This window comes from Periophthalmus magnuspinnatus, chromosome 17, assembly GCF_009829125.3.
Source record: "Periophthalmus magnuspinnatus isolate fPerMag1 chromosome 17, fPerMag1.2.pri, whole genome shotgun sequence".
NCBI lineage: Eukaryota > Metazoa > Chordata > Actinopteri > Gobiiformes > Gobiidae > Periophthalmus > Periophthalmus magnuspinnatus.
This window is the reverse complement of record NC_047142.1, coordinates 24,091,664-24,371,291: the sequence shown is the minus strand read 5'-3', so window position 1 is coordinate 24,371,291 and position 279,628 is coordinate 24,091,664. Positions and strand designations below refer to the sequence as shown.

Sequence of the window (279,628 nt, the reverse complement as noted above, 5' to 3'; positions counted from 1 at the left end):
CTAAAATGATTTTCTGCTTTTAGAGAAAGTAGAGAGCTCGCTTTTCCAACTATTGACAAAAAGGTTAGAGATGGCAGCTGCAAGAGGTGATACAAATGAGGTGTGTCCATCTTTGTTTTAAGTGTGTTTTGGGCATTAGTCACTGTTATGGAGAGGAAGGAGAAATGTCTAAGCGACAGCTGACTTCCACCAACTGCTCCTGTTCAGTCATTTCAGCAACTACCATATCTTATCCAATTTATATCTCACCCCATGAAAATATTAGTCTAACACACTGCACTTATTTTTGTATTTAAAGATGCATCTCTGTGGAGATGTTATTCTGCCTGGAATACACAGAATGGTAGCAAATGTACCTATTTCAACGAAAACAAGCAGGTTACACCACCAGGGTAAATTACAGGTCAGATCTGTGGAGAAGCAAGCCAGTGCACTGTATGAATACACACCAAGGCATTTTAGAGCGATAAAAACCCTAACTGAACAAATGCAAGATAAATAAGTTGAATGTCAAATTGTGGAAACTTCCTATCAAAGAAACAACATCTCCATGGAGACAAGCAGGTACCTTTAACATGAACAAAAATCTGTATTTTATCTAGAAAACAAAGTACTATGCTAATCTGACCTTTACTTTATTGTGTATTTTATGATTAGACCTATTCACAAGGCGCTAAAATGGCAGTGGGTCAGAGAGACTGTTAATGGTGATAACAAGATCATTCTTTCAGGGAAAATGCACCAATCATGTGTAACTGAAGCTGAAAAGGTTACAATTGGCAAACAGCGTTCACATCTTAAGGCTTTTTTTCTTAAGGCTATTGTCAAAGCAAATCATCCTTATTTTCTACTGTCATTTGCATCCTGATTTTGGTGCTGAATTAACATTTAATCTGATTAATGCAATTTTGTTGTGCATCTTGTATTCATAATGACAAATGAACCACTAAATGATTATAGTTTATACAGCAGGCATATCACACAAGCCTCTTCTTTACATTTCCTAAAGACTTGTCTTGGATCAATTGCTTTTTGATCTGCACTCTGCACATGTTATCTTAAATATTTGTCAAAACAAATTTGCCAACCTCAAAGAGAAACAACCTCACTTATAGCAGATGATAACATGGGGTATTGTAGTTGAAACAGGGCAAAAATATGCTATTATATTAAATGGATGTTGGTGTAAAATAGCCCTGAAGGTTCCACAGTGTGAACATGAGACGGCACATGATGACAAGACAACACAGAATCAAAGGACGAAACAAGAAAAGGCCATGGCCAGCTGATATTTCTGATGGGTTTTGCTAATAGGGAAACCACAATTAGTGAACCCAGTTATTATAAATGTGTGTCAAATAGATTGAAGAAGAAGATAAGTTGCTTTTTAAATGATAAGGCTCAGATCATATGATTATCATTCAACACAACCAGAAATGCTTTTTCAGGAAAGACCATGTGATCTGGATGTTTTCACTCACAAATGCCTGTTTCTTCAATTGCATTGAATTAGCTTTTTTTTTTTTTTTTTTAAGAAATACATTGGGTAAGAAACACAAGTTTACAGATGCATCAAACTTTTCTCTATCTGCATGGAGACCAGCAGGTGACACCACCAGGCTAAAGACAGCCACGCTCACAGTAAAAACGGCAATAGAATGAATGCAAGATACATACAATTAATGCCATACCATGGAACATTCCGGGCAAAGCAATAGCATCTCAATGGAGTAAAACAGGAAACAGATGTCGCTTTAAAATGGTTCAGAATTCACAAATTATGAACAAATTATTAAAAGATTGACCACATTTGCTTAGGAAGTAAGAAAATACAAGTGGATTAAGACAAAGGAAAACATGTTGACAACTTACTATTAGTGAAGAAACAGTTAAACTATTCACATGTTAAACTATAAACTACCAGACAAAAGAGTGAAAAATGTATTCAACATGTGGTTGACAAAAAGTGAACTTTCTTTGTTAGACATTTTTCTCATGACGTTTAAGACCTTGGGATCTGAGTCAAGTGGATCTAGTTATTAGAATGCCTTAGTCCAGTGTTTTTGTAACAGCTTTGAGCAAGTCAAAGAAGGAAATTAAATTTGATGTGGCTGACTGTTAAATAAATAGATCCTCCATGATTCACAGCAGTCAGTGTAAGATCACAATCACTTCTCTTTTTCTATAAAATCTTAAAGGAAACTGAAATGAAGTAAGTGAATCTAAAATGTTACGTTTTTCTTCACAACAGCAGAGTGCACATGCTAAAGATCGCTCTGATCTAAAGCAGTGCTCAGTGGTCCATCTGCAGCTGTGAAAACTGGGCCCAGGTTGAACACTTGTAACGGTTAGTGGGATAAAGAAAGAGGAACAAAGGCATATTTCTGGCCACTCTAAATTACTTTCAGGTTAACGGAATATCCATATTTATTTTACTGGTCTGACATCTTTAGTATGTGAACTAAAGAAAATGGCCTAAATTCCCATACTTTATGTTTTGACAGCTGCTTTTAGCTACAAATACTGAGCGGAGAGAACTATTTTGGGGTCTTCACATCTCTATGAACAATCTGGCTGTTCTTCTTGGTTAAATTGTTTTATTGATCCAGGCTTGGTGCTGGCACAAATGTGATAATGTGACACATGCCTCAGGTAATGTAACCCCAGTTTACCACATGACAGGCACAACAGGCATAGTCACCACTTCACCAACAGGCAGTCTCACATGTTTACAATAAAACAATGATTAGAAAAATAGAGAAGACACCAACAGCTTGAGGCAACTACGTAGACCATGATCTTTTGCTCAGTTTCAATGGAGTTCTTTCAGTGAAGTGAAATAAACAGCTAACTAGATCATTAATTGAAAAGAATGACTGGTAACACCTTAATTAGCCTTAATAAAGACTTCACAATGAACTGAATTGTTTACTATGAATGATTAGTTAGTACGTTAATACCTCAGCCCTAACTCCTAGCCCTTTGTTCATTATTATTAATTAAGTCTTTGTTCATGGTTTATTAAGGCGAATTACAGGGTCTATATTACACAAAATTGACTCTTACGAGCTTTGACCCATGTTTAATGTTAACTCATCAAAAACATACCCGGAGGTGTGTTTTGTTTCATTCACATATGTTTGAGTAATCATTTATCCTTTTACCTTTTGTTCAGTAGATATAGACAATTCCAGGACTGAAATACTCCAAATGATTCTAGTGAAAGTGTATGGAGTCCAGAAACACAGAGGAGCACTTCCTGTATTACCGCATGACATCACAAGGTAGAACAGAGTGTTTTCCGTTTGAGAGAATAACTCAGTGTAAATATGCAGGATTTGTGTATTAAACATGTGTGAATGAAACAAAACACAACTGCAGGTATGTTTTTGATGAGGAAACAACATTATAACATAGATGTAGATTAACCTTGGGGTCCCACCGGAGGAGCTAGAGGACGTGTCTGGGGTGAGGGAAGTCTGGGAGTCCCTGCTTAGACTGCTGCCCCCGCGACCCAGCTTGGGATAAGCGGAAGAAAATGGATGGATGGATTAATAACGTAATATGAGCCCTTTAAGTAGTTTACTGAATGGCTGTAGTAAAAATTGTGTGAGAACATAACATAGAGAGAAGTTTCCCCACAATTTCACTATAAAACTGTAATAAATTGTTCATTATTTGAAATGTATTAGTAAAAAAAGCACAATAGTACAACATATGAACCTCTTCCTGGCTGTGTCCGTCCTCCTGGGCTTGTCTACATAAAAAGAGGAGGGGTGAGACAGTCTTGAGGCTGAGTGAACTGCAGCTGAAGTCAGTGCGGGCCACGGGACCACCACCTCAACATCTGGGACACATGCAACACAACTGGACTTTGGGACATGACCGTTCATTCACAGCATCGCTCCACTTTACAGGGACACTTTCTATGGCCTGGATGTGCTTGTTAGGAAATTTAAGGAGTACTAAGAGTTCCACTTAGATTTGATGATTAGGTAAGTATACCAAAGGAGATTGTAAAAATATTTATTTAAGTAATCTGGTGGGGTTGGTTTAAAACTTTGTACAATTTTTGTTGCTTCCAAGTCTGCATAAATAATTTGAACATGCCATCACTGAGACATGTTTGTTTTAAAACCCAAATCAATATGCAAAATAAAGACATAAGGAGGTATGATTTCTTTTGCAGTCCCAGAGAATGAAAAGTCAGAATAAAATAGATTTTCTGTAATGTTTTTTTGTTTTGTTTTGTTTTGTTTTTTGTTAAATTGAAAAACAAATAACACATTTGGCTTGCTTTTTCTGGTAATTTCATACACAGACAATTGGATCTCGTTTATAATTGTTCAAAGTTATTTTAATTGTTCGTAATGCTAACTTTAGATTCATAAAAAGCATACAAAAAAACTTTTAAGCCTGATGCAGTAGGAGAAATGTTTACAAACTTTTTACTGGCTTTTTCAGGTAATTTCTAAGAGGACAATTTGGATCTTCTTCAAACCAAGACAGCAAAATGAAGACTTTATATTTCATTTGCTTGGAGTTACTTGTCTTATCCAGCCTACTATTAGTGATCAATGGACAGCAGCAGCCTCTCTCGGTCACGCAGAGGGCCGGGCTGGTGGAGCGAGAGGTGCAGGGCCCCGTTAGGCCCAATATGACCATGCCAAAACGACGCATTCCGCCAATGTGCACAGGACCAACCGAAATCAGAGACACATTCAAGTACATCAATACAGTGGTTTCCTGTGTGGTGTTTGTGATCGGGATCATCGGCAACTCCACTCTACTGAGAATCATCTATAAGAACAAATGCATGAAGAATGGGCCAAATATACTCATCGCTAGCTTGGCATTGGGAGACTTGCTGCATATAATTATTGCCATACCTATCAATGTCTACAAGGTGGGATAAAAAACACAAATATAATTCAAGCCTGTTTTATTTTACAGACTAAGTATGAATGAGAGCAGATTTTGTGAAATTGAAATGCATTCCTCACATTTTTGCTTGATTGCTTTAATATGGTGGTATTAAAATGATTAAGGAAAAGTCACATGACAGATTAAAGTTGAACTTGACAAATGAAATCTCCGCACAGGTACATGCCCCTAAATGAGTCTTCCCAGAACTTGCATTGGTTTTGATCCATTTATATCCTCATAGGTCTTTGGTATGTTATTATCAGAAGGGAGTCATTCAGTGTGTGCAGGAAAGAGCTGCCCGAAGTGTTTGTATTTTTGACCAAGGGGGCAAGCAAGAGAAAACAACAGGTCATGGTGTGCATACCAGAGCAAAGACAGGAGAGAGTCAGAGGTATGAAGAAATACAGACCCCACATTTGAGAATAATAACACAACACCTTCCTTCCATCACGTTTGGGAAACAGGGGTGAGCTCTTAATTGGAAATCTGGTGAATGTTTAATACTTTGTGCAGAGAATAACTATAACTACTTCTCTATTAATTATGCACAGTCATAGAGTCAAAGAGTATGTCTGTCAGTTAAAGTAATAGCAATAATTTTGAAGTAGCAAATACTTTCATACTAAAAAATGGCACTGATAAAGTACAAGACTAGGTAATAATAATAGCAGTAGCAGCAGTAGAAGTAGTAATGGTAGCAGTAGTAGCACCAGTAGTTGTAGTTGTTGTTGTAGTATTATGAGTAGTAATATGCCTAGAAACAGTAGCATTACAGCCACAAAGGGTCACAACACAATGTACTTGGTAGCAATCTCAAGTATAGATAAATGTTGTTAGTGAGGGAATCCAGTGTATTGATGATGATTTGGTAAAGCAGTGTGAAGCAAGGCAAATAATGTGGTGGCATCTGTTGCAAATATTAAAATAGTTTTGTTGTTTACTATCTTTAATTCGTTAACAGCTGCTAGCAGAGGACTTTCCGTTTGGTGTGACTCTGTGTAAACTGGTGCCGTTTGTGCAAAAGGCTTCGGTGGGAATCACAGTCCTCAGTCTGTGTGCTCTGAGCATTGACAGGTAAGACACCACTGATATTAAAGGTACACTCTGTAACTTTTCTGGTGGAGGCTTTGCAACCTGCTTGTCTTCATAGAATGTTCCACTGCATGGCATCAACGGTAAAGGCCCTGAAAATATCTTTATTCAGTTCAGCCTAAAAAAACATGCATTCTTGTAACTTGGTCTGGTTGCTTGCTCGTCTCCATGGAGATAAATGATAAATAACTATGTAGATCAAGCAAGTCGCGCACCCTCCGCAAACCACTAGAAACTTTACTTTGTGTACCTTTAGTAGTCCTCTCATCCACACATCAAATGTACTATATTCAACAGCTGAACAGATGTGCCACAGTGTCTAGCTTTAAATTTTCTGGTTGTCATGGTTGCATCACTTTTGCAGATGTAAGACTATTTCACTGGTTGGAGCCTGAGCAGAAATATAAAATGTTTGGATAACTTGATCTTCCCTTATCACAATCGAGAGATAAATATGCCTCAAGCAAGTACAGTTGTTGTGCCAAAGTGTACATTAGAAGGCAGATGGTTAGGTAACAAAAAATGTAGGGAAGATCTAAAGTGCAACTGTTTACTTTTTAAATCTAAAAGTCTTATAAAAGCCTGCCAGTGTGCCAATGTGCTCAGCTATCGTAAAGTTAAAGTCTTCTAACTGCTCTTGTTATATTGTGTTTTTTACCTCACATATGCTGGGTCCAGATATCGGGCTGTGGCCTCATGGAGTCGTATCAAAGGTATCGGAGTGCCAAAGTGGATGGCCATCGAGATCGCGCTCATATGGATTCTCTCCATCATCCTGGCCGTTCCCGAGGCGATTGGCTTCGATATGATCACCATGGACTACAAGGGCGAGCACCTCCGCATCTGCCTGCTCCACCCCATGCAGAAAACAGAGCTCATGAGGGTAAAAGTCACAGATAAGTGAATATGTGGTTCAAAAATTGGTGGCTTTAATTGGTTAAAGATTTATTTAATATGAAATATAAAATGAACCATTAAGAAACTTAGAAATTATGTTGTTGTATTATTTGTATCAAAATCTGATCTGATCTTGAGTAATTCTTATTGTAGTGTTGACACAGCTGAATGTCTGTTTAAAGATCCTTGCAAATGAAATACCTGGAAAGCTTCAAAAGGGTTATATGGAGTTTAAAGTCATAAAATAATGACACAAAAGTATTATAAAGACATGTCTGGGGGACTCTAGCACTCAAGGCCAGTGGAAACTACTCTTACAGTCAATGTGCCTGCAAACCTGTGCTTCTCATGTCCTCCATCAACCTTAAAACAACACAAGGCCTTTTAAAGCCCCTGAGGTCATCTGATAAATAACTCTTCAAAATCATCTCAACACGTCAAAGAGACCCACCCAAGGGCCCCTCTCCCATTCACCAAGGGTCACTTTACATTTAGGCAATTTGCTTCCGACACTGCGTAACCCACACCCAAGAGAGGATGTCTGTGTAAGCTCAAACACGTGTTTTTCATTTTCCTTTACAGTTTTATAAGTCTGCAAAAGATTGGTGGTTGTTCGGGGCATATTTCTGCCTCCCTTTGGCCTGCACTGCCATTTTCTACACCCTGATGACCTGTGAGATGCTCAGGAAGAAGAATGGAGTCCAGATTGCGCTGAGTGATCATCTGAAACAGGTTAAAACGATTCAATGTTTTGTTTTACCGTCAGCAGAGTAGTTATTGCAGTGGTAATGCCTAATGAGAATCCTGAAGAAAGAACAGGAAGTCTCAATAAGACTGATATACAATAATTATTATTAACAACTGCACAAAAATATTGCATTTTTTTCTTTTTGACAAAGATCAACTTCATACAGTTTTCTCTGAATTACAAGTCAAGACCAAACCTAGGTTGCACTGGGACCCAATGAGTAAATTATTTTTTAAGAGAAATTTCAATATGGATACTGTAATATTGCAGTTATGATATAATTGTGATATACTGAGTATTCCTTTTAGAGCCTTTCTAAATGTGAACTGTGGTATTTTTCAGCGAAGGGAAGTGGCCAAAACTGTGTTCTGTCTGGTCCTTGTTTTTGCTCTCTGCTGGCTACCTCTCCATTTGAGCCGCATCCTCAAACTCACCATTTATGATGAGAAAGACCCAAATCGCTGTGAACTTCTGAGGTAATATGAAACATCAGCACATTACAGATGCTATGAAATGCAAATGTTTTATTGTAAAAAAAAAAAAATTCAATTAATCAAATTTGAATCAAGATCAAGATTTGTAATCGTCACTGATCAGCTTGGGCCTTTTTAATCAAGAGACCCACAGCCAATCTTCTATCATTAAAGCATGTAGTTTGGAACAGATTTCAACATTTTGAGGATTTTGAAATGTGACTATAGTTTTGTTTAAAATGCCAGTTATTAAAAGTCTATCTTGTTTATGTTCAGAAATTAAATTAATTAAAAAAATAAATAAATAAATAAAAAAAAATATATATATATATATAAAAAAATCTCCCTGCCCGATGTAAAAATGTCTCCCACTCTTTCAGTTTCTTCCTTGTTTTGGACTACATTGGAATCAACATGGCATCAGTGAACTCTTGCATCAACCCAATCGCTCTGTACATGGTCAGCAAGCGTTTCAAGAACTGCTTCAGGGTGGGTCTCAGCACAAATCAATCACAGAAAGTCGATCATAATCATGTCTAACTGTTCTACTTCCTGATCTTTAGTCTTGTTTGTGCTGCTGGTGTCTCCCGGCTGAGTTGCTGATGGATGAGAAACAGTCGTGTATGAAGATGAAAGTATCTGATCGGCCCTCGGACCAAAGCAACTCCAGACTGACCAACAAGTCCTCCACTACAGCCTGACGAGGCGGGGCTAAAGACCAGAGCTGATAACACGAGGAAGACAGATGAGGTGCTGTTTCTCATCCAATTCCCTCGATAAGACTTTGGAAAAGAGAGAAAAGTGACTCTAAAATCAACAATATGCTGCATTCTGCTTTTTGGATAGATGTGGACAATATAGGAGGGCCATTACCGGTATTTGGTGAATTTGGCTCATTGAGCTTGCAAGTCTGAATTGTGATTGTTAGTTATGTATGTAATGTGATATTTAAAAAGTGGAGTGTGGTGCTAGAGAAGTAACTGTGTCTTGGAGCAGAAATGACCAAACTATACAGTAAAATGTTTGAATGATAATTGATCAAGGTCATAATTTTCTACTTCACAATGTAGGACATAGCCTACCAGGTACCAGGGAGATTTTGCCTCAAAATAAAATTGTCAATTTTTTCTCAAAAAATTTGATTTTCGATTAGATTTACAATTTTTCCCCCCTTATCCACTAAAGATTTTCTGCAAACTACAGAAAATAGCTGTATAAAGGCAACATTATATTGAGATCTGACCATGTTTAACCCACTGGCCATTGGGGGAAATCTATAATCTATCTCCATTTTATGAATGAGATAAAATAAACTAATCTTAATAGCAAAGGCACATCACTTCTAAGACTGCAGTGAGCAGCCTTTCCAATGCAAGAAAGAGGGCGAAATAATATCTTCTTCCAAACAAATCGATTTGAACTTCAAATTCAATTCATAAATTTTATCAATTTTCTGCCCAGCCCTACTACCAGGCATAGCAATTTTATTTAAAAATATTTATATCAGTATAATAATTAATTATGAACATCACCTGCCCCTAATGGATGCCAAAAAGAGATACGAGTTGTTCTCTAAACCTGCTAGAGGTTACATTACATTATTAAAGGTATGGTATAAACACTCTTAAAGGAACTACCATCATAACTGAACCTGGATTGCAGGTGCCTTGACCTGCATATTGAAGACACATGTGTTCCCCCCCTTTTCTCAGTATATGGACATGTGGCAGTACATAGACATATGAAAGCTCAGAACCTACATAATTCACTCACTGAGCTGCAGAGGCTGCACTAGCATTGTTGATTAATGATTGGCTGCAGGTGCTGAGGTTTAGGTAGTGACGGTTCAGATCAGAAAGAGTCCTTTTAGGTTTAGACCAACTCCTTTTAGTCATAGGAACTGGCAACCCAAATTAGAGAGGGTTCAGTCTGTTCTGATTGGATAATGATCTAAAACACCAAATGAAAAAAAATAAACAACTCGGCCATCATGTCCAATGTTTTTGCAATTAAGAATAAATCAGCATTCCACTTGTTATCAGCAAAAGCAATATTTGATTTGAACATGTCTGATAACAGAGACAGGTCATGTTTATGATATTTGAAATTCTACATACCTTCCCTTTAATAGTAATTTGAATGCACTTCTAACATCAAAACAACAAAAAATCATGATATGATACAATACTGAGCATGCAAATTGGTCAAAATGGATGTTACAAAAACACAGTGGCAGATAAAAGATCTATGCATTGTAATGAATGTGATACTACTAAGTCAGGAGGATAAAACCAATTTAAACCCAGGATTTGACAATGAGACTCCAAAGCACTTTGCATACTGTCCTGTTGTACACCCTTTCTCTTGTCAAGAAATGTAGTATGTGTTTGCCACTAGTTATTATTGAATTACTACTGATGTTACATAAACTCTGTGAAGCTGTGTATTATAGGGATTTACTGAACATTTATTATCATTCTTACTATTTTTATGTTTATGGGCCCAACTGTATCTAATTATACTTTTGTTGGTACACTATTTTTTCCAATAAATGTTAAATGCCATCTCTACAGCTCTACAGTAAGGACAGCCTTAGTGTTTCATGTGTGGTTTTGAATTAGCTGTGACAAGGCTGGTATCATGTGATGCTAGGGGCTAACACAGAGCACACAGTGATCTCCAGCCTCATTTAAAAAAAAAAAAAAAAAATGACCCGGGGCCATACCTCAAACTAAAGCAGTATCACACATGACACATTAGGCTATTTGTCAAAGCTGCTCTCTGTCCTGTTAAAATTTAACTATTTTGTTTTCATTCACCACTTTTCTCCACAGTGAAGTCACCCTTTATTTTAGCTGTATTTTGGCTGTTCCAGACTGTACATTCCTCTCCCTGTTACCTCTCTAGCTTCTGTTATTCCAGAGCGCCTTCAAACAATTCAGTGTGGTTTGACAAGAACTTGAAGCCCAAAACAAAAATGAAATAGCATTCAGAACATTCCTCGCTAAATTATGCATCCAATATAATCCAAAATACCACTGCTGTGTTGAGCTCGGGTCAGTTTTGATTTCTTTTTTTCCAAAAAGTTAAAAACATGTGAAAACAACGTGACACTGCAATAATCAGCACAGACAGGCAGAAGGAGTCAGTTACTAAATTATTCTAGTTTGTTTTAATCAGTTGCTTAATGCCGATTAAATTCCCAATGATACTTTGCAAAACCTGCTTCAAATTATTCTCCCAAAATGCCAACGTTGATTTATGGACATGTGCTGTCAACACAGCACCAGAAAGAATTACAACAGTGACTTGTGTTTTCAAATCCATTCTCTTCTTTATAGCTATAGCTTCTACTCACATGATGATTGATCTTAATAGTATTTTTTCTTCACAATGCAGCTTCAATTAATGGAGGGCATCTGAGTGTGTCAACAAACGGATTGCATTTTGTTCAGCCAAAGCTAATAATGATATTAGAGCGAGTGCTAGCTGGGATTTAAAGCCATTAAGAGCCAGGGAAGCAGAGGCGGAAAAACGTAGCAGATGGATGTCAAAAGGGTAATGAGAAAACACAGGCTCATTGAGAATAAAAGCAACTGTAAACTTTTAATAGACTGGCACTGTTAGCTTGAGCAGCGAAGGTCCTTACACTTAATAAAGATGATCTCAGCTGTGTGCATATATATGCAGGCATTGGACAGTCTCTCCCTCCAACATCTGTTTAAAGGTGAATAGCGCCAGAGTCGTTAATAGTTATGGGCACTGCGTCTCATGGGTGTGAGGACAGACCTGGCCTGGCCCCCTTTCTCCACACATTCCTACAATCCTTCACATTGCCTGTTTGCATATTTACACAGAGCTGACTGTGGCGAATTGAGGGCATAAACATTTGCAGCACTGGTACATACACAGGGTTTAGCTTTGAGCAACAGAGGTTTTGAAAGTGTCTTTAAGTGTCTTTCTTTCCCTTATAGCATATAATGAATGGTAAGGTAAGATCACCATGATGATGGATAAAAAAACAGTCATACATTATTTTAATCTCAATTAAAACATGTTTACTATTATTAATAACCTGGATGATTAAGAATCTTCATTGACAAATATCAATTCAATAATCAACTATTAAAAGTATTAAGGACACCAAAGCATCTGTGAAAAAACATTATCAGACTTAAAATCATATCAGACAGACACTTCATCCATCCCTGACAGGGAAATTCAAGAGTTCAGTTCAGTTTTCCCAATTTATACAGTGCATAGACACATTCAGTAAATTTAAAAAAAAATAATAATAGAACAAGAAGGTTAATAAATAGTGATAAAAGAAACTGCAGGGGCCAGTGTTTCTAAAGTCTATGTTATTCCTTTAGTGGCCTAATTGCTGCTGGGATAAAAGACCTCCTACATTGCTCTATTCGTAAACTCAATGAGGGGAGCTGGTCACTCCTTCTGCTTTTTTGAGCAGCCACAGTCCCATGCAGAGGATTTTGTTCCTCATTGGAGATGATGGCTTGCATCTTCTGCCTCATAAACCTTTTCAACACAGCTCCAACAGACTCCACTCTCCCTCCGAGCACCAAACCAGCCTCTTCACCAGTTTGTCCATTTTTTTTTACTGAAATACAGCTCCCTCAACACACAAAGGCACAGAACAGTGCACCTGCTACCACAGAACAGTAGAACATGTATAGCATATCAGTACAGACATCAGATGATCTCAGTTTCTGTAGAAAAAAATAATCTGCTCTGATCTTTTTTGCACAGATTCTGAGTGTTAACAGACCAATTGAGCTTGCTGCCAAGGTGAACACCGGTCCAAATTGACCACAAAAATGCATCTGATGTACAAATATGTCTAACAATTCTTATAATATTATGTGTTTTCAGTAACCTTCTCTGTAGAGAACCTTAATGATGATGCATTTAGTAAAACTGGATATAATGACTGTATTTTTAAGTCAGGAGAGACATGAGTTCAAATTTCAACATTTCAAGTCAATCTTATGTATTCACTGCATGTAAACACGCTGCCTGACACAGGGGTATGTTAAAATAATTTGTGACCTCTTCAGAAGTCCACAGCTCCAGACATTACATAGCAGATGAACTACTTTAATGCTTGCTTCACCTGACTACAGTCCACTCAATCAAATACATTTGCTTTTAAGACTTGTAACCTCTGCTCCTTTACGCATATTCACTTTGGAGTTAAATCACAGCATGGAAATCTTTCTTAGTCTCTGGTATGCGATCTCCCAACATTTGGAAAGAACAAAGAAAATATCTGTTTTGAGTGAGGCCCATCCATGGCAATGCTTCAAGAGGTAGAAAGTTTTTAACTAAGAGCAAACCAGCCAGTGAATAATTTAAAGATTACTTGAATAATTTAATGTATTAATGTAATTAGTAGTTCTCTGCTCTACTGAAGATCAAACCATATTTGATAAACTACAAATGATCAACCCCAGTTTCACACGTTTCATACACAGGCCATGTTGCAAAAATCCACATGAGGTGAGCAGACTAACAGGCAGAATGAATTCATCACAAACCCACATTCAGGCGTTTCATATTTTTTTACTTTCCTCCATCTTCAAATGTTGAGCACTTTGTCAAAACCTTATACTCTTGATGTATCTCCTGTATAGGACTCCTTGGACTGTGCAACAACAAATCATGCACTAACACAACCAGCCATTTATATGAGCCAGAAAGATGTGCGTACATAGAGTGTGAAGCTAGCATGACAGAAGGATTTGCCTCAAAGCAGGTCCTGTGCACTGACAGCCTATCAGTCAAGGTGTATGCAAATTTGTTTATTCGTTTCTCGCGTGGACTAAGACTGATTGGGTTACACATGGATTGGATATCTTGCAGGTATTTGGTTATTTTCTCATTTTTAGCTGCAGACTTGCTCATCCACATATTGGAACAATAAAATTCTACCCACTGCCACTTTTAGGGAGTTAACTGTGTTGAGGGCCAAACTAAGCACTTGGAGCATTCCTGAAGTGGCTCAATGTTCAATCAAAAAGACAGATTACATGACGATAAAACGGGAGGATGAAACTTCAAAAGGAAGATTTTACAAAGGCGCCGCTACCTCAGGTTAAAAATGATTAACAAGATTATGTAACAAGGGAACTCCTTTTTGTATCTTTGTTATTACTGCAATTACTTTTAATTTGGACATATATTATGATTTTAATAAGAGTAATTAACCTAAAGGGGTCAACTAATTAACTAACTAGTTCAAATATAAAATAAAGGCTCTCCCTTTGGTGACTCCATCACTCAAAGAAATTAATTTAAAAAGAAAAGAAATAAAATGCTTTCATGAATATGGTAACTATGCCCATTGTTACATGGATAAGCCCAGATCTATGCAGGCATGCAGCAACAACACTTGTAATTAAAATGACAATATGACATTTTTAATATAACTTTTTTTTTTTTTCTCCAATGGAAAAAGTGCTTGAAGAGTTAGGTAAGAACAACGCCTTATGACAATTTTGAAAATCCTCAGTTTTTACAATACAACAATGTCTATATATTTCATGTACACAGCTAGATTTGGGAGTCATCCAACAGGCTAAGATACAGATCTCTTTAGATAATGTGTAAAGTACATCAAAGACACTCCTCATCTCATTCCAGATGTGTGCGCCTGCATACACCCATGCACTATTCACGCTGATCATCTCCCACATTTAAGCTATCACAACAAGGCACACAACTGCACTGTGCACCAGTTTATGGACTACTATCTTTTACTTTCTGGAGTCTTAAATGAATAAATTAAAAAATCTTAAACTGCCAATTCGTACTTTTTCTAGATCAAAGATGCTGACTTTGGATTTGGCAATTCTGCTTTTTACCACTAGGGTGCATAAGGGACTCAATAAAGAATGGTCCCTTGTATAAATGTATATCTATGTCACCAACATTTTTGACCCCAAATCTTCTTTGTAAAATGTATGCCATATTTATATTTAAACTTTTATTTTGGTCAGACCTTTATATGTACAAAAAACATATTATTGTTTTACTGATAATGCCATTGATTTTACCCTGACCGTCTCTCCTTAATTTAATGATATTATCTTGACTCCACCCTCATATAAACCTTACGTGTGTTTGCAGATTGGCCTCTCGCCTGTCAGCCGCTTTACATTGCAAATACACCAGTGTTTACATTTGCTCCACACTGACAATGGTCACTACGGGTTACCTTGACTCACAACACAGGTAACCAATCAGAACCTGAAGGGAGGAGAGTTTACAGGAACAAAAAGAGGAAGTAATATCTGACAATGGCTCTGGAGAAGACAAAACACGGTCCACACTGATATTAAATCTTACCTTGTGTAGCCCTAAAGAAACTGATCCCAGGTCAGAGAAGTGGTGACGCCTCTTGTGTGGGATAAGACCAACCTCTGCTGTACCTGTCAGCGGCTGTTCTGCAACAAAGTCAATGCACAAACATAAGGTAAGAGCAAAGTTTCTGATTAACTGTAGAAATCACAATTGAATCATTCTTGTGCATCTTATAATTTGTTTTCACTTATTTAATCATACATTTAAAGAAAAGTTATTTATACGGTTTAGTCAGGAGTTATACAGGAAAGTGAAAGTATAAGGATTGCTTTGAAGTAGCTGTTTATAACAAGCTCCCATACTGTTTATCAAATACCTGCAAACCCTTTTAAAGGACAGAAAAGCAATTTTGTTGCAGCCAGCTTTCACAATTCTTCTACATTATTTTGTCCATTCATTTTTACAAGCCCTGTGTTACCCCAAGCAACAAGAAAGGCTTATCAGCAGCTGCTTCACTTAGCATACTGTTATCAGCCTGGCCTAGTTCACACACAAATACACAGCCTATGCCCCTCTGTTTCTATATCTCTGTTTGATACACAAACTGGGGAATGAATGTTATGGGGCTTATCAGTGTCCTGAGGGACTGGCAAACACTTCACACAGACTAACCTATGTGACAGGAGAGCAGATGAACAAAGCTTCATACTGTTAGATATGTATAAGAGCCACAGGCAGCTGCAGGGGAAGCTAACACGTACAGCTTGTCAGTCTAGAGCAGCTTCCACTCAGACGCCACAAAACGTGTCAAATACAGATGGCCTCCTTAATCTGCAAAAGCCAAACTACCCAAAATACAACTTTGCCCCTGCACCAAATACTTTTGCGTTGCTAAAATATTGAGGCAATTTGCCAATATCTAATCCTGATTTTCCAGTTGGGGAGTACAAAGACATGCCACATAATTGGAACACCTTGTTTGGAAAATGTTTGCAATCATTCATATTTTAGATCAATACAATATATTCCAAAGTCATCACCCAGATCCTTCAAACAATCTATTTCAATGCAGCCCTGGTTTATTTTAGTATTAGTTTTGAACTAATTCTTGATCAGGTTTAGTTAACGCTCAGTTAAGCGTAAACATAGATAAACATGATCCACAAGGTACATTTTAAAGTATGGTGATTTTACACTCTCCTTTAATTGATTTGAGCTGCAAGAATTGTTAATTATGTTGAATATTTATAATAAACACAGCATGTTTGCTGTGATGTTGAGCAGCGCTTGTTTTTTTTTTTTTTTGCTTGAACTAATGTTTTTCTTTGCTGTGATGAGTATGCCAGATGGTATTTTGTTTCTATCACAAACAACAGAGGAAGTTGGAAATGAGAAGGACACCGCTGGCAGAGATGTTGGCAGCGGTTTGGTGCAAAACTCAGGAAGTGGTGCCTCCTAACTGAGCTGTGCTTCCTGAGTGATAACTGACCCAACATGCTGTGCCTCTGCAACTAAAATGATTTCTTTTATATTAATTCACTACATTGCAACTGGGTGAGAACAAAACATTTTCCGAATACTGTTGTTATTACATATGCATAGGCACAGTATTTGTTTAGAGGTAGTTGCAGATTCTATGTTTACAAAAGCCATTATGAGGCGCAGAGGCCTTGTGAACTGCAGCAAATGGCGTAACAAACCAGTCAGCATTAGTTGTGACACGGACTGAAGCACTTTTTGGAGGGAAAGAAAAAAGCCAAACAAGCAAAGATAAAACACAGCGTGATTAGCAAACAAAGGGAGCAGGCGAGTCACTTTGGTAAGTGCCATTTAAAGACACGCAAGGAATTTCTGAACCCCCCCCCCCCCCCCCGGTGACCTTGAAACACTGGGCAACAACATTGTAATGTTTTATGCTCCACTCCAGTGACTGCCTCCACCTTCTGCACACGGCTCTGTAGAAAGTATTGCTCAGTAGAAATGCTTCCTTCCGGTGCCTCTTAGAAGTATGATAAGAGAGAAAAGTGGAGTGATAAACGCCACAGGAAGGCAAGTGATGCAGATGTCTTTAACAGCATCATGTGGGGTAATTTGTAATTCTGTTTAAAAGATGTTGTGTGTTGTATGTTATTTTGGCATCTATGATCTACTACCCCATCCTTTTATACAAACTTTTTTCTTTGTTCTTCTTTAGCAGGTTTTCAGTTCAACCACAGGACAGTTTAGCAGCCCCCCACTTCCTCATCAAGCATCGAAACAGAGCACAAGCTTCCTGTGACGCCTCTGTGTCTGTGGTCAATCAGTAAAGTAGCATCAATGTTTTTCATTATTGCGAAGTTACACTGCATTGGAGGCAGACACTGGCCCATCCATCTCCAAGGGAACCTACGCCTCTGATTGGGAGGAGGATTCACACTGGCAATAATTTTATCAACCTGCATAGAAAGACACACAAAATAATTATTTAACAAAAGGCTATGGTTTTGTTAAATTAAAAGTTGGATACTTTGGACCTAACCATGCTACAACAGACAGAGCTCATCTTTGATTTTGCAAGTGATCATGTGAACATGTCACAGGTGACTACTCTCCATCAATTAACTTTTATTTGTACTTGACGTCAATTCTAATCTGATTTGCATTGTGTTTTGCAGCTGATGGCGTGCTCTGATTACCCTGCGGTGATAGTAGAACAAGTTCCCCACGCGCACCTGCTGTCCTACTCGGGTTTGACCTGTGAACAGTCCAACAAAGACGACCATCAACATCTTCTCAAAGGTGTGTTTATGGAGACATGCTAACTTGAACTACCTGCCTGCAGCCCATCACATCACATTACATATGATATGATATGACAAGGACTAAATTAAGCACAATAGCAGAGAAAGGAAAGGTAACTTCTGATGGCGCATGCGCAGCGTTAGGCTCTGAACAACCCGACCGACCCGACCACGCTCCGGGGAAAAAAATCAGGAAGTAAAACAAAACATTCCTGGCTAGTGTCTGTCTTGAAAGACAGGCAAATACTATAGTAGGATGACGTGGACAATTTGGGATAAAGCACCAATGTCTTAGCCAATTTCTAATCAAATGTTTAAGAGTAAGTGCATACTATGGTAGCATCGTGTTACTTATTTGTTTGGAGGGCTACGAACTGAAAGTTAGGCATGCCTTAAATGCTATGCTAATTTGCTAATAATACCCATGCCTATGATGATAACAAGACGTGTTGCTGCTTTTGATTTCCGATGCTTGTATTCTTTGTGGTAAGATGATAATTCTGTCATAGACTCTGTAAAAAGCTGTATCGAACAACAGCTGTAAACAAAAGTTGATGACCGAGCAGCTGTTAGCAGATGTTTGCTATCGCAGCATCTAGTAGCATTGATGTATGTCCATGGAACCAAAAAAGATGCTTTAGTTTTAGATATTTTTAGAGATGTCTAGTGCTAGCCAGATCTGAAAATAAGCCTGTATTTTTTCTAGTGGAGCCATGTGAAAGTGGTGAAGAAGAAACCATGGAGACACTTGTTGCTGCTGACTCCCTTCTCAACATGGACTGTGCAGACACACTGTCGCTGGAAGAACATTACTGTAAGCTGCTCATCACTTCCTTTAACAGTGTTGGTGAACCAGGCAATCTATTTTTACACATGAAGGTTTCAGTTGTTCTCGCTAAGGCTGAACATATTTGTGTCCTCCTGTAGCCCAGGCCTTTTTACCTTCACTCAATGATGTCATTGCTGCTCCAGTTACCCAGGTGACTGTGTCAGCAGAGGGCATTGTGGGAGCTGTGGACCAGCCGCTGTGGCACACTGTGCACCATGACCAGTCTGCTACAGCCCAGTCGAAAAAGAGAGGTCAGCCACTGCCAGCTTATGTAAAATAAATGGCCTTTTAAGTCATTATGGTAACAATTGATTATATTTTTTTATTTCAGGAAAGAAATACAGAAACCGTAGAGCTGAGTCTCCCACACCAGACATCACTGTAAAAAAGGACAGATATAATAAAGGTACTGAAGATACAATACAATAGTATGAAAATTATATTATATTTTATTAATTAGTCTGCAATATGCTGTAATATGTCACTTTATCACATTTTAAGTATATTCCATTTCTCTGTAGGTGGAACCACACTGTATCTGTGGCAATTTTTGATGGAACTGCTGCAAGACAGACAGGTCTGCCCCCGCTACATCAAATGGACAGATCATCGCCAAGGGATCTTCAAATTGGTCAATTCAAAAGCTGTTGCCAGACTCTGGGGCAAACACAAAAACAAACCTGACATGAATTATGAGACAATGGGCCGAGCTCTAAGGTATGACAACTGTAATCTCTTTATTAGTTCATATTTAATGTGTGCTATTTTTAATGTGTGCTATTATATATTCAGGTAAGTAAAGTCTGTTGATACCGAGGATGAAGAAATAATCTGGATATTGTCATGTCATTGTATCAAAGGTCTCACAATAATATGGACTGTAAGAATATATAAGAATTGCAAGCATCTCCTATTTACCTGAGCTTGGAACCACTACAACCTGTTTGGGGACTTGTGACCCCTTGTGGCTGGAGCTGGTATTAAACCCAAAAAAGTTATCTATAAAGAGGGATATTAGGGTTTGCTCTAATTTTAACTTCTATTCTATCTCATGTTCTCTCATTGAACATTTTAGCTAACTTTTAACTCATGTTGTACACCTAGGTACTACTACCAGAGAGGTATTCTGAACAAGGTGGAGGGCCAACGTTTAGTATACCAGTTCACGTCATTGCCCAAAGATATGATTTATATCACTGATGGAGAAGGTTCCAAAGAAGAGGAAGATGAAAACGGCTCTGATGAAACTGACAGTGACTCAGATGACAGTACAGTATCCTCGTGTGATCAGTCTTTTGACCAGGAGACGTTTTGCCCACCTCCACAAAAGAAAATGTCAATACGACCTCCTGGTCCCACAAAGACCAGGGTGGCTCCCAAAGCTGCGGTCCAGCGTGAGACAGTCTTGAGGTCAGCCAAGAACAGCCTCATCCAGGAGCAGCATCTGCCCATCGTCTCTGCAGAGATGCTGCGTACCCTCCAAAACCTTCAGAAGGTCCAGTCTCTACAGCCGTCAGGTCACGGCTCTGTCTTCAAAACCGCCCAGCTGCTGGGGAGCCTATGTGAGCGGCAGGCAGCAGCTGAAGTGGCAGTGGACAGTACACCTGCTCACAACAATGGGGAGAAAAAGTCGCACTGTGGAAAAACTACAGTGGAAACCGTGTAGCTTGTACATTATGTAGTCTAGCACAAATCTATGAAGATCCCCAACTATTTATACAGTTTCACCTTATGCTGTTGATCCAAAGTCTGACCAAATGTCACCGCAGCACACAATATGTTTGTATTTTATTAGTACAGGTACTCTACTCAGTGCCCTCTTTTGCATCTCTGAGTGGTCATCACTTGTGATTGAGTCTCACAATATCAGTCTTTAGATTATCTGCAGTATTGTGAAAATCATGTGTGTATATATTTTATTTTTTCACAGCAAAAACATAGGTTGGCTTTTGGCAATTCCAGTATAGTCAGTGTGAGAAGTGTAAAATGTCAAAAACAGGCATTATTGATTTTATTCAAGCATCCCACTTTTTTTTACGGAAATATATTTGGTGTCCTCAACTGGAGGGGTTCTTCCTCTAAATAGCAAATAAGGAAAAGGAGGCATAAGTTATTTAGTGAAAAATGTAAGAAGGTGAGATTCAGTCACAAATGCTTTCTCAGGATGTATTGGACAACCTCCAGGACAAAAATGTGTAATCTTATGAGCTTTGTCGTAATCTCAGCATTATTTAACTTTTTAATTACCCTTTATCTTTCTTACACCAAAGTTACATGCACTGGAAGCTCTATTGCTGCATTGTCTGCAGACACGTGCTTGCACTCCTGCTCCTGATTTTGGAGTGACTTTCTGATGATCACACTGTGCCCTGCTCTCAGTCTTACTCTCGTATGTGTCTTAACTGTTGCACGCTAATTAAGGTCTGCCTTGTAAATGGGTTTGCACTAAAGGTTACTCCTGCTGTTTAAGTGCCTGAAGACTGGTCGCAGTGTCCTTGGTGTTTGAGGACCACAAGGATGTTAAGGGAAACATTCCATTAATTTACTGCTTTTGTTTGTGAATGATTGAAAACAAGGGATTATTGTTATTTCTGAAATTGCAGTCCGACACTGCTGCTCCTCTGTGACAATCAACAGTGACATGAACCTGTTGCTTGTTTTGCTTTTGTGCCTTATGTGTACTTGTCATTATTTAGTGGTTATTGTGTTCTTATACTGTACACATATTATTAACTTGTATGAACCTCTAAAGCCTTAATGTCTTTATGTATTGTTTATTATACAATATACTGTATAACTGTGCTTTTTGCCATTTCCCTCAGGTTTATAAAACTTTGATTTGCTTTATAGACTATATGCCTTTTGCACCCAATTAGCCTATGCAAGAATAAAACGACTTGCTCATTAAGTCATACTGGCTTTGTATTTACGCTCAATTATGGCTCAATTATATTTATTAAGGCTAATGCTCTAACCACCATTCTATTTTAAATTCATGTATATTTCTCCATTCTCTGCATTTGACCCACCTTTCAATACCAGAGGGGCAACATGTCATCTGACCCGACCTACTTCTCCAGATTTTGTGTTTTCTGTATGTTTTACATCAATCAGTATTTATTTTTTTACCTACAAATAATAACATAATTCATCCTGTTAAAGGAACTGTATATACATCTTTAAATTATTCAAACAATGTAGTTTTAATTGAGAATAATTACACTGGGTTACAAAAAAAAACATTTTTGAAAGTTGACTGTGTTTTTTCAACTGAATTAGGACCATTTTGCACCGCTGAATCCAAAAATGATATCCATTTTTCTCAGTCAGGTCAGGTTTTTATAATTTGATTGTTTAAAAATCCGATCTTCTGACTAAATTGATTACAATTTTGTGACGTTATCAGTGTATTTTCTTTAATATTTCTCATCCAAAAAATGTTTTAGGAGATAAAAAATAGTTTTCTAACAGAATGTATTAATTAAATGTTACGTTATGTTAATTGATAAAGGTAAGTACATGTAAATTGGAATGTTACATTATCATTGTGCAAAATTCAGGACATGAACTTTTGTTTTTATGAACCCCTTGACTGCTCAGCAGCAGGGATGTCTCTCTTCAGAGTCCAACAGTAATCAGCCATCATGACTGCATCCCAGCGTCCCTGATACCTGGTCTCCATCTCTTTTATGTCCTGATGGAATCTCTCCACCTGCTCATCACTCAGTGATCCTAGATTCTCAGGAAACCTGAACATTTAGCTCCTTTTAGGAAAAAGGATGTGGAGCATCATCATTAAAACCACACTGAAGGAATCTTTGTCACTGATGTCAGGAACTTCTACAAAGACGGGTACTGGAATTTCATCACAGTGAGCTACAGGACGACGTGCTGATTCACGATCAGGATACTTGAGGCTACTTCAGTTCTTTCTGTTGATCCCAGTCACATCAATAGCCCAGAAGTAGCTATTGATGTCGGCTCCCTCCAAACCATGGGAATTCCAAACTTCAGACAACTCTGACCACTGACGCAGACACTCGGTGCATGACTTGCATGCCATGTGTGGCGCCCAAGCTTCATCTTGGTCACCAAGTTTAATACCAAAATAAGCATGGTAAGCACGCTTTATGAAACTTGTGACTTGATTCCTGTTAGGAACATTGGTGTATTCACCGCAGATGTAGCAGAATATGCCAGGCTTATTTTTGCAAGATTCATTCACTTGTAAAATATATATATATATATATATATATATATATATATATATATATATATATATATATATATATATATATATATATATATATATATATATATATATATATATATATATATATATAAATGGATGGATGGATGGATAGTCATAAGTTGGCACATGCAAAATCTTCAGAATTTGTTTATAGCGAGAAATATAACAGAATTTTCCATCATATGACGTGAAAATACCCATACATGTAAACAAAATCGTCCAAAAACAAATATGTAGCTTAGTTCAGAACGTTGACCTGATTGAGCAAAACCAATTTGATTTTTGGATTCAGCACATCAAAATTATCCTAAATCAGCTGAAAAAATCTTAGACAATAAATTTAGTGTTGACCAGTGTTATTCTTACGGTGACTTAGAATGCTCTGAATACTTATTACCTAACCATTACCCACAGCCAATCATTAATCAGAGCTAGTGCAGCCTCTGCAGCTCAGTGAATGAATTCTGGAGGTTCTTTGCTTTCACATGAAGCATTGCCTGTCCATACGCTCGAAATGAGAGAAACTCAGTTGTGATATAGTACCTTTCTTAGGGTTAAACAGTTAGATCGCAGGCTACAGTTCCTTTAATTCTGGTCCATCACCCCCCATGGACCTCCCCTGTCTTCGCTGTGCTGGTGGTGTGTGGCCCCTCCAGACCGCACAGGGCGCTGTTGTCACTGTGTCCGGGCTGTTGCCGGATGTTGTCAGTCGCAGCTTTGAGCAGTAGCCGCTGTTTCACGTTTCCGTGGACGGTCTTCTCTAGAACTTTCCCGTAGCACCGTGAAGTCCCAGGCACAGCGATGGCAACTGAACGGCAAGTTTTTCGCCGTTATTTCGCACATGCACACTGATAACCTCGTTTAATCCTTCCTCTGTCTTTCCTTTTAGCAGTTTCCCTGATAGCCAAATTGACGAGGATCCAGAGAAAGCTCTAGAGGTAAACAAACTGCTTCATCATTTATTTTCAGATAACTACCCTTGAATCGTTTGACACCATATTCACATATCGTTCTATTTTTGTGTAATTTCAAACCCTATATTGTGGTATCACTTCTTTATTACACTGTAGTAGATAGAAGAACTGCATATAGTTTCACTTTCATTAGGTTTCTAACAAGCTATTCATGGGCTCCAACGTCCTGCCTATATGCAACATTTTGGGGATTTTTTCCCGTTTAAGAGAGATAACATTTATTTTTAAATTCTCTATCACTATGGCAACAGTTCTACTTAGAGTACTTATTATTTTGAGACCCATGGGTTATGTTTGTCATGTTAAAAGGAGGTGTTAAAGTGTCATGTTAGGGTGGAGGGTTTCAAAACCTTTTCTTCTTCTTGATGATATTGTTGTTTTGACTGGATTGGTCCACAAAATGGCATAAAACTGGGCCATCTCCATGGAGACAGGCAGGTGACTCCACCAAACCAATGTATTTTTGGAGATTCAGTAAATGAAATATTTTAGAGTTGAACCATACTGTGGCATTCCAAGTAAAGCATGTTATGAGACAAGCAGGAGACAGACACCCCCACCAGAAAATGTACATGGTACACCTTTAAATTATAATGACCACACTGTATGTGTAGGGCTGCACTATGTTTCATATGGTACTTTAACCTTTGTACTTTTACAGGCACTGAACAAAGCCCTGCAGGAAGAGAAAGACAATGCTGAGTGGTTCTGCCAGCGTGCCTATGCCCACATCCTTCTGAAAAACTACACTTGTAAGTTTACTTTTAAGTTTTATATTTATAAAGCATGGTTATATAAGTTTTAGTATCTTGACAACACTTATATGATAAAACCTTGAATGGACAGTCATGGTTAGGTCCATGAATCTTACGCAGAGGTGAGATAGAAGGGAAAAAATACTAGGGATGAAGTAGTGTGATCATTTACAAAACTGATGTTTGGCAAGACACTTCACCTGTCTGCCCTTCAATGTGAGTGTACCTTACACCTGCATATAAATGTGACTAACATGCCATGAAATAATGAAACTAACACATTATCAACAAATGATAATCCTTTGAAAATGATCAGCTGCATAAACATTCACACAAAATATTTTTTTTTGTAATTTGCAAACCTGTGTTGAAATTTTGGAAAAAGAGTATTAATGGCCTTTTTTACATTGTTTAATCCAATTTGTTTTCCTTTTTTCCCTTTTTAAGCTCTAAATTATTTTTTTAAAGCAGGTGAAGTAAAATCAGATTTTTGACAAATGCTAACATTAAATCAGAAAATGAAAAGCATGTGATATGAAGTGATAAAAAACATATTAATGGCAAAAGCTTTCATGCTATGCAAAAATGTTTATGTACATTTTAAAATAAAAGATTTAATATATCTTTTTGCAGGTGCAGTTGATGATGCCAGGAAAGCTCAACAATTAAAACCTAATCTTCCACAAGCTTTTATGCGCACAGGGTATGTATCTTTTCTATTGTACAATTAGTTTGGTTAAAAAAAAAAATGCTGCAGACCATTTGTTGTTTGTGGTGATATAAATGCATTTTGTTCCTGTGTTGCCTGTAGAATAGCAGAGTACCACTTAAACCATCTGGAACCGGCACACGCAGCCTTCACTCAGGGACAGCAGCTCGACGGTGAGTGCAGGCCTTGGTACAAACTTCACAACCTCCTACTCACCTCCTCCAGCACTGCCAGCAGCAACATGTCTCTGTAACTAACATCTTTAATAACAGACTTTAGGTGATTCAAGCACTGTGGAAAAAAGCAGTAAACTACTAGAATAAATTATGTATCATATATAGATGATGTTGAGATAGTGGATTGTTTTAATGATAAGCATTTAATTATAATTTTAGTTATATAGTTATAGTTATAATGATATGCATTTATTTTTTGTGTGTGCATTCACTCTTTTGTGCAATACATTAACTTTAAACATTAACACATGTAAATATAGACACATTGAAACACATTCATTGACTGAATTATATAATCTGACTTTGTGTTTCATAAATATTATATTTTTATGTTAAATTATTGATGTTGTATGTAATGTCTGTATTGTCAGAATTGTTGAACTAATAATAAAAAGTAAAAAGTACAAATTATATTTTCACATTTGATTTTCCATATTGGTCTTCTTGAACAAGTTGGTGCAGAGTACCATGCTCCTGTCTCCCATTTGCATGTATATTCTTAATCACAAAAAGTAACTCTTCTTTATATGACTTAACAGTTTCGGACAAATCCTTTGAGGTCTGGATCAAGCGTTGTGAAGAGAAAATGGGAGGTAAGTAGTCACATTTTCAATGCGTAGTTGCTCTTTGTTTTATGTGCTCATCTATAAGAACAGTGAACACATTTAAAACTTCAAATTACTCATCTTTATTGAGTCATTGGTGACCTCAACTGACCTTTTCAAACAAATGCAGCAATGATCATATTGAGTTACAATCGTTGTTTAAAAACATCTTCTCTCTGTGTTGTAATTGAATGAAATTTCCTAAACTCTGACATGAACATCACTATTGTCTTTCCTGGATGAACAGATGGAAATGTGAGCTCACAGTTGAGGAATAGTCAGACTGAACTACTCCATCCAATAAACAGTTTTTGGCTGCCTGCGAGGTGCATTTACTGATACTCACGCTGGGACCTACTGAATCATCAAATAAACAAGAGCACGAGTTTTGACAAACAGGCTTCACACCCGCTTGCACACAGACTCCCACGGGCCATATGATTCATCAGAGTTAACATTGCCGATGTTTCAAAGCCCCCGACAAGACCTGTCCCCCTCTATAATCCCCCTCACTGGCACGCCCAGGCTGTGAAGGCACAAAATTGCACCAAAATTAGAAACATCCTACTTTGCCTCATGCTCACACCAGGACAAACTGTTGTGTCTCTGAATCCTGTGGCGTTAATTTGAAGTCAGCACAAAGCATCTGGTAAAGTCATGATTTCTAACCCCCCCCAACACACACACATGCATACACACAATTACACACACATGCATACACACACGCCTTTCAAACATGGCCTCGTTAAGACAACATTAACACGCCTCCAATCATCTCATCTCTGTCTTCTGTCTCTGTGCTCTCTCTTTCTGTAATGAAGCCTGTGAATAATGTATGAAAGCATGCTGTTAAATGGTGATCAGACGCTCTGTTAATGAGCGTGGATGGGCCGATAAACAAATCGACAACTAGGCGTGTGTCACTTTTCACTTAAATGTGCGTTTCAGGACAGCACAATTTGGCCTTGATTTTAAGTTACAAAAAGATGTTTCACCCTTGCACCTGCTTTATACATGACTCTGCTCTCTCTCTCTCTCTTTGTTCTCAGAAGAAAAACAGAACGGCGATGTACCCAAGGTGAGTTTCCATCTGTGGCTGCTAGGGGGAGCTGTTGTTCTCAGCGTTAGCAGCTTGTAAAGAAGCACCTGCTATATAGAGTCAAGCATCACCAAGTCTCCTTTCTCTCTTGTTTTGCCTCTCTGCATTTCCCCCCATCAACACATGTTCATCTCAAAATATCAACTCACTGATGTCTCAGCAACAGCCAGCGGCACCTGTAGTAAAGTAAGTGCATAAAACAGTGGGGTTCATGTTTTGAGAATTTTTCCAGTGTATTTGGTCATAAATGGTATACCTTTACCTTATCTCCTTTATTATCATGGGCCTTAGTTCTATAACTAGGAGATCCATTGCATGATACAATACATACAATTCTAGGACTAGTAAAGAATATCCTTGTTTTTGCAGACACGACTGGTACCAAACAGAATCTCAAGTCATTGTCACAGTGATGGTGAAAAATGTTCCCAAGGATGGTGTCTGTGTCAGCTTTACGGAAAGAGAGGTATGAACTCTTAAGCGCAGTAGTGCGACTTTGAGAGCTTGTGAAATGCTCTGAGCTGTTTCTTCTCTCAGAAACAGAGATGGGTTGGCTCTTGGTGTTTCCTCAGGGGGGCCCATTAGATGGGTCTTGCACACACACACACCCTCTCCCTGCGGACCAACTATGCCTCCAGTGGTGCCTTGTTAACATTGCCCCCAAAGTACAGATCTAAGAACAATTTACCCTCCCCAGATTCTCCAACCTCCTAATTGTCTGTAGATAGAAGTCATCACTGATCTAAGATCAGCCTGAGCCCCCAAGGACAACACTTTTCTTTCTTTTTCATTTTTATTTCTCTTTTTCCTTTCTCTATTTTTCTTCACCAATCTCTGAGGGATGACTGCAGGGTGCCCATGGGACCTGCTTTGTCTTTACTAATAGAATAACAAAGTTGAGTTTACCCCTTTTAAAAGAAATCGCTCACACTTTGCCTCTGATTCACAGTCATTTGTTAGGCTCTCTCTGGTGTGAGGCACATATAGTTCATGTATTTTTTACTAGGTCAGTTTATACAAAAGAAATTAAAGATGAAAGGCACTGGTCTCAGTCATTTTCCCTCGTGACTCTATCTGCAGCTGCTGTATCCACAGACACTGCAGCACTTTCTGCAAATGAATTTAAGTCTTTGATAGTTTTGTGGAATTGCCTGAAAGCAACTTAACTTTCTAAGCTTTTATCCCTAATCAACTTAGTGCATTTTTCTCCAAGCCGCTAAAGTCCATTTTTATTAGAAAGCCCAATGAGTGTTTATCTACACAAACAAACATTGCTGTGGTGTAATGTAAATACACCAAATGTTTAAATCTGAGGTCTGGGACAAGGCTTAATATTCCCAGGCTCTGTTGTGAGTTTGTGGGCCGTAGCTGGACCCATTCCTCTGTGCAGGAGCAGCGAGGCGTCCAGTGTGCTCTGACTGACAGGCTGTTAGGAGCTGTCTGACCCGCCCCATCACTCCCTTTGTGGCTCAAGGGGACAGCGCCAGCTTACTCTTGGCTGTCACTGTGGCCAGATCAGATGATTATTCTCACAGACGTGCTGACACCTCCTTGTCTGTTTTGTCTTTCTTCAGATAGCGTACCACATTCTCAGATTTCTTTTCTATACTCAAAGAAAGCATCACTATTGTGTTACATGAGTATAATTATAATATTTAAGACCATTTAATAACCCCAAAAGTCTTTGGATTAAATCTAGAAACAAGTTTTAGACATGATTCATTAACCAATCTAATAAAGCTGATTTAAATGCTAATTTGAATTATTATCCCAAGGGCACCACTTTACCTTGTATTCATCACAAAACCATACATTTTGTTGCTGAACACGGCGTTGCCATAGCAATTAACAAAAGGCCTGTTACGATAACTAATTTTGAAGCATTATATATTGCTACAGAGGAAAATTGCGATAAATGATAATACTGAAAATACTTTATGCGACTGACAAAAAGCAGCATAATCCCAGTAAACCTGTTTTTATCACTATCATTAAAAAAGCTTGAGCTGCAAAAAATAAATAGCAGAATAAAACCGATAGTTCTCCAAAGAAGTTATATATTCTATTCTATACAACTCAGGTCTTATCTTGTTACAAAAAAATGTCAAAATCTCCCCACTATTGCAAAGAAAAAATATCCATGATAAATATTGAGCCTCAAAATATATTTTTCCAGCTTTCATGTATTGAACAATAATTTGATATAGTTATTATCGTAACAGGCCTATTTAACCATTCAAAACTATGTATTATATCTTTTGAATAGTCAGTTCCTCAAAAAGGTCATCTATAAACAGGTGCTGAAACCTATGAAAACTATGAATAGTCAACTGCTGCAATAGGGTATAAATAAAGGCAATATCTTGTCTGATCCACGCTAAAGCATATACATCTTAATTAGACTCAATGCAGGGAGAAGTCCATTTCCAGGCTTTACTGTTGAACTTTTACATTTAGTGCAGTATGTCCACATATTATATGTGTGTTTCCTCGCTCACTGTGTTCTTCACTTCACAAGTACTACATACAACAGGGGTTATTGATTGCTGCTAGGTTATAACTCATAAAGAATGGTCTTTGCTGGGAGCTGTAACATGTCTTTTGTCTGTCTCCTCAGCTCTTGGCCACAGTACGACTGGCTTCAGGGGACAACTACAACCTCAATCTTCACCTCCTTCATCCGATCGTCCCTCAACAGAGCACCTTCAAGATCCTGTCCACCAAGGTATCATGCATTTTACATCAACCATTCTTATTGCACTGCCCCAAAGAATGACACGTTATCTGTTATCTATGTTATCTATCTAATTTATTTAATACCTAAAGGCTAGCCACCTTATCCCACCCTGTCCATTTTTACTTCTGACTCCTACTGACCAGCTTTCCGTTTGTGTTCACACTTCTGGTTAAGCAAGAATCCCATTTGTTTCAATGTGAGAAGTAGAGAGGAGTCTTACACCTAAATAATGTATAAAGTAGGTTGATTAGTGTAAATTGTGCACAAAAAGTCACGCAGCTTTTCATTGAGTGACTTGGAAACAGCTTTGTAGTTTGTATACAACTTGTTTGCCGTTGAGATCGGCTGACCTATGCAAAATCACACAACTAGAATGAGGGGAACAATTAATGCCGATATCTGTGGCAGCTTCCTCAATAGGTTGGTAAAGAGTAAAGATTAGAGTTGTGACATTTTGCACTTGGTAACATCTTTGACATTTGAGGTGCAAGAACTGGCGACATGTTCATGAAGCAGAAACAGACGTGCACCCTTTTAAAGACACAGCACTTGTGTTAAATGGACCATTGTGCAGTAAAAGCCACATCAATTGGGGATTGATTTTAAACTGGTAAATTGTTGTCCACCTAAGGTCATACGCACTAATGATAACATAACTGTAACCTTAAATACCATGGAGGTAGCCAATAAATGTGTTAAAACATGCCTGTGAATGTCTTGGTTGAGGTAAACTGTAAAATTAAAGAGCAAAGTGCACTTAATACCCTTTTTGAAAGATCACACTGAAAAGATTTATTTTTGTTTTCCGATATCATCTCATAGGCGATATATTGCCCTCCGCCAGCTTTTTACTTACTAAAAATGCATGTGTGAAAATATATCACTTCCCTATGTGTGATAGCAACTGTAGCTAAAAACAACCTGTTTACGTCAAACTTGCAAAGCATAAAACAGAAATAAACAACCTTTGAATAAGACACAACCTTTTTATTTATTTATTCCAAGGAAATGCTTCTGCTAAGTTTTTGAAAGTCAATAAAAGACCTTGAATTTCCCCCGGACTGCTCTTTAACAATGAATGTAGCCTTGCCATGATAGCCTTTATTGTCAACAGTAAAGAAGCAGACTATTAAACGTGTCAGGGAACATCTTTTATGCTGCTATAAAGAATATATGACATTGTATTGTGAGTATGTGTGTGTATGGGGAAAGACGGGGACCCTCCAGATGGGATTAAAAACATACACTTAATTCTCCCATATGCTTCTTAAGCGTCAGATAAAATGTTAGTAGACGGTTGTATTATTAACTAATCATGAACATATGTGACGTGGTTAAAAATGCATCAGTCATGAGATAAGTTTAAAAGCCTGGTGTGCAAAGCTGCTACAGATCACCACTTAGTTAGCACTTTGAGATTAAGTCTTAATCTTCTCAATAATTCAACATGCAGTAAAGTAGGCTGTCACTACCTGTAATGCTTTAATGCTGCTAAAGCCAACCACAGCCGAACCTAGAAATAAAGAAATCCTTATCTTTGGTTGTTTTTTAGTGGAGAAGTTCACCAGAGGAGCGAACAGGAGATTCACACATATGCTCAAATCCACCGCCTCCGCACTCGCACACATTTATTAGCTCCCCGGGTTTCTTAGGCGCTGTTTAAGGTGATTATAAGCCTAACGAGTAGGCAGGGCACTTTAACTATACCCCAATTAGTGCGTATTATAAATGAAGTGGGCTAATGAGCACTAGTGAATGGGTGCTGATTCAGGGTTTAGACCTCTGTCCGCTCTCAGGCTGCACATCACGGCAATGTTTTTTCAAATATATTTTCAGGGACAGAATTCATTTTTCAGTACATTGATCAGCCTGGCCTTGTCGATACTGTACCATAAAACTGTAACCTCGCAGAGGGAGCATCCTGGCAGTTCGCTGGGATGGAGATGGATGACCTTTCACTCGTACTGGCAAAGGGCATCTTCAGAAATCATTTAACTTACTCCACTCAATTCATTCTATTAAGTTTTTTATATACAACTAAGCAGACTTAGTAGCAGGAGATAGTATTGTAATACCTTTGTAATATATCGTACTTTCTTTCTTTATCTTTATTTATACAGGGGAACTCAAAGAGAGCACTTGGGCTGCCTTTTTCATGGGCGCCCTGTTTAAAATACAATACAAGCAGAAAAACAAACTAAACAAACAAGTATACAAGCCCATATAAAACATTAAAAATCAGTGCAGGTGTGTGTATGTGTGTGTATTCCATTTTTATGAAGCAAAACAGCTAAAAGCCCTCTTTCCCATCTCAGTTTTGGGGTGGCTAGTTCTTAGTGTTATGCAGTTGTGTGATCTGCTATTAAATGTTCCAGTATCAGTGATTAATAAGCAGGTGAGGTATTCTGGCAGTTTTTGAAGTAGAAGACTTACTATCAGAGGTGGGTAATATATTATATAAAAACTGCAAATTTATCTCTGTATTGTTTATTAAAAAAACCAAAATACTTAAAATAAATAACTGTTTCAGTTATGCTCAGTCTCCCACTAAGCAAAAGGTTGGTTGTTGGAGCCCTACTACCAAGATTTCATACTGTTTTGTTCTCGTAAATTACACTTACCTCACCTGTATAAACTGCATTACTAACTACATTGCTACTGGACAAAAACAGACATTGACTTTTGACACTTTTCAGACTTTAGAGTGTATGGTTTTAATTGTTCTGACCAATAGTCACTAAAAGTGTACCAATCATAAATGCTTGAATATGATTATTCTACATCTAAATAAAATAATTCATTTAAAAATTCAATGATGGTAGTTTTCATCCAAGGTCTTCTTTACAAGAGAAAAACATTATATATGGCTGAAATGCAGAAAATCTTGTACTACTAGCTAATGAAAATAGTTTGGAACATTTTAAAGCATTGAAGGAGTAGGTGTAAGAAAGCAAAAAGATGTTGGCATATTTTGTTGTGACTTTATTGATCTTAGCGGCTAGATGGCTACATTGGGTCAGGGCGCTTCATTTCGACTGGCTGCCCCTCCTCACAAAGAAAACACTCGCTCACTTTCTTACTTTTCCATGGCAACAGCAGACACTGCATACCAGAGGTGCACGTGGGCTGCAGCTTAAACAAGAGCTCAGTCTTGGAGAGGCCAGTGCCCGTGTTGGTCCCACTCATCTTTCTGCAGTTTGTTTTTCTTAATCCTACTTCCTGTTTCATCTTCCCAGGCTGCTGTGCTTTGTGCCTCCTCAAAAACACCTACCTGCCGCGGGTCTATCTGCCTTTCATTCATTGAAAACACACTCACCTTCCTCCAGGACGTCCACAGACAGTTAAAGCTCCCACAAAGAACCCTCTGTTCCCTGGTCCAGCGGGCTCCGCGGGAGCACATGGCCCTGGCACTAGGCTGACCTCCACTCTCAGTCAAATTTAACTTAACATAAATGACACATGAAGAAGAATTTTAAAGGGCCAATATACACAATTACATTATGAGCTTTTATTTGTGTTATAATATTATACCATTGTCAAAGGTGTACCACAAGTTTAGTCCCCCTTTCCAGACCTCAAAATGTACCTGCTTCTCTCTGTCATGGAGTTATTCTCCATAAAGGTCTTTGTTTTTTATTTAGAGTTCTTCGCTGGACTTGTTCTGATCTTGTTAGTTTTCAAATAGCTTCTGTATATCAGTGTAGGAGTGTAGCTGAAAAAAAATATTTTACTGGTCAGTAGATACAGATCTTGCACTGTCTGCTAGCACTTTTTTTAAACTTTGTCTTGATTGACAAGTAAGTATTGTCTCTGCCATACAGTCTATGGTTTCTATGCACAAATTATTCTAAGGACAAATAAATAAAGGAATAAAAGCAAAACAAGGCAGGGTTATATAAAGAATAAAAATCCACAAAAGAATAACACTGTAATGATTGCTGCAATGTGGTGGATAAAAATTTGTTTAAGAAAAAAATGTGAGTGATCTCAGTGGTGAACAGTGATGTTTAGCTTATTGAAGGTTTGCATTAGTAGTTTGTTGCTAGGACTGCTTACAAGGCAAATTTAACATCTACCGGTAACTGTATAACTTGTCCACCAGTTTTATGCCTGAACGAACTATGTAGCTACAGGTGAAATCATCACACAGTTGACAATGTGGGAAATGCCAACAAACTAGCACGCTCTATTGGGGCCTTACTCAATTAAATATTTTGGATCCATTTAATTCTTCTGAAGCCAAGCAGCCACTGGGGGGAAAACATTCAAATGAACAACAGCATCAGCAAATCAACTTCCTCCAGATTGGCATGCATCCCTAATGAGCCTTTAAAAAAACACATTGCCTTCGGAGCAATGTCTGTTACAGGCTGCACTGCTCTCTGCTCTGCACTGTTTACGCTTCATCGTCTTTAAAGACAACTTAGCAGAGGAAAGCTAAGCCGGGCATGTGACGCGCCCTAATCTTTCAACACTCTTTTGCCATTAACATAAAGTATTTTCAGTTTGTGTCTGCGGCGTGTTATCATCAGGGCGACCTCCTCCTGTCCTCCGATCCAACCGCAGGGGTCACCGCGGCAACAGGGAGCCAATTACACACCAGTGTATTTGATCAGAGGAGACGGCTGACACACACACACACATCACAGCTTCTGATTCATGCGGGCTGCTTCATTCACTCCCAAAGTCATCTCTTTTGGGGAAAAAGCTAAAGTGGCGTCTGCGCTCTTTAATTTCCATGCCTGTCAGTGTCTGCGAATGTTTATATTTAGAGCATTTATGTGTCTTTGAGCCGAATTTGTTTTGAAATATTCGGAAAACGGATCTGAAAGAAAAAGGGAAGAGAGGCAGGGTGAGGTCGTGCCAAGGAGGATCTGTGGTGAAGGCTCTAAACATGTGACAAGCTACAGGGGACCCCAGTGTCACTGTGTACATGCTATCAAGTCCATAGGAGCACACTGTCCAGCCCCTGGAGTCCTGGGGGGGGGGGGGGTGTATGCTGTCGCATCTCTTTATAGGCCAGAAAGTGTCCTGTCTCACACGCACACACACAGCAGGCCTGCCATGTCCCCTTAACATGTCCCAGGAAACACAGATGTGGCAGCAGATTAATGTTGTATGGGCCAGACTTGCACACTCACCAATCACTTCAACAGAGCCACAGAGACTCGCCTGTCCTGAGATTATGATGACTTCTCTACAGATATCTATAGATTTATCATATAGTAGAACATACACTTTTTAAAGGTATTCAAAAACGTATCTTTGATATAGGTTTTAAGCCACCTATAGTTAAAAAGTACCATATTGTAGAGAGCCTTTTATCTTTCGAGGTCTTTTTCAGGTTCCCAGCAAGTCATCTGCTTCTTAAAATGCTGAGCTGGAACTTGTCACAACACTGTTTTTGCTATTATTTATCCATGTTTGGCTCTAAGTTTCTGTGGCTAGTTTTTCTAGTTTGTCAGTGAGTGTTGTTATTTGGGATGGATGTGTTTTGAGGTAGAAGCATTTGCTAATCTAACATATTTAAATATTCAAGATTTAAAAGAAAACACCAAGAAATATCAGAGGGAAATTATTTGAAACAATGATGAGAAAGCACCTTTTGTCATTTAGGGTGCAGTAATAGATTTCAAAAAACATCTCTATGTATTCGAAATGGTGTGAACATCTGAGGTGGGCTGCTGTCTTTGTAACTCCCGATCAAACATGTTAAAACACTTTGAAAGAAACGCTGAGCTTAAGAGAACATCTGTTTGCAGCAACAAGATACATCTGTGAGAAAAAAAAGTACTGAACAAATTCTGTATAGTAGTTTGCCAACATGTTTTGACAAAAGCAGAATTTATACTCAATTTATTTCCACATGTATAAAATGAAATGTAGTGAACAGATTTACTTAACCTACTCCAGTTCTACTCCAACTTGTGTTGTCTAGTATTTAGGGTTATCGAAAATCTGTTACTAAAGCTAGTATCAAAACTAGATACTCAGTTGTGCAAGTGTTAATAGCAACATTATTAGAACTAGTATAAGACCACATGGTAACGTAGAGTACTGTACAAGTATGAGCTCTATAAAAAGAGCTTTTTTATCTTATCAGTCATTAGGATCAAGCCTTTTCCTTGGTATCGAATCAAGTTTTTTTGTTGTTTTGTGACAGCACTGCTAGTATAATTGTGCAGGATTAAGGGAACTGTGATCCATACTAAGAGGATCTCATGGCATGGCTTGAAAAATGGCCATGAATTATTCGGGCTGTAACCTGTATTCTCAGCAGGGTTGGTTCTTTTTTTAGTCCGTCGGCCCTTAGCAGGTGAGCCAAAAGTTAATTTCAGACTCTGCACAGATGCCTCACTGTGCACACGGGGCCCGCTGGTGCTGAGGCCAAAACCGCTGACAAAGACACCCGACCGAAGTGATCTATCAGCGGCAGAAGGTTGGAGAAGGTTGAGGCAATCACACTGTCTCATTTCCTTCAGTCTGCCTGCGTCTCCGTGCTGTCAGTTAGCCGCTCCTCCTCCTCCTCTCCCTGCTCTACCTCTGCTTTTCTTTCCCTCTTCCCTTATAAATGAATCATCACGCAGCGGCCAGCGGAGCAGAAATGTTCCTTAATTGCACCGGCACGTCTCGCTCACGCACAGGTTGGACATGTTAAAGGCACACAGCTATAATGGCAAGAGTCGCTTGTGTGGTTGGTATGTGGCCTGTCACTATAGCTCAGTGTTAAAAGCCTGTGTCCCCTCTCTATCTGCCTCTCTTTCTCTCTGTATTTCCATCTTTGTCACTTTACCTCTCTCTCCCTGTCTCTGTCTCTTTCTGTATGTCTCTTTCTCTCTGTCTTTACTTCTTTCTCACTATCGCGTTCTTTCTTTCTTCCTCGCCCTTTCACTCTTCTCTCTAGGGATGCACCGATATGATACTGGTAATAGATATTGGCACCGATGTTGAAAATTTTGGTTGATAGGATATCTTCTTCCAAGATATCAGTTCAGCAGATATCCCATTTTGGACTATAAATATAAGATAATTTAATGGCCAATGTTTGCCCAAAACGTCTCATAATATTAAACCTGTATTTCTCCAAAACTGTTATGTAGTTACAAAACTCTGCCTCCCTCTCTCTCTGCCTCTCTCTCTCTTTCTTTCTCTCTCTCTCTCTGTCTCTGTGTCTCTCTCTTTCTGCCTCTCTCTCTCTGCCTTTTCTGCTCCCATAGTTGCCTCTGCCTTGTCGTCCCAATGTAATGATTTAGATCAGATGGTGCTGTGTGGAATTAGGCGCCACACTCCTCCCTCACTCCCTCCCGCTCGCCCCGTCTTGCACTGGCCCTCGGCTGACAGGCATCTCGTTAGTGCAGTATGTCTGTCAGCGAGCTTCGAGATTGAGTTGTGCCCCCGCATATCCCTGATCTGTCTCTTTTTTTCACCCCACAAACACCCAGATTTGATGCCAGCTCTGAAAAAACACAACATCTCTAGCTGGCCTTTCTAATGATCTGGTGTCCCACACTTTAAGATGTCACTGTAATGGAAGTGTTATTTTTGTCCTGAGCAGAAAAAGAAGTAAAAGACCACCATTTTGTTGAAAATTGTTATTCACCCTCTTTTTCTTCATGTCAGGTGGAGATCAAGATGAAAAAGACCGATGCCATCAGATGGGAGAAGCTGGAGGGAGAAGGACAAGACTCCAACATCAAACATTTCAATCCCCGTCAGTCCACAGCTACAACTTTTTATTCTGTCTCTTTGCTTTCATATTCCAGTTTCTCCCTCTCTCTCTATCTCTCTATCCCTCTCTCTGTCTCTCTCTGTGTAAAGATCAATATAAGCTCCGGCATTTGTCTGTGCCATGCTACCAAAATGAGAGTGGGCAGTGGAGCTCTGCTCGGCTCTTTCATTAGACTGACAGTAAAAGTAGGCAGGAAGGGATAGGTACGACAGCAAGTTATGACTCAGTATTTTTGCCCACACATTCACATCACTGACTAGATTAATTGTTCATATAAATGTGTGTGTTAATATAGCAGAGGGACGGGAAAATGAAATCAAAAGTTACGTGGGAAGATGACTAGCCATTGTAGTGGGTTTGAAAGAGGCAGCATGAAAGCATGGTGTTTAGGTTAGTTTGACGTTTGATTTTATGGAAAAGGAGAGCAGTATGTCCACGCCTGGCCTCAAAATGTCGACAGCAAGTCAATTGCATTATTTATGTAAATCTGTCCGGATTACACTCAGTCTGGAGCAGATGATTCCAGTTGTAGTCTGGATTTTTACACTAGATTTTTACATGTCCTAACACGGGACAACAGTTTTCTTTGTGTAAATCTATTATTTTTGTCCAATCAAGTTGCTGCTTTTAACACGGTTTCCTTTTCTCAGATCAGTACCCATCGTCATCTCACTACACTCAGAAATGGGACAAAATGGTGGTGGACCTAAGCGAGGAGGAGAAGAATGAGAAGCTGGAAGGAGATGCAGCACTGAACAAGCTTTTTCAACAAATCTACTCGGATGGCACAGATGAGGTCAAACGCGCCATGAACAAGTCTTTTGTAAGTGCCATGTTCTAATACTTCTATCCATAAGCGCCATAGTTGCATTTTCACTGCATACACGCTGGAAGCTTTTGTTACAAGGAAAAATATATGTCCTTGAGAGCTAATGGCTCCCTGTAGGTTTATTCATACACACAGCAAAACATCTTCAGTCTAGTGCTACATAACATTCTTCAGCTCAGTTGTTAGATGAATGTAGTTTGAAATCTATTCATTATATTTATTTTAGTTCAGTTTAGGTTTTATTGAGGAAAAACGTATGTTAACAATAAAACCAAGAAGTATATAGTGCATGGAGCGAAATGTTATGTGTTGAATCAACACACTGTTTCAATAAATGTTGAACATGTATTTGTATTCATAGACTATGGGCTACAATTGGTTCTTACTGAATAACAAAAGGTTTTATCTCTGTGTCCTGTCTCTGCAGATGGAGTCGGGCGGCACAGTTCTCAGCACCAACTGGACAGATGTTGGAAAGAGAAAAGTGGAGATGAATCCTCCAGAAGATGTGGAGTTTAAAAAATACTGATGCTTTGGTTTGTGTGTCTTTGTGTCTGTTTTCTCTCATTTTACACTCGGTGCACCTGAAATTAGCAGCCTCCATGGTTGATTCGTTTCGCTCTGAACAAAACCACCCGTGGCCTGCTCATGGCCAGCAGGGGTCACATCATTTGAATAATCAGTTCAGGAGATCATTTTGCATGATTTGCTTTGTGATGGTTTTCATACTGACAAGAACAGACTTAAATGGAAAATATTCCCCAACAGAAACACCCACTGCCTTTCTACTTGGAGCCTTTTCCCACACACACTACCACATTACTCTTGTAAAAATGTAATATTAAGATTGGATATCTTTAAACTATGGTTTCTTGGCTCATTTCCTGTCAGTCATCTTGTGGTTCAGCACCTGTTACTCCCTTCGACTTCTGGTGTAAATAAAAGATTCAATGTTTGGCTCAAAGTAATTTTTTTTTTGTCTTTTGTGGTTTGTTTGCGGTGGAAGTGTTTTCGGAGAAGCCAGGAAGTCTGGGAATGGATCCATCTGACACAAAACACTGGTATATTACAGCAAGAGCCATGCTGAGTGATTATGGTGCTGGGAGGGATGAAATCTGGCATTACTGATATGAGTGCACAGTGGAGATATGGGTGGCAGCTCTGGGATAGGGTTTACGAATCATTGTTGGATCTCTATCTCTGAGGAGTGCTGCTTTGGTGCAAGGACACTGCAGAAGTGAGTGAAAGTGGAAGCGTGGGCACCTCTACTTTGCACTGTACAGCGGGCCACAGCAGCTCGTGTGAGGGGGCGTCCCGCCAAGCCCATAGAGCATTAATATGGATCAGCCTTCTAACCACACCATCAAGCTTCTCACACTTGCTTAAGTGTTAAATTCATCACACATCGTTTCATCTCTCGTAACGATCAAACGCCCATTTATGACAGTGGATGGGACTCTTGACACAAACGTCCAGTATGCCCCATCACACCCAAACATTCGCCCCCAGCTCTAGCTCCGGGCGCCTCAGACACATCAAAAGGACCTAAGCACTTGGTGGATATGATCTGTGAGCGTGACAGAGCAGTCTTTAGTCTCATTAAAGAGATGCAACATTAAACATTGCCAGAAACTTCTTTCTGCACATCCCTTTGGAGATTCTACTAGCTGTGACACTTCTCCAAACTGTTTGAAACAATGGGGCCCTGAATGTGTCAGTGTATAAATATGTAATTATGCACTGATTAGACAATAGACGATGGAAAAGAGAAGAGGCTGTTTCCTTAAAAAAAGTTTATTTAGTCATATTGCACTTTGAGATTCAATGGCGTCTGATTTATAAAGTTCTTCAGTGAAGACACACAGTACATCATTTTAATGAGACCTACTCCGATAGAAAATAGCAAAGAGAAAGTGTTCAAAACACGAGTCAAACATTTTTCATGAGAGTAATGACCTCACAACAGATGCTGTTTGTGCCTGCAGAAATGTTTTACACTGAATTTATTTACAAGAAAACGCAACGAACTAAACATAGATAATCAGCACTATAAATATAAGGCATTTTACTGATGTATATTTGTTGCAATGTACATTTTAAATCTAACCTTGGTGTCAGTAGATGCCAGATAATGGGATCTCACATGTTTAATGTTAAATTCTGCTCTGCTAGTCAGTTCACAGTGGTCTGAATCCAGGGCTGCTGCTGCACTGTGAACACCATTACATCTCTGATCATGAGTGTCCTAGATTAGGCATCATGTATTTTCTGTGTGAACATCCAGCTTCTTACTAGTCCTCTGTCTCCTTTCACCTGAACTCAAATCTCTGCACTTTGGTGTCAAAATACTAAAATAACAAATTTGATTTTAATACCAATTTCAATGGAACAGAATGTAAATTATAACACAAAATAATAATGCAAAATTTCTTGAATACCATGATTAACGATTTTTCAATATTTCTGATATAGATCAAGACCACTCTAACTAACTATCGGGGAAAGGTTAAAGTTTGTCTCTTTTTGTGATTTATTTTTCAGTATCAATGTTTTAAATGAGCCTCTAGTTTTAAGTTTAGTTTCCCCAGTTTAGTATGGACTAGTATCTGGGTTTTGATTTATTTATTTTTTGTGACAACCTTAGTGTGGCTCCTTCCCTTTCAGGTCTGTACACAGGTTAGACTAGGCCCATGATGCGAGCCACCCACCAGCTGCAGGGCATGATAATTCTGCACACTGGTCTGCAGCCTCTGTAATGGTAGGGCCATGGTTCGTAGCCTCCCAATGGCTCGCACACCCTCATACAGTGAGTGTAGCTGCGTCGGCATTCGTGACAGCAGATGCCGTTGTGGTCCAGCCTGGGGTCAATGTTCATATCACCAGTCTCGCCCTCAAGACCTTGCTGTAAGAACAATACACAGATCAGTTAGCAAGAATTAATGCAATATAACTGGTTAAAGTTACACAGTGTAACTTCTCTAGTGGACCATCAGCCATCTGCTTGTCTCCATGAAGATGTTATTACTTTGCCTGAAATGTTCCACACTATAGCTTGAAATATGTGATAGGCTGAAGATGCATTGGTTAACTTTTCTAGTGGATCTGCCACCTGCTTGGCTCCACTGAGATGTTATTGCTTTGTCTGGAATGTTCCACAATATGATGTGAAACTTATCGATTTAGCATTTGTTTACAGGTGCTTTAATTGCTCAAACTGCCTTGAAGATAGATACATTTAATGACTTCTTGTGGAACATTCCAGGCAAAGCAAGAATACCTCTGTGGAGACAAGTAGTTTAGTGGAGCCTCTACCAAACAGGTTACATAATACACACATGCATGCAGTATATAAGAATTTCATATAAATAAAGGTTAAAAGTCAATAACTAAATTGCCCATTAATTGGTTGCTTGTGGCTTGTTTTGTTGTTTGTTTGTTTGTTTTTTTGTCTTATCTTTCATTGATACAGAATTATTCCCTCTGATTTTTTACTGTTCTTTTGTCACATTGTTTGTCACAGACTTAAATAAATCCATTCTAGCCAATAAATCACAAAGGTGCATCCACAGCTAAACCATAACTTTGCATATAAATGACATTCCATGGATAAAATGCATATATAAAAAGCATATACTGTATAAGTACAATTGCAAAAGAGCATACTGAATCCTTGGTGACACGGGCAGATTATGTGGTGTAGAGTCAGCAATAAATGACTAGCTTAATACCATGTTGAAATTTAGCATCTAAAGCACTTAGGTGCACTATGTAATCTTTCTGGTGGAGGTTCTGCTCCCTACTTGTCTCCATGGAGATGTTTTTTCTTTGTCTGGCATGTATGGCATTAAACTTAATTATCTCCTTAGAGACAAGAAAGTGACAGGCAGGACAAGTCACAGTCAGATAGTACGAATGCATATGTTCAAGGTATTTTTAAGCTATGAAAAACCTGCAAGATATATATGTTTAATGGTATACTGTGGAACATTCCAGACAAAGCATAACATTACCATGGTGACAAGTACGGTCTAAAAATGACATATTGTGTTTTTGACATTAATAACAATTTAAGTATTTCAGTTTTGACATAAATCATTATTTCTCATTACTCATTTAAATCACTAAACAATAACGAGCATCTCCCAGCACCTCTGTTCCCTCTGTTTTCATGTCTGTTTTTCTTCTATGGACTTAAACCAATCACAGCACACAAAGAAGTCTAAATGAGTCTAAATGACACGTGGATGAAGTTGTCAAGTAAATTGAGGTGTGACTTTTTTCCTATTATTCATTGGTAAAACATCCTGAGCAGCTCAATTAACTGGAAAATCATTTTTGAGAAGGCAACAGTTTAGCGTAGGTTAATCTTTTCGTAAAATTGTTTTGTATAATTTGCATATATTTTGAAATAGGGCTCTGCTAATACGTGTACATATATGACACATGTAAATCCATGCGTGCAGCTATATGTGTGGCATCACTTCTACTTGTGATACTGTGCATCTGAAGTGGCAGAGAAAGCATGTTCCAAACCAATTAAAAATGGATTTCCGACAGGCAGTATGGGGAGGAGGGGATGTTGTCAGCTGTGGGTTTTTGTTGTCAAATATTTTCCTTTTCAACAGCTCGTACTGATGCTGTTTACCCCCTTTCTGTGGTTGTCAGGCGAGTGTTGGCGCTCAGTTTGGGGGTTGCTTTGCTGTGAGGGGAGTGGAGACGAGAGGATTAAGGGGAAGAGAGGGCCCCTATGTGAGTCTGCTGGGACATGTGTGTGCTCAGGGGGGCAAAGGCCTGCTGCCGAGGTGGGGTCAGCTGTAGAATTATTCATACAGCTCCGGTGGTGAAAGAAAAGCTTTGGACATGCTGCTAAAGGGCTTGAGAAAACCTCGCGGAGATGTGTGCTCGGAAAACACACCCACGCATTTGCTCAGATTCACTGTGACAATCCGGGCCCCGCAAAATGACCCCGGCATCTGCTGCAGCTAGCACATCTGTGAGAAACTCTCATCCAACCAAACACACTCAGGTAGTCCTCACATCTAAGTGGACAGTTGTGAAGAGAAAGAGAGTTAGTGTAGTGTGACTCACCTTACAGAGGTTTGCTGTGTGCCCTATGTTTTACTTTACTGTGCTGTGGTGAGGAACAATACAATATGTTATCATGACAGGTGCACCATGAAAATGTTTTTATTAACTTGAAATAAATAATGTTAAACAATTGAACAAAATATGTAGACATCAGCCTGATGTCAACCATCACCTTGGTTGAAATATGGATCTTTTGATGGCCAAGATGGAATAAAAGCTGTCTACTTCACTAAATAGACAAACCATCTCGATAAATGGTCACATTTTTATACAGCGCTTTTCCACCTTCTAGGCATTCAAAGCACTTTACATCAAGGAACCACTCACCCACCCTCTCACTGGAATCGCACCGCCAACCTGTGGATCAGTGGATCTGACTGCTCAACCTATGATGTTTTATGTTGAGAGCGGGATTCAAACCACCAACCTTCAGATCAGTGAACCAACACAACCAACTGAGCTACTGTCGCCCATCTTGTTGTTTGTTGTCTGTGGTGATATATTTGGCACTTGTTCTACTCCATAAAACCTAGAGGAAAGCCACACATAAAATAATGGCTTTTTAACATGAATCACAAAACATAATTTATAATACGTCTGTACTTCAACAGGCCACTTATAAATTACATGAAGTGTTTTTATTCACCATGAATTTATTCATTTATGACCCAGACATTTTTTATTCCATTATCAAGCAGTCCTAATTGTACTACATGTTACTTGTGGTCCGGCAATTTGACCCTTGTTGCCATGCTGTTCTCTGCCCACTCTCAGATATATGAGGAGTTAAAGTGTTTTTTGTTGGCGTGACTCACCTGGTAGGGGTTCTCAGGGTTGACCTTTGCCTCCACATCCTCTTCAGCATCGACCTGGCGCCTCTGCCGTGGGACTGTCCTCTTCTTCCTCTGTTCGCCTGCACACAGCACACACGCTCACAGAGTGACAGCACGCCATATTTAGCCACATGGCAATAATGTGCCTTTAGCTTCTCAGGTATCTGTGAGCGGCGTCTGAAGTCATCAAGGGAAGTACAATGAAAATGTTTGGGGAACTTATGACCTCCCAGCATGCTATAATTGAACACTGCTGAGCTCTAAAACTTCAAAAGAAACCTTGATTTTTTTAAGAGTCCTTTTTTAACAACTGAGATGCTAAATGGAAATATTTCAGACCGTTTGACCCATATCCTCTTTGCTTTGGGAAAACTACATCTTCAAAAATAAAACCGACTTCACAGAGACATATTTGTATGTTGCTTTTCTATATCAACAATCTGTACTTGGATTGTGTCTGTAATCACATTTTAATCGTGGTTACAGTTTTTACTCCAATCAGTGAACCATGTGAATCATATGGGTACTCTTTCCCCCTTCATACAAGGAGCAAAAGCACTCATCTAATCTAGTGTTGTTTATAAAAGATTAAATGTCAAACACTGCTAAAAATAGATGCATCTATTACACTGGTAACATTTTGAAACATAAATAATTGTTTCAAATAATGATCAGTCTGGGTGCTTACTGGTGGCATAGGTGGGGCGGAGCCAGAAGATTGGCAGGTCTCCACACAAGTCCTTGATCCTGGTGCTGAGGAAAGCCGAGTCTGTCAGTGGAGCGTCAGCTGCCACCCAGATCATATCGTCAAACTTGGCAGGCATCACTTCATCCTCCTACAAGAAAACAGGACCATAATGACATAACGCATTCACTACAGTCTACTTCAATACACATTAATAAACAAGAGATAAGGTGCATTTTTCTGTATGATCCAAGATCCAAGTAGATTTTCTGACTATTTTGTTTTGTTTTCATTTCTCATCTTCTACTAGTTGCTATAGAAAATTCATATACCTTTGTTATTATTATGGGCAGTGGTGGAAGAAGCACCGTATATTCAAGACTACCAGTATACGTCGCTCCAAATTATAAGTCACACCAGCCAAAAAATGCATAATAATGAAGAAAAGAAAATATATAAGTCGCACTGGACTATAAGTCGCATTTTTGGGGGAAATTTACTTTACTAAATCCGAGACCAAGAACAGACATTTTATCTTTAAACGCAAGTTATAATAATAACAATAAAATACAACAGGAACAACAGGCTGAATAGCAGTACAGCACGCTAACGTAACAAATTTATATTTATTCAGCCACATGAAGCACAGACAACGAACTGAACAAGTGTCTGGTATGTTAATGTAAGATATTAGCAGTTAATCAGATAACTAAAGCATAAAAAACAAGCTAGTTTACTCTTAATCTAGTTTACTCTCACCCCCACCCCTGGCCAAACTATGTAAAAAAAAGTGCGACTTATAGTCTGGAAAATATGGTACTTAGTTAAGCTACTTAAGTAAAAGTACAGATACTGAAGCAAAAAAAATACTCAAGTAAAAGTATCACATGAAAAAATCTACTTAAGTAAAAGTATTAAAGTTTCTCTTTAAAAGTAAAAGTATTTTGTGCAGACTTGGAGATGCACATCAAAATCTTGATAAAGATGTGTGCTGAATTTTGTTCAGCAGAAACAACTATATTGATTGTTTTTTTCAGTTTTTCTTTGTATATTTTTGTTTGCTCAAACTACAAATGTGTTAAAAAATAACCCCTCAACCTTTTCAGCAAGTCAGCCAATTACAAAAAAATACTTTTCAGTCCAGTTAAAAATGTAATGGAGCAGAAAGTAAAAAGTATTCAGTTTACTTAAGTAGAGTACTTTACTACTTTGACTTTGTTAAATAAGCACTGGTGATTGGATTTCATGATATAGAGATAGAGAGATATTTCCAGCTCCATACTCAGTTTCTTCAAGCGTTGATCGCAAAGTTAAAGAGGTGTTGAGAAGTAATTTTATTGCAGAAGTTCCATTTCAAATTAAACTCATATATTATTTACATTCAGTGCAGTTCTTTTAATAAGAATGTATTACCTTTTTGAACTGCTATAATAATTTCACCTTTTCCACAATAATGTAATTTATTAGCGTGTGCCAGTACGATACATTATATAGTATGTTCACTGCTGAGTTCATGGACTTTTTCTCTCTCTAAATCCCCAACCAGCCAAAACAATATTTGCATGTTCGTGTGCCGCCCCCTTGAAAAGCTCTGTAATTCTCTCTTCAGTCAGACTAATCTGCATGAACGAGGTGCTTTAAATGCTTCCCATAACAATATGAAATCAGGTAGTAAAAGTGAAGTCCTTGAGGCAACATTTAGCTAACGTTTAAATGGATACGCAACGTCAAGATTCATCAGCATCTGAATAAAATATGGGGCTTGGCCTGATTTCCCAGGTTAGAGCAAACAGCAGCATCTGGAAACATGAGGGTAGGTTAGCATAGCACAGCCGTAGGTACAAAGGCAGAGTCTGGGGGATGTTTCTGCCCACAGGCACTTGTTCCTGGGGGTTGCACTGCACTGGCTCAGCTCATGTTAAGGTAATGTTATCCCACAACCTTTCAGAAGTGCTCCTGCTCATATGATGTGCTGCAGGGACAAATAAAAGTGGGGGTTCTTCTCCACTGCCGCACTGATAAGAGTTTATCTGACCCACTCTCTGCCGATAGGAGTATGCGCATGTGTGTGTGTCTGCGTGTGTGTGCTGACAACATTTGCCATCACTCTAAATTATAGCAAATGACCAGCCTGCAGCAACCATTATGACAACAGCTCCAGTCTTCACCACCGAGGCACAAACAAAATATCATTTATGAGTAAAAGACAGACATCACATGAGAGGAGAAATAAATGATCCTTTATGAAGCAGGGAGAGGCAATAAAAGCAGCGCTGCGTGAAAATGAAGAGTGTACTTGCATTTGTGTGTTGACAGTAATTTTGGTAATTCTGGCTATGTGGATTTATATGGGGCTTACGCACAACTAAATGATTTTAATTATCAGATGGCCCCAACTAACAGACAGTGGTGTTCCTGAAGAGGCTATGGTGATAATAATTGCCACACAAACAGCAGTGCTCTCAGACTGCTCCAGGTTATGTTGTTTTTCTTTTAATGGGGTCCACTCAGCTTTTAGTGCACTGGGGCTGCAGCAACGCAAACACTTAAAAACACTGTCCCCTGCCTGTATGATTTACTTTAAACAACTGCTAATGCTTCGAAGGCCAAAAGGAGGTCACAACTGGTCCCCAATTAAGTTACATGTGTTCTATTATCACCTTTGCCAAGAAAGTTTGCCAGCATTGTTTTGTTTGTCATTAACAAAAGAGTGTTGGTTGCTTTGGATGAGAATGTGAATTGCAATTGGGTTTTAACATTTTTAATTAGGATTTGAAATTGAGAATTAGGGTCTGTTTTGTCTGTTTTTAACTTGGGGAGAAATATATAAAAGGCAAATTGTATGTTTTTGAGCGAGGATCCAAGGTGATAGCTTTTTGTCTCGCTGGAGGTCAAAATATAAGTTTATATTTCTCTATTACATGGGCATGTCTACATTTTGTCATCTTTCAAGGTGTGCACAGCCCAGTTTGTACAACTAGAGGTCATGTTTTGTGTCAAAAAACTGTACAGACCTTGTTGAATTGTTAAACCATAATGTGAACGCAAAAGGAAGAACACTGAACTCAACACAAGGTCTTATAAATATTATAAATGTTTAGCGCTACTGCTATAATTCATCAAATATCCAAGAATCAGTGTAACTTTCTTCATCTGCTGTTTAGACATTGATCAAAAAGCATATCATTGCACACTAAAGTTTTTCAGTGGTCCAATTAAAATTCCTCTCAACTTCCACAGTATTTATCTTTACAGACTTATCTCTTAACCACATAAACATTAAGCGACAAGTGCTGAAATTCCCAGCAAAACCTGATTGTTTGGACCGTGTGCAGAGTAAACCCACCAGGTCAAAGGTCAGGGTGTCTTTGTTGAGCGTGTCCACATCGGGCAGCCGAGCCTTCACCTGCGTCTTGATGTAGCATTTTTCTCCTCCTGCAAACCGGATCCCAGTGATGCCCTGTAGACAAATTCTTAAGTGCTTTGGACAATAGGTCAACATGAACCACTCCTGACAAATCCGTAGAAATATCTGTTTGCCTGCACCCCCATCACCTGTTCCACATCCCAGAACCATTCTAAAATTTTAATTAAATGTGAGTAATTTGCCCTAGATTCAAAAATGAACACTTGGCAGGATGTTATGATTAAAGGTCAACTCGCTGATTGGGCTGATTGGGAGACTTAAAGTAAAGGTCAAAAACCAGCAGTCCGAATTTAATGAAAATTTTAGGGGCAATATGACTAGACACTGATAGGCCTCTGGGGCAAATTTATTCATTTCAGTTTCTACCCCTCTCGTTAAACTTTGAGCAGCTCTGACGTGCTTCTCAGTGGCCACTAGCTAGTTTTTCCCCTTATGTTTGGACTATTTCAATCTCATATTAATCCTGATAGAGGACAAGGGACAAGTGCTTCATCTGACCAAACCTGTGAATGATGAATACTACACGGGTACAAGGTTAATTCTGAAAATATTGAAGTAACTTAACACTCCTTCACTGAAAATTTTGAAGGAGTGAATGATGGACAGTGTAAGTGAGAAGATGTTGGAAAGGGTAAATAGAAAGGGCAAAGTGCTGTTTTAACTGTGTTTATATGTGTGTGTATACTGTATGTTGTTCATGTTTTTTGTTCTGTTATGTTCTATTATTGTTTATTGAGAAATACTTATTTAAATTATATATATTTTAAAAACTTATATAAACCCAAGTCAGACTGGAAAACTCACAATCTCGAAGTCGTGGACCTCCATGGCCTCGTCTGTCCCACTGCCGGTGCTGAAACTCTCCCTGTTGTTCCCAGAGTCAATCTCCATTGAGCCTTCCTCGACTTTGCCATTGATGCTCATGCTGTAGTGAACATTGTAGACCTGCAAAGAGAGACAGGTCTGGCATGTCGTTATGAAACCAAGAGGCCAACCACCCATGCCCCCCACGCCCCTCCCTTTTCTCTATCCATCTTCTTCTACTTATCCAAGGCTGGGTCGCGGGGGCAGCAGTCTAAGCAGAGACTCCCAGACCTCCCCCACCCTGGACACTTCCGCCAGCTCCTCCGGGGGGGACTCCAAGGCGTTTGCAGGCCAGCCGAGAGACATGTTCCCTCCAGCGTGTCCTCCCTTTCCTTGTTCTCTGAAATCCTTCCTTCACTATTTCAACACAGTCTTGCTTTTCAAATCTTCCCCCATCACATATGACCTCTCTCCTCTGCATTTTGCTTTCACACTTTCATTCTTAGTTGGTATAAGAAAACCTTTTTCTTCTTTACAGCCCTTGGTGATGATGACCCCTAGGTAGAACATCATGTATTTGCGGCCTTAATAGCTTTTTCACATAATGGAGAAAAAAAAAATCTCTCAAAAGCACCTCATTTTGCTTCTCATCTCTTACACCTTCTGAACCTTTAGCATCAGCTGGACCAAAGAGCCTCTCCCTCACCAACCCCCACCTCTCCCTCACCCCCACCATCCCACCTCTCCAGAATCCTAGAGCTACCACACATACACACAACGCTTCTATTCACCAGGCGTCTTCTTTGCCTCGGTCTGAACGAACTGAGCTGCAGTGTTTCATTTGCATTTCAGTGTTTGCCTACGCTGCAGAAAAACTCTTGACTTTAAGGGACTGACTGACTGAGTTTCCATTTCAACTAATACTGAAAAGATGAAGCCTATTTAGCTTGCTGCAACATCACCAGCGATCTCTATTTATGTAACTTATTATGCAGCATGTATGCTGAATTGGTGTATGCATAGGCTTGATACTGAAGTCAAGTTATCTCAAAAGTGAAAGAACAGCACTTTTGTTAACCAAAGAAGCTTCTACTAAACACCTGTAATAGATTTTTTCCCCTTGTGCCAAAGGTATAGGAGAATCATTTGCACTGTCCTTTACAGAATCTGCAAAAATCAAATATTCAGTGTTGGCAAGAATTGCTAAAACAAGCAATAAGTACAAACAGTAAACCTCACTTTATCGACTCTAAATTATTTACATTAAGGTGACAATGCTCCCATGTCCAAACTGTGCACAGTGATGTGTGTGAGCTTCTTGGTCCCACATATGTAGGCATGTAGTTTCTTCCTCTAGCATTGCTTGACGAGTGAACTGGTGCTGCTACAGAGGATCCCTTTGTCACATAAATACTTATGTTTAGACCTTATTCCCAATCAAACATTAGTTGGTATATGAATGAAAAAATACATTAAAATAAAAATAGCCTCTCAAATAGACACCAGGCAATAAACACCACTCTTACGTGTTTCTCGTTGTTGTTCCAGAAGTAGAAGGCTCCAACGGCCCCCAGCAGCAACAGAAGAGCCCCAGCAATGAGCACCGCTATCCCGGCCTTAATGAGGCGCCCTGTGGCGCTGGGCTTCACGGCCACCGCAGAGTAGGCCTATAATATCAGACAAACATGCATTCGCCGTGGTTAGTTCTGGCATTATTGTCGTACCATTGCGCAGAGAGATGCAGCTCCAAAGCAGCTGGTTAGAATTCTCATTGTGCAAATTAGGAAATAGCCGCTAAAGTGCCTTTTAAGAAGACTAAATACACCAGTAAGTTAAGACTGTATTCAGGACCTTAAATTTTATTTAAAGTAACTATCAAAAGTTAATTGCGCTAAAATATAGACGATCTAAAACAATGAAATAAAATGTAATTTAAGCATAAAGCATAACATAACTCTTTGAATGAACATATTTATATTTATAAAACAAGGCTAATCAAACATAAACTACTGGTCAGAGTCTGACCATGTCAACAAATGTTTCAGGGGCCCCATGTAATCTCATCACCTTCACGCACAACTTGACGGACATCATTTTACAAAAAACTTCTCAAAAACAAAACTAAACTGGGTTCTACATTTCTTAAGCGACACACGTTGGTTTGAAAAGTTGTCCGGAGGCTGTGGAGACTCACCGGGGGCAAAAACTGTTGCAAATCCTCCGGTCCCGCTGAGGCGATCGGTATTTTCTCTGAGCTCCCGGCCATGACTGCAGCCAAATACCAAAACACCTGAGGAGAGGAGACACGGTTCATCCAGGCGCAGACCGCACACATCCCTGCCCCTGCGCCCAACCCCCTTTGCTGGGACGGAGAGTCGAATTAGGGACAAAAAAGGAAAACTTAATGTAACACATGTTACACTCCATTATAATCAACAGGGGGACGATAATAATAAATAATTGAATGGTTTTGACGATATTAAGAGCTCTTCTTTAAAGGAGAACTGTAATTGTTCAGGTAGAGGGTCCAGCATCTGCTCGTCTGGAGATGTTACTGCTATTCCTGGAATGATGCACATTAAGGCATTAATTATAACCTGCATACCAGGTATACAGGTACATGTAATAGAAAATATTTGGAAAAACATACTTGTGAGTAGTGAGCAGACTGCTGCAACCTGTTCTGTTGGCATCGCCCACTTTTCTCCGTGGAGATATGTTTAATGCCACTGTGAAACATTCTGGGCAAAGCAATAACACCTCAGTGGAGGCAAGCAGGTGGGAGACCTCCGCCAAAAACGTGTAGCCTACCTTTAAGACATCGCTCATTATTACGCAATTACACGAAAGACTAGTCTACGTAAGGAAACTGAAACAATCAGAGCCCTAGATTTCAACATTATTCTTTATAAAAGAACATTATAAAAGAATGCTTTCGCACTAGGCTACTTAGTGATCCCTTATGGCTGGATTGAAATTAATCATTTCTTTACCTCTTCACTTAGGCAACAATACTGTTTAGTATCCATATAATCTATATTTTTCTTTTGGGTAAATTAGAGAAGCACGTGTCACGGAAAATGACTGCGCCCTTATTCTCATTATGAGCTCCAGGAGTCGGTGTATTTCCCCGACCTTGGAGATTGGCAGTCACTTTCAGTCGGTCTTATAAAATGCAGCTGCAGTGGAGGTGGGTGCGTCTTCGTTGAAGTCTAATATAAGCAAAAACGCCTCCTTTCACAGGAGCATTCATCATACTTTCCCTTTGAAGATCGTATAGGCAGCTCGTGTAACTCCAATAACTCTGATTCCCGCTAAGATCCTCAAAGTTTCAAATCATTAGACCTCCTGAAAGTAACAAGCTCGACTCAGCAATTAAGGATGAAGGGGCGAGGTGAGGTGGTCCTATTTTCGTCCTTATAAGACCCTGGGCACTTGTTTCTTCCAACACCTCATACCGCCCCTGTTCTGTCCCAGGACAGTTTGAGCCTCAAGGGTCCCCAATGGAATTTCGCGTGTTTTCTCTAAACTGTATGTACACAGTGCCAGAGCTCTGAGACCCCTCACTCTTATCTGTATCTTAGACATTTATGTCACGGATTGTGGAGCACTTAATAAAAAATGTCCTGAATGCTTGGATGATAATGAGGGATTACGTAAAGTCGCACAGTAGCGCATTTGGCACTGGGACAAATAATTGAAAGTGGGCTGTGTTCTAGAAAGATTTTCACAAGGACTTTGTGTTATTCAGCAAAAATGCCTTGTATTTGGGTGTCTGATGTATAGGGTTTCAACTTCCCCGGCTCCATTTCTGTCTCATTCTCTCTCATTTTTCAGGCTTTGTCCAATGGGGGCGCAGGTGACCGGTGGAATTAATTCATTTACAAAATGGCAATCAAGGCATAACTCAACACCTACAAATAGCCCGGACACGTTTTTGGCAAAACTAAGTACTTAAAAAATCTATGAAAGAAAGACATGGTGGTACTGTGATCCCACTCTTTGTATTCTTGAGGTGACTCCCTGCTCTGGCGCACTCCCAGCAAAGTGGTTTTCACTGAAAAAAGCCTGACTGACCTTCCACAGTGAGCTGCAAGGACAAAGGCCCGCCACACTGTACAAACAGCGACGCCTGTTGACAGACGAGTGTCATACACCTGTAACTGCAAAGCTCAGCCCGCACTATTGACTGTATGCCCACTCCTAACCAGGATTAAAGCCGACGGACTGTATTTTAAAGCAGTTATCCTAATTAAACCTAACCTTTGGAAATCAACATGAAGTAGTCCACAAAATGAAGACTCTATTAGGACTGAGCTACTCAATTCATACACCATACATGTTTACACCAGGATTACAAGACTAACCCAAACATAGGCCAGCTAAAAAGAAGAAAATACAACCTGCCCATGACTAACTTAAGGGTTTAAGAAGTTTAAGAAATTTCACTGATAGCATTTCAGAGTTTATTTATCAGAATTTGTGATAATAAAAAAATCACAATCGCATTCAAGTCTTTTCACCTGATACACTCAGAGTCCACTGCCTCAAAGTGCACATTTTTGAGGCAATTTTAAATAGTAAGCATGCTTAAAGGTCAATAATTACAATGTAATATGTACACATCTTAATTATAACTTTATAAAAATAAACTCTTATGTACAAATCTTGCAATATTATACACTTCATGTCCAACAAGTGATTGGATGGACTTCATGTAGGATTTACATAAAACAAAATAAAACAAATAATAAAACATATTCACAGTCGTCATAATATTATCAAATACATTATTCTCATTGTCTTTATAAATTAATTAGTCCTTGATATATTTCCTTAAGTGTGGGTGTAATGTGCTGAGTCTTTAGACATCATTGTTGTTAGGGCAGTGTGTTGGGGTTGGGGTGTACACCGGGATACTGACTTCACTGATCTCTTGTACTCGCACAGGTCTGGGAGGGGTCACAAGCATGTAGTCATACTCTCTGTGAAGGACCTTCTCATAAACGCTTTGCAGACCCACAGTTTTGGGGATGTGGGCTTGATAATAGTTGTCTCTGCGGTTGGGGTCCCGGGGCAGTGAAGCGGTCTTGGGTAAACTGCTGAAGGAGGTCAGGGTGGGGGCTGGAGAGGGGGAAGGTCCCGCGTGGGCTCTGACTGCTGTAGGACTCCAGCAGCGGTCTGAGTGGCCTAAGACCTTACATTCACTGGTGCACGCCCACAGAGCTGAAGAGAAGAAGACATGCTGTTAAATTTAGTGTACACAATCTGGCGCATTTCACTTCCCTAACATAAATAGTTGTATGTATCTATCTCTAGCTTATGCCAACATGTATTAGTATGACAGTGGCATCATGCTTCATTTGTAACAATAGCTGAGGCACTTGTCCTTCAGAGTAAAATGCAGCCCTTGCAGAATGATGCCGATGTACTCATCATAATAAGCATGTGTGCGTAGGTACCATTTTGTGTGCCCATGGGTGGAACCACAACTCCCTCTTTCTTCAGAGTATCTGCGCTCACGTCACTGTCGCTGTCATTGAAGTCGCTGTCTCCTTTGCCACTGTCTTTGCCGCTAAAGACTGGATCCCGGGCAGAGATAGTGGTGTAAGAGTTGCCCTTCCAGATGGTGATGGGGCGCACAGCCTCTTTGCCGTTGCCATAGCCCGGGAGAGTGGAGTATCCCTGTGAGAGAGACACAGAGGTTAGTGAGGGTCTCGTGGGGTCTTGTTGTATTTCTGTGTAGAATGTATGCCCTCTCCCTTACACACACACACACACACACACACACACACACATACACAGAGACGACGGTTGTACAACTGAACTCACCTCGTGTTTGTTCCCAGTACGCTTGTTGTTGCTGTCTGAGTCGTAGACACAGGGTGCCTCGCTGCCATCCTCAGAGGCTGAGCACATGTCAGTGCTCCCGGGATGAGCGGAGCTGAATCCAGGCTGGCTGGTGTAGGAGTGTCCATCAAAGGTCACAGAGCCTCCTGTGGTCGAATGCAGCGGGAGCAGCGGGTTGTCCGCCACGTGACCTCTGCCCCGCTCTAATGTGCCCTTCTCGTGGTAAGACTCCGTGTCCTCTTCACTCTTGTCGCGCTTGCGCCGGTTGCACGTGGTGGCGATGAGGATGATGGCAAGTAGCAGCAGAGTGCAGCTGCCTGCGAGGACCACGATGATGACCACGGACAGGTCCCACTGCACATGTAAGGGCGCCCCGCTCTCAGACTCGTACACTGAGCGGTCGCTCGGGGGCGCGCCCGCTACAATCAAAAAGTGCAGAGTTGCAGTAGAACTGAGTGCTGGCCGCCCGTTGTCACTGACAGTGATGGTAACACGCAGCATCTCGTCTACGTCATGGGAGAGGGCGTGGTTCAGGTAAACATCCCCTGTAGCTTTGTTCACAGCGAACGCAGAGGAATCACTGGAGGCAAGGGCAAAGGACAGCTCGGCGTTCACCCCCTCATCCGCATCTCGCGCCTCCACCCTGGTGACGATGTAGCCACTTGGGGACTCTCGTGGTAGTGATATCTCTGCTGTTCCGTTGTGCAGTGCAGGTTGCGTGATCACGGGCGCGTTGTCGTTCTGATCCACAATCCTAATGTAAACAGAGGCACTACCGGCCAGAGGTGGGGACCCGCCATCACTGGCGATCACTCGTAACTCCAGCTGTTTCACAAGCTCAAAGTTAAAACTTCGGAGGGCATACAATGAGCCACTTGCTGGGTCGAGGCTAACAAAAGTAGATATGGGAGAACCCATGAAGTAGGTGTCTGCAAGTTTGTAGCTGACCTTTCCATTTGATCCCAAGTCCTGGTCACGCGCTACCACAGTGGTGATGTAGGCACCGGGTGCATTGTTTTCAGTTACTGCCACATCATACAAAGCTTTGGTGAATACAGGCGCATTGTCGTTTTCGTCAGTCAGGCGGATGGTGTAATGCGTAATGGTCCTGAAGGGAGGCGAACCCAGGTCTTCAGCCACAATAGTCAGATTGTACTCAGGTATCTTCTCGCGGTCGAGGGCACTTGTACTTACAATCATAAAGCTGTCTTCATAGGCCTGCTGCAACCGGAAGTGCTCGTGCCCATAAAGTGTACAGTGCACCTGTCCATTAGCACCAGAGTCACGGTCTGAGGTGCTCACTAGCGCCACAAAGCTTTCGCGAGCAGCGGCTTCTGTGACGTAAGCAATACCGGCTGTAATAGACGTCATGGGACTGATAGAAATCTCTGGTGCGTTGTCATTCACGTCTTGCACTTGGACCACGATTTTGCAGATGGCAGGGCTTGGGTTCGGACCCAGGTCAGTAGCCTGGACATCAAACTCGTATGTGTTTTTGGTTTCAAAGTCCACTGGGCTCTCAAGTGTCAGACGGCCGGTCTTCCTGTCCACGCGGAACAGCTGGCGAATCTCCTGTGGCACCTGGTTCCCAAAGCCATAGACCACCTCTCCATTTAACCCCTCGTCCGGGTCCTCCGCGTTCAGGTCCAGCAGCAGTGTGCCCACGGGCGCGTCCTCTGCCAGTTCCACAGAGAAGCTGCTCCGGTCAAACACAGGACTGTTATCATTGTAGTCTTTTACCTTGATGTTGATGCGCGTGGTTCCGGAGCGGGACGGGGTGCCACCATCCATTGCCACAAGTTCCAGCGCGTAAGACGCCTGCGTCTCGCGGTCCAACTCCTTCATAAGCACCAGCTCTGCATATTTAACCCCGTCGGCCCTGCTCAGGACGTCAATAGAAAAGTGACTGTTCACAGAGATCTGGTAGCTCTGGATGTAATTAGAGCCCACATCTGGGTCCACGGCAAAGTCCAGTGGGATGCGCGTGCCAATCGCGGTGTTCTCTGAGATCTCGAGACTGGACTCTTTCCGTGGAAACTCAGGGGAGTTGTCATTGATGTCCTTGACCTCCACCTCAACGTGAATGAGTTTGAACTGCTCTTTGGAGAAACTCACCACGTCAAAAGAGATGAGGCAGAGCTGGCTGTGTTTGCAGAGGCGTTCGCGGTCTATCCTCTCTGCGATGCTGAGCTGGCCGTCGCTCTCCCGGAGTCGGATGAGGGAAGAGTTGAACTGTTTCATCATCCTAAAGCTGCTCCTGGAGCCAGAGGCGGACATGTCCTTGGCCAAGTTTCCTATCACTGTACCCGGTGCGTCTTCCTCAAATGTCTGATACTTCACTGTCTTTGCGCGTGTGACAACAGCCATACAGGTACACAGAAGTAACACCAGTCCTTTCCACCCTGTTTCGCCCATATTGACAAACTTATTCTATTAAAAAGATTTAAACAAAGTAATTCCACTTTGATGGCAATTTAAAATACAAAAAAACACACAAAAACTCCTTTCCAAGTTCCCGTTTCTCTCTTGGTTTAGATTTTGCCTAGTGAAAAGCCTGTGATAAATACTCCATATGTCTGAAAGCGCATTGATGCGCTCCTCTCTCTCTTCAGTCTGTGGAGGTGCTCACAGCGCAAGAGGGCTGCAGTGTCTGCGGGAGGGTTTATACAGCGAGGCATGCAAATGAGCCGCGCTGTGACCAATCCGCGCTTTGACTGGGGAAAGGGGGACTTCTGAAAGACCTCTAAGCCCTGTTTTGAGATTCCTAGACTGTGCAGAGAAACTTGGCATCCAATAGCTATGTGGGCTAAACACGGGACTTGATTTAATACATCTTTAGTTTCTGTTCTTGTTTATAGTCCTGGGTCTTTTGAATGCGCGCCGACGGAGTGGAGAACAGAGATGCGCAGTGTCCCTGAGTAGAGGACAAAGCATCTCAATGGAAAGTCTGCTCGGGAATCGTAGGCGCGCGTAGAATGTAAAGAGATGCATGCTTAAAACTGCCCGGTTGGATCCACGCGTGTCTTCTGTGCGTATCACACGGGAGCAAAGGTTGTCCCCATGACCTCTCCTCTGCGTCTCTGCCCCAACATCACTTTACGCACATTTACTGGACGTGTTTTGCAATCTCTTCACCCTTTACCTGTCTAGACACAATTATTTCAGCTGACGCAGCTCAACATGCACAAGCAACAGTCCAATAATGAACTAAAAGAGGTTGTATTGCTAATTTTATTCTAATGAATAAATCCTACATATTTAGTCTGGTTCAGAGTAGCCTAATTATTAGGTGATCTCCAGGTGTGAGATCATATCAAAATGTCTACAGCCTACTATAATTTGACTGCTCACGTGATGTGTTGTGAGGGCAGACAAGGGTATTTTTAATTAAAGCCTTTTCTCGGCCTCGCCTGCCAGAACAGAGCATTGCAGGTGAAGACACAAACGATCCAGCACGGTCATTCTGGAGCCCGTTACAAATGGGATTTGGATGAAAACGCAGGGGGGATTTAGGGGATCTCAATAGTAAGATTATATCAAAGGCATATGAAGCCCTCGTTAGTAGCAGCGGGATAATGGCATGGCAGGGTCTTTCTTAGCAGCCGTCCATGCCGGTATTGTGGCCCTTGTGCGGGTCGGTGGGGACCCTAACCCCCGCCGTCTACACGCACTTCTATGTCTAACTGCAGCATAATGAGCCAAGGCCCCTCATCGCCCCCCTTTGTACAGAGCTGCCCGGTTCAGCATGACTCTTTTCATTGTGAGAAGATGGGAGATGAATTGGCCTGGACATCGGGGTCTCTCCTATTAAAATACATTTAGAAAACGACCGGGGCCCCGTCACGGCTCTTTAAGAAATGTTCTTAGATTTTCTTCTCTTCCCTATCCCGCCCCATCTCCCCCTCTTTTCTACCCACAACGGGCCTTTCAGGGGCAACACTTGCGTTGCAGTAGAAGCTAATATAAGTTGGCATGTTTCATAAAGAACCCATCTGCCACAGAAAGTCAAAGAGAGGACACCTGAATGAAGAGTGGCCTGTACGACAGCCTGCACGGTAAATGCAGGTCATGACAAAAAAGGGGTTTAACACTGCCTATATCAGCAGACTACAGCCTATGAAAGTAATGAGTTTGAAAACCCAAGTGGCCAAAGTTGTTGTTACATAAGTATGGGAATGTTGTTGATCCAGCATTTCCAGTCCACAGGGGGCTTGCATTCAACATGCATTCACATTAGACTTCAACTTAACATAAAAGTAGGATGTAAAGTGTAACCTGGTGATTTAATGTTGTGAATTTTGCAAACAGGAATGTATACAGGTTACAGTCTTTGGCAGGGGTCTATAGCTTCACGTCACTAAAACTAGACTGGTGACAGAAACTCAGAACCACGTCAGTTTACGTCATCATTTTCTGCTGCCTGCGCTTATATTGTGGGTTTCTATAACGGTGTTATGTTGTCTAATAAAGCAGCTACTCACTTCTGTACAGAACGTCCACAGCGACCATGAACAGTTAAAGAAATATAGTTCGATGATGCATATGTGAGATCGTGTTGGTGCATAAAGACCTTTCACTCCAAACTGGCTTAAGAGAAGCTTGTTAACAACATTTTCATTTCTCTGAGTATCGTAATGTTTACTCCTTCTCATTGCATTTATAGTCTAAAGGCATTTAAAAATGCTCCACATTCTCTCAGTAACTCTGCGCGCGCAAAATGTCCTTTACGCACAGAGGGTCCCGGATCAAAAAGCTCGCGCGTGCACGTGAGCGCGTCATAACCCATAGAATAAAAAAGGGGCAGTTGTGGGGCTTGTGTTGGACAGGCTTATGCCTCCAAGCAAAGCTCACTACATCTAAAAGACGTCTCCTCACGTGACCACCGTGTCAATCTCGCCCGTCTGCACGCGAGTTCAACAATAGCAGAATTAGAGAGAGTTCTGAAATCCCTCTATTCTTCACGGGACATATTAGCATTTTCTTTAACATATATAAATATATCTTTAGACACCCTCCCTCCCGTCCACTTGGGCTTACTTCACCATTGTGCGCCCATTTGCTCCAATGATCGCTGGGTATTCGGGGTCTGAGCCGCTCGCCCGATCCATGCCTCTTGTCGGAGCTTATCTCATTCAGATGGAAATAGGCGATTTGGTATCTTTTGTCCCACAGATAAGCAGTGTGGGGAGACAGTGGACTCAGGGGCAGCAGGATAAAAACAGAAGTTGCTTGAGTTGAGGGGGGTCCTTTAAGATAATCGATCATACCCTGGACCCCTTCGGCCGCGCGTTCTCCCCTCTTCCATAACCTTTGGTTAACTCGCGTGCCATCCCGAGCAGCACTGTCCTAATTGGTTCCCATCACTAATTATCCAATTATCGCCTCCCACTGGAGAGCAGGCACTCCAGGCTCCTCGGAGTAATGGCCTCATCCTCTCCTATTGATGAGAATGATTAAGACTGAAAGCGTCCATCACTTGAAAACTTCACACCGTAGACCTGCATTGTGGTTCAAAATACATGTTAAATTGAGTCCATGGTAAAGTGGTAGGCAGGTTAATTAACCTCTTCTGCATGAAGTGGGATAAGGCAAAAATACAGGTTATTGGTAGGTCAAGACTAGAGAAATTAGGGTCACAACGTGTCATACGTCTGAAAACAAATAACTCTGACAAAGCAGAGTTTATGAAACTGAAACAAGGAGATTATGCGTGCACTTCCACGCAACATGTGAGAGGCGAAATAACTGTTTATTGAGGGAGGAGCCAGCCTATATTGCAACATGAAGCCAAATGTGCATTATACAAGTTAATAGATACATTTGCAGTCACTTATAGCTTCGATCCAGTGTGGATGTCACAGGGCAATTATAGCTAACAAAAAGTAGACTATATCGCGCTAGAAAGGTTGAGGCGACCAATAGGCGAGTCTGGCAGCTAATGTGAAGAGAGCAGCCGGCGGAGACTGGCACCAGAATGACTCCAGATTGATAACGTCCAGTTACATTAAACATTTATTCTCCTCTATTCTGCAGCGCCATTCTCTTAGTTAACTCCTGCGCCCATCCATCACCTTCCAGCCCATCTGTCGCTGATAGCTGCAACACTTTGAATAAATTCCTCCCGACAAACAAAACGGTTAACATCTCATGAATACAGCTTTTTACCCTCTCGCACAGATTGAGGGGAAAGTTTAGGGCTAGTGGAGTAACTAGTGCAAAGAAATCTGTCCTGGGACACTCCCTCTTCGCTTCCACTTCATTACCAGTATTGTAGAGAAGAGCGCGCAATCTGTGCGGCCGTCTCCGCCCGCCCCAGCCAGCTTTCTAATGAGTTTCCAATGATGATTTAAAGCTCGCATAGAGGCTATTCCTCCAAACTCCGCCCACTCCCCAATCTTATTCTTCCATTCATTGGCTTTGTTTAGCTGTTTCCATCGCTGGCATTTGGGCGTGATTCAGGAGAGGTCACTGGGATACAGATTCACACATCACGTGAATAAAAGGACAATATATGGAGGAACCAACACAACAGTGCCCCAAGAGTGGAAAACCGAGTGGAAGAATTAGGGCTCTGAGTCTGGAGCAATGTGAATCTGTGAATGTTCAAGGCCCTTTTAAAGTCTGCCCTCAGAGAACATTATACAGCCTTTCTATGTGAATACCATTGAAGCTTGCCTTTTACCATCAATTCTATCAACATATGTAATATCATTTTTGCTAGAATGTGAAGATGTGATAATATTTCAGATTAGAGCTAAAGAATAAGATACATGCAGAAGTGGTTCTGAAGGTCACAAGGATGTTGCACAAAGTTTCATTCCATGAGCTTTATTCAGTGAGTCCAGTCTGAGCTCAACAAGCATTTATACTTCAGATCTTCTAAAGTTGCATATAAATTGCAATGACTGTATTACATATAACTTTCTATGCTCCTCCTGTGAATCTCCGCCTCCGAGATGATATAGCGTTAAGCACTAAGCCAAATGCTAATTCCATGAAAGAATGACCCCAGTAATGAAAAGTTAATAGAAAGTGCCAGGTTTATTATTATACACAGGCCCTATATGATGCCAAGAGAGTATTTCCATGACTTCATTCACACATGCTTGTCTAGTTTTGGTCTTGGTTTTGTCCTGATACTGATGTTTTCACTTGCATACACACAACATGAAATTAGAAGTAAACATGAGATTAGACCTAGAACTAGACCAAAACAAAAGCAGGACTAAACCAGAACTAGAACATGACCAAACCAAGTCAACATCAGTACTAAACAGCTCAAACCAGGACCAAACTAGGTCAAGTATGAACGCACCCTGCTCCTGCTGGTTTTGCTGTTCTAATCTAGTTTATTTTTTTATTTATTTGTGCAAGTGTGAATGAAGCATGTATATTATTTTGAGCCAGTGTTACTATTGCTGACTTTCCTCTTCCAGTTCTTATTATGACAGGAGGTGACAGTGGCAGGAGTGTGATCCAGTGAAAGACTGCGGGGGCTCGCTGTGCACACCTGATGGTTCTATGTGCCAGATTGTACCGTGCTCGGGATGAACAGATGGACTGGATGAGTTAAGAGAAGTGTGGAGGAGGGGAGTGCCAGGCGTCTGCATATCACTCATGTGAAGTTATGTCTCACCCTTTGTTCATCTACATGGCTAAATCACTTTACTTAACCGTATGTGTTTCAATTTGTAAGGCTGAGTCCTGCTTTCTAAACTTGTCTTATGTCTTTAAATGCTTTTGGACAACAGTGCTACGTTTTGCATTCTCATTTATACGCCTCCTACAGTTTGTCTGCTCTTCAATAATATAGATTTTGCCTTAGAAGAGTAACGGTACTTTCAGTTTCCACCTCCACCACTTAATTGTTAAGACCCCAGGGCACATATGCACTCTGCCCCTGGGACTGCTTTGTGAACATGTAAAACCATTAATGATATTGATAACACATAAAGGAATGTAACACAGTGGGTCATATTGTAGTTAGACTGCAAAAACAATACCAATGCCCAATGTATTATTTCTATTATATTTTGTGAATAATTTTATGACTTTTTCCATAATTAATACACTCCTCATTTTTGGGAGAGAAATGTGGGACAGATTGTAGTCCAACATTTATGTAATAGTCGTCTCAAGTATTACAAGTCATTCACATGAAAAAGGTTGTACTTTTAATGGTTGCTCTTAAATATTGCCGTTAGAGGACAGCATGACTGCTTAATATCCAGTAATGGGCTCACCCCTGACTGCAGGTATTGGGTTTATGTTGAACAATGACCTTTGACCTCTTGCACCACATGTGGGGACTAAACTCTTCACTAACAGGAGGTCCTATGAAGTTGGTGCCAGATAGTGTGCTCAGGAGGGACGGTCTGCTGTGATAGGTCTTTCAAAGTGATGAAGTTTAGGTGATGAAGTAATAGGTTAAGGTTAGGAAACGGGTTAAGAAATGGTTTAGGAAACAGTTTGCTTTAGTTGTTAGTTAGTGTTAGCAGCAGTAATCTGAACCTACCACAAAAAAGTAAAACAGTATAACTAGAAACTGTTTAGCCAGTACTGCCATCAAATCCGTACTGGCGGAGCAAACTATCTAGCATTACCCGCCCTATCACATACTATAATTAATATGAAGCAAGTACATTGTAGCAGCAGATTCTAGTAACTGCCCTGTGCGTAAAACAAATCTGGAAAAAAAAAAAAAAAGCTTCTCAAGGCACATTAACTAAGCTGCCAAGACATTTCATAAACTGTTACTTTGTCTTTCTGGCATTAGATACTGAATAGTTTTAAAGTGCTGCTTGACTTTTCCTCAAAAATCAGTTGAACAAAATGCTCAAGAGATGAGCTGTCATATGAATAATACACACTTTTGGTTTGCATTTTCATAAAGCATTCCAATATCACAGACAAACTTTTATGCATGTGCTCTGCCACGAATCCCACTGTGTATTAAAACATTTTGAGTCTTATTAGCTCTTTCACTTTAACCAACCCAGTAACCTACTTCACGTTGTCTCTGAGTCACTGAAGACAACCATTGAGTGCATTAGGCGCCAAGGTGGGATTGTGCCTTCAACTCCCACTCCTTCTGACTTTGTAATTCTTCCATCTTATCTCCTTCTTCCTTCCTACCTTTCCTCACTCCCTTTCTTGCCATGCTTTTCCTGTTTTGAGTCCCTGCAGTGCTATTTAGAGCTGGAGTTATATTAATATGACTAAAGAGGATTGTACAGGTAGCTCAGGTCCAGCTGGCTGTAAAATTCAGTGTCGCGGCTCTCCTCTCACACAACATAGCTCCCCTGTTTATAGAGTCACCCTCAACAAACAATGCTATAGAATTCTCTTTGAACAGCATATGCCCCGTGTACAACAACACAAAATATGGATGCCACACAAAGTACGTCTCTGAATGAGCCTTTGAAGAGACTCCACTGTTTTCCTTTGGGTATAAAGTATAGGCCTGTATGCCCCTCGTTATAGGCTTACACCCAAACCAAAACATACCAAAGTAAGAAGAGTGCACATATATCTATCGGGCACTATAAGGCTAATCAATTTTTTAGCAGCCCAGCCTTGATTGTTCATGCAGGCCGTGAGAGGGCTAATGAGGCGAGCCTGCAAAGACAATGTGCTCACTAAAATGGGCTATCTGCTAAAGGACAAAACCATTTCTCACATTCACCGCATCAGTCACTGTGGTCAGGTGGGATAGATAGATATACAGGGCAATAGTGATGCTGTTGTGGAGGCACTGCACTGGAGGTGATCTGTGATGTCAAAGTCCACATGTTGTTTGTTCTCTGTGCATAATCACATATGCAAATTAATGGTGCTTAGCAGAAAACTGAAAAATGGAATAATGATGTTTTCGTAAAATGCAAATCCAATTTAGTTATTCAAAATGTGTCTCACAGATAGAGGTGAGCTGATTATCGAAATATTGATCATATTGTGAATGTTGTTGAAGTATACTGAAAAAGAGCTAATAAATATAACGCATGTGTAAAATTCCAAATAATGGTATAAAGTGGTATTTCTGCACTTTTGTGAGTAATCTTACTAACATTATAATCACCATACATTTATTTACAATTGATTCCCAAATAGTGACTGGACTATTTGAATTACACAAACACCATCAACAAATACATGTTGTGCTCAAAAGGATATAACATAAGCATGGTTCCCCTAATCAGACCAGGTGAAAACATTGGTATCTAACATAGAATCCCAAGGTAAGCTTAAGTAATTCTCAAATACTAATCTGCAACTGTTATTCTCCTTAACAATATTGTTTTGCTGCAGATGAAAAATGTTCTGCTCCTTCTGCCTGCACTCTACTTTAAATGCACACTTGAAAATACACTGAAAATATTATAATGCATAATGGTTGCAGGACTAGAGATAAAACGTGCTATGAGCGTGTCACATTTTGGTGCTCCTATTGCCACGAAAGCAGAAAACAAACTATGTAAACATACCGCACCTCGCAGACTCCCAAACACACTCACCAGGCTGCTCAGTTATCTATGTTCACAATAAATGTAAAATAGTAAAATTAGAGGTTGACCTTGTGAGCATATTCATTCCTATATTAGAAAATAAAAGAGGCTGTGACAGTTCCTCAGTGAGCTTCGACACAAAGCCAAATGTAGGCTATTTCATAAAACTACAGCCTGTGTCATCAAAGACATCCCAGCGGAGGCGTACTCCCTGATCGCTCCTCTCCACTATAAGCGGCCTATTTCTCTGCATTGTCTTTGTTTGCAACACTTGTCTCGCGTCATCATGAGGAAAAAGCCCGCGCACGATTCATCCGAACAGTTTGTGTGTCAGAGAGAAAAATAAAATGGGTGAAAGTCTTTAAAAAATCAGGCTTTTGTTGCCAGAGAACAGAAGGCTGACAAAGTTTTATAGAGGCAGCCATGAAGTTCTGCCTCATTAGATAGAATAGCTGTTCTATATTCAGGGTCTCTGAGGGGCTAACAAACGCACTGAGTGGGCCAAACGCAGTTCGTTCCGCCAGAGCTACAGTCTCTTTGTCTGGTTTGGTGGGAGGGGATGGCGGCCTGGGACTGGGGGGCTACAGACAGGTTCTTCTAAACCCAGATATCATCACTCCACATGGGAACTAGTGAAATGGACCAGTGCATGAGAAACCCTCTAGAATTCTAATCACATCCTAAAACAAGGTCTTTATCACAGACTGGTGTTATGTGGTCCTGGAGTATGGGTCCATGTGGGTTATGGTCATTTTAAGCTTCCAATTAAACATAGAATGTCTTATGGTAATGATGAACTCTATCTGTTTAGGTTAAATGTTTATACAATGTAATGTTACACTCTGAGGACTTCAGGGAGCAGTTAAAATCTGGAACAGTCTTCTTGAAGAAGTGAGATAGGAGTGATAATGTCCAGGCTCAAAATAGTTCTTTTTAGCAGTGCATATGACTGAAAGGTTTTGCTGTTGTCTTCTCTTTTAATCTTAATTTTATTATGATTATTTATGTTTTGATTTGTTTGTATTGTAATTTTAATATCTTTCTTAATCTGTAAAGCACTTTGAATTACTTTGTGTATAAATAAACTTGCCTTGTCTAATATGTAGGTTAACCTACAGTAGGCTAACCTAGTGGACTAACCTCCAGAGTGATGGAGAAAGATGAAGAAACCATAGTAGAATATAACCTACTGTAGAAAGTAAACCCTTCCAGACACATATTAAAAGGTGCTGTACCTTATTTTACTTGATACGAATTATTTATTTTAAACAGTTTGCAGTGGTCCAAATATATTGCTTACTTACCTATTGAACCTAAGCATCCTAATTTTTCACTACAATGAACTTTTCACAACTTTTAGAAGCAAGAGAAGAGTTTACAGTCATGCTAAAGCTAACATCAACATGGTAACTAATTGTATATTTTGCCCTTTAACTGGAGCATTCAGAGGAAATCTATGAAGATGCAGGGAGAACATGCAAACTCCACACAGAAAGGCCCCAGTCCTACCCTGCCCAGGAGTCACACTCTGGATCTTCTTGCTGTGTGCTTATCACTGCCTAAATAGGCTTACATGTAAACTCCATATCTCACATGGCCTGGGATACAAACATTGGACTTTATTCTTAAAATTTTTAAATTAAACTCAAAAGTGTGTGAGGTCTTAACAAATTGCAAAAGCAACGCTTCTTTAAAAAATGGCCTGACTTCTACAGGGTTTGCGGCTGTGTCATTTGCATGGCTGTATCATTTGCATGCACTGTGTAATTTTAACTGCATTTATATTTAAACAGTGCTCAAGCTAACTCCTGAAGGCTGTGCCGCTGCATATTTTGGTAAAATCCACATTAAGGACACAACTCAGAGTTGTCCTTTAAGATTAGAGGATTAGGAAACCATCTAAAGTTAGTGTGGCCCAGATTTGAACTGATATCCTCTGATTGCACAGCCATTTGGGCATAATAGATCTTTGCCAGTGTTATTGCCATCCCTCTGTGTGCAATCATTTATTAGAGGCAGTCTTCATTGATAAGTTAATAGGCCTGTTGTATTCTTCTCATTAGCGCTCAATGCGACTGTAATATGGGCTATTAGGGCTGTTTAGCGCTTGGGTCAGAAGACGTGGGTATTTGTTGGGCAGATGGACAGAGCTCCGGGGCTGCCCTCACCCATGACCCCCTACAGATGTCCCAACCCAGCCTGAGCTTTGGCACGATGGACTGGAAAATCAGTAATACACCGGAACCAACGTGTCAATACGCAGAACAATTAGGCGCGTTTGAGCGCCAGATCTGGCTGCGCAGCGGCGCTCTTTGCGCAGTTATTACAGCAGGGATGAAAGAGGGAAAGGGGCCATGCGGTGCCTTTCTATGAAGGTCTGTTTGACCGATGCCTCCTGCATGAATGGGACTCTGGTGGTCATACATAAATTAAGAGGTTAAGTGAGCCATCAGGAACAAATGTTTGCATTTATTAACTCAGAAGAATGGCTCCCAGCAGTGAACGCACAGCCTGCTTTTCCTTCGGCGTGAATTTTAAGTGCGTTCAAACTGGCTCTAGTGGGCTGATTAGTTTAGCCTATAGACCAGTTTGTGTGCGCTGATCAATCAACTCCAATTAACTTCAACTAGGACTCCTCACAGTCTCATATTAGCTTTAAGTAGTGCAGTGCCACTCAATAATATCACATATGAAAATCGGTGCCTTCAGAGGTGCACGATAACATCCAACGGGGCCCGCATCACCACCACTTTCTCCACTTGAGGACAACTTTCTCTGGATTATTGATTCATATTAGATGCGCTAGATAGTCCCTCTGAGTCACACACTCATTTACACCATGCCCATACAAAGAATATATGACTTAACGCAAATGGGCAGGTAGATCTATAGGTCTTTGCTTACAAACCGGATTGAAAGAGTTAATGCAAAAACGTTCAAAACCAATAACATCGAGAGGAGATGTCCACAAGGCTCGTTACGCAGAACAAACATCCCGCGCGCTCGAGGAGGGCTCCTGCAGGAATGCGTGAGGCAGGTGTAAATTTAAACTGTTAATGAGGCGTATCAAAAGCATCAAAGAGCCTCGTGCTGAGCCATAGTCCACTCTAGACAAAAGCCATGAGAGTTTTCCTCGCTAAACGGCCCAGAATAGGTCTGAGCTGCGGGAGTCACATTGTAGCACGAACCCCTCCGGTCACGAGCGCACAACCAGCAAAGTCCCACGAGGTCATCTTCTAACGAGGCACTTGTAAAGCCTGCTTAACACACACAGTAAACACTCAAATGCCCCACACTTTCACTCCATTCATGATTGTTCTTTTATGATTGTAAGTATAGTCTAGCTTCCATAACAGACGAGGAATGCCACTAAATGTATAAGGCTGGGTTCATCTGGAGCCAAAACGTTCAATAAAAAAGTGAATGTGATGATACAGGACTATTTCTGTTTGGAATTTATTGATTTAATAATGCATTAAACTGATATTATAATTTTATTATAACGCTGCAACATTCCGAGGACCTTTTCCCATTTAAAACGATATGATTTCTGGTACCAAACCTAAAGATGCCGTTATAAAAATTGCATGATCTCATTTAAAACCAGATGCATTTGATTTTTTTTTTACTAGAATTCCTATTATATAGTAACCTTTTATGTCAGGATCCTTATATTCAAGTCACATTTGGAACATATTAGCTGACAGTGTCACTTAAACACATTTTTTTCCTCTTTTGATGGCTCTTTTACTGTTCTCTACCAAAACACATTATGGCATTTCTCTTTTGTCCCCAGTCATATTTCAAATCCCTCAACATCTCATTTTGTCAATAGTGGTCAGTTCGGGTCAGTGCATTGGCCTTTGAAGCTGTGGGACATCCAAGCATTCAGACCATAATGACGGACTGGATCATCTTTCCTTTGTTCAGCCTTCTGTCACTACACACAAGTTACACGCACATGTCTCTTGTACTTTGGTCATTTGAGACTTGTAGACACACTTTTAAGTTGTTGGTACATTCTTGTCCAACCCATCTGTCCAAGTGTCTCAGATGATGCAGACTAAATGATTAAAAAAAAAAAAGTTGATCATGAAAAGATAGTAGTTTGTTTTGGGATTCTTTTTTTTCCTTATTTGTTGGTTGAGACATACACTTGCAGCTAAACCTCAACAGACACTGACTTCTGTGACCTGGATAAGTAGTAACTGAGGTGGGTAGTACTCACTGACATCACTTTAGTAACTTTTTGATATTATACTTTTTAGTTCTCTGACACAATATGTTTACTTTCACTTATATTTAGTTTGAAAAAACAGTACTCACACTTGAGTAAAACTTTTGGTACTCTTCCCATTGTGAGTAAGTCTACAAGTGAGAGGTTTAATGTCGACATTAAATGGCTTGAACACCTCATTACCTTCAGATATGACTTGTTTTTGTGTCTATAATTTGGAAATACTTGAACCTGTGAATTATTTTGTCTGTCCGATTGCACTAATTAACCAATCATAAATCAGGTTTTCCTACAAATGCTTTTTGCACTTTCATGAGCAAATATTTAGGTCACAACTTTTTATTTCTACTTAAGTAATAATATTTTAAAGTATGTTATTCTCACTTTAATACAAATTTTGGCTACTGTACCCACCTCTGAGCAGTAATTACAAAAGTACTACCTCTTGTCTTTCGGTGTCGCTTAAGGGCTCAAAGATCAGACGCATCACATACATCTAATTTACTAATTTAAAAACTTTGCCAATGCTTTGAGTAACAGAGATAGCCAATTAGCCTAATTTGTTGCCAGATATTCCTCTAGCTATCTTTTATAGTAAAACTTTTTGTTCCATTTTGCGTTGAGGATTCTGATGACCTCCAGGCAAAAATCCTTGGACCACTCCCCTGATAACAAATGCACCGCTGGCTTGGATAAAATTGCGCATTTGAGTAACATTTAGATTTGTGTCACTTCTGAACTTCAAAGCTCTCTGTTTTATGCTGCGCCCTCCTCTTTGATATTGCCACAGTGACCTTTTCCATGTTATTTTAATTCATCACACTTTCATATAGGAGTCGGAAAATACTCTTATATGTTTCTTATGGGTGAAACTAGTAGTGAGCCTTAACTAAAACATGATAAATTGTCCTCAGGCACTGGAATAACACATTTGAATGATGAAATCCGGCACAGCTCCCCTTGGCAGGCAAATTCCTCTAAATCCTTACATCTCACAGGGCAGCCGTAGAGAGGTGGGTTTGGGGAAATTGGCTCAAAGTGTGTGGAGATGTCCCTTAAGGTCTGATGGTTTAGCAGCAGGTAAAATACATGTGTGTGTCATTTAAATAAAAGGCAGATTATTCAAATGTGCCTCTGTGACCAACTAGTGGGCCGATAAAAACCCCACACATCCCCAGTCTGAACACGAAGCAGCATTTTAAGCAGGCACATCAAATGAACTAAATGTAGTACAGATGTAAATGCTATACTCTCAATCGCCTGTTGTTAAGGATCATTAATAAAAGATGTATGCATATAAGTGCTCCCTAAAGTAACATCTGCATTTGTTTCATCTTATAATAATTCAAGTGTGGAAAATGGTACTGTAGATGAAATATGAAGGTCATTTCTGCTTTATCGTTTGTTTGACTGAACAATATATGTACTTGCTGTCACAGATGAATGACTTTTTCTATTGGTCCCAAGCCTGGACAAATTGAAGGGATTGTATCAAGGGACAAATCAACAGGCAAATTGCTGAATGTTGGAAGCAGGAGGTGACATCTGAAGGAAAAGTGAAAAGAAAAGAATAGATTAAAGTCAAGGCTGAACAAATAGGTGTAGACACTAAATTATAACCATGCTTGATAAAGTTACAAGCAATCAGGATGTATTCAGTAGACCGAACTACATGCCTTTCGAATAATATACAAACCCAGTATTCATCTCTTTGGAGGGTGGTGAGCCTTATGCCAAACAATGTACATCATGGTTTTGTTGCGAGCCACGATACATCACAGTATTTTCGATATTGCCTTTTGGAGGTGACTAAAGTTTCCTCTGAGAGTTCACACTTCACTGTAATTGGTAAATTTCATCTGCCATTCACTTGGAGCATGACAGAGGCTGGGAGAGGGGTGGAGAAAAGGATCAGTGTTTGGGAATAGTGCTGCATTAAACTTTTCACCTTCAGCCCGTTTTGCTTAAATCTGTTCTATCCGAAGCATAGTGGCCAAAAAAGAAAAAAAAAGACTTACATAATCAGCTGAATTGATACATTTAAATGTATTCATTCTGTGTTCTTCTAGTCTCAATTCCATAAGAAATATTCTGGTCAGTCTATACTATTGTGGATATATATATAAACAAGTCTATTATGTGGTAGTTGTAGTTCTAGTCTCAATAAGAAAGTTGCTGGTCAGTCTGTAATATTGCAGATATGATGAAACTAGTATTATTTGTGCTGATCCTGCAGTAGCTCTGGGCAGAAGAGAGGCATTTACACTCATTAGACGTGTGAAAGGTCCTCTTGTGGGACGACAAGCTCAATACTGGAGCTCTGAATTAGTGACCGCCGGGACTGTCCCACTTCAAGCCTTTAGAGAGCTGATGGATGACAAGTCGAGGTTTGACACATTGGCGTGGCGTTGCGTGTACTGTTGGTGTGTGTGTGTGTGTGTGTGCGTGCGTTTCAGGGGCATAACAAACAAGATGGAGGGGGGCGGTCTCCTTCTACCTGTCTTCCTCTCTTCTGTCCCGCGCCTGTCACTCATCCCTCATCCTTATAGGACAGTGAAGGTGGCGCACCTCCAAAGCATGCCCTAGTTTTCCCCCGCTCCACGCTCACACTGAATGGAAATGAGCTCCTCAACTTATGTCGCTGAAAACGTCTGTCTGATTTTAATTAACGGTGGTGATAAAACAGTGCTGTGTGTCTATATCTTACAGCCACGTCCGCCTTCTGTGTGTAAATGTGTGAGGCAGAGACAGAGCGCTGAGATCCATAATTTAAATGAACGCCCAGAGCGGCTCAGAGCTACACTGATTTCAACACTCTCCTCGCACGTCTCCTCAACAAGCATCGCTCTCGGTGGTAGTGCGCACACAGCTGCTCTGCTCCTGTATTTTTAATTGTGGTTCATGCTCCAGCATAATAAAACTTCACCTACCCCATTCTCATACCACAATATGAAAGAGTCAGGTTAGATAACTAGAGTTATTTACCTTATGTTGAAATGGTTTTAATGTAATATTGGTCAAAGTCAAACAACCAGTTTAAAAAATTTAATGCTTTGTAGTTTCCGGGGCTTGGGGTTCATTTTATACTAAGGCCATTCATTTGGCTTCTCTGGTCTTCATGTGTACTAGAAACTTAGAACCGAAAATCCTCACTTTAATTTACTATGGGCACTATGCACACTCTTTGATAATGGGAAAAGAACTATTAACTGTTAACCCATCATAACGCAGGGTATACCTTCTAATTGTATTTCCTCATTCCTTTTCCTTGGTACTCCTCACTGTCACCCAGTCACCGTCTGCCTTTGTTTTATTGTCACTGACATCTGAAGCCACTAATATAAAATGCACTCTGACTCCCCTCCATTATTATGGCATAACCTTTCAGTTAGTTCAATTAATTTATTTCGAACAAAAAGGTAGCGATTATAAAGAGGCCTGTCAATGCTTCACCTATTTAGCAAAAAAGAAATATTGTGAAAAGAAAAAAAACAACTTCCCTGTCTCATCGAAGCAGAACCGTAAACCACCTTAACCTCTCCATCTTCTCTCTTTCATTGCCCAATGACAGATTTTTCTATCACTAGCATTACCTGTCAGGATCCAAGTGCCAGGGTTTATCCATTTCTTGCAACAATAAATGTTTAAAAATTCTGTCTTAATATCGTTTTGGAAATACCAGTTTTCTCCATTTCCAAAGACATCTATTGTTTCAGGACTCAGAAAGTGATTGCCTTTGTTACTATAGTACCATGGAGTCTATTTGAGTCTGTTGTCATTGTATAAAAAGAGATAATTAATCATCCACACCTTCGGTTTGCAGTGATGTTTTGCTTTTCTTTGCCTTAGCTCTTCATAATCCATACAACTCATTATCTCAAAATGTTGCATATATACATTTACGGTAATTTGCAGTGAATACATTTCACTGCCGTTGTATTTTTAATTGTCAATCTTGCTGCCCTTCCTTGCTAAATACAGTTTGCCAGTTGAGCATCTCTGAGTGTTTGTCATTGGGTGTATTTATAGCATATTCTGTCAGACAATGTTCTCCATTTGTGTGTATTCATTCGGAAATAATAACATTGACAAGTGCTTGAGAGATGGAGGGGTTGAGAGAGGGAAAGGGACTCGTTTTGAGCATGTTTCCACTAACGAGCTGTATTGTGCTGCAGGCGATGTGTATGATAGCTTCAAGCCGCTGTGTGTCTGAGTGGAGCGCTGTGTGTTGGGCGCCTACTTATTGGCAGCTGAGGGATCTTAACAGCACCTCATTTTTATCATTTGTCTGCGCTTCTCACCTGTTTTTGTCCATACTCCATTGTAGAGTTTGTTCAGTAACAGTCCAAGGCTGTTGTTAATGAAATACATTATCCATCCTCAGCTTCACACAAACGCATGCGCGCGCACACACACACACACACACACAAAAAGTCCAGATCCCATTAGCTTTAATATTTCAGCAGAGTCGTCGCCATCGGCCATGTCACCACCTACACCCCAGGGACGCAGATCCAGGATCAGCCGGTCTTGTCCTTAACCACAGAAACTAGCAGAGGACACAAGGGCCAATCACACTGAGCTGACCTGAGCTGAGCTAGCACCATCCAATCCCAAGAGTCACCCTATTCTGGCACTTACAGCAGTATAACGCCAACCAAAATCACAACTCTACTATTTCTGCAAATTCAACACAAGTGGGACACATGTTTTATTGTAATAGCATTGACAGACTCATTGCGACCTTGGTTCTATGACTTTGTCAGTAGCATGTGCAGAATTGTATTGTATTGTACAGTGGAGATTGGATTGTATTGAGCTACAATTGTAAACATGTTTACAGTAAAGTGCAAAGGAGCAGTTTCATGTTTGTGAAGGTAAATGGATAAGCCCTTAAGCTTTCTTGAAACTCAAATCTCTTCTCCCTCCATTTATCTTTCTAGTACTGCCACCAAAACCAAGTTATGTGCAGTGTCTTGCCCAGTGACACAAAACAGTAAGTCTGGAGTAGTTAAAGTAACCTTCCAGCTCAATATGATTCAGACTTAACTAATAATAGTGATATTGTGATGTTTCTTCTCACACGTTGTAACACTAAAATTGATATTATTGTAACCCTACTGTAGCTAAACCTGTAAACCATAAGATTAGCCACAAGTCTGGACAAAAATGGATGAAAGAAAGTGTATACATTTTCAACCCATGACATTCATTTATTAATAGGAGTATACCTTCTCTAGTAGTAAACAAAATGTGAACCCACTCTCCATCCATACATTTTGAAATGCCTAGAACTCGAAAGGAAATTACATTTTTCCATTAGTTGTAACGCTTTTAATTATTTCTGTTGATTGGGTTGGTCCTTACCTTTGGCCAACGGGAGCAGCAGACAGCAGACAGCAGACGAGCAGGGGGAGTGGGTGGGCTTTGGGCTCTGAAGCCTCTGATTAGACCCTGGGTTTGAAGTGTTCGATATGTGCGCTTTCACAGCCCCTTCTGAAATTATAACTCATTCAACGTCACAAAGGCTTCAAAAGTGTAGGCAGTGGATGGCGTGCACGTTTAGGCATTCTGTTAGAAGGTCTCTCTGCTCTTTGAGGTGCAATATTTCCCTTTTGTTCTGAATTTCGTGCCTGTGATCAATTGGAATAGAGAGCTTTCTGCATAATAGTGCTCTGTCTATCTGTGTTTCATCTGTCTGTCCGGCTGCATGTGAGGCTCAAAGTGAAGATCTCATTGATGGACAAGAGGAGAATTTGTCTTTGTGCTTGCCCGAGGAAGAAAACACTTAGTAGCTTTACACTGTCAACAAGGTTACCCATATACACAGAGATCTGACAAAACATTATGACCACCAACATATTGTGACTCATTATGTCATTATGTCACGTCATTACTTTTTGGTTTTTATATGGTCCATCATTCATTTTTCAGCAATGTGATCTACAGTTGGTATTTAATCTGTTGGATCTTTAATCTTTAGTTTGACTAAATTCTGACCATTGCAGACTGGGAACACGCCACTAAAGTTGCAGTTATAAAAGCTACGCGTGTAGAGATGACGATGTTTGGAGATAGTCTTTGAAGCCTTCTGAATACTTAAATAGAATGACCTTTATCAAAATGTCAGAACAATTACAAGACCATATTGTAATAAGACATAAACTATTATTTTGTTGTAAATCACACTATAATAACTAAAGAAGTGTTTTTCAATCAATATTGTATTGAGTTTTACGCCTTTTCCTTAGTGTCACAATCAAATTTAATGTTGTACTACACTAACTATGGCACACTATGGCCCCTGTGATCACTAGCTAGTTTTTCCATTTTCTAATTATGCACTTTTGAGAAGAGAATGTTTTCTTGGTGCCTAATATCTCCCATCCACAAACAAAAGCTGCAATGAGTCTGTGATCAAAATGTTATGTCTGATATGTGAAAATACATTTCAATGTTCCATTCGAAAGCTGATACAAGTCATTTGAAAATGGCACCATTGTGTGGGTGGAAAAACAACACTGCTACAGGCTTGACAAATTATATAGATTTAAATATTTCACATTAAGCTCTAATGTTTGGTAAAAAACACTAATGCACAAAGTAGTCATAGATTGTTTTAAATGAAAATGCATTAGTCTGTCTGGCTCGGCAAGAAGCAGACAAGTGTGTCAGGCAAGTCTGCTGTGAATTGTGGCAGCTGTTTGACCTGTCATTCAACTCAGAATCTTGTGTAAGAGAAAGTCAACCTAAAACCTAAGTATATTTAAAAAGAAGAAATGGGCCAGAGAGGATTAAATGATGTAAAAATGCTTTACTGATCAATCCTTCCATCTACTATTAATGTCTGATAGCTGTAAGTTTGTGCGGTCCATTTACCAAGGTCTGACCGCTTGTTAGCGACAAGATGCTAAAGCAGAGAGGACACACAAATCTAGCAGAGCACTCGCCCAAACAGCAGCAGCCTTGTCCAGGGAGTTATAACTCATGCATGATCGCTAAATGGAAACATTTGTTATCTGCACAACAATACGACCCAAGGAGTTGAATCTTTTATGACTCCCCTGGCCCCACCAAGTCCCCCGTCCTCACCCCCTCCCCCCTTGTTCACAAACACACAAATATGACTGCCACACTTGGAGCGCACAGGTCATTCTCAGGAGTGCACCGGCAACAAAGACGCACTGAGGCATAACCATCCACACGCTTCTTGAACATTCATGAAACATTCAAAGACAGTGTGACCGCCACGCCTTGATAAACGAACACTTATGAAACATTAACACAAATATATCCCTGTTGCCTACCCATCAAACATTCACTTGAGTTCACACACTGATACATGCGACTGCCTCACATGGGCCCAACATGAGCCTCCATTGTCTTCAGTTTCCAAAATGTTGACCTACTTTAAAAGAACCACAGAAACATTGTCTTTTCCATCTAAAACAAACGCTATCAGTGGTTTTGTTTAAATGTTAACATGCTTTCCTTACACACTTTTGTTCACTAAAGACTTTAAGCTCTAGGCTTTGAGGATGGTGCAAGCCGAAATGAAAAGAGACTTATGAAAAAGTCAAAGAAAAATGTTCCAATTTTGGAGAAGGATTACCTGCCTTAAGGCATGAAGAAGTGTCTGTGCAACAGGTCCAGTAAGGTTTTACACCAACTGAATCTACTGTATTTTACACTTACTTTAACTGAATGTAAAAGGAGGTCACTTGATGGACATCTGTACATGAAGTGTTTATTTTTATTAAGAGTGGACATTAGCAGAATGGTTAGCACCATAATTCGACCATATCTCCTGAAGAGGGTTTGAGCCTCAGCTGCTCATCTTTGTGTAGAGTTGCAATACATCTACAATTTAAAGACATCCATGGATGGGTAAACTGGGTCAATTCAAGAATGACTGAATGTGAGTTGACCCTGTGACTAAATGACCATTGTCCAGAGAGCAGCACCTTGTATCCATAATGATGGCACCGGCTCCAACCACCTGCACCTCCTGCTAGGACTAAAACCGGAGAAAATGAATAGTAAAAGTGCCATTTTAAATACTGCTCATCATACCAGACACAATTAAATCTTTTTTTCTAATGTTTTTGCAAGCAAAGTGAACTTTCACTTTAATTTGATGGTGCGTTTTAAAAGCTAAATTCATCCATGGAGGAGATAAAACTGTTTATGCTCAAATGTGTTATTATGAGTAATCTTTATTCAAAACAGCTGGACCAAACAATTTATAGTCACAAATCTAGCAGTATTTACAAGAAAATGTGTTAAAATAAATTTGTTTTTGATCAATTAAAATGTGCTGGAATCTCAGCCACACTCCACCCCAACGATACTTGTGCATCCACACTGAAAACTACATCCTTAGATTTACAGCACCAATTAAAGCTGTAATAGGCATTGATTTTCTTTTTCAGTGTAATTACATTATTTGTTATGGAAAAAGTCATTGTTGCATAGAAGTTCAATAGCTCCAGTAGCCTGGTGGTGCTGCCTGCATTGTCATTCATTACACATAAGATTATACACATGCTTGTCTTGTACAATACATCATCATTGAGATGTATTGATCGATTGGCTGTTTTTACTTAAGAGGTGAAATGGGTAAAATGTGTGAATGGGAATACTGATTTCTTATGGAGATAAACAATAATTAACATTGACAAATGGCTATTGGGCATATTTATTCAAAGGTTGTTTTGTACAAGATTTGTTTTTTATTTGTTGGCATTTTTAGCAGTAAAGTACACCTTATCTCCAAGATGATGCGCTCTGATAACAGTTGTCGGCACATTTGTTGTGGCTGATTTTTATCTGATCTGTGCACAGTGAAGTAAATGGAAAATGAACGTTAAATCTTTGGGGTAAACAGTCAAATAAGAACCACAGAAGCAAGAGCACGCTTTGAGCCTCCACACTTAATCCGAGCTATCGTCAAACCATAATAGGCTGAAAATGAATATGCCTTTAATTTATTCTCAAAATGGTAGTGCCAACTAGAAAAGATGATTATGCCTTTGTCCTCTGTTGCTAAGTCACATGATGCGTGTGTAGTTGTTGTCGTACAGCCGAGCGCACTTTGGAATACAACACAAAAGCAGCAAAAGAATAGCGGTAGAAAAGAGCGGAGTGAACGCACACACAACAACCTAAATCACCATTGGAAAATCATTAGAAATCTGGCAAAGTCGTGAGCCACAGATTGAGGGACAAGCCCCCCATTCAGAGGCAGATAAAGCCTTCGCAGCACAGAAGGGGACAGGGGCGGACCCATGGTTTTCAAAGCACAACTTGGAAAACCCTGCACCCAAACCTCACACGGTCCACGTCCCGCCCATCTCCGTCGACATTTATTGGGCCTTCTGTGTGAATGTCTCCCTGGGTCATTCAGATGTGGGCCTTTGAGTGCCAATGCGTGACACTGTGAATGAGGGCTCCATTAGTGATTCATTTGTGTGTAGTTAACCATTGTGAAGGCAAGGTAACATTTTATTTGTCTGATCCCAACCCTGGCATATGGCGACACTGTTTCTCCTCTCTGCTCATCTTCACATTCATTTGACCAACTTTTACACCTCTCCTTTTCATTTGGTTAACCTCAGTCCATTTGCTCTTTGTCTTGTATAAAACCATGTGCCTGTCTAGGCAAAAAAAATCTGCTGCTTGTTTCTTGTAAGCACACTTGGGCACACACTACTTGTACATGGACAGTGTTTTCAATTAATAGTGGAGAGTATGGTGGCCCCCCATAGTGTAATTTATGTCCAGATAATCAAAGAAGCCAAGTAATAATTTGGTATTAAAATGATACTTAATGCTTGCTGTACAAGATATATAACTAACTTTATTTCATCTTAACTCAGTCCTTCATGGATAAGTAGAGGAAATAAATGACAATTACTCCTAAAATCTCATTCCATAGAATTATACAAATACGCACTGCCTATGCCATAATCATGTATAAACCTGTGAGAAACACCGATAATGATCTACAGATGCCTTAAATTAATATGTGAATGCACCTATAACCATTGATGAGCATTTAATTGACAGTAACATATTAGATCAACTATCTCATGGTTAAGAAACTATACACTAAACAACTGCCACTACTGCTACACTATTTCCATTACTATCTTTCATTTGTTTCATATGAAAAACATTTAAATGCAAGGCCAATAAAACTGCCATCAAGGGCCCAACCCACCCATCTGACAAACTCTTCACACTCCTTCCCTCAAATATAAGATATTTAATTCAGCATCGAAGGTAACACTTGCTCTGTATTTTCCCATATAAAGTTTTGTTGTCTTTTAAGTAATCACAATAAACACACATCTAAAGTTTAGACCCATTCTCTTCCACAAACACATTCAAACTAAGAATTTTCACAAGAACAGAGCTCTCTGGAGTTCACACTGTAGTGGAATGTGAATACATGTCATTATCTCTGCCACAGAGGCAATTTTAGTTTGTCAAACAAACTACACCTCACAAAAAGCAGTCTGATGTGGTTTTACAGGATTCATAATCATAACAAGAGAAGACAAAAGAATACAAAGACAAATTTAGATGAATTTTTTGAAAAGGTTAGAATGGCAAAGCAAGCAAAAGCAGACTGGGCCAATTTAAAGGTGTACTATATATGTCTGTGTAATACCTCAAGTCTGATCCATAGTGAAAAAACAAACAAACGTTAAATCTGTTAACTGGCCAAAACATTGTAGTTCTGGTCAGACTGCTGGTGGACACTGCCTCATATTTATCTGAAGGGAGGAGCAGACTACACTGAAACTATAAACGGCTATTGTTTAAAGTTTTAGACTTAATGGCCTCCATTCAACTGTTAATGCCCCTACTAGCTTGCTCTATTGTTCTCTCTGTTTCCTTTGTTTGCTTTGGGTCTGATGATGTAATTATAAATTGGGGACGGGCGATGTCTCAGGCCCCCAATCCTGTTCAAGGAAGGATTATCTTTCCTAATAAAAATAGCTTAACTCCCCACTCAAACCATTTCTTTTCTCTGGCTAAGATCTGTACCTCTCTATCCTCAAAGCAGTGGTTAGTGGCTTTGAGATGGAGATGTATGGCGGACTAGGGTCCAGAGGGTTTCTCCAATGTACCGCTCATTACACTCTTCACTACACCAAACGAAGTAGAGTACATTACTTTATTTATTACTCAGGGTTTTGTCATTAGGGTAGACCAGTTTCTGTCTTAAAGTGTTTGTAGGTTTGAAATAGACCAGAATCTCAAACTGTCTGAAAATTCACTGAAGTTTTTCAGACACACCAGCTGTGTAAGGAATGGTTACGAAATGGTGTGTGGTGTAAATAAAGTAATGTAGTCTACTCCATTCAGTGTAGTGGAGAGTACAGTGAGTGTTACATTTGGAAAAAAACATTCGTGTAGTTAGCTCCTCCCTTCAGATAGATATAAGGCAGTGTCCACCAACAATCTCACCAGAACTGAAGAAGCGGCTTAGATGAGCAGCAAAATGTCTTCACTCCTACAACATTTTGTCCAGTTGACAGATTTAATTTTGGCTTTTACTGTGTACTATTTTAATGTCACTTTTCTGGTGAGTATGTTTTTCAAGGTGTTTTGAACAAAAACAAAAAACATCATATCGTGTAACATTCCATGCAAAGGAATAACATCTCGATCCATGGAGACCAGCAGGTGGTGAATCTTACTCCAGAAAAGTTTAATTTTTTAAAACCTAGAAATCAGGCTTTGGTGATGCAGCCATGATATACTTTGGAACAAGGTTAATTTCTAATCCCTTGGCAGAGGTCTGTCTTTTGTCCTAACATATCTGAGGTGTCTAAAAATAAGTCATGACAAAACTCCCATTTTCTATTTCTGTCAGTATATTTAGAGCCTTGATGACTGCACAGACTACCTCTCCTAAATTAGACCATGAGTTGTGCAAAGCCTGGGCGCAGCATGAGTGAGTGTGTTGTAGGTCGTTGGGGACTTTCTTCCTGTCAGCTGCAATCAGGTCTCACGTGTGCCAGTAATGTTGTGTATTGTCCGAACACATCGCCAAAGCAGCGCGGGAGATGTCCATTAAAGTTCAAAGTAATTTATCACTGCCTGCCTGCACCTCCTATTCCCCATCCCGCTGTGGTGAGTCTCCCCTCATCCTAGCTCCTCCCCGCACCTCTGTCTGTATCCATCACAGCTGCACCCTCCCTGTTCTCCACAGATTTAAATTCAAATAGGATTAATCTCAAGAGAAGACGACTTTAGACTGTTTAGCTGAGGCAGGCAGCTGTAGGTGAAAATATTAAGACCTTGAAATTAGGTTATGTTTACACTAACGCATTTTATAACTACCGCTGTTGTATCACTACAGTCCATGCTTTGTGTCGATAACAGAATAAAGACATCTATACAACAGGTTATACCATTTCAGGAAATCATTCATCTTATGCCAGATGCCCTCCTCCTACACATATACTATATGCTTGTAGGCCTTTATAGTCTACTTTTAGACCTAGTTTAATCTAAGTTTAGTTCTGGTATAAGCCTGGTGATACTTGAAAGCCACTTACATTGTGGGTATGTGGTATTTCATTTGCAAAAATTGTAAAAATCTACCAAATCTGTCTGAATCCATCCTAATACAACCGTTTCAATTCAAATACTCTGTGTAGGCAGTCTTTCCTCTCCATTATCAGCCTCTAGCCTGTCTCTTCCGATTCTTCTGTCTGTCAGACTTATAAGTTACGATGCCCTTGACATCTTGAGTGTGATGTGTGACAAGCCCAACCTCCTGAAGGCACCAAGTGTGTGTCCGAGTGTGTGACAGAAGCCAGCCTGCGGTAGGACGACTTTAGACATTTAGTTTAAATATTAAAGTGGCCTTAACAAGTGACAGCTCTCGAAAAACACAGTGCGTAGCCACGTCGCCCACACGTGTTCCAGCCTTGACAGTAAGTAGCTTTCCTCAGCATCCCTCCACATCTCTGTTTGTGTGACTATATGAGACACAAGGTTGGATTTGGACTTGTTTTTAATCAGTGGGATTTTGCAAATGGCCCCGGGCTTCTCCCAGGGACTAATTAGTGATGTGACTAGAGCATAATAAATAAACACACGCACAGCGGGCCAGCGAGAGGCGACGCAGCTTCAAAACACAAAAAGAGCACCCGCGTTAGAAGAGGAAGTTTGACATCAGACAAAGGGAACGCACAGTTACAAGTGCAGTAAACAAATGCAGCCTGCTAAACTCTAGGTATGTTTACATGTACAACGGTATTCCACTAGTAATAGGAGTAAATATAATATCTGAAAAACAAAAGATTTTTACATTTCAAATGGTAAAAGTGACCCTGGACAATCATGGGTGGTAGATTAATGATCTGCCTATACATCCAACTGATGTAAACAACTATAAGCCTATCAAAATTTTGGTCAACCATCTCGCAAAGTTGAAACAGCACTACAGGCAGAATAAAAAAAACACCAAATCGTATGTATTTTAATAGATTATATTTTCAGACCAAGGTTTAGTTTGTTTTCACACCTGACAGGTTCAACTGCTCACTAGCGGCCTTCCTAAATCGTGACTAGTGGTCATGTGATGTTGCTGTCACGTGTCTGGTCAGCTGATTTAAACAGGTTTTGGCACTGTCTTCCTACCGGTGAAGGCAGGACGCCATCTGTAGTCCGACTTCTTCAGTACAGTATCCCAGGTGTGTGAGAGTAAAAAGTCTCCCTTGTCATGGTTTAAAGTCCCGTTGCCTCCTTAATCCAGCCAAGACCAAAATTAACCTCATTGAACTCTCAAATCTTATGTCATGTAAAGTTGGATGTTATGCCAATAAATTTGTATCTCAATTAGAGCTTATAGGTCACATGATTCATCACATTTCTTGTACACGTAATAGCTTTATATTGCCTTGAGATGTAATTTAAGTGTCTGTCATACCTCACATCTTCTGAATCCTGACATTACAATCTCTCCAAATTAACACTATAACATTTTTGTCCAAAGAGTCAAAAATATATTTCAAAAATTAAATGTAATGTAATGTAACAAAACGTAGCCATTTGTCTCTAAATATGTTTTTAGCCTACATGGTATTACACTTTACATCAAAAACTATGCTCTAGGAATAATTTTGTTGTTTTCTATGACAATGACAAAAAAATCTTGAATCTCTTCGTTGCTACTAGGAATGGTCACTTAATTGTGAGCCAAATGAATATTTTTAAACTTCATAGTCCTAATAGTCTATTCACGACTCAGGGATAGGTTACGTTCTTCTTTGAGTGAGAAGCAGAGTGCAGCAGTAGATCCAATATAGATGCCCTGTTTAAACATTTCATTTGAATTGTTTGACCAAGGTATTTTCCCTACTCATGGCAGCAACAGTAACCTGTGGTGTATTGGTTTAATTCTGCTCAGTTGTCTGTTCATTTTCACTGTTGGGTCTTCTTGTTCCTCTCCTCACTCCCATCTCCCACATAGTACTCAGTTTTAATGTGCTGACAGCCTGCACCCAACCATGGCAGAAGGTGGAGGGCCTCAGAGAATTCCTGGGGCTTTTCTGCTCTGCACCTTAATGCGCACACACATATTTCACATATACAGAAACACATCGCACAGTCGTGTAAACCAGGGAGATTAGCTGCTCATTACCATACCACAGGGGGGCTACCCACATGGGACGTGTACAGCCCTGTGCTACTGTATACGTGTGTTGTGAGAGCCAGTGCACCTCAGAGTATTGTCTCCTGGTCATAACAACAACTGTTCATTATTTGCATGTGCCCGAATCAAAGTGTCTTTAATCAGGACAGAGAAACAGACGCCACAGAGAATTACTGAATATGTTTTCTCAGCACATACAATTATCAGATTAAACAAATTCACCTCATTAAGCGGCTAATCTGTCAGTCCGATGGCGATGGCGAACACCTGCTCCCCAGTGCTGACCTAACGCACAGATGTGGAGGTGAAATGCACTTTTCTGGTCTATCTACGTTTGAGTAGGGTTTGTCTGGGCTCTGTTTGAAGTGTGAGATCTGGCACAAAAAGGGGAATATATCCTAATTTACAAGTTTAATGTTTTGTGAATGTAAAAGCCACAATTCTCTCAACCTCACACGCTCAGGGTTTTACATAGGAATGGACAATGAATCGGTATCGGTGAAATCAGAGGGGTTTCCCAGTTATAAGACCGATACTGAAAATGTAGCTGTCCTCAGTGCATCAGATTTGTCTTTTTGATCACAGGAATGATCTCAGGAATAGAAGAGCAATTAGTAATATGGCTGTATACACAATCATACACAATTATTTAATATCCCCCCCAAAATATTTTCTGTTATATATGTGTGTGTGTGGGTGTGTATATATATATATATATATATATATATATATATATATATATATATATATATATATATATATATATATATATATATATAAAATTTATTTTTTTTTCACAAAAGTAATAAGTTAACATACATTTGTGGGCCTTGCTATGGATTTTTAAAATCTTAATATTGATATCAGACACAGCTGCAAGACAAAAAACAGATATTGATAACAGCTCAGAAAATCCACCAGACAATTCATTTTAAACACTATATCCATAATCTGCTACGGCATACTTTTCACTCTTTCAACCAACCTCACCATCTTTCTGTAGGTTCATAAATCTGCCCTTTGGTCTGCCTCTAGGCCACCTGTCTGGCTTTGCCCTCAGTGTCTTACACATTTTATTTTGGCCTCTCTGAAATCATATCTCCAAAGTCTCCAAAAACATGAGCTGTTCCTCTGATGTACTTCCTGATCCTATCCATCCTCCCAAAGAGAACCTCAACTTCTTCAGCTCTGCCTCCTGCCTTTTACAAACTGCCGCATGTCTGTCTAAGCAGTTTCACTTTCCGTTCAACACACCAAATAAAATTTGTAGATGTGGGACATACAAGAGGTTTAAAATAAGCAGATACACATGATATATTTATTGGTTAGAGCATCTGTGGGTTAATCCATTGTAATTATAAAAGCTATTTGTGCTAAATAAGCTAATGTCTACTTCTAATAAGGTAATGGTATTGTAATAAGGTACAAAACCTAAACATGAAAAGAAATTATTTTAGAATTATTTTTGGTCTAATCCATCAGACAATACAAATTAACTCTGGGTTGCAGAATAGACAACAGTGTTGTTTCAAACAAACGGCAAAGTATAGCAAATCAGTTGACAACATTCTCAAACAGTTATTTTCTAAAAAAAAAAAAAATCTATACTATTTTTTTGTATAAATCTGCAGTTACTTTTTACATCCACTTCTTTACTGAATTGGCAATTCTTATAAAGATGTGTGAAATAGATTTATGTGAAGCAGTGTAGGGGGGAATCTAGCTCGCAAATTAGACCTTTGCCACGCAACTATGGAGATCTTCGGTATAAGATATAACAGTGAACAGGTATGCAAGCTCAGGGTTTGTATGGTGTGCTGTCATAATTCAATGTAGGTATCTTTTTAAAGACAACAGAAAAAAAAAATTAAAAAATGCAATCAAATGTGGAATGGAAAAGAAAATGTTACATTTATTTGATTCTTATTCCAGTCTGATGAGGAGCAGGCGGATGTTCTGTGGACAATGAGCAGTTCAACTTCACGGTCATTCAAGATAATGTAGATCCAGTAATTAGTACTGTTGTAGAATAAAGTGTAGTAGTTAGAGAGTTGAAGAGAAGAGGCATTATGGTGGCATTCTAGCACAGAAGAAGTTTATTTACCATCATTACAGGACCCAGCACCTGAAGACATGAACTCTTAAGACATTATGATATTGTTTCCATTCCAGTCTAGTACAGTTCAGCCTGGCTATGCTTCCATTGTAGGGAGTATTATACCTCTGATGATGTGGGCCAAGATAACAAGGACTGAGCTGGCAATATGCCATCAGTAGAATACAGAAATGACCTTTAATAAGTCTAAAATGTAGTATTTATGTAAGCCTAAAAGTCTAAACTATCAAACAGAACCAACATATTAAAAAAATCAAAAAGGAATGAAAAGGATTTTATCAAAAGTCTAATAAAGAATGCCTTCTGTTCATCTTAAACAAACTGGTCTCCTTTGCCCCTAATCCAGGTAAAATATTATCAGAGCGCAAAACAGCAGAAACAATTGAAGTGGTACTAGCTTTGACATATCTCTGCAGCACCCATGCTGCTGAACCATTATTCTGGTACAAAGGACAATCTCCTTTAATGTTGTACAATGGGACACTTAACTCTGCAGACTCATAAGAAGGCTAAATTAAAAACTGTCCTCTAAAAAAACTTCCAATTAGATTTTTAATTCTTGCTTACTCCACATTTTGTCTGCCTTGTCCCCGCTCTAGCTTTGTGCACTCACACTGGCTACTTTAGGGGCACCCACTGTAATAACACCAAATGCAAATGTCTAACAGCCAATCACACGTTAGTAGTGAATTTAATCTTGGGACAAGATATATACCTGAGGAAGGTCAGAGGGACCGAAACGTTGTACTACCGTAATAAAAATGAACCAAGAGTGAGACACTGTACGGGAGTCTTCTTAAAACCTTTCTGTGAAATCCTAGAAGAAGACAAATCTGAGGTTTAAACTGGACCTCATTAGATCTATGCAACTTCAAATTAAGAGGCATGGATTGGTCTAAGATGGAAGGAAGTTGATGTACTGGGATTTTCACTCAACAACATTCTGGTTATTGGATATAAATATACAACAAAGGCTGATATGTTGGTTCAGCTGATTACATGCCTAAAGAAAAGACTTTAGTTTTATTCGAATACTTTAGTCCGAAGAGGACTTTGCACAATATGGGGCTATACAGCTCTTCTATGGGTTTGCAGTGAAATAGGATTGTGGATAAGTTTGTTGAAGTTACAAAACATGAAATTAGACAAACATTTTCAAGATTTATTCTACATGAGCTACCTGAACTTATCAGACATCGGTTGCTCTGGTTTCTAAACAATCCCCCCCATATCGGTCAATCTCTAGTATTCATCAGTATCAGTTATGGCAATGGCCATCTGTCGCCATTAGCAATCAAAAAATATTATATCTTTTGAATGGGGAAAAGTCATCACAAAATTCTACAAATCAGGAAAGAATTATTTGCCTGAAACCCATGAATAGGGAGAAAGGAGAACAATTCTAATGAATGACAGAAATGGTTGATGGCATAGGTAAGGAGAGAACAAGCAATATTATATTAGATATATGTGAGTTTACGACTACATAGCAACCCCCATGACGCAGTTTCCCTAAATCAACCTACTCACGACTCACTTGAGACTTTTTGTCGTTGAGCAAATACTACATCCATCTTCACTGTGAAAAGCATACATTATAAGGCCGATGAATAACTCGTATAGTAAAGCCAGTTCCTGAACTTTGCCAAGTATAAGTTATAAGTTTCCCAAACCATGAGTAGCCACAAAATAGGACTCATCACAAATTTGGCTCTACTTTTCCCCTGTAAAATGAGGAAGTCCAAGCCCTTGATCAGGAAATAGGCGAAGATTTATTTAGATTATTTAAATGCTCCTTGTCAACTGGCCGAGGTGAAGTGTGCGTGTAAGAGCCCTCCACTGCGCGCACATACTCTTCACAATCAGAAATCAGTGGATGGCTGCGGAGAGAAAAGAGAATTCATTAAACTCAGCCACCCACGCAGTGCTACAGAATAGACGATGGGGCAAGAGGGGGGCGGTCACGATGAGAGGGTAACGACTAGAACATAGGAAGAAAAGCAGGGAAAAGGGGATGGAGCTCTGTAAGCATGAGCCTATCAGTTGAAGTGGCGAGGTGGTCAGTTTTTAAAAAAAAGCTTTGTATAAAGAAAAAGTGAGAAAAGGCTTGGTAAGACATAATGTACCGAGAGGGAAAGTGGGGACGACTCTGGCAGAAAGAGTGGTGAGATAACCTGCACAGTGGCAATAGCTTAGGAGACGGTAGCGAGTGCAGAGCCAATCAAAGTTTAATGTCAAAAATCAACAACCCGTCCGACCAAATCTATCCCAAAGGTCTCAGCCAAGTGGAGTCGTCAGTATCTCTGTACAAGCCAGCTGTCACTCAAAAGGTTTGCAAGCAGAGGTACGCTAAGGTTATACACCATATCATATAACTGTCCTTGTCCTGTATTGCCAAGGTGGCAAATGCATTTTTTCACTGCACAATCTGACAGGAAGTTGTTACCAGTTATCAGTTCTTGTGGGTCACGGTGAGTAATTGTTATGCACCAAAGCTACTCTAGAGCTAAAGCCTGCCGTATACATAAAATATTAATAAATAGTAAATAAATATTCTAATTCATTATGCGGAGCAATGTCTCTGTGTTTGAGCTGAATCACAATATGAAGATACTACCAAAATAGCACATTGTCATTTTTTTTTATCATCACATCATCCAGCCAATATATAGACCTTGTAATATTCAGTTTAGCCAAAGTATTTTGGTGGGACATCACCATGTGAAGTAATGAGTCACCTCGATCACAATATGGATAGGACATTAGGAAGGGCCTCTTAAGCAAACAACTCATGTCGAACTGCATATTCAAACTAGATAAGTCATTCTGTGCAGACATGCTATATCTCACACAGACACATAATAACAAGGCAAATGTAATCACACTCCCAATACTTCGAAATCGTGCTGTCCTAGTGCAAAGGCAATTGGGGCACACCAAATACAGTTTACAGACAAAAGCCTGTGTGGATTCAGGACTAATACCTCTTAATTAATAAGGAATTACTATTACAGAATAATATTGGGTTTGGGAAATTGGGTTTGTGGGATTTAGATGGGATAAAGACATTTACCTAACACAATACACAGATGTCGTGTTAACACATAGATTACAGCTCAGCCAATCAGATCTTGACCTCCTGTACACTGGGCCCTGTCTGACCTTCGGCGGTTCGTCCTCCTCACTTCAGTCTGATCCACAAGGCGCTAATCTGGTTAACTTTAGCCGCTTCTGCCACAAACAAAAGCTTAATCTAATTCCCATTTAGTACTAATTAAAAGATTACTGACCTCACATCCTATTATGATAATCATCAAGCTTTGGCTAATGTACAAAATGAAGCTACGTGAGTCAATAGAAAGACAGAGAGGGTGAATCATGTGGAGGAGGGGAGGTACTTTCACTGTGATTCAGTTGCAGGGCCAGTTCTGTGATAAGATTGAGAGATACACTGAAGGGAGAAGTGTATGTGCCTCGGAGACATACTCCACCTTAAGCCTTTTACCATCCTGAATGTCAGCAGCCGTCTCCTGCACCTCGGCCTGTCACACCACGAGAGCGCCACGATGTGACTCTGCTACCATGGGAGAGAGAGAGGAGGTAGGGGAGAGAGAGAAGAGAGGACAGGAGGGGAGAGATGAAAGAAAGAAGAGGAAGAGAGGAGGGACGGGTCAGAAGGAGAAAAAGAGAAGGGAGGAAAGAAGAGAAAGAGGGAGGGGAGCTGAGGGAAGGGAGAGAAAGGGGGAATATGGAGAGACAAGGAAGAGAGCGGGAGGAAAGAGAGGAGAGTGTGAGAAGAAGGAGAGGAGAGAGAATAGAGGGGAGAGAGGAAACAGAGTAGAAGATGAGAGGAGAAAGAGAGAGTAATGGGAGGAAAGAAGGAAGACAGAGCAAAGAGAGGGAGAGGATTAAGAAGGAGGAAGAAGAAGGTGAAGAGGAAAGAGACAATGAGAAGGTATAAGATAAGGGAGAGGAGTAATGAAAGCACAGAAAGGAGAGGATGGAGAGAAGAGAGTGGAAAGAAGAGAAGAAGTGCAGAAAGAAGGGAGAGAGGGAGGGGAGAAAGGAGATCAAGGAGAGAGGGAGAAGAGTAAGGGAGGGAGAGAGACAATGGAGGAGAGAAGGGAGACGGGGAAGAAGCAGAGATGCAGGAGAGAGGAAAGAGAAGTGGGAAAGAGGAGAAAGAGACAAAGGAAGAGAGAGAGGAGACAGGATGGATGGGAGAAAGCGAGGAAAGATAGGAGTGGAGAGGAGTGAGAGAGAGAAAGGAGAGATGGGATAAATAGAGGGAAGAAAGGAAAGTGAGGAGAGGGGGCGAGAAGGAGTGAGAGAAGGGAGGAAAGAAAGAACAGAGAGAGGGGGGATGGAGGAGGGAGAGGAAAGAGTGGAGAGGAGGAAGGGAGGGGTGTCCTTGAAGGAGGACAGAGGTGTTCAGCTGGATCTAATGTGACGGAGCAGGCACACACTCACACCACAGCATCAATACTTTTCAGGACAGAAAAACATTGCTGGGATAAATTCACAATCTGCCCAGCTAAATCCATTTGTCCCATCCAACCCTCGAAGGACGGTCTTTTTGTACCGTGTAGGACCAGGGACTGGCCGGGAAGGAGTGCGGGCCAAACCCAGACTGCCTCTGCATTGGGCCTCAGCATCATTATCATCACCAGCGGCCCCTCTCTGATGCACCAGGCCCAGATCAAAGCAAAGCCTCTCAATCTTCGCTCCTCTCTGCAGCAGCACAGAGCAGCTTTATAACTGGCATCTTGGTCCTGCGATAATCCTCCCATTGATCTACTTCATAGAGTTTGGGTGTGTGCGCAGGCTCCCGGGTTGAGGGTTAAAGATGCAGAGGAATGTCTATCAGAGCAGGGTGCCAACTCTTATTAAGCTATGTGCTGCTGGTCGAACGCTGCTTTATAGTTTTCCTTTCACCGTGATACTTGTTTTCAAGGTGCTTTGCTGACAAGTTACTTTGAATATTTTATAAGTTTTCGCTTTTTTCCTGCACAGGGCTCCCAGCGCTCACTGTGATTTTACAAGATCATCACTTAGCATTTGTAAAGGAAAATAGGTTATGTATTTAGCCCAAGCAATTAAAACCATATCCGCAGCAACATGAAGGCTTGCAATGAAGGGGGCAAAATGTATTCACCTAATTCTCCAACTTCCTCCCTTCTCTTTGAAGTACACGTGGTGGAGCTGAGACTGGAGGCAGAGGAACCAACATTGAGACAGGGAACAATAGACCAGAGAGCCACCCCTCCGCTCTGCCGCCGCTGGGCTTCCCTCCTCTAAACAGCTCCATCTACTGGCTGCCCGGGGAAGCGCCGTTCTGCCTGAGCGTTTTTGCTGACTGGCACTGCTGAGTTGACAACATGCAAGTACAGTAGTGGAGGCAATGGCTGTGGCAACTCATTAAACCGGAACAAAGAACCTGAAATTCATTTCACAGTGCACTGGAAATTGAAGTTTAGATGCAAATACATTATAAGTCACTAAGACTGACAAAAAAGTAATCAGCAATGTTATGCTGTAATATAAGCCCTTTTGGTTGATGGAATGTCATTTGCAAGTCTGGGAGCACATTAGACCTGGGTGATATGGCAACATAATGAATCACAATATTTCTTATCATTTTCATTATAAAAATTGTTTTTAATATAAATTTTCCTGAACATAAACACAACCCTTCAATTAATGTAATTTACATAATAATAGAATAATAATTTCTTCCACCAAAGTCTTAACTCTTCTTCAAACCACATGCTTTTGCTGACAGAACTGGCTGAAAGACTCAATCAGCTCATTGACAATTAGAAAACACTGAAACTAGCAATTGTGCTCCTTAGGGCAAGTGATAGTGCATTAAAATAGTAGCCCATTTCACTACTAGCAAAAACAAGTCATAAATAGATCACACATGTCTAATTTTGTCATTTCAAAATATTAAACTGGCTGAATTATGTTGGTGTAACTGGTGGGCAGAAAATATGTCATTGAAGTTTTTAACAGCACAGACCTTTGACATAATGTATGACCACACTAAGAAATTATGGCAGATATCCAGCAATAAGTGAAAGATAATGCCCTTGAAGGTGCACTATGTTTTCTACTGAAAGATCCGCAAGCTGCCGGAATGTTCAAAAGTATGTCATTCAACTCACCTATCTTGCTATTTATTCAATTACAAGTGTTGTATAGCAAAAATACTTAAAAAACACACCTTACTTTAAACATGCTCACCTGTCTACCGATCTGACCTGGTTTTCCTGGTGGCCCCAATTGCTTGTTTTTTATAGAAATAGATATGTTTAATGTCATACTGTGAAACATTCTATGCAAAGCAAGGACATCTCCATAGTGACAAGCTGGTAGCAGATCCTCCACCAGAAACCTTACCATAGTGCATTTTTATAATAATAATAATAATAATAATAATAATAATAATAATAATAATAATAATAAATAAACAAAACACTAGGAATCAACTTCATTGTCGAAATGTGGTGAGATTTCTTTTGGTTCTATCTTGGGACACAATTCTTAATGATATGACCAATTTATAACAAAAGCAAATCATTTCTTCCATGACCCCATAATGACCTTTAGTGAAATGTTAATCAGAACAAACTCATTACTTGTGGAGCTATCTCAGAGTGCATGCTGGTACATAACCTTCTTGATGAAGTATCCAATGTCTCCAGACAGCTCTGTAAGATCACAGAAATTGTATTTGAGGAGAAGGGGTTATTTTACCTTCCATATCACTGGAGAAATTGCATGAAAATTGGGGCCATAGAGTAGATATATTGCGACTGTGCTCAAAACTCATCCATAAGTCTGTAGTGCCACCTCTTCATTGCTGCCATGACTCACCACACCTTTTAAAAAGTGCTATGGAGAAACAGGGCAATCATCTCTAGTAGATGGATAAGTGGTAGGCAGCTGCTTCCTTCACAAATGAGTTATTGTAGCATTTTGTGAGTGCGGTCTCGAGAGCAAAATGAGATTGTAATGAATTTATTATGTCTTTAGTGTATGGGAGTTTGAAGTTTTGCTGAACACGCCCAGAATAAACAACTACAAATAAGGCACACATGGGAGGGTTAGCTTAAGTAATTCATATTTTAAAAAAGCAACTAAGCAGCAATTTGTAGGTTATGAGCAGTGGAGCTTCATCAGCCAGTAATGTAAGCAAGCCTGGTTAGGTTCATAAACAACTACATCCATGCCTCTGCCTTAACCAGTGCACAGTTTTTCCAAGCTTGGCAAAATACATTGATAAGCAAAAGCAACACACACACTTAGATAGACCGCAGTGTGAAATTGGGTCAGCAGTGGAGAGTGGGCTTTAATGCTGAGCACATACGCTCTCCAAAACTGATCTGCATATTCATGTGGGTGGCTATCAAAATGACACACCAACACACACACAAGTCAATGCACAAAGATACAAGTAGACACATAAATAACTACATGCATGTTCACTCCGGCCTCAACTTAGCCATCCCACACACGTGCCCACATCACACTCACTGCAGACGGACAACAAAGCACAAAGGGAGCCTGAATCTCACGGATAGTCTGTCAGAGAACTACAGGGGGCAAGCAATGTGCATCTCATTTTAATTCTCTCGGTTCAAAATGAGCATCCTCCACTGCCTACTGCACTGTGCCAATCATTTTACCTCCCCTCTGCTCCCTGCTACTTGAACTGCAGGCTTTCTCAGACCGGAAAAAAGCTTGAGAGACGTGGCTACAACTTGATACGAGATACTGTGGTCTTCCTTTGGGGCATCTCTGATTTTGAGGAAAATGATAGTGACAGTTAATAGTGTTAACCTGGCTGCTGACAGGATACCAGTGGGTCCAGCTCAGGATCTTTGGCAACTCGGATGTCAGATGTGTTTTCTATTTTATTAAGATGCAATTTTCACTGTAACAACAAACCACAATGTTATTTGTGGTTTGTGTTGCCATGCTTTAGCTAGCTTGGGAATTAGTTAATGGACTTTATATTAAAAGTCTGAACACAGTAGATGTTACTAAGTTGAGTAGACATGTGAAAGTATTAAAATGAACTGACAGCAGCCTCAAAAGAGTAGCCAATCAAACCAGACAGTGACCTTCAAAAACATTTTTAGAGGGAAATGTCTTTTTTCATGTTTGAGCAATAATGGGGAGATCCCTGGCCCCCTAGAGTGCAGTATTGTGGTCTGTTGGGATGAGCAATAAGCTAATGAAATAAAGCACATTTTTCTAGAGCCTTAACAACTTTGATGTTATCAATTCATGCAGTTCGTATCTTCTTTATAAATTTCTTTAAGAGGTAACTAAAGCCATCTCCTGCTTCTGAGAGTTTGTGCTACACTGTAATTGGTTATTGCCCGGCCATATTTGGTTGCTATTACCTTTTCTTGAGATGACCCTGTCCATTTGCTCAGGCTTCAAAAAGCACTGATGACACTAATTTGTTTGTCCTTGTGAATATTCTGCACCCTTAAAAAATCATAACATGCAACTGTCTGGACTAAGGATTTTTTAGTTTTAAAAAGACTTGTTCAACTTGTATCTCCCCCAAATTCAAAGTCATCCCATTGCAAGGCCCAAAATAGAGCTGGAAGAGGGCTGATGGGGAGCGAGGTGTTGAAGGAGAAAGATGGAGAGAGGAGGAGAGAATAAGGGGTGCTCCCTAAGGATATACTTGTCAAAAAACCCTACTTTGCGTTTCTGACTTCTTCAGCAATGAACAACAGTTTTCTCTGACAAAGCATTTTCCTGCTTATTTGCAGACGGAAGGAGGAGACGGGCTCAAGTCGGAACGTGAGAAACTGAAAGAGTGTAACAAAGGATTCAAAGGCAGTAAGCAGATCGCTGTGCAGGCCGCTAGGGGCTGGGGTGAGGGGAGAGAGGGGGGAGAGATTGTATGTGGGGGGAACAAGTCTGTGTGTGTCTCCTGTGGATGTGATTGGGGACGCACACAGTGAGGCCCTAGCATGTGATTTATTTCAGAATACTAATGTCGCTTTGATCTGCTCTGCTTAAAAAACCCACCCTGCTGGGATTGCGGGTACAAAGATATATATGTGTATTTATATATGGAACACACTCATGCATACCTAGCAGAACAGCACATTAATATTGTTGTGTCCCCCTTCGTCGAAGCAGCACTCATTTATGCACACTCCTACACTCGAGGCCGTCTAATCTACTTTAACTATCCTCAAATCCATAGAGATCCAATTACAAAGATAGAGGCATATTTGTTTTTCGCTCTGCATCCTAAAAGGCTAATTAAATTTTCATGTAAAGATGGAATTATTTGATACAACACAAATGTCTTTTCATTTTCATAACTGTAACGTCAAGTGTTTTAATTGGGGCTCCTGTTCGGACTGTTTCAGCTGTGTTTCGCTGGTGCTTTGTGGTAAACATTGAAAAATTATTCACACATTCGTTTTTTTACCTCATCTTGTTGTGTTGTTGTTGTTCGACACCAGGTCATGCAGGTTAGAGCAGATCACAGCATGCAATCGGCAGAAGGTAGTCAATCAAGGAGCTAACAAAGACGTAGACAAGCAAATACTTACTTAAACCCATTGCAAATACTGCATCCTGCTGAGTGGTTTGTAGAGTACATACAGACGCATGTTTGATCATTTGTTAGACAAACCGAATTTCACAAAAGTTGAGACGGTCAGTAATCCCACAAACGTGTGGGAATAAAGTTTTAAGACTTTTTAAACAAAATAAAAATACACAAACTGAGTGTCTGCCTCTTATGCATCATGGTACAGGGACAAAATGTTTGATCAAATGTTACAGATATATTAATTTTGCTTATAATTGGACACAGCTTATAGTAGGTTGACAAGTGGTGTTTTAGGGCAATGCCTGGTTTAAACTGCTTGTATATGCCTGGTGATAATTATGGTAATTAAAAACACCTTTTGTCATCTTGTTGGCCATGGAAGTATTATTTAGTTATTTCAATACAACCAGGGTTATAAATTGGACCTGTAACATAGTTATTTCACTTACTATATTGACCGCATCTTAAACCTATGTAGCAGGGGGCTGAAGCCTATGTCTCATATGATAGGATACAGTCCGGCTGTGGTTAGTAAGACACTAACACTTTTTGAGCCTACTACAGATATTCCCTCATTTAATAATACATACCAGGCAAAGACCACAAAGACTTCAATAGTTGGCTGTGCAGTATTCAAATTGTGTATAGCTATCCATCCCTAATAAAAAGGGAAGACCCTGTCACTTGAACTAGCATTATTAATAAAATAAATCTGCAACAACGGCATTAATACAGTAAGCTTATTTTCTGCATTTTGTCTGATACAATAGTGCACTACCACTCTCAGTAGCTTCCCACCTGATATGTTCATCTTGCTAATTGCTGAATATAAAATTAAACTGCAAGTGTGTGCGGTTGTCTCCAAACCCACTAGTGCTTGTCTGTAGGGTAGTTTTGGGCACAAGGGAGACAGCCAGGGCTCCTCTGAGTATCTGTTGATCCATGATATGTGTCAGAGTGAGCTGCTCCTCCCCAGCGAGATCCTCCAGCTCCAGCCTCAGGGAGTTAAGCACCGGCTGGTCGGGCCCAGAGCTCCCCTGTCCCGGCAGCACAGACACACAGCAGTTAGTTCATTTTCACAAAGTGATGTTGCAGAGAGCAGAGAGAGGAGTTTATAAATTATAAGTCCATCAATATAGTTTGTAGTGATAAAACGATGGAGCATTGTTTTCAATAGGGTATGACAAATAACACAACAAATAAAACGTATTTCCTCTGTCTAACCAGGATTATTTTAGCCTGCACTTCAAATGTTGGATCTGATAATAATAATAATAACACATAACAATTAGCCGAGTTTATCATATTTACAACTTAAAAGTGCACTTCTTGTAATGTAATGCAATGCAACTACAAGTGGTTTATTGTTTTATATGGCTCCACGGGGTTTATAGTAATAAAAGGTACATATTTGTTTTGTAGGTCTAGTACAATTTTGCACCAAACATAGTAGTTACGTGAACTAATACGATATGTTTTTGGTGCAATAATGGGTTTTTAAAGCTAGCACATTCCTGCTAATAATTAGCCTAATTAACACCATTGCTACTAGTAAAAAAAAACCTGCGTGACAGATCTATAACATCTGCACTTTTAAAACAATTACATTTCGTTACATTACAGTCCCATGCCCTAGTTCTTACCTCTTGAGTGTTGAATATAAATTTGGATTTAGTCACTTTTCCTCACGCTCAGTTCTGGTCAAAAGATCCTTCACGTGTTTTTTGCCAAGCGGACAGCGCCATCTAGAGGCCCGGGCACTTCAACTACATGGGCGGAGCTTAACTAGGAAGACATCCACTTTTGTCCATTTTGTCTGCCAACGAAACAACTCTGCTAACATGTTTCCCGAAGCTTTGCGTGTCCGTTTAAGTAACAGAGAGTACACAAACTGGATAAAAGCGGGACAGTGTCTGTGTTTCCTGGCTCAGGGTCTGCAGAGTTTCATAGACTGTCAGATGAGAGACTTCCACGCGCACCTACTCAATCAAAACACACTACTACGGAGACCCTGCGAGAAAGACTGTACACCCAGAAGAAATAAGGTCAGGAGGTCCAGCCATGTAGCCACTTTATGCATGTTCTGACCAGATTCATGCACTAATGTCAAGGACTTTTCTGAACTATAAACAGCCTCTTAGTGTGGCCTACTCAGTGTGAGTCATATCAATTATGTTTGTTAAGCCTACAATTTGGTGGAGACATGTTAAAACATTTACTGTGTGTACAATAGTTGATAGTTGATATGTCAAAAGTCATATAATCATTTTCTTGAAGCCATATACCAATTTTGATTTTATCACAATTTATGTACGCTACTTGGAATCTTCACATTGCCTTTAAGGTAAATTAAGTCATTTGCTCCTACTGAGAGTTGACAGTTCACTGTGGTTAAATCCACCTGTCCAGAACCTTACAAAGGCTGAAAAGTAAGAGTGGGTGGGGAAAAGTGTGAGATGAATTAAACAGAGAAGTCTTGACTCACAGTATGACATTGCTCTAAAATAGCTGATGGTCACAGAGATGAGTTCCCAAATTTATTTTTATATTTACAGTGGCCTACGCCTTTCTTTTTTTCTGTCCAGCTTTTAGGAGCATGTAGGTTTTGTTCAGAGTGGCAGAGGACTATCCATGGGCATCACAGGCAGCCCCAAAACACAATCAACTGGAATAACTGTTTACCTGTGTCCTGGAGAACCGACCACTGGGAGGTGGCTAAGGTACTGAACCCAAACTAAAGCATTTCCCAATACAGTTTCTCATTCTTCTAGGCAAACACCACATTTATCAGGCCAAATGCTCTGAATCAAAACCTTTCCTAACTTCTCCCATAAACAGTAAATAGAATTTAAAAAATAAAACTAAATGAACAATATAAAATCACAAAAAGACATGTCAAATATAGTAAAATAAATACATACAATACATATAAATACAGCTTAGAAAAACGTTTTGTTTAAATTATAATTTTATGTCTTTCACCTATTAATCCTGTCTCTGTGTATGTAATGTGTGTATTATGTATGTTCTGTTAGTATACCTTGTTTAATTTAATAATAGTAAAAAAATAAAAATAAAAAAAAAAGAGTTCCCTTTGTGTGGTCGTACTGGTCTGAGCATGTTTACTTCTTCTGCAGGCTTTCATGCCCCGGGGTCAGGAAAAGGTTAGAGGAGCCGATCAGTTCGATGCCTCTGCTCTGCTCAACCTCATCAGCTCATGTGACTGGTTTCATCTGGTAGATCCTAAACCAGTGAGAGAGGTATATTATCTTGTTATTAATGTTATATGAGTATTTTTTAGATATAATCCAACCTTGTTGTAGTAATAGTAATATTATGGACTGAAATGGACTTTTATGAGAATATTTCTGTTTTAACCTACTCTATCACTGCCCACTTTTCTGCATTTCCTGTGATTTTTCAAAAAATTCACACTTAGGGTCACACATGTAGTGTTCAGAAATGTCACATCGCCATTTTCCAACCATAAAAACATGTAAATAAAAATCCACAGCTTGCTACAGTGAAACGAGTTTGATCTTTTCTTCAGTTTTGAACAGGAAGCTAGTGGACTTGTTTCTGTTCCGTTTTATGTCAGAGTTGCAGTTTAATTTAGTCTATGTATATTATATAGTTCACTACTATGTAGATAGAGAACCTTTCTGGGCTGTAAGCAGACTCGCAGTATAGTTTACACAAGGGGTCTCCAACCTGTAGTTCAGACGTTACAGGTAGCTCTCCATCTGCTACCAAGGAGCTCGTCAAGGGGTTTCTGAATTATACATATTGTACTGAATGACAAAAAAATGATTAATGATTAATTACCAATGTAAATTAAGTAAAGTTAAGTAAATAAGAAATAAGTATGAGTCATGTCCGTTATTCTTGTTTGGCTTATAATTTGATGGGAACATTTTAAGTACAATAAGGGTAGGCTTATGTGATATGCCAAAATAAAATCATTATTAATTATTTTCCTGAAGTCATACGACTAAATAACTGAAAACAAGCAGAAGAGGTTTCATCAGTTTTAAAGTAAATAAATGATTATGCTAACATTGTAAATACTGTTATAATTATTCTAAACTGAACACTTTCGGGTTGATGTGGTGCTTTTTCAGGTGATCCGATATAGGAATGAATTAATGCACTCGTCAGATTTCCATGTGAGTGATTCTTGGATAAAACACTACAATTCAGCACTGAGGAACTTTATACTACAGTTAAGAGATGTAGCTCCCATGGCCACAGCAGAAGAACAGATAAACCAGGTGCCTTTATTTATCTCCACAGCTTCATCATGAGTAATATATGGCAGTATGTAAAGTTTCATTTAATAAAATCCTCAGATGCTCCAAGCTGATCTGTCTATCCATGTGCATGGCTGGGACCAAACGGATTTGGATGATATAGTCAAAGATTCTGTTCATGATGAGATCAGTGTAGACTCGATCATCCAGTGGGAGGCTGAACTACTCCAACAGCGACTGCAGGAGCTGCTGGAAGAAACAGATGACAGCAATGCTTTGGTATGAATTTAATCATATGTACACTAAGTTAAATTATTTATTCAAAATGTAATTTAAAGAAGGTTGTTTTTCAGAGTGCAGAAGAGCTGAAGGACCTTGGAAGTTTCTTTGAGGCAAACAACGATTTGGGTGCTCACTTCTCTTCACAACTACAAAACTTGAACTTGTTAAGGAAAAGTGAATGAAAAACCTATCAAAGATGATAACCGGTTTCTCAACATTCCCTTGAGGTGCAAAGCTAACTGAAAGCACTACTCTGTTAGCAGCTCTATTACTCAAATTAGACTTTAATCTGAGCTTTATTTTAACACAATCTAACCATAACAAACTGACTTAGTTGGGACTACAGGTAACAGGTGAGCTGATTTGCACTGTTAAACAAGGCTCTTTCAAATAACATTACAGTCACAAGCCAACAGTTTTTATCAGTTAGTCACTCTCCCCTTTTTGTTGAAAATCAAATGCCTAAACAGGACCAAGAATGCTGTATTGATCAGTCTCCTAAAAGTGTGCTATTTAAATCCATTTTGTATTTTTATTAAGTTTCCACATGTATCTTAAAAGTTTTTGTCTGTATTTGCTAATGTGTGCATTGTGTCACCCTGAGCATTCCCCCAACACCCCCAGCGTGATGTCACTGCAACGTGTCAATAGAGCATAGCATCCATTGCATGGTACAGCCAAAAATAAGTTAACATTTGTTTTTGTTTTGTTTTTTTTTAATGAAAAACTAAGACTAAGAATAAATGGAATAAGAAAGGGACTGACATGTTGAATATGTCTCTGCTAAACATCTTATATCATTAGTGTTTTCTTTCCTTTATTTTAGTATGAAAAGAATACTGTTGGTTTAATATGCCCTGTGTCCCTTCAGCCTCAGTTGGACTTCTCTTTATGAAATGTTTTAGAGTCTGTTGAATCTGTTTTTTATTCATCATCTATGCGATTGTTTATTTGTTTCAATGCATCCAGCATTTTATTATATAAATGTATTTAAATATACTTTTTCTGTGGTTTCCTTTGTGTGTAGTCTGCACATTGTGGCAAGGTGCTGCTGTTTATGTTGGACAAAGTGCATGACTGTCATGTAGGTTGCACAATGCACAAAGAGTGTGAAAACTAAAGGGGTTCATATCCTTTCTCACAGTTTGATATCACCAGTTGTGTGCACTTTCACCTCCTGCAGCACTTGAGCTTTCTGTCTCTGTGGACCATGGATGGAGAGGGGGACCTCATTACCTCCATTTACTATGGCCGCATCAGCAGCCAGGTCACAGAACAACTGATGGAGAGGTTCGGACGGGACGGCAGTTTTTTACTGCGAGATAGTGAGACCTTACCAGGAGTATACTGTCTCTGTGTCAGGTGAGATGAAGACCCCTTTTAATTTTATGTGGAGTGTGAAGTATTAGCACAAGGTTACTGCAATAAGACACTTAATACACTATCCACTTGTAGCAAGTGTTAATATACATGGCCTTGAACCTATAGACCACCAGAATTACCAACCATAAATCATTTTCAATTTCAATTCTTAAATTTTTTCTGAGCCCTTGGATACTATGTTTCAGAAGATACATAGCTTATTGAAAGCATGTATAATTGATCTTGAAAACTTCAAAATCTGTGGGTAAGAACTGACAATGACGTTGGCCAATAATGGTCTTGGTCTCCTTGGTCAGTTAAGCAACAGTATGTGTACTGATTTAAATATTTAAACAGCTACTACTATTTTTTTTTTTTTTTTTTTCTCCAGAAAAACACCTTTCGTTCACACCTACAGACTGATTCATTCTTCAGACGGCTGGTTTCTTCAGGTTAGTTCACTAAACAACCACAAAATTAAGACATAATGTTGACAAGATGTGCTTCTAATGGTTTTATTTCTGTGAAAGAGTCCAAAGAGGCAAACGTTTCACAAACTGCAAACTTTGATTGAAAACTACAGAACAGGTTCTTGCAGGGAAGGGCCTACAGTTCCCCTCACAGATCCCCTTTATAAAGCACACCTGCCATACCTTAGCTTTGGAACAGGTGGGGTATCATGCATATGTCTATTTTATGGATTTTGGAAAAAATATTCAGACCTACATTTTTGTTTTACAGAGTATCTTGAGATGTAAAACGTTACACTATGAATCACACAACGGAAAATGTTTTCTTGTGGTGAACATCATCGGTACAAACAGACAATAACATGTCAAGTTCTGTAAAGGTTGCAGCATGTCATCTTTTCTTGTAAATATTGTAAATCTTACACCTTTAGTTTCTGTGGTTTCCTTAAAGCAAACTGTTGTGTGATTGTATTGTTGATGAACTCCTGACTGTCTTTGCATAATAAAAAACAATAAATTAAAAAAAACCCACAAATTTAAAAATAAATGAGGAACAAATTTGTACAGAATATCAAGTGTGATAATACAAAACACACATAAACATAGATCAAAAGCATTAAAACAATGCAGCCTGGCAAATCAAGAGACATTTGGTGTAACTGACACATCACATGCATGTACTCAACAGGTTTAAAGAATAAATATTAGCATGAAAACATAAAATGCATTGTTATATATTATATACTTTTGTGTGTCTTTTCATTCTCTGAGTAAAACACCAGTGTGATCTCCGCATCAGAGTTTACTACTAGGTTAGGAGAGACTAACTGCAAAACAAAAGGGATACTATTATAAGCACCTAACCAGTATTGAATGATTTCTTCCTTTTTGGCGATTGGTACTTACATGGTCATTGTTCTGCAAAACATGCATGTACCTGGGAGCAGGGCTTGGTATCGGAGGGAATAGGCGCTTTGACAATCTGAAACGAGCATAATGTTAAAAATCTAAGTGACAGTTAAAAAACTCTAAAATAAGATTTCACTCATTAACCATGTGTCTCGTAGTGCTCATCATCAGAGTAATCCAGTATCCAACTTAATAACTAACCATCAATGCTATAGTTTATGATCAGCTTATAAAAGTGAATGATGCCTTGAGTTCCTTAACCCCTTTTCACCTACCATAGGACTCCTGTTTCTACTGAAAGCCCTTATATGTATGCTGCATTGCATTGCATTGCATTGCATTGCAGTGAATATGTCTTGTGTACTAAAATTTCATTATAATTAAATAAAAAAATAAGACAGATCTAAAATATGCCTATTGGCTTCATTATCACATATTGCCACTCACACATTTGACACCCCCTCCCAGGAAGTCTGTTGGTTGTTTTGTGGTGGCAATTGCGAAGACAAGATGCTGCGATGCTGCTCCTCTCACTTCTCTTTTTTAATTGTTTTAACAAATATAGATTGTATTCTTGACTTACATTTATGGCATACACAGTGGTTTAATAAAGTACCTTTGACAAACCACCAGCAGTAGAGCCAAGAGGATCATGGGTATTCCAACTGAAATGGCTATTATCACCTCAGCATTTAGTTGAAACGTTGCTTTTATTGCTGCATAAATTAAAATGCATGCATACTTAAGTTATTCACACATTGCATAGGGACAAAAACATGTGAAAACAATATGTGAAAAATACCACATATAATGCACTTACTGACAGGCTGACTCCAGTCACTCCAGTGACAGGACCCATGATAAAACTCCCTGATTCTGGTTCTTATTGTCACTGTGTAGCTTTGAGTGGGGTCCACATTGGGCTCAGTGTAATATAATTGAGACTTCACATACTTAAGCTTTTCCTGGTGTGAAAAAAATGTAACTTTAATTTATCATAAAAAATATTATATTAGTGTGACTTAGTCACTGTACCTGATCTTTTATAAATAATTCATATTCCAAGCTACCAACTTCGCAATGTATCTGACAAACTGGGGGGTCCCAAGTAATCAACAAATCACTGTCTTTAAATATTCCTTGGACATTTAAAGGTGGAGGAAGAACTTCTAAAATAAATGATTATAAACAAGAAGATGATCACAACAGAATACATTAAATATAATTACAATTATAGTAATGAAAAAAACAAAAGGAACTTTTCCAGGTAAGAACAAATTTACAATTTCCAGCAGCAATGTTTTAACTCATTAAAATTTGCCAGTTTGATATACTGCCAATGGGCTAGACCAGGGGTGTCAATCATGCGGCTCAGGGGGCCGGATCTGGCCCACCTACAGACTTGATCCGGTCCTCAGCTGATTTGTAATAAAAATACACTCAGCAAAAATTGAAATTTTTATTTATTTATTTTTTTTCTGATTGCTTACAAAATAGCATCATCTTCGAAACTGTAATAATGAACCTTAATAAAACAAAGCTGCGCTCAAAACTAACACACAAGCATTTTGAAATTGGCAGCTACTCAGAATATGATGCCTGATATTGATGCACTTGTGCAGGCTAAAAGATGCCAAGTTTCTGGATCAAAAACAAAGCATGACTAAATCCTGTAAAATAAAAAGGTAAAACACTGATGATTTTAGGTCTGGATCTTTTTTTTTTTTTTGGTTTTTATGTGCAGAATGTTGAGTTCAAATCATTTCTGTATTAATCTGCACATGCTCTAATAAAATCCTATTTTTTTTCTATTTTTTACTTTTACTTTACTGTATTGAGTGGTACTGCACAAAAATGAGTTTCAGGTTGTTCTTAATATTTTATAAAGGAACAGTTCTCTTCAATAAAAATATTTTACATGTTTCTCTGCACAAATGTTTCTAGTTATTGCTATTTTAGAGTATTTATGCTGTGAGTTTTCTGGTCTGGCCTCCTTGAGATCAAAATAAGTCGTATGTGGCCCCCAGACCAAAATGAGTTTGACACCCCTGGACTAGACACTTCACCCCCCTACCAACGTATGAAGGTGATGTGAGTCCATGATGGTAAGAAAGACTGTAACCATTTCTGTTAATCTACCCAGGGCAGCAATGACAATAACTTACCTATTGATTCACTTTCATACTTGTAGTAATAAACATCCCATTGGCTATGCAGACTAATGTTGAACTGCAGGATCAGATGGGTTACACTTTTTTCAAAGAGAATGCTGTTTGATCCGATGGATGTCTTTGACTCCAGAGTTTGCACTGTTTTGCCACCATGGCAAATGCTGCATGAATAAAAAAGTACATTGACATTGCATTGTGTTAAAATACAAACTTTATACATACCTAACAGTGGTCGTGATGTTAGCTGTCTTCTCCAGGGACTGAAATGCCCAGGAGCAGTTAACTTCATGTGTTGGATAAAGAAGGCAATTGAAGTTTGTTGAGCTGATGTCGATTTGTTTGTGAAATGTGTTCGTTGGTGAACTCTGTAGGATTATTATTATTTCTCCAGGGTCTTTGTCATCATCTCCACACACATCTGTAACAGTAGCTTCCAGCCCTAAAAGTATTCCTGGTAACTATTCAGTTTCAATGCATAAATATTCAGCTCACATAGCAATACACTGATCAAGTACAGAGTGAATAAATAATGCACATTTTAAAAAGCGACTTTGACCATCAAACGGCCTGTAAGACTAATGCATTAATAATTAATCTGAATCTTATCCTGGATCAGGTCAGACTCTGAGTATCAGTGAAGTCACTTACCTGTGTACATACATCCAAACATCAATAGACTGAACCATGCGACTTGAAGAAAAAGAGGTACCATTACTCCCATCTAGAAGCTTCACACTAAAATGTATTTTAAAAAAAAGAGAGTAATTTCCTGGTTGAACTTCCCATTTTTTAAAGTTGTACAATTCTACAATTAATGCCCTAGTTTTAGTTTTAAACAATTTGTATATTCAAAACACAAACAGCATTACAAATGTGGATTTTTGGGAACTATGATTATTAGAGAAACATTATTTGACAGATGAATGCTGTCTTTGTGTCCACTTAACTGCCCTCACTCTTGGTGTCTCTACACACCGGTGTATGAATGTGTGTGTGAGTGGTTCCTTGATGTAAAGAACTTTGAATGTGGAAAATCCTATATAAAAAACCATTTACCAATTACCAATATACAAAAATAGGCAAGGCAACGTTATACAACACAAATACAAACAAATCAAAACATGAATAATTATCATAAAATGAACATTAAAAGAGAACAGTGCAGAATAAAAACCTTGGTTTGAAGATTTTAGAGAGACTGGAGATACTTACACCCCGTGCACTCTGCCTTCTATCACACTGTGTGGCTGACTGAGATCTGTCTCAACAGCAAATCACACATTTCTGGAGAAAAGAGAAGCATGACATCACCAGTATTTCCTAAAAAGGGTGTGCGTGGAAGATTCTGTAGAGTGAGCTTAATGATGTGGGGTATAGGCGCATAGTTCTTATTAAATATCTATGGGTATATTGAACATATTATTCCATATTATGAGCATAAAACTTTTTCAATACATGCAGTGAAGGTAGAACATTTCTTGCATATTTATTTATTTATTTATTTAGCCAATTATAAATAATCTCAAATTATTGTCATTAATAATATTGTTATTATCTTTTTCAGCCATATCATATACACGATGATAAAGAGGAAACTGAGAACAACAAAGTGAAACCAAAGATGCAAATGAAAATATAACTGAAACTGATTTCATTCAACCTGTACTGTATCATTCTACAACAGGGTGTCAAACTAATTTTCACAGAGGGCCACATCAACAAAATGGTTGCTCTCAAAGGACCAGATATAACTGTAAGATAAATGTAAGTAAATGTAACCAAATGTAATGTAAAATAAATGCAACTACTTTTTAATCTTGTTAATTAACCATTTCTAATTGTATTACTTATTAAAGTTACAAATATTGCATGTGGATTTGCATACATATGAAAAAATATCAATGTAACTGTGTATCTCCTGAAAAACTGATATTTAAGACAGTCATACCTTTTAATTTACTTTGTCGTGGGCCACATAAAATGACGTGGGGGGCCACATTTAGCCCACGGGCCTTAGGTTTGACACATGTGTTCTACAAGAACATGGTCTGAAGTCACAATTCTTATTTTGGTATCATAAAAAATAAATTACTAAAAATGTATCTCCCACCATTGCAGTATGCAGTGATTCGCACAGCTTAATTCTAATGGCATCCATAACAATGCCACAAACGTCCAGTCCAGCTCCTGATCTTCTGATCCCTCTAATAATTCCCAGGCAGGAGAAAAGATACTTTATCGGTTTCTTCTTCAACATCTTCACATTTTACAAATTACAAGAAAATTGGTTTGAATTCCAGTCAAGAATACACCTACTGTTTGCCTTGTGGGAGTGCCAAAATGAGAACATTTTCTTCCCAGCCACCCTGGTCTCTGATCCAGTTGATCATATGTTCACGGAGGTAGTCCAAGGTCCAGACCATATTTGTTCTAATGATATCAGGAACATGAGTCAAAAGAGCTTTAATAACAAGTCAAAAAGCAAAGAAGAATTGTGAAACTACTCTTCCCCAGTTGAATTTTCCATCTGAAATTATCTCAATGGCAACTTTCAAAAAAATGTCCTTTGTTGGACTTGCTGAGTGCTGAGTGCTGAGTCCGATGTCATCCGTTGGCGTTCCACATTTCCATCCAGTTCATCGCGGATCTGCTGGAGACGCTAGGAAAGTTTTTTGTGCTTTGGGTCACATGGCTCTCTTCCTTCTAACTGCACCCTTATAACCACAGCATTGCCTTCCACAGTCTTCTGTCTCGCTCATATATGAAATCTTTTAACAAAACAATTTTTTTTTACCTTGATCGTCTCCAAAGTGCGATGCCATCTTGCCGCTGTTTTGGACAGGTTCCAAAGTGTTGTTGTCGTCCTGTGTTTGTGTAGCTTAATCTTGTTTCATGTCTATACACATAATTAAGAATATGGCTGTGTTATTAGCATGCTATTACACAGTATTTACAAATCACGTTGAGTCACAATTATATAAATTATGTCTGGACAATAGAATCATTTTACATTTACATTGGTGGCAGAGGAGTACCGTAATTATTTGGAGAGCCAAATGTACAACTTACAACGTTATACATAAATAAAAACTGGCTCCTTGTAACAATGAGAACAGCACCGTGAGATGGCTGCTCATTTTCGCGGCATTCAGTACCATGTCAGAATATGAAGCTAACTGAAAAAATTTACAGTCCAAATTTACAACACGTAGAATTAACGCTACAAAATACATTAATTACATGTGAAAAAATTGTCTCATCAATAAGTGTTCTTGTATTGCTGCTAACAGCAAATAATTTTTATGAAATACATTATTTTCAACTGAAACAAAATTTACCCTCCAGTCACACTCCAACATTCACCTGAGAGGGGAAGTGAAGCTACCAAAATAAAATATACGGAAGCAATGCGCACTTTCGATTTTTCAAAATAAAACGTCAAACTTATAAAATTTGCATATAAATTCAAACGAAACATAATACACAAACAGGGAATAGTAATAAGTGCACCTCGTTAACTGAAACTGAAAAGTAGGACCACGAGGACACATGGATCTATTAAAATAGCGGGAGGACAGCACGGGATAACGCCACATTATCCCAGAGCAGGTCAGCAGCACGGTGCTTCCGGGCTCCACCGCGGGTAAGTGATAAAGGAAGAAAACGTCGTACCTTTGTGCGTTTTGATCTGTTTTAAGCTGTGGTGATGTTGGTTAACGATAGTAAATCAACATCACAACAATAGTCTTGCATCAAAAGCATGGCTTTCGTCTGTTCTGCAGCTGTTTCCCACTGTATTGAGCCGTAATTTTGTGTGTAGGCAGCACGGTGGCTGAGTGGCAACACTCATGCCTCACAGCAAGAGGGTTTGGTTCGATCCCCGGGTCGCCGAGGTCTTTCTGTGTGGAGTTTTTCATGTTTCTCCACGTGTCTGGATGGGCTTCCTCCGGGTACTCCGGTTTCCCCCATCAACCAAAACATGAACGCCCTTCGAGACAACTGTTGTTGTGATTTTGGGCGTTACAAAAATAAATGAATTGAATTGAATTGAATTAATGAGTAGGCCTAATAACTCTGCAAGTATGATTAACAAAATGCAACCTCGTGTTTCTGAGTACAGTATTTATTTTTATTTATTTTTTTAATAAGCACTTTTTACAGTAGATAAACGTTTTTGTAATACTAACATCGTGTGTCGTTTTAGGTTTGCCATGTCTGCTAAAGCAGCAATGAGACGGAATAAAACTTCAATTCACAGGATTCTGTCTGGAGACCACAAGTTTGTCCTGAACAAAGTTTATGAAAACAAACTAATAACTGAACGCGAGTACCATAATCTTAAAGGCATCTTCAAAGAAAATGTGGAAGGGCACGTTGTTGAGCTGGTGGACACGATCATGGAGAAAGGAGAAGACACATGTGAACGCTTCCTCCGCCTTTTGGAGACAGACGATGAAATTAAAGACACTTTCCCAAATTTAAAGACAGTTCAACTTAGCAGCAGGCGCCAGCCAACTGGTCTCATACACGAGACATGTTTAATGGACAACAAAGGTACTGCGGTGGGTCAAGTGGCTGACTGTAGTTTATAACATTTACAATAGACCTGACCATGTGCAATTCTTACACTCACAGATGATGAGGCTCCAAGAGCTAAGAAGACAAAAATGGTAATCATTAACATGTCACATAGCTTCTAGTAGCTTACAAACATGCATTCATTTACAACATACATATTATGGCCAAATAGGCCTATACTTGAACTTAAAGGGCCTATATTACACATAATTGTGATCTTTAATCCATGTTATAATGCTCTCATCTCATCAAAAACGTATTATTATTATTAGTCTATCTACATCTCCAAAGCTCAAAATGCTCTGTTCCACTTTGTGATGTCATGAAGCAGTAGTTTTCATGTTAACAGCTGCTGTTTATCTTTAGTTCAGTAAAGATGGGCTATTCCAGGTCTGAAATCATCCAAATGATTCTACTGAAGGTGTATGAAGTTTAAAAACACAGGGGAGCACTTTCTGTATTACCACATGACATCACATCATGGAACTGAGTGTTTTCAGCTTGAGAGAAGAACCCAGCCTAAATATGCAGGGTTTGTTTGTTTAACATCTGCGAATGAAACAAAACACAGCATCAATGTTTGAGATGAGGAAACAATATAACACAGATCAGAGAATAGCGTAATATGGGACATTTAACTTTAAAGCTCTACTGAACTGCTTAACTGATTGTGTTAATAAACTAACTGTCTTTTATTTTTAAAGGATGAGTCCTATCCAGTTACCAGCTATCCCACAGGCCTTTGCTTGATTTTGAACAACATGAACTTTGAAGATGGATCAACGAGACGTGGTACAGACAAAGACGCTGGTATATCATAAGCAAAAAAAACCTTTGCAATTGTGCATGCTGTAAATTAGGTGGTAACTATGTTGTATATGTTTTACAGAAAGTTTAGCAGAAGTCTTTAATTGGCTTGGGTTCAGAGTGCTGATGTGTGAAGACCAAACAATGCTAGCAATGTCTTCAACTCTAAAATGTTTTTCTACTCTGGGTGACATTTCTGAGCTACAGCAATTCAGTTTGAAGGAGTGGACTACTGTGGGATTTGTGAATCTTCAGCAGACTCTGGAGCATGGTGATGTCTTCATATGTTGTATTTTAACTCATGGAAATAAAGGGATCGTTTATGGGACAGACAAGCAGCCATTATCTATTAAAGATATAACAAGGACTTTTAGAGCGACCGACAGCTCACCTCTCACTGCAAAGCCCAAGGTGTTTTTGATTCAGGCTTGTCAGGGAGTGAGAAATGTTCAGAGAGGGGTAATAAAAAGAGATCTAGAGACAGATGGAGAGTCCTCAGTGTCTGTTCCTGAAGAAGCTGATGTCCTGGTTGCTGTTGCAACTGTTGAAGATTATGTTTCATTTAGGAATACAGTAAATGGAAGCTGGTTCATTCAGTCATTATGTCAGCAGCTAAAGGAGGGCTGTTCAAGGTAATTCTACCCTAATATACTTAATTCCCATATGTAATAAACAATAATAGCGGTTGTGTGTGTTTTTTAGGGGTGATGACATTCATTCCATCCTCCAGCGGGTCAACAGTGAAGTAAGCCAGAAAGAGGGAAATCTAGATAAGCCAGGACAAATTAAGCAAATGCCAGAGGTTCATTACACTTTGACAAAGAAATTAATTCTGTCAGGATATCACTGTTGAAAAATATTGTTTTATTCTAGTATCCTTAGTAGAGTGTTTATATATATGTGTATATATATATATATATATATATATATATATGTGTGTGTGTGTGTGTGTGTGTGTATATATATATATATATATATGTATATATATATGTGTATATATATGTATGTGTATATACATATATATGTATGTATGTGTATATATATATATATATATATATATGTATATAACCTATGTACATTTATCACAGACAGTAAATAAATAAACTGTTCTTTTTAAGTCTGTATCATTTCTACGTTTTTTTTTTATTAAAATGATTTATTCTTTTCTTTAAAACCCAGTATTCATGTGTTTCAGAAAGTTTTATTTTTATTTTATTTTTTTATTGATGTTCCCATTGCAATGTTGCGTATATCAGGAATCTGAAATACATGAATATGAATGTGTTTCATTAACAATAGGCCTACAAAATGTCTGTGTGTATTTTCTTGATGCGCGTAAATGGAGTATTACGGTAAAACGGCGTCGTTGCCAGGACAACCGAGCCTGCTCTGCTGCTGAAAGGAAAAGACTGCTCTGTCAAGTGCCACTTAATCCTTGTTTAACCTCAACACTAACAAATATATCGGGAGGTTGTTGTAAAACAAGTGGAAGTGGATCTAATACATTTTAGTTCTACTCCTGTGTCAAAATGGAAAACTACTCCCTTGATGGCCTCGAAGGACCACGACATGAACATGTCAGCGCCTCACACGAAGCTGTGGCCTTCATGGACAACATTGGTGAGTGAAATGGAGAAAACAGCGCAACTCCGTCTAGGTTTGGTCTTCAGATTTTTTCCTCACAGTTGTAAGCCTATTACATATTGTCTTTACTTTCAGGCTAACAGGGTAGTTCTCGTTTCCATTTAATTTAATATAGGCTATTTTAGGTAGACTATTAACTTATAAAATGTTTAAACATGACTACTGTATAAAGCAAGTAATAATATACTGCTCACAAGCCACTTAGTTAGCCACTCATTAAAAGTTTATTTGGCCTCAGAAAATAGTTTGGAGTGGTAATATTAGACTTTGTTATCATAGCAGTGTATTGTTATTATTTTGTACACAATCAGATCCCAAAGAGCTGCAGAGGTGTGTCTTCACTGATAACCTAGTCAGCCTGTCGGAAAGTGGTCGAGACCTGGGGAAGTTCAGTGTGAGTGTGGAATTTGCCTGCAGAGCCCAGCAGCCCTGCATGTTAGTGCATGCACAAAGCCAAGGGGCCATTGAAGACTCCCTTTGTGGCACCACAGTGACAGGTGAAGTCAACATTAGCTGTCAGGAAAAAAAATCACCATAGCCTTTACATATTTTAAACCTTTTGTTTTTATTTCAATCTTAAGCTTATGTTACATGTGACCTGGAGGTGCTGGAGGAAGACTACTATGAGTACATGAAGGTGGGACAAAATGTGGTCTCTCAAACCACAAAAAGGAGACTAAATTGATTGACTTGTTTATTTTGGTCACAGGTATATCAGTTAGGATAAACAGAAAAACTGTAGAAAATGCATAGGCATACACTTTAGTTGTAATACGTGTAATTAGTCTGTCTGTGCCTATATATATATATATATATATATATATATATATATATATATATATATATATATATATATATATATATATATATATATATATGTATGTATGTCTGTTGTTTTGTTTTTTTTAATGTTCAGCTTGAGGACCGCAGCTTGGAAAAAAGGTGTCACGTAGCTCAGTGTGATGGGAACATTTTAATCACTAAAGTTACAACAGAAGGACAGGTAAGACTTTTCTCTGAATGTATAAAACCTTTTTCTACAATTGCATGCGTGTTCCTCTGTTTTTGTTGCAGGAGGTCACAGAGCAAAATGCTGCTTTTCCCTTGTCTGTGGCCAGGGGTCTCATAACCGAAGGATCCCACTTACTACTGATGCGTCTATTTGCTCTAAAGGGAAAAGTGCCAGAAAACATGACCTTCATCTCCATTGACCAAAATTTACACATTATCAGTGCCACATTTGTATGTAACATTTATTTATTTCACTGTATTTTTAAGAGCTATTTATAAATGTTTCATTATACAATTGGCATACTGTCTTTTTTGTTTCAGTAGCATACGTCCATTAATCATATTTATTTTGCACATGACTGCTTATGTATTTTGTGTGAAGGTTCTGTAGTTGTCAGTATTATTCCCACATTATTTTGCTAATACTCCAGGAACAGTTGGGTGTGGAGAAGGAGGAGTTTGATGGAGAGTGTATGGAGGTATTTGGTATAAAGAGAACACTCCTGTTTTCAGAGGACGATCCCCAAACATGGCACTGCTACTTCCTGCCTGATGGGTAAGTGTAATCAATAAGCAAAGCACAAACAAATGCTGCTGTAATGTTTATTGGGCATTTGCTTTTTAGACACATGGTCAGCAGAGTGCAGTTGGGGTCTCCAGTGGCTGTGAAAATTCTGCAGCTTCCATCATATCAGGAGAAAGGTACCCACAAACTTGTTGGTACATAGTGTATGAACAAGTTGGTTATACAGTATTTATATGTTTAAAAGTGGTAGAGATTCCAAAGATGTCCCTCTCCTGGGAGGAAGACATGCAGATGCGATCCAAGTTTTTGGATCGAAAGGTAGTGTTTTATGCAATATTTTGTGGAATAATGGGGAGATTTATCAACATGGTGACATATACTCTGGAACAGGAGGAGCAAAAGGCGGACCATGCTTCCTATCTGAGACGTCATCCAGAAATCCGAGCTCTAATATCTGACTTTCTTCAGTTTCTGCTTCTGAGAAAACCAGATGATGTGTTTCAGTTTGCCAGAGAGTACTTCCTCCCATTCACCTGCCATCACCCTCAGAGTGAAAGCACTCAAGCTGTGGATCCTTCGATATAAAAACAAATCATTAACTTAAAATTATTCATGACACCTTCATGGCAATAGACTACATTATTATTACCTGATGCCCTAAATGAATAGAAAAAGCTGTGTACAAAGGATTTGGTTAAATAGTATTATTAAACAATCATATTGTTAGTTTTTTGTTTGTTTGCTTGTTTGTTTGTTTGCTTTTTTTACTATGGATTGTGATTAAAATTTGAAAATGAAAACAGAAAGCTGGAAGAACAAAACCTTTGACGCTGCTCAGACACTTGATGGCGCCAAATCTCTTTCCATGAACTAATTAAACTTGTACTTTGTAAGGAAAGTGAAATAACAATATTATTTAGGGGAAAAAATATATTTTTGCTACATATAAAATAAATGACCGTTGAATGTATGGTTCAATGAAAATTCTCGGGACTGTTAATTTAATCATGATTGTTGTTGTTTTCGCGGAAGTGAGTGTTCTGTATTTCCTGTGTGAAATGAAACTAATTTCCAGGTGACGTGTTTTACCGCTAACATAAGTTATGTTGTTTTAAATTAGTGACACCACCTCTAATGCTGTGAATTTATCCGTATCAAAAGAGTTAAAATTGCTTCGTTTGATATTTTACGACACTAAGGAGTGGTAAGTTTAGACGATACTATAACTTCTTCTCACTTCTTGTCTGAGTGTCTTGATGATGGCATGTCAAATTTCAGCTATGAATTTGCGTGTAATAAATATGTGTAAGGGTACTATACTGTAGTTGGACTTGTTTGAGATGTTTTTATTTAGTTATTTTAAAACTTCTACCTTGACTTGCCATTAAACATAGTTAATATTCCCACGAGACCAGGAAGTGGCTGTGAGGAAAAGTCTAGAAGAACGTTTTATTTGGCAACTAACTTCAAGTTTCATTGTAGTCTATTCATGTTGCTTATATATCTCTGCAAGTAGGCTTGTTTGTAGGCTTTTTTTTTTTTTTTTTTTTTTGCTGTAGGTTAACTGTAAAGTAATATTACTCAATTAGAGGTAAATAGTGGTGATCCCCAAAATGACTCAACTAAGATTAAGGTTAAGTATTTGGTGAAAATACACTAAAAATACTCAGTTATTAGTTTCGACCTAAAGTATGACGTTTTAGAATGACAAAACATAAAAAATATGTCTAGTAAGCACAAATATAGTTACCTAACTATAAATAATTTCTTATATTATAATAAAATGTCAACCTAAAGCTTTTATTGCTATTGGAGTTTTTGAAGCGAGATGATAAAGGCAGAATGTGTACTTATCCTGTGTTATTTTATGTGAGAGTTGTATCCCAGGTCTCTCCATAGGACTCAATGGACAGGCTTACTTTGTCCAAAATAGATGAGGAGCTGGAGTCATCAGAGGTAGCTGCCCTGCGCTTTTTGTGCCGAGATGTTGTCAATAGAAAACGTCTGGAAAATGTAGGTCTAGGAGTATTTTAAGTGCATTTAAAGAATATTCAGTTTATTTACAACAGAAACTGATGTGTTGTTTGTAACAGGTCACGGATGCTAAGGGTCTTTTTTCGAGACTCGAAGAAAAGGGTCTCCTGGAAAATTATGCTTTCCTTTCTCAACTGCTCCAAACTATTGGCCGAAATGATCTTGTCAACATGCTAAGGCCAGGCTACAGTCAGTTAACAGAGACTGATGCAAATCCTATGCTGTCAGATTACAGGTATGATTGATTTCACTACTAAACTGAAGTCATCATGGGCTTCGTGTTCTTTATTAACCTTTTCATTGATGTGTCTGCCAGAGTAATGCTGTATCAAATACACGAGGACATTACTACAGCCAACCTTGACAAGATGAAGTTTTTATTGGAAGACAAGTTGGGCAGACGACAAGCAGATATGTGTGATGTATGAAGACACTTTGCAGATTATCAAGTCGTGTATTGTTTATTTTGACAAGTTCTCTTTCTTCTGACAGACAGCCTTGGATGTGTTTGCTGAAATGGAAAAGAAAGGCCTTCTGTCAAACACAAACTTGCATGAGCTTTTAGATGTTCTACGTGAATTCGATCTCCCGCTAGCAGAGATTGTCCAGACATATATGGAGAGTAAGTGTCACACAGAGTTGTAAAATACTTGTTATTAAAAATTTTAAACTATGAAAGTGTACTGTATTTGTAGGACTACAATCACGTCCTCAGTTGATGCCAACCTCACATTTCAACATGAATAACCAGGTCTGTTATAGTATAAATTTTTTTCACTGTATTTCTATGTAATCCTTTGATGAAAAAAAATTGACCTAGTTTTACTTCTTTCAGAACACTTTACCTCAAAGAATACAACCTAGTCTGTCAGTATCGGAGACCCAACCAAACTGTACGTTTTCCTGTTGCTGATATTTCACTTTACATCCAGTTAATCGCAGCTAACATTTTTTGGCATTTTTTGTAGCTGGCACTGGCAATTGTGTTTTCGCTGACTCTGATACAACAAACCGCTTCTCTTCAATTGATGAAGTAAATACAACAGTAGTTTTAATGCCTTACCACATATACTGTTCACATAATGTATGCAGTGCATGATAAGTGTTCTCATCATTATATGTGATTGATTAAGACAGAGTACTACCTTTTCAATCATAATCCCCGTGGTTTGTGTGTGATCATCAATAATGAGAGCTTTCGTCTTCTGAAAAAAAGAGCTGGAACTCATGAGGATGCAAGTATGTCCAAATATTTTCTATATTAATGTCTGATCCATAGTAAAAGCAAAATGTAAAATCTTACATTTACTAATGTATGAATGTAAACACATTTTACTTAATCTCCCTCAGGAACTCTCCATGAAACGTTTACTTCTCTTGGTTTCAATGTTGAGATTCACCAAGACCTAACTAGTGCTCAAATTAAGGACCTATTAAGATCAAAGGGCAGCAGGAACTTCCATAATGATGACGCCTTGGTAAGTACATGTACTGTATCTACTATAAGCTAATGTGCTTTGCCTTGGAGTACAGTAAATACCAGATAGGGGTATGTTCACACTTTCTAGTTTTAGAGTAGTTGCTCCTGTTGTAGCCCTGGTTTAGTCTAGGTCTAGTTCAGATTTTGTTCCGATTTAGTCCCATAGTCCCAATTTTGATGTGGTGATTGTGAAAGTGTGAATGCACCCTAAAAATGTTAATTGCTCATTAATTGAAATTCCTTGTGGTTTTAGGTGGTGTGTGTGCTGTCTCATGGAGAATATGGCTGCATATTTGGCACAGATGAAATAAAGGTTTTCATTCGAGAACTGACGCAGCCCTTCACTAGCCTCCAAGCACCTACTCTGGCAGGAAAGCCAAAGCTGTTTTTCATTCAAGCTTGTCAGGGGAGCAGCTATCAAAAAGGATCTCTGCCCTTTGTCCCAAAGAAAGAGGACATCACAGAACCAAAAACCTTGGAGGCGGATGCAGGTCCAGTGCAAGGAGAGACGGTGCCTGATGATGCAGACTTTTTGCTTGGGATGTCCACTGTCCCAGAGTACAGGTCCTTCAGAAGCATCACCACAGGATCGATTTACATCCAGGAACTATGCAAGCAACTCAACACATCTGCAAAGAGGTCATTCATTTTATTTTCTATAGAACACTGGGCAAATATTAAAAATGACTTTCTCAAACAATGTTTTGTCTTTCTTGCAGTGTGGAGATGGATGATATTCTCTCTATTTTAACAAGAGTAAACCGTAACGTCAGCAAAGGGGTGTATATGAATTATAAACAAATGCCAGAGCCCAAATACACTCTCACAAAGAAAGTAGTTCTCAAGTATGTGTGAGGAAAAGTGTGACCAGCTTCAAGAAATCATTACACTTTGACCCACATAAAAGAAGTCCATTATGTATTTTATGTCGTGTTTCTTTGTTTTTCAACCTAATAAAAGGCTGTATGGTGTAACATTCTGTCTGATTGCCTTCACTAATTAGACTATGTTTAAAACAAACCCATCATTGCCAGACAGACCTCATCTATAAAATTACCCATGGGTTGAATGGTGAAATTAAGTCCTCAAAATGTTAATTATTATTTATATAAGTGAATTTTTAACTGTAAATGCTCTTGAACAGTAAGAAACACTAAGAACAGAAAACTGAAGCATACATGACAGGAATAGGATAATGCTACCTTGCTGTTTCCATGGTTGCGTAAAGGGTGTTAGGTTACAGGTAGTTAACGTAGTTAACGTTACATTCAGCGTCAACTAGTAAAATCAAACTGGGACAAAAATACATTTAAAGGGACAAACCACACGGGTCTGTAAGATTTCATGTTCAACAACCAAAAGGTGAGTTCATTATAGTTAACTGACGTTTGAAATAGTAAGTCACTTTATTACTAAATGAACTTAATCTACATCATAATGAGTCAGCTTCACTGTCAACCTGCAGCAGCCTGTGATGTGAGCAGAGCAGCTTCGTTCACATTCACGGTGCTCGTTCACGGTGCTCGTTCACACTACACACAGCACAGCTGCAGCTGCTCGGTGGTGCTACTAGTGGTGGTGGATTCCGGTGTACTCCACCCTGCTGCTGCTCGCTTTTCCAGGAAATGCTCTTTACTTCGCTCCCATCTGACTGCTCTGCCTACTGGAAGAGTTAGACACGCTGAAACGGCACAAAAACTACTTTAACACAGGGAATACGTTTATTTGGGCACTCTCAATAGGATTTAAAACACTTCGCGCGGGTGTTGTGCAGCACAAGTTTTACGGTAAGCTAAGTGTAGCTACGTTTATAGTTTCATGTTCAAACAAGCTTAAGGAAACAGAAATAACGCATTATATTGATGTATGGATTGCTTAAATGTTGAATAATCTTTGACTTGTTCACGTGCTGCTGACGTGTGAGGCGTAGGACTCACCTGAATAGGCTTTTTTGTGCATAGAGTGGACACTGGACAGGGTTTTCAGCAGTGGGTAACTAGAGTAGAATTGTCCTGCTGTAGGGTTACTCTTTCCTCAAATTAAGATAGAAGTTTAAAATAGTCTTATATAGCAACATGAAGCTTTTGTCGTCATACTCTCATGGTGGAGACAAAAGTATCCAACCCACAATACAACTGTACTTTGAATATTCTATATATACCACATTGAGATACATAAAACTAATATAAGTACTATAATCAAATTAGGGCCTTTCTATATCTATAATACTTAACAATGTTTAGACAATAGTAGATAGTCAATACAAACATGTATTACTGAAGTACCAGAATATGAGACAGCATTTGTTTGTTTTTTCCTCATTATATATTCGGCCACTATGGAATTTCCCTTAACTGATGGGAAAGGTTATTGTCAGTGAGACTGTTCAAGGCTTATTTGGTTTGGTTACAAACCTCCTATAACTGTTTTGCATTACTTAAACGGCTGACTTATCTGGAGAGGGGGAAACTTGCTGCTATCCTAGTCACAACAAACCACTAATCACGTGACAGTGACTAAACAGCAGCCTTGTGACAGTGGTTTTGTCAAAGTGTGTTCACTGCATCAGAATGGATACTTCACACACTGTCCCACAATCTGAGGCAGTTTTTCCATAAAGCTAACTGCCCTGTTACTGGGAGCACTCATTGTGATGTAATGGCATGACAAGGTGGAGCCTGCTCAAGCTGTTGTGCTCGAGCGCCTCTCCCTAAACTTCCAATGATTACAGTGCTGACAAACATAACTGTCCTGATTCACGTCAGATGTTGTTTTTGGTATTATGTGTGGAGGTGGAAGGTAATCTTTTATATTTTGAAAGCTTTTTTTTTTTTTTTTTTTTTTTTTACAAATTCCTTTACAGCTAAATATTTGTTTGAAAAAATATTTTAGAGAAAAGGAAACACTTGGGCTCTGGCTTCCCTCTTCACAGGTCATGTCCTCAGACTATCCTCCAGGGTATGACGACCCAAACAAACCACTGTATCCTCAAGGTGGAAGTTACCCTGCACCCCCACCCTATGGCTTCCCATCCTACGGAGGTCCTCAGCCCAATGCACCTTACCCCCCTGGCCCCAATACTCACATGTACCCAGGGCCTGGGGGCTACCCACCAGCTTATCCAGGGCAGCCCCATGCTGGCGGACCACCTCCCATGCCTCCTATAATGCCGCCCACCATCCCTGCAGATGTATTAGAGTCTGGTAATGGTACGTTCTCATAGACAAACTTGTGGGTATATATTATGTTTACTTGTTTATATTGCGACTTAATGTTACTTTTAATACTAATTTATTTTTACTGGTGCAGCTGATGGCTTTGCAGCAAGTGGCGGTGGATGGGACACTGTGAGCCTTCGACATGCCTTCATCAGGAAGGTAAAGCATCATAATTATGTTCTTGATTTAATGTGATGCACCAATTTTAATATTTACACCAAAGTTAAACTGAACCTCTTTGCGCACAATCAATTTGTACATTTAGTACAAATTGATTGTGCGCAAAGAGGTTACCACATAAAATGGAATAAAATAAAGTATGCTAAGTTGTTATATTTATCTTACAAAAACGATTAGCACTTCAAAAACTATGGGTTACTGAGTTTGACTAAATAAATGCCAAAACTATAGTTCAGATTATGTTTTTTTGGCTAATATGAGTACTCTTTGTCTTAGGTATCGCTACTTTGTTTCATGTTTATAATAATTATGAACCTGTTGTGCTTGTTTGCAGGTCTACATGATTCTTGCTGCTCAGCTTACAGTCACCACTGCCATTGTGGCTGTTTTCACTTTTGTGTGAGTGTCTGTAGAATAACTGAATAATCAAGTGCATCAATGGTAGTGTTTGACTTTATTTAAAAAAAAATCTTTTTAAGTGACTCAGTCAAGACCTTTGTTCAAGAAAACCAAGCGCTCTACTGGGCATCATAGTAAGTAATTACTCTTCTATCATAGATCAAATCAAATGCATTGAGTTGGTATGAATTGATGTGCCTCTGCTCATCAGTGCCGTGTACTTCATCACACATCTGGTGCTGGTGTGCTGCACAGGTCCCAGGTAAGCTGTAGCTTAATGATCATTATTAAAGGTCCGGTATTACAAATTTTGATTCTTGTGAGCTTTAAGCCATGTTATAATATTGTTACCTCATCAATAACATACCTGGACTTGTGTTTAGTTTTATTCACACATGCTTTAGTAACATAGTAAAAGACAAAATTTAAATCTGTCAACTGGACAAATCATTGTAGGAGTGAAGGAGTTTTGCTGCTCATCCAAGTCGTTTCTTCAGTTGGATGAGCAGCGACACATCTTGCCACCTGGTCGACTGAGGGATTACACAGACAAGTAACCCTTTATTATTTGTCTGTCTTCATCTCTAAAGCTCAAAATTATTTGTTTCACCTCGTGATGTCATGTAGTGGCAGTTTTCAAGTTGACCGCTACCTTTTACATTTAGTTCAGTCAAGATTGGGAATTCCAGGGCTGAAATCATCCAACTGACTCTAGTGAAGGTGTATGGAGCTTCAAATCACAGCGGAGCATTCCTGTATTACCACGTTACATCACAAGATGGAACAGAGTGTTTCTGTCTGAGAGAAAAACTCAGCCTAAATATGCAGGGTTTGTGTGTTAAACATGTGTGAATGAAACAAAACACGATTTCATGTATCTTTTTGATGAGGAAATAACATAACATAGATCATTAATAGAGAAACATAGGCCCTTTAAACATTAGACACTCAATAATGAGACTAAATCTGACTGTGTTTTAGGAGGAAACATCCATGGAACATGATTCTTCTGCTTGTCTTTGTGAGTGCCCTTATCCAGCTTATTTGTACGCACAATACCAAACACTATTCCATAAGAAATGTGAAAGACATTCTGTCACGGGTTTTCATCAATTAACACTACTTCAAGCAAACTATTGGTCAGAATTTTCACATGTCAATTAAGGCCTTATAATCTATTAAAGTGGTTTGAGTTTTCATCAAACACACTCCTTTTTGCCTGATTTCAGACTTTGGCATTGTCCTACATGACAGGAACCATATCTAGGTAAGAGTTTACAGTTGTGTTTCAACCATTAAAAAGCATTTTAATAATTCCTCTGTTTGTATTTGTTTAGTTTCTACAGCACAAAAGCTGTGTTTCTGGCCATAGGCATCACAGCTGTGGTCTGCATTGCTGTCACAGTCTTCTGTTTTCAGACCAAGGTAGAAATATTTGATATCCATCAAACAGCTTTAGTTGGTCATGTGAATGTTTACAAAGCAAATGTGTTTTCACCTTAAGGTCGACTTCACAAAGTGCCGGGGCCTGTTCTGCGTCCTCGGGATTGTAATGTTTGTGACTGGCATAATCACCGTCATTGTGCTGTCATTCAAATATGTAAGTGCATGCAATTTCTGTTTGTATCTTTGAGCTAAAATCTGTACTTACTTTTTTTTTTTTCTTTATCAGATCTATTGGCTACATATGCTCTATGCCGCCCTGGGAGCCATAGTCTTTACAATGGTATGTGTATATAAAGGTATGTAGATTTCCTGTCATCCAAAAAAATGACACATTTTTAACAGTGTTTCTGTGTTGCTTTTGTCTTGTAGTTCCTGGCATACCACACACAGTTGTTAATTGGCAACAGGAAGTATTCTATTGGCCCAGATGAGTATATTTTTGCTGCTCTCTCCATTTATGTGGATGTAATCCAGATCTTCCTTTTCTTACTGCAAATTATTGGCTCCTCAAACAGATAGAAGTATTACTGGTAAAGATATGTGGCTGCTTTCACACCATTCCATGCTTTAAGTTTATAATCAACAAGTCACACTAGTAACTTTTGCTTAAATTGGTATAACTACTGCAGGTATGTGTAATTAACATCTTAATTCCGTAGTTTGAGGCAGAGATTGCAAATTTATTTGGTAATGTTTAAGCCAATGAAGTCTTGAATGGAAGTATTGTATAACTTTATGGTTTTCAGCACTGTTTTGCTACTCTTAATGCTAATGTATACAGCATTTTTATTTAATTTTTTTTGCCATATGTAAGATAGCCAGTTATTGTTTGTTACTGGTTTCATAATTTTGTTCTACCAGGTTAATTTGTGGCTTAATCCAACATTCTATCCAACATGTATCCACATGTAACTCATACATTTTAGATTTGAATTTGAATGTAAACTTGGCATAAGCCTTTTGCTGTATTAAATTCTGATTTGTGTAGAACTTGTGTATATATTATATTAAAACAAATAAAGTTGGATTTTCTCTCATACTTTATTTAGCTTTATTCTCGGCTGGCCTGAGAACGTCTTGGGGTCCCACCGAAGGAGCTGGAGGACGTGTCCAGGGTGAAGGAAGTCTGGGAGTCCCTGCTTAGACTGCTGCCCCCGCGACCCGGCCCCGCATTAGCGAAAGAAAATGGATAGATGGATGGATACTTTATTTTAGATTGTATTAACTATGCACAGTATTTACATTATACATGTAGTCCTCCTTTTGTCCATTTTAACTTCCAGTGTGCTGCTGGTATCGGCTCCCATCAAACTCGCCTTCATTTGACTGCCTCATCCTCTGGCGGATTTTCAGCTGCTTCAGTCTGTTCTTGTCAACTTGTCTCTTGGCCAAAATGAAGGTGAGGATTCCCGTTGGGAGGCCGATCATCCTGGAAGTGGCATAGTATTTAAAAGGATCTACATGTGGGACAGTTGCAACTATGTTCTTGCACTTCATGTGGTACATTTTTATGTGAGTTTAAATGATACTGGAAGCCTTGTGAACATCTTAAGTTACATTTATTGCCTTAAAGAGTCAGTACATTAATGCAGTGGCGTCTCAGTGACTCTACTTAAGGTTGTTAAGTAGAGTCACACTACAAAGACCTAACCACGAAAGACAATTGTCAGTATAGACTTAATTTAACAAATACAAATACTAACCAGGCATATCCAATTTTCATCATTGGATTTTTGGCTTTTCTTTTGGGGATGTACTCGGGCCCCTCCTCCTCTTCGTCCTCTGTGACTTTTGGGTCCTGTTTTGGAGGGGGGCTCTGCTGTACCGGTCTGGAGGAGCTGCACATGGAGGAGGCAGGGGAAACGTACAAGGGCCTCCTGTGAGCAGCTAATAGCCCGGGACACTGGGCACTGTGGGTCAGAAGGGATCGTACAGGAGCAAAATGCACACCTGAAAAGAACGCAAGTCGGTTATGTCTTCCGACCAATTTGCGCTTATTGAACTACCACTGCAAACAGGCAGGCACAAACATTTGTCATCGGAAGAATACTGGTCACATGCGAACACTAGAAATTTTGGCATTTAGAGGTGACTTCGTAATCAAGCTTACAATTTACCTTTCCATGATATCCGTGTTACTGCTGTCCTGAAGGTCGCCATGTTGATAAAAGCTACGCACGCGCAATCTCAATGTTTTGACTCAATACTGCCACACAGCGGCTCATGAAACCATTTAGCAAACATCGCAAGACAAAAGTAGGACCAATATTTTATTTTGTCAAACACAGTAATTCTTGTTAAAATCTTAAAAGGAACATACGAAACAAGAGCTTTTTAATACCCCAAAAAGCCTATAAACAATTACGCAAAATAGTTTAGAAAAAGCAACATATTTACAAATCTGACTGCTCCCAAAAACTTAACAATTTCCAGAATATTTTTTGTGGCAGTCAAAGATTCTCTCAAAAGTTCAAACATGCTGAATGCTTCAGCTATGTATTTATTACATAAGAGCATTTGAAACCATGAAGATACACATGTTTTCCCAAATTGTGACAATGTTCAGTTTAATCTTCAAGGATGTAATTGGGGTTTACAACCAACACTGCCTCTTCCTCTGTGCTTGCAGACTCTGAGCCCTTCAATCCGGCTTGTGACAGCTCAATAAGAATGTGATCCTGAAAAATACAGCACATGTTTACATATAGCCCTTACTGTTTGTACACTTAAACATACATACACACACACTTACATAGTGAACAAGTCTGTGGATGACTTTCTCTACAAGTGCCTTCTTATTTATCAGATCCTCCTCAGATTCGATATCTGCTTCAATCTCCTTCAAATACCAGTTCACTACAGCACTCTTCTTTAGCTCCTCTTCCTCCTCAACTGAATGGTCAGACATGTAATTAAAATATACATAGAACCACAAACTGTCCAATCTCACAATCCTGACCTTCTTCGGCTTTCCGCAGATGCAGAACTAGGAGGTTGGAGATGCGTCTGTACTCGGCAAAGGACAGGCGGAGTGAGGGTTTGAGCTGGCTCTCGGAGTGGCCGTTCACATGTCCATTGACTCCATTCAGGTGTCCATTCACTGCGTCATGGCCATTGATGCCGTTCACCCCGTTGACACCATCCACACCATTTGGCATGTTTGCTATTAGTCAATTTAGTACAATTAGGGGATGCAACTGGAATGGCAAAGTGCTTTGCTTAAAAATGTGTACCTTCTTCATGCTGCTGCTGCTCCTCTTCCTCCATCTGTTCTTCCTGCTCCAGATTTATATCAGGCGTTTCAACTCGAATGATGGACTTGTTCAGAAGACGGAAAGCTTCTTTTACGTGCTTGGGCTGAACCTGAGGACAAAATGTATGCACTTAATAATTTTATAACAAGACAATTGAATCTGTTCCTAGCATTATGCTACACACCTCATCACAACAGTGCATGCGAGCCATAGACTCAGACAGGCGGATCATACTCTCCAGCTGGCGCACAGTGATCCTCCAGGCCGACTTTGACATGCCCCCAGAGCAGTCCCGTTGGCGCAGACGTTTGTACTGCTCAACAATGAACTCCTCAGACTCACTGGAGATCTACAAATTCAAGAAGACAGACATTTAATGAGAGCAAGACTAAAAGGCACATTTCAGAGCGTAAGGCACACCTTTGGTTTGAACTGACGGGCAAACAGCAGATATCTGCGAATTTCATCCAGAGAGTACAGTCTATCCACAGACTCCTCTACACGAGAGTGCAAGTCCACGATGCGCCGAGCAATGGCATAGTCAGTCACCTGTAATAATACAATAATATAAATATGTATGACTTAGTCTTACTTGGTTAGGCCAGTGTGTTCTAAGTACCTCATTGCAGTCATCCACCAGGATGAAGAACAGGTCAAAGCGGCTCATAATGGGAGCTGTCAGATTGACATTCTGCTTCAGACTCTTGCTGCGGTCGTAACGTCCACTGACAGGGTTTGCAGCAGCCAAAATAGATGTGCGAGCGTTCAGAGTGGCCTTGGAGACATTTAATTCTCATTATTAAAGAAGTCAAATGCATTTTATTCACAAGCATTTGGACAAAACTATTACCTTGACTCCAGCTTTAGTGATGCTGATGGTTTGCTGTTCCATGGCTTCATGGATGGCCACCTGATCCTTAAGGTCCATTTTGTCAAACTCATCAATGCAGCATACACCCTTTAAGAATTGTAACATTCATGTAAGTACAATTGTGGAAATGGATGAGAAATGACATTTGTAGGCTCAAACTCACATTGTCTGCAAGCATGAGGGCTCCAGCCTCAATCACAAACTCGTGAGACTCTTCATCTCGGACCACAGCAGCAGTCAGACCAGCTGCACTGCTGGCTTTACCACTAGTGTACACCGCTCTAGGGCTGAACTCCTCCACATGCCTGGACACAGTGGAGAAACACATTTTAACGCCACTGAAACAGACATAACAGAATTAATAAAATCTTGGAGCTTAATCATACTTGAGGAACTGGCTCTTTGCAGTACTTGGGTCTCCAACAATGCAGACGTTGATGTCGCCTCTTAGTGAAGTGCCCTCCATAGTTGTTTTAGGAACACCTCCAAAGAGCATGAGCAGGACACCACGTTTAACCTCATCATTACCTGCTCACACAAGAACACTGCTTTAGGAATAACACCTACATCGCTGCAAAGTAAACTAAATTCACTGACCATGTATAGTGGGAAAAAGACTGGTGCACAGGTTGTGGTAGAGGTTCTTGTCTTGGCTCATTTCAAACACCTTCTCCCATTCTTTTTCTGTCATCTGACTCTTGATACTTTCAGCTGTCTGGTCCTCTTCACGCAGCTCTTTGCCTCCAAACTATTAAAAAGACAGTCATTAGTTTGAAGTTATGACTTTCATTTTAATGGATTTGTCAGTTATGTGACATACGCGAGGGTTTGTGGGCGCCACGTTGCAGGCGAGAAAGGCCAGTCTATAGGACAGCTCCCTCACTCCCAGGGCCTTGAGTCCCCTCAAACCCTCTGCTTCAAAGCCCTGTGGTCCACCAGCTACTCGGGTGCTCGTCTCCGCACGAACCCCTGGATGAAAAAAGTCACCGTCTCATTATTGCAGCCATAATTTCCATTTTTATAAAGCTTTCCTTTTTTCCCAGAAATGTGATTGCTTTCATTCCTGTTTGTGCCTGTATTGCTGGATTATTTACTTTAAACCAAGCCATATTTAAACTTAATGTGAGTAACTGCAAACTCATTTAGACTTTTACTGTACCTTGAGTGGCAAGCTGTGAGACATCTGGCACAACAATCAAGGTTCCGGTGAAGTCACAGCGGTCTCCAGCCTGAGCAGTCTCTACAGCCTCCGCCCTCAAAACTATCTCCAGTGAGCGCGGGATTGAACCACGGGGCAGCTCTGCTTGGGTCTCCTGAATACGAACCTGATCATAAACAAACCACATGGGCATTTAAAACTATTCTTACATCCCAATTATTCATCATTAAAAACAAACTGTACCTTCTGGAAATCAATAAACTTGGACTTGTGCGTGTCGAGGTGGAATCGAGCGCGGTTGTTGCAGACAGGGTTTCTGCAGATAGTTGGTGGGGAGTACTTAAACTGCTGTGGGACATCTTTGATCACAGCCTGGCAGTCCATGCAAATGAAGGTCCCACTCACCTGTGAAGCATTAAAAATATAAGATGTTAACTTGTATTTTAGTGCAAATTGAACATATCACATTTAAAAGTGCAGTAATTGAACTTTAAAAACTGCATCTTACCAGTTCAGGGTGCACTGGATGCGTTCTGACTACCTGACCACTAATTCTCACCAACGAGCCGATACGCATAGATGACAGTTCACGGATCCTGGAATAATACATACACAATCATGCAACCGATGAAAAAACAATTAAAAAGGTTTTAAATCAAGTCGTGAGTAATGCCGCAATTTACTTATGTCTCGTTGGTAGGTCCTGGATGGCAACATAAAACTCCTTATTTAGTGGGACATTTCCATGATCCCGAGCAACATTTCGAACAGCACGGCATAAGAAGGGATACACCCTGAAAACAGACAGTCATGATGATGTCTACATATTTAACTATAGTCAGTTAGTATCACTTGTGATGATGACAAATCAACAATGCATAACATACTTTAATTATATTTGAGTATATTGGCAAGTCTAGTCTAACATATTGGCATCCATATTGATAAATTTACGTATTTTATTAGCCATTTGCTACCATTTTAAAGTTCTTATTGCACGGTTGAGCTGCTGTGATCAAGTACATAAATCTTTTATGCTTCCAATGAAAACTGTTAATCTTAAAACAAAAGTATGGGGGGTGGGGGGGTGATATCAAGCTATTCAGTAACATGTTATACGTGGTGGGTAGTACTACTTAAATGCAGAAAAAGGGATGATTCTCTTCTTAGATATAATTCTCTGCTGGCCTAGGACAGTGAAACAGCCACTTGCCTGTAGTACTCCTCCTGAATGGTGGTGGCCAGCTCTTGGTTGAAGCCCTCCAGATCCGTGAAGCTCACCAGCAGCGTGTTCCTCTCGGGCCTAATCAGCTCCTCCGCCTCACGGACGTACTTTGCCTCTCCGTCCACGCTCTGGTACCTGCAGAAACATACAATGTAAGTTTGCTATTGTCTGTGATCGATAATAAAAGGACTTGCACACTTCTTTCTGGGCCTTTATTTAAAAAAGGAAGCCGTATGATACAAAGGCCGACAAGAAGTTACTCACTCTTCAAGGAAAGCCTGGAATAACTTCTGACATTTCTCTGCCAATTCGTCCTTCACGAGCTCTGCGGCTGTTTCTGCAGTGGCTGTGGCTACGTCCATATCGGAAAATCGTCAAAGCAGGTTTAAAATGTGCAGAATATACGAAAACAGGGCAGCGATAGTCCCCTTCACACCGACGCACAAACAGGTCCAGACAACAGAGAAAACTTTCGCGCGAAAAGAACCACCACGTGACCTTTAGCGCGCCGTTTTAGACCAATGGTTGACAACATGCAAATATGTCAAAGCGTAGAGCCAATCAGAAGTGGTCTGGTTAGATTACGTAAAATTCTGCCTTTTCTTGTTTTATTCCGAAATAAAGGATACACATAATCAACGTAATCGACAGACACAACGGGGAACTGGTAGTAGCTCTATGTTAATTTACTGATCGCATTAAAATGATGCTTTGTTTGTAATATAAAGCATGTTTCCTCCCCCAACAACCACTAGGGGGAGATGTTTCCCTGCTGGACTCTCTAAAGCTGCATAGATGTTCAAACTGTTTTCATGAGAAGAGCTACAAATTGGATGTCAATACAGGCAGAGGTATTTTACATACAGTGAAACAGTAACATGGTTATTTGTGCTGAGGGCCAACAAAAAATGATTTGAGGCCCAGATTTGGACATCCATGATCTGAAGAAATCTACAGAGCATTTCACTCAAATGATAGGTCCCATAAACAAGACTACCACAAAGTTGGCTGTATCTTTTAGGTCTATTTTCCACTGCTACAAAAGCTGGAACTGTTGAGTTTTTCCTACTGTCTTAATGGGAAACAGCATATATTTGAGTGTTTAAAAGCTGGTCTATCTGTTCCCACATTACTCATCTGCAGTGGTCCATACAAACACTCAGCAGGCTATTGGTTTCACCTGTGTCATTGTGTGAATCCAGTGGCTCAAAGCAGGAAGTTATTGTGCACCATTTGGACTCAGACCAGTGTTTCTGTGCTGCTATATTTCTCTCTTTGTCTTGACCTCTCATTTTCCCACGATTGTTCAGTCACAGGAAACTCAAGATGAACCTGAACATCTGTGGACCATCACACAGAAGGCAATAATACATAATACATTTACCAAATAAAAATAAATACTAGCTTATATGGATTATAAGTTACTGGACTATATCTTCAGTGAATAGAAACAACATACAGCCTGTCACTGGAAAACATTGAATCACTTTTCCAGCATTAAAAAGCTATGGCAGTTAAATTTAGCTTGCAAAGAATGAAACAGGTGCAATGCAAGAAATAGTATAAGAAACATATTTACACACATGGAGGAAACTTTGGGTGGCTTTCAGTTTTAGAATATAGTCTAAATCCAGTATTATCCAGTATTATCCCAACATTCCTACTGAGTATATGGTATTTTCATTAGTAATAAGCAAAATGTTAGACCTTGTCATTTAGTCTATAGAATGGTGTGAGTTATCTAAAAGGCAAGGCAAATTTATTTGTATAGCACAATTTGTACCCAAAGTAATTCAAAGTACTTTACACAATAAGAAAGTCATTCGAATCACAATACAAACAAATCAAAACATAAATAATCACAAATAATCATAATAAAATTAACATTAAAAGAGAAGAGTACAGAATAACAACCTTTCAGTCATATACACAGCTAAACAGAACTGTTTTGAGCTTGGATTTAAACATTGTCAAAGTAGAGGCCTGTCTCACATCTTCAGGGAGACTGTTACATGTTTTAGCTGCATAAAACTGAAACACTGATTCCTCATGTTTAGTCCTGACTCTGGGCACCAGCAGGAGGCCGCTCCCTGAAGTCCTCAGAGTGTGAGATGGTTCATACGGCACTAACATATGAGAGATGTACTTTGGTGCTAGGCCATGGAGAAACTTGTACACAAGCAGAGCTGCTTTAAAGTCTATTCTCTGAGCCACTGGAAGCCAGTGCAGAGACCTGAGTACAGAACTTATGTGCTCGTACTTCCTGGTTCTAGTCAGGACCAGCAGCAGCGTTCTGGATGTACTGCACCTGTCTTCAATCTCATTTGGAGAGGCCAGTAGACTGTTACTGAAAACCAGTAATACTGTTCCTACTGAATACTGACTGTTGCACAGTGTGAACAATCTCCAGTCTGAATGAATTGCAGAGGTGAAAGATATATATACTCATTTCAAACAGATGTGTTGCTGTGGCCACCTCACATCTGAAGGCCCATCATTGGCCTTCCTGATGGAGTCAACCCTGGGGTCTTGAAGAGGTGGATAGAGTTTTTGATTGTTTAAGCTGCTTGTTTTTCCTAAAATGAGCAGCAGGAAGCCTTTCCTGTTTTGGCCACTATGAATAGATGAGGATTGTGCTGCAGTTTGAGTAAGGCGAGGACGTAAAGGAGAGAATGAATGAACTTTATTTATACAATGTTCATAAGGCTTTAATTCATCATACAATATTCTGTCATGCAAATGTAGTCAATGTTATCACTGATCCATATCATTATTGTGTGGCTGAATCAAAGTCCTCTTTCTCACCCTCTCCTCGTCATCCTCCTTCCTCTAGGAAACAGGACACAGTAAACTTCCACCTTCTGTTTATCTCTTTCCAGTGGAAGTAAACTATATGGGAAGCACTAGGAGGCCAAGTGTGTTTGGAAAAATAGACCTACTGACCCCAACGGTCTCACGTATGAAGATGACAACTGTTTAAATCATTAGCACTGTACTGTGCCTACACCTACAGACAAGAGAAGACCACCTGGCACAACAGCTGCTCGGCCCAACCATGCATGAGTGGTTTTGAATGGCATCAGAAAGCCAACTGTGAATGGATGTAGTCTAATGTATTTGAAGTAGATGCAAGGTCTTTTTAAAGTAATGGTATACAAATCTATGCTTACGTCCAAATCATTTCTCTTGCAGATTAATAACGTGTGTCAATGTTATAGTTTAGGGTGTGAAATTATGGAATATTACGGAATTAACAATGAATTTCTCTCTAAATAGCTCGAGCACAATAAACTGAGTTGAATACGAATCAGATAAAATAAGATTAGATTGACCTGTATTCTTCTCACAGTGGAGAAGTACAATTAGCCTCAAATTGAGACCGGTTGACTGATTTACTTAGTCAACAACACAATATTATCTTACTGATTATAGGAGTGACTTTGTAAGATAAAATATATTTGTGTGTACTTTTTTAAGAGGTGTGGAAATTCCCACCCGAAAGAAAAACATAATCATAACTTTTTAAATATTTTATTATAAACATTCATGATCAGAAACACAACTGTGAAAACACTATTTACATCAGAAACTAAAGTCTAGTCATGGTCCAGCAGACTGCTTCTCCAGTTTCCAAATTTCTATGAGAAACTTTCTACAAGTCACTTCATACAGTATTTACAATATGGCTGCTCCAGTGAACCTAACTAGAGTGCAGACTGGATGATTCGGACTCTGTTGTTGTGGACTGTCCTGTGCGTCTTCGAGGTAAAATCTTTAAACTCGATGCCCTATTCAGTGTCAGGGCTCTGCGGGCTGAGCTTTTGAATCCTGCCCCGAGGAAGGCATACAAAAGTGGGTTCAAACAACAGTGAGCGAAGGCCATTGGTTCAGCCACAGCCAGCCACACCCCTAAAACAGCTTCAAGGTGACAGCTACGAGGCAAGATCTCCAGTCTCAACATTGCGTCCACAGAGATACCCGCTCCATAGGGCAGCCAGCACACAAAAAAGCACAGCACTAGAGCTATGGTGGTCCGAACAGCTCTCCTCTTCTGTCTCTGTCCTCCAAGCGGGCCCCTTGTCAGCCTTGTGACAATGACGCAGTAACAGACCAGTAGAACCAGGCCGGGCACCACTAGACCCACCAGAACAAGCTGCAGGTGGAACACTGCCACCCACAAAGGACCATTCTTTTCTGGGTAGAAGCGTTGGCAAAGAGTGGTTCCCTCAGCTCCTTGCTGAGTCCTGGCAAAAATCAGGTCAGGGATGGCTAAGAGCGCAGCAGGCAACCACGCACCTGGAAGAATTAAGCTTATTAGATACAAATAATATGGAGAGAGCAATAGCTGTAGCAACATACAGAGAATGCCAGAAACAATAACAAGCTTAATCTGTGTATAAAATAAAATTTATAGTTTATTCTTTTTGATGTTGCTCTGGCTCAAAGCAACGAGACAGCAGCATAAAACATATGCTTAACACTTAAAGATGCACTATGTAACTTTTCTGTTGGAGGGTCTGCCACCTACTTGCCTCCAGTGATATGGTATTGGTTTGCTTAGAATGTTCCACAGTATTGCATTTATATTTATTAAAATATCAATGTTTTATTGATCAAAAATACTTTGAAAAATATCCATTCTTACTGAAAGTGTGCATGCCATTTTTTTACTATACAATTCAATATTAGAACAACAAGTACAAATCTTAAACGCAGCAGCTCTCACCTGCATAAACCAGTTTGTGTGCCAGCAGCTGCCTCAGTCCCCCGGTGTTGGTGTCAGTGGCTCGGACCACAGCCAAATACCGGTCCAGGCTGATGAAGGCAAGGATGAGGACACTCCCGTACAGATTCACAGTGTAAATGACGTGAACACCCACACACGTAACAGCTCCAAAACACCAGTCAGCCAGAGCAGCGTCCACCGCCCAAAAGGGAAGAGCAAGAACAAACAGGAGGTCTGCAGCCGAGAGGTGCAGGCGGTACCGGTCTGTCAGACTACACTTGGACCTATACAACACCAAAAGAGGAGGTCACTCACCATCAGTTTTAAAATATTAAAATATTAATATTAACTATATAACAGGCTATAATTTGTAATTTATATATATTTTAAGCAACTGAACTTTTATATGCAGTTTAACAGTGTACACTATAAGAACTATTTTATTTTGAAACATTTTACCCATTCTTACAATTGTTTAAACAAATCAGTATTCACTAAATTAAGTTTCCATATATACTTGTCAACATATAGACTTAAACTACTTTCTAATAAGGGCTAAACAAATTCTCAAAACAGAAACAAATACTGGATAAATATACAGGTAGCCTACAACTTCAACTCAAAAAATAATGTTTTGATAATTCCTCTTGTACTGTTTACTGTTAATCTGATGGCTCGACGTCAGATTTTACTGAGTAAATCTGATGTCGAGCCATAACATTATAGACTGTCTTTACATTTGCAATCAGTAACCAATTAATAATAAAGGCATCCATCATATAGGCCTTTGTTAACTTAAAAGCATCTTACCTGCGCTGGCATCCCAACACTATGACCACAAGTCCATTTCCAGTGATGCCCAGAGTAAAGATGAGCGCATAGACCACAGGTAAAAAGACCTGTTGTAATTCAGCCGTCATCAAGTGCTCCACATCACAGGGCTCATCCAAATCCACTCCCAGTTCTCCTGATCCAGACCCTGAACCAGTGTCATTGAAGTCATAGTCAAAAACAATATGCTGGAATGAAAAAAGGCACATTAAAACCAAGTCAACAAACTCAACAAACATGAAAACATTCACTTATAACTGTTCTTACCTCATAGTACGACATGGCGAGTATACTTCTGGACTTTTTCCCTAATAAAAGCAATAGCCTTCCCTATAGACGTGGTTAAATAGTGGTCTTAAGGCTCCTCCCTCCAAACATCTGTGCTTCTACAAAATGTTTTTCCTGTTTTCGAGGTGTCAGGTGCTGATCCTATCACAGGATGCCGTGTTGAGTGTGTGCATACATGAATTGTTTTGGCCCTGGGACCTTTTGCTTGATGTTAATCGGCATGGGACAGTGGTAAAGAATGAGGACATGAAGAGTGGGCACCAGTATCCCGTCCTTGTCTACACGCACTGTTGAATTAGGACAAGTAAAGGCAGTTTCTGAAGTACCTGTACATGACGTGTAGATAGGAAAATAGTGAGTTTCAAGGGTGAATATTGTCTTTCATGGTACCATGTAAGTAAGCAAGCTTGAGGTAGTCTTGTCTAATCACACTTACTTGGGTCATAAGTTATTCTATTCTATGCTTCAGATTTTGTGGCTCAGAAAACCTGGAACAGAATTTAGAACAGAAATTGTATTTAACTGTAATTTTTATTTAATTTAATTGAGCCTTGACTGCATAATAATACCCTTTTAAGATTGTACTTATGGTAATACTCTTTATAGCTACTGCAGAATTTACCCATTTTCTAAAAACATGTACTTAAAGATTGTTTATACAAATAATATGCATAAAAGTTTAGCCCAAAAATGTCTCCACCGATACGCTATGTGCCATGTGACAACCTACTATTTACAATATTTGTGAAAATATCAGTAAGTCACATCAGAAGCAAATCAGCTTTCTGTCAATCAGTCCAGAGCAAAGCAACAGAAAAATTTTCTTTCCTGGCATTGCCACTTTCATTTGTGTCAGTAAATCCCCATTCTCTTCAATTATACTAATCCTGTAAACAAACAAAGTGTCAAATTCTCAAAGTAGCACAGACACCCTGACTTTCTTATCTCCAAGCCATTTACCCCACCCTTTCCTGCAAAACTACTACGCTATCAATGCAACAATCAAAAGAAAAACACTGCTTACCCAAAAACTCTGATATCTTCAACTCAGACAAACGCTTTGATTCTAAATAAACAAGTGAGGAATTTAGATTTAAGATATTATTGAATTTGTAATATTAAGGCTGCCTTCAGGTTTTAATGTCATCAACTGACTCAGTGTCTGTTATCGACTAGGGGTGCCATCATGTGGACATTAAAGAAATAGTAGGTTACATAACCAACATGACCACAACTTATTTTATTTCAACTCTTTACTTTTCTTTATTTTTATGGTTATAGGTCAAATGCACTGTACAACTAATGTTAGGGGGCAAACCTATTTATTATTAACATTGTTCTACTTGAACAAAAACTGAAAAACTTCATGAATTAAAAAAAAATACCAGTAGTAATAGTAATGCTTCAGTTTTGCACAGTATACACTCTAGTCCAATGTCAAAATAAAAGAGTTGTTAAAAAAAAAAAAAAAAAGCACCCACAAATGCGCTTGTGTTGGTTAAAAAAAACATTCAAGGTTCTGGGTTTACAATAACATATTGTGAAACAAGAGATTATCAAGTTACTGTGCTGTATAAGGAGAAGAGGCAATTATCAAACAAATAATTTTAACTATTTAACTAGGACCACCACCATTTCTTAATAAATGTGGGGGTCACCTCAGGATCGGGTCTCTCTGATGATCATGCTGTTGTTCCCTCTCAGCTGGGCCAGTAAGTCTTTGAATCCACCTACTTTTTTAGAGACAATTTGACAATTTGTGACCTCCTTAAAACTGTCCGATGCTTCAGAGGGGACAGACACAGGGAGCAGCCTGCACATCAGATCAGAGTCGTCTGGACCACTTTCTAGAGATGAGGTGCTGCAGGGACTACTTATCGGATCAAGACTGCTGTTGTGAGTGAAACAATTTCTTATTGGCTCAGTGTTGTGAATAAGGCTGTTGCTGATTGGTTGGTCGTTGTTGTGGGTACGTTTCCGTTTAGCCACACGTGTGCCCTGAGAGTCTTCTCGAGCCCTCTTCTTCCGGTTCTTCTTTCTCTCCTTCATCATTGGCTTTTTCATCCAGTGGAAGAGATTTCTAATGAAAGAAAAAAACGTAAGCCTCATGTTTGAAATAAATAGATTATGTAGTTAAAATTTTAAATTTTAAATTTTAAATTTCACCTTTGTAAAAATACATGCGGTCTTGAGCACATATCTTCAGCCCCCAGATAATTTTTTTTCTTGGATTTTTTCACCACTAGTAGTTTGTGGATTGACTGCACAATACCCAACTGATTCCTGCAAAATGGAAAGAGGTCAGATTACTAAAGACTAGTCAATGTCATACATTTCCATGTCCACCAACTGTATGAGGCAGTGATGATTGCGGGAAATATAGCTGACTGAATGTTTTTTACCCCCTGCCGTCAAACTTCTTTTTGCTTCTCCATGGTTTGAGCAGAATCCATTGATCACATGTGAGAGATTTGGGGTCTAAATAACAACATAAAACATTAGAACTGCTAAATCTAGGCCCAAACTAAATTAAATAACCATGTACTTACTGGTGTCCAAGAGTTTGTCCTTGCGAGGTGCTTTCATCCTCTTTGCCTTCTGCTGAAGTTTGCGGCAGGCTGGACATAGGGTCAGTGGTTTGTCAGCACAGGGGTTATAACGGCGGGATGGTCCTGACATGACGCTGCTGACTGACATCTGGTCATCTTCCGAGTGGTCAACCCCTTCATCTGCCACCTCCACTAATATGCCGGTCTCCTCAGGCAGATACTCATGAGTTCTGTCAATGAGGTCCAAAATGTCATTGTCACTCTGCTTCTCCACATCAGCTCCTGTGTTGCCAGATTGTGCCTTTTTTCCTCCACTTCAGTTGCCTCTTTCCCTCCATCTTACGGTGTATGGAGTCTTCACTTGGGCTATTCTTAGGCCATTTAGAATTTCGTTTTGGATTCATAGGGTCCTTCCACTTTACAAAATATTCAAATGATCTATAAAAGAAGCATTCAATTACTGAAAATGTGGGTTATATTTCTGAAGTTGCTCTACTGACATAAAAAACTAATCTGATTGCTTTCAGAACTAGAAACAAAACCTCACCTGTAATATTCTACCTTTATGGAAAACATATGCATGACTCCAAGCTATCTGACTCATCTTTTGCCAGGCTGAAAAATAATAACATATGAGATAAGCTTTTCTCCATACATACAATGTAAACCGTGGCTTGGGTACAACTACTGTACGTCACATAATCTTTAGGATGCGGACGTTTCCCTTTGACAAAAATCTGGGTTAAAACGATGAGTCTCATGGAAAGAAATTTACATTGTTGCGTAAATTTACAATGTGTGTTTAAGTATGCGAAATCCTCTACAGGATTTTCGGCGAGAGCAGACGAAGGCAAGTAAAGGAGAAAAGCTTGGACCTTCCACGAGCCGGAGAACGAACAGACGGCATCAGATCACGGTGACAGGACAGATCTTGCGATAGTTTGAAGTCTCGCACAGAATAAAACTACATCAAACTTTGTGAACGCATTCTCCAGTTTCCCTCACACACCGCAGATTCACCACGTCACCAGAGCAAACAATACAGAGCTCCTAGACTGTAAGGCATTAAACTATATCTATCAATCAATCAGTACTGCATTTCCCATCATACTTTTAGGCTTTGTATCCTAGGAAACCAGTTCTACCATAGGGGCGTGTCGGTGTCGTTATGATCAATTTGATTAACTTTGCGGATAATTGACCATAGAAGACTCAACAAAATCTCCAAATTAAACACGCTATAACCGGCCTAAACAGCAATAAAAGAAATCCTAAAACTTATTTCAACCCCCGAAAAATAATCTGGCTCATCTGATTCACAGCTGTAGTTTCCTGACATGCTACAATTACTTTACGATCACAGATAAATCGGTTAACGGTTGGTAGGAGACTGTCTGCGTACCGGGCTCCAGAGCGTGTGCCCCGCTGAAGCTGCCCTGCTGTGGGCTCGGGACAGTGCCTGGCCCGTTGTCAGTGAGGATGTGCCACCGCCGCCACCGGAGCTTCGCGCGCTGCTTCTCCTCTGTGTTTTTTCTGCTTTTTTTGATTTCAGAAACAACAGCGAACTGGGTCCATCTACCGGACTGGAGCTGTAACTACACAGAAGGAAAAAGAAGGACACCTCACCGACGAAGATATTAGTTTCTCATCTGGAAAAAACAAGACTCCTCTGGTAATTCTGTTGTACGCTTATACATCATGTGTTTGTTTTAAAGGTGCACTATGTAACTCTTCAGGTAGAAGGTCGCCACAGACCTCATGTATCTTGCATTTATTCTATTATGGAAAATGCCTCATTTAGAAAAGGATTGCACAAGAATTTTTCTAGACTGTATATATACAGAAAATGGAGAAAGTGGAGAAGAACACAAAATTGGCACAAGTTGGCCAGGCAAAAATAATCATTTAGAATAATAAGTACTTTTTCATTTTATACATTTTTAAAGCTTTTTTTATTCTCGTTGAAGACACTTTTCAATGACTTAAAGTATTCAACAAAATATTTCAAGAAGCAGCAAAGATAGGTTTGGGGTCCTTCTATTTACACAAATTTATGAAATATGTCATAAGGACAATTATAAGATTCACAATGTCAGATATTTTGCAGTCCGGATTGTCTCTTTTACACTGAGAGATGATAAATTACATCTCTCAGTGTAAAAGTGTAAAAAAAGGCACAGTTGAAATTTTCAAACCTATCCAGCCCACAGGATAATTACCTGATATAATATTAAAATGTGTTTCTTTCATTTTGGGCACAGGGGAATATGACAAATAGAAAGTAAAAGTTTTCCAAGTCATGTCTTGTGTTGGTATTAAAGTTACAAAATATGTTCTGCTTAAATACCTGGGTAACCCATTTGTTGTGGCACTTTTTATCCTGTATATGAATTTGTTTAATAGTTAAAGTGGGCAAACTTGTTGTAATATGTGTACAATCAAAGGTACTTTGGATAATTCTAAGTAGAGGAGTGGGAATAGCTGTCCAGATTTTAGCATAACCATAAATTGAAACTTTTATCTTATATTTTTTCTAAAACTGTGTCATATGATTAGAAAGATCCATTTGTATTCATCAAATCATAAATAAAACCAACCCCACTTTCATACCAGTCTGATTTGAACAAAGATTTTTTGTTAACAGTTATGACTTTGTTGTTTCATAGCACAGCTTTATGTGGAGACAAATTCTGGGGAAACAGCAACTTCCCAAACTGTTGAGCTTGAAACATTGACAATTTCATAGATATTTTGGACACATCAACTGTGGATTGTCCCAGTGCCAGGGATAACATTTGCCAACTGCTGGTAAGAGTTGATCAGAGAAAATGAACTGTAACTTTCTTTAGCCGATGCAAGCTTCAGCAAACTTATGCTGCCAGGGGAAGATTGATTGCTGTTGAGATTGAGTTTCAAAATCAGTTTTCTCCATGGATAAGGCACTCAAGATTACTTTTCAGAATGATGTGTAGATGCTCAGGTTTGGCAACAGAAAGGCTGGCAACAGAAAGGCTGGACAGAAACCAGCCTCATTCTCAAAATCTTTTTCTCCTGTGTCAAGTATGAAACAACTCCAAGGTCTCATTTCTAGATGAATTCCACGCTTATGTGGCTTTGTTTGCTGTTGTGCAAAAATACTGTATCTCTCTTGAATAATAATCCATTTGTGAAGCAGCAAAAATGCTTCACCCCCCCCCCCCCCCCCACACACACACCCACCCCCCCCACACACACCCACACACCCCAACCCACACACACACACACACCCCACACACACATATAAACACTATACCTGGAGCGCTCACTGTTGAGCTCTATATTGTGCTATAAGAGGCGCCGTAGTAGCCGTAAAACGGCAGCTTCTGTCGCAAAAATCGTCCAACTGTAAGCAGAGGTCACATCAAAACATTCAGGTAGTGGTCACATCTTTGGTCTCTTTGTGTGATTGTTTCGGTGCTTGATAATCTCACTTTATATCAAAGTAGGACGTTTGACTTTTAAAATAATTCATAAATGTGTTAGTGCACAGTATATGATGTACTAGCGGTGTATCGGTAGCTTACGAAGCTATTAGCTAGCTAACACACTATACTGTGTTTGCCTTTGTGATGTTTAGAGCTCGAGTTCAGTTAAAATGTGTAATGAAATATGTCATTTGCTACTATTTTTAAAACACCACTTTGCTATCGTCAAAACCTCACTAAGTACACATATGATTATGCATTAGCTGTGTGGTTTATCTTTATATTTGGGGCCTTATTTTTATGAAGGTTGTCTTGTCACTTGTAATCCTTCTAAACAGCACTAAAACTTCACTTTATTGCCATATAAATATATATTAGACATTTCTGCTCATGCAGCCTGTTACATTATGTTAACTTGATTTGTGCCATTCTTTGAATGATCAATAATAAACCCTGCAACAACAATTGCTTTTTTGCAGCATGGGAGGGGACCATGGACACAGCAAAGTGTCTTTGCCTGACTGGAAGCAGTGGAAAGTCGAGGGAACGCCACTGGAGTTCACAAAACAGAGACTGGCAGCCAGAGGTCTGAAGGACCCATGGGCCCGGTCAGTATTACTTTGTGTGTACCAAAAATATATCATTTATAATTCTATAGCAATACATATTGTTCTATTTCTGTGTAGCAATGAAGCATGGAGATATGCAGGTGGCTTCTCTCGTGCTGTGACTCTGTCAGAGGTTCTTCTGAGAGGATTCAAGTGGGGCTTTGCTGCCTTTACCGTTGCTTTGGCTGTAGAATATACACTGTTCCCACCCAAAAAGGGAGGCCATTGAAGTTCATCCTTTTTTCTCATCCCTAGATCAGATAATGGAAACTTAAAATACATTCTGTAAATTTCTGTTTATTAAATGTTTTTGATGACCATTTGGCACATTTTTTTCCGTTTCCTGATCAGGCTTTACAGTATTGCTTTATAAAATTGGTTCTTCCCACTGGTTAATCTTGCTTTCGTTTCCAGCTCAACCAGCTGTAGCATAATTTTAAACCTTTGATTATAATCATTGTAAAGAGCAGTGTGACAATCAAAAGGAAAGCTGTGACATCCAGGCTGTAGTACTGAATCCAGTTAAGCTCATTAACAGTAGCTTTGAGGTGCTTTACTCCTTTGTGTTTCATCACATACTCTGTCCAGTACACAGACAGCTCAAGTGGATCAATAGGGCGGTCATTGTGGATTGCTGACAGCTTCTGTAAGTTCTCCTTATACCTAAATGTAAAGTGCAAATTGATAAATACAACAATTTGTAATTGATAATAGTTTCCATTAAAAACTCGTACTTTGGATTGTTGATGACCTCCTTAAGTCCATCCAGAAGGATCTCAGTAGTGATGGTCTGTATATTCAACACAACCCCTGCTCCTTTGTTTGCCATCTTCTGTGCATTGTCTGGTTGTTCTGCGGTTAATGGCATCATGAGCATAGGAACAGCATGGCAGAGTCCCTCAAACAATCCGTGTGAGCCAGCGTGGGTTAAGAAAGCTCGAGCCCCTGGATGTGCTATGATAAAAAGGTAAAAACAATTATTGACAAGAAAAACATTCAGGTGTTAATATTTTTGGAAATATCAAACCTAGCAAGTCATTCTGGGGTACCCACTTCATTAACTTGACATTTTCAGGGACCTTTTCTGGAACTGACCCATTGTATCTCCATATAACCTATAAAAAATTATGATATAAAATTGTAATTTATCCCTATTATCAAATGCCATTAAGCATATGTACGCCTGTTTTTTTCATTTGACCTTTTGTGGAATTTGTTTAAAAGCATCAAAGAAAATTTTTCTGGTTTCCTCTGGCATATCAGCCACCATGGTACCAAACGTCATCACTACAAAACCATGCTGTCCTGAAACCCATGGTTGGAGATCCTAAAAAAAGTCCAAACAATAATTTCCACAGTATTGTAGTCTCTATTATTCTGTGTCTTAGCATTAAGATTAAATACACTTACATCCGGCAGAGGATTTCTTACATTACAGTTGATACCACCTACAAGAACCATATTCGGCATGAGAGGACGAGGAAACTCTGATGCAAAGTCAAGTCTGTATAGAAAATATGTTATTTGACACTCGATGTGTATTTACCTAATCTAAAACATGGATAACTATTTTATATGGTAACTTTCACCCTCTGTGTACAGTACCTTAGCAACCAGATATCAGAGTCAGACAGAATTTCGGCCACAGTTGTATCCTCACCAAGAAATTCAGAGGTAATTTGATCAAAGTGCCAGTAAAGCAAACGGCACATCAGAGGTTCAAACAAAGCCACCTATAGGTCAGAGGTCGTTGTAACCATATGAAACAGAACAAGACTGAGTTGACTGCACAGATTAAACTTAAACATTCAGACATAACATGAAAGTTACCATGGTAGTAAAAGTTATACTCACTATTGTGTTAATAATTCTCTGCTTGAAGCTCATTTTGTCTGTGTATCCAGTGAAAAAGCGGGGTACAAATGAAGGTGGAGAGGGACAGCCTGCAGACTTAATATCCAACGAACATGGTATCCCTCTCAGTAGATTTATAGTGGGGAGACCTGAACATGAACCATGAACACTGGTAAATTTATACATCACTGTAAAACATTTAAACAAGAAACTCAACTTGCCAAATTTACGAGCCATTAATGAGCCAGTGGGAACCATAGGATCTGTCAGCACAGCATCAAAACCCTACCAAAAATATATTTAATCAATTTTATCCATTCATATTTAATTCAATCTGTCAGTTTGGTATTTTCCTCCCCTTAAATGTTGGCTGCATTTTCTCATTCACCATATTGGTTGTTTTGACTGTTGCTTTTTACTATAAGCTGTTTAGACTCTGCCTATGCAAGACTATTTGTTAAAATTATCTAATATTTAATTTGAACTCATTAATGTATAGTGTATTTAATTTCATTTGTGAACATGCACTCTTTCAAAAAAAGTAGAAATCTTCCCTGTCCCAGCCCTAAAACAAATGAGTAGTATTTTAGTATAAGCAGACTGTACTGTGATTATTCATGCAGATACCAACAGTTTAAGTAAACTCAGTACTTTATCTACAAATCTAATGTATGATTTGGCAGTGAATCTAAAATTTGCTTTTGATAGTTTGACAGAAACAACTGAACAAATCATGCTGTGGGTGATGTGATTTAGCTTGACCCCACACTTCTCCATTCACTTTCCATCATGAATTTGTCTCACCTGCTGCTGAAGATGTGAGATGAGTGTGTCGTTGAACAGAAGGCTCTCTGCTGTTCCTAAAAGTAATCTTCTAATTTTCTGAAATTTTGCTATCCCCTTTCTCATCTTCTCCATAAAGGGCAGTGCTTCTTTACTCATCATACCTTTGTTTGCTGATATCACTGTATCAATATAGGCCTTGTCATACGGGACAGGGAAAGTGACAGTCTGGTAGTGCTTCCCTGGACCCATACGGACACTGATCTCCGGAATTACAACTGTCACCTGGTGCCCACGACGACCCATTTCCTGAGCAATTGCTTTCATGCCCACCCAGTGACTTCCATCCATTGGGATCACCAAAAGTTTGCCCAAGAAAGGAGCAGAGCTGGTAGAGACATTGCTTGAAATCACTTCGTCTGCCATGTTGAGCAACACAAACACTAAGAGAGTCGCCTTCCACATTGTTATCTTCTTGTTTGGATAGTCCACAGCAGGTCCCAACTGTGACTGCAGAAGGTAGGGGAAAGTTCAGATTAAAGGAAGGAACACACACCCTTGCTGGATAACACGCTCTCCTAAACACTCCTTTTTAGTTACTGAAATTCCTCAGTGAATTAGCATAGTGCATGTGTTTGTCTGTGTGTGTCCAAAGTCCAGAGAGCCGATAGGAGACACAGTCAACCATTTACAAAAAATCAGAATCAGAATTGGAATCCTTTTATTGCCATCGTTTGTAAACAAAGAAAATGTTTGATCAGGAAATCCTCAGAAAATAGGCTGCATCGTATAAAATAATGACAATTCAGATTTGCCAATTTTAAACAGTATGACCAAAAACACGGAGAAGGCTGTTTATTTCCACTTATTATTCTCATCATGCATTGAAGCCGTGCACGAGCGCAGCGCTGGATCTCCTTCAATCCCGCTCTGATCACAGACATCTATACAGTCTATGACCCAACAGAGGATGAAATAACGATGTCACCTGAGAGAAAACTCTTCTCTCAAACAAGAGCACAACGAGTGAGGCTTTGGTTTATTGAAGCATTGGAACTAACGCAGCTCCAACACTTTACTTTGCCTTTACGCAGCGCGCGCCAGAGTTGTCCCGAGTCCGCCCACGAGCCTATTGTCCGAACCTCACCCGAACCCAAGTTTTCCCCTGCATTTTTAAAAACTTGGAAGTTGTTGCAAACGAGAGCTTGCTCTTAGGGCCTTTCCTGTCTAAATAAAGGACATAATTAAGTCCTGTGCCTGTCTCAACCCAGGGCCGCGCCCTTACCTCAAACAGTTTAGACAGAATTTACCAGCGAAAATTACAGCGCCTGGAATGTGTCTGTATTTACCTGTCTTTTTGCCTGAGAGACGAAGCGCGTATCCATCACTCGCTCCTTTTACTCTCTCAGGGCATCGGAATATTGCGCTTACAGTCCCCTCCTTAAATAGTACAATCTGTCAAAATATACAATCTGTCAACTGGACAAAAAGTTGTTGGAGTGAAAACGTTTCGCTGCTCGTCCAAGCCGCTTCTTCAGTTCTGGTCAGATTGCTGGTGGACACAGTGAACACTTGTGGCTCAATAGACCTAACCTACAAACAGGAACTGTAAACAATAGGTGTTTTAGTTTCAGTGTAGTCACTCCTACAACTTTTTACATAAATATGTATATAATTGTAATAATTGCGATTCGATAATAATGAATTGTGCGGCCCTACTGTAGAGCCCTATTGATTGCTCCCTTAAAATATATATAACTTTCAATTATTATAAATGTAAGATACTGTGCGCGTTCTGCATGCACTGATTACTGATCCATCTTCAAATGGTCGTATTCGATCAGAAGGAACAGGCAAACTCCACTTGTACAGTTCAGGGACCTTTACTGCTATAATTTTGATTTATCTTTTATTTAAATAATGTTAACGTTAATAATATGGTTAACTGGTATTTTTAGTGTTTTATTTTGGCAGTCAGGTAGGAACTGTTGTTTTTTGTTTGATTCCGCTCGACCAGTGGAAAGGGACGCACGCCTGGTTTACCTGCAAAGTGTGGCGTGTCTGCAAGTTAAAGTTACAAAGTTAATCAAAGTAAAGCTCATTCTACCTCCTAAATTTGGGTCAGCCAGCGAGGTATGTGTTTGTAATTTCATGTGTTTATTTTATGTCTTTTATTATTATATTGCTAATTGTCATTTATGTAAATGATTTAGTTCGACGGTGGTTCGGTGGTTTGACGGCGATGGTGATATTGTTGGCATCTACAATCAAGTTTGCACTTATATCAATTAAAGATTCATCCAGCCATCAGTAAAAGAACTCTTTATTGACACGAGGAGGTGGCGTGATAGGGACGTTTATTTAGGACGAGTGTGTGTTTGTGTGTGCGCGCACACACAGTAGTGCAATGTTTGTAAGGAGTCTCTGATGCAAAAAATTCAATTTGTAAATTGCATCCAGTTTCACTGTTTACATTGTCCAATTGTATCACAAGATAACAAGACTAATCTAAAGTGCAATTTTTTAAAAATTAAAATAGAAAAATCATTCAAAAAAAATTATACATATGATACATTAGTTGTTTTTTTGTTTGTTTTTGTTTTGTATTAAAACATTACTTTACAAAATGACTGCAAAGGAAGATTCACAAGATGAGGCCGTTATATTATAATCAAGTTCGTGCTTCATGGTTAATCGTCATCATCTGGTACAAGCTCCAAGGGGCTGTAGTGTGTGTTTGCTTGTGCAGTATGTTGTTATGTTTGGCACACTGGTCCATGTCTTCTGGTGATGATTGCTACTCATTTTTTAACTTTTATAGTTTGCTTTTTGGTGTGTCAAGCAGTTCTTTCACAGCTTGAAGATTTTCTCCCTCTGGTGCTTCAGGCCATGCACTGTGATCTGCCCAAGAGAAGCAATATTGTTTTATATAATTCATGGCATAGCTATGTAGTAGACAGCATATTGTACATATTGTCCACATACCAGGTATTTCCCAGACTGAATGGTAAAGACTCTGGCCTGCATCTACTCTCAGTGTGGCTCCTGAAATGTAGGATGCACCCGGAGACAACAGGAAACAGACTGCTGAAGAGATCTAAAAAGTAAAATGTTAAAACATTAAATCCACAAAGAGCAATATGAATGAAACACCTGAATGACCAATGCATGTTTGTGCCATTTTAGGTTCTGTTGCCCTTTAATCTTATTTGATGACCAGAAGACCTGCAGTACAGTCCCAAAATCTCTACTTGCAGTTTCAAAGTGCAGGAGTTTAGTACAGAATGCAGTATAATATTAACTTGTATTTATGCAGTTAAAAAAATTACCTCCTCCGGTAATCCCAGTCTTTTTGCAGGAATAAATGGTATAGACCTCTTGAATAAAACAGGCCCAATGTCCTTTATAGTTTTCCATAGCAGTTTTTGGAAAATATTGTACCCTAGGAAAAAAATAAAGACTCACAGTACAAAACAAGAAACAGGTAAGAGACATATTTTCTATGAAAACATACTGGTGCGACAGCGTTAACACGGGACTCCTGAGGACGCCCACTCAATAGACAAGCTCTTGGTGAGGTTGTCCACGCCTGCCCTTGCAGCTCCTGTGTGACTGTTCAATGAACAACAATGAAGATTCTCTTCAACAAATAATAAAACAGAGCTTTACTAGCTCATACTTACGCCATGCCAGGGAAGCCTTTCCACATGTCAGCAATAATGTTTACAATCACCCCTCCATGTTGTTTCATCCATGCAGTGTAAACTGCATAAACATAAAGGTCATATCACCCCTTGGTCCAACTCTAACTCAACCATGGTAACTGCAATTATTTTTTACCCTCTTTGCAGCATTGAAATGTCCCATTTAGGTTGGTGTCTATCACAGCCCTCCAGCCTTTTGAAGAAATATTTTCAGTGGCGCTTGTAAACTGGCCCCCACCATTGTTGACCAGAAAATCTATGCGTCCATATTGTTTCAATACTTCTGAAACAAGTGTCTTCACCTAGAAACAATGCAAACATTAGGTCTTGGCTGGACGTGTTATAAATTAATGTTATATATGGTAAAGACTAAGACGTTCCTCAGGGACAGCAGATGGAAAAGAACTCTGACAGCTATAGTCAAAGCACCCTTCAGTGTTTCTTTGATAAATGCTTCTGTACATGTTCCCTGTACAGTAATCTAAATTAACTAAAACTCTACCTCGTCCTCACTGCGGATGTTGCATGTCACAGAGGTGACAGTGGCTGGGTTGGAGGGGGAGACCTTTGTTTTCAGTTCCTCCACTGCAGTCTTCAGCTTCTCTGCTTTTCTGCTAGAGATCACCACATTGCAACCTGACAGATAACATTTCCTTTTGAAAATGTTGTAATACAAATACCACGCAGGCTTCATTATTAACAGTGTAATACATACATAATACATAATATAATCAGGTCGATAGCAAGTTCAACTGGCAGATGCAGACCAAAGTTCACAGCAGCGAGTGATTTGAGTTATCGTCTACTGAAACACATAAGTTCCAAATTTGTATCAGATAAAACCGTCCTTACCTAGTTCAAGCAGCTCTGCAGATATAGCTTTACCGATCCCGGTGCCTCCTCCAGTTACAATTGCAACTTTATGATTAAACAAACCAGGTCTGAACACACTGGTAGCCGCCATACTTGTCTGACCGTTCGATATTGTGAATGCGCCTCTGCTGGCGAGTTGCAGAAATTATGTGTTGTAGTTTTGGTGCCACCTTGAGGAACATTTTTTTCACAAAAAAATATGCTTGCCTTTTACTGTGGTCCATAAATGTGCTAAGTCCAAGTCAAATGGAAATTGTTGAGATTTCTCTCGTCATCACTGGTTCCAGAGAATATCTCTCGTCTCAGTTGTAAATTTCACAAATTTGGATAATCAGATCATTACTGGCCCTTGCTCTGTCTTATCATTAAATTCTGGAATGTAACAATATTAGATCTGATGTTGCATGTTGTGTGGTGATATCAGTCAGATTTTCCCCTTAGATCAGTGGTTCTGAAGCTAGGCTCAAATAAAATTTAAATGGGGTAACACATGTAGAAAAATAACAAATTTTCAAATCCTTCAAAAGCAGTGTGGCACAATCAGATTCACATCTGTATGTCTAGTAGTTTTTCTCTGCATTCAATATTACAATAAAATCTTTGCAAATGAAAAGGTTGAGAACTATTACACAACATAATCGTGAAAACTGCTGCCAATCTCATCCTGTTCTAGAATCCTTAAAAAGCTGTAATGTGAGCGCAATAAGTTGGTGAAATCTTGATGCGTTTTGCTGTATGAAATGTTGATTCATTATGGATCATTAGTGTTTGTAGATTTCAAAGCCTAGTAATACCTTAAGCATCAAGTGAAATAGTACACCCTCAAATGTTTTTGTGAACATACCTTAAATATTTGGCAAAATAAGTTACATGTACTTTGAACTTAATAACACTGTGCTACATCAACATGCGATGTAGCGCACCCCTTAGTATCCTTTTGAAGATGGATGACAGACACAATTCCGCTCCAGACTGCTTTATTTATGGATGTTGAGGCCATGTCCAGTTTGGTTAAGTTATAGAAAACAAAGTCCCAAATCCACCAACGATTGTTCTGGTTTACTGGTCCTTCAACTCCTTCAGCCTCCTGATCGCAGACTTCACTGTGACAGCGGAAGTTGTGCTGGAAAAATGAAATAACAATTAATAATAATAATACAAATATTATAATAATTATTCATTATTAATAATAGGTTCATAACTGCAACCATGACAGTATCCAGTACAAGTTACCATTCTGTATGTATTTAAACTTAACTTCAGAAAGTGTGTGGTGAACTGTGACCATTCATTAACTAGATGTATTACATTAATACAAATCAACTTTAACTGCGCAGATAAATGTAAGATGTTTTAAGAAAAAAAGTCTGACTGCATATGCACATCGTAAAATATGACTCTGTAAAAACAAGCGTTTGATTGTAATGGCTTTTTGTCATTGAAGTATTTTATTATATTCCCAAAGGAACACACACACAAGATACTTCAGATGCCCTACCATTGTTAAGCATACAAACAAATGTATGATTGATCTTTGATATCCCATCATGTCTTACCAAAGGGAGAGTCAGTATACCAATGTGTGTTCACCCCACAACGCTGAAATTACAGATTTTTAACAAAGTATAGAAAGTAACGCACTTGTAAGTCCAGGCTCCTCCAGCTACAGTCTTCCTGCAGGATCCGCAGTGCCAGATACCAACAGCCCTCCTCTTCATCTTGGTCTGCAAGTGCAAATTTCAGACCACTTAAAATTCTTCCACCTTTGTATCATGCAGGTCAGCGTTTCAAACACTGGCACACATTTTTACCTTTCCACAGAAAGAGCAAGTGTATTTTGAATGCTGGGAGATTTCAATTTTCTTGACCATCTTCCTCAGCGAAGCACCATAACGCGTGCCATATTTACCAACGATCCCCACCTTCTTCGTGCGCTTAGCCTGTCAAGATATTAGCACAATCACAAGAGGAAATACATTAGATTTATACTAATACTGCATATTAAACTCAGATTATACGTTGTCGGTAAAAAAAAAAAAAAAAGCGTAAATGGAATAAAGTTTAAAGGACAAGAACTGTCAGCCATCATTCTCTAGTTTTATCGCTACAAGAACTCTCAATAACCGGTGTAGACATGAGTTGCAAGATGTCCCAAGACGTCCATCGTGGCTACTAAAGACAAATCGATTAAATTTTATTGGGAATAAAGGAATAGAGGCAGTGGTTTACGGTTAAAACTACTTCACAACTAGCCACCCGGTATACAGACTAAGCATATATCCGCACCGGCGGCAGCCATTATGGTTGGTACACGTAAAAATTAATGTATTTTACACAACGCACAGATAAAAATCTAGATCAAACGGGGAAAATACATGAAATAGACTTCCAATGACATTTCCGCTGAGGACCGGACATATTCAAAATGTCTATAACGACGGATTATAGTGGATTTGGAAAGGGACATTTTCAGCTCACCATCGTTTCAGTGGAGACGTAGGGCCAAAGAGAAAGAGCACAATGCGCAGGCGCGCTTTACCAGCATTTTAACAATGCATTGTGGGAGATTGAGTTTAATGTTCAGGACACATGAAATATATATATAAAAAAAACAATGAATGATGACACACCACATGCAAAACATGACAGTATATCAAGTATTCATATTTTCATTTTTACCATCATGACTATAATTGGACACGTTACTAAGGACGCTTTACTCGACGTAATGGCTTGATATGCGCATGCGTCAGACGTTGGCGGACGACATCCCTGAATGAGCTCGTAGTAATGAACTGACTTGAAATGTTGTTTATTCGCCTGTACGACCGTTTATAATGTATCTGAAGTGTACTTAATTGAAATGAAGCTCTCAAAAAAGCTAGTTCTCGCCAAAGCCAAGGCATCTGACCTGGAAAGCATAAAGAAGCTAAATTGTTGGTAAGGATTTAATTTCAACACATCTTTAGCTGCTCTTGGTGAGGCTTTATATATTGTTTATGATAATATTCCTTTTTATTTTTACAGGGGATGTAATCTGACAGATGTGAGTAAGATTTTACGTTTATTGTTTTGGTTGGACAAATGTCAGACTGTGTAATGAAATGTAAATTTTACTGAATGCATGTAAAAAAATAAACCAAAATTATATATATTTTTTCCCCTACAGATAGCCATCTTCATCCACATGCCCAACATCGAAGTGCTAACACTGAGGTTGGTTGAGGATATTTGAGATTCTTTTAGCCTACGCCCCCACAATGTTCATTCCCTTACTGCATCTAATATTTTTCTCTCTCCAGTGTCAACAGTATCACATCTCTCGCTCCTCTGGCCGGATGCCTCAACCTGTGTGAACTCTACCTGAGGAGGAACATGATCTCCTCACTATCAGAGCTTTCCCATTTGCGTTCCCTGGGTCACCTAAAGGTGCTGTGGTTGGCAGAAAACCCCTGTTGTGGCACTGACCCAAACCACTACAGACTCACAGTGCTACGATGTCTCCCACATCTTCAGAAGCTGGACAACCAAGGTTCTGATTGATTGTTATGTATTGGTGGTTTTCAGATTTTAGAATGTGTTGATGTCATACACCCAGATGGGGGGCAAGACAGTTTTTTTTCTATTGATTAATTGTACTTTGTCATGAAATATCCAAAAGGTGAATGCACAGATGTTGGAGTTGATCATTTCGATTCGACATATTGATTAAATCTGAGATCTCACTGTTTTAAAACAGTCATCTGCATTTTACCAATATTGATTTTAGCTGCCCCCATCTGTATAAAATTATATTGGCCTATTGAATGCTGCTATGTCATCTGAAACCCATCAATTGCTTAAGTAAGAGTAATATTTTTTGCAAAATGTGAACATTATAATTTGCTGTTACATGAATTGCCACGTACTATTTTCTGTTCAGTGGTGACAGAGGAGGAGGTTGCACGTGCTCTCACCCAGGGAGAAGAGGTCACTACCCCTACAGAGCCAGTCCAAAACCAGCCTTCAACCAATGGCCAGCCAGACACAGAGACAGAGAATGACCCCCTTGAATACAGCATGGATGAGACAAAGTATGTTTTCATTAACGTCTTATCTAAATAGAAGCTTCATATGTAATCATAACAAATATAAATGTTGTAGCAAAATAAGAGAACAGTTGGGAATGAAGCCACTTCCAAGAGACAAGTTCCCGCCATTGTCTTCTCCACCAACCAGAGAAGACAGGCAGCTCATGAGAAAGGTAGTTATATTTCTCATTTATCAGTTACTGAAATGTAAATCCTTATCTAAGCTTTTTGTATTTTCAGTCACATACCCTTGATGCAATTCTGCTCCTGCTCAAAGATTTGGAAGAAGATGAGCTTCTTGTTGTGCACACAGCTGCACAGAACAGACTCCAAATGTTTACACAAAATTCAGAAATCATTAAAAACTCACTACAGACCCAAAGGACCAAAGATATTGAAGATTAGATTGTCTATATATATAGTCCAGTTGCCTGTAGTGTTCCAGCTTGCATGTAAATTGCACTTATCAAATAGAATACTTATGATCACTTGCCTTTATCAAAAAGAATGTATGTTTTGCAAAACTGTATTTATATAATTAAAGAAAATCAGTGTATCTTGTCTTTATTCACACAAATGGGTGTACATAGACACATGCAAACACTGCATTTTACATTTAAGAGAAGGTATTGGTACATTAAATATAATTTATTCCAAAGTGCTTTGGAGCTACAGTTCTTATTTGGGGCTATTCATAATGATATCAGTTCATGTTCATTATTTCAGATGGTACATTTATACAGTCTGCTCATTTTCCAGGAAATCCACCAACGTATTTGCCTCAACAGGGACAATCAAATACTCCACTCCATCTGCACCCTACGAAAGACCAATGAAATGAAATCTGAAGAAAAATGTAAATAAAACATTAACAAAACCAAGAAGTACCTTTCGTGTGCGAATCAGTTTATGATCTCTGAACTCAGTCAACTGGGTCCTCAACGTCAGATCAGAGTTCACCAAGAACGCCTCTCGACAGCGCTGATAAAAGTCTTGGAAGGACAATCCTGAAAAAGGAAAAACGGTTTAATACTTCTACTATGCAGAAAAACAATCACATGTTAAGGTATAATCACCTGTATATGATGGATTGTCTTTGTTTTCCAACTGAAATTTTACCAGCAATTTGAAAATTCCTCTACAGAAAGAAATATAGAGAATGTTTAAGATGTTTAAATGATAAAGAAATAAAATTTGTTGGATTTTTTTTTAACCTTGCATTTGGTGTCAAACTTCGTAGCACATGAGTGAGGGAGGACAAAGCCAAAGCCCCCGTCTGCTGCACCAAGAGGGAGTTTTCATACGAGGTCTCTTCTGTGTAGTGTTGAAATGTAACACACTCCCACCACAACCAGTTAAACTGACTCTGCTTAAACTGGTCCCACACTAAAACAATCACATAACTTGTAAATACACAAATGCTTTATTATGAATTAATACATTTAAGAAAACAGTACTCACCTAGTGGGCCATTGATATGGTCAATAGAAGCAACAAGGTGCAGATTGGGCAGAGAAGCGAGCTGTGCCAGTGCGCTCTGAGTTTTTTCTCCGCGCAACATTGGTCCATCAATATTGTGAATAATAACATACACATGGAGATCTGGATCTGTAAAATTTAAGAATAAAGTGTTAAGTACATTCAACTTTAATGTCAAAATGAAAATAAAACTAACCATCTTTAAGGGCTTGAGAGATGAACTGAATCTGGTCTGTAGGAGTTCGGAAACTTCCATGATGTTCAAGAACCTCACTTGTCAAAGCATTTAAAATCTGTGGTAGTGGAAATTGTAAAAGCTGAATACTTATGTTCCATCTTTATTTTGTATTATGTATAGTCAATTAAAGAGAGGCAAGCAACACATTTTAGAGAGTACTGTATAAAGCTATACATGATTAGATACTTACTGATTTTAGGGTAATAGAAGGGAAAAAACCATTGATCACAAGGTGAGTATCTTGAGATAGTTGAGAGGTCCGGAAATCCTCCAGCAGAGATTTTTTGCTTCCTAATCCGTAAACAAGGACACTAAACCCTAACCTGGAAAATGTATTATGTGCTCAGTAGATTCAATAGAAATAGAGTAGAAACATAAATAGAAATACAACTGTACTTACTGCAGCTGCAACATCCATTTGCTAAAATGCTGGCAATGTTTCTTATGAAGCACCTGAATTTCTTTTGCATAACTTGATGGTTTTCCCTCTAAAAGTCGAATTAATGTCTCCTGAAAACCCAAATAAAAATATATAGTTTAAGTTGTCACCTTAACTAATCTGCAAAATGCACTAGTCATTATCAAATACCAACTCTGTCAAGTTTAGGGGTGCTCAGTTTCTCAAGGGTCCGATCTGATGTCAGCACTTTTGAAGTGCCGTGGGCTTCAAAGTACTCCTCCACCATGCTGGGCTGATGTGCAGGTTCAGGTGCATTCTTGGTCTTCTTGGCTGGAGTTTTGTAAAGAGCTGCTGATAAGCCTTTACTTGGAGTCTGAGGTGCCTTCACATTCTCCTTCTCTTTCTTTGTGGACTCCATCTTTTCATCCTCCTCCTGTTCTTCTCCAGAGTCAGAGGGGGAGAGCTCACTGTCACTGTCCGATTGCAGGCTTGGGGCTATTACAAAATAAAATAGATATTCACAAATCAATACCAAACCAATTTATCAACTTTTAGTGAATTTGCAGCAGCTTATTTTTTAAAAGACATGATAAATAAGCATAATTGGGTATAAAATAATGAAAAATAAACACACTAACTTGTCATTCTCTTCCTGAGTCTGTGAGGTGTAGTGGAAACAAACTGTCTTTTTTTGTTCTGCCACAAATAAAGTACAAACACACATAGAAAAAAAATCACATAACTTCCTATTACAATAAATGTGTGTAGAAATTTAAACAATAATGGCCTGGCTTTACCCTCTGTGGTGTTCGAGCTTCTCCTTTGGCATCTAGACAGAATTAGAGGGAATATATCATTTAAGATATGAACAGAATTATTAACATTATTATCAGTTTAGCAGACTCACGTCGTCCTGTTCTAGTTGGAGTAGATGGTTCACTGGGTGCTGTGTTGAATGTTACACTCTTTCCAGGGGTACGAGCCAATTCACTTGCTGTGTAAAAATACAATTAAGTTGAAAGACAAACTTTACTGGAAAAGAGTAAGTAATAATAATTTTTGCACCTGTTTGAGCCATACTGTGGCCACGTCTACTTTTCTGAAAGGTGAAAATGGAAGAGCCTGCTACAGAAGACACAGGACCCTCATCATCATCTGTAAAAAAAAAAAAATCAACTAGTACTCAAGTGCTAGTACACATACATGGACAAATATAAAATTAAAGACCAACCTTCTGCTGCTAAAGCCTGTATATAATTTTCGTTCAGTTGCCCGTTCTCATCCACATTTTCTTCACCATTCTGGTCTTTGTTGCGTCTCCCCGCGGGACTCTTGAAAGTGACCATCTTCTGGACAGCCCTACTGCTGGCTTGTGTCCCTTAAACACAGAGAAGCAGTATTATTGATGAACACTTGTAAAAGTTAAAACATGGCGCTACTTGAAAAAATATAATGCATACCCTCCTGTTTGTCCACGATGTGCTCCAGGACATCCTTATCCCCAATAAACTTCACCTCCAACCCACTCATAACTATAGACAAACGTGGATAAATATGTGAATAAGTCATAATACTCAAATGCAGCAGTACGTAAACCGTTTATGCAGCATTAGCCTGTTATAGAGTAAGAACCGATCATAGTTAAGACAGCGATGCTAAAGGCGATGATCACATAACAAAAAGGAAAACCAAACCACCGGCCATACCAGATCGCAGTGTTTTATCCAAACAAGTTAATTACAAAAGAAAAATTGAATAAAAATCAAAGCATGCGGCAGACAAGTTTCCGCGCCACCTCCATCAAGTTTTTAAACCACGTGACAAGTGAAAGGTCATATTGAAACCAATGAAAAGGCGAGTATCATAAAAACTACATGTCCCAGAATGCACTGCGTGCAAAACAAAACCCATACAGTCGCAACCGCATGATGTAGTTATATACTTATTTGAATCAAGATATTGAATGATGTTTGATATGAAAGCGATCCAAATTTAATATTCACGCAATAAAAGTCAGAATATGTTTTTTTAATTTGTAATATTGTGTTAAAATTACTAAATAGTATTAATAATAATAATAAAAAAATGAAATAAATGAATAGGCCACTACATATAATAATAATGCGATCATCACTTCAGTCATTATATGTTTATGCACATCATCTTTCTGTTCATGCTTTATATCGTTACACATAGTCAAACAAGTAAGCAGATGTGTATATTCCATTAGATAAGACTATAGTTTACAGTTTCAAAATGATTAGGAAGTGGTTTACACATTTCTTCAGTAATTCACCATCCACGTGTTGGTGTCCACTTTCCCACAAGTCTATCTTTGCAGTGGACATAGTATATGGGGTGCATTGCTGCTGTTGCACAAGACTGAAAACAAAAAAAAAAATTGAGTTATATTAAAAATGGACATTAATTGTAAAATAATAACATACAGGTTTACTTCTCGGTCACATACATGGTAAGGAATAAGTCTGAGCATTGTGCCCAAAGGATATTTGCTATAGTCCAGTTTTCCAGAGATGGGCTCAACTCGTCCGTGCTCCTGAGTCATGGACAGCAGCCTAAGCATTATTTTACAAAAAGATTCATTTAGATTTTTTGCACAAAGCAACAACAATAAGAGATTAAATATACTTTAAATCTGGATGTCCTTCCACTACAGCATATCCAGATGGAAGTTTTCCTGCTCCGTCAAGGCTGAGAAAAAAATTAAGCTTTACCTTAACAAGGTTATTATTTGACACAGTTATTATACAGACAATTTTAAATATTATTCTGCTGTATTTTAGTAGTATATAGAAAACATTAAATGGACAGGTTACCTCAGTCCTGTCCACCCACAGTCAATGAGGAGCTGGTTTCTGTGAGGACAGTGGCCAATGACTCGTGTCAAAACCCTCACAGCCACATCCTCCAAGCTGCAGGAGCCAATCATAGACTGCTGCACATCTGTAAAACACAAAACAGCTTTCAATTTATCATGATTAAAACTGTGACATTATACTGTAGACATATACATACCATAAAATACGTAATTTCCTGGGTGAACTTCACTGAGCTGGGCCATATCTTTGACTGGATGGCTACAGGAGGGTGTGGAGCCAATACTGGACTTGCACGTGATGCCTACAGCCTTCAGTCTATAAGACACACGGAAAATTTTTTACATATTGATATTACAGTGGTAAAACTACATGCAGTCACAAGTTAGTTATATTAGTTAGCTATATTCTTCGCAATGGCCACTCTCTGCACTAACTTTTCCATAAACTGTAGTGTTAATGTGGAGGTTTCTTGAGCGACGGCCTGTATCTGCTCAACCCCTTTGCAGTTGTAGGTGTTTCCACAGTGAGCGTAGACTCCAGTCAGTTCTGCTCCTTCAGCAGAATGAATGGCCTGAGCCAGAGTAAGAGCCTCGGGCAGTGAGTGCAAAACACCAGCTAAAGTATAAAGCAAACAGAAATCAGACTTGATCAAAATAGCTGATAGCATATAGATAATCTTATAGATAGCACTATGTAACTTTTCTGGTAGAGGGTCAGCCACCTGCATGTGTGCATAGAGATGTTATTGCTTTATTTGTAATGTTCCACAATATAGCACTAAAATCATATATCTTGTATTATTACAGGCATTACTTCATTTAAGTTTAATAGCATCCTGTGAAACATTCTGGACAAAGCAATAATGTCTCTAGGGAGAAAAGCAGATAGCGGACCCTCCACAAGACAAGTTAGAGGAAACTTTTATTAGGGATGCACTGATTCGATATTATCACATATCCTATCAGATATACTGAAAAGTTTGCTAGATCAGATATTGGCTTCCCATTATCCGTCCAGCCAATATCTTGGTTGGACACATGCGTTGATGTAATAAGACTATTTACTGGTGTAGCCTAGAAAGTCTCATGATGTTTACATTTTTATTTAGACTAAATTGTTTTGTAGTTATTTCAGAAATAAATGACAGCTACATACATAGCCTATTTTATGGAAGCCCGTTTCCGCCATGAAAAAAAAAATAAAAGCCCCACAGAAAGTCGAAATTACGAGTTTTAAACTCGTAATTAGGAGTTTAAAACTCGTAATTATGAGTTTAAAACTCGTAATTATGAGTTTAAAACTCGTAATTATGAGTTTAAAACTCGTAATTACGAGTTTAAAACTCGTAATTAGGACTTTTAAAACTACTAATTATGAGTTTAAAACTCGTAATTATGAGTTTTAAAACTACTAATTATGAGTTTAAAACTCGTAATTAGAACTTTTAAAGTCTTAATTGAGCTTGTAGCACACTGCAACTGAGTGTACAGAGCAGAGGAGACAGGAGGAGGACTGTTATGTTTATCACCTACATACTTTTAAAAAATGAATAAATTAAGCTCCAGTAAAGTTTCTGGCGTCTTGAACAAATCAGTGGGCCCTGAGTGCTGTTCTGACCACTCATGAGCTGTGCTCTGTGTCTGTGAGCGCTCGTTTTCCTGGTCTGAGCAGAGTGCCAGCTGGTCACAACCCCGCTGGTTTATTGAGGAAATTATTAAAATACCAAATTCATTTAATCAAAATTGATAAGGTTCACTTTTTGTAAATGTTACATTCCCAAAATTACGAGTTATAAACTCATAATTCATACTTTTAAAAGTCCTAATTACGAGTTTTAAACTCATAATTAGTAGTTTTAAAAGTCCTAATTACGAGTTTTAAACTCATAATTAGTAGTTTTAAAACTCATAATTACGAGTTTTAAACTCATAATTAGTAGTTTTAAAAGTCCTAATTACGAGTTTTAAACTCCTAATTACGAGTTTTAAACTCGTAATTTCGACTTTCTGTGGAGCTTTTATTTTTTTTTTCATGGCGGAAACGGGCTTCCATACTATTTGGATCAGTTCTGGCTTATTAAAGTTTAAAGAAAATAAATTCTATTTTCAGTCTCTGTACTGGTATCGTTGGGACTTAAAGCTATATCGAAATCAGTATTAGACTGAGAAAGCTGGCTCAGTGTATCCCTAACTTTTATTTATTGTAATTGATAGAGACCTCTTCCATTTCCACAGTCAAGCTTCATCCAAACATGCCAGAGCCGCCCATCTCGCAGAGGCCTCTTTTTGAGTTGCTCCAAAGCATCGGGATGATCCAACAAAACCTGGAAGAGATCCAGCCTCTCGGACAATGCTGCACAACGCTCCACCTACAGGCAAATTTGCAGCTGTTTTTACAAGCATTTCAGACATTAAATATGTTCATAACAAAATAAATAAATAAAATAATAACAAGCAATTATAACAAGCAAATACATAATGGAATACATAAAACTGTAAAAAAAAAAATCTAATTTGGGTCTTGCCTTGTCAAAAGGAACAGAATAAGCAAAAAGGATGTCGTCAAATCCATAGTCAGCATAGAAACAGGCCTCTGCCAAAGTGGAAACTACAATACATCTCCGCGATCCACCAGTCATTATATCAGCACACTCACTGCAGGACAGAGCATGTGTAAGTCCTCTTATATATATATATATATATATATATATATATATATATATATATATATATATATATATATATATATATATATATATATATATATATATATATATATATATATATATATATATTTGTGTGTGTGTGTGTGTGTGTGTGTGTGTGTGTGTTCTACATGGTTTTGTGAGTCTTCATGTGTGGTCGAAGTTGTACTCCCAGCTCCTTATAACGTTTGCTCATCCTCTCTGCATTTTTCTTCACTTTGTCGATGTCCACCACCAGAGCAGGAGTGCACAAGGATGAGATGGGGTCCCCCTCCATGATGACAACACACTACACAAACAGGGTGTATAATTACATTAATATGCATGACTTACTGCAGAACAGTGTGGCCATATTAACAGTGCACAACAAAATTAAATGTCAAACCCTATATTAACAGAAAGGAAGAAATAAAAAAAGAAAAATAGCAATGTCTTACAATAAGTACATAAGTGGCATTTGTACTGAATTACAAATCAAACTCATTGAAACTCATTTGAGATTGCCTCATTGCATAAAATAACCTTTGAACTTTGTAACCTATTCACTATAATTATATGAATCATTTCTATTAATAATATATTTTATAGCTAAAGAAAGAAGTTCCAATCGATTTCCAAAATGCACCGTGCACTGATGTAAATGAGCGCAGAACTTACCCTGGCTGTTACCTCTTTTCTTGGGAGTGAAGTTCATAAACTCCTCTTGAGGGTCACATGACGTCTACGGAATCTCATATGGCCAAAACTAATTCTGACGCAGTGTCCAGCAGAGGGAGACAGAACATTAAACATTGCACCCGGCCAAACAACTCAGGAAACATAAAAGACATACTGGGAGGCTGAGGGAAGATAGACTGCTAACTTTATAAACGCCAATTCAATTTTCTTCCCAAACGAAACAACCAACATTTTTTTTAAGTCGTCTGGATAGTTTCCAAAAAAATGTTTCCTGTGAATTTAAACATGTCTGCTCTTGATGGAAGGATATCATGGATCTAAAGATTATCAAATAGGCCCATATCATCTATGGATCTATTAAAATAACATACATACTATTAATATACAGTATATATACCCATCCCAACAAAGACAAGCAATGTTTGGTTCACCAAATTAGATTTTATTTGGATTTGTACATTCTGATTGTACCTTTGATATTTCCTTGTGTTTGTAAATGTTGAAAAAAGTGTGCATGGGTGAAAATGTGAGATGTTTGTGTTTGGGTGTAGGGCGTGCTTGTGCTTGTATCCCTGGGAAAAACATATCTTCATCATAAACATATAAACGACCTATATTAAGAACAGTCACTTTATGGAGTAAACGTTTCAAAACCAGTCACATGGCTTTCTCCTTTTTAGCACCTTTAATGAATATACTGACTTAAATGACAGTGAAAAACCTTATTGGAAACTGAAACTAAATGAAAACAAAATAAAGCCTCAAGTTACACATTCAATAATCAGAATTCTCCTTTAGGACAGTCTTTGGTTATCCATGGGATGAACAGAAAACAACTATGCAGTTTGTGTGTGTCTTTTCATGTACTTGGGACTAGTTGGATTTAAATTACCTTTCAGCAGTAACACAGTGCCTCCCTTCTGGTAAAATCTAAGCTGTGTATTAACACTGCTGCTGGGCCTGTCCTATGGATACTGTGGCGTTAAGCATTACAGGTCCTAGCATATCCACTAGCATATCCAGCGGAAGAAGCGCTCAAAGAATGCTGGTTTGTTCAGCATGGAATAGTCGGATCCTCTGAAAATAGCTGTCATGTCTCCTAGCGCCACCTTCCTCAGCACTTCCTCATCTGTGTCTGTGCCCATGGCGATCACCGTGGGAACGCCCTCTGCCCTCCTCATGGCTGACACACCCTCCTCCAGCTGTTCACTTGAGGTGATGCCATCAGTGATGAAGACAAAGGCCACTTCAGCATTACGCCGAGCCACACGGTCTCGCTGCAACACAAAAGTGAAGTTTTACTGAAAGAATCAGACGAGCTGCTACAAGACAACTACAAGTGACAAACTTTAAATTGTTGTTACCTGTGAGAGGACCAGGTTGTTGACTGCATGGATGATGGCACTGCCTAGAGCAGAGGAGGAGTCCATGTACTTGACAGCAGCCAGTGAATCAGCAATCACAGTGAGGTTGTGTGTAAGAGGAAACTCCACCCTCTGCTCTGTGGGGCTGCCGTACTGCAGCAGAGCCACACGGGCGTTTTTCTCATCTGAAGGACCATTGGCTAAAGTCAGGCGGCGAGCCACGTTCTCGATGAACTCTTTAGCCTGGCGATGGTTCTCCAGCCCCATTCTCTCGGAGCCATCCAACAGGAACACTATATCCACAGGCCTCTGGACACAACTGGCAACAGCCGGCTCTGAACACAACACAAAAGTTCAAATCAGACTTGGTATTCAGCTCGCTGCAGCTTGCACACAGATGTCTGGGATCAAAGACACATTAACCCTCTGGTCTTCAAAACTAGCAAGAGGAGTTCACCTCAATTTTTACACTTTTATTCTCTGCAAAAAAACAAACATAGATACAGAAAGAACAGCTGTCATGCAAATCATGCACCAGTTAAGGCCATTTAAATCAGCACCATTAAAGCTCATGTTTAATTTTATGATAAATAAAACTGTTACAAAAACACACCTTCCTGTTCCATAAGAATCTATATGTGCAAAGGAGCAATGTAAATTATATGAGAATAAAAGATTTATCTAAACAGAGCGATAGTGTTTGCTGAGGAGAGCATCTGCACCAAAGACTTCATTTCAACCTTTAAAAATATAAAGCCCTATAAAGGAGTGATGACCTTCACAGTGCTCTACACTGCAGTTAATGTGTAGCACCACTCAAAAATAAATAGCAATATATTTAGAGAACGTATACTAACTAGCGGGCAATTTTACATCCCCCAAAATACATAACTATTATCCTAGATTTGTTTGAAATTGCATTTCACAAAGCACACTTTTCTTTAGAGGTAATATTCAAGACACTGGCTCTGTCCTGTCCTATACAGTAAATATCACTGAAGCAGCAGCATGCACGTGTTCGCATAAGTTCAGGTGTAAAACACCTTTCAGCTTTTTACACAATGCAAAGACTTGTTAAAAATCTGGAGTCTCTTATAGGTAGCATGGTTAGCAGTTAGCAGAGTCTTATTGCTTTCTCTGGATCGCCCATAATGTCTGCATAGACATATTTGAAGGAGTCGATGAACATCTGTGTCCATTGATGTTTGTCTGCTCCGTGGGCAAGCTTGGCTCTCTGTGCTGCATACGCCATGGTGGCCACACCCACTCCATACTGCTCCTCTTTCAGGCTCCCCAGCAGGCTGGCCACACCCTCCACTGAGGTGGGCACAAAGGAGGGACTGCTATCCACTGCCTGGGGTTTCCAAGGGGGAGGGGCTTCCCATGTTACGCCCCTTCCTGCAAGAAGCAGGTGAATAACATTGTGGGCGTTGTCCCACAGATGCAGCATCATCTCAGACAATTTAGAGGCTGAAGGCAGATTAGGTGCAGCAGGGCAAAAACTCTGGACCATATCTGAACCATTGTAGCCAAGTAATGGTTGGCTATATTTTCTTAGTTAGTGTTACTCTTACCTGATTTACAAGGTAGTTCAGGACACACCACAACGGGATCTGAAACAAACAGAAATGTGATTTTAGACTCTAAGAATGCTACTTTAGAATGTGATGCACTTATTGATGAGTGACTCTACCAGGGCAGAGGACTGTCTCGATCTTGTCGATGAACTCTTCGGCCACAAGGTCAGCAAAACGCCTCATGCCCAGGACCCTGCCATCCCTCTGACAAGCGATACTGTTAAGGATCTCATTCTCTTCAATTTGATCAAACATGTCTCCAATGCCGATAGCGCTCACATCAACACGTGGGTCACTGTCAGAGAAAGAACAGTTGAATTTTTCTTACAACACAAAAGTCTGACATGTTAGGAATAACAGTCACCTGCACAGGTAAGTGAGCAGCGTGTCATTGTCCCTTGGGTCAAAGCGTCCATCTGTGATGACCACCACAGTCACATTGGCTTTGGCTCTGCGGCTGTCCCGGATCAGGTTGTCATAGGCATATTTTAGAGCAGAGGGAGTCCAGGTTCCTCCAGCGATCCACTCCAATCGCTTAACTGCTTCCTGCAACAACAAAAAAAACAGAGAAACATTGTACTGGATTAAATATAAATGTGGCAAATGCCTAAAAACATTAAGTATAACTGTAAAACTGTTACTCTTGTTTCATAAACAATACAACACCCGCCTATTTAATTTAGTAGACATGCACATGCACAAGTCCCTGTTGAACTTTCATCTTAGACTTGGGACTGTCACAAGACGTAAACAGAATTTTTGTGTCCTTGTAATTCCATTGCCTTCCTTTATTCTTAAAATATAATTAAGTGGATAAGGCAGAAGAAAATGGATGTATGGATAAATGTGATAGAAAATGAGCCAAAAGTTAAAGAGAGTGTTGAAATCACACACCAGATTTAACTAATTAAAAACCTCTGGATAAATTAGAGAGGAAATAACTGTCTGAGTGAGGTCTGAAGAAGAGAGTTCAAAACCCTTTCATGTGTTTGTGTGGGAGACCTTAAAAGTCGACAGTGAATCAATCTTGGGGTCGTCAAGACGGATTGCCTGGAAGGTCCCACTGTGACTGTACTGAACAACTCCCACTCGTGTGCCTGCAAGCAATGTTCATATCATTCATTTGTGCTTCGTTCATAGTTCTGAGATGGGCTAAATAAGGTCACAGTGATGTACCTGACTCAGCGTCGGGATCTGTGGCCAGAGACCCAAGTCTATTTATGGTGTTGATGACAAAGTTTTTCTCCAAAGTGAAATTGGTAAGTCCCACTGACTCTGAGCTATCAATCACAAACACAATGTCCAATGCTCCACATCGTTTCTCACAGTCTGAAAACAAATGTAAACAACAAATAAATAATAGATCATCAGTTCAAACCCATGTGAAGTTTCTGAAGTCCCTAAACTCACCACAGCAGCCACATGTCTCCCGGATGTAGTTCATCACGTCACATTCCTGATAAACAAACAAACCTTAATATCCGCCAGGACTTGTCTTTCTAATAATATGCCATGTAATGTTCTTACTGTGAGACCAGGATCTCCCTCAGGGCCAGGATCCCCCTAAAGTGGGACAGATTCATGTTTTACTTCTCAAAGAGGTCCTATGTTATGTGATTATGTGTATATGTATCATGACATTACTTACATCACGGCCCCTCTCTCCCCGTGGACCTCTTGGACCAGGTTCACCGCTAGGTCCTGGCTCGCCCTAAGAGTTAATGACATACAATAAAAAAACTGTTGATTATTTTGGCATGAAGCTTTATAGACAGATACTCACTGCTTCTCCTGGAATCCCCTTGTCGCCTGGTCCACCCTTCTGCCCACAGTCTCCTCTGCTTCCACGGGGTCCTCGGTTTCCCTTCTCACCTTTTTCTCCCTAAAATCATATTACCGTTAGTTTTGTATTAGTATAATGGCCAAATAATGTGCAGTGTTTCTTACTGATGGCCCTCGTGATCCAGGGAAGCTAAAACCAGGTCTTCCAGCATCTCCCTAGATGAGATTACATTCAAAGTTAGAATAACACTTATAATGAGGAGTATTTTAAGAATAAAGATACATTTACTTTTGGTCCTGCAAGGCCAGGTTCGCCTCTTGGTCCAGCATCACCAGGATCGCCTCTGGTTCCCTGCAGCACAAATTAAATGGTCAAAAATCAAGGTAATTACTATAAATATATTTCCAATTAAGCTTGATCATGTGACTTACATTGCGTCCAGCTTCTCCAGCGGGCCCTGGTGGTCCTCTAGGTCCAGGCAAACCTGAGTCTCCCTATGCAGTGGAAAAAAGGGCAAAGAGAAAAGGGTTTTAACTAGAAAATTGGTCAAGGTTCTCAATGAATTTTGCATTCTTTAGAATAATGTCAAGGAAGCACAGATACAGTTGAGCAAGTTAGTTAAAAAGACATTCTCACCTTCCCTCCTTTGCTTCCAGATTCACCAGGGAGTCCTCTCAAACCCTCTGGTCCCATTTCACCCTGACACAGTGATCACAGCACAGGTTATGGTTGGAAAGATGTCAATATACAAAACAAGAATAAATCTTTGTGACAGAACACACCTTTTCACCTGGAGTTCCTGCTGTCCCCTGAGCACCTTTTGGCCCATAGTCTCCTCTTCTTCCCTACAAAGAGAAAGCTAAAGTTAGACAATGGACAAATTGGTGCTTAAATTATATAAAAAGATTTTATGCATAAAATAAATGTCTTACTGGCTCTCCTCGGGGCCCCGGTTGTCCAGGAGTCCCCTAAAAGAAAACTCAGTTCAGCCACAATCACATGATAATTGCATATGTTTGTGTGTTTATGTGTGTGTGTGTGTGTGTGTGTGTGCGTTTGTGTCACTATAAGCTACACTTTAGCTTACAAGGTTTCCTTTTTGTCCAGGGGGGCCGGGTGACCCAGGATTTCCCCTCTCGCCCTTTGAAAAGCAGATATTTATAATTAATTTCAGCTCTTTACAATCAATGCTCTATTTTTTATATAAATGAATATATATTTTACCTTTGGTCCAGGATCTCCAACAACTCCAGGTGGGCCAGATCTCCCAGGGCGACCAGCATCTCCCTAAAGAAAAAACAAAATTAATTTAATTTCGAAAAAGTAGATATAAAATGGGACATTGTGGTACAACTTTACACACCTTCTCTCCTTCAGTTCCTGGAAGACCCCGCTCACCCACGTCTCCGGGATGACCATCAGAACCCTAAAAATAAAACACATGAATCACAGTACTTTCACATGAGAAGAACAGTGACGACAGTAATGATGACAGTAAGGCCTTACTCTGTCGCCTGGGTCTCCTTTGCAGCCAGGTGCACCAATGCGTCCGATTTTACCCTAAAACAAAAAAGCACAGTTAAGTATTATACATTTAGCCACTCATCTTGCATATTTAAAAGTTAGATTCAATTTGAATTCAGAGTACATTATTTTGCCAATTACCTTTTGTCCGTCTCTTCCGTCACGCCCTGGAATACCACCGGCGCCCTGAAGTTAGAATACACATAAGATATAAATATCATATTTGTAATAACTTAGTATATCAAATCTAATATTTAATAAGAAACTGTTGATCACCTTCTTCCCCTGAGCTCCCATCTCTCCCTGTAAAAGGTAGGGAATCATGTTATTCAAAATGTCAGCGATCACAATGATAATTTGATTGATTGTTCACAAATATAAATATGGCAAACCTTATCGCCTTTTAGACCAGGCTCTCCCTAAATGAAGGAGACAAAACAGAAATAAGTTGCAGTATTTTCAATAGTTTATAGTTGTCATATTAGATATATTAGACATATAGATAGGGGTCTTACTTTGATACCGGGCTGACCAATGGGACCCTCAATACCGGGGTCTCCTGGGCGACCCCTTTCTCCCTTCAGCCCTGGTTCTCCGTTGTCTCCTTTTGCTCCCTGTGTAAAAACAAATATATTTTTGTTAGTTAAAAGTCATTGCTTTCGAAATGTTTAATAATTTCAATGTAAAATACTCACTTTCTGTCCTCTGTGGCCTTTTGGACCAGGAGGCCCACGTGTCTCCAGACATGACACACTGTAGCACTATGTTGTGAGGTGCAAAGCAACAGTAAATATAGTTAGTGATGGTTGTTTGATATGGTTAGTTTTTACCATTAATGATCTGAGGTCTTACCTCAACATAGGCCAAATGTTTCTATGTAAACATAAAGCAGAAATTGTGTTAGAGAGAATTATTATTATATTTATTTCTGTTTTTATATCCATGCAGTACCATAGTTTTGATAATGCGGTCCATGGTTTCGGTGTGAATGATCGCCCTCCCCTGACTCAAATCCACAGCCATGAAATCTCTCCTGTAAACCGCTGCCGGGGAGTTGGCGATCTCCTTCAGCCCATTCTCGTCCACGTTCTTTGAAGCTGCCACAACAAAGATGCGGATGCCTTCGTCACGAGCTTTCTCTGCTGCCACTTTGATGCCTCCACATGGGTTTCCTGTCACGTGTCCGTCGGTGATGACTACAGCGAAGCGCAGAGATTTAGGGTATGTGGGTGAGCGCACCATCTCCTGGGTCATGTTGGCGATGGCGCAGTCGATGTAGGTGCCCTTTCCCAGGTAGCGGATCTTTGAGACCCCCTTTTGACAGAAGAAAAGACATCACCAATTAACAAGCTATATAGCTAGCAACTATGCTCAAACAGTGTAGATTTCTTGTTAGTGTGGTGTTTTAACAGCATACTATTCCTTTTGTCATTTTAGTGCAAACTAATTTCATACATATACACACACACACACAAACTATGGCGAATAAATTTGTTTGACTCACAGCAATGAACTCGCTCTTGGAGGCCATGCGACTGAACACTTCCTGTCTCTGCGAGAAGTGAAGTCCTCCGAGGTTCCAATTGATTCTCACCACTCCTTTGAACTCATGGTCCTCCAAACGCTGTGCAAACTGCTCTGTGAATGACTGCAGACACAAACAGGACAGATTAATACAATAACAATATAAGGTCAACCTGGGACACTGTATGGAGACAGGGGGGTACCTTAATACTCTCCACCAGTGATCCGGGGGGTGGCTCCTGTAGGGCGATGGTCTCGGATGTATCAATCGTAAAGTAAACATCAATGGGACATTCATTTTTTTCTGCGTGATATACATACAAACAATCATTTATCTGATGAAAATGCTTTCTGTAAAGTTGACTGTGACTAATATGCAGGCTACTCACTGGTACACTCTGGAGCCTGGCCGTGCGTCAAAGCTCCAAAGAGCAGACAGAGCACGATGACCTCTAAGCCCATCATCTTCTCCTGAAAGACACGGACACAGTTGAGATTCATCACAACAGGCTGTTGGGGACGATGAGCAGGTGGGCACTGATTGGAACAAATGATGATGTGGCTATTATATTGTGCTTATGTGAAGTTTAATGATCAATCTAACTAATAATTTAAAATTTGTGGATTTTGTTTTGGTTATTTAATGAAAATAGCTTATAATCACACAACTGCATCCTGGCCAGCTGTCCCCATGGAACAAGTGACAGATGAAAAAGCTGATAACTGGCCTTAGAAGAAATATCCTTTTTTATTTTGTATTTTTTTGTAATATTATACATAACAATAGGAAGTAAACACTTTAGTTTGCATGGAATAGACTAGGCCTGTCATGTTGGGACGCTGAGTCAGACAGGTTGGCTAAATAACAGAAAAGGGTAAAGGTTAACTAGTTATGAGCCATCATCACAAGTTATAGCCTATTGCTCCGTTTGCATATCTTTTCAAAAACTCACATTAAACTAACATTAAGGGATTACACGGTGTGGCTGGCAGATTGTTTACACTGAGAGGCAGCAGAGAGCAACAGGTAAAGTGTCATGGGACGAAGCTCTGCTGCCCCCTAGTGAGCGCTGTTTTTCAAGGCGCTAGTTTTGCCAGAAGACATACACCTCAGTGTGGTTAGATTTTGATTCTTACTTGAGCCACATATTTAAATTGATGTTCTTGGTTATTGTTCAATGCTTTCTTTAGGCCTATATGTTTCTATTGCCTAATTACGTTTACGGCGAACATGCTGATGAATTCACTAGGCCTAAACGAAGAAAATAGTCTACTGTAGGCTGAAGCTAATAATTGAGCTATTTTAGCTTAAATCAAACCACTGTTATAACTCCAAGTGTAAGGAGTAGCCTATAGGTCCGAACATGATGTCCTCACTGGCTACGATTATCTCCAGCACCATACAGTGTTTATAGCCTTTAAAGCCACTTTAGTGAGCCGTTTTGTCAAAATTGAATATATGCGATAAATTATGTGACTAAATCTATATTTTCAGGGTGGTCTGTCTCCCTCTAGCAGGCGGCGCGCTGCTGCGTGGAGCTGTGCAGATGTGTGATCGGACCAAAGGAGCAGGAGCAGTGTTCTCCAGGGTAATCACAGAGCAGGTAAGTTCTACATGGCACACTGACATCTTATCTTATTTTGGTAAAAATAAATAAAAATAATAAAACGCGGCAGAAGTATTGAAATATCCAGCACAACTCTCAAAATTGCGCACAACAGACATATTTTCCTTATTTTCCGTATAAATATGTTTAGCTCAAAACAGTCAAGGGAGTTTAATAACGCGTCCAAAAAGCTACACCAGACAAAGATTTATGTAAAAGTATGAACAGGGAAACACTGCACGTTGCTGTGCGTTAAAGTGCTGCTTACCTAAACTCTTTCCAACAAGTTTTATCCTTGGTGCGCAACTGGTCCTCCGTAGTCTACCTCCGCATTTCAAGAAGGGAAAAAGCACAAAAAACAAAGGGGGGAACGGGGCAAAGAAAACAAGAATTGAACCGCTGGATGTGCGCTTAGTTCCCGCAGAAGAGCCGTCCGCTCGCCCTGCCGTCCCGGTCCAGCCCAAGCAAAAGGTTCAGATCCCTCCTCCCGCACGCGCACCATGCGCTACAGTCCCCAGCATGCCCACGTGGGGGCGCCGTGGCTCTGCAACAACAGGTGCGTGCACGCGTTTACCTCTCCCACACACGCGCACAGTAAAGGAAGATGTGACTGCAGAAGGAGATGAGAACCACCACCCCGTCACCTGAACCAGCCCCTGACATAAGACCCACTTTAAATTCATTTGGGAAAACCACAGGTCCTTTGTAACACCCTTTACCGTCACTCAACAGGGCATGTCGGAAGTGGATGAATTTGCCATATGGAAGAGGTCAGGGATTTGTTTTTTGTACCAGGCAACAGTGTTAAAGGGTATTCTGCAGGTAATCTGTCTCACCCACATAAAAGGGATTTAAGAATGTAATCTCAATAACACCAAATTTAAGTTCACTAAGGCTAAATTAAACCTGACTAATAGTGGCCCTGCTGTGGTCCTGTAAAAAGCAGAATATTTAAGACTCAACTTAGGTCAGGAAAAGTCAAAATCAGGTATAAACTTTAGACTTATAATTCTATACCTAAATAATCTGGAAATGCTCACTCATGTTTGGCCCTTTGCCACAACCTTGGATAAATCACAAAGAAACCCCCACTCGAGTCACATAAATGCACGGACCTCATAATTTCTGTTCCTGGTCTGGTTGCAATTAGTAGGCCTATGAGACAAGTTTACAATGAGTGTAAACAGTGTCAAACTGTCCATGCGTCTGTTCTCCTTGCTTGTTTAGTTGTAGTTTCCTCATTGTCGCATAGTGGGAGGTCTCTGCATAGACAACCATTTACATATAATTTAAAGCATATTCAGAAGTGTTGTTGGGTTGTAATGGGACACATGACATATCAAACTGTCCAATCCTGTATCAAGTGCAAACACAGAGGCAGTGGAGCATTTCGATTGATGACTTTTCCAGGATTCTTGACAAGACCAGCTGAGCTCACATCTGCTACATGATTGCCATTAGACCAAGGACATAATGAAGCTATTTGGAGAAATTATAAATGTGCACAGACAACAAAGCAAATCCAGATCAAAACAGATTACCTGCAATTAAACAACAACAAATGAAGTCATTGTTTTTAGCCATTATTTTGGATAAAGACAAGAGGCCCGAGGCAGTTTCATATTGTAGGAAATTTTAAACTTTTTTTTTCTTTTCAGCACTGTACCCTGTAACCATGGGCCTTAAGTGGAATAAACCTGGGCAGTGGTCAGTTTGTTGCAGTGCAGATGTAATGACAAAATGAGATGTGAATCATTATTAATTTACTATGGAAAAATCTGAATTGGAGTCCCAAGTTCAGTTATACAGAAAACTGTCTGCATGGAGATCTTATTACTTTGCCTAGAATGTTCCACCGGCATTAAGCTTATCTATCTCCATGGAGACAAGCAGCTGACAACATCAAGCCAAGTCACAGGTCAGATGTTTGCAGTCTGCAACTTGCATTCTGCATTCTGCTTGCAGTCAGAATGCAAGTTTGTTTTTTGTTTTTTTTGCAGTAAAAAACCTGTAATGAAATAATTGCAACTTGGAAAAGATGAATGCCATACTTTGGAAAATTCAAGCAAAGCAATAACTTCTCCATGGAGACAAGTAGGTGATGGACCCGCCCTCTATCCCTCAACGGGAAAGTTACATGGTGCTTTTACGACATATTAACTGAATTTACAAATTCTTGGTTTAAAACCTTTTATTTTTACAGTAACTGTCTTAGACCTGCTCCAGCCTAATCTTACAATTAAAATAAAATAAAAAAATGCTTAAAAGATTAGTGAAATACTATTACTTTTTATATGCAATTTTTACACTATAATTTTACATTTATATTATATATTATATTCATATTTGTGCTTCTTCTGAAAAGTAAATAAGTTGGCTTCTTCTTCAGCACAAGTGAAAACAAAAACCCGATGTATATGTGAAGTTTAAGTGATGGAGAGGAGGCCAGCTGCGGACCAGAAATATATCTCTGAAGCTCCTCTCTGGATCTTGGCTTGAGAATGGATTTTTCCTTAAAAAGAAAAGAAGACTGCAGTGAGAGAGAGGATGAAGAGATGTGTGTGTATGGAGGGGGGTCTGTTCTGCTTTAAACGTGTGACTCACAGAAAAGGAATGGCCCTCCCTCCTTCCCAAAAACAGTTAACCAGCTCTCACACACAAAGTCCTGTATTTTATTTTTCCTTTATTTTTTTCACATGGGGTATAAAGCGCCATTGAGTCTTGAGGGATTTGGCTGTAATCAGATGCAGAATCACAAACAGCATTGACATCTTTTCTCTCACTGTGCTGTAAAAAAGTCACATTCCCTGCAATTGGATCCAGAGCCTCACAAACCAAAAAGTACATGAAAGAGAAGATCAGAACATATATGTCATGGTGCATTTAAATGTTCAGTGTCCGTGGTGATGTGACAAGCGTCAAGGTGAGACACAGTGCAGGCCAAACTAGGACTGTCCCATATAACAAAACAGTGAAAGAGACAGTTTGAGTATTGAGTATTTTTGAATAACAGTAGACAAAACTGTTTACATGACATAGTAGTAGTGATCTCCAGCTTATTTTCCCTCTTTTGTTTTAGTAGTATGAGCTAGTTTTGAGTGTGTAGTTCTTTGATGTAGTAAAATAAAAAATAAAAAAAACTGCATAAAATCATAGCCTGTGTAACTTTTGGCACTGGTTGGAGCAAAAGTCCATCTGGCATTGACTTCTTCTGTTAACGACCAAAAAGTGAGGAGGGAGCAAGAGCGCTGGAGCTGTTTTCATGTTGTAACTATTAGCTGAAATAGCACAGCCTATCAATTTTGGTACTTTAAGGGGTTATATCTGACCAAGTGACAAAGAATAACCATTAACTCCAGTTTAGTCCATACATGCACACAAAGAACCAAAGGGCATGACAGGTTCATCCAGTGGTATTAAAGGATGGGCCAAATGCAGACCTCAAATGTACTAATGAGGCTAAATTGCACCATCAAAACCAACCAAACCAAACAAAACATGCACACTAGGTAAAATCCTCCAGCAAAGGCAGCCTAGCTCAAGATCTGAAGGATGAATCAAATGCAAAGGACATATTTCCCAGGGACAATGAAGAATCCTTAACTTGCAGGAGTAACAGGAGCATGATTTGGACATTTGAGAGTTGAAAGACCTAAAACCCTATTTCTGTGTGATATGAGATCAACATGTTTTATTGAGAAATCATGGTGAAACCAGATTTAACTCAAAACAGCAGTCTAATAAATGCAAGATATTACAACATATTATTGTTACAGTGCACCATGTCCACACAGTAGAGGGATTACTTGACCACTGTAGGGTCCGATGTACGACTTTAAGCCAAATGTTGCTTAAAAGAACAAAATGGTCGATGTGGGATAGTGCTGGCTCGCCTTCACTTTTCACTGGAATCTCTTCCTTCCTTTGCGGCAGATGTGAGCTGTGTTCAGACAGGGCAGCTGGGAGTCGTTATCAGCAGTGTGCACAGATTTGAGCTCGTGCACGCTCAAGTCCATGTGCAAAGCGAATGTCCCCATTACCAGTGAAATTCAGTGGAAAAGGAGGTAGAGTTCAGACAGAAGGCAGTCAGAAGAGGTCCCATTCAGTGTGGCTTCACCAAACAGGAACCGGGAGGAAATTGAGTCTCAAACATAACAGTGAAGAGCCAAGAGAAATTTATAAGGAACAGTCCCACACACAAGCACGGTCCCAGATCTGAAGCTGGGAAAAATATCACATACTTTCACTTAAAACATTCATTTCAAGTTTTATTTTAGGGGTTCAAAGGTTCACAAATTTAACAAAGGCATTGCAATTAGCAGGTAGGCCTATCCCAGTGGCCTAATATTATAATAGTAACAACAGTAGACTTAAATGATTTTTTTAGATAGACCTCTGTTTTCAGACGTTGTCAGTACACAAAATACACATGTTAAAGACAAGTAGACACAGAACAACTCACATGCTGATTAAGGATCTATTCAGTCTAAATGTAATGCAATGTTCACCTTGTGTTGTTTTGAAAACTAAATTGCCTTAACCTTATACTGTGGATCATATAGCCCACTACACTATAGACTGGTTATATATAAATTATAGTCTCATTGCTGACATGCTTTTTAAACTTTGTCCCATATTCAATTAATTGGCGTGCCTACCAACCCTTCTATCTTAAATGTGTCTGAAATTCCTAGAGTCAGACAGGCACACCCATCAGCCCAAACAAACAATCCAACATCAGTGGACAGATCTGATCAAGACAGTTCGCTCTCGTCAGCAGCACAGGAAAAGTCTGTCACTGACTGTGCACACACGGGCACGAGCAGGAATACATGAGATCAAAAACACTGGATTAAAAGAAAACACATGTGTTTTTTATGGGAGCTCTAAGTTCAGCATCCAGTGTTTATTTGCTGTTTGCTCATTTGTGTAGAAATAGAGGTGTGACTATGCAGTGCTGCAGTGCTGAAGTAGGGTTTCTTTTTCTTTGTGCTGTATTTTGGCAGAGGTTAGAGGTTGTGTTCAGTAGCACTGGGAGGTTCAGCGGATGACAAATGCTGAGATCATGGTGGACACTTCTGAAAGTCCAGACGAGGCAGGGGTCATGGTCATTCCCATGAGTCATAGTCATTTTTCAAGAGATGTTACATCTCTATAAGGGAATTCCTATTAACAGATTCTAAGTTCAACTCCTTGGCCATCGGAATATCTGATAAATGCGCCAATATAATTTCACACTACTGTAAGGTGTACTCATAAAAATATATTAGGGGTGACAGCTCAAGCCATTTTACACTGCTGTTGTCTTTAAGCAAGACACTTCACAGTAAGTATGAGAGAGGCATTTACAGTGGCTTGCAAAAGTATTCATCCACCTGGAACTTTTTCAAACTTTGTCAAGTCACAACCACAAATTAAAATATTTTTAAATTTGCATTTTGTGTGAATAAGTAACACAAAATGGTACATCAGTGTGAAGTAGAAAGAAAATTATACATAATTTCCAGATTAAAAAAAAATAAAAAAAATAAAAAAAATTGAAAAGTGCAGCATGCAAAAGTATTCAAGTCAATACTTTGTGGAACCGCCCTTTGCTGCAATTACAGCTGCAAGTCTTTTGGGATATGTCTCCACCAGCTTTACACACCTACCGACTGACATTTTTGCCCATTCTTCCTGGCAAAACAGTTCAAGCTCTGTCAGATTTGATGGAGATGGATGGGTTTGTGAACTGCAGTTTTCAGATCTTGCCACAGATTCTCAATTGGATTTAGGTCCGGACTTTGACTGGGCCATTCTAACACATGAATATGTTTTGCTTTAAACCATTCCACTGCCACTTTGGGTTCATATTTAGGATTATTGTCCTGCTGGAAGGTGAACCTCTGCCCCAGTCTCAAATCTTTTGCAGACTCCAACAGGTGTTCTTCCAAGATTGCCCTGTATTTAGCTCCATCCATCTTCCCATCAACTCTGACCAGCTTCCCTGTTCCAGCTGAAGAAAAGCACCCCCACAGCATGATGCTGCCACCACCGTGTTTGACTGTGGGGATGGTGTGTTCAGAGTGATGTGCAATGTAAGTTTTCCTCCACATATAGTGTTTTTTTCCTTTTAGGCCAAAAAGTTTGATTTTGGTCAGACCACATGTTTGCTGTGTCTTCCAAATGACTTCTAGCGAACTGTAAACGAGACTTCTTATGAATGGTTTCAACAATGGCTTTCTTCTTGCGACTCTTCCATAAAGACCAGATTTGTGTATTGCACGACTAATAGTTGTCCTGTGAACAGATTCCCCCACCTGAGCTGTGGATCTCTGCAGCTCTTCCAGAGTCACCATGGGCCTCCTGGCTGCATCTCTGATGAGTGCTCTTCTTGTTCGCTCTGTAAGTTTTGGTGGACATCCATGTCTGGGTAGGTTTGCAGTTGTGCCATACTCTTTCCATTTCCGGATGATGGATTGAACAGTGCTCCTTGAGATGTTCAACGCTTGGGAAATCTTTTTAGATGTAAGTCCTGCTTTAAACTTCACCACAACTTTTTCTCTCACCTGTTTGGTTTGCTCCTTTGACTTCATTTTGTGGTTTGCTCCCCAACACTCTCTTAACAAACACAAAGCACAGCTGCATTTATACTGAGACAAGATTACACACAGGTGGACTCTTTTTAGTCATTAGGTCAACATTCAATCTTTCCAAAACCATCAGGCAACTTCTAAAAGCAATTGGTTGCAGTCAAGAAAAAGTGGGCTGAATACTTTTTTTATACGTTTTTAATTTTTTTTAAATTTGGAAGTCTTGTAAAATATTTCCTTCCACTTCACATTTGTGTGCCATTTTGTGTTGCTCAATGCTAACAAAATGTATTTAAATTTGTGGTTGTCCTGTGACAATATGTGAAAAAGTTCCAGGGGTATGAATTCTTTTGCAAGTCACTGTAATTGATGGTGTTTGGAGATGCAGCTGTGGCCACAACAATAAAGCATAGTTTTTTATGCAATTCTGACTGAAAAGAAGTTCAGTGACTTATGTACCATCATGTGTGTCTATTTCTATATTATAGAGATCAGGTTTTTTCATTCATGACACCAAATCTGCCACAGTGGTGAAGTATTTACAAATACAAAAATGAAAATACACACACCAAAATCGTTCTGGTGTAGCAACTTTTATTGAGGGGCTCTTACAACACAGAGGGCTGCATAATTTCAGTGTTATTTAAGTGCACAGATTGAATACAATCAGTACAGCCTTAGACCCAGGACAGTGCTGTGTGTTTGTATCTGATGTGTTCTACTGCGTCACTGATGAAGTACCAAGGTGTGTGTTTGACAGAAGCAAATTGGGACCAGCTTTCTGCCATTCCAATCAGGGGTCCCTCAGCAGTTTACATAACATCGCCCAAGGGTCCTCAGTGAAAATTATTTCCATCCGCGCGAAAGCGGTACACTAAAGCACAGGTCAGTACACACATATGCACAGCTGTTGGGTCCTCATCAATCTTAGGTCAAAGGTCATGTTTTGTAAATTAGCCGATCTAATACAGCTTTCAAGTGGTGTTGAGGTACTTAAAGACAGGCTTAACCAATCATGACTCAGCCCTGAATGTTTTTAAGTGTGTCTCAAGTGCTTTAATTTGGTGTTTTTGTAGTAAAATGATGATAGCTGAATAAGTACATAAAGGGTAATGTGAATCCACCACTTGAAAGCAAGCAAGAATTGGTCAATTTGATGCAGTCATTAGGTCATTAGGTTTGGCCTGTTAAGGTTAGATAGTCATCCAGGATGCAGAATACCTGAGTTCAGATCTGATCAAAAGCTACCACCAGTTTAAAATTTATAAAAACTGATGACCTCAACCCTGAACTTTGTCTTAAAATTAGGAAGTCTGCTAAGGGTCTGTACAAAATTGGATATAGCACCATGATGCATGTTATTATCAGCTAAAATTAACAGGAAAAATATATGTCTATGCTGGACTTCCTAGTCTAAAGGCAAAACTCAGGGTAAAAGTTTACATTTATTGGCCAACCACACAATCATTTGTCATCTCCGTAACATTGTAATGAACTTGGGCACAGTGTCTTGTAAATGAAAGTGAATAATCATGGGACTAAAGATGTTGTTTAGAGTTCTGCTCTAGGACATGGCTACTCTGCGGGACACGGTTTGGTGGAAGACACCGCGGAGCAGAGAGGGGTAGTCTGCCACTCTGAACAGGTGGCGCTGGGCATAGGAGATGTTGTCAGGTTGCCCTCGGCTCACCAACACACGCAGATTGGCCTCGTTCACCTGGCTGCCCACCGCGATCACAAACAGCTCCAGATTTGCACCTGCCACTTTGCGCACTTTGTCTGAGAGTGCAGCTGCGGTCACATCCTGGGATCTGCCATCAGAGAACAGCACCACTTTTCTCTTGCTGCCTGAGGCGTCTCCACGGTCCGGCAAGCGAGAAATAGCGAAGTCCAGGGCCTGGAGCACATCAGTGCCGTCGTTTGCAAAGACAGCCTGCTCCACCCGGTGTGACAGCTCTGTGAGGTTGGTGGTCAGAGACTGCTCCATTTTGGTGCTGCGACTGTACTGGGCCACTCCCACACGGACGGTGGGGCTCCTCCTCTCTGGGTCAATGAAGCGCTCCGCCAAACGGCGAACAAAAGTTTTACTGATCTCAAAGTTCTTCTGCCCCACACTAGCAGAGCTATCCATCATCAGTAGGATGTCATGGTTTCGATTGAAAGTGACTGAAACAAAGCAAACAGCAAGATGTAGTTTTGTTCGATTCTGATCATGTTGAGAGATGTTGTTGAGGGAAAATACTCACTGGGACATTTGTAGTCTGGACATTTCTTATCTGGAAAATACAATACATATGGTGTACATTTTTGTGGTTTGTTGTTGAAAAATACATTGTTTATTTAATTTAAGCTATAAATGGTTTAAATGATACCTTGGCAGATTTTAGATGTGAGGTTTTGCAAAAAAGTGTCTTCCAAAAGTTCAGCAAAGTTGTCACGAACAAACGAAAAGCCGGGCTTCTTAGTGTCGCTTTGGCACACCACGTCCTCCAGCTGTTCCAGATTGGGCACACGGCCGGAGTAATCTTTAACTCCTACCCCTCCCACCTGGGTAGAAAAATGTGTTAAAATACAATAATTCTAAATTATGTCCTAAAATATGCAACTTTGTAATAAAAGTCCCTGTTAACATGGTAAAGTACCCTTATGTCTTTTCCACAGAGTACATTGAGGGGCACTTTATCTCGACTTGTGTCTGAGCGTCCATCGGTCAGAACGATCACTACTTTGTTGTCCTTCCTCATTAACTTAATGGTGTTTTGGAGAGCATACTCCAGCGCCTCTCCTGTGTATGTGGCCTCAGCCAGCCACTGCAGGTCTTTCACCATCCTACAAAGCACCGGATTATAACATCAGCAAAATACACAATAATTGGAGAAAATCACTAGACAACTGCCTATATCATACTATTCCTAGTGGATAACATGAAAATGCCATATGACATCAGCACATTTCCGGGAGTCACTCACTGTTTGAATTCGGTGAGGCTGTTGGTGCTCACGCCCAGTTGGACCACTTCCTGAGCCCTGGACCCACTGTACTGGACCACGCTCACAGTTGAGTCATTACCTGAAAACTGCATAAAAACAAAAATAAACAAAAACACCACCACATTTACAACATCATCCACCAACAGCTGTCCACACACTAGTGCTATGGTCTCACCAACATTTCAATGTCCCACCCATCCTGACTAATTATATCCAAACTGGAAGAGCAGAGTCACAGCAAAGGGCCAATTTCATTTTATTTATGCTTTCTATTTTCAGCTGTGAGCCTCATGCAACTTCTTCACAAGGTCCAAGTTATGAAAGCATTCTAACCTAATCAATACCAAAGAATGTTGAAATTATAATGCGCTAAAATGTCAAAATGCATTATTTATGGTGGGCGTTACCTTGACTTGTTGGTCTTTAATCAGTCTGTCGATGACTGTAATGATAAAGTCTTTGGCAAGAGCAAAGTTTGTCAGACCAATACTCTCCGAGCTGTCCACAATGAAGGCCAAGTCCATGGGCGCACATTTACACTCTAAAAACACAAGCAGAAACAAATGTACCAAATCACCCCAAAACAATGAGCGCGCAATTATAATAATGACTGCAAAAAAACTCACCACAGCATGCTGTGAAGTGAAGCAGAGATGTAGAAAACAAACAAATTAAGACAAGAGTCATTAAACATGTGGAAAAACACTGTTCTTTGGGCTTAACATGTTTCGCAATGTGTGGCACATATGTTCATATGGTTTGTGTACATTATATGCACTGTATGTATGTATGCAAATGTCAAACTTACAGCAGAGTTTCATGATGATATCCAGAACTTCACATTCCTGAGGAGAAAGGTGGCACACATGAGTTTAGTTATTGGACTGTTTGAGGCACTACATAAGCACTATTAAATGAACTATGAAATACAAGACGCTGCCAGGCCCCAGATAGCGCTTCAAGTTTCAAAGAAAAGATGAAGAGCAGGAAAAGCATTGAGGTCTTCTACACTGAATGTTTGCTGGGAGGTTTTTGGTGTTTTAATTCAGGAAATTGGATGTTTACCTAACAAACTGATACAGGGGAGTGTTAATCTCACTTTAAGTTTTAATCATGGGCTGGGGCCAAAATGAGTCCATCCACAGTGGATCATATACTCACATCCGTTCCTTGAGGTCCAGGAGGCCCAGGTGGTCCCTGTCAAAAGCATAGATAACATAACTGATACAGTAAAAAGTAAAATGTTCTGCAATGATTGAGCGAATGATTGAAGAAAAGAAAATACACTTGTGATTCTTCAGGCCATACTCCTTTGACTGCAAAACTCCCTCAGTCTGAACCACATCCACACCCACACATTTGAGTGCACTATCTCCACAACAATAAACACATCTTCCAAAAGTTTGTTACCACAGCTTTTTTTTCTCTCAGCAACGGCAAAACATCTGTTTTGTTTTAAAAGACATTTAACTCAGTTTAAGAGCATTTTTTCTGTGACAAAGATGTGGTGAGCTAAGATTTGCAGACAATCGCACATACAACACAGAAACAGAGAGAGAGAGGGGTTAAGTGTAGATTACATAAACAGTCTTGAGACACATGACGCACAGTTCATACAGAAATATGCAGCGGGAACAGAAGCCAGAACAGGAGGAGGAGGAGGAGGGAAAGCATGTACAGGGTTGGCTCAAAGTATGTCCAAAGTTGTTGCTGTTTACTGTTATATTTAGATCAATTGTACACTTAGTTTTTCAACAGGAGCTCAGTTCAGTTGCCAGTGAGTGCTGTGGATTACATATTTCTTTCCACTGCACTGAGTCATGGGTATAATTTCTGTGTTTTTACATGTGGTTTGATGCTACGTTCAACACTGGACAGTAAGCTCACAGTGACTCAGAACTAACCATTGGTACTGTACTACGCAGGGACTTAGTGAATACAAACACAAAGACTCTTGTTTGGTCACAAATGTTCAGGCAATATGAGAGCATGGAAAGACCAAACTTCTACATTAACTACCAGTCCTTTCCTAAGTGAAGTGATCACCAAATGTAAGCTGACAGTGGATGATGTGAGTCCTAAGTCTGTACTTGCTCAGTATTTCAGTATTTCACGGCCCAGTGTTCTTACCGGTCTGCCCTCAGGTCCTCTGTGGCCTTTGGCCCCTTTGGGTCCAGCAGGTCCTGGTTCACTGTTCTGTAAAAAAAGGAAGATTATGTTACAAACTGTGTATAGTTTATTCATATAACATCTTCATATTTACACACATACATAGGCATATTTCCCTTGTGACAGATTCAGAACTATTATAAAAAGGTATCTGGCCCACTGATGAGGTTCCTCTCTATATACTCAGCAACTCCTATCTTCCACTGAATCCTGTATTCCCCTCTAAATCCAGTAGCCGCTAAGGTGAGGGGAATTTTTCAAATGGCTAATACATTGTTTTACTATTGTTGATTCAGTACTACTGAAAACTCCAAATCCACTTGGATGGAAAGTGTGTATCCACCCTTGTGCAGCTGCAGCGAGACGAGTCTCAAGTGAAGACTGTGGTGAATTGAGAGCTTTGCACCAAGAATCACTTTCCCACAGATAACAGAGCATAGTTTAAACAAGGATAGTCATTTATGCAATACGCAGCATAAACAGCTTCTGACATTTTTAAGTAAGCACAGGTCAAGATATTATAATATGGTAAATACATGTTGAAGGATATGTGTCAAATATATATATTTTTTGTTTTATATTATATTTATATTTTCAAAAATCAATCATAATAATTCGAACAACTTTTGATAATTAACATCTGAGTCCTTGGACATCGAGTCCAAACTTTTTTCTCATTGAAACATATTAGCAGCAGAAGGCACAGACCAGTGTTCAACAGAATCATCAGGATGAATGCATTTAACACATTTTTGACCTTTGTCCCTGTAATTAGCCATTGGAACATTACTTTAAAGTCTACATCAATGCAATGGGATGTCATTGAGGTTATAGAGATAGAAATCCTTTTGCAGAAATACATTTGCAGAAAAAGTACAGTTTACAGTAATTGGGGCAAATTTAGCAAGAAGCCCGAGAGCCAACAAAAAAACTTTTTGAGGGCCGTATTTGGCCCCTGGACCACAGTTTGTACACCTAAGTCACTTCAGTCCAAACAACAACTATTTTGATGCTAGAATAAAACCTGTCAAATCTAAATAATATGTACGTAAAACATGAACAGAGTTTTGCAAGAGGGAGAGGCTGACACTCCAAAGAAACAAACAAATGCAGGTGATAAATCTTTTATGTTTTGACGTGAAGCAGACGTAGACTGACGGGTCTGTACTGTTTCATCAGCACAATCTAAGGCATTTACAAAAAACAAGTCAGGAGACAGGGCTCCTAATACCAACCACCTGGCTCCAAGAAATAGGGAGCAGCCATTTTGAATCCACACAAGGTTCAAATTACTTAACTTCAAAAACAATGATTTAGCATGGACCATATCACACAGAGACACCCATGTCCTGACCTTGATGCGTGGTGTCACTCTTCATGAGATTGTTCTCTAAAACTCAAATATATGTGTATCAGTGCTGAGAGGTGCATAGTTTAGGGGTCAAAGGTCTGGGTCTGCCTCTGCCTTCATCTTTTAAGACATGCCCCAATTTATCTCAACCTGTCCCCCATGGCCAGTGCAGGCAAACACAGGTAAGTTCTATTTATAAAAGTAAAGTAATTATTTATTTGTTTAATTCATTAGTAATTTATCTTTGGAGTGAATCAAGATCAGCAATGATATAAAATAAAACTTAACTCACTAAAACTGTTTTAAAATGGTCTTGATATTTATCATAACTATTATGGGATTGTGTGATATTATTGTATGAATGGTTCTTATTCTTTGTTGAAAATGACTATTGTCAATCTGCTGTTTAAAAAAATATGTTTTTAATCATCATTTAATCATCAAGTATTTTTCTTGGAATCATAACTGAATTTTTAAAACACACTGGGGATTTTATATTTATAATTCTAGCCAAAGTTCTCTTGTTTTTTTCCTCATGCTGGTATAACAGGACCCATTTCTCATTAAATAGTTTCTTCTTTGAAATGTCAGACCAGAGAAACAAAGAATAAAAAAGTCTATTCTAAGGAAAAATGCAGCTAAAAAGCCACACACGCACACATACACACGTACACACACACACACACACACACCCCCACACACACACACACACACACACACACACACACCCCATCAGACAGACGATGCTCTGTATTTCACTGCTGGAATGATTGCTTTGTTATGAAACATTGTTCTTTTATTGAAAACTGGAAAGCTGCAGAAATGGGCGGTTCTAGGCAGCCATTTTGATAGTGGTACAAATGTGAAATGCAGTGGTCTACTGAAAAACTTGGAAGAGTTGCTAAGATCTTTTAGAGTCCTTAAGTGAAAGTCTGGACAGCTGCACCTAAGAATGCCCTTTGAGAACACAAAACCTTGATAAGTTGTAAATATTTTTGACCTTGTGGGCTTAAGGCTTACAAAGACGTGAGATTTTATGTATAGAAAGGCAAGAGGTCACTGATTTACAGATGAGAGCTAAGTCTAAACATCTGCAGAAATGTTTATGTCATAAAACTGAGGCCTTGGAAATGCAGTAATTTCAAAGTAAACATGAATGAGTTGAAGCCAGGGTTAAAGTGTTAAAGTGACACCCTATATGGCCGATGTACAGTGGCCACACATGCACTACTACACTCACCAAACTAAGACAGAAACCCCTTCATCTCCTCAGATCATTTTACTCCCTGTATCCATGACAACACCATACACACAGCTGCATCTGCTCAACATCCCCAACCTCCCCACACACACACACATACACACACACACACACACACACTTACACGCAGACACAGCACATACAAGAGCAATTAACTGTTCACATCTACTTACAGCTGCAAAACAAAAGCCAGCAGAGAAATTCATACATTTAAAAGCGGAAGTTTGGTTTTAGAAAAGAGCAGCTCTATGTACATTTTTAATGCTGCAGTTGACAATAAAACAAAAAAAAAAAAATCTGAAAGGGTCAATTAATACCAGACGTGTGACTCACATCCTGTCGGCCTAAAATCGGAATTGGAGACAGATCCAACGAGATCAAGGGCCAAGAAAATCAGGGCCAATAAAAATAAAGACACTTACATCAGGGCCTGGATCCCCAGGCTCTCCATCATCTCCTTTGGGTCCCGGGGTTCCTTTACCACCCTGAGGTCACCACAGGACATGTTGGGAAAGGAAAAAAACTCAGAAATGCACGTATCTGTTGTTTAAATGCAATTAATCTGAGATATGTTAAAGAAAAGTTATTTAAAAACAACACAATCCATATTTTATTTGAAAATGTCGACAGTATCTTATTCTGTCAGATAAAATGTTTTTGTAAAACTTACAGGCTCGCCAGGGTCTCCACGCAAGCCAGGATAACCCTAAAGGAAGCAAATTCACTTTTATCTAAAGTAAGAAAAAATCTTATACATTTTTTTTTTTAGGTAAGTATACCTGGAAACCATGACAACCCACAGTGCCATTTCCAGGGGGGCCATCTTCTCCCTAAAATTCAGAGGCACATCAGTCTCACATCACCACCACCAATCCTCCTCACACAATATAGTGGCCGCTCTCACCCGCTCCCCCATCACGCCTCTGTCTCCTGGAGCACCTTTGATTCCTCTTGGCCCTTTGGGTCCCTGTAAATAAAGCAATTAGAAACAAGATACATGCCACAAAATTGTGTGTCACATAATTTAAGCCTTTGTACTACTAACAGCAGCTCATTAACCAAGAAAATAGTGGAAACTTGACTGTTCTCATTTTACAATAGAGGGAACGTAACTATAATTTTTGACTCACCTCTGGTCCAGGGGGACCCTCATCACCTCTGTAGCCAGGAGCACCTTGTTTGCCAGGCTCACCCTGTGTTCAGATAATCATAATTATTACACAGTTGTGCACATGCATGTTCCAAAAGGTTACACAAGAGGTTGCACAGTCGAATTAATCATCTCCTTATTGCTCTTTGAAAAAAAAAACCCAAAGAATCTAATATATATATATATATATATATATATATATATATATATATATATATATATATATATATATATATATATATATATATATATATATATATATATATATATATATATATATATATATATATATATATATATATATATATATATATACATATATATTGGCTTGCATCTATTAGTTATAGTGTAAATATAGTACAAAGTGTGCATGAAGGTAAACAGACTCAAGTCCGATGAAATGTTAAAAACATCATAGCTATTCTGCAGTGAAACAGGCAACACAAAATAACCCAGTGTCCTCTTAACTTTGGTCTGCGTCCAGCTAACGACAGCTGAGCGCAGCTGCTATTTGTAATGATCTAAACATTTGAGTAAAATCCATTTTTTTCTCACACAGTTGAAAATGGAACAACCACAATGTTCCCATGAAAACCCACTTATTAGCAGATTACAGCGTCCATTCCAGGCTTCGCTTTAAAATATACATTTACACAACTATTTAGTGAGCCCATCAGTACTTGAGCTATTATTGAGTTTCAATACAATACAATTGAAATACCTGGCCTGAATGATGCGAACGTCACATGACCTAATACACACCTTCATTTATGAGGTGTTTTTGAGGATAAAGTGTTTACTGACTGGGAGCATTTGAGGTGGGTCTAATGTGTCGGTTATTCCATGTTATTTGTTGGTTATATTTTCATTCGCCATTCAGCACTGATGAGGAAAGTGCAGCCTGAAGCACAAAAGAGCTATTGAAGGTTGTGACATCACGGAGGTAACCACAACTAACGCTTGTAACATATTATTATTATTACACTGCCTTGAGCCCCATTAAGAAAACCATAGTGAGGCTTTGGCTGGAGCAGGAGAGAAGAAGTGAGTCAGAGGGGAAAGACTGAGCGTGGATGTTCCCTAGAGAAGTAAACTCTGGGAACAAGCTGCAGGACATGAAGCTTGAAGGTAGTGGGCAGTTCTGGGGTAGCCGCCAGGTGGGTCTCTGTTTTGGCTGAGGCTCAGTGCACGCCCCCTCAGCATGCACAATAAATGCACGGGCTTTCCAAGTGGAAAAAGGGATGCTTTCCAGAAGGAAAAAGTGTGCTTTGAACTATGCCTCTTGTTTCTGAGCAAGCTAAAGCTAGGCTTGTAAATCTGTTCATCATATCTGCATTTTGGAGTGTCTTACGGGGTCTCCGTTGGGGCCAGTTGAGCCCTCCCTCCCTTGCTCTCCACGGGGCCCTGGCTCACCCTGAAAATGCACAACAAACACAAAGTTAGTAAATTCAAGACTGTAACTATAACAGACCATGACGTTTTTTGGTTTTTAGGATCACACTAAGTGTGAACATGTTCAGTTTTCATCTTGCATCCAATCAATATTTTGTGTCTTTATAATCTTTATTATGAATAACATTACCGTCTCTCCTCTGGGGCCTCTATTTCCGCGAGAACCTTGCTCCCCTTTCTCTCCGACTTGTCCCTACAAGGATTTAAAACAGAAGTGACTCTCTGGCAGCACTCACACAAACACTGTCACTCAAATAAAAGTAAATGTCCTCACTCTCTCTCCTCGGGCTCCATCTTTTCCAGGTTCACCCTAAAAGACACAAAGACTTGAATGTAAATCTGTAATATGTGATATTTTAGTAGTATCTCAAATTCACTTACATCGTCACCACGTTCTCCTTTGTCCCCGTTGGCTCCAGGCGGCCCACGTTCTCCCTATAATAAAATGCATATTACCACTACTGAATGCTTTAACCTACCTGTGTGTCTTTTTACCTGTGGCCCCAGCAGGCCGTAATTTCCAGGACGTCCAGGCTCACCGTCTTGTCCAGGATCACCCTGAAATACAATTAGTCAATTTGTAATTTAGACCACTGGGGGTCCAAACAATCAAAAACAACAGTCACAATAAAATTATAAAACTATTTTCAGGATCATATTGTGAAATGACATGTCATGTGAATGATTTACCTTTTCTCCTTTCTGTCCATAAGAACCAGAGTCTCCCTTTGGTCCAGGCTCTCCTTGTAGACCCTGGAAACAGCAAAAACACAAATGCTCATTACACAATCAGGAAGTCTGAAATCACAAGTAAAAAGTCCATGTGTATGGAGCACATATACATGCACGTATGTATGTGTTTATTTACAAGACAACTATGTTTGCTTCATTTATACAGTCTGACAGAGAGAATGTAAACTAAAGTGTGATTAAAGACCGATGAGCTCAAGTGGCTCTGGGGCCCATACAAATGCACACAAAGCATTCCTAAAACTGTGGCCACAGCTAATGGCTAATGGGTAAACATGCACATGTCTGTATATGTGCACAACTGATTGAAACAATCTGTATACAAAAAATGGCAGTTCAAATCTCAGAGATTATTTTCATATCAAAGTGCTGCCCAGATGGGTTGTTATCCAACTAGAAATAAAAAGTGAAACAATATCAGGGTTGGTGCAAAATTGAAATTGGTACCCACATCTGACCCAGGAGACCCTTTACAGCCAGGAAGACCAGGATAACCGGGCTCACCCTAGTGAGAAACAAAACATAATTAACATTACATAATCAATCATTGTATATGCACTTAGCACTTTTTCTGTTTACCTTGCGCCCATCAATGCCATCTATTCCTCTCTGGCCTTTATCTCCCTAAAAGAAACAAGCAGGTGAAGGATTTGGTTTAGCATAAAAGCATTATGCTCGTAGATTAAAAGCAAGGTAAAAAGTTCACCTTGTAGCCTTTATGTCCTCTTTCACCCTACACAAAAGATAAATGCAGTTATACAGTTAATAATCCATCAATAATCTATGTAAAATATTAAAGTAATGCAAATGTGGGGGTTAGCATCACCTTCTCTCCTCTGCCTCCACGGTCTCCCTGTAAACACAAACACAAATCAGAATCAGAATCAGAATCAGAAGACTTTTATTGCCATAATGACACAATGTTCACTATATGTTGACTTCTACACTCTTACAGAGAATGTTACACGATTAAAGCATTTTTGACCAGGTAAAGATGAACACATAACGTGTTTTCAGTGACTCAAAATGCCTCTTAAAATGTGTTTCCATTGTAACCACTGTGCATAGGAAGTGACATCACGCCAATCGGCATCTCATATGCTAAGCTGTCAAATCGAGGCATACATACATGCATGAACTGGTCTTTGTAAAAGACTTAGGTATATAAAACAAATAAATTCCTTATTAGATTCCTCATTATGACGTACCTTCATTCCGCTGTAACCAACTGGACCAGGATCTCCAACGGCGCCCTAGATCATAAATAATGACACGTTTTTAGAAAACAGACTGTACAGCATTTAGAATAAATGGTTGTGCAGATAAAATGCCTACCACATCTCCAATATCTCCTTTCTCTCCGGGCATACCAGGTCGGCCTGTTTCTCCCTGTAATTACACACAATTAAACTTTTATTATCAGGGCATATGTAAGTTATAGCGGTAAGTGTTCACATCATTATCAAGTTACCTTAGAGCCACTATCACCATCTGGACCTTTTTCCCCTCCAGGTGCCTAGAGAACAAAGGAAAAACATGATTTATATCCCACCTTTAAAGAGTCAACAAGCTCTATAGTGCATTATTCATTTGCTTGATCCTCAGTGATGGTAAAAAAAAAAATAGCTACAGCTGCCCTGGGGTAGACTAACCGAAGTGAACCTGCTAGTCTGAGCCATTGGGTCCTTCGACCACCACCAGTCTCTCATGCACACACCACATTTATCGGTAGGTGAGGTTTCTTGCCAAAGTTTCTTGCTTAGCTTCCAAAATCAGGTGGGCATTCTCAAGGTGGTATGGCCAAAGTAGGTACAAAGTTATTAAACCAAAATTAAAATAAAGTAGTAGATACGATACTTACGTTGCAATCAAATGAGCAGCACTAAAATAAAAGAATAGAGGAACATACATTAATAACAAGAAAAAAACTTGATTCATATAATTATGTTATTAATATTCTATGTAAATCACTAGATAGATTGTTCTTTTTAGTGGCTTGCCACTTGGTTATAAAACAATACAACAATATTAAAATGTCAGGATTACATACACTGACCAACAATATTAGTATTTTATAAATGCCCAATCATGTGTCCACTGAAGGATTGTGTAATTGTGAATGATAGCTTTATTAGCATGTTTTAGCTGATAATAAGCATAAAAATACTGGGTTAAGTGTTTTGTGTGTCTGTATTTAATTTTTTTTTTTTTTTTTTGCATAATAGCAACTGAAGATTATGTCCGTGCATTAAGTACTTACCACATCCTTTGTCTCATTTGTCTATAAACAAAACAAAAAGTCCACACATTACTTCAGATTTTGCCTTAGAGTTTATAGACAGTGAAAAAACACATACACATACAAACACATACAATCATATCAATGATTGTCCTAATTGTCCCGATGTTGGTCGACCTGGAGTCGTCTGCTGCTGTGAAGTTTTGTCTATAGGCGTGGTCTGTGGCAATCACTGACAGCCTGGTGTCCTGGTAAAACATAAGATATTAATTAAACATGCATAAAGGGTTTATTCCTTAAATACAAACACTTCAGAAATGCTACTCAGTGATATCTGAGTGATATATTAAACAAAAGCAAATGTTAGACACAGATTGTTAAATAAATCAAAAACTCACCAACTGTGTCAAAAAAGCCCCATATTATATACTACTCGGGCTTGTAAAACTTTTGAGCATCCTATCTTGGTATTTCATATTGCAATGCTGTAAATAAAGCTACAACACTGAAGGTAATTAAAACGTGAAGGTCCTGTGAAGGTGTATAGACATAAAAATACAAAGGGGCACTTTTTTAACCATCCCCCCAATGACATCATCATGTAGTGGGAGAAAACCAATTGAGCTCTGGGTCAAGAGAGAAAGCCTAAATATGCCGCATTACGCCACACAACATTTCTTATGAGGAACCCATTAAAACACGATAGTTCAATAGCTCAAACACATAAGTAAGTGTAATATCGCAGCATTAAATGATAGTTTTAGATGAGGTTTGCCAAACAAAACATATGAAAATACCTCTTGATCAGGTGAGATGGCCACAGCGAACACTTTGACCCCATGCTGCCGGGCTTCATTAGCCGCCTCTTGCACTCCTCCACAGGGCTCTTTGTATCCGGTCAGAGGATGCCCATCTGTCACCACCACAATGTATTTGTTCTCATGATAGTGGGACCCCCTGCAGCGACGCATAATTGAGTAAATGTTGCACAAATAATTTACTATTATGCTTAATATATAAATTTGCTTTATGATAGCTGCAAATATTACCCAACAAGAAGCTCTGCAATGCCCCTTTTGATGGCACAGTCAGTGTAGGTGCCTTTGCCAATGTATTTGATGCCATCAATGGCGGCCTTCAGTTGATTCTTGCTCGTGCTCATGTCCATCAGCTCTCCCACGATCTCAATATCATCACTGTAGTGCAGGGCTCCTGAGTTCCAGGTCAAGTACCGGTCACAGCGATGACGACTGTGGGAAAATCAATCAAGAGTGATTTTCCAAAGAGTGTTTCTAATATATTACAATTATTATCAATACTAAACATAGGCTATTGTATTTAGTATAGACAGTGTAGTGCAGATTTTACAAGTTTAAACTTATACCTCCATATATCTGTAAATTTCATGTTAAGATCCAAGATTGTGCTAGCAGGATAAAACATATACAGTTTTTTTCTGGTAGTCTATAAGCTGGCATGCCATTGAGGTAAAAAGTCATGTGGGGGCAACTGAGCAGTGAGTGGCTTAATGTGGTTCCACTCTCCAGGAAATGGTTGAGGTAATTGGCTGTAAACAAATGCAGTGTATGAGCCTTACATGTCACGGAGTTGATCTAGAAACAGCTTGGTGAAGTCCTTGATCTGGTTTATGTAAAATGCAGGGGGCTTCTGTCGGAGGGCGACACTCTCAGAAGTATCCAAAACAAAGAAAAGGTCAACAGGGCACTCTAAACAAAACAGCAAAAATAATAATGGTTATTTATTGGACAAGGCCAAAAATTAATATGTTTTTGCGTCTTAGTATTTAGAATGAACTATTATTTTTTATTACAGGTGCCTGCTGCTGCAACATCTTGGGCTGTAGACAACATCAATGACAGGTGTAGGCCTGTACTTCCTGTCAGACTTGTGGGGCCTGAAGCTTCCCAACTGCTGCAGCATCTTTACAGTGAGGCTGGCTTTAGGTTGTTACTGATTCAAAAGTCTAACATCTCAGATTATGTATCCATCTAATCACTCATAAAGCTTGTATTCATCCACTACCTATCTTTTCAATTAAGGCCGGCTAAACGCTGCTGCTAAACATCTATAATCCTCTGTTACAGTTATTCATTATTTCAAGGATCTTCACTGAGGGCGTCAGTAAAAAGACCATATGACATCTGGACCATTATAGACACCACACAATACAGGTCACTCAACATACTACACATCCATGCACAACTGACTGAGGACTCAGATCAGATGACATAAAAACATATCAACACTCATAGACTAGTAGTAATTAGTTAACTTACCCGCAAATTTGGGTCTTTCGACCTGCGCCTGCGATACAGTCTGGAGTACGCACAGAAGTACAAGGAGATTTCTCAAGGTCTCCATGCTCAAACTTTCGGCAAAATCTATAAAACCAACACAAACAACCCTGGCCGCTCCAACACAACCACCGAATCCACCCGGGCCCAAACCCGGGTACCGTTAATCAGATTCGGTATCTTTTAAGGAACCAGCGCTCCACCGCAGTAACTCCGAGGCAAGAGCCAGAGCGCGCAGAGGAGGACCGGAGCGCACGGCCAGGAGGGAGGAGGAGGAGGGAGGAGTTCACGCGCGTAGTTCAGAGACTATGAACGGGAACGCGCACGGACAAATGCTACACAATTTCTGCAGATATGTATGCTCCCATAAAAGGGACTCACAGGGAACAGGACTGAATAATACTTTGGAGAATGCACAAACGACTGTGTTTTGGATTGGCTTAAAGGTTAAAAAAATATATAATAAATAATAGAAACTGAGAAGCAAACTATGACTATTTTCACCAACTTAGACCATTACACCACATTTTTAAGATTATTAGTGGAGTGGAGTGATTTTAATAAAACAGCAGCTGAAGCACATTGGACGCATTTGTTAAGGAGGTGAACGCTCACATCTGGTTCACTTTGGCATCCAGACCTGACCTGATCATAAAAGCAGTAGAAATGGACTGGAGAAATGGACTTTTTTTTTTTTTACATTACTTGCACAAAAGAAGTAGAGACACAGTGCCATCTAGCGTGCAACAAAGCAACAAGTTGGACGGGACATAGGAAAGTGTTTGGGGAGGGGGACGCAGAGGCGGGAAAAGTCATCTGGCAAGGTGCTGGCGTGGGTGGATGCTGCATGGTTGCCTTGGATGTTGGTTTTTGTTTGTATTTAAATGGTGAGGGATTTTTGCAGAAAAGGCACTGGTCTGGACTCACTTTTTCCACTGAGATCACTGAAAAAGAGGAGAGGAAGGAGTGATGAAGAGGGAGGGAGAGAGAGAGGGGAGGGGGAGTAAAGGGGTACATCTGGTAGTGATCTGGTTTTAATAGTGGCTCTCATAGTAAATCTGCAGGATTCTTGGCGAAGTCTGGCTGTCTATAAAGTGTGCTGCAAGTATATGCATTAGAACACTGTTTAGCACTCTGATGTCTCAATACCAGTCGTCATTATGAATGCATTTCTTCATAAACTCAAGGGGAAATTATTAGTCACAGGCGTGTTTCCAGTTTTCACCACATTTATTATGGGTGTGCTATGCTCATTGCATTAAAAATAGGCATGTGGGGTTCCGTGTGTACCTGGGTAAACTACTAAAAAGAAGAAAAACACCGTAAGAAACACTGGGCACAAGTTGGAGAATAAATGGATGCAAAGAGAGGTGAGGAGGAGTAGAACCTCTACGTCAGAAAGCAAAGAACTGAACCAGACATGAAGGCCAATATTAAACAAGGGTCTTAAAAGTCAGATTATTTCGGTACATTTACAAAGCTAGTAAAAATCTGTGAACCCAGTAATAAGAACAGATTTCAAAACTGTTTTTGGTGCGTACATGCCCAAGAGAAATCCGATTAGTGTTTAGAGTTACTGTTGCATTTGGAGTTAATTTCAATCTTTAACATCTTTCATTGTTGTCTTGCAATTGTTGCCGCAATTGTTTGTGTCGCAACGTCAGGTGCAGGTGCGGACCAAGGAGTGCAGGCTCGGGGCAGATTTACAGTGTTTAGAGTTTGTGCAAAAAACAGCTTTCAATAGTTCATATAGCACACGCGGGGAGCAGGGTTGAAGCAGGGTCGGAGCAGGAACGGTCCAGCAAGCAGGAAGAAGACACTCATATGATCCGGCACCGAACAGGATGTTGATACGCAGACGATCTCGCACCGAGTGTCTGGTCCTGGCTCCACTTATGCTCCGCAACAGGTGGAGGTAATTGCGCTGATGCGCTCCAGGTGCATCAGCGCATTTCATACACAGCTGAAATATGACTGAGATGAAACCCAAACATGGCACATGAAATGTCTTGAAAAACACATTTCCAGCTAAAACTTGAACGTTATCTGTGCGCATATGGAGGAGATTATTGGCATCGTGCGCATGCAGCAGCATGAGGTCACTGTGCTGGGGTCCAAATAATGATGGTGATCACATACGGAGGGGGCGGGGGTCCCAGGGTGAAAGTCGGGGTATCAAAGATTAGCCCACTACTGCAAAAAGGGCAAAAGAGGTAAAAGCGGTAAAGATGAAAGGATTTACATTTAAAGGGAAAATGAAACTATGCATTTGGTACTGCTAAAAAAACCAGCAACATTCCAAAGTGAATGAGGGATGTTTAAATAATGTTAATGAGGGAAAAGAGCTGAACTTCCTGTACATTTGATTCCCATCGGTTTAACTCATGGACGAACAAATGCTCTGCACTTTAAAACTCACATCAACTTAAGTATATATTTTAGCAAACCAAAAAAAAAAAAAAGAAGATAAAATATTGATTATTGTTGATGGTTTCCTCTAGTTTATGCAATGCAATGTAATTCATACATTAAATAAACAAGCAGGACGGTGACTTCAATCATTATATGCCCAATATGTTTGGCTTTTCATATTCCAATTTATTATTGTGAATATTGTGAATTTTGGTAATCTGCTGACATCTACTGTTCAGAATTACTAGTTTGTGCCTTGACTTGAAAATGAATCTTGTGCAATCAGAAAGAAGAAACCACACAAGGATAACTTAAATCCAAAAAATATATTTATCAATATTAACAGCATTCACACAAAATATCTAATGTCCTTCCTATTTCAGTCAGTTTAGCATTGAGTCTTTCCTCAGGCCATGTTGGAGTGGCTCTTCAGGTGCCTCCTCAGGTGGTGCAGACAGGTGTAGGTCTTGGGGCACAGGTGGCAGTGATATGGCCGTACACCAGAGTGATTGAGCATATGCTGTTTCAGGACACTCCCATCTGAGAAGGCCTTTCCACACTGAGAACAGACATAGGGGCGCTCCCCCGTGTGGACGCGCATGTGAACTGTCACTTTGTGAGCCATAGTGAAGCCTTTTCCACACACAGTGCATTTAAAGGGCCTCTCTCCTGTGTGTGTGAGTCTGTGTGTACGCATTGCCCCCATTTGAGAGAAAGCCTTCCCACAGTCTGGGCAGGCGTGGGGCTTCTCCCCGCTGTGCACACGGCTGTGGCTCCTCAGACCTCCGGCCGTCGAGAAGCACTGAGAGCACTGAGAGCACTGGTACGGCCGCTCCCCTGTGTGTGTGCGCATGTGCTGTTTTAAGTCATAGCGGTTTCTGAAGCCCCGCCCACAGACAACACAGTTCTCTGGGCGCTCGTCACTGTGCCGCAGCTCATGGTTGTTGAGGCATTTCTCGGACAGGAAACACTTGCCACACTCTTGGCACTGATATGGCTTCTCATGGTCTACTCTCTGATGGTACTTGAGCTCGCTGATCCCAGGGAAGGTCTCGTCACAGTAACGACACCTGAATCGGTGATTGGGGCTGTAGGGGAGCTGGTGCTCATTCAACTGATGATTCCTCAGTAAATGTGCCATCTTGAAAGTCTTTCCACAGTGAGAGCACTCGTACTTTGTGAGCAGCTGCACACACTGGTGTCTCACTCGATCATGTAGAGACCTGAACTGGCAACCACATTTAGTGCAAATATGAGCTGCGTTTTTGCATTTTCTCTTCCTGTGTCCTGACAGGTGTGCCTCAGTTCTGAAAGCTTTACCGCACTGTGAACATTTGTATGGCTTCACCGCAGTGTGAAACCTCTGGTGCTCCAAAAACTCAAAGCGATATTTGAAGCTCCTGCCACACAGTGGACAGTTGTGTGTGACACGGCCACGCTGATAAACAGCTTTGACAGTTTTTCGAGAAAAAGACACTGATGATGTGCTATGAGTTGAGCAACGTTTGCCGAGTTTCCCTCCACTCATTAGCGTCACTGTATCTAATTCACCCACTTCTTCATGACGTTGTTCATGTTTAGAAAGACTCTTGGAAGAGATGAAGCTTTTGCCACATTGCTTACATTCATAAGGCTTGTCGTGATCCACCTGTTGGTGATACTTGAGGTCACCTATCCCTGAGAAGCCAGCTCCACAGTGGCTACACTTGAAGAGGCGGCTCGGAACATGAGTGAGCAGATGATCCTTCAAAGTGCTCAAATTCTGAAAACTCTTCCCACATTGTCCGCAGTCATGCCTTCGGCTATGTTTGGGACAGTGGTGTCTAAACTTCTCCAGTGACGTTGGGAAACTCTTTCCACACTTAATGCAAATATAAGCTGCATTTTTACACTTGCGTAGTCGGTGCCCTGCGAGTAGAGTAGCAGTTCTAAAAGCCCTGCCACATTCAGAGCAGTTGTATGGCTGCAAACCGCTGTGGACCCTCTGGTGCTCAATCAGAACAGAGTGGTGCTTAAAGCCTTTATTACACTCGGAGCATTTGTGCAAACCAGGTTGCTGAGAGTGACGAGGAGATAAAGGGATGTCCGACCTTTTGGGGGATTCAGGGAAGTCATTCGATGTGGATGGGTTTGTGGAAAGTTCTTCATCAAACATGACAATCTGAGGCACATCATTGTTGTCATCATCACAAGCACTTGGGTGTGAAGCAATAGCTACCTCCAGTGATGGAGGCAGAGAGAGTGAGGGAATCAGGAGGTCGTCTGACGGAAAAGGAGCTGCAAGGAGAAGTTAATCCTTTTCACTATTGGCAAAAAATATAAATATGCACGAACACATATGCACTTTATTTAATATTTCACAAAAATATCATGCATACCAACACTAGTCTTCACCAGCTTGCCATGACACTGCTTGCTTTGCAGAAGAAATTTGAGGTCTTCTCCATTTGAGACACATTGCATGTACTCCTCAAGGACAGAGGGGGAAGCACTGATCCATGAAGCGGTCTATCCCATGAAGTGTTAAAAAAATTAGTATTAAATTGAAAACCATAGCAAACGTAAAACATATCAATCTACATACAGTTACCTGTTTAAAATCTGGTATTGGCAGCAGTTCCTCCAGCCTGGTAAAGAATTCACAAACCAATGTTTCAAGTGCTGTGTCGAAATCAGGGCCATACTCCACAGGAAACACATTCTGTTAGGAACACTTTAATTAACACTATTTGAAGATGTATGTCTACATTATCAGATACAATCTTACCTTGAGGAAGTGCTCTCTGCCATCAGTGTCTTCAATAAGCCCTTGGACTAGTTTCATAAAGTTTGCTTCTGGTGCATCAATCACATGGTCATTTGTCTAAATAAGTAGAGACACAATAGTAAACTGCATGGCATAAAAGTATAAAATGTCTTTGAAACTAATTAAAACAAACCTCTTCAATGTAAGACGATCTGATCCTGTTAAGGTGCGTCTCAACAGCCTTAAGGTCTTCGGGGTGCTCAGAGCGGAGCAGTTCAAGAGTTGTCTTTGAAACAGAAAACATTTCTTTCATTTCAGTGAACAGTCACAATTCATGCCTAATCAAATAATCTAAATCTAACAAAAATAGTGGCATCAACATGGAAAATGTTTACACTTCCAATGTTTCTTATAAATCATCCAGTTTTTACTTGTGTAAATTGCTATATCATCTGGCACTCACCCTGGCCCTGAGCCCTAGAGACAGCAGCCTCCCCTCCCTTTCGCTCATCAGCTCCGGCACCGCCTCTGTCACAGTGGAGACAAACTCCTCCAGTCTCCCGTAGTGATGCGTGTTCCTCTGCCGCACCACCTCCCACATCACCGCAGACATCAGGCGCAGCGGAGGCACCAGAAGCGCCAGGGAGGACAGGGGCACGGTCAACTCTAAAAAGGAAAAGACTTATTCAATCTGTAATGCACCAAGTTACCTTTCCATATTACAAACGTGCTTATAGCAAAACACAATGTCAACTACATTTAAATAAACCCTATATCTTACATTAGTAATTATATTGGCTACAGATGCTAAATATACTAAACAATACAAATATGTACGTAGGCAGCCCTTTTGCAAAACTGAAATGGTAGTTAGTTTATACAGTGAACATGTTATTAATAATTGCTAATAATGCCGTAATATAGCGTATAATAAATTGAAAGATTTAGGGCACAAAAAGTGTCAGGATAAGGACATCGGCCGCAGACAGTCTTGTTCCAGAGATTAGTCGAGGCCTAGTGAGTTTTTGCTAACATTCGCTTTAGCCGTGTTGTTAGCACTGCCATTGACGGAAAATACACACCAGTCTTTCTATGGTGACGTATACGTACCCATATCATTCATTTTGGAAACCCAGAGGAACCGTGTGAGGAAATATTGTTAAAACAGGTTGTTTTGCATACTCGCGGTTAGCATTTTAGCTAGCTGCATACGCAGCTTCAGGCGCCAACTTCTTCCTGAAACGCGCTACAGTCGGCTGCAGCACTGGCTGCACAGTATCGGGTTTGTTTGTATGGCGTTGCATTTGCTGTACGGGACAAACCGAGGAAGGCGGGATATTTTATATTTGGGGAGAGCGGAAGCCGCGCCATCTATCGGGACAGTAAAAATATTAAATTCAACAACCAACTATTACGTTTTATAGTAAAATAAATGCAATATGATCAAAACGAGGCTTTATAACAACTGAACATAACAACTGAACATAAGGACAACTGAAAGGTGCATGATCTTGAGCAGATCTACGAGCAAGAATCACGTGTCCGTCTGTAAAGCAACGATGTGGTCAGGCTTTTGTTGTAGTAGCACATGGATCCTGTAGATGGCAGTATTTTTCTTTCAAACGCAGTCTTATTAAAAGTAATGTAATTAGATTGCTCCATCTGGACTGTCACGGTGGATCAATGATTAGCACGATACCATAACATTACTTCTGTAATAGTGCCTGATTTTGTAATGAAGAAATCAATCATCGTCCAAAATCCTATTAATTTCTCTATCCTTTGAGAACAACACAACTGCTAATAATAATATAACTAAATATATGTATTTCAATCAGCAGTAAAAACAGAAAGTAGCAATAAATTAAATGGTTGCTAAAATATGAAATGGCAATTCTTAGTACAATAGCATTAAATAGTCCAATACTCAACATAATAAAAAGCTACATATAGTGGACCAGTTATATAGGCTGTAGAGGACTTATTTTATCATGCTGACATTATTTTCTGTGAGCCATTTTGTAATTAGACATAGTGCCTTTTTAATCTTTAAAAATGTTTTCTCTCTCTCATGATGCTTTAATCTCTGCCACATGTTCAAATGCTCAAAAAAATCAGATCAATTACCAAGTCACAACCATTCAAGGCACATTTTATGCTGTTTTGTGATTGTTAATCCTTTCCTTTTTGTAATTATGTATTGTGTCGATGTGCACAATAATATCCACCGTGCTCTATATGAAGTACATGCATGATGGAGAAAGGCAGAAAGAGATACTGCGTGCAGTCTGTGAGTGTGTAATTAAAACAAGTGATTTTTTACACACAGATTATCCCTCTATCCCAGCTGCTCCGAGTTGGATTTGACCACCCCGACAACCAGAGGAAATCTCTCTGGGATCAAATCCAAATTGGCACCCTTGATGTTTTTTTTTTTTTGTTTGTTTTTTTTTACCAACATGTGAAAGTTGTCAAAGCTGTTCTAAAAACCTAAATATGATCCAAAACTTTATTACAGTCAAAAAGACAAGGCTTAAAGTAATGCAGTCTTTGCTTGTTAGGACTTTATAACATTACATTCTTTGTACACCTATTCCTTTCAATTTTATGAAACCAAGCTATTTGATGTATACTTGAAATGTCTGATTACAGTGAGTTTGCGCTTTAAGAGTTACACTGTAACAAGGAAAATGGGCACATCTGCCCAGTTTTATACTCGGACCGAGAGATCTAACTGCCTCTGTCCTACCAATGAGGTCAAATTAGCTAACTGCCTCTGTGTGCACAACATGTCATAAAAATACTTATAATTCAGTAGTAAATCACAAAAACAAATATGGAAACATTTTATTGCTATTTAATATTGCTAGACCTAACTGTGTTACAGATCAGGTTTTAAATGCAGTTTGTTGTTTCAAAAACCAACTGTGTATGGCAATTTCTCCAGACAAGTTAGTGTTATATTGTCTATAAATTATGTTACAAAAAATATAAATAATTTACATGTATAACATCCTTATAGTTAATTACAAAATGAGCTCTGAGTGTTCATTTGCTTTCTAACTGGTTAAAAAAGATTCAGACTGTGCGGACTACAATAAAAATCAGGCACATAATTGACATAATTGTAGTTATAGCAGTAATAAATTACATTTACAGAGGGTCATTTTTGATACTAATTTGTATTGAGTAATAAGACCTATTCTCTGTTTCATAGGGTCAACAAAAAAGGTCTTGCGGTGGCTTGTTTTTATTTGCTGCTAAATAATACACAAGTAATTGAATTACTTAAATATGCTTAGCAAGCAAAATAATTTAGCTTAATGCTAATTGTGAAAAATCTAATTTGAGAAATAGCAAAAAAAATTCTCTCTTAATAGCTAAACCAAATTTTGGGCACTTCATGTGCATTTTATAAATGCATATTTTTGCTAGTGACAATAATGTATTTTCTCAAACCTGTTTTTGTACTCTGTCCCCAGTTTAAATGTTTGACCATTGGTACATTTGAGTATCATTTTAAAAAAAAGTTAAAAAAAAAAAAAAAATTTAATGGCCTTTGCAGAGCTGAATTTTAGAGAAATGTTTCCTCATAGCCTTCGTACTCAGTTTGAGAGTCTGATCTGGTTACACTGTTATAAGAGGGTGGAGAGGACATTGTAGTCTCCTCTCTTTCTGTATCGTCTAATGGGACAGGCCCATAGTGGTGGATCATGGAGGCGATTAGTCCCTGTGTTTCTGGGGCGTTTTCCAGGTCCACTACAGTCTCATAGTTGATTTGTCTGTAGAGGTAGGATGCCTGCTTCATCTGCCGCTGCACCAAATGTCTCCTGTAACATCTTTGGATGACAATAGCAGAGACCTCCTCCATTTTGCGCCGCAGTGTTGAAGTAATCGGTTCATGGGAAATTTTGGAGGGGTTTGTTGCCATGAATTTCTCCTCCATCTGCTGTTTAAGAGCATCCATTTCACCTGACTCCCCGAGGACACGTTTTGTGAAGGCAAACAAGATGTCCAGGCAGTGAATGCGATCACCACTGACCATGGGGAGGTCCATGGCAATCAGTTTGATCCTGTTGGGCTTAGCGATGCGCAATGGTTCCGACAAACTGTCTGCAAAGTTTGATAACTTTGAAAACTCGATGAATTGTGATGCTTCAGAATCAAATTTTTCCCAAACCTCATAAAACATCTCAAAGTCATCCTCACTCAGGGGCTCAGTGCTCTCCTCTGTCGCAACACTGAAGTTTTCCAGAATAATGGCTATGTACATGTTGACCACAATGAGAAAAGAAATGATGATGTAGCTGACAAAGAAAGCAATGCCCACTGATGGGCTCCCACAGTTCCCCTTGGTGTTGGTGCCAGTGTTCACAAAGTTCACATCGCATTCATCAGGTAAGCTGGCCAAGATGGGGCTGAGCAGGTTGTCCCAGCCTGCAGAGGTACTGATCTGGAACAAGCAGATCATACTATTCCCAAAAGTTTCAAAGTTGAACATGTCATCAATCCCATCTTGTTTTTTCACATATGCAAAGTTCGCCATTCCGAAAATCGCATAAATGAACATAACAAGGAAAAGCAGGAGACCGATGTTGAAGAGTGCAGGCATAGACATCATTAAGGCAAATAGTAAAGTCCTTATTCCTTTGGCTGCGCGTATGAGACGGAGAACACGTCCAATCCGGGCCAGTCTGATGACTCGAAACAACGTTGGGGAGACAAAGTACTTCTCGATAATGTCTGCCAGAACAATGCCTAAAATGAGAGTCAAACAAAAGTTACTCTTGTATTCCTAATATTAAACACTAAAACCCTATTAATGTCTCTTTGTATCATCTAAATTATACCTCCACTTACCGACAATAGAGAGAATAATGACGACAAAGTCAAAGATGTTCCATGCAACTGTGAAAAAGTAACATCGGAGGGCAAAGATTTTGAGGAGACATTCGGAGGTAAAGATGACAATGAAGACTAAGTTGATGTTGTTGAGGATGGACTCTGTTCGCTGTGACTGTTCGTCCGTCTCCACCATCATTGTCACCATGTTCACGATAATCAGCATCATGATCATTATGTCAAAGGCTTGTTTAGACACTAGGTCAAAGAAGAAGCCCTGGACAATGTTCTGGAATATAACATAATATTTGTAATTTTACACATCCATCTGTTTATATTCATCCCATTTATGGGCTTTTTGAAGCACAAGGGTACAATACCTGATTTATGATACCAGTACCTACATAATACTTTTTTAGAAGCCGTGATAATTGTTAAGCTTTGTCTTTGAGCAAAACCAGCCAAAAATGTTTTTTTTTTTTTTTATATGTATATATCATTTTTGCATGCTGGGATTGCCTCGTAATTGTTATATAGCTTTCGCAGAACACTCAGTTATCACTCAGGTATCAAAATTTGGTATACAGTGAATCATATTTTTTTTGTAGGTTAGTAGCTTAATGGAAATCCGACCTATTTCTGATCATGTGATATAATTTACCGCAGGTCTTGGTATTGGTTTTTGTGGCTTCTTAGATCCCAGTTTCTTCATTGCATTATAGTACTTCTTCTGTTCTTCAGTCATAAAAATATCCTGCCCACCTAAGTATAATCATAATAATTTTCCATTATTTTAAAGAAACCAAACAAATGTAATGTTTTTTCAGCATGTAATACACAGGCAGGTTTGGCTATACTTATCTTTCGTTTCTGTTGGTTGAAGTTGTCAATAATGACACCAATGAAGAGATTGAGGGTGAAGAAAGAGCCAAAAACTATAAACACAACAAAGTACAAGTACATATACAGGTTGATCTCTCTGACTGGCTGCTCCTCCACCTAAAAAACATTTTAGACATTTCATCAGAAAATCACTGTAATAAACTTGCAATATCAAATATACTTACTCCTCTGGAGTCAACAGCTGCATACATAATTTCCATCCACCCTTTGAATGTAGCCTTAAAAATAAATAGACGCATTAGACACTATAACCCTTTACATGGCTGAACAAATAACAGCTTCTCAGAAGCTCTTAAAATAGCCCCAGAAATCACAACAGTAAGTACAAGTGCAGTGTAAGTGCCCTGTTTAAGTGCATTTAATCTATAGTCTAGTGTTTGCTGCTGCAAATGGACACAATTAGAGATAGGAAAAGATTAATCAGTGGAAAAACATTTGTTTCAGTTGTGATTAAAGTGAGGGTGCACAATAAACTTGACTTAGTGCATAGTTAGATCATAAAGGAGCTCACCACTTGTAGAAGCGAGAGATATCCAAGCCCCACATTGTCGAAATTGACTTTAACTGTGGTCCAGTAAAACTGCGTATCGTTGATGAAAATGCACTGTGACTTGTTGTTGACCAAAGTGACGCTGTGGATGAAGCCTGTTCTGTTAACACATTTGCCAAATTTTCCTGCGAAAAGGTTAACTCCCATGATGCTGAAGATGAGCCAGAAGATGAGACACACCAGTAGCACGTTCATGATGGAGGGGATGGCACCAATGAGAGCATTCACAACCACCTGAAACCAGAGCGCAGCAAGTAATAAGTCTGTTATTGGATTATGAATGTGACTTTTCCATAACAATACAAACACACAGTTTAAGATATACTATATTTTGGGAATAGCAGTTAATCATAGGATTGTGTGAAGTAGCAAAAATTGAATTACATTTTTTTTCTCTCCATTTAACTCTTTTATTTAATTAATTCCTCCAAAATCTCAAGTCTCCAAACCACATGCTGTTAGTCCCACAGGATTGGTTGATAGACCATGTTGACTAAAAAATCAAAGTAATCGCACAGTCCCAGTTAAAGGTAATGTAATTACTATGGACTCACTCTCATTCCCTCAAATCTGGACAGTGCCCTTAGCGGTCTCAAAGCCCGAAGTGTCCTCAGAGACTTGATGGCAGCAAAGTCTGAATATCCCAGAGAATTGGCCACGAGGCTAATCAGAGATACCTGCCCAAAACAGACACTACATAGTGAGATGTAATTGAAACAATCATTACAGATATACAAAGTCAATAACAATCAGCAAAATAAACCATCCCAAAAAAGATTTTTTTTTCTTTTAATCTTTCAGTATACTTTTACACTTTGATTTGATGTTTAAATTTTGTTGATTTTAATTGTGGGTTGTTGTGTTTTTTGGTAAATTTAGATTTCCACTCTATTCTACATTGAAGGAGACAAAATGGTTTTCTGCTACTGAATGATCCTTGATGAAAAGAAATGTTATGCTATTTATTGATGAACCAGGGTTGTGTCAGGAGTGATGATGAGTACAGACCAGTATGCCCTTATGCACACAGAGTCCATAAACACATACTCTATATATACATACAGTACATATGCATATATATCAAATAGAGTGAGTTTTATAAAGAATCAGAAGTGTATTGCCAGATGTGTTTCCAATTTGTATTAATTTGAATTAAACAATTCTTTAGAACGATTTTGGTTTTCTTTATAAAAGTCAATTTAAAAATGTTTTTGACCAATAAATATATCTATAGAAGATATCTTTTGTTGTTGTTGTTGTTGTTCTTACACAAAAAGTCAGAATAAGATAGTTTATTAAAAAGAAAATCATAATCCTGTCACCAAGTCAACAAAGCATCAACAAAGTCCTGTCCTGTTAAGATGTTTTTTTTTTTTTTTTATTTCCCATTATCTTCTGTAGATAAACTTCAACATTCTGATATAAAACCCAAGGTCATGTAGAAAAATGTTAAATAATATTAACTAACTAATTAACATAACACATTTTTGTTACAAGAGAGTGGCTTTTAATATCAGAAAGCACTTACAAGTGAAGAGACACACAGCATTTGTGATGCAGATGTTTTCGAATGTTTCTAGTCCCAGAGTCTACTCACCTGAGACCGGCTAACTATAACTTACCCTAACAATAGAGCGGTCAGTGGCAATCTGTGCAAAGGCAGGTGAAATCACAGGAATCAAGTATGCCCCTGGCTTTAGTTTATGCAGCAAACACACACACACCCAGCACAACATAACAACATACTGTACCACACATAGCCATCAAGCTGTGAAAAAGAAAAACTGAAGCAGCCACTTGCAGCTGAGTGGGATTTGACAAGAAACTCAAGACCCAGTACAAAAGTGTGTTCCTGTTGATGGCCAGAACATATCAAGGTATCGATAGAAAACTTACATCCACAATGAGAAAGTCCAGCCAGCACCAGTAGTTGGTGAAGTATTTTTTGAAGCCGTAAGCGATCCACTTGAGGAACATCTCCAGCACAAAGATGTAAGAGAACACCTTGTCTGCGTATTCCAGCACCACTTTTATGACCTTTCTCTGCTCAATGTAGATGTCTTCAAATGCCTGTGGGAGCAAACACTCATGCTAAACTCACAGTAGCAGCACCAAAATGTCTACAAATCTAAATCTCACCAAGGCCCCGCTGCTAAGAAGAATCATGAAGATGATAAATGTCTCAAACCAGCTGTGCTCCACAATCTGGTAACAGGTTTTCCTCAGTCGCCACCACATCTGACCCAGGCCTTGAGTTATGTTGATACGGCAGCACTTACAGTGGTGGACACACACTGCAAAAACATACTCATCATTACACTTGCAACACCACAGTTTTACAAGGTCGATTAAAGTTAGCCTACAACAGCACTACAGGACTAATATTTTACAGTGTAGATCGATAGTTTTCAAACTTTTCACACAAAGTACCAAGATAATGTATGGGTTTCAAAGTACCACCAGATCTAAATCCAGACTAGGGTTAAACAGGGTTAAAAACTTAGACAAGACTAAACTAAACTAAATAACCGACCGAAAGACCAAAAACAGGAATAGATTTGTCTCTTTGAAACAAATACTCAAACTGCAGAGGGTTTCACATACCACCAGAGACAGTACCACAGTTTGAGAAACACAGCTGCAGGTCACAGTTCACAAACCTTCAGGAAAACACTCCTCTGGGTCCATGCTGTCCTCTCCGAGCTCTGACAGGTTGTCTTGCTCTTCTCCAGGTTTTCTCAGATCCACTGTGCTTCCTTCAGAAAGGCTGATCTTTTCCTGAAAAACATTAATATTGCATTTCAAATATATATTTTTATCACAATTTCGCCCCACACAGAGTCTGGTCCATGAACAGTGAAAAAAAAAAACATTCCAACAATCTTTAATATAACTCTGATGAGATTTTGTATCAGGCAATCGCAACATATTTAGTCAAGTTCAAAGGACAGGGTGGCAGCCTCAATCCTATAAAGTAGTATGTTCTGTTGTTTAATCCAATATCCAAGAGCGTTCATAAAAATAAAATGAGATTATCATGTCATAAGGTTTTGTCCTTATTCATGCATACATTATCTATACCTTTGTCAATTAAAACTAATATTGTTTTAGTTGAATTAAACTGAACCCCACACAGATTTGTTTCCATATTTCTAATACTGTGTGGGTGTACCAGGCTAAATGACCAGTGTGTACCAGACTGCTCTCCTGACATTATGCCTCTATAATCTGCGCACCGGGCCTCGCTCCACATCTGGACGACAGCTGTGAGCAGCCAAAGACTGAGCTACCCGCACCAACAAACCCCGATATGCTCTTTCACATTCAGGACACAGTCAGGTCAGAGCAAGGAATTATTAACTGCTGTACAGTACAGTACTTTCCCATAGTTTGATTAGAGAGAGTAAAGAAACTGTATTAAAGATATATTTTGTTAATACTTATTGTACTTGTTGTCAACTTCAGAGATTACATCTTCTGATGTATATGGTCAGAGGAAATCCACTCACACCTCTACTAAAAGTGCAGTTACAATATAGCTGATTCTACACCCCGTCAGACTTAAGATATCTTTGGAAAAATAATATTATATATTATTATATTATTATATTATATCTAATGTATGGACATATTAAACTCATGACAAATATTTTACAAACAAATATAACAACACGAAGAATTATTTATATATAAATAGAATTACATCTCAACATTGCTTTTGCCTTTGACAAGAAAGGGCAAAATAAAGGCCTTTTAATGGGCTTTGCAGGATTTTTTTCTTTATTCAACCAGGTTCTCATTTACAATGACAAAACTAATACTAATAATAATTAGAATGCTACTCCTTATACTACTACTACTACTACTAATACTTCTAATACTACTTCTACTAATAATAACAATAATAATGATAATTAAAACTGCAAGCAGTGATAAAGGCCCTCGCCACCCCTTGCGACCGCGGAGTACATGCTACAGTGAACATCCTGCGTTTCGTTCCCGCTTACATCGCTCCTCCCCCCAAAATCAGCGTCTCAGTAATACTACTCCATTCATTCCAATGAGACCATTTATGACATTGTCACGCCTGAACGGTTGGAAATAGAGGTATGTCTTCATTGGCTTTTTTGTTCAGTATGATGAGAGAAATATGTGTACCAAATTCCAATGGTCTATGACAAAGTAATTATTTTTCATCCCAGTTAACCAAAACCCATGTATTTCAACGAGAAATGTCAGACGTTGCCATGGCAACACCTTTAAAATTAGAGGTATGTTCTCATTGGCTTTTTTGTTCAGTTTGCCAAGCCAATTGTCCATGCCGAATTTCGAATGTTTATGTCAAAGTAATTTTTTTGGTCCAATTCAAAAGTTCAAGGGGACGCTGTGGAACAAAAAAAATTCCGATATATGTAAATTGTATATCATGTCGTACAGATCAAGATTTTAAACAAAATGAATATTAATGCCGGGAAACAGGACACTGCATGTGTGAGTTATGCACACTTTAACACTTCAAAATATTGTTTTTTTATTTGATTGCTGGCCACACCCACATTTTATGATGTAGAAAATTCCAAAAGAGTTCCCTATAATCCCACATGGGTCTAGTTCATTTTGACCAATTTGCAAGTTTCTTGAATGAAAATCCAAGGCGCAAAAAATCCAAATGTGAGAGGTAAAATTTTGAAAAAATGGGGTTCCGCCCACAATGGCCGACTTCCTGTAGGGTTTAGGGTGGGGTCATAATATAATTTTTTACTTGTCTTGACATGTTCTGTGTTTGTACCAAATTTCATTTGTCTACGATGAGAAAGGTCTCTCATTGCCGTAATGTATTTTGATTTTTGAGGTGGCGCTACTGAGTCATTTTGATACGTAAATTTTTTTGCACATGAAAATACAACATTTTTTGCCAATCTTGAATTTTAGGCCATAGTTTGATGAGTGTAGAGCATCTATTTAGTCTACAACAAAGTCCAGTACTCTGAACCCCATTCATTTCAATGACATATTTCTTATGTTGCCATGGTAACATAGTTGCAAATAGAGGTATGTTCTCATTGGCTTTTTTGATCAACATGAGAAGAAGGATATATGTGCCAAATTTCAATTGTCTATGAGAAACTTTGTAAAATCAAATGAATTGGGGTTGTTAGGGGGCGCTACCGAGTCATTTTTCAATATTTTTCAGTAGGAATTTCAAAAAACAAAATTTTTTGCCAATCTTGAATTTTGGATCCAATAAAATTGAGTTTTCGTTAATGTTCAGGGGGTCAAAAATGAGTTCAATCCGGCACGTATAATAATAATAATAATGGAAATTTTTTTTCCACCCATTATTTTTCTCCTAAACCATAACATCTACAGTCATGTGACTTTCTCACATTGTGCCCCATCACAAATAAGGCCCCTGTGAACTTTTTCACACGTCCACGACAAATCGATTGTCTTCTATGAATTTATGAAAATGAAATTTGAAGAGGGCGCTAGAGAGCCATTTTGTGAGAGAGTGCCTTGATTTGCATATCATTGCGTTCAGCTCACAAATGTGCATAAACGCTGTATGAGCGTTTTCCCAACAAAAAATGTGTGAAAGAGAAATATTTTATTGAAATTTTCCAAAAATTGCGATTTTGTTGAAAATTCACCCTGACCACACCCAAAGTCATAAACAAAATGTAATTGATAATCTTTAATCACACTATGGGTTTAGTGGGATTTGGGCCAAATTTGAAGTGTTTGTGATTAAAACTGTGCGAGGAAATGTCCTGAATGTGAGGGTGTGCACTTTTGTCATTCCCGGGTTTGATCCAATATGGCCGACTTTCTGTACATTTTAGGGCGGGGCCATAATATCATTTTTGTCATGTCCCGACATGTACTATTTTTTGATGTGAGTTCCGGATTTTTACGTTGACTTTTTTCCGAGTCGGGCTCCCATTGGCCCCATGAAAATCAAAATTTGAGGTTGCGCTACCGAGTCGTCTTTCATTATTTTTTCTCGTGGTCTTTTGTGACAAATAGAGCTTGTCTAGTTCTAATTTTTGACACCACTCACTGCCATGTCGGGGCGTGTTTACTACTTGATTTTTGCCATTTTCCGGGTTTCGGACGCGGTTTTAATGAGTCCTTCGCCGGGACGGAGTCCCAGGCTCGGGCCTAATAATAATAGGTGCTTGATTGATAACCCATAAAGACCAACAAAGTAAAGCATAGCACTGACCAGTTTGTTTTCTTCATCCTCTGAGGAGTCAGTGAGTTCCTCTTCCTCCAGCTCCCCGTCAGACTCTCCAGGAGCGATCGGGACCACAATGGTCAAGTTTGGGTTGGTCATGTAACTGTCCTCCTCTGTAATTATATACTTTTCTCCAAACCGACTGACAACTCCCCCATTACAATCCAAGTGATTCCCAACCACTTTTGTTCCCTGGGCAGGTTTCCTTGGGTTTAGTGCCTTTTAATCCACGGTTACACAGGTTCAGCAAACTCCTGAAGAGCCAGGTGACCCCGCTGTGGATGCGGGCGATGGCCAGTTGGATGTTGTTCAAGTCTCCATCTTCATCTGGGGCCGAGAGGTTATCAGAGCTGAACGAGCTGAGCAGCAAGGCCAAGAAAAGATTCAGAACCTGTTAACAAAAAATAAAATATTTTCATTTTTCATTTCATTTACAGGGAGGGCCCAATGAGAGTTTCTTTTTCATGAGTGCCCTGTTTTCACAGAACAGTACAAACATAAAACAAACAAAACTACTACCTACATAGATCCATTTAAAACACTGAAAACAGGTACAAGTGTTTATCACCACATTATTAATTTGTAGCACCAATGTATCCAATTTATGGGAAGCAAAATAACCCAAAAAAAATTTGTTCTATTTCAGTTTGAGTATGACCAGTTTTTAGACCTAATCAAGAGATCTTTTATTAAAAGGTCTCATATCAAAGTTCAGCAAGCAAATGAGGTATTCAAGCAGTCTATTAAGTAGACCTTTATAAATACATACAATGTTATTCAAGATTAAACATTCAAAAATGTTTGTAGAGGCCTGTGATATTTTTGACCATACAAAGTGCATTTTATTTAACTGTAAATAGCCTTAGCTAATAGCTATTTTCTGACCAAAAACAAAATGTTTAGCTATGCTGAAATGTGATTCATATTCATATTTACCTATCATCTGAAACAGAACCTTTACAATGTATCTAGAAAATCTTATTGACAAACTAATATGGCTCAGCGACTTGAGGATTAAATGGCACGACATGATAAGACTCTACATATTTTGTCAACAAATACATATCCATTATTGTTTAGTCCGGATGATATCGTGCATCATCACATATGGCTTCATGTGCTGCAGTGAAGTGTTCAAACATGCAGTGATTGGAACATAAGCTTAAAGCTCTGAGTGCACAGTCAGAGAAGGGTACATGAGCAGATGATTAATGATGAATGCCCTTTGACCTTACTGCCCCTAAGCATCATGGATAATCCTTATCTAAACGGCTTTTACACAGTTCACATGTAGAGTTTTACTACAAAAGGTGATGTCATGACATCACTTTTCCAAGAGGACAATTAGCTGAATGGTGTCATAGTGTAAAGCCACAGTTCTGACTTTTGAACTATGACCATACAGACCTTCTCAGTACTACAGTGCAGCTAATGATCCAGTGAACCAAAACTTAATCAACTAAAACTTGTAAATCTAAAATCGATCCCAATGTTCAATAATACAGGAATAACTACACTGGTAAGTAGTTTAAATCCAAAATATGATGCAATAACTATAGTCAGTGAAGGTGGGTCCATTGGATATCAAGTGGGAAATTAATATTTTCTTAACATCAAATGTATCAAAATTTTAATTTTATGTAGGGAGAGACACACCCATCCTAAAACATATGCATGCTGGGTCCAAAAACCAAATCATTAAAATTTCAAATTAGTTCTGTGCCAGTATTGAACAATGGGTATTATATTATTAGCTGGCATATTCAAATAATAACAGCGCTAATAAGATTTTATAATCAGATAAGGTTGTATATAAATTCCTTCCGGGATTTCATTTCCTGGTCTTATTACCACTAGCTTACAGCACACAGCTGGACAACAAATCACCAGGACACAAATATACGATTAATACTGTCTATAGTCTGTCAGGAGATTTTCTTAGTAAGATTTACAGAGTGGCCTTGGATGATCCTTTATAGTACGGTATAGTATAACGTATCATTCATAAGGCTTAGCTCACTACTTGTGGATAAAACAACACTACAGAACCAGGAAGCGCTCTATATTTGTCAGGTTGTAGTGTACATAATGTACATAATGCACATATGACTTGGCCATATATGCTCCAAATGAGTGATAAAATGGATTTTATCACAGTCAAGTGAAAACTCCCAAAAGAAGAAGTTTGAATTAGATCATCAGCAATAAAAAAGTATTAAATTATAAATAATTATAATAAAGTCATAATTGTCTCTCTATTAAAATTACAGATTAAATACAGATTTTTTACCAGTACAGTAAGGCTGAGCAATATGGGAAAATGTAATTGTGATCTCATGTGATTTCTGTTAAAATCAGCATACTACCATTCACATTCTTTTTCTTTAATGCAGCTCCATTCTCAAAGAAAGACGCTTTTTCCCATCCACATCTCCTAGTGGTCAGCCTCAGTAATTCTTTGGGTGATTGACAAGTGTGTACTATATGTTATTGATTTAAAATTTCATAAACTTAACCTATCTGTGTCCCCAGATATGAGGTAAACATAGCTTTTACTGATAACAATTGTAAAGCTCATGTTAAGGCACTGGCAGCCCATGAAGTGTGAACTTACAGAAGAAGCAGATCACTTTAGTTACCTGCTCAAGAAAGTGCATAAATATACTACGTTTACATGAATTGTGATAAAAACTGATATCGTGACTGGCCCCCAGAAAATTGTGATTAGAATTTTTCGCTCACCCCTTACTACAGTATAAGTATATCAAAAGTGTCACATACCACCAGGTTTCCAATGACCATGACCAACATAAAGACCAGGATGCAGAGGGGCTGTCCTGCCACCTCCATACAATCCCACATGGTCTCAATCCACCTCTCCACACCAGCACCCGAAACACGATGAGGAACGAGTGGAAGAAGTCCTTCATGTGCCAGCGGGGTAGCTGACAGTCAATGGAGATTTTACACACACAGTCCTGGTAGTTCTTCCCAAAAAGCTGCATCCCCACCACTGCGAAGATGAAGACGATGATGGCCAGTACGAGGGTCAGGTTCCCCAAAGCGCCCACAGAGTTCCCAATGATCTTTATGAGAGTGTTCAGGGTGGGCCAGGACTTCGCCAGCTTGAAGACACGTAACTGAACAGAATCAGAGTTGACCTCACCCAGTTAGCAAGAAAAAAAACAGGTTGACTTGCTAGAAACACTTTTCCTCTCACTAAGTTGGATAACAGACTTATCAGAATTTTAACTGAGGGTCTCCTTATTAGATTTTGCACAGTAAAACATGATCAGTAGAACAAACAGGGCTGAGCAATTAGTGGAATTTGCATCAAATTGAAATCCAGTGGTTTCTAATCGTCAATGATATGCTAAGTGTTTTTTTAATCAAGTGTTCCCATTCAGTCTTCTGTCTGTAAAAGCATGTGGATTGGAGCAGAGTTCAGACTTTGGAATAGATTAATGTCTTGTGTTAAAGTATATGTTGTTTACGTTCAAGAAAATGTGTGTTGGATTTGTTTTAATAAGAAAGAAAAACTGTCAAATTGAAAACTGTGATCCACTAATATGATTTCGCCTAGCCAAAAATACAACTGAATAAAACAGGAAAAAGAATACTAGAACAAGTTTTAAGAAGATGAATAAAAAATGTAGGTGTGATATATTACTATTTAGCAGGACCTCATCAGAGGTCCTGAGCCCAAAAATATAATATTGAATGATAAGTAAATAAAGTAATTATTGTTATTACCAATCTGAAAGAACGTAGCACAGACAGCCCTTCTACATTAGACAGGCCCAGCTCCATCAGACTGAGGCACACAATGATCCCATCAAAAATGTTCCAGCCCTGTTGAAAGTAGTAGTAAGGGTCCAGTGCAATCAGCTTTAGGACCATCTCTGCAGTAAAGATGGTTGTGAACACCTGGGGATGACAAAAACAAACTCATGCAGGTAAAAGATACAGCTAAAATGTGCGTTGCGGTATTGTTTTGGAGATATGCCAAATTAGAATAACAAGAATACTGTCTATGTCACATGTGTCAAAGTCAAGGCCTGCGGGCCAAATGCGGCCCACCACATCATTTTATGTGGCCCTCGACAGGGTAAATTAAAAGGTATGATGGTCTTAAAATCTCAATTTATCACGAGATACGCAATTACACAGCCATATTTTTACATCTAGGCAAATGCATGTGCAATATTTGTAACTTGAATAAGTAATAAATACAGAAACAGTGAATTAACGAGTTAGATTTATTTTACATCTGGCCCTTTGAGAGCAGCCATTTTGCTGATGTGGCCCTCGGTGAAAATGTGTTTGACACCCCTGGTCTATGAATATATATGACTAAACATTAATAAGAGACAGAAACTCAAATGCAATCTTCCAAATAAGTGTGTAAAATGATGGCCCTTTGGTGGTTAATTTTATGACCCATTCATGTTACTTCAACCAAGACAATTTACAAGCACGTTTCAGCACACTCCTGATGTATTGTGAAATATCGATATTGTGACAATATATTTTTTTAAAAAACAAGATATTCTTTTTTGTCAATATTGCCAACCCCTGTCAAATAAAACATTAATGATGTTTCAAATGGTGTTTTAAACCAGCAGGCAGAGATGGAAAACACATAAAAATACTAGAATCCATGCTTAAAATATTCCCCTTTTAATGTGGATAAGCACAGATAGCTTAAAGTGGAACCTCTGAAATGGATCAACACGTGCCAGTCTGACCTCAAGGTAAAAATAGGATGCACTAACAGTGTCAATGGAGAGGCCCTCACCTAAATGCACAACACACCCCAGACAAATTAAGTAAGTATACCAGTCCAGCATTATTTTCATCTTTTGAACCTAATCAGAAGCTAGTCCGGAGCATCATTTGTGTTTTGATCTAAAATGCATGAGCACACCTCTGAGCATCTGTCTAATATTTTCCTAGCCATGAAGTGAGTCTCTCTGGTTAATATGATATCTTTTCTATGAACATTTTTATATATAGAAGTTAGCATGTTATGGACCAAATGTCTGTTTCAAATAGTTTTTTCTGTCTAATTAAGATACAAAAGTAACCGTATGAAAAGAAAACATTTACGTGTATAGAATATCAACCCAAAACATGCATAATAGGCAAAATCCTTCAGCAAAAGTAGTCCTGACCAAACCTAGCTCAAGATATGCGGATGGGTCCCTCACTGGCTGACAGGTTGCCCCAGTAGCACTGAAGGATGGGCGAGATGCAGAGGACAAATTTCCTTACAGGGAAAATAAAGGCTAACCTTTACCCTATCCTTAACAGTGGTTATTTTACTCCCCAGTAGAAAAACTGGGTTAACATGAAGTTTACAAATCTTTTTAAAATTGGAGTTGGGTAATAATTTTGTTTGATCTATGTAAACAAAGTGCTTACCAAGTTTCCCACAGACAGCACAGTGTTGAACTCCTCGGTCATGGGATAATGCTCCAGTGCCATGAACAGGGTGTTGAGGACGATACAGATGGTGATGCCCAGATCCAAAAAAGGGTCCATCACCATCAGCTTCACGTACTGTTTTATCTTCAACCACCAGGGGCAGCACTCCCAGATCAGGTACTTCTTAGCAAATAAGTACCAGCGGGGATGGCACTTCTGATGGGACTCCTCAAGTTCTGCAAACACAAATGTATGTATGTCAAATGTATATATATATATATATATATATATATATATATATATATATATATATATATATATATATATATATATATATATATATATATATATATATATATATATATATATATATATATATATATATATATATATATATATATATATATATATAAAATGATTATTAAAATTATATTATATAAAATGATTATTAAAATCACAGGAAAAACAAATGTTTTGACAGCATTCAGAAATTATGTTATAGATGTTGAAATCTGAAAAACCATTTACAGTATATAAAACAAACTCAAGGCAATTAGCTTAATACCTCACTATACACAAAAAATGTGTTCAGTTCCTTGTTCAATTTATAGTAGTTTTGCTTTTTATTTGTTTGACTGACCATCCATGACGTCACTAAAGAAGCTGACGGAGCTGAGCCCTCTCTTCCTGGGCACTCGGGGGGGCTCTGTCATGGAGGGCGAAGGGTGGACTGCTCTGGCTAAAGTCTCCTCTATAAATCTGGGCTTCGGTGACACAAAGAAGACATTATTGATCAAAAATGGGATGTCGCTAAATTTGATTTGTCTTGATGCATAATGTGTCAACATTGTATTGTTAATGCAGTCTCCTGAATAAATATATTGCTATGAATATTTTACTATAAAGATCATGTTGTTGTTTATGGATAAGAAAACTTCCTTATGTAATGCAATAGAAGTATTTAGTAATTATAGCGTAATAACTTTTCCATATACATATTTTGTACTCAACTGCGTCTTTATATGCAATATATTGATTATACTGTGACATTAACAGTATGGGCAGTCAAGTTCTGCAAACTGTATAAAATCCTGGGGCACTCTGTGATTCCCAGCCCTAACTGCACAAACAATTTCTATATTTCTGTCCATATATAAACCATATATTTACTGAGTCTTCCTTGATCCTTCCCATGCTGAAAGCCGATATGGACTTGGGGCTTTGCAGTCCGATTGCCATGGCTCCATTCTGGTCAAGGGAGATGTTTAGTCGCCCATTCAAAGTGTGAGTGGGTGTAAAGACCTGGGACCCATGACTTCTCACACTGCTTGGCCTTCGTTTCCATGGGGTGGCACTGGAGTTGGTTCTGCTTCTGAAGTCTCCATGGTTACTGTGCTCGTCGTCTCCATACTCAGCCTCTGAATTGTTGCGAGCTCTGAATGCACTGAAGATGCTGACCTGGCTGCCTCGTCTGGTGCTGAGGGGATGGGAGGACAGTGTAGCCAGCAGAGGGTGGGCTGGCATCGGGGACAGGGGAGGCTGTGCAGGAAGAAAAACAGATTATAGAAAAATAATTATATAAAACAAGTTAAAATTGCTTTGGTTCTGAGAATAAATGTATCTTAATTAAAATATATTTTTTCTTAGAGGAATATGATTTTTTTTTTCTCTTCACTGGTCAAAATCTACTCATATATAAACCATTTTAACCATTTTTATTCAGATTCAGATTATTACAAAAAATTAGATTCTGAAATAAAAATATGAGGATTTTGTACCATAAGCTCGTCAAGTGGGTCCAACTTGTTTTCTGCAGGGTCCTCTCCCACCTCCTCAGATAAAGTGCGATGGGACCTTCTCCGTCGTGTGCTACAGCGGCGCATGACGCCCATCTTCACAGAGTAAGGGGACAACTCAGGCGACACCATGGCCTCTGCCTCCTGGGTCTGTCTTTTTGCTGCCAACTTCAATTGGACAGTTGCAGTTATGTGTATCACATTACAACTAAATAAAAAAATAAACTGGTTTACACTACAATTAAAAGAGAATATCACTGTGACCTTTAAAGGTGCTGGCCTATTTACATTTTTTCTATCTCTGTTCATCTCTGTGGAAATTTTATTGCTTTCCCAGGAATGTTCCACAGTATGGTATTAAATGCATTTACCTCCATGGAGATGAGCAGGTGGTGCCAATAGGTCAAGTTACGGACAGGTCTTTGGATAGGTACCACTCACAATAAGACTGCATGTTTTTTGGTGTCATTTTATTTGCCATACTGTTCAATATTCCAGGTAAAGCAATATCTCCATGGAGATAATCAACATTAGAAAAGTTACAAATGCCAATTGTGGCACCGATTTCCCTTTAAATTTTTAAGAATGAAGAATTTTTGGACTAATATCTGATGTTCCTTGTGTCTTTGTCTTTAAACAAATCCCTTTAGCAGAGAGTGTTGTTTTTGTTTTTTTGCTGTAATACTGAAGAAATAGAGTATATTGTGCACATACTCTTTGTTCTCTGCGTAGGTGCTCCATGGCCAGCTGAAACTCCCTCTCCTTCTGCCACGCCTCTGCAATGGTGGCCTGATTCTGCTCCTCATAAGCCATAGCCACAACAGCCAGGATCAGATTGACCAGGTAAAAGGAGCCCATGAAGATCACCAGCACAAAGAAGACCATGTAAGTCTTCCCCGCAGAGCGCAGGGTCTATAGAAGGTAAAAGGTCATTTTACTTTTAAAGAGACTAATAAATACAATATAGTGTGAATGGCACCAAATATAATAAACAATGTATTCCTTTTTAATTTATGCCTGGTTTCTGGGATAGAGATAATGTAATTTCAGCTTTCTCTAAGTTCTTAACATTTAAAACGACTGTATCTTACTTTTGGATAGATGCAAATATTATAAAGTATTATAAGGTATACTTAAGTTTTTACTTAGGGATGTCAAGACAGTGTCCAGGTAAAAAGAAATTTGAAATTTAGCACCTGGTGGAAGAGCTTTTCCCAGTAGTCTTGAGTCATGAGCCTGAAAAGAGCCAGAAAAGCCCAACCAAATGTATCAAAACTTGTGTAGCCATAGTTTGGATTTCTTCCAATCTTCAGGCAGTCATATCCATCAGGACACTTCCTATAAAACCCAAAGAAGATGAAAAACTTTAAAGAATACTTGGACGAGTTACTGCTCAGAATCTGAATACAGATTAAGGACTTAAGTTTACATCCCCCAGTATCTATTGCATTTCTAAACTGGATTACTGTGAGTCAGACGTGAAAATTAATCGTAAATAGTTGGAATGGTCAGAATGCCACAGGTACAGGATACTGGTGACATCTCCCCATCTAATTCAGACATTATGTAAAGAATCTCAAATGCCAATGCTAAAAATGCGGACAAAATGGTTAGTTTTTATTACCGTATACTGTAGCAGCATTTAAGCCAAATTTTGACTATAGCACTTGAGAACATGCAGGGCAGCCGAGTCAATGTGAGTGCAAAATAATTTCATAATGGCCACAAACATCTGGGTGAGAGAGCTGCCTTGTGATAACAGCTGTACATGTCACCCTGCAGCTGAGCAGTGCAGGCAGAGGAGAGAAGGCCGGTCAGGACAGTTCATTACAAAAACTACCATGCATTTTTTTCTTAAACATTTCACCAATAATGCATTACAATGTAAGTATTGTTTGAGCTCACATTTGTTGGGGCATTTAACTTTGATAAACTTGATTTGACCTTCCCTTTAACCACATGTTGTAAACCCTATGTAGCATATTTCACATTTCAGATTCAGATAATTTAATGTATTCATGCAGTAGATCAGCAGATGAACATCTGTGACCCACATGAATTGTTCCTGTGTGGAAGGTTTCCATACCAACATAAGGCTTGTCAAGGGCAAAAGTTGAAACCGTCTATACAATCTGCCATAATCCTTGATGCACATTGGCTTTAAGAAGAGAAGGGACATCTGCTTCAGCTACAATAGGCAAAATTGAAAAGTGTCTTTAGCAGAAAAACAAGTCATTCAGGCTAAAAATATGGGCTTGCATTTACACAGTTTGTGTCTGTGTTAGTGTCATAACATATTCAAAGCTTTAATTTGAAAATCTACTCAGGGATTACTTGGAATACACTCAAAAGATTAGGCTTCCTCTATGTTTTGTGTCCTCTGTCCTGACCTGCTTAATATTTAGTTGATCTTGACAGTCAACCTCAGAAGATGTGTACACTTCCTATGCATATTAAGAGTCCTGCTTTATATTGTATTATCCACTATATAAAACCAAATTTCTATTACACCTAAATGAGCCAATCAAGGTCAGGTTACTTTGTTCACTGTGTGGAGAAAAGATGGAAAATGTCCTCAAATGGACAATCACATTGACCCTCATAGTCAATAATAAATAACTAAACTAAACTAGACCTCACTTCCTGGGATTAATATGTTTTGGCAGAGAAATTACAGATAAAGATTATAAAGTAGTGACCGAGTTGCAGCTTAGTCAATGTTGTTTTCATGTGGAAAAAGTGATGTACTATTTTGTTTGATTCTAACATTAATATACAGGAGTGCCTAAAGGAAGGCATTTGTTGAAGCGGCAGGATTTGAGTTTCACACAGATGGGTATTTAGTTCAGACCAACCCTTGAACTGACCTGGTCGAGCCAGCGTCATCCTGTTGCGCATGTTTCAAAAGCATTTGGATTTATAGGATTATTAGAACTGCGTAGGCTGAGTAGCAATATTTGGATGGTGTCACATTGTCCCTTTGATTGGAAACAAATCTGCACCGAATATTATTGACAATTTTTTGTGTTTTCCATTTCTTACACACTTTGTCAAACATTTTTCAAAATCATATATGTATTATCCTTTGCATTTTAAGATAACAGTCCAGTGCAGAAAAGAGCATTAACACAACAGTTTATAATATAGCCATAGAGCTTTTGAGAAAATGAAAAGAACCCCGTCTATAGCTGCTGACTCTGGTTCTGAGTACTGAGTTCCTTTGGAGCCAGAGCGATTATCCACATCACATGTTGTCTTCTGCACACCACCTCACGCAACATAACCATCCCACCATCGCTGTGCCTCCTATACATTACATCAAGCCTCAGTCCAACTCATAGAGAATAAAAGCCTCTCTCTATTGTCCAGTGCAAAGGCTCTGGTCATTATACACATGTCATGCAAGGGATCTAAATCCATGAGACTGCAATGCTTAAAATGTTACGTAACAGTGGAGATGATTAAGTGTCAACAGCACTATGGGCTTTTACTTACCCTGCATCACTTCCGTATCCACAAATTAAGGCATCCTTTGCTCCTTCAACTTTGTAGAAATTTTCTAGGAAAGTAGACAATAAAAGTCTGTTTAGCCATCATCTATTGTTTTGCATTTGCAAAATTGCATTATAAACATACAGACAAGTGTATAAGGGCATAATTTAATTTTACAATTCAGCCAAGTTTTGTCCGATACTTGAATTTTTGTCAATATCACCCCTAATGAAAACAAACAATGCCTTTTACCAAGATCACCAGACTGACTGGCCAACACTTGTGATCATATTTCAAAGAACATGAAACAATGGGTGGGTGATAGTGACAAAATGTCTTGACAAAATTAATATCTCTAAACAGAGATTTTTAAATCCATCATAAATATGCTAAAATGTGCACATTTCTTGTCTTGGTATCAAAATAAAAAGTGATTTTTCTGTCGGTAAGCTGCTCATAATATATCAGAACCTAACCTTCGCTGGTGAGAAAGTCTTCAGCTGAGGCCCAGGTTTTGTTGTTGCAGATGAAGGTCGTGTTGGAGCTTAGGGAGGAGTTTCCACAATGTTGGAGGCTGCGGATGCACTTCTGCCGTAGGAGGCCCATGAAGAGCTGCAGGCCGATCAGAGCAAAGACACTCAGGCAGAACACAGTCAAGATCATCACATCAGCCAGCTTTCTCACTGACTGGATCAGAGCGCCAACAATCGTCTTCAGACCTGGATCCAGGAAATGCAAGAGTCAGTGCCACAGAGTGGATTATTCAAAGCAAACCAATAACTTGAAAAGTTACTTGCGCCTTTAAATAAATCATATCAATATTGCCAAGACTTAAATTCAGGTAAGTAAGGTTTCTTACCAGGAATCACTGAGATGGTTTTTAGGGCTCGTAACACTCGAAAAGTTCTTAAAGCTGAGACGTTTCCAAGGTCAATAAATTCTGTCACATACCTGAGATTTGCAAATAAAATAAACAATTAATAAATGCATGTACAGAGTTGCTGCTTTGTGTGATATGAAATATAATAAACTGCAGTTACTCACGCCATGACAATCACAATGAAATCAAGCCAGTTCCAAGGGTCTCTGAGAAAGGTGAACGGCACTAAACAAAAGCCTCTTGCAAATATTTTTATTGCCGACTCAAATGTGTAAATGCCGGTGAAGGTATACCTGCAAAAATAAACACATCCTTACTCAAAAAATAACAAAATATGAAGTCATTTTAAAAGTACCATGCATGAAAAGATGCCAAACAGAATTTGTGAATGCCCATGCTCCAAACACTGAACGCAATAAATAAAGAAGTGTTTGAGTCATAGATCAGATCATAACAAAAAAATAGCTGTATTACTGTATATAATTATCTTTTTTTGTTTTTTTCAACACCAGGTGTTCCTTGAGAAGCAGATTAATGTCTGAAATGTGCTGATGATAAAACCGAACCCAACTTCATGCAATGTTTTGTATTGTTTTATTTTTGTCTTTGTGATGCACATAAATATTACATGCATCATTTACTTACATGGGACCAGCTTCAGTATTCACTGACAAAACAACCACCAAACCTCCACATTAGATTTGGGTTGACACAGTTTCACATTTGAGAGTGTGTTGTTCAGTACTTACTCCAGGTACTTGGACCATGTGGGAGGATCAGACATGGCCATGAAGAAACAGTTGGTCAGGATAGTGCACATAATGAACAGGCTAAACAATGTGGACAGAGTTAAGGAAAATAACAGAACAATTATAACCAAACAAAGATTCAGCTTTATGCTTTTTCCCTGTTCTGTAGATAACATCAATCTGCCAAGGGACTGAAGATGGAAATTAGCTATGTTGGCTATAATCTTGGCATATTTATATTTTTAAATGTTCATTAATATGTGCTGTCCCTTTACAAATAAATAAAATAAGAAATATGAAATATATTCAGATAGGTCAAACATAACTATAAATCTATACATTTAGAAAAGAAAATAGTTCATACTACAAAAAGTCCTACAACTTATAAGTTTCTGCAAAAAGAGGAGACAATCCCGCAGAGGAGTATAAATCATCTGGGAACTAACAGGCTGCCATCACATGATGCAAAATCTCCTTGCTCTTATTTCATTTCAGAGATTAAAAATGGGATATGCAGGGATTTGGTTTGCGATTCCAGAGCGCACCATTACAAAGCAGTTTCAAATATTGAACTATAGTAAAATCCCATTGAAAAACTGCTTTATTAAATGGCTTGTGGCTCATTTGACTGTATGTATGTATGTGTGTCTGAAGAGACAGCTGGATCAAAAGGATATGAATGGACTAACACTTTGATAGCAATGGACCTCAAGCAGTGAAATGGGCTTAATAAATAAATAGCAGATGTGGCACTAAATCTGAAGATGGCCTTTCCTTTGTTAAGTACTATAAAAGTCTGGAAAAGACAAAAAGAATAAATAGTTAGTTTCAAATGGCAACATAAACATGCCTCACTAATAGACAAATGCTATCCCACAGCTCTGTGTTAAATTTCATCTGAACCTTTCCAACAGATTTATCTAAATATTTTTCCTCTGGATAATCCTCCATCTAGCTGAGCATCACAGACCAAAACAAAGAGTCCCTGAGAATGACTGCTACATCCATTCATCCACATACGACTCATGAAAGAACAGTAGCTTTCTGCTGACCACGCAAACAAAAACTTGAACCAAATCCTCTTGTGTTCAGAGCAGATCAGCTCAGAGCCTGTACATGGGCCTTATGACGGCTGCGTGAGGCTGAACTAGGACAGTCACAGCTCCTCTGCAGGTCGCAGCGGGTGTCATATCTTTACTGATCTGCACAGCTGGAGGTGTAGGATGTGCTGCACATTTGAAGGTGGTTTTGGATCTACGATGAACACAGTAGTGTTTATGTAAACCATAGCCAATTCAATTATTGTACTTTTTGCCAACATTAGCTTTATTAAAGCAATTGTAGCTGCACCTACAGTAACTGAACATGGTCACTGTCCTGTTCTCATTTTCACTTTTCTCTAATCCTTGCTCTAGGGCAATCACATTTTCCCTTCATCACCTCTTCATCAATAGGCAGGGTATTTATCACATCCCACCAGCCACCTTTACCTCTGTAGTAACCATGATGTTCATTATTAATCAAGGTTAAATAAACATAAAGTGTCTTATGTAAGACACATAAGACACCTTATGTTTATGACAGGAAAATCAGAGAAAAAGTGACAGTATAGTTTTTATCCTGAACTTTTAGATATTTTTGTTCTTACCCTCTGGTTCTTGTAGTATGGGTCAATATCCTCCAGCGGCACTCCGATGAGCTCTGGGGGTATGTCCCCATAGATGCGGGGCAGCTGTTTGCCCACTTCCAGGTCGGCCCTGGGTTTGGGAGGCTCTGTGTTTTTTTGGGCCTCCACACAGAGCTTGGCCTTCCTAGCCTGCTCCTGCGAGATCCGCTGCTCCATGGCAGCCAAGGATTCACGAGTGAACCGCCGCAAGGCATCATGACCCGTTGGTAACAGAATGGCCATCTTTTCATCCTGATTCCCCTGTGCTAGAATTAGCTCACAGCTGAGAGGAGAAAGAAGAGATTTCAACATTACAACTGTTACTGTTTATTACATATGTGCTGCACCATTATTGTGCTAATGTTTACATTGGGGTTATTTATGGGTTATTGGATGAGCTCATGCACTTTACATCAAGACTATGCAGTGTCCGATGCTCTAAGCGTAATTACGTCCCAGGTCAATCAGAGCTGAGCTATCTCATAGAGTTAATGATTTTCCCCTTTCTCTAACACACAAAACAAATATCTCCAACTACTGTGTGTACATCTCATTCAAATGCACATTGTGATATATGTATATACACAGTGAAAAGTATTAAATAGAGACAGTGTTTTAGTGAAATGAAATGTAATTCCATAGTCAGATGAGATGACTCTCACCAGTAAAAATAATGATTATTAGATTTAAAGTTAACACGACCCATGGCGGTTTTGACATGCATGCAAACAACATGTTTGCATGCAACAAGTTTGGTTGTGATACACATAGTATCAGGACCAAACTTCTGCTACAATTATAAAAACATATGATTTAATTCAGATTGAAAGTGCATGTTATGCTTTATGAGACATAGAGACAGGCTCATCTCACCAATTTGTCTTAAATATACCTGTGCGAGCCTAAAACAGCTTTGCCTATGCATGCAGAATTTCTTTGTCCTACCCATGCACTTTTACTTGTCTTGGTTGATTAAAGTTGTGTCCTTCACTGGACTTATGGGGTCAAATCCTTAAGAGGGTTATTTCAGGGTATGATGACAGTGCAAGTATTCTAGAGGTTGTTCACAAACAACACAAATATTATTCTGAATTCAAGGTATCTAAGTAATGTAATGTGAACTTTTTAAAGTGAGTGTTAAGGGCAGAGTCAGTAAGTTGAAGTAATTACGTTATAATTAGTTGTCTTGGGGTGATGGCACCAAGTCTGTCTGTGTGGATGACTTCTCCTACGTTAAAGGTACATTATGTGTTAAAGCTGTGGTCACATACAGTCTTGTTATACTAATAAACGTATGACTGGCTTCTGCACATTAACTCCCTTTGATGATGACATTGACAGATGATGACTACTGCCTCAGTCCTGTTTAATGTCATATGGTTCAGTCTGCACAAACAATATCAGTCAAGGGCCATATATAAAGTTTACACTGTGACCTGTTGTTCTCATAGTTGTTATCATTACCATGATACTTGCATGCAGCGTCTTGGCTGACAAAAGGCAGTATGGAAAGGAACACTAAATTCATGGCCTACTTCTGTTGCAAAACCTTTCACTGTAATTGCATTGGGAGCTTAAACAGGCGTTACATAGGTATAGCACCAAAACTAGATGTAATGGCAATCTCATTTGTTTGTAGTTAGGCCACATATATTTTGAGAGAATATGGATTTTACATGATGGCTGTCCTTGGCTAACAGTCTTTATGTAACATATAGCTTATATACATCAGCAAGTTGACAAGTTGTTCTTAAAAAAGTAGAGTGTAAATGTAACAAACCAAACTACATAATTACTTATAGTTGTTTTACTTATTGTTTACTTTTAATAGATTACCTTAAGTAAACTCCAAATATATAGAATATTAGTTTCATACTTACATGAAATACTGGGATTTACAGCTTTGTATCCAGGATATAGAAGGAGAAAACAAACCCTCCGTGCGAAATCCATGTCGTCTTTTCAGAGTTCATTTTGCTTGCTTAAGACTCCAAAGTGCCATCAACATCGTGATAAAGTGCATATTGCAAAAATAGTTTTACCATCCCAAAAACTTTTGAACCTGTTTCCTCATGGATTTAGGCTTGGTATGTGTTAGTCCCAAGTGCGGTGATGATTTCCTCTTTCTTCCATGAGGAGCGCTTCCGTGTTCAGCAGCAGAGGAAAAGTCCAGGCTCAGAGGATGCTGCGCACCTCCATTTGCCCTTGAGCGCGTCAAGAGGGGGAGGATGCCCGAGACCACAGAGGATTACTGTTGCTATAGGGCTCCATGCAAATAACACCATGGGCCTATGCAATGACCTGCTGCATTTAAAAGCACTAAATACTTACTTTATAAGGTTGATGGGTTTTAGCAGCAAACGCAGAAAGCAGTCAGACTATCAAAAACATTTCTAAGTTTGTTAGCAACGCAACAGTCAACACTTAAATAAACCAAAATTAAAAATATAGACTAATTAACTTCTCTGAATATTTGGAGCATGCTAACGCTAGCTGTAACCTACATGCAAAGCTGATTGATTAGGCTCGACCTATAGTATAATGTCCTGTTCTGTGAATACAGTAAAGGTGTGATATTTTCAAAGAGGACATGGGAAAGTTATGTTACCTCTACAGATGAGCGTAGGCTACATGAAGCAGAAGGCGCTAACCTAATTGAGACTGTTTTGTCCAGTTACTGGTGGAAAGTTTCAATCTGTGATGGTCATCTATCCCATGATCAGTCCACACGTCTGGTCTGGGGTGCTCTCTGGTGCCAGACTAAGTGTACTGCAAAAATAAGAACAAACAACATCCTAACTAAATGATTTCTAATTTCTAAGAAGGTCACATATATTCTTTATAATTAAACAAGAGAAATTAAAATATAAAATAAATGTTATTGAAACAACTAGATTATTTTACTATCTAGAAGAAGCACTTACCTATACTCTTCCCATTGAGGAAAATAATTCCCTGACAGGAACACTTTAAGTTAATAGTATTGTGTTTATTTAGAAGGGTAAATTAATGGTTTATTGGTGTTGCGTGTTATACAGTCTACGGTTAAAACATCATTACCCACAAATCTCAGGTGTGCGTGTTTTCTTTTTTTCCGGATGTAGCATCACATGAATTGACTGTCAACATGCAAGATGGCCACGCATCACAGGCAAAATGCTGCTGGGCGGAGAAAAGTGCAGGTGAATTTATTATTGGTCATTGTTTGTACATGCCAGACGCGATATTTAGGACGGGATCTTTAAAGTGTCATTTAAAAAAAGTTAGGTCACATCAAAAGCCTGTCTTATCAGACGGAGCTGCTCTTATGAGTCATGACTTCAACCGGCTAACCTTAGCTTAGCTGCGCTAGCATCTTGGCTAACCCCGGACGAATAAATGTGTGATTTTTATTCACTATTTCTATCTTATGGATGTAGGGCAATTTTATCCTATTGTTGCTACCATGTTTGTTTTTCTGCTTGAGCGATTGTCGCAATTTCATTGAGCTTTTATTTTTTTCCTCGGTGCTAAAATAAGATTAGCATGACTATCTTGGCTCCGTCTACTTGCTGGAGTAATATACGCTCTCCGTGGTTCTGGGCAGACTTCAAACCCCAAAAGTTGGTGTTTGATATTTGTCATCAACTTGTGTTGCGTTGTTATAATCACATCTAGTGGCCCTGTGTTTTACGTTTCCTGCGCTCACTCTTGATCTCATCAGAACCCAAAACACTGGATGATACAATTTTCCCTTTTGGCAAGCTAATGATGACACTAAAGTTCAATGTGCCATCAGTTCAGACTATACGTCGGTAGTGGAGATGTGTCTGGCTCACTGACCTCTCTGTGCCGCAGGTGTCTTATGTTATTAGAGATGAGGTGGAGAAGTACAATAGAAATGGGGTGAATGCACTTCAGTTGGACCCAGCTCTAAATCGACTATTCACAGCTGGACGAGACTCCATCATCCGGATATGGAGCGTTTATCAGCACAAAGTAAAGTATAATTTTCCTGTCACTAAAGTTGTGATCTGCCTAAAGACTAGATAAGTGGTGTATTATTTACTCTTCTTTTGTATTGCAGCAAGATCCATACATAGCTTCAATGGAGCATCATACAGACTGGGTCAATGATATAGTATTGTGTTGCAATGGAAAAACATGTAAGTTGGAAAAAAAATGTAATTCTTACAATATACTCTAAAATTGTGTATTATTTTAATGGCTTCTTATACCATTTTGAAACATGGATAATTGTACCTAACCTTAAAAAAATAAAATCTTGGATTGCATCATGGGATACATGCTACTGTCGTTTTTTTAATTAACTTACCTGATTGATTTTTTTCATGTTGTTTTAGTAATATCTGCTCATCAGACCTACTGTTAAAGTATGGAACGCACACAAAGGTTTTTGTATGTCGACGTTAAGAACACACAAGGACTACGTGAAAGCCTGGCATACGCTAAAAGACAAAGACGCTGTGGCCTCGCAGGCCTGGACCGGCAGATCTTCCTCTGGGACGTGAATACCCTAACAGCACTTACTGCTTCCAATAAGCACTGTCACCAGTGAGTGCAGAGCCAACATCCAGCTCATGGCATTTATACAGTTTGTGTCAATTTACATTTTATTTCTTTGTCTGTTGACAGCTTCCTCACTCAGTGGAAACAAAGACTCCATCTATAGTCTGGCAATGAACCAGATGGGCACAGTTATAGTATCTGATCCACAGAAAAGGTTTGCGAAGTGAAATACATCTTTTTATCCTCCTTCCTCCTTTTCCCACCTATCTATCTGGATTGTGCAGTTATATTATGACTGGATTCTTTCAGGTACTCAGAGTCTGGGACCCACGAACATGTGCAAAACTGATGAAGCTAAAAGGGTCACACAGACAATGTTAAATCCTTACTACTAAACCGTGATGGCACTCAGGTAAAATGGTTATGAAAAAGTGGCTTTTATCATTGTATTGCTGTACAAATGTACAGCAATGTAATGCAGTACATGCAGATATTTGTAACCTCTCTGTCTTTTATTCTCAGTGTTTGTCAGGTAGCTCTGACGGGACTATCCGACCTGTGGTCCCTTGGTCAGCAAAGGTGTATTGCCACGTACCGGGTCCATGATGAAGGTGTCTGGGCTCTGCAAGTGAATGAAGCATTCACACATGTGTATTCAGGTGGCAGGGACAAAAGATTTACTGCACTGATCTACGTAACCCGGACATCAGAGTGTTAATCTGTGAAGAAAAAGCTCCCGTACTGAAAGTAAGAGTTTAGTCTTCCACTGATCCTAAAAAGGAAAGCCCAAAATACAGAAACTGCTGTTATTGTTATTGCCTGTTTATGAATTAGTGAGATATTTTCAAATGCCAAATTTACTAATTGTCATTGTGTTTCTTATTCATAGCTGTAAATTCAACTTTTGTGTCTTTTGTCTTTTGCTCAGATGGAACTGGACAGATCCGCTGACCCACCGCCAGCAATCTGGGTCTCCACCACCAAGTCATCCGTTAATAAATGGGTAAGCATGCATGACATGTTTGAGATCCCTGCACTACTGCAATAAAGCTGCTGGAATCCACTGTTTACAGAGACTAGTTCCTGTGACCTCACCTAATAATATTATCCTTCCCCATTTCCATTCACTCCAAGTATATTTAACAGATAAACACAAATCAGTTGTTTATCATTTCAAATTGCAAACAACATTAAATTGTAATTTATTTGCAAATGTACTTTCTAATATAGTCTTTAAAGGGAATGCACAACTTCAGATCATCAGGAGAGTATGACAATGACTGCAGTACACCCCTGACACCTCTATGTACACAGCCTGAACAAGTCATTAAGGGTAAGTGTGTTTTTAAAACATAAGTGAAATTGATGGTTATATTATGTTCTGCAAGCTTATTTGAACTATGTCTGATTTTGAAGGAGGTGCCAGTATTATCCAGTGCCACATTTTGAATGACAAAAGACACATACTCACCAAAGATACCAACAACAATGTTGCATTCTGGGATGTCCTAAAGGTAGGGTTAGCTCGGCGTGTAAATTATAGTTGTTTTTGCATTGTTTTTAGCTGTCTGGCTTGATTGCCTGTTTTTTTCCCCAGGCGTGCAAAGGTGAAGATTTAGGCAAAGTAGAATTTGATGAGGAGATTAAAAAACGCTTCAAGATGGTCTATGTGCCAAACTGGTTCTCTGTTGATTTGAAGACTGGGGTGAGTAATTTCTGCTAATACATTTAATGGGAGAATCTCAACCCTCAGCCTCCCCAGTAAGGTCCATTCCAGTGTACTGAAGAGGAGAATTTAAGCGATAGTCAGATCTCAGATTCAGGACGAGCAGTGTGGTTTTTGTCCCAGTCGCAGAACACTGGACCAGCTCTATACTTTCCATCAGTGGTGCTCGAGGGTCATGACACCTTTGTGGATCTGGACAAAACATTCCGACCATGTTCCTCGTAGTATCTTTTGGGAGGTGCTTCGGGAGCATAAGGTCCAGGACCTTTTGCTAGTGGATGTCTGGTCCCTTTATATCTGGAGCAGGAGCTGTGTTTGCATTGCCAGCAGTAAGTCAAACCTGTTCCCAGTGCATGTTGGACTGTGCCAGGGCTGCCCTTTGTCATCGGTTCTGTTCATTGTATTTATGGAGAGAATTTCAAGGTGCAGTTGGGCCAGATAGGATCTGGTTCAGGGACCACAGGATCTCATCTCTGCTGTTTGCAAATGATGATACCCTGATGGCTTCATTGAACTAGGACCTGCAACATGCACTAGCGCGATTTGCAGCTAAGTGTGAAGCGACTGGGATGAGAATCAGCTCCTCCAAATAGATGCAGCATCTGCAGTGATGTGGTCATTGCACCGGACTGTTGTGGAAAAGAACAGCTTTGCCTTTTGACTCAGCTCGGAGGGATTGTCTCTCAGCTGGCTTGGGAACGTCTTGGGGTCTCACTGGAGGAGCTGGAGGAAGGGTCTGGGGTGTGGGAAGTCTGAGAGTCACTGCTTAGACTGCTGCCCCTGCAACCCAGCCCCGGATAAGCAGAAGAATATGGATGGATGAACATTTAATCATTTCAGTCTGCAAAAATGCAATGCTAACTTTAGCTTTGTGCATGTGTAGATGCTCACTATCACACTGGATGAAAGTGACTGCTTTGCTGCCTGGGTATCAGCAAAAGATGCTGGTTTTTCAAGCTCTGATGGATCAGACCCAAAGTGTATGTAGACTTATGAAAACATTCTGATATAATGTAAAACCCTTGTGAAGTTATCACTTCTTTCATTGTATTTGTGCAGTGAATCTGGGAGGATTATTACTTCAGGCCCTGCTGGAGTTCTGGCCCAGGACTCGTATAAACCCAATGGATGAAGAGGAGAATGAAGTTAACCACGGTGTGTGCTATGTGCTTTTTTGCACTCAGGCAAGATAGTTGTAGTTCCGAAATATGGATCTGAAGATGTGTTTTTGCTGTAGTGAATGGTGAGCAGGAGAACAGGATCCAGAAAGGAAATGGATACTTCCAGGTGCCACCACACACACCAGTTATCTTTGGAGAGGCCGGAGGCAGGACTCTATTTAGGCATGTGTAAACAAAAATGTATTTAGTTGTTTATAGATATTTATAAAGATATAGTTCAGTCTCACACCTTCACTTACCCTGTTTGTTGCAGATTGCTATGTAGAGATTCGGGAGGAGAGACTGAATCAATGCTGCTTAATGAGACAGTTCCTCAGTGGGTTATTGACATAACTGTAGATGTGAGTATTACTATTTTAACATTTCAATAATAATAATCCCTCAGAATCCTTTGAATTGATTTGAAATAATACATTTCATTAATATAATTCACAACATGAACACTTCAAATCAAAATAATCTAAATAAATCGCATAACTGAAAGACAAATGTGACATCAAAATATCACTGTTTCTATGTTTCAGAAAAATATGCCCAAATTCAACAAAATTCCATTCTACCTCCAACCCCATTCATCTTCCGGTGCAAAAACTCTAAAAAAGTAAGCTCTTTTCCTTTGGATTTGAAAATAGATATGGAAACTATCTAATTGCCTTTTTTTGTTGTTGCAGGGACCGGCTCTCTGCCAGTGACATGCTTCAGGTGCGGAAGGTGATGGAGCACGTCTATGAGAAAATTATCAATCTGGACAATGAGTCTCAGACCACCAGCTCCTCGACCAACGATAAGCCCGGGGAGCAGGAGAAAGAGGAGGACATGGCTATGCTTGCAGAGGAGAAAATTGAGCTGATGTGTCAAGACCAGGTACAATCAATGCTCTCAACACATTTTGTGTTTGGACCATTTTAACCTTGTGATTTGTTTTCTTCAGGTTCTGGATCCCAACATGGACCTGCGAACAGTAAAACATTTTATCTGGAAGAGTGGAGGGGACTTGACTCTACACTATAGGCAGAAGTCCACGTGAAAAAACATCATTTTTAACAAAACTCTTGTCATTTGCCAATCACCACCTACCACTGACATGTATGCCCCAACCCCATTGTGTGGTCTGAAGTCGCAGTAACTGAGAATCCAGTCAGATTTGTGCGTACAGGACGTGGCTATGGTGTAACATAGGGAACTACAAGATGGGACTGAAGCAGCTAAGACACACCTGGGAGAGAACCGGCCCGTTTTTCTTTTTTCATTTAATTTTTTTTTTTTTTTTTTTTTATAAACATACACCTCTGACTGCTTGTGTTCCTCCTCATTGGTATTTAATTTGAGGTTAGCGTTCGTGTTGTCTGAGAGTATTTATATGCACATGGATGTAGTAGACTGTTCTAGTACATTCCAGAAACTGTCCTTGTTCGAAACACTCCACGTTTCACCAATTCAGGAGTATGTTTGGGCTCCTGGTAGTGTCACAGTTCTTCAGAGCTATTGTCCTGTTTTTGGCCATCATAACTTGAACTTAACCTTGGCTTAGACATGTAATTATTGCAGAGCTTGAACCTCATCGCTAGATGCACATGTCTCTGTCTTTGTTTTTAGCTGTGCCGTTTCAATGGACTGAATGTTTTCTTTTTGTAAATATATGTATAACAATTTTGATTTAAGTGACTTATTTCATTTGCAGCCATTTTATTTTGTTGTACAGTTTACCTAAAGCTATTATTTTTCAACATTTTACGGTCATTATTATAATTAGGATAAACTTGACCTGGTTGTTAAAATATGTTGGTCACAACCTGGAATTTGCAGATTTTTTTTAACAATGTTAGTTGTCCAAGTCATGTTGGCAATTTGGAAATTTAAGATATATATATATATATATCATCAAAATGAATGATGCAAATGTATATTTCATTTTTTTTAATGTAGTTTGATTAGGGATCTACAAAATCAAAGTAATGCCCTTTCAGATCCTTTCAGTGTAAATGTTATGAGGTTATTTTGCCATCAAGAGTGTGCGTAACGCCATAAAGAGAAATGAGTGAGCTTGAATTGGCCAAAAGGATGAGTGATCAGGCCATAACACTGCAATATCCCTTGTTGTAATAATTTGTGAAATATGTATATTTTAGGCATTCAACAAAATAAATTGGAATGGTTTAACAAGTACAGACTTTATCAACATTAAAACTGGTTTCTTGAATTGTACAGAGTTGATGGGTATGAGAAAAAAGCAAGAGACAACCTTATTTGAAATGATTGTTTAACATCAAAGATTTACTCCTGTCGTATCCATCAAACATTTCTGCATCAATTCCTAATAAAACACACAATGAATTTATAAAATATATGCAAAAATATTTCTTATTGTTTTACAAATTAGCACCTACTTCATCAAAACACCAATCCCCTATATCCCCGCTAAAACAGCACATATTCAATACATTAATAAATGTCATATAAACATGCGTCTACTATTGTTTTCAAATAAAATTTCATTCTTCCAGTACTGTTGCATAGTTAACAGTATATTTAAATGTAATGCTGGGACATAATTTAAAAATAGTAAAATCTTAAACAAGTTATGAATGACAAGTTGCTTCTTTGTAAACAAATTACACTTATGTTTTTAGATAGAAAACCACCCAGAGTGCACCATCAGAAACATTAATTGTACATTAAGGTGCAACTGTGCATTGTAGTTATTGTTAATGCATCTTTGGAAACCTTCAGGTCTTGTTCTCTTTAGTGTTTCAGAAAATTATGTTTTGTCACAAATAAAGCTCAGCATTGCCCAGTGGCACACATACATTACTACTTGATAAAACAAAGTACAATCAATTGGATCTTGACCTAAATTGGCAGTAACTTATATAGAAGAGGTTGTTACGTCAGTGTATTCACTCATACAAATATTACTTGTTTTCTGTAAAACTAAGACTAAAATGTAATTAAATGTTACTTATACATTTCCTTGGCTTGCTATACAAAAATACCAAAGATTGTCGAATCTTTAGTCTTTGACCTGATGCAAACTTACTCAAGGGCACATTCTTCTAGTTCACTATGCATCATTGGCTCTGAAGATACCTCACTGATTAAGTTGGGAGGCTCCCCTGTATCATCAACAACCTGAGACACAGAAACATCTGTAGCAGCTTCCTCCACAGTTGGGGCTGGGATGAGGTCCACGGGGGATACACTCGGGGGGTCTTCAGTCTCAATGAGGGGTGCAGTGGGACGTTCAAGTGATTCTGGGGTGGGGCAGAGTGCAACATCAGATGCCTCAAAAAGAGAACTGGACAGCTCTGTGGACTCTGAGAAGAGACCAGAGGGTTCAGATGGTGGAGCAGCAGAATCCATGCTATTACAGGCAAGAGCAGCAGTGAGGTCCATTGCAGCCTGCGGACTCAACTCTGGGGCATTTTGGATCAGTTCACTGTCATCAAGCTCCTCTATACAGAAAAAAACATAATTACAAAGGAATACAAACAACACTACAATGAATAGTATGTAGTTCAGTCCGGTATTGTTTAAAAAGTACTGCTTATTTACTCACCCACACCAGAAATTTCACTGTCCTTTTCCTCGTGCATAGCAAGGGAGGTGTTTGTCATATCAATGGAAGACATAGACAGATCAATCTTGTCTAACAAATCTGCAGGATCTGGAGACAGTTCTGGTGCATAGGTATCAGAGAAGCCTTGGGAAATATTTAAAAACAATTATAAAACAAACTCTTGTTAAATAGAAATTGATACATTAAGATGTCCACTCACCAGGGTCCATGACTCTCTGGATGGGTGGAGGAAGAGGCTCTGTCTGAAGAGACACCTGCTGTAGATCCAATATGTCGTCACTTGGGGTCGAGGGGGCCATCAAAGGAGTCTGTAAATTAGACAAACATTATAAATCTCAAATGGTAATATTGATTCAAGGCCATTTAAAACAAAATCACATTCAGACATTTGTATTTCAAGAAGAATGTAAGCAGTACCTCGGTGTATCCATGATTTGATGGCTTTGAACTTATTGTCTCTTCAGGAACAGTGGTGGGGGTTGGAAGTTCTGGTGTTGGTGCATCATCCTGAACAGGGATTCGGTGCAAGTAACCATAACCAATTCCACAACCTAGACTGGAAAATACAAAAAGGACTTTAAAACAAGTATCTTACATAGTGAAAAAACACTTTCACGACGTGACATACCTGCCCTCCCCACCCCATGCACCATTAGGTGTTACCACCACTTCTCTGCACGTGTCAGTTTGTGTGTTGTATACCATCAGCTTTAATGCCTTTCCTTCATGGGCCTCAATCAGTGAGAAGAAGTCTTCAGACTGAAAAGTTTACCAAAAGAAAATGTAAAAAAAACAAAACAAAACTTTTTTTTAATATTAATTGTCCTCTTCTGGGTCTTACATCTTGTAAAACCTGATCTGCTCCAATGATGTAGTCATTGTGAGGCTGAAGTCCTGCCAAAGCAGCTGGTGACCTGACTTCTACATCCTGTAAGAAATCATTTAATTGTTAAAAAAAAGTTTCAGATTAGGTTATTGCTGAGTATATAGATTGGGTTTTAAATTGGAACTGTTTGCATTCCTAATATTTTTTTTATTATACACTCCTCACCAGTACATGCCAGACATTCTCATTGGCTCCTTGGTAGCTGCAGAAGCGGACGCTGGCTCCAAGCAGACCTTGTCCTCCCCACATGTTACTGGGCACCACTTCAACCTCACGAACTCGCATGGTTTTTGTGCTGTACACTTCCATCCTTAATTGGTCGCGTCCATGTTGGCTTTCAGCACTTCTTTTAAGAGTTCATTCTCCTCATTCTGATTCAAAGCAAAATAAAGAAATAGCAATATCTGAATTAATTTCACTCAAGGTAGCAATAGTATTTCTAAGAATGTTAACAACATACTAGTCTTTTATTATCCAGAGACAAAATAAAGTCGAAGTATGGTAGAAGTCCAGCTTTTTCTGCAGGTGAATTTGGCTGCACCTATCCACAAGAAAATGCATTCAATTTGTGAAACCTACTATAACTGTTTACACAGAAACATACCAAGAAACACATAAAACTATTACATGTGAATATGGAGAATAATGTAATAAAGTAGAAACATTAGAATTTTGTCCTTTAATGCAAAGCCATAAAACAGCGTACAGTATGTTCACTAAGCTGATAAGCATGCTGCTGCACAGTCACCCGAGAGTAAGTAAACATGTATAAAGAATCCTTACACCGTGAACATGGTATCCATACGTTCCTCCTTCAGACGCTTCTGAACTCTGCGATAAACCCATTTCTAGAAGCAAACCTTTAAAATTGTTTTATTTAAAAATATAGATAGGGATACTTTTTAGGACAGAGAGTTGGCAGCCATCTTGTATTCAGTCCAAAACAATCGAGCGTCGTGACGTCGAACTAGGTACGCACACACCATAGCAACCGTATACATAGCAACCAAGTTAGCAACCGCACTGACTGCCGCAAACATGACTAAACAGCTGTGGTTTCCAAGACCATTATTTTTTGCGGGCGTTTTGGTTTTTTCTTATGAAGAATGAATGAATCCCTTTAACAATATCATCTAGAGGCACATTTTAAATAAATAAATATGTTTATTAGAGAAATTCATCAGATGTTTTGAGATAGACATTTCTTTAGAAAAAAAAATCTGCTAATGGAATATCTTGGCTCCTATGGCAAAACAATATTATTTTACAATAAATGTTGAATAATACAATGAAAAACACCAAAATATTTTAAACTAAATACACTTTTTCATAAGTATTTATGTTAATACATATTTACAGTAATTTTTATGCCTATGGTAGACTTTATCATCATTGTAATTCACTGAAAAACTTCAAAACATATATTAAATAGTTGTATTTTCAGTATAAGGCATATAAGGCAACATAGCATATACAGCTCATAAAATATTTAGCCAATTCATTGTCTTTACATAGAAAAACAGCTCATACACAGTCTATAAACGTTTGGTAACCTGGTGAATCCAAATTTCACATGTTTAATAATACAGATAATCCCTGCATTTCTCTGATTAGCTAATCCACCTGTCAATTACTAAGGCCCTTAGAAAAGGAAAAACATGTAGTTTTGGCTGGCCGGGCAACATGTTTGGTGGCTTTAATGACCAAGTATTCAGTCTATAAGACCTATCAGAGACTCCAAGAGGTAGGTGCTGGATTCATCCTGTGGAAGAGAGTCAGAGCTGAATAACTGAAGGTGGTCCAGGCTATCTGAGAGCCTCTGACCCTTAAAGGAGCTGTGTGGTAGCCCAGATGTGTAATCACTGTCAAAAAATTCAAGATCTGAATCAGAAGAAAGGCTCAGGTCCATGTAGTAGTCTCCAGAAGGCGAGGGAGTGTTAGGAAAGTCTTCAAGTGAGTTTTCATCAAGACAATTGGACTGCGGGGACAAACTTAGAATGTCTGTGAATGTGTTGTTATTTGAACAAGGAGGTCCCACGACGTCAGTAGATGTGTAGCTAATTTGGCTCAATGGTTCATTTGTATTTCTAACTGAGTTATTGTCACAAATATTTAAATTATGAGATGATCCCATGTTGTTTTCAGAAAGAGTTGAGAGTCCATTCAGGCTCACAGCATCCAAAGAAGAGCAGGAAGAGACAGTCATGTCACTACTGCAACTGTTCTCCTCCACCACTGGCTGCTCTGGTAATAAACTATATGGACTCACAGTAGGGATAGTGAGAGGATTATCATTGTCTTCCACAAAAGAAAACCCAGAGGGGCGAATTTTGTCCTGCATGTTCTGTGATGGCCGCGTCTTATTGCTGTCCTTCTGAACTTTAGACTGGTCCTTTGAAAATGGAGTTTCGTGTTTTAGTCTCCGCTCGAGCTCCAGTCTCATTATGGTGTGGAAGTGATGAGTGCGCACACGTCTGGAGTCAAACTCTACACGACCCCGGGTGTTCCCACAACCATCCTGACTACAGCCACATGGAAAGTTAAAGCGGTCCACCTGCAACAAATAATACTATTGTAACCAACTACAATAATAGACAATATACTTAGTGAAAACTTTTTAAAGCTAATTTGTCGGAATAGTAAAGAGCAGACATTGTTGAAGGTCTAGGATTTGTTTATTTACACTTCGTACCTGACACTTGATGCCTGCCAGGCTGCATGCACAGCTTTCTGGTTCGCAGAAGCCTTGGCAGTCACAGCCGCAGGTCTCCCTGGAGAGACGGAGTGCGTGGAGCTGCCTCTTCTCCTCCTTGTCAATGCGCTTCACCCCTGCTGCCAAGAGGATCGCCTGCCTCTGCTTTGAAGAGTACGGCTGAAGAAAGCCTCCGCCCTCCAACTCCACACTGTTAATGTTAATGTAGAATTCTTCAATTGGCACTTGGTCTATTGTGAGAGTCTCAGCTTCTGTTTCATTTATGGCCCCACTGGAGATCAACTATAAAAATACAAATACAGGTAAGAACTGTAGCCTGCATACAGTTACATGTAACTGTGTTCAGCCATATATTTCTTCTACTCACTTTTTGTTTCATTTCCTGAAACCGCTCCTGCCTCCGTCGCTCTCTGAGCTGCTCTCGGCGCCTGTGCCGTTGCTCCAGAGCATGTTCGGATACTGTAAAAGTTTGAACCTCACTATGCCTCCTCATCATGCCCAGAGTGGCACCTCCACGACTGGGAACACTGGTGAATCCCTGGCAGCGTGGAAAACTGTACACAGTCACCTGGGCGAAGCACACACTGTTCTGGGCATCTGCAAGTTTTGGTCTCTTAAGGATAGATCTCACTGTAAAAAAAAAATAGAAATTAGTTACATAATGCAGCGGTTGGTGCAGTAAAAATAGTTAAGCAAATATAAATATGTAGTTATAATCAAAGAGGCTATTTTGCTAATAAATACAGTCACCACCAAAACAATAATTTGTTGTTGAAGACTCAATGTGCAGGTTTCTAAATGGCCACTAGGGGACTCATTGCACGAGGCTCAATATACTTTAGCAGTGCATGAACATTAAAAAGAGTAAGTCAAGGCAAAATATGCAAATGGAAATAAATGCAGAATCATTATTAAAATAAAACACAAATATTTTGTGTTATTTACACTAGTTAGTCACTGTTTGATCTCACTGTGTGGTTTCAATAGATTACCTGATGTGCTTCACACAAAAGTGAGGCTGACCTCTCCTTCCAAAAGTCAGTAAACAAGGCAGAGCAGCTGACTAAGCTCATCTCAGCTGCTCCCTCTAGCTAAAAGTACAGGCTACATCACTTTAATGTTTGCCCTACTACCAATGCCTATAATAAAGAGTGAGTATGATTTTAAATGTATCTGTGTCTGTGTGTTATCTCGATAGGGCAATATGATATGGGTTGTTTAAAAAGTCCTTGCAATTCAAATGAATCCCACAGCTCTCTATTGGTCAGGCAAATTATGGCTTCACATCCCAACAGTGTATCTGCTCTCATTCTATTATCTGTAACCCTAAAGCTGTTGTTTTCATATCAGCATGCAGTGGTGCTGTAGACTGATAAGAGACACTCCTATTGAACGCACTGGGTAAAATTAGAAAATATGGTTTGCATTATTTGAAAAGGAAAAGTGGGTGGGGCTTTTAAGTATTTAAAAACTTACGGGGCAAAGTAGCAGGTGAAGGGGGACAGTGAAGGTTAATGTCGAGGTTCTCTCTGTCTGAGTCCCACCCAGAGGAGACGGGGGAAGGGACAGAGGACGCAGGAGACGAGGAAGAGGAGTAGCAGGGGCCCTCATCCAGCTCAGCAAACTTCCTCTTAAGGATGCCCATCATTATTTGGCTCAAGGGTTTTTACACTATCTGTAAGACATAAAGTAGTACATTACGAGTTACACATGTCCAGTAGAGGTGACATTGCATAGATGGAATGTAATTCATGAGAGTTTCAGTTTTTTCAAAACCTTTTTCCAGAGTACATAAATATGGTTTATAAGTGAGGAATAAGTGAGGAAGTGGAGGAATGAGAGGTTTTTGCAGTAGAGTTCTGTGAGCTGGTTGAACCGGTTTTTGAGTTTGTTCAGGATAATTACAGAATCTCTTTCAAAGTGATGTTTCTAAATGTACAAATGTAAACTGATATCCAGGCTTGCATACTACCAGCTGAGCACTCATAAGAGAGCACAGGGAAAAACTGAACAGCTCTTTTCCCCCTCAAGTAATTAACATTCCAATGATTCCTCAAGTTTTTTTGAAGAATGCATGGAAACTGTCCACTCCTGTAATCCCAGTGACACAGTGGCTGCTATTTTTAAATGTACAGTTTAACAGGCAGATTGTATTGAAAATCATTGTTGAAACAGCTTTCTTGGTAAACAACAGTCTTGTTACATAAGACATGTTGGTATTAGCTCAGTACAGTGTGTTACAGTCATATCACTGTAAATACTGTTCTTGTCTAATTTTGCAGAACATTTGAACATGATGTCACAGTTAAAAGCAGCTGACCAGGATTAGGATGGACCCATTCTCAAGTCCCTCTCTGATAAGTGTGCTCCGTTACACAACCAAATGTGTGGAAATAATTGTAAAAACTCCTAAAAATTGTGCATAGTCATAAATCTTGAAAGTAAACTGCATGTGTCAAAAATAATCACTCAGAAATAGAGGTATGCGATCATCCATGGTGCACAAGAAGGGGGTGCTGATTGTCTGTAGTAAGCAAATACTCAGAGCAGCCAGACACTGAGAGTGAGCAACTTCCTGGATCCATCAGCAAATAAGAGGTGAAACAGGAGACACACTCTAGTGCCATTACACTGTTTACAGGGAAAGAGTGAAGTCTCTGCTGCACACGGCCATGGAATTCCTCCTAACCACCAACACAACCACAGCTCTTGACAGTTTCATTTCTGATTTGATCTCTCACTTATGGACGCAGAAATATACATGATATATCAGATCTCTGTATCTAGATTACTGACTGAGGACAGCACAGGACTGTAACCACTGAGAAGTACCATCAATAATTTAAAGCTCAAAGCAGGAAAAGCACATAGGGCAGAGGGGGGCCAGGGAGATCCACTGTAGTAATATGACAGAGCTAAGTGGCTTTTAAATGACTGACACAATTTCTTAGAAAGCACACAATGACAAGTCCTGAATATAAGCAACATTTTTTTTTATTGAAGAGACTCGTTTCCTGTTTGTTAAATACAGTCATTAGAGTGCTGACCTGTTCACCCACAGAGACAGCCTTAAGAAACCTTGTCAGCCACAATCACACTCTGTCCCTAAGCTACATTCTTTGCACTAGGGCTAAACACTGGACACATTTGTTCACACTAAGCAAACTTTCTTTGACAGGACAAACGGACTTAGCAATAAAAGTTACACAAACAGTAGGCGACTAATGCATTATTATAACAAGGTAGTAATAATAATAAGATGCATTGTGACATCAAAACAAACTCAGAAATTATGAGATCACATTTATTCCAAAAGTATCCTGATGATTTCGATTGAACATCATAATAGTTGATTTATGGGTTAAACTTATTGACGGACTCAGAGTATAAGAAACATGAGTTATTTTACCATGATAAACTCACCCTGTAGATGAAGACAGGCAGCATAATACAAGGCGAAGTTTTTAGTGTTATCCTCGAATGAGCCAGCTGAGCATTGTATGTCCCCGTGTGTTTGTGAACAGTAGTACCAGTGTGAACATGAGAGGAGCAGAGGCTGGGACTGCCAAAGAGTGTCGGCAGCACCAAGATAGAGGATTTAAAGGAGGAATGTGTCTCAGTTGTTGTGGACGGACGTTTTCAAACTTCCTTAGCAACTCAGCATATACACACTAATCTATACCAAACAACACGTAAAAAGATAAATATTGTATTGAAGGTAATAAAGTAACTCACCAACAACAGTAGCTTATAAACAGTTTGGAAAATACTCATGGTATAACTATCTTGCCTAGGATAAACACTCTTTGACTCTTTGTGACGCAGTTGACGCAGCCGATGACACACGTAGCGAAGGTAAAGCTGATGAGTGACGCTGCTACTCGCAACCTCTGTCTCACACACTACACTGTAATTACTTTACTTTGAGACTACGTAATAAATCACGGTAGTGCTATGTCTACATAGGCCTTCAATAGATTGAACTTGAAATTAAATAGCTATAGGGTAGAAGTCTAATACAATTTAGTATAGGAGAGTGAGAGAGCCCATACAGTGAATCATGCAAGAGTTCAGTGACCATACATTGACCTTACAAATTGATAAATTTTAGGTTTGATCCTCTTCTTTCCTCAGTATTCTTTATATCATATTTATAGGCTGACAGAGCCTATAAAAAAGAGTAAATATAAATCTGCTTCTTTAATATAAGACTTTGAACATCTAAAAATTGACATTTGGACATAGCCTGGAGCAATTTTGAAAATGTTTGCACCAGATCAGGAGTAAACAACTGTCAGTATAATTTTTTTTAGGTCAGAGCACAAATGCCAATCATGACCCTGGCACTTTCTGAAACAGTGTGTGTGACCCAGATTGGGTGGGATAACTCCAGAGTTAGCCTGTTTTTTTAGTCTACCGACCTATCTAAGGAATCCACTCAAGTTAGCCTAGAAAGACGAATAATGGATTATATTGAAAATTTAAAAGACCTGTATTCTTTATTAAGTTAATTTATATAGACTATGTTTGTTTTTTTGATCACTTCTAGTGCCATTTTTAAGATTAATTCAAGGTGTTTCCATGTCTGTTATCTTGGTTTGATTGGTCCAAGGCTAATAATAGAACAATCACACAGTGTGGTCAAAAATAGGCATGTGCAATACCGTTGGAGTTTCCTGTTTCGTTTTGTGTCCATAATCACGAGCAGAAAGAGGTGTCTAGTGTCATGTGTGGGGTGAGCTCAGGGAGAGATATTTTGAGACAACTGCTGTATTTGAAATATTAAAAATGCATACAAAGAGCTTGGCAAATATAATAGAAATCACCATAAATTCAGTTTTGCTTAGGCAGAGTCAGGAGTAGCTAATTTTAATTAATGATTTTAAACACAGCCACATTTCCTGGTACTCTGACCATACCCATATCTGCTTAGTGGGCAAACCATCACAGACTCAGTCCATAGTGCATGTTACATAACCTTGTAGTTAACCTACATTCAGGCAGCCTCTCACTGTGCTTCAAATGCCTGTTGTGGCCCAATTTTTGAGGCACAGCTCTGCTCTGAACTGACAAACATTGACAAAGCATTACTTCACACCCTCATTGCAATATAATGTTTAATTTAAGGACATTTGGGAATACTTTACAATCAAATGTAGCATCATCCTTGGTAATCAATATTTTGTATTGATATATTTTATATATTTAGATGTACTTTCAAGTACTCAGGTAATTTTAACAGGTTTAATCCAACACTGTATTATTGTTAAAGTTATAAACCATGCTGCATTTACAATGGATTTCAGTGTCAGTCTCTGTAGCTTGCCAATAATAGGACTCATTAAAATTATACACATGTAGACTTGATCTGTGGAAAAGTAAAAACTGACAAATCATGCTTTCCAATCAGCTTGTTTTTGGTGTTTCTTAGTCACGAATCCGATGAGTCAGTGAAAAGAAGAGGCAGCACCAAAATAACTGATTCAAACTTGTGATATTGACGAATCATGAAACAGCAGACTCCCACTTTCTTCCCACACACACACGTTCTTTGGGCCTGTCACAAGAACAGACTGGGCTTTGTTAAACATAGCTGCTGATGTCATATTTTGCTGAATATCACTACAGTCGCCAGGGCAAATATGGAGTGTCTAAATTAGGGTTTGGAAAGGGAGTGAATCACACTTCTCCAGGACCATTATTACCAAGAGTGCTATTACTGAAGCCACCTCTAATGCATAAGATTGTCTATCTATGATTAAACTAAGATTAGACTAGAGGTTCTATTTTCATGCCATGTAACACCTTTATAGCATAGGAAAAGTTAGCCTTGGCCTATTACAGTTCAGAATAAGAAACATCAGATAATTAAAGTTAACAATGTTTCACTTTTATTATTTTATGTTAATGTAGTGCATACAGTGTACTGTTGAAATGAATGGTTTTAATATCAAGTTATAATTCAGTGTACCACCAGTTGCACACACCATTGCATATTGGTAAATAAATATCTGAAAGAGCAATGACATTTGGATGACTTTCTCCTGTGTAAAAAGCCATTAGACCACTTGCTTGCAGTGGTTTGACAACACGACACCTTAAGCGATGTTTCAACCAGCCACATTTTTCTAGAAGAGTTCAGACAGTGACACTGCACAACGCTTCCTGTAAGAGATCTAGTCCTAATCTAAAACATTCAAACACAGTAGTTTACAGAGGTATTAAAAATCAATTGAAGCTAAAAAAAAATTCTTAATTTCTTTTTAGGTGCTCAATGAAGACATATTACTATTACTAAATACTAGCAATAGAATAAAACTATGGCAATGCAGAAAACAGTCTTTGACTTCTCTAAATAGTTGATGACACCAGTGGCATCTGAGTGCATTGCAGCTTGTGTAATGTAAACGGAAAAATATCTGACAAGTTGTTTTTATAAACTATAGCTGCTTAACAGGAGTCATTAACATGCTCAAGTGTTCAGGATTATATAAGATATAATATACTAAGGAAAAAATGTGACACAATCAGTGTACGTCTGCTGGTTGTGTAAACTGCTGATTATTGACTTATTTAAGTCTCCATCTTACTGATAAACACAAGGGGAAGGGTTTACTTTCACATCTTTCATATAGTAGGTTAATTCACTAACCCTGAGACTACAGACTATAAACAAATACTAACTTCTTCCTCTTAGCTGTGTATTGGCTCAAAGCTACAGATTCACAAAGGCCCCTCCTACATAAACAAACTGGAGCAACTGTTAGAACAGAACTATGTTTTACAGGCAAATTCACCTCTACATTGTTCCTAAAGCTTGCAGGTGGGGAAGTAGGGACGTTTTATTGTCTTGAAGTTCATTTGCATATTTTATCTTTATTGCCCCATGGATTACCTTACAATATTGTTGTCATTGCAAGTCTATTTCAGCAGTGAGTGCTAAGTAAGTTACACAACTAGAGTATTCAACAGAAGTGATCTTATCTGTTGCTACATGTGAGCCACACGAGCCTCAGCAGCAAGCAGCTGTGTGATTGGCTTTGACATTCCCCATTCAACAATGAACCTCTTGTCAACATCCGCCACAAAACTGCTCTGACCTTTTCTGACAAACTGCTGGTGTGCTTGAGTAATGCAATAGGGCTATGAAGGAATGTTACTGGAAATGCAAAGTACATATGTATTAGAGACTTGTTTTGCATCCGCATGTCCTGATCCTGGCACTGGGAGCTCCTGTCCTCACTGTATTCTGCTGTGGGCTGTCACATGCGGCTGCATGTGAGCGTTAGCAGCAGCCACGGCAGGAAGGAGAGCTGCTCTGTTCTCAGCTGCTCAGCCCGGGACTGACTGTTCTGAAGGCCCCCGCCCTCCTCCTCTCACCCCCGGACTCACTGGACACCTCTCCCTTCCTCTGCTACTGCTGCAACACAAAAAATACACAAACAATAATCTTTCACATGCTCTCTTTACTGCATGTTGTCCAAAGCATCAGTGTATTTCATGCACTAACAGTCCACTGTCAAGTATAAAGATGCAGCAGACACATACAGTTAATTTATGTGCAAAGGGCTAATAAACAGGAATGTTTTTTCTCTCAATGAGCTGCCATCAGTTTAACAGAGGACGTCCCTCTGGCTCCATCTACTGTTTGTTAAACATCAATGAAGAAACATGATAAAAGTACAAGTGCCCTATGTCTGCATGCATACGCCCTCCTTTGGGAAATATGTGAACTGCTGTGATACATAAACTGAGCGGCTATGTCAGGCATTTAAACACTAACATCTGACTAGACCAGCTGTCATCGTGTAGGAGTCCATGCTCCACTTTCGCAGGGGTTTCAAATGCACCACACTCATAATTTGCTCATCATAATCCCCTTTTAAAACTGTCAATCATTTTAAATCATTTTACTAGTAAATTATGACTGCTTGTTTGATTTCCAGGAGAGCTCTGCAGTCACAAGGTGTTGCAGGACTTTGACACCTTTATTTCTGCTGTGTCTAGTAAAACAGTAAGAGATGCTCTTCAATTGTCAGTCATTCAGCAACTGAAAGATGCACAGGTGACTTCGCTGCAGGTAAAGGCTATTTATGTTAATAATATGTCTAAAAATCAATTCATTGATCAAGACTGATTATTTTGTAATCCCGACAAAACAATCATCATCGACAATCTCTGCAATTGGAATATTATGTGTTTCTGTGTTTAATTTAATTGTGAAGTTTTGATTAAAACATGAAATATCCATTAAGTATATTTTGAGTATATTTGTGGTTGTACTGACATTAAATGATGATCAAAACATTATTTATATTTAAACAACGCATATTTTAAATTTGAAAGTAGTAGTGTGAGGCAGATAAACATTAACAGTGTCATATGACTTTGAGAGTGACTGTCCGTTTTACCATAATCCAGAGCCAAGTTTGCCTATGCACCAATGCCATTCTGGGCCAGTTGCTGGGTTTCAAATGCAATTACAACCTTCCATAGGCCTACAACATTTAATACAGATGGGACACTGCTAAAATTAATATTGCTCAAATGCAGATTTTGGTTGTGATATAGTGAGTTCTGTGGTATAATCATATTAGAAATAATCAGGTTCAACATTTGTGAATTTAGCTTTTGATTGTTTCATGGCAAAGTACAGTGGTATCAATAGAGAAGTCTCTTGGCCCCTATCTGGGAATATGACACCATCACAAACTAGAATCTGAAAACCATCAATTAGTGGTTTATTTTTGCAGTAGTTTTATATAAATAAAAAATCTAAGGTGTTTTGTCACTGATGTTACAGCTATGCCAGTTTTAAGCCGCTGGGACCGGAAGTCTGTGTCTCAACTGGTGCAACAGTAAGTGTGGACCAATATACAACTTTAATTGACTTGCCTGATATTCTTTAAAGAAAAGATAAAATAATTTCTTTTTAACAGTTATCAAAGCTGTTCTGACTTGAGAAGCATTGGAAAATACAACGAAACACAGGTAGCATTTTTCCATTTAATTTGTTGGTCAAAAAACGAGAACTAACTGCCTTCACATGGGGTGCAGGGGGAGGACCTTGTGGACGGCAGATGGAGGGGGGGCATTGTTGTCAGCTCCAGAGTGAGCTTGTCCCGGAGCCGGTCTATGGACGTCCTGCCTCAGAGGGGAGTATTCAGCACAAGAGCTCTGTGTGCGCTGTTTGAGTCAAAGAGCATGATGCACAGTGGCTCCAGCATGCAGCACCTGACGACACCACCAGAGGGAGCTCTACAAGACTGGGGAAAAAACAAAAAGAACCAATTTTATCAAGTATGTAAATCAAGCAAGGTTTAAAAAAACAACAACAAACAAACAAACAAACAAACATAAAAGCAATATAATAAAATGCCTAATAGCAGGATTTACCAAACAAACACCTGAGTCTGGCTGTACACGCACTTACTATGCCAATAAATACCGCAAGGTGTCGGTAGATAGAACTTTTACTAGGCTATAAATTCATGATTAAATGTTGAATATTATGTCACACACATTTTAAGTCTTCATTTTCTACTGACTGTTTTTCAGAGAGATTTGACCAAAGGAACAGCTATGAGTGAGTCCAGATTCTTAAAGGGTGAGTAATAAATATAATAGCTGTGTGTCTTGTCTAGAGTTGCAATAACAGTATTAGGTCAGCGCTGTATTTTAGTGTCACTGCTCATAAACATTTATTGACGTACGGATGTAATGTTATACCAAATGATAGAGTAATGATAGGCACACGTAACCTCTTTCTTATGGCACTGAGCGTGTCAGTCTAAAAACATTTGAGCAGTAACTAGTGTGCTTAATAAGCTTTGGCAGATGCGAGGAAACAGCTAAAAAAAGACAGAGCTGTGTGTAAATACATAAGTATGTGTCCTGCACATACCTTCCGATCAGAGGGAGACTAGACGCAGACCTTGACCGCATCTTATTATCCTCATGGGTCATGGTTTGAGAAAAAATATTGAGCTTTTAGTACAATACATTTGCATTTAGAAAGCTGCCACGATTGAAATGTTAAATACCAGAAATGCAATTACACCAATAACAGTGATCAGAGAGGGGTAGTGCTCTGTAACTTTTTAGAGAGCAGTACACTTTCACTCCTACTTGAGTAATATTGTATTGAAGTAACAGTACTCTTGAGTTTAGGTTTTGGTTACTTTTCCCACTGTGAGTAAGTCTAAAAGAGACAAAAGCTTTATGTTGACAATATTAAATGAACATTTGAACATTTGTGTTTCCTTCACTGCTCCTTCGGATCTATTCGGATGAAATTGAGAATAAAATGTTTACAATTATTCTAATCTGTAATTTAATCATTGTGGGACAACTATTTTACCTTGTCTTAAAGCATATAATGAAGCAACACTTCTATAATGCATTTCTTAAACGCTGTTGTCTGCAGTCTAAATTGTTGATGTGAAAAGGTCATTATCATTAATTATTACCATCAAGAGATCCCAGATACTAGATTATTTGACTCATTATGTTCACCTGTAGGTCATTTTGTCACTGACAAACCCCCACTGACAATCCCAAGCCCATTTTAGTGACTGACAATGTATGAGTTGGAATGGGGGTGGAGGGGTGCCCCCGTCCCACATTGAGTCACAGAGGGGAATTGACTACAGGGCAGTACAGGGCAATAGCCACCTCCCAAAAATAACCAGGGCCACTTCCACTGGATAAAAATCAGCTGTCCGCCAGGCCGGAGCCTAGAAAGAGTTTAGGCACAGAGGAGATACGAGCAGAGAGAGCCCTAAAGACGCAACACATTCACAATAAGAGAACTTCCACAGGCCTCATTCAGTGAGTATTAAGTGTTTTTACTGAATGTTCTATGTGTTGTCCAGCAATAATGGAATTGTATTGTCTAATTCTGATTGGTAATCTTTAATTATAATAACATATAATAGTTTCAAATAACATCCAGTCAGTTTAAAGAGGTAAACAAGTTCTACTTGTCCTAAATTTGTGTAAAATATCATCCAAGTCAGATTTTTTATTGTAAAATACTGAGAACAGTGTAGTTGTAATTGACCCAGATCAAAATCATGTTGAAAAAAAGCTTTCTGACCCCTAATATAAATTGTGCATCCATAATATTTTGTTGTTGATTGGGCATTCATCTATTTAACAATAGGTCTGACCTCTTGAATGCTCAAAGAGGACCACAACAGGACATGCGCTCTTTCTGTCTGCTCACCCATCTGTAACAATGTTTTAAGTCCGGGCTCGTGAGAGGCGCCACTCTTTTGGTCCACTCTTTTGTCCCTTCAGAGCTCAGTGTGTCAAAGAAAGGTGTGCTACAAATCTGAACATTAGTTACAGCTGGGTGCCTGCGGTGCAGTGACCTGTACAAACAAATGATTACATTCACAATAAGTTACAGCATACATTGCTTCAGACCCCAGGCACTAAAATTACAAAATGGAATTGAAAGAGTAAAATTAGTAATAATTACATCCATAATGTTGTAATGATCCATGATTCTTTCAGACACTGCAAGAACTCCATAATACCCTACTTATTAATATTGTATTCAATTATGTTATTTCAGACATTTCTATTTGAGTGCCAAACTTGAGCCCATGTTTAGTCTAAAGCAGCTGAAATATAAATATATTTTTTCCGGCTTTTAACACTGTCTCTCAGACACATTCCTCACATCAGGTGCTGATGCCTGTGGCTGAGTGCTCTGACCAACAATGTGAAAACAATCTGGGTCACTCCAGCTGACACCAGTTGGTGTTTTTTTTTTTTTTTCCGGCATCATAGTCAGCCATGGCATGCTGAGAGCTGAGGTCTGGAGAGCCTGTGACAGCAGACACTGTCTGTGTGGCCCTATTTATCTGTCGGCCCTGGGATCAAAGACTGCACAATTGTTGCCTGCCATTTTATTTTACAAAAGTAAAATAAATCAAGCTAATTTGCACAATCCCAATCCAAAATAAAACAGATGAAAATAGAAACAGTTTTATATATTATGGGAAATATTGCTTCAGATAAAATCATATAAATGCGTTCTGTTCCTGTTGTGTGGCCTTATGTAAGAGTTGGTTGGAAAGAAGGGCAGATAAAATAGTTTCCATAGACAAAACAGATACCAATATCACTATAAATACACACAGTAAGAAACACTATAAATATACTCCCTGGAACCAACTTCCAAAGGTGCTGAACTTAACATCACAAACATTACATTTGCTTTATGTACTGTTATTTGTGTGTTTCAGATGATAATAATAGTGGAACAGTGAATAAGGGGACACCAATCCAAGGCAGAAACCAAATACCCACTTCCTCTTCTGTGAGAGACCGCTCCGCTCTGTATCTGTCCCGCTCAGCTGACAGCCCAGGAGGGTCAGAGCAGCCCGTGAGTGCTTCAAATGCCTTTTATTATTCACCACAGGTCAAGGACCGCACAGGGTCAAATAGTACTGCAACAATAACAAAAATCACTGTAAAAAACTCTACATATTCTGTAAGATATGAAGACATATAATTCTGTTTTTATATTATTAGGAATCTACTGGTACTGCACAAGGAAAAAAGCCCAGAGTCAAAAAGGTATTGTGCAATGTTCAGTCTTGGTTTAATTTGTGTGTATAATGGTTTTATGCTTGGCTTGCATTTCATTAAGTTTGGAAAGCTTTTTGTTTACATCTGAATATAAACCTTCAAAATCAAGGTCTAAGTTCGATGATTGACCTGCTGAATGGTGAATCTTAATCAGTCTAGTCATAAAATGCTTTATGGATATGAAAATATTTCTAGTACTCATCTACTAACATCAATAGTTATCGATTTATAAAGGAACGCGCACATACATATATATGTATACATGTGTGTGTGCACATAGTATAGTTCTGTATTTTGCATCTGCCGACTAACAGCTCTGAAGTGTTAACCCTGGTTTGAAACATGGACAGTTTGTTGTAAAGCTGAAAGCCAACACAAGGTAAAGTACAGCTTCACTTCCATTTTGTCATTTGCATGCAGCAGTACTATTTTTTATTCCACGTGTTCAAACTACTAACTATATTCATGGTCTCTTCTGTTTAGATGGATGCTGTAGACGGGACCGTTAATGTTTCACACACAGCATGTGATGACGATGACCTTCCCCCTCCTCCTCCACCGCCTGTCCCTCCCAGGCCCCTCGACTATGATGGGGCTTCTTCTGGAAGCCCCCTCCCTCCTCCCCCGCCAAAAGAAACATTCTCCACGTATTACCAACAGCGACAGAAAAGTGAGCTAAAGAGACTGTTCAAGCACATCCACCCTGACCTCAGAGCCAGCCTGGATGACGTAGCTGAAGAAGACCTCATGAGGGCTGTTCAGACAGAAACCTCTCAGACCGGAGAGGGCTCATACCAGGCCGAGGTCCAGTCAATGAGGTGGATCTTTGAGAACTGGACACTGGATAACATTGGGGATCCTCACGGAACCAAGAAGCTGCTCGATGAGGAGGATTTAACGGGGGGAGATGTCAGAGGCACCACATCTAAGTTTGAGCACACTAACTTGAGCCAGCCATGCACTCAAAGACAAGCCTCAGTTTGCGGTGATGTGCGGACATCAGCGTGGCTTTTTGAAACACAGCCTCTGTCTACTCTCAGTAAATCTGCAGAAGGTAGTGAGTTGGTTGAGGCAGTGCTTAAGGAGCCCATTCAGGCCGGTGATGTGAAAGGCAATCGATTCCTGTTTGAATCTACACCGCTCGGCGACTTAGGACGCTGCAACTCAGTAGAAGACCACAACTTTCTAAAACTGAAATCTGAGCTACAGGAACAAAAAGGAGATGTCCAGAAGACTGTGAAATTGTTCCAGGCCGATCCCAACTGTGCCATAAAAGACAAGAGCGGCAATATCCACAGAATCAAGTCTATCTGCAGAGAAGAGATCAACAGCAGCGACATTAGCACTGCACGCTGGCTATTTGAGACACAACCCTTAGATCTGATCAATAAAGAAACTGACAAAGTCAAAATTATCCGGGGGATTTCACTGGAAGAAGGTCAAATAGGAGGAGTCGGTAAAAAGAGGTGGATGTTTGAGACACAGGCCATTGATACAATACATGAGATGATGGGAGGAGACAAGTTAAAGGGGATGGTGGTTGAATGTGAAACAGACGCTGATGTTATTAATAAAACCAAACTCTTTGAGACAAATCCCTTGTCAGCACTAAAGGGAGATTCTGCAGAGAAAATTCTGGAAAAAGATGAAATTATTGGTGGAGATGTAAAGTCATCTCTGTGGCTCTTTGAGACTCAGCCCATGGAGACTCTGCATGACAATTATGAAATCGGACGATTGCAGAAAATCACACTTTCAGCTGAAGAACAAGGAGAAGTTAAGGGCAAGACACATATTTTTGAGAGTGGCAGAACCCAAACTAATGTCATGACCAAAGAACAGGAGATTGAGAAAGGAGATGTGAAAACATTCAAACATTTATTTGAAACAATCCCCCTCAGTAAGATAGCCCGTTCAGAGGAACATGTTGAAAATAAGGAAAGAAAGATTGAACCAGGAAATGTCCAAGAAAATAAAGAGTTATTTGAAAGAAGTAATCTGTATGCCATAAAAGACAGCTCTGGAAATTTGCACAAGGTTACTGCTATCAGTCGAGAGGAATCCATTAAAGGACAAGTCCAAAATTATAAGTGGCTGTTTGAGACCAAGCCTTTGGATGAGCAGGCAGGAAATAAGGGAAACGTTGAAGTCATTAAAGGCATCACTAGACAGGAAGATACAATGGGTGATGTCAAGACAGCAAAATGGCTTTTTGAGACACAAACCATTGATGGGATCCATATGAAGTTCAACCAGCCAAGTGCATCAGCAGAAGAGGAGCAGCGTAAAGGTGATGTCAGAACCTGTAAGTGGTTATTCGAAACTCATCCCATGGACCTACTATATGACAAAAGTGAAACGGCGACAGAAAAAGAAGCCATTGATGGCACTGATGTCAAATCCATTACCTGGATGTTTGAATCACAGCCACTTGACAGCATCAAGGATGGTGAGCAGTATAACCTGAAGCTTTGTAGTACAATTCAGGACACTGTGAAACCTGAAATTGGTGTTCAAACTGTGAAACATCTTTTTGAAACAGAAACATTAGACAAAATACAAAAAGATGCAGGTTCAGAAGAGTTACATTGCGTTAGCCAGGTTGACCTTCAGTCGGGAGACGTTTCAAGAGTCAAAGAACTGTTTGAATCCCAGTCGCTTGATGAAATTGGGCTAGAAATGACATCATTAGACTCTCAAAACCATGATGAATCCATTGAGAAAGGGTCTGTGCATAAAGTCACCTGGCTATTTGACAACTGTCCATTGAACAAGATCAACAAGGACAATAAAGAGGAGGTCGTCCAGAAAGTTGGTGATGCTGAATTTGGAGACGTCAAACACAAGAAGTTTATATTTGAAACCTCATCACTGGACAAGATTCATGAAAAAGAACTAGAACAGAGGTCTGAGGTTGTGGAGAAGCCAACCAGCAGCATCGATGTCAAGACGAGTACCATGATGTTTGAGTCCACTCCCTTGTATGCCATCAGAGACAAAGAGGGGCAATTTCATGAGGTTACAACAGTGAAAAAGGAAGAAGTTCTGAGTGGAGATGTAAGAGGTGCACGGTGGATGTTTGAGACAAAGCCACTTGATACTATAAAAGCTGAAAATGAGGTCTACGTCATCCGTGCTGTCACCCAAGAAGATGTTGAGAAAGGGGATGTAAAATCTGCCAGGTGGAAGTTTGAAACACAACCTCTGGACACGCTTACTGAGAAAGACACACCCGCTGTTAAAGACTTTGAAGAGCTTGGTTGCGGCAATGTGAAGCAGAATAAACAGATATTTGAATCCGATCAAGCCTCCAAGAAGGTAAAACGAATGGTAAGTGTCACAGATGTCCAGCGAGGAGACGTAAGAACCTCAACTTGGCTTTTTGAAAACCAGTCTATTGATAGTCTCAAGGGAGAGTCTGAGGAGCAAAGCCAAATACAAACAGTTCACAGAGAAGACAGTCAGAAAGGAGATGTCAAACGCTGCACTTGGTTGTTTGAGTCCCAGCCTCTGGACAAGATAAAAAAGCAAGAAAGTTCTTCAGCAGGAAGTGTTGTGGCAGAAATACCCAAGTCTGATGTTAAATGCACTACATGGCTCTTTGAAACAACACCACTGGACAAAATAACGGCTACTAATGTTGTAGATACTCTGTCCTACCTGCATGATCTTAACTTTGTCCATTCAAGTGGCATCATCATTGAAGGAAAAGACAGTGAAACTGTCAATATGGCCAAGTATTGCACTGAAAGCAACAGAAATGTTCAAATCCACAAAGATGAGGAAGTTGGAGGTAATATTAGAAACATAATGATACAATTGCTTCACAAACCAACGCTAAAGCCTCAGATTACCCTATTAAGAGAGGTGGAGAAAGGAGATGTGAAGACTACAGTGGTTGAAATTCCTGTCTACCAGTCCGGTTCAATTGACTTTGAGAAAGATCAGAGAATACAAAATATTGTCCAGAGGATTGACGAACTCCTTGGCCAAGACAAGACTTTTAAAAGAGGGCTTATAATGCAAGAGTCTGCAGAAGGACAAGCAGAGATGTCTGTTTATTCGCTCCTAAATCATTGTGAAACTAAAACAGATGTCAAGATTGAAAAGGGCGATGTCAAGTCCACTATTGGAAATCTCCTAGCCACAGCCAATGAGAACAGAACAACAACAACATACAGAGTCGACAAGAATGAAAAGGGAAATGTGAATTTATACAAAAGATGCATTGAAGAAGGAGACCTAAAGAGTCTTCATGCAGAGGATTTAGAAGATGAAGTTGACAATTGTCACATGTCACAAGAACAAATTGAAATTGTACAGGGTGATGTGAAGGAAGCAAAGAGAAATCTATGTCAGCAAAAAGAACAAGTAGAGCGAACTGTTTCAGATGTCTTACCTGGAGATGTAAAGAACACCAAAAAGGTGTTTTCATCCGAAGCCAGCTTAAATGTTGAAACCTTTATCCCAAAGGATGACATAATTCCTGGAGATGTCCTGATGGCAAAGCAACAACTTGCCATAAAACAGCAAAGTTCTGTAGAGAAAGAGGAAATTGTCAGTGGTGACATTAAAGCAGCAATGCAGTCTTTAGAACGAGCGAAGCAGCAGAGTATGACCATTGAGCGAGAGCTGATCAAACCTGGGACTATCTATGATATGGACTTGTCAGGCCCAGATCTTGAGTCAGAAACCAAACAGATTCAAAAAGAAGTCATTGTTTCTGGGGATGTTAAAGCCGCTAAAAAGTCACTTGAAATGGCAAAGCAGCAAAGTATGCAAATTGAAAGAGAAGTTGTTCTTCCAGGCAAGATATACAATCTGAACGTATCAACTCAAGAAGAAACTTCTACAATGATGTCATCAGCTTCCTCGTCAAGGTGTCAACAAGTCAAGACTTACCCTAAGGTCAGTGACTTAGTAAAACACAGGGAAAACAATGCCTCCTTTGAGGCCTATGAACACAACTCAGCTGTAGTCAGTAATGGTACAGAATCATTACCCAAATATGAGTGTAATGGTCATGTTAATGAGGATGAAACAGGAGAGGTTATCAGAGGTGATATCAAAGCAGCTATAAGGTCTCTGCAAAGTGCAGTTTCAGAGCAGAAACCCACAGATAAAGAGGACATTGTTAAAGGCAATGTGCAATTGGCTTTGCAGTCTCTTGAAAGGTCTAGTGTAAATGTTTCCAAGGGAGATTATAAAGCTGCTATGATATACAGGAATTCAGGAAGGAGCAAGACAGTTACCAAACCATGTGTTGAGATGTCAGTGCCACCATCTGACACAAAACTGTCTCCTTCAATTTCAGTAACCCATGAAGAGGCTTCAACCACTGCACCATCCATCTCGGTAGACAAAGGGAACTTTCAGTCGCCCTGCTGCACAAACACTGCTTCAACACTTGCAACTTCATCTGAAAAACCACAACATGAGAAGCCGACATTGCCACCAAAACCCCAATGGACAAAATATGTTTTGGTGGAAGAAGAAAAGACTTCCTCTGATGCAAACTGTTCAGCAACAAATAATGTAAAGAATGCTGGCACTTTTCCAAGTCCAATATACTGCCAGAGCAAAGCTGCACCAGTAATGGATGAAATAATAAATACCAAAGAAATAACAGTTAGTTCACCACAACTTTCAGATGAATCCTCAGAATACCAAAGCAATATAGTTGAAATGGAAAGAAATGTCACACAGAAAATAAATGCTGCAGAAGAAATCCAAATGTGCATGAAGAAATCTGCAGAAGAAGGCAACCATGAGACCAACCTCAGTGTGAAAGCAGCTTTACAAAACTTTGAAAGAAAAGACACCAAAAGAGGTCCAGTATTGTGTAAAAAGGTGAAAGTAACTGATCCCAAAGATACAGACAGTTTTCCTCTACCAAAGTCTCCACCAAGTCTTGAAACCCATACAATGAGTACTTCTACACCTGAGGTTGCCTGCAGTGTAAAACAAGAGCAACAGGATAATGTGGAAAAAGTTGTTTTGAGGGAGAAAAAGGTTAGGGAGACCGAAGAGCAGAGACGGCAGAGATTATCTGTTCATATGGATGAAATTGTAAAAGGAAATGTTCAAGTTGCAATGGAAATCTTTGACAATTTACGTAAACGCGATGAACTCCAAGGAGTCCTGGATGAAGTGCAAGAGATAGAAGGAGATCGCAGAAGTATGAATGATAAATCACTTAAGAAACTATACAAAAATTATCCTGCTTGGGCTGCTACAGAGACAAACGCAAAACATGAAACAATGGAAGAGAAGTTTGATGCAGATTCACTAGATGATGATCTAGAAAGCATATCTTCAGTTGACACAGCATATGAAGATCTGGAAAAGGCCAGCAAAGAAATTCTACTTTTGAAGGAACAGACCATTGCAAAGCTCCTTGACATTGAAGAAACCATTAAAAAAGCCCTGTACTCTGTGTCCAATCTCAAATCAGAGGCTGATATTGCAGGTCTGTCTGGTCTGTTTGATGAAACATTAAGGTCAGAACAACATCTTCATCCTACCAACAATATCAGGAAAATCAGCATTGGCTCTTGCAAAGCTAAACCAGGGCCTATCAAGGCAAGTACAAGTGGTTTGAATCCAGAATTCCAACGCCATGTCCAACCGAAGCATTCCCTTTCCCAATCATCACCATCCTTCATATCTATCCATTCAGCAGCAAGAAAACCGGCTGAACAGCAAAACCCCACAATGACAACTTTCACACCGAAATCCAACACCCAAAACCACTGTGGCCACAAAGAAAATATTGAGGCATCAAGAAATCCCCCCCAACGTAAAGTCAGTGTATTGGAGGTTAAGACTGGACCAGGCCAACCACCAGCGGGGGTAATTGGTAAAAAGACGGTCAGTGAAACTTATGAGGAGACAGACGCTCTTGGAAATGTGTTCATGTCCTCCACCACTTCAACATTTGTTCACAAACAGTCTGATAGTCAGGCCTCCACTTTGTTCGAAGTAGTTCCTCCCAGACGTGAAATTGTGACATCCCCTTTAATGCACAGACGCCATTTTGAGGATCAAGTGTTGAAGTCCAAGGGTGAAGGGAGTGTTTTTGTAACATTTAGCCCATCAATGGACAAACATTAGCATTTTATATGATTTTATTATTATTCTAGTTGTCATTTCTTATTTTTTTTCTGTATGAATTTTAGAATGTGTTTTGTAAAGTAAATAATCTTAGATTTTTTTATGATGAATAAAAGCATGTAGTTTGTATGTTGCTGATCAATGTTAATTAAAGAAATTATTGATTATTAAAGTGACTTTTGATTTTTTCTGATCGTGAGCAGTACTCTAAAAATAATTTACTTCATGTATATTTAATAACCTGCCTTTGACCCTATTTAGATCAAATACTAATGTTAATTTAACAATGCCCTACTAAAAAGTTAATACGGGGTAATGTTTGAATTCCTATGTAGTTAATTGCTAACTGAGAGTATCTTCTAGCAAATTTCTTATCCAGTCTTTTGCTGTTAGTTTCAGTTACCTGCCAGAGAAATGTGCTCCGCCTGTTTAACACCTGTTTATCCGATGGAAAAAATGGTGGCCAATAAACTAATACTCCACACAAACTGCTTTTGCTGCAAACACTGTAAGAAGAAGCTTGGGTGAGAAAATCAATATAAGTTTATTTATAACTAATCAACAAATTAAATTAACTTCAAATCACAAATGGCATAGATTGCATATGATTAGGCTATTTGCTGATGATTCATGATATTGATGCATTTGATTTTTTTATAAACATATTTATTGTATTGCAGCATTCACAACTATTCATCTCTTCATGGAGAGTTCTACTGTGTTTCTCACTACCAGCAGCTTTTTAAAAGAAAGGGCAATTACGATGAAGGATTTGGCCATAAGCAGCATAAAGAGCGCTGGATTCAGAAGAATGCAGACCAAGCTGATGCTATTTTAATCCCCAAAGCAACAACAAACACACTTAACTCTTCAAATAGTGGCACACAGTCTTTGAATACAGTAAAGCTTCTGGAAAAAGAGCGAAAAACTACAAGCAGCCCTGATGGTAAAGGGAAACTCAAAATAAGTTGGCCTCCAGAGAACAAAGATCCAGTTAGAAATCAATTAAAATATGCACTGCCTCTGAAGAAAGAAGCTGATAAATTTGGCAGAACACGAAATAATACAAATCAACAAGATAACCACAAGCCAGTAAAAACAAATTTCTTACGAACAAAACAAGAGAATCTAAACTCTCAAGATATAAAACAATATGACTCCAAATTACAATTAAAGGATGAAGTAAAAAATAATAATTCTGTACAACTGAAATCAACAAGTCCAAGTAAAGAAAGTGTATTTAAAGATGATAAAACAAAGCCAAATATTCAAACACCACCACTAGAAAAGAGATATGTAAAACAATTAAATCACTCACATGTGGCAGCTCCAGCATCCAAGCAAAGTAAAGTCAAGAAGATGGTACACTTTGACCCCAATATCGGCATACCTGAAGATAACAGGGCATCACCTGTAAGTGAAGAAGAAAAAAGTTTACTTCAAATCAAGCAGGGAGTTGAAGATGCCAGTGAAGGCCAGTCATTTAAATGTATGAACCTCAAAGAAAAATCTGCAGATATTGTAAATCTCAATGATACATTGGAGAAAAGTAACAATCAAACAGAAAATGATTTGATAAATACTGAGACAGACAGTGTTGTAAATTCAACAGTGGCACAACATGTGAGCCAAACTAATATAGTGGCTATAGCAAAAATATCTACGAAAGAAAGTGAACTAAAGCATTTAGCTAAACCAGGCCAAGTAATAGAGAATAAAACTCAAATTGATGTCAAAACAGAATTCCCTGTCAATACAGAAAGTTCACAAGTGACAAATAATTCCCATGAAGTTTTTTCTGAAGTGTCTAGTGAACAAAAATCTACCAATGTCAATAATACAAATGAAAACATAACAGTCGAAGAGGGTAAAGCTACTAATAATGAAGTTAAAACAGACAACTTAACAGAAGTAAAAAGTACATCAGACATGCAAACATCAACCCAGTTAAAAGATACAGATGAATCAATGCAACCAACTGCCAATGACAATAATAAGAAAAGTGAAGTTGAAATACCTAAATCTGCAAATGATGAGGTAAAAAGAGATGATTCTATAAATGCAAGTTCATCTCAGGTGCAAATTCCAATCCAAGTTAATTACGTTGATGAAAAAAATCAAGTTGATAAGCCCAAATTAGAGGATGAAAATGTGCAACAGAAAGTCATTTCCAGAATAAATGCAAAACCTAAAGTGGGATCATGGTCCAAAGGGGTGAGTCCTTTATCAAAGCTTTTTACATCGAGTGGAAATAACAAGATTGCTAAAGCTGACGCTAAAGATGTGAAGAGGTCAGAGGTTAAACCTGGACTGGGGCTTTTGGGGAAATTATTTCAGTCATCAGTAAGCGATAAAAATGAAACATCTGAGGATAAGAAATCCAGAGATGAAGCAGAAACACAGAAATATGCACACACTATTGTAGAATCAAGTGGTGCTGAACAATCAAACCCAATAGAAATCAGTGATCAAGATGTTGCGGGTGAATCCTCAGACCAGAATGAAAAAGATGGCGAAATAGACCTACAAAGTGGTTTGGTTGTGACACTAACTAATACATCTAAAATTGGAAATACTGACGAAGTGCTACTAGCAGACCAAGTGAGTCCTAGTACAAATAGTGATTTGTCAGCTGAATCAACAACAGCTGGTGCTGCTTTTGAACTGTTAAGTGGTGACATTTTTGGAGAGGTTTTAGAGCGACAGAATCCTGAGTCATCAAATACAATGGATGCCGATGAAATGAAAGGAAGGAATGTAGCAAAACAAGCACTTTTGGATGATAAAGATGAAGTTCAGGATAGTCTTTTTGATCAGTCCCAGGATATTTTCAGTAACACTGTTGGTAATTCAACATTTAACAACACAGCAACAGTTCAGGTAGAATCCAGACATGAAAGTAATTTGAGTATTTTTGCGGACCCATTTTTGCCCGACCAAAATGTTGTGCATCAAAAAGCAGATGAATCCTTAAATTGCTTGACCACAGGTGATACAGATTTTAACTTTGATATATTTGCATCCAGTGATGATTTTGTCACTCAGTCATCTGCAGTGAGTGAAGCACTGACTAAAGATACTGACCGTCAAGATGACATTTTTGGATTAAGTGATTTTCTAAGCAGCAGCAATGGTCATACAGAATCAACTACCAATTTAGCCTCTCCTGCTGCCTTCTTTGAGCCTCTGGACATTTTTAGTGGAGACGTTTTTAACTCTGACCCAGAGCCCTTTTTGTCTCAATCAAAAGAAGAAGTGTCACTTCTGGATGGGGTTTCAGAGACAGAAATGAATAATCAGGAAACAGACAAATGGATGGATGATTTACTGGGTTGAAAATGTAATCATTATTGTAAAACATTAAAAAATGACACCACTATCACCCATTTACAATTAGTTATAGCAATATAATGGTACAGAATGTTTTATCAAAACTGTTCAAAATACGGTATCTTAAAAAGGCACTGGGACACTACTGCTATGACTTTTCTGCTAAAGATTTTGCCATCTGCTTGTTTTATTGCTTTGGCATGCCTACAGTAAGACATTAAACTAGATCTAAAGATCTAACCTGTACCTTGGCCTGTTAGTGCAACCTGCTTGTCTCCATGGAGATTGTTTAATGCCATACTGTGGAAGCAATAACATTTCCATGAGACAAGACAAGCACAAACCTAATCCTAACCCAGTTACATAGCGCACCTTTAATCTTTAGTTAAAAACAATAAAACAAACAATAGTAAATACTGGTTTAGTAACAAAAGGTTGCACCTTCCGCCATAATTCATATACTTACTTCATATACATGATTGATATTTTACAAATACTTGTAAGTATGTCATATATTATGATATACATTATGTTGGTTTAACCCTAATTACGCTGTACAGTATGATTGAATTAATAACCGATCTGGCTAAGTTGTGGAATTTTTGCATGTTGGATGATGTAATAGAAGAAAATCAAGATCCAAAAGAGATGACCTCAACAGTGCTGAAATTATTCATATACTCTGTGTATGTTAAACTTGTTTTCACACAGTGGTATGTGACTAAAATTGTCTTTTTGAACTCCTTGTCTTTGAATTAAACTAGCCAAAATCAGCGACTCAAGTTCTTCTCTATATTTCAAAACAAGGTAAAGGTCAGTAAAAATCCAACACACACACACACACACACACACACACACACACACATATATATATATATATATATATATATATATATATATATATATATATATATATATATATATATATATATATATATATATATATATATATATATATATATATATATATATATATATATATATATATATATATATTCTACTGTAAGAACTGTAAGTTTCTACTATAAGATACAATAGACTGCAGTATTAACACAATCCAAATATACAGATGAGGTAATTACATAAACTGCATTAACTATTTAGATTTGGGACAGTACTAAAATCTGAACAGAAGATGGCACTGTTCATCAAAGCCGACAGAAGCCACAGAGGTCCTAAATTCAGGAGGCATGTTACATAACCTACAGTCTTGTGGATTTCAACTGAGAAAATGTTGAAAGATCCATCTGATGTATTGTCAAACCATTTTGTCTGTGAAAGAAAGTAAACAGTAAACATAAGTACATAGAACCCTTGCTCAAATCAGTGCTGTACACTTTGATGCTCACTGTATCCCCAAATTTGCAATAGAGTCTGGCAGCTCTCTCCTTCTGGTCTCTGGAAGCAGTAATCCCAAAAGTCCACTCACAAACATGAAGGAGCTGTAAACTGCGATAGGAACAAACCAGTGGTACACGGCCAACATGTTAACCACTGGAGATAGCAGGCCCCCAGCACGGCTCGCAATGTTACCCAGACCAGAGGCAGACTGTCTGAAAACACAACATAGTCTTCAAGTCTTATTTATTTTATATTTTGTATGTTCAATGAAATGGTTCTATGGACCACATCAAAGCAATCAAGAGTTACCGAAGAGATGTAGGGACCAGCTCCTGGACATAAACACTGCAAATGGATCCTGCCATATTTGAGAAAATGCGTCCCAATGTGGCAAACAGTGTCACAAAAATAGCTTTTTCTGAAAACACAATATTTGAATAATAACTGATAATAATTGATAATGATAGACTTTATCAAATGAGGTAAGAAAATGAGAACCAGAGTGTTCTACCTTGGCCCACTGCAATGATGAGGAGGCAAGCGAGACCCCCTGCCAACAGTGTGGTGATGAGACACACTCTTCTCCCTAAAGCCTCTAACAGCCAGATACACAGCAGGTGAGCCGGCAGCTCAGTTGCACCAAATATGAGCTGTGTCAGGAAAATGTCCAGGCCCAGGTTCCCCACGTTAAATGAGAGGCAGTAATATGTGAGGTTTAGAGAGAACCTAAAACATGAGAGGTTCAGTGGACGTCAGACCAGATGTTTGAGGATTGTGTTGATTTGTATGGTCATGGCATCACTCACCATGCCAGAATAATTGCAAAAAGATACTTTGTGAGCACAGGTGATTTGAAAATAGTTAAAGTGCCTCCTTTTTTCTTAGTTTCTGTCTCCACCACAACCTGTAATAAACAGGAAGTGAACAAAATAGGACCAATACTTGCCCTATAGAAAAAACGTGTAATGTATCCCAAATCACTTAATTAACACCTGAACAAAAACATATCTGTACATTATGTCATAAACAGTGCTCTGAACATTAGCAGGTTTTCAGTTACTCCTTTCTTTAAGTCCCTTCTTCAGTGACTTTGGAAACACCCCTTTATTACATAAATCAATTGCTTTGACCTTTATCCTGACACAGGGATTATGTGATTGACAGAGGCCATAAGGTTATTCAAAGGCCACATTTACATAGGCTGGACAAAAGAGCTAATCATAAAAGGATTCCATGAAAGTTACATTATGATCACATTAAACTAAATCAGCTCTGTGAAACTATGCTGTTGCTATAAATGTAAATTATCTTTATTGTTTTATTTGTGAGACGAGACAGCTGGTCTCATATTTAAGTAAGCCTACCTTTTGGAGGATAGACTCTGGGACGATGCCTTTATTGATGGCTGCTGCCTTCTTTAACACTTCTCTAGCCTCTTTCACCCGTCCTCTGTCCAGCAACCACCTGGCTGACTCCGGGGTGTACCTGGCAAAAACACAATACTTTTATTTCTAAACTTTACACAAAATGAAGATGAACACACCATATGTAAATTGCCATCACTCCCAGAGGGGCTGACGCAATGAGCTGAGCCAGTCTCCAATCTCTGACGAAGTAGATCACTCCAGCCATGAGACAAAGACCAATGGCAAAAAAAATCTGAGACACACAGGCACCCCAGGACCTCTTGGACACACCAATCCACTCTGTGGCTGTAAAAGAAAAATATCCCCTTATAAAAGTAGAAAGGGCAAAAAGATTTTGTTTTGATGAGGTGTATGTTACCCATTATTATAGCATTCATCCGAAACCCTCCATAGCCAATGCCTACCAAAAACTGGGACACCAAATACAGGTTGAAGTCATGACTAAGTCCAGTTACAGCAGTAAACATGAAGATGAGAACTCCTGGGATCTGGATGGCTCGCTTACGACCAAATCTAAAACATAAGTTCAATATTATTAGTATGTGCAAACATCACAAAAACAGATAGCTATGATTGATTTTAAAAGTCAGAAATTATTAAGGACAGTGAAGTGCCCATGTTGTTATCAACGCTGATGTATGCATAGTCAAATCATAATCCACAAAATGTTTACTTTAATAGATGTATTATGTAATTGTTTTCCAAAATTCTTTAAACATATACATAGATTATGTGGGGAAAATACAATAAATTAAGCCTACAACAAGTCTTTTCTAGTTAATGACTGTAAAATACAAAATTATTTTGTGCCCTGTCACAAGTGATTGCAAAAATACTTACGATTCAGCGAACGGTCCAAATAAAAGAGATCCGAAAAGCACACCAGCCATTAGCACTGTCTGGGCCACCTGTACCAGATTGGACCTCCCACAGACTAAATCAAACTGCAAAGATACACATTTTAAATAATGACATGACATGACAATACAAAAAGTCATTAAACAAGAGTCTCCACTTACATCAGTCACTATGGTGGCTTCATACAGAGTGTTTTTGTACACCCAGCCATTGTCACACACTGTCGTTTTGTTCAGCCCATAGGTCCTGATGGCCTCAATGTCCCAGTCAACAGGGACAAACATTAGACACCGGCTGAAGCTCCCATCCTCTTCGCGGGGCAAGGTGAGGTTAAGCTGTTCCTCTGTAGTCAGGTTAGGGTCAGCTCCCAGTATCCAGTTTGTGTTACAATGTCTCTGCGGATCCGTTTGGACAAACACTACAGAGGCAAAGTGAAAAGGCAGGATAATATTTGGAACACAAAGAGCAAGGAGCAACACCTTCTGAAACAAGCCAAATTCTCCAACACTTTGCAGTATTTTCCCAAAGTCGGCCATTATTGGGAAGCAGAGAGGCAGTGTCTAGACTCCAGCACTTATTTTATGACCTTACAGTGTCGATTAATGTTTAAACCCTTCTCTAAATTGTTCAAGAATCACTGGACAGCCGATTCAGAGTTTTAATTAAAGTAACTCCAACTGCCAAGCATCCATGCGCTGTATTTCAATGTACCCTTTAAAGAGCGATAGTGCCTCATTTTATCAGTGCAAGCTCCTCCTGCCCTCCTGAGAAGTCCAGTTTTATATTACAGGGGGAGAACACATTTAATATGATCTTACATAACAATTACCTCTGAACAAAGACTCAGTATCAGTTGTGCCCTCTTATGTCCACTAACTTATATGGCTCTGTAACTGCCATCTATAAACTTTTGTTACACAATTTTAACAGCACTGAACTCATAGATGCCTCTTCTAATTGCTTTATTAAACACGGGAGGGTATCGTTTCAAAATATAATGTTTTAGCAGATGCACAATATATCACAATACTGGCTAATGCAATAATCCATATAATAGAAAAACTAGGAATAGTAGGATACTTCTAAATATAGGTTTTCAGACAAAAAAAAATCTGATTTTATTAAATGTACCTAGGATTTTTGTTATTTTGCCTTGTTTTTGTCTTGGTTTAGTTTATGGTTAGGTTTTATTTTGATATAGTTTAACTAGGAAATTAAAAGGTTTGTGTAAAAAAGTATATTACAATAGCCCAATAATATTGTTATGCAATTAAATAAGTCACACTAGCATACTTTACAACTTGCATTCAGATTTCAGTACTTTGGGTTTTCTTCACCATTCTGTTTGGTACTACTCCTAGGCTACTAATGTTACAAACCTGGCTTGAATCCAGGGCTGACTGCTTGAAAGATGAGATGGCTGCCATTTTTTGCCACCCATCACTGCAAATTCTACACTTAAAACATTAAGTTAATATGAATGTACATCTTTGCTAAGAGAATACATAAATAAGTAAATAAAATGTGCATTTTCTAGTATTACTTGAGGTCTGGCTTTGTACAGTTGTGAGTCTGGTTGAAACCAGAGACTGTCAATAACAGAAAAGTACCTCAGCCCTAGTTGCAACATGACTAGAGGTTAAGCTGAGGTCCTTGTTTGAAATACATGTGGGCCTTTGTATTGTTTAACCAGCTATAACAAACTGATAATGTGTAAATGAGATGTTTGGTTTGCCTCACGTGTCACACTTTTTTTTTTTTTTTTTTTTTTGTTATTGAACTTTACCTGCTCTGAAGGTATATTGGAACCTGGCTGAGAACAGGTCAATAATATGGAGGTTAAAACAATATTTAGGCTAAATGTATAGGTATTAAATACTACTTCTTCTTATGACTAACAAAACCCTACTGTGATTCCCTTGATACTACTAATTCTACTGCTGATGCTATTATGACCTAGCCTAGTTTTACTATCAAATCTGGAGTAAAACAGTGATTGGGATTAAAATGAGTTGAGCAGTTGTTAGTTTCCACCTGAGCATTTTCAGACAGCAAGAAGTAATCGTTTAGTCGTGCTAATTTTACAGGTAAAGAATTCTAATTTCTGCACTGTGCCACAGTGGTCAGAGCTTCAGACTGCCAGCAAGAAGGTTCCGTTTCAGTCCCTAGATAGACAGGGCCTGTGGAGTTTGTATGTTCTACCTGTGCCTTGGTAGGTTTTCATTTCCATTTCCTCTACTCCTCAAACATGCAAGACCCTCATGTGCCTGGAGTCCCTTCAAAATGAGATTCCAAATAAATAAAATAACCAGAATCATATTTTGTAAAAGAAAAATAAATTAGAAAAAATAAATATTATATTGATAAGGGTACATTTATGAGCCAGTGGGTGCAAACATGTGTGCATGCTCAATTTGTCCTCCATCTTCATTAAAGCCTACATTAATGATTGGTGTTAAATTATGTTTTACTTTGTAGATGAACATCCAATCCAAAAGTTACCCTTGGAAGAGTCTAAAAATCTTATATGGTGCAACTTCATTTCACACGCATATTGTCTATTGCATATCTGATACATCAAGATTCCTTTTTGTCAAGTCAACTATGTACGTTTTTTTCACTTTATTTTATGACTGCTTGCAAGTTTAAAAGACTGCAGGTAGAAATGTGTAAAGTACCTGTGAAAAATTATTCTATTATCCAAAATACCCAAAGAAATTAAAATAAGTAAAATAATATAGACCATGTAAAATGCATGTGGTGGTCTGTAAAATCAATGAGTTTGTAATACCGATTACCCATGTGGTAATAAATAATGCATTTAATTTAGGTGCTTTATAGTGCATTATTCATTCACACACTAGATGGTGGTAAAGCTACTACTCTAGCCACAGCTGTCATGGGACAGAGAGGCTGCCAATTTACATCTCCATCGGCCCTTCCGACCACCACCAACACTCACACACATTTACACAAGGCAATATGGGTGACGTGTCTTGCTTAAGGACACAAGGACAGTTTGTTTTTGGTTTTTTTTGCCACTGGCGCCCCACTGGCGCACCAGATATTCCATGTGGTCTCCCACCCAAGTACTAACCAAGCCTTGCCCAGCTAATCTTCGGAGATCAGATAAGATCCAACTTTGACAAGGAGGTAAGATACAACAAGTTGTAAAATTGCAAATATACCAAGTAAAAATAACTGACAGGGACAAATTAATTAAAACAATGGCAAACAAGATGAGATCACTTTTTCTTATTTACAAGTAAAATGATTTTATCTGGACATGTACACTTCAACATTACACACAAACCTCATGGTGTGGGTGCGACAATGCAGTTATGAACAGTTATGACATCTTTACATAAGTCCGTTTACATTTGTACCTGAACAAAGCATTAGAGACAGCCTTCATGTGTTTTAACAGCCAAACTGGGAGTGACACTGTGAAAGTGTTTTTTCACTAATTGAAAATAGGCTACCATTCTACCCAAACTGCAGAACATAGTATATCTTAGCACAGTTTTGCCAAGACAAATTGGGAAAGTTGGTTGAAAAAAAAAAAATGTAAGTAGTATTTTCAATCATTATGACTCATTTGATCAGACAATGCTGCTAGTTTGTCAAATTCAAATGTATCCAAAACATATGCTTGATTAGTTATTAACAACTGATGTTACAACTCTGTGACAAGAGTAATGTGTAACAAACATTCTGATGAAAAAAAATATACAAATTTAATTAGCACTATGAGATAGGCTTCACATTTTTATACTTTTGGCTCAGTAAAAGTACACACAATAAAATTTCATTCAGTAATTTAAACAGCATAATCACAGCTGTCAAGTGGGTTAGTTATTATTAGCCCAAATTAAAATGTTGTATATATGTATTTTAAGATTTTGGAGGAACCGTTTCCTTCAACTGTTCTGGTTTGTTTTACATTGGTGAGCATGCACTTCACCTCAGAGGTTCAATAATGTAAAAGCGCTCAAAAACAAAGTGTCCAAAACACCACCATCTCCATCAGCATTCAGGATCCTCTCAGCTTTCCAAGAGCAAACAGGCACTCCCTATTATTAGGTTGATCTGAATAAAATCAAAAGATATTTGTGTTCACCAAATGTTGCAAGAGGTTCACTCTTTCCAAACCTTAGTTGATACAAGCAGAAATAGATATGTTAAAATGTTTTCAGTCTCAAAAGGATGTTGCTACAGCCAAGAAATATCCAGAAAAAATATGAAAAACAACTTTGCATAGTACAAGGATATGGACCAACCAACTGTGAATAATGCTTTTAAATACGCCAGAAACCTCAAGCCTGTTGAAAAAGGCCAGTAGATGAATGATATCTATTACATGCACTGATGCTGAGGGGAAAAGTCATTGCACTGCAACACTGCTCTTCATAAAGATACAATCTCTTTAATTAAAATCAGAGCTTAAATTTAAAGATAAGTAAATAAAAGTTACTAGCGTGCAGCTAATGGGCATAACTCAACCTACCCCCATTAAATCAATCACACTAGAAAAAATTTGCTTGTTTGACTAAGGCGGATATTACACTTTTTAAACGCAGTGTAGCATAAAGTGCCATAAAAAGCTGGCACGATACTTGTGTGGCACTGTTACTTAAAATAATAATAGTAAAAGAATAATAAAGGCAATCACTTCCAGTACTGGCAGCAGATGGATTGTGCTCATGAAAGAAACAAGGAAGCAAGTACAACTAAAACAAAACACAATAATAAGTGGATATAGTTGATTGCATTTCTCTCCCCATTTGTAAGCGCACTGTAAACGTTCAAGTGTGGTTCCTGTGTTTGAGCTGTGCCCTGTCCGCATGGTCCTCAGACTGCAGTAGCGCTTCACTGCTGCCAGCTTTGTGAATCCTTTCACTTCTCTTCACGCTCTTTGGCAGTAGTGGTTTCTTGGAATTGACTACAATGCAGCTGTGCAATACCATCGGTTACTGTCCTTGGTGTCGCCCAAAGTTTAACTGATGCTGAGCTGAGCGAATCCAATGAGTTTAATGTCATCCGGGATTTCTGACTCCTCCACACCAGAGGCCTGTGCAAAAAATCAAACACTTAAATATAATGCAAATATTTAGGAAAGATTAAATATGATGATGTAAAACACAGATCTATTTTTGGAGTAAATGCATTTTCTACAAATTCATAATGCCATTCCTTGCAACATAAAGTGGAGGTGATGAAATATTCATATTTCAATTAACCAGCCATGTTACATTTCTCCTGTCTTGATTGTATACAGACAAATGTTCCACAGAAGGATATAATTAGGATGCCTTACCATAAAAACATACAAATACAGAATGGCACTTACAAGTTTGAAGGTCACATTTTTGTTACTGTGAGGATCATCAACAATCTTTTGCAAATTGGCTGCAACTATAAGATAAATAGAAAAGAAAATTTATGTTGTTGAAGAAAATGTTTTTGAATATTTACATTTTGCCGTTACATACCAATCACTAGATCCCTCCCATCAACCAGTCCAGCTGAGACCAACTCCTGAGAAACCCCATCTGCTGAGTCTGTACAAAAAAAAAAAAAAAAAAAAAAAATCACTGCTAGCCTCTCAGACAATTAAAGCATTAACACAAAAAGATGATCCTCTGTACCTCTGCCGGGCATAAAGTCAAAACGGATGTCATTCAGCTCCTTCTTGGGGTTTCTCAGTCTAAGCACAAGGCTGATGGAAACACTAGCATTGGCTGCATTTGGATCCTATAAAAGGAGATAATACTATAATGTACTATGTGTGCTTGGGTTTCTTTTATAGGAGATTATGTTGGTTCGTTTCTTTGCGACAAACATAACTGAAAATGTCAATAGTTAAATTACAAAACATTTAAATATTAGTAGCTAATAAACCAAATGAGTAGTCAACTAAATAAATTAATCTTGTATAATAATTATATGGACTTCGAAAGAAAAAAAATGTTTCGCATGTGTGCGTGACATGTTTTAGAGTCTGCAAAGAAAGAGGCAATATTAAAATAATAAAAAAGTGATTTTCAATAATAATACACTATAATTATAATCAACAATACACCATTGATAAATATTCTGTCTAGAAGCCTTCAGTAAACATATTTGACCTCATTTGGAAATTTATTTAAACAATTTCAGTGACCAATAAAAATAATGGTTTGATAAGTCGACTAATCGAAAAAATAATCGCTGACTAGTTGACTACTAAATAATTGTTAGTTTCCAGCCTTACAAATGCGTAAGCCAAGAGCCTTTTTCCATGCAGTTGACAGATGTCCTCCAAGGGAAGACACTGTTTTCTGCAGGCATGATCTACATTTATCAGGGAATCTAAATAAATTTGTCACTGTTCATATATTTCACACCTTTTATGGTAATTAGCAACTTTTCTCTCTTTTTGAGGTGAAAACAGCAGACAGCTATCACAATGCGTGATGTATCGTATGCTATCAACCAATACTGCATCTGGAAATATTCTTGTGCCAATTCAAACCCCACATGTTCTTCAACTTTTGCTGTGCTCCTAACCATGAGCAAAGATGTGCTCTGTGTGCCACAATATAAAATTGGTACATAGTACGCGTAAAAAGTAATTGCGTCGCTGCAGCTGCCCAGGTTTTTTGAAACTCATTGTGCTTCTCTACCATGGATCTATTATAAAATCTCTACTTTGAACATGATAACCAATATCAAAAATGTCCACAAAAGAAAAAAAAAAAACCCACCAGAATAATTTTTCCATTTGCACAAAAGCGTAATTTCAGGAAATATTTAACTAATCTATTAGTATATAGCCATAACGTTGATGCAAAAGAATACAGCTATGCAGTCTGCAAACGCTGACCATCTTCTAACACTCGCATTATTCTCACATGAAGCTGATCTCCAGCTACTTTTTTGTTTATGTTGGGTGCTGATTGGTTCACAGTCAAAATCTCAGAGGTACTACTGATGTGAATTTTGTGAAAATTAGCCAAAATTGCGAGTAGTTGAATCCAATATATTCTTATCATATACAAGAATATATTGGAATTCTGTGTCCTCCCTCAATAGAGACCTATTTTTTTTCAAAATAAAGCAGAGAAGATGCTCTTGGCCCATCGCATAAAGTAAGTATGGATCACTTTAAAGTGTATTGTAGTTTTACCTGTGTGATGGGAACATGTGAGGGGCTTTGTGTGTTTGCTGGAGCCTGTGGAGCCAGAGAAGGAATGTCCTCCCCAGGCTGTCCAGTATTCACCGGGCTCTCATAAGTTGGACCACCAGGCTGTAAAAGTCCTGTGGCGCCATCTGTTGGCTGGAAAATCTAGGCATAAGGTTCAGGGATTCAGAGACCAGTTAAAAATGTAAAATGACAATGAAAGATGACACAGATGACAGTCATGCAGATCAGATTGTAAAGGATTTGAGGTCATGTCCACTACGAATACACTCACCTCCATGTTCTGGGAGCCGTCCTTCACTCTGGGAGACTGCAGATTGGACATGACAGACAGATTGTGAGGATTATAAACATGCAGATCCACTTTGCATCCCGCAAAACATTGACCAGAGAGTATGAAATTAGAGGAATTTAACACAGTTCAAATATGTACAGCATATGACAAGACCACATAGGACAGTATATCCCACACCCAGATGTGAATTAGCCACCAAAACATATATGGTCTATAAATGAGAAATGGAAGGTTCTGTCACTTTTACACTACAAGTGTAAACATGTGCCATCTACCTAATAAACCACAAGCCACTAACTCATAAAAGTTTTTTTTAATAATAAAAGGACTTCAGAGTGGATATGTTTTGTATGTCTTTGGATAAAATTACACATACACAATATGGTGGTTATTATGGCATTTCAATAACTCATACTATTATCACTACAAGCACATACTGGTAAGTATATCATTTTTTTTAAAGTTGCATATATTTAATCTTTTCATCATTTGTTTTTTTTCTTTTTTAGAATTCATGTGAAAATCCAATGTAATTAAATGAAAAAATGCCTTTTGCCCGCATGTGAATGTTAGACAATATGAAAAAACTGACAATCACCACAACCATTATCCAAATAAATCATGCCATGCAGTTGGGTGACTTTCAATACCACTCTGCTGGCACAAAAAATGTTTTACAAATACTTCATTTAGTAACCTTGCATTTAAAATTGTTATTTTACATATACAAGAAAAATTACACAATAAGACATAAAAAACATTGTTCAGGTCTCACCCTCAGAGCAGCCACTGCAGCTTTGCCCTCCTCGCTCTCCTCATCCAGCTCATCATCACTCCACTCCCAGCCTCCATCCTCTGTTTTATGGAGGCGGCCACTAGAGCCTGGCACGCGACGCACCTAAAATCAAAACCGCATTTTGGTCATTTACATAGCAAAAAGGGCTGGAATCTTTATTATCAGTTTTGTTTTACTAAAGCAGACCTTCTTTGATCGCTCTGTTATTGTTGGACCTTTATGAAGAAGCCTCTCCTGCAAGTATTCATTGTTCTGCAAAAAAAAAAAAACTAAATTAAATAAATGCGAAAAAATCTCTTTTTACTTCAAAGTAGTCAACTCACCTTAGCTTTAGTGAAGAATTTGTGCTTCAATAGCTCAGCAGCAGTTGGCCTAAAAATATTTTAGATTTGTGTAAATCAATAACAATCAGTCAAAACATACACAACATTTAATCACAAGGTATGTATGCACTTACCTTTTTTCTGGATCTTTTTGTAAACACAGAGAAAGCATTTTTCTGAAAGACTTGCCATACTTCTTTACCATTTCCTTATCTGTGATTCCAGTCTCAAGGCAAGGAGGATCATTCTGCAATGTCAGCATTAGAACCTATAGATGCAGCAACATATGAATATAAACAATTTTGTACTGGGACAACATGAACAAAGAATGAAATATGCCAAAGAAATGTTGTTTGCCTTCATTGGTGGGTATTTGTGATATGGTGCAGCTCCAGTTGCTAACTCAATAGCAGTGATACCAAAACTCCAGATGTCTGCTTTAAAGTCATAACCACGTACCTTAAAAAACAAGACTTGTTATGAAAGCAGTTTAATATGTACCAAAGCAGAAGTGAGGTGCAAAAATCTGACTATTCTCTGACCTGCTCCATGACCTCAGGTGCCATCCAGCATGGCGTACCCACAAATGTTTTACGAACTTTGTTCCTTGTCATGTCTCCTCCAGTTGCTAGAAAGGCACTTACACCAAAGTCTGAAGAAAACATAATATGGAATATTTTTGATTACACCATTAAACAATAATATCTAATATTATATTTTATCATAATTCATATAATAATACTTCAATACAAAGGGAAAGTAAAAAATACCAGCAATTTGCACAGAGCCATCCTCCCCAAGTAGAATATTTCCAGCTTTTAAATCCCTTTGCACAAAGAAAGAGGATTAAAATGTAATGTAAAATCAAAGTGTCACAGAACTTCAGCACCAGGGGAGTGGCCAGACCAAGATCAAACACTCCAAGCTATTGCACAGAAACCTTTCAAAGCAGCTGTGTATATACTTTATCCTAACAGCAATGACTGAATGAATCTGAAGTACCTTCAATACAGAGAAACAGGGTGTGTGAAAATATACTAGTGAAAACTACATTCCTGCTCCAGAGGAGCAGCATATGCGTTCAATTAGCAGCAACCAAAGTGATATTGCACAAATAAATATACTGTTTGGTTTACTACTTTGTGTAAACAATATCTAGCTATCCTATTTTTCATAATATCAATGACATAACATCAAATCTCAAGTGTATGAACTATGTTCCTTTACATTTGTAATATATTCTATAGCAGAAACCCTTCACAAAAATCAGCAATTATAGTGGTTCAGTGGAGGACTCACCGATGAATCTGCCCATTTTTATGAAGGTACTCCAGTCCTTCCAGAACCTCCTTCAGAATCGTTGCAATACTGGCTTCATCCAACACTCCTGTCTTGTGCTCACCACGAGAGATGATATGCTTAATAATGTCCAATACAGAGCCTGGAATACAATCCAAAATTAAAATTAACAAATTAGAATAGGAGGTGATTAAAAGCAAGAACAGCACATGACACACTATAGAACAAGGATCTTTTTTTCTTTCAGACTAAACTAAAAGACATTACAGGGAGTATTAAAGATTAGGTGAAGTTACAAAAAACTTACAAACCACTTACCGCCACTGAGGAGCTTCATCACGAGCCATAGTTCATCTTTCACCACAAATGATGTGTAGTATGACACAATATTTGGGTGGTGGCATTGGCTCATCGCCTGAATCTCTTTCTGTAAAAACAACCAAAAAAGCCTTCAGCATAGTAGTTGAAAAAGTGTAATGGCTATAGTTGATGATGGCTGGGATATTTTACCAGAAGCTCATCCATGCTAGTTTGACATTTTTCCAGGTTGATGCGCTTGATGGCCACCTTCTCCTTTCGGGGCTTGCAATAAGCAGCCTGGACCACTGCTGTGGCTCCACTTCCTGCCACAGAATGGACACCCCAGTTAATAACCAAAACTAGTAAAAAGATACATTTAATAAATAAGCAGGAAAACAGCAGCAAACGTAACTTATTGGGTTTAAATAAACAAGTGACTGTACTAAATACATCTCTTGTATTTATCACAACAAAACCCTAAAAACTCATCATAGATTGCGAGTTCATGCAAAGATATGCGAGAGCGTAAATTGGTAATTTGAGCAATTTCTTAATAGTTAACCTTTGAATCTCTTTTGAACGACATACTATGATAGTCAGATGTGCTAAAAAAATATGCCCTCCACTCCCAGTGCTGTGCTAACCTAGGTTAGCGGTCCTGGGTTAATGGTGATTTGTCAAACAACGAGCTCTTTCAGTTTAGCAAACACCAAACTCGAACATGCTTGGTTTGGATTGAGGATAAGATCCCTCTAATGCCATTACGTTTTTATCATTGTAGCCAAACGTTTAATTTATCCTTGTAACGACAGACGTTAATTGCTAGCAGAAGGTAGCAGTCGGCAGCCTAGAGTACTGTGCGGATACGGAGCTAACGTTAGCGGCTAAGCTACTCACCTATAACCTCGTTCAGTTCATAGTCATCTTTGTCGATAGACCAGGATTGCGAAGTCTGGTCTTCGGCCATGGTGTCGCAGTTTGTTCGGTGCAAGCTACAGATTAAAAGAAGTTGGTGCCGATTTTAAATTCTGTATCAGTCCTCCATTAGGCTTAGATGCTGCTGCTGTCACTACCGCTGCTGTCAACACAACTTTACGCGCGATTGACGCACTGTACGTATCTTACGTACCTAGGCTCAGAACCGTGGTGTCGCCGTCTACAGTTTGTTTCAGGATCTGCAAAAGTATACAGCCCAGTAGAACAGCAAACGTTTTATAGCCAGGGTCAATTTATATGAAATATACATTATTTTTTATATTTATAATATAATTATTTTTGAAAATTACGTTTTATTTACCAAGACAACAATGAGAAGAATAAAATGTTTGAGGAAGAAAAGAGAGAAGACTGTGAGACGATATGTAGTGCAATAACACACGTGAGTGGATGGCAGTGTTATGGAAAGGTTGTGGAAAGAGTTTACATGTTCTGACTTGAGTCCCAAATAGTCTTCAGTGAGTTTATAGACATAATTTTGTGTCCTATTGTGTAATTTAATAAAAGCTCTGTTCATTGTGCATCACTGAGAGATGCAGAGCAGTTTCTTAATTATCTGAAAAGTCCCCATCTGGAGAATTTGGGAAGTGTATGTGAAATACATGCTGTGTAAATTTGACTACAATACAAAACTGAAAAATAAGAACCTAGGTGTGAGCATAATTAACTATTACAAATTTTGGTAGAAGATCTCTACCAAAGAAGAATGTCGTGCTACTGGATAGTGCTCAAGTGATCTTAATTAACTGACCTTTTAGTTTCAAAAGACAATGTGATTTTGAAAAATTAACTTCTCAAGTGTGTCTCATTAGACATAATTAGCCATTCAGTGTGTCCCAGTTGTCATTGGGAAATGAATGTATAAAATGTGTCCATCCAATCGATAGGTTTCAGGTTCTGTCTTTCAGGGTGCTAACCAGTCTTATGTTTAGTTTTTTGTTTTTTTTTTGTATAGAAAACTCTTGACATAATTATTTAGCCTCTGGTCATGTAGATTTGCATTTGCACTGTTAGGTCCATATACACTACCGTACATCCATTACACTTACTTAGATAAAATCTCTCTCATCCATTCATTAAAGCAGGTCCATCCATCTATCAATCTTCCGTTCTTTAACTGTGTGGTGCAATACTGGAATTTCCCCACTGTGGGACTAATAAAGGCATATCTTATCTTATCTCTTATCTGTAAGTAAAACACACACAAATATAGGATAAACAAAAGCTGATCTTTTCTTTCTGGCCTCTCTCTCTGTCTAGCCCATATGTGCATACATCCATATATGAGAGGTAGTCTCTTGCCCGGAAGCTCTGGACTGCTCCTGCATTAAAGCTCACTCACCCTGATGCTGACAGGGCTCCCAGTTTAAGCCAGCCCTGAAAGGGAAGTGCTGAGAGCCACAAGAGTCAGAGCACCACAGTGATTGCAGTACTATTATTCCACCAAGGCTTGCCATGAAAAGGAAAGCAAAAACTTCATGTATCTCCCTTCCCTCCCTCCCTTCACTGTAACCAATATATTCAAAATCTAAAAATAATCAGCTGTGACTGGATTGCAGGTAAACTCACTCAGCCATCTACAACAACGTTTATCCAATTGGGTTTAAAATTACAAAAAAACATAATATTGCACAAAACAAATCCTGATAACGTAATGAACGTTATTAT

General features: G+C 39.1%; 31 protein-coding genes and 2 pseudogenes across 39 annotated transcripts; 12 read left to right on the top strand and 21 right to left on the bottom strand.

The window, feature by feature from the left end:
- Positions 1-3,768: 3,768 nt before the first annotated feature.
- On the top strand, positions 3,769-9,018 carry ednrba (endothelin receptor Ba). Its single transcript, XM_033982462.2, has 8 exons — positions 3,769-3,995; positions 4,465-4,906; positions 5,888-6,000; positions 6,697-6,901; positions 7,498-7,647; positions 8,006-8,139; positions 8,517-8,625; positions 8,700-9,018. The coding sequence occupies exons 2-8, from the start codon at positions 4,514-4,516 to the stop codon at positions 8,835-8,837; spliced, it is 1,242 nt and encodes a 413-aa protein (XP_033838353.1). The 5' UTR covers positions 3,769-3,995; positions 4,465-4,513; the 3' UTR covers positions 8,838-9,018.
- Positions 9,019-15,419: 6,401 nt separating this feature from the next.
- LOC117385703 (ETS-related transcription factor Elf-1-like) lies at positions 15,420-21,977 on the top strand. 3 transcript variants are annotated; one of them, XM_033983014.2, is made up of 8 exons: positions 15,420-15,628; positions 17,651-18,035; positions 18,111-18,234; positions 18,943-19,050; positions 19,164-19,316; positions 19,397-19,471; positions 19,587-19,782; positions 20,170-21,977. In XM_033983014.2, the coding sequence occupies exons 2-8, from the start codon at positions 17,976-17,978 to the stop codon at positions 20,729-20,731; spliced, it is 1,278 nt and encodes a 425-aa protein (XP_033838905.1). In that variant the 5' UTR covers positions 15,420-15,628; positions 17,651-17,975; the 3' UTR covers positions 20,732-21,977. The 3 variants fall into 3 exon arrangements, with proteins under 3 accessions (XP_033838905.1, XP_033838906.1, XP_033838907.1); XM_033983015.2 differs by having other exon boundaries at positions 15,440-15,628; positions 17,654-18,035; XM_033983016.2 differs by lacking the exons at positions 15,420-15,628; positions 17,651-18,035; positions 18,111-18,234 and adding an exon at positions 18,404-18,556.
- A 2,027-nt stretch (positions 21,978-24,004) lies between these two features.
- On the top strand, positions 24,005-39,958 carry sugt1 (SGT1 homolog, MIS12 kinetochore complex assembly cochaperone). 2 transcript variants are annotated; one of them, XM_033983017.2, is made up of 13 exons: positions 24,005-24,132; positions 24,207-24,255; positions 24,953-25,043; positions 25,680-25,749; positions 25,858-25,928; positions 26,531-26,584; positions 27,646-27,674; positions 27,856-27,881; positions 28,065-28,161; positions 30,313-30,420; positions 38,053-38,143; positions 38,812-38,984; positions 39,418-39,958. In XM_033983017.2, the coding sequence occupies exons 1-13, from the start codon at positions 24,119-24,121 to the stop codon at positions 39,517-39,519; spliced, it is 975 nt and encodes a 324-aa protein (XP_033838908.1). In that variant the 5' UTR covers positions 24,005-24,118; the 3' UTR covers positions 39,520-39,958. The 2 variants fall into 2 exon arrangements, with proteins under 2 accessions (XP_033838908.1, XP_033838909.1); XM_033983018.2 differs by having other exon boundaries at positions 24,032-24,132; positions 24,210-24,255.
- Positions 39,959-41,667: 1,709 nt separating this feature from the next.
- On the bottom strand, positions 41,668-52,130 carry LOC117385706 (leukocyte cell-derived chemotaxin 1-like). The gene is made up of 7 exons (XM_033983019.2): positions 52,022-52,130; positions 51,354-51,494; positions 49,828-49,968; positions 48,943-49,056; positions 45,600-45,747; positions 44,894-44,991; positions 41,668-41,892 (listed from the first exon to the last, which is right to left on the bottom strand). Exons 1-7 carry the CDS (start codon positions 52,091-52,093, stop codon positions 41,668-41,670), a joined length of 939 nt encoding a protein of 312 aa, XP_033838910.1. The 5' UTR covers positions 52,094-52,130.
- Positions 52,131-54,416: 2,286 nt separating this feature from the next.
- On the bottom strand, positions 54,417-58,518 carry LOC117385702 (protocadherin-8-like). Its single transcript, XM_033983013.2, has 3 exons — positions 55,660-58,518; positions 55,290-55,512; positions 54,417-55,053 (listed from the first exon to the last, which is right to left on the bottom strand). The coding sequence occupies exons 1-3, from the start codon at positions 58,090-58,092 to the stop codon at positions 54,692-54,694; spliced, it is 3,018 nt and encodes a 1,005-aa protein (XP_033838904.1). The 5' UTR covers positions 58,093-58,518; the 3' UTR covers positions 54,417-54,691.
- Positions 58,519-98,597: 40,079 nt separating this feature from the next.
- On the top strand, positions 98,598-102,340 carry LOC117385354 (uncharacterized protein CXorf38 homolog). The gene is made up of 6 exons (XM_033982652.2): positions 98,598-98,855; positions 99,396-99,530; positions 99,948-100,070; positions 100,932-101,081; positions 101,160-101,339; positions 101,414-102,340. Exons 1-6 carry the CDS (start codon positions 98,652-98,654, stop codon positions 101,522-101,524), a joined length of 903 nt encoding a protein of 300 aa, XP_033838543.1. The 5' UTR covers positions 98,598-98,651; the 3' UTR covers positions 101,525-102,340.
- A 140-nt stretch (positions 102,341-102,480) lies between these two features.
- On the bottom strand, positions 102,481-107,506 carry LOC117385357 (erythropoietin receptor-like). The gene is made up of 9 exons (XM_055228256.1): positions 107,467-107,506; positions 106,903-106,989; positions 106,477-106,693; positions 106,249-106,415; positions 105,119-105,252; positions 104,904-105,048; positions 104,700-104,799; positions 104,081-104,156; positions 102,481-102,621 (listed from the first exon to the last, which is right to left on the bottom strand). Exons 2-9 carry the CDS (start codon positions 106,973-106,975, stop codon positions 102,481-102,483), a joined length of 1,053 nt encoding a protein of 350 aa, XP_055084231.1. The 5' UTR covers positions 106,976-106,989; positions 107,467-107,506.
- A 1,007-nt stretch (positions 107,507-108,513) lies between these two features.
- On the bottom strand, positions 108,514-109,029 carry LOC117385439 (apoptosis regulator BAX-like; annotated as a pseudogene).
- An 801-nt stretch (positions 109,030-109,830) lies between these two features.
- Positions 109,831-130,762, top strand: LOC117385342 (caspase-8-like). The gene is made up of 7 exons (XM_033982641.2): positions 109,831-109,897; positions 110,459-110,808; positions 110,890-110,924; positions 111,537-111,642; positions 111,722-112,271; positions 112,342-112,508; positions 130,752-130,762. The coding sequence occupies exons 2-6, from the start codon at positions 110,466-110,468 to the stop codon at positions 112,490-112,492; spliced, it is 1,185 nt and encodes a 394-aa protein (XP_033838532.1). The 5' UTR covers positions 109,831-109,897; positions 110,459-110,465; the 3' UTR covers positions 112,493-112,508; positions 130,752-130,762.
- catip (ciliogenesis associated TTC17 interacting protein) lies at positions 113,049-115,885 on the top strand. 2 transcript variants are annotated; one of them, XM_033981941.2, is made up of 9 exons: positions 113,049-113,259; positions 113,595-113,780; positions 113,865-113,920; positions 114,200-114,286; positions 114,358-114,525; positions 114,726-114,850; positions 114,920-114,996; positions 115,065-115,138; positions 115,211-115,885. In XM_033981941.2, exons 1-9 carry the CDS (start codon positions 113,169-113,171, stop codon positions 115,403-115,405), a joined length of 1,059 nt encoding a protein of 352 aa, XP_033837832.1. In that variant the 5' UTR covers positions 113,049-113,168; the 3' UTR covers positions 115,406-115,885. The 2 variants fall into 2 exon arrangements, with proteins under 2 accessions (XP_033837832.1, XP_055084334.1); XM_055228359.1 differs by having other exon boundaries at positions 113,066-113,259; positions 115,047-115,138; positions 115,211-115,472.
- Positions 115,949-119,308, top strand: casp8 (caspase 8, apoptosis-related cysteine peptidase). Its single transcript, XM_033983058.2, has 12 exons — positions 115,949-116,024; positions 116,720-116,833; positions 116,914-117,089; positions 117,171-117,276; positions 117,347-117,476; positions 117,550-117,605; positions 117,690-117,747; positions 117,823-117,887; positions 117,988-118,093; positions 118,205-118,332; positions 118,588-118,973; positions 119,054-119,308. Exons 2-12 carry the CDS (start codon positions 116,726-116,728, stop codon positions 119,187-119,189), a joined length of 1,455 nt encoding a protein of 484 aa, XP_033838949.1. The 5' UTR covers positions 115,949-116,024; positions 116,720-116,725; the 3' UTR covers positions 119,190-119,308.
- Positions 119,860-124,649, top strand: LOC117385728 (protein lifeguard 3-like). Its single transcript, XM_033983045.2, has 12 exons — positions 119,860-120,121; positions 121,267-121,543; positions 121,644-121,711; positions 122,067-122,131; positions 122,212-122,265; positions 122,343-122,393; positions 123,113-123,152; positions 123,361-123,398; positions 123,469-123,556; positions 123,636-123,731; positions 123,804-123,857; positions 123,947-124,649. The coding sequence occupies exons 2-12, from the start codon at positions 121,270-121,272 to the stop codon at positions 124,094-124,096; spliced, it is 978 nt and encodes a 325-aa protein (XP_033838936.1). The 5' UTR covers positions 119,860-120,121; positions 121,267-121,269; the 3' UTR covers positions 124,097-124,649.
- Positions 124,775-125,761, bottom strand: si:ch73-71c20.5 (DUF4748 domain-containing protein). The gene is made up of 3 exons (XM_033982690.2): positions 125,695-125,761; positions 125,281-125,527; positions 124,775-125,006 (listed from the first exon to the last, which is right to left on the bottom strand). Exons 1-3 carry the CDS (start codon positions 125,735-125,737, stop codon positions 124,850-124,852), a joined length of 447 nt encoding a protein of 148 aa, XP_033838581.1. The 5' UTR covers positions 125,738-125,761; the 3' UTR covers positions 124,775-124,849.
- mcm6 (minichromosome maintenance complex component 6) lies at positions 126,132-130,574 on the bottom strand. Its single transcript, XM_033982616.2, has 18 exons — positions 130,351-130,574; positions 130,075-130,221; positions 129,545-129,655; positions 129,370-129,457; positions 129,105-129,266; positions 128,862-129,027; positions 128,523-128,671; positions 128,300-128,450; positions 128,089-128,230; positions 127,866-128,007; positions 127,682-127,789; positions 127,451-127,606; positions 127,252-127,380; positions 127,016-127,180; positions 126,811-126,940; positions 126,537-126,740; positions 126,330-126,469; positions 126,132-126,255 (listed from the first exon to the last, which is right to left on the bottom strand). Exons 1-18 carry the CDS (start codon positions 130,446-130,448, stop codon positions 126,145-126,147), a joined length of 2,499 nt encoding a protein of 832 aa, XP_033838507.1. The 5' UTR covers positions 130,449-130,574; the 3' UTR covers positions 126,132-126,144.
- Positions 130,763-133,640: 2,878 nt separating the features above from the next.
- On the bottom strand, positions 133,641-135,945 carry LOC117385116 (C-X-C chemokine receptor type 4-like). Its single transcript, XM_033982385.2, has 4 exons — positions 135,911-135,945; positions 135,623-135,831; positions 134,813-135,096; positions 133,641-134,382 (listed from the first exon to the last, which is right to left on the bottom strand). Exons 1-4 carry the CDS (start codon positions 135,923-135,925, stop codon positions 133,787-133,789), a joined length of 1,104 nt encoding a protein of 367 aa, XP_033838276.1. The 5' UTR covers positions 135,926-135,945; the 3' UTR covers positions 133,641-133,786.
- A 1,214-nt stretch (positions 135,946-137,159) lies between these two features.
- Positions 137,160-140,003, bottom strand: si:ch211-227n13.3 (uncharacterized). 2 transcript variants are annotated; one of them, XM_055228361.1, is made up of 6 exons: positions 139,883-140,003; positions 139,028-139,095; positions 138,481-138,918; positions 138,334-138,409; positions 138,098-138,214; positions 137,160-138,011 (listed from the first exon to the last, which is right to left on the bottom strand). In XM_055228361.1, the coding sequence occupies exons 3-6, from the start codon at positions 138,626-138,628 to the stop codon at positions 137,591-137,593; spliced, it is 762 nt and encodes a 253-aa protein (XP_055084336.1). In that variant the 5' UTR covers positions 138,629-138,918; positions 139,028-139,095; positions 139,883-140,003; the 3' UTR covers positions 137,160-137,590. The 2 variants fall into 2 exon arrangements, with proteins under 2 accessions (XP_055084336.1, XP_055084335.1); XM_055228360.1 differs by lacking the exon at positions 139,028-139,095.
- Positions 140,004-141,818: 1,815 nt separating this feature from the next.
- On the top strand, positions 141,819-142,872 carry ndufb3 (NADH:ubiquinone oxidoreductase subunit B3). Its single transcript, XM_033981865.2, has 3 exons — positions 141,819-141,893; positions 142,424-142,552; positions 142,631-142,872. Exons 2-3 carry the CDS (start codon positions 142,425-142,427, stop codon positions 142,779-142,781), a joined length of 279 nt encoding a protein of 92 aa, XP_033837756.1. The 5' UTR covers positions 141,819-141,893; position 142,424; the 3' UTR covers positions 142,782-142,872.
- LOC129456137 (UDP-glucuronosyltransferase-like) lies at positions 142,834-146,786 on the bottom strand. Of its 2 annotated transcripts, XM_033981857.2 has the most exons (10): positions 146,539-146,786; positions 145,211-145,699; positions 144,628-144,691; positions 144,407-144,555; positions 144,158-144,285; positions 143,963-144,056; positions 143,754-143,879; positions 143,580-143,667; positions 143,287-143,506; positions 142,834-143,215 (listed from the first exon to the last, which is right to left on the bottom strand). In XM_033981857.2, the coding sequence occupies exons 1-10, from the start codon at positions 146,572-146,574 to the stop codon at positions 142,945-142,947; spliced, it is 1,665 nt and encodes a 554-aa protein (XP_033837748.1). In that variant the 5' UTR covers positions 146,575-146,786; the 3' UTR covers positions 142,834-142,944. The 2 variants fall into 2 exon arrangements, with proteins under 2 accessions (XP_033837748.1, XP_055084332.1); XM_055228357.1 differs by lacking the exon at positions 142,834-143,215 and having other exon boundaries at positions 143,351-143,506; positions 143,606-143,667; positions 146,539-146,756.
- Positions 146,787-147,792: 1,006 nt separating this feature from the next.
- pecr (peroxisomal trans-2-enoyl-CoA reductase) lies at positions 147,793-149,864 on the bottom strand. The gene is given in 11 exon segments (XM_033981861.2): positions 147,793-148,090; positions 148,175-148,286; positions 148,519-148,593; positions 148,595-148,615; positions 148,617-148,631; positions 148,704-148,724; positions 148,726-148,801; positions 148,873-148,954; positions 149,030-149,195; positions 149,396-149,529; positions 149,746-149,864. Coding segments are annotated over 11 exon segments (900 nt in total). The 5' UTR covers positions 149,858-149,864; the 3' UTR covers positions 147,793-148,004.
- An 862-nt stretch (positions 149,865-150,726) lies between these two features.
- On the bottom strand, positions 150,727-152,322 carry rpl37a (ribosomal protein L37a). The gene is made up of 4 exons (XM_033981863.2): positions 152,245-152,322; positions 151,578-151,706; positions 151,408-151,490; positions 150,727-150,889 (listed from the first exon to the last, which is right to left on the bottom strand). The coding sequence occupies exons 1-4, from the start codon at positions 152,245-152,247 to the stop codon at positions 150,826-150,828; spliced, it is 279 nt and encodes a 92-aa protein (XP_033837754.1). The 5' UTR covers positions 152,248-152,322; the 3' UTR covers positions 150,727-150,825.
- Positions 152,323-152,532: 210 nt separating this feature from the next.
- cfap410 (cilia and flagella associated protein 410) lies at positions 152,533-154,286 on the top strand. Its single transcript, XM_033981862.2, has 7 exons — positions 152,533-152,706; positions 152,794-152,812; positions 152,936-152,982; positions 153,069-153,298; positions 153,689-153,839; positions 153,910-154,009; positions 154,077-154,286. The coding sequence occupies exons 1-7, from the start codon at positions 152,630-152,632 to the stop codon at positions 154,239-154,241; spliced, it is 789 nt and encodes a 262-aa protein (XP_033837753.1). The 5' UTR covers positions 152,533-152,629; the 3' UTR covers positions 154,242-154,286.
- Positions 154,287-154,385: 99 nt separating this feature from the next.
- On the bottom strand, positions 154,386-157,779 carry orc2 (origin recognition complex, subunit 2). The gene is made up of 16 exons (XM_033981856.2): positions 157,660-157,779; positions 157,414-157,485; positions 157,185-157,331; positions 157,019-157,108; positions 156,861-156,947; positions 156,751-156,782; positions 156,592-156,649; positions 156,147-156,448; positions 155,954-156,063; positions 155,744-155,876; positions 155,512-155,608; positions 155,298-155,444; positions 155,051-155,222; positions 154,913-154,974; positions 154,725-154,843; positions 154,386-154,655 (listed from the first exon to the last, which is right to left on the bottom strand). Exons 2-16 carry the CDS (start codon positions 157,481-157,483, stop codon positions 154,572-154,574), a joined length of 1,710 nt encoding a protein of 569 aa, XP_033837747.2. The 5' UTR covers positions 157,484-157,485; positions 157,660-157,779; the 3' UTR covers positions 154,386-154,571.
- A 291-nt stretch (positions 157,780-158,070) lies between these two features.
- Positions 158,071-162,257, bottom strand: zgc:162816 (uncharacterized protein LOC571260 homolog). 2 transcript variants are annotated; one of them, XM_055228358.1, is made up of 10 exons: positions 162,167-162,257; positions 161,629-161,786; positions 161,318-161,447; positions 161,011-161,161; positions 159,228-159,408; positions 158,990-159,108; positions 158,791-158,917; positions 158,603-158,665; positions 158,424-158,529; positions 158,071-158,335 (listed from the first exon to the last, which is right to left on the bottom strand). In XM_055228358.1, exons 2-10 carry the CDS (start codon positions 161,772-161,774, stop codon positions 158,246-158,248), a joined length of 1,113 nt encoding a protein of 370 aa, XP_055084333.1. In that variant the 5' UTR covers positions 161,775-161,786; positions 162,167-162,257; the 3' UTR covers positions 158,071-158,245. The 2 variants fall into 2 exon arrangements, with proteins under 2 accessions (XP_055084333.1, XP_033837750.1); XM_033981859.2 differs by having other exon boundaries at positions 162,155-162,233.
- A 339-nt stretch (positions 162,258-162,596) lies between these two features.
- col6a2 (collagen, type VI, alpha 2) lies at positions 162,597-172,039 on the bottom strand. 2 transcript variants are annotated; one of them, XM_033981866.2, is made up of 32 exons: positions 171,823-172,036; positions 170,337-170,418; positions 170,151-170,251; positions 169,928-170,071; positions 169,375-169,737; positions 169,276-169,296; positions 169,119-169,184; positions 168,939-169,037; positions 168,816-168,842; positions 168,700-168,726; positions 168,565-168,609; positions 168,406-168,459; positions 168,263-168,325; positions 168,124-168,186; positions 167,987-168,040; positions 167,832-167,867; positions 167,682-167,744; positions 167,536-167,598; positions 167,331-167,393; positions 167,188-167,250; positions 167,064-167,114; positions 166,900-166,998; positions 166,765-166,827; positions 166,644-166,679; positions 166,527-166,572; positions 166,293-166,445; positions 166,119-166,213; positions 165,481-165,662; positions 165,233-165,411; positions 165,114-165,152; positions 163,540-163,874; positions 162,597-163,452 (listed from the first exon to the last, which is right to left on the bottom strand). In XM_033981866.2, the coding sequence occupies exons 2-32, from the start codon at positions 170,410-170,412 to the stop codon at positions 163,186-163,188; spliced, it is 3,036 nt and encodes a 1,011-aa protein (XP_033837757.1). In that variant the 5' UTR covers positions 170,413-170,418; positions 171,823-172,036; the 3' UTR covers positions 162,597-163,185. The 2 variants fall into 2 exon arrangements, with proteins under 2 accessions (XP_033837757.1, XP_055084330.1); XM_055228355.1 differs by lacking the exons at positions 162,597-163,452; positions 163,540-163,874 and adding an exon at positions 163,991-164,937 and having other exon boundaries at positions 171,823-172,039.
- A 6,664-nt stretch (positions 172,040-178,703) lies between these two features.
- Positions 178,704-194,063, bottom strand: col6a1 (collagen, type VI, alpha 1). Its single transcript, XM_033981854.2, has 35 exons — positions 193,786-194,063; positions 193,086-193,215; positions 192,538-192,738; positions 192,286-192,445; positions 191,623-191,736; positions 191,510-191,530; positions 191,111-191,131; positions 190,721-190,765; positions 190,585-190,638; positions 190,458-190,502; positions 190,076-190,102; positions 189,956-189,982; positions 189,829-189,873; positions 189,701-189,754; positions 189,190-189,252; positions 188,995-189,057; positions 188,881-188,934; positions 188,774-188,809; positions 188,630-188,692; positions 188,399-188,461; positions 187,028-187,090; positions 186,802-186,864; positions 186,677-186,727; positions 186,568-186,603; positions 186,320-186,382; positions 183,247-183,312; positions 182,278-182,313; positions 181,925-181,961; positions 181,743-181,751; positions 181,524-181,657; positions 181,096-181,202; positions 180,769-180,955; positions 180,499-180,673; positions 180,373-180,402; positions 178,704-180,292 (listed from the first exon to the last, which is right to left on the bottom strand). The coding sequence occupies exons 1-35, from the start codon at positions 193,868-193,870 to the stop codon at positions 179,691-179,693; spliced, it is 3,030 nt and encodes a 1,009-aa protein (XP_033837745.1). The 5' UTR covers positions 193,871-194,063; the 3' UTR covers positions 178,704-179,690.
- Positions 194,064-196,523: 2,460 nt separating this feature from the next.
- LOC117384700 (zinc finger protein 14-like) lies at positions 196,524-200,269 on the bottom strand. Its single transcript, XM_033981858.2, has 7 exons — positions 200,072-200,269; positions 199,425-199,627; positions 199,155-199,247; positions 198,983-199,078; positions 198,806-198,916; positions 198,594-198,723; positions 196,524-198,492 (listed from the first exon to the last, which is right to left on the bottom strand). Exons 1-7 carry the CDS (start codon positions 200,082-200,084, stop codon positions 196,622-196,624), a joined length of 2,517 nt encoding a protein of 838 aa, XP_033837749.1. The 5' UTR covers positions 200,085-200,269; the 3' UTR covers positions 196,524-196,621.
- Positions 200,270-202,534: 2,265 nt separating this feature from the next.
- On the bottom strand, positions 202,535-227,511 carry LOC117384707 (sodium channel protein type 4 subunit alpha-like; annotated as a pseudogene).
- Positions 227,512-228,627: 1,116 nt separating this feature from the next.
- Positions 228,628-234,576, top strand: LOC117385769 (WD repeat-containing protein 48-like). The gene is given in 23 exon segments (XM_033983096.2): positions 228,628-228,686; positions 229,342-229,482; positions 229,571-229,670; positions 229,867-229,974; positions 229,977-230,046; positions 230,129-230,211; positions 230,214-230,227; positions 230,323-230,370; positions 230,372-230,425; positions 230,536-230,568; positions 230,570-230,681; positions 230,684-230,760; positions 230,942-231,016; positions 231,244-231,346; positions 231,430-231,527; positions 231,611-231,718; positions 232,623-232,719; positions 232,799-232,894; positions 232,977-233,082; positions 233,174-233,261; positions 233,445-233,521; positions 233,592-233,784; positions 233,852-234,576. Coding segments are annotated over 23 exon segments (2,025 nt in total). The 5' UTR covers positions 228,628-228,638; the 3' UTR covers positions 233,948-234,576.
- Positions 234,577-234,891: 315 nt separating this feature from the next.
- On the bottom strand, positions 234,892-238,315 carry gorasp1a (golgi reassembly stacking protein 1a). Its single transcript, XM_033983095.2, is given in 10 exon segments — positions 234,892-236,372; positions 236,477-236,620; positions 236,697-236,805; positions 236,915-237,053; positions 237,126-237,256; positions 237,339-237,425; positions 237,549-237,704; positions 237,707-237,754; positions 237,844-237,924; positions 238,167-238,315. Coding segments are annotated over 10 exon segments (1,377 nt in total). The 5' UTR covers positions 238,230-238,315; the 3' UTR covers positions 234,892-235,953.
- Positions 238,316-238,959: 644 nt separating this feature from the next.
- Positions 238,960-243,652, bottom strand: csrnp1a (cysteine-serine-rich nuclear protein 1a). Its single transcript, XM_033983094.2, has 5 exons — positions 243,520-243,652; positions 241,573-241,771; positions 240,464-240,726; positions 240,076-240,378; positions 238,960-239,937 (listed from the first exon to the last, which is right to left on the bottom strand). Exons 2-5 carry the CDS (start codon positions 241,742-241,744, stop codon positions 239,095-239,097), a joined length of 1,581 nt encoding a protein of 526 aa, XP_033838985.1. The 5' UTR covers positions 241,745-241,771; positions 243,520-243,652; the 3' UTR covers positions 238,960-239,094.
- A 4,494-nt stretch (positions 243,653-248,146) lies between these two features.
- On the top strand, positions 248,147-259,982 carry xirp1 (xin actin binding repeat containing 1). Its single transcript, XM_033982658.2, has 9 exons — positions 248,147-248,176; positions 248,900-248,954; positions 249,036-249,087; positions 249,154-249,396; positions 249,655-249,703; positions 252,354-252,493; positions 252,643-252,687; positions 253,183-257,607; positions 258,014-259,982. Exons 2-9 carry the CDS (start codon positions 248,902-248,904, stop codon positions 258,014-258,016), a joined length of 5,010 nt encoding a protein of 1,669 aa, XP_033838549.2. The 5' UTR covers positions 248,147-248,176; positions 248,900-248,901; the 3' UTR covers positions 258,017-259,982.
- A 4,362-nt stretch (positions 259,983-264,344) lies between these two features.
- slc22a13a (solute carrier family 22 member 13a) lies at positions 264,345-267,447 on the bottom strand. Its single transcript, XM_033981940.2, has 10 exons — positions 266,930-267,447; positions 266,751-266,854; positions 266,269-266,423; positions 266,027-266,195; positions 265,848-265,968; positions 265,290-265,387; positions 264,995-265,209; positions 264,793-264,901; positions 264,492-264,695; positions 264,345-264,414 (listed from the first exon to the last, which is right to left on the bottom strand). Exons 1-10 carry the CDS (start codon positions 267,302-267,304, stop codon positions 264,345-264,347), a joined length of 1,620 nt encoding a protein of 539 aa, XP_033837831.2. The 5' UTR covers positions 267,305-267,447.
- A 2,561-nt stretch (positions 267,448-270,008) lies between these two features.
- Positions 270,009-278,094, bottom strand: LOC117385404 (serine/threonine-protein kinase OSR1-like). The gene is made up of 17 exons (XM_033982697.2): positions 277,862-278,094; positions 277,175-277,287; positions 276,983-277,091; positions 276,665-276,806; positions 276,136-276,191; positions 275,908-276,017; positions 275,723-275,824; positions 275,500-275,633; positions 275,366-275,414; positions 275,229-275,294; positions 275,022-275,144; positions 274,226-274,261; positions 273,937-274,095; positions 272,417-272,522; positions 272,261-272,329; positions 272,119-272,183; positions 270,009-271,839 (listed from the first exon to the last, which is right to left on the bottom strand). The coding sequence occupies exons 1-17, from the start codon at positions 277,929-277,931 to the stop codon at positions 271,765-271,767; spliced, it is 1,584 nt and encodes a 527-aa protein (XP_033838588.1). The 5' UTR covers positions 277,932-278,094; the 3' UTR covers positions 270,009-271,764.
- Positions 278,095-279,628: the final 1,534 nt, after the last annotated feature.

Bases quoted from the DNA above. Each gene is read 5' to 3' on its own strand.
- ednrba (XM_033982462.2), top strand. From the start codon at position 4,514: ATGAAGACTTTATATTTCATTTGCTTGGAGTTACTTGTCTTATCCAGC. The intron at 6,001-6,696 runs GTAAGACACCAC...TGCTGGGTCCAG, and splicing joins TGTGCTCTGAGCATTGACAG to ATATCGGGCTGTGGCCTCAT. The intron at 6,902-7,497 runs GTAAAAGTCACA...TTTCCTTTACAG, and splicing joins AGAAAACAGAGCTCATGAGG to TTTTATAAGTCTGCAAAAGA.
- LOC117385703 (XM_033983014.2), top strand. From the start codon at position 17,976: ATGCTACAACAGACAGAGCTCATCTTTGATTTTGCAAGTGATCATGTG. The intron at 18,235-18,942 runs GTGTGTTTATGG...TATTTTTTCTAG, and splicing joins CCATCAACATCTTCTCAAAG to TGGAGCCATGTGAAAGTGGT. The intron at 19,783-20,169 runs GTATGACAACTG...TTGTACACCTAG, and splicing joins ACAATGGGCCGAGCTCTAAG to GTACTACTACCAGAGAGGTA.
- sugt1 (XM_033983017.2), top strand. The intron at 24,256-24,952 runs GTAAACAAACTG...GTACTTTTACAG, and splicing joins ATCCAGAGAAAGCTCTAGAG to GCACTGAACAAAGCCCTGCA. The intron at 25,750-25,857 runs GTATGTATCTTT...TGTTGCCTGTAG, and splicing joins CAAGCTTTTATGCGCACAGG to AATAGCAGAGTACCACTTAA.
- LOC117385706 (XM_033983019.2), bottom strand. From the start codon at position 52,093: ATGGCCGGGAGCTCAGAGAAAATACCGATCGCCTCAGCGGGACCGGAG. The intron at 51,495-52,021 runs GTGAGTCTCCAC...CTGATATTATAG, and splicing joins TGCAACAGTTTTTGCCCCCG to GCCTACTCTGCGGTGGCCGT. The intron at 49,057-49,827 runs GTGAGTTTTCCA...ATTTGTCTACAG, and splicing joins AGGTCCACGACTTCGAGATT to GGCATCACTGGGATCCGGTT.
- LOC117385702 (XM_033983013.2), bottom strand. From the start codon at position 58,092: ATGGGCGAAACAGGGTGGAAAGGACTGGTGTTACTTCTGTGTACCTGT. The intron at 55,513-55,659 runs GTGAGTTCAGTT...TCTCTCTCACAG, and splicing joins GTACTGGGAACAAACACGAG to GGATACTCCACTCTCCCGGG. The intron at 55,054-55,289 runs GTACCTACGCAC...TCTTCTCTTCAG, and splicing joins ACCCATGGGCACACAAAATG to CTCTGTGGGCGTGCACCAGT.
- LOC117385354 (XM_033982652.2), top strand. From the start codon at position 98,652: ATGTTTCCCGAAGCTTTGCGTGTCCGTTTAAGTAACAGAGAGTACACA. The intron at 99,531-99,947 runs GTACTGAACCCA...CTTCTTCTGCAG, and splicing joins ACCACTGGGAGGTGGCTAAG to GCTTTCATGCCCCGGGGTCA. The intron at 100,071-100,931 runs GTATATTATCTT...GTGCTTTTTCAG, and splicing joins ATCCTAAACCAGTGAGAGAG to GTGATCCGATATAGGAATGA.
- LOC117385357 (XM_055228256.1), bottom strand. From the start codon at position 106,975: ATGGGAGTAATGGTACCTCTTTTTCTTCAAGTCGCATGGTTCAGTCTA. The intron at 106,416-106,476 runs GTATGTATAAAG...TTATTCATGCAG, and splicing joins AACATCACGACCACTGTTAG to CATTTGCCATGGTGGCAAAA. The intron at 104,800-104,903 runs GTAAGTGCATTA...TAATTTATGCAG, and splicing joins TGACTGGAGTCAGCCTGTCA to CAATAAAAGCAACGTTTCAA.
- LOC117385342 (XM_033982641.2), top strand. From the start codon at position 110,466: ATGTCTGCTAAAGCAGCAATGAGACGGAATAAAACTTCAATTCACAGG. The intron at 110,809-110,889 runs GTACTGCGGTGG...TTACACTCACAG, and splicing joins ATGTTTAATGGACAACAAAG to ATGATGAGGCTCCAAGAGCT. The intron at 112,272-112,341 runs GTAATTCTACCC...TGTGTTTTTTAG, and splicing joins CTAAAGGAGGGCTGTTCAAG to GGGTGATGACATTCATTCCA.
- catip (XM_055228359.1), top strand. From the start codon at position 113,169: ATGGAAAACTACTCCCTTGATGGCCTCGAAGGACCACGACATGAACAT. The intron at 113,781-113,864 runs GTGAAGTCAACA...TTCAATCTTAAG, and splicing joins TTGTGGCACCACAGTGACAG to CTTATGTTACATGTGACCTG. The intron at 115,139-115,210 runs GTAGTGTTTTAT...ACTCTGGAACAG, and splicing joins CCAAGTTTTTGGATCGAAAG to GAGGAGCAAAAGGCGGACCA.
- casp8 (XM_033983058.2), top strand. From the start codon at position 116,726: ATGGACAGGCTTACTTTGTCCAAAATAGATGAGGAGCTGGAGTCATCA. The intron at 117,277-117,346 runs GTATGAAGACAC...TTCTTCTGACAG, and splicing joins GACAAGCAGATATGTGTGAT to ACAGCCTTGGATGTGTTTGC. The intron at 118,974-119,053 runs GTCATTCATTTT...TCTTTCTTGCAG, and splicing joins CTCAACACATCTGCAAAGAG to TGTGGAGATGGATGATATTC.
- LOC117385728 (XM_033983045.2), top strand. From the start codon at position 121,270: ATGTCCTCAGACTATCCTCCAGGGTATGACGACCCAAACAAACCACTG. The intron at 122,266-122,342 runs GTAAGTAATTAC...TCTGCTCATCAG, and splicing joins GCGCTCTACTGGGCATCATA to TGCCGTGTACTTCATCACAC. The intron at 122,394-123,112 runs GTAAGCTGTAGC...ACTGTGTTTTAG, and splicing joins GTGTGCTGCACAGGTCCCAG to GAGGAAACATCCATGGAACA.
- si:ch73-71c20.5 (XM_033982690.2), bottom strand. From the start codon at position 125,737: ATGGCGACCTTCAGGACAGCAGTAACACGGATATCATGGAAAG. The intron at 125,528-125,694 runs GTAAATTGTAAG...CGTTCTTTTCAG, and splicing joins AACACGGATATCATGGAAAG to GTGTGCATTTTGCTCCTGTA. The intron at 125,007-125,280 runs GTTAGTATTTGT...TGCCACTTCCAG, and splicing joins ATGAAAATTGGATATGCCTG to GATGATCGGCCTCCCAACGG.
- mcm6 (XM_033982616.2), bottom strand. From the start codon at position 130,448: ATGGACGTAGCCACAGCCACTGCAGAAACAGCCGCAGAGCTCGTGAAG. The intron at 129,267-129,369 runs GTAAGATGCAGT...AATGCTTCACAG, and splicing joins ATCCAGTGCACCCTGAACTG to GTGAGTGGGACCTTCATTTG. The intron at 126,256-126,329 runs GTAAGTGTGTGT...TGTATTTTTCAG, and splicing joins TCCACAGACTTGTTCACTAT to GATCACATTCTTATTGAGCT.
- LOC117385116 (XM_033982385.2), bottom strand. The intron at 135,097-135,622 runs GTAAGATGCTTT...GGTGTTGTATAG, and splicing joins GTGTTGGGATGCCAGCGCAG to GTCCAAGTGTAGTCTGACAG. The intron at 134,383-134,812 runs GTGAGAGCTGCT...TAATTCTTCCAG, and splicing joins ACACAAACTGGTTTATGCAG to GTGCGTGGTTGCCTGCTGCG.
- si:ch211-227n13.3 (XM_055228361.1), bottom strand. From the start codon at position 138,628: ATGTCAGTCAGCAGCGTCATGTCAGGACCATCCCGCCGTTATAACCCC. The intron at 138,410-138,480 runs GTAAGTACATGG...GTTGTTATTTAG, and splicing joins GGACAAACTCTTGGACACCA to ACCCCAAATCTCTCACATGT. The intron at 138,215-138,333 runs GTAAAAAACATT...TCCATTTTGCAG, and splicing joins AAGAAGTTTGACGGCAGGGG to GAATCAGTTGGGTATTGTGC.
- ndufb3 (XM_033981865.2), top strand. From the start codon at position 142,425: ATGGGAGGGGACCATGGACACAGCAAAGTGTCTTTGCCTGACTGGAAG. The intron at 142,553-142,630 runs GTCAGTATTACT...ATTTCTGTGTAG, and splicing joins CTGAAGGACCCATGGGCCCG to CAATGAAGCATGGAGATATG.
- LOC129456137 (XM_033981857.2), bottom strand. From the start codon at position 146,574: ATGGATACGCGCTTCGTCTCTCAGGCAAAAAGACAG. The intron at 144,556-144,627 runs GCAAGTTGAGTT...GTTCATGTTCAG, and splicing joins ATTAATGGCTCGTAAATTTG to GTCTCCCCACTATAAATCTA. The intron at 143,507-143,579 runs GTTTGATATTTC...TTTTTATCATAG, and splicing joins ACCCCAGAATGACTTGCTAG to CACATCCAGGGGCTCGAGCT.
- rpl37a (XM_033981863.2), bottom strand. The intron at 151,491-151,577 runs GTAAAAATGTGT...TTGCACTTGCAG, and splicing joins CTTGCTCTTTCTGTGGAAAG to ACCAAGATGAAGAGGAGGGC. The intron at 150,890-151,407 runs GTGCGTTACTTT...TCATTTTTCCAG, and splicing joins GGAGGAGCCTGGACTTACAA to CACAACTTCCGCTGTCACAG.
- cfap410 (XM_033981862.2), top strand. From the start codon at position 152,630: ATGAAGCTCTCAAAAAAGCTAGTTCTCGCCAAAGCCAAGGCATCTGAC. The intron at 153,299-153,688 runs GTTCTGATTGAT...TTTTCTGTTCAG, and splicing joins TCAGAAGCTGGACAACCAAG to TGGTGACAGAGGAGGAGGTT. The intron at 154,010-154,076 runs GTAGTTATATTT...TTGTATTTTCAG, and splicing joins ACAGGCAGCTCATGAGAAAG to TCACATACCCTTGATGCAAT.
- orc2 (XM_033981856.2), bottom strand. From the start codon at position 157,483: ATGAGTGGGTTGGAGGTGAAGTTTATTGGGGATAAGGATGTCCTGGAG. The intron at 156,650-156,750 runs GTAAAGCCAGGC...TATTTGTGGCAG, and splicing joins AAGCTCGAACACCACAGAGG to AACAAAAAAAGACAGTTTGT. The intron at 155,223-155,297 runs GTGAGTACTGTT...TGATTGTTTTAG, and splicing joins CCATATCAATGGCCCACTAG to TGTGGGACCAGTTTAAGCAG.
- zgc:162816 (XM_055228358.1), bottom strand. From the start codon at position 161,774: ATGGAGGGGGACCCCATCTCATCCTTGTGCACTCCTGCTCTGGTGGTG. The intron at 159,109-159,227 runs GTTAGTGCAGAG...TGTGTCTTATAG, and splicing joins ACACTACAGTTTATGGAAAA to ACTGAAGGCTGTAGGCATCA. The intron at 158,918-158,989 runs GTATGTATATGT...TGTGTTTTACAG, and splicing joins AGGAAATTACGTATTTTATG to ATGTGCAGCAGTCTATGATT.
- col6a2 (XM_033981866.2), bottom strand. From the start codon at position 170,412: ATGATGGGCTTAGAGGTCATCGTGCTCTGTCTGCTCTTTGGAGCTTTG. The intron at 170,252-170,336 runs GTGAGTAGCCTG...TATATCACGCAG, and splicing joins CCAGGCTCCAGAGTGTACCA to AAAAAAATGAATGTCCCATT. The intron at 167,115-167,187 runs GTAAATGTATCT...AATCTCATCTAG, and splicing joins CTGGCCTTGCAGGACCAAAA to GGAGATGCTGGAAGACCTGG.
- col6a1 (XM_033981854.2), bottom strand. From the start codon at position 193,870: ATGGAGACCTTGAGAAATCTCCTTGTACTTCTGTGCGTACTCCAGACT. The intron at 189,058-189,189 runs GTAAATCATTCA...ATTGTATTTCAG, and splicing joins ATGGACAGAAAGGAGAAAAG to GGTGATCCTGGACAAGACGG. The intron at 180,403-180,498 runs GTATCATTTAAA...TGTATTTTCCAG, and splicing joins CACATCTAAAATCTGCCAAG to ATAAGAAATGTCCAGACTAC.
- LOC117384700 (XM_033981858.2), bottom strand. The intron at 198,724-198,805 runs GTAACTGTATGT...TTCATGGGATAG, and splicing joins CAATACCAGATTTTAAACAG to ACCGCTTCATGGATCAGTGC. The intron at 198,493-198,593 runs GTATGCATGATA...TTCTCCTTGCAG, and splicing joins GCTGGTGAAGACTAGTGTTG to CTCCTTTTCCGTCAGACGAC.
- csrnp1a (XM_033983094.2), bottom strand. From the start codon at position 241,744: ATGATGGGCATCCTTAAGAGGAAGTTTGCTGAGCTGGATGAGGGCCCC. The intron at 240,727-241,572 runs GTAAGTTTTTAA...TTTTTTTTACAG, and splicing joins TTCACCTGCTACTTTGCCCC to TGAGATCTATCCTTAAGAGA. The intron at 240,379-240,463 runs GTGAGTAGAAGA...GTATTTTTATAG, and splicing joins TTCAGGAAATGAAACAAAAA to TTGATCTCCAGTGGGGCCAT.
- xirp1 (XM_033982658.2), top strand. From the start codon at position 248,902: ATGCCAGTTTTAAGCCGCTGGGACCGGAAGTCTGTGTCTCAACTGGTG. The intron at 248,955-249,035 runs GTAAGTGTGGAC...TCTTTTTAACAG, and splicing joins GTGTCTCAACTGGTGCAACA to TTATCAAAGCTGTTCTGACT. The intron at 249,704-252,353 runs GTGAGTAATAAA...TGTGTGTTTCAG, and splicing joins TGAGTCCAGATTCTTAAAGG to ATGATAATAATAGTGGAACA.
- slc22a13a (XM_033981940.2), bottom strand. From the start codon at position 267,304: ATGGCCGACTTTGGGAAAATACTGCAAAGTGTTGGAGAATTTGGCTTG. The intron at 266,424-266,750 runs GTAAGTATTTTT...CTTATGTTTTAG, and splicing joins TTTGGACCGTTCGCTGAATC to ATTTGGTCGTAAGCGAGCCA. The intron at 265,388-265,847 runs GTAGGCTTACTT...TGTTTATTACAG, and splicing joins CAGAGTCTATCCTCCAAAAG to GTTGTGGTGGAGACAGAAAC.
- LOC117385404 (XM_033982697.2), bottom strand. From the start codon at position 277,931: ATGGCCGAAGACCAGACTTCGCAATCCTGGTCTATCGACAAAGATGAC. The intron at 272,523-273,936 runs GTAAAACTACAA...CTCCTTTTATAG, and splicing joins CACATGTTCCCATCACACAG to GATCCAAATGCAGCCAATGC. The intron at 271,840-272,118 runs GTAAGTGCCATT...TTTTTTGCACAG, and splicing joins AAAATGTGACCTTCAAACTT to GCCTCTGGTGTGGAGGAGTC.